This window comes from Odontesthes bonariensis, chromosome 15 (assembly GCF_027942865.1).
Source record: "Odontesthes bonariensis isolate fOdoBon6 chromosome 15, fOdoBon6.hap1, whole genome shotgun sequence".
Classification (NCBI taxonomy): Eukaryota; Metazoa; Chordata; class Actinopteri; order Atheriniformes; family Atherinopsidae; genus Odontesthes; species Odontesthes bonariensis.
The window spans coordinates 92,042-380,399 of NC_134520.1; the positions used below are offsets into that span (position 1 = coordinate 92,042).

Consider the following 288,358-nt stretch of genomic DNA (forward strand, 5'->3'; position numbering starts at 1 on the left):
ATCAATATATTGATTATTTTATCAGCTCAGCATGCATTGATCTTATTATTTTAGCGTTTCTTCTTACTTGGTTACAGAGCTTGTGAATGGCTTTGACCCATCTTTATACTGGTGCAACAATGTGCTGAAGCAAATGCAGGTACTCCCAGGAAATGTCTACTGAAGTCCAAATTAGTGACAAGGTAGCAAACTGTCAACGCAAAAAAATGTTTTTACATTTATCACTACAGTTCCAAATCACTGGTAATCAGCTGTCTGAGTCTTATATATAGATCAATTGTTGCAAACACATCATCTGTGACATCCAGGTTATGCTCTGAAATCAGGTCCACACATATACTGAAGACATCTTCATCGCATGGAAAGTCTTTGAAAACACAGTTTTCCAAGCAGGCTTCAACCCTGTTCAGATCGATGCTGTGTAGATAGTCTCTGGTTCCATACACCTGAGGTACTGTGTACATTATGGATGGGCGCCCATGAGGACTTCGTGAATTATGTGCTGGACGTATCCTGTGGTGGTTCCAAGCTGAAGCAACTTCATTTAGTTCTTTCTAGAAGAAAATAACAACCAAACTAGACTGATTGCCTTGAAATAAGCATTCAAAAGTAAAACAGAAATATGAATCTAGCATCACTGCTATCCATCTAAAAACAGGGAGATTTCATTCAAGCAACTATCCAAACTGCAATCTTTGCAATATTTAAGATATGCTATTAATTTAGTATCATACTCAGAAAATAAATCTTTGCACATTATAATCACTTTATAGCAATCATAAATATTTTCAATAGGTGAGAAGGTGTAAGACAGAGCGGCTCAAATCAAGCTCACCTGTATTATGTGGAGAAAACAAAACTGAATCAAGGCTTTGTCCAAGAAGCTGTCCGAGAAGTGTCCATCTGCTTTCAGTTTGTCAAAGAGGTCCATCCAAAACTGGATACATTCACGCAGGATCAACCACCATCTTTCAATCCGCTGATTTCCAGTGCTTGGACCAAATATTACATTACCACTTTCAGGTTGATCTTCTGTAAGATGCAAAAATCTTTGCATGTCAGCCGCATGAACATTTTCTGTCCCTAAATCCACTCTCAGTCTTTCAGGACAACCCTCGGCTTTAATCACTGCATCCATGAAGTATCCAACAATGACTTTTGGATCATTATTTGTTTTGTATGCCTCAAGCCATATCAGCCTTCTGGAAAAACCGTCAATGCAACCGTTGATCCCAATTCCAAATGGTTTGAGCTTATCATAGCCATCCATATGCCAAACATAGTTTGGACCACGACTATAGTAAACCCGTCTCCTCAGTCGATTTCTTGACCTTAGGTCCACTCCTTCACCATCTAGTAAGTGTAAAAGGACTCGAACTGTTTCCCTGTCTGTAACAAGACCATTCATCCAACATTTTTGGTGCATCCATCGATATCCGTGACACTGTCCAGAGGTTTCAAGTTGCTGTCGAATGAAAGCTGCCACAACACTCGCATCAGTTTTGTTCTTTCGGCGCCAAAGTTTCTTCTTATTAAGAATCCTTTCAAGTGTCCTCTTGCTAAGAATAACCCCATGAGCCTCAGTCAGCAAAGCAAGAATTTCATCATTGGTGAAACCACGTCTGAAATACACCTCAATTTGTTTATAATCCATTAAAAAGGGGGGAAAAAACTGGTTAGACTACTGTTTTTCACTGGTTAGACTGATCAAATGAAATACTGTGTAAATCTCATCCTCAGACAAGACAGCATGTCTACTGGAATTGTCAATTTCGGAAAGTCAAAATTATGACTTTAAATCTAATAATTATGACTTTCTATCTCATAATTATGACTTTGAAAGTCGAAATTATGACTTTGAATCTCATAATTATGACTTTCTATCTCATAATTATGACTTTGAATCTCATAATTACGACTTTGAAAGTCGAAATTATGACTTTGAATCTCGTAATTATGACTTTGAATCTCATAATTATGACTTTGAATCTCATAATTATGACTTTCTATCTCATAATTATGACTTTGAAACTCGAAATTATGACTTTGAATTTCGAAATTATGACTTTGAATCTCATAATGATGACTTTGAATCTCGAAATTATGACTTTGAATCTCATAATTATGACTTTGAAAGTCGAAATTATGACTTTGAATCTCATAATTATGACTTTGAAAGTCGAAATTATGACTTCCGGTTGGTCTTTTATTTTTTCTTTCATGGCGGAAATGGGCTTCCATACATTAGGAATGAAATAGTCTCAGTACTTTTCCATGATGACCTAAAGTGATCCAGGAGTAGGAAGTGATCGGAAGGACGACTTTTTTTCAGACAATTTGAGGCGCCAAAATTAAAGGTGAGCAGAAAACCTCTTATACGTTTTATTTTGAAATTTCTGCATATTGGGTAACCTAAATGAAGTTGTCTGAATTGAGTTGTCCTCTGATCATGGTAAATCCAGGTGTTAATGTACTGTCTGATGTTTGCATTGAATGGTAACACGTCAAGTATAAACACATAGCCTCACACAGGGAAAGTGAATAAGTGTCCTGACAGGTGAATTCGAACAAATAAAAGACAAGATAAATTCATTTTATAAATGAATATCCCATTCGGGGAACTTTTCTTCAAAATTGAGAGGTTTCCGTGCACGAATAGCTATGTGTGACGAAGTAGTTTATAATTCCCGAAACTGAGTGGGTAGACTAGAAATATAAAATTAGGGGAATTCCGAGACGGAAGGTCTTCTCCCCTGACGAGAGTTGGGACGAAGGATTGAGGACTTCCGTACTGCGAAGCAGTTTCCCGAAACTGAGTCGGATTGACTGAATAAATTTAAACTGTAGGACACAGGGACAGATTTTTTAATTTTCATGCAACTGTGGGGTGGGGTTCCTGCTTGATTGATATTTTACTGCACATATCATGCAGATCTCAAGTGGTTCTGTTTCAAAATATTGGGGTTTGGTATAGATAAAAAGGGGGGAGATAACAGTATATTTATGGTGTGAATATGTCACAAAAATTGAATGAAAGATGGCAGAAAATGGTCCCGAGGTGAGAAGAAAAACGAGGCACAGATAAATTGGACTGGAGAAATGCAGAAAAAGAGTGTGCGGGTTTGCTCCACTGAGGCTGAGTGTGTGTGTTCAAAATGTTTTCAAAACAAACGAGACTAAGAATCAAGCGCATGCATGATACAGAAGGAAAAGGTTTATGATATATTTGATCCCTAAGTTTATTGACAAAAGTTAATATTTTTTTTCAGCATCAACGCACTAATAAGAGACCTATAAGAAAAAAATCAACAGATTCGGAGGCTTGGCCTGAGGCCTGAGGTTACTAACTAAAGATCAGCTGTGCAGCAGCATCATACGAAAATAATGAATAATGAATAATGAAAAGCCTCAAACGCTTTTTGAGCCATAATATTCCCAATTTAATTTTATAGTTGTTCTCTTTGTCATAAATGCGCACACCCTAAGATTGTCTTTTCTCAACCCTGCTCCCTTTTTTCTCTCATTCAGCCCTGAGAGTGAGAACAATCCAAACAGACTCTGAGTGATCATTGGCCTGAGTTTATAATGATATAATGATTATAATGGGGGTTTAGTTTTATACTAGAGCAATTAGTATTAATTCATCCATCTATTTAAACATGCATATGATTGGGAGAGACACCAAAGTATGTAGATAAACTGAAAACAGCTTTACAATGCAAAAATCGCAGTGATGAGATAAGAAACAATAAAATGTCCAAAATAAATCCAGGAAGAACACGTGTTTGAAACATTCATACAAATTGTTGCTGAAATAAGATTTAACAGCTCTCTTAAATACCTAAAGTCAAATACACAAGCAGAGTGTTTAGGAGATTTGCTCCTTTAATTGAAAAACCATCCGAAAAAATGTTCTACAAAGTGAAACTTTATGTTTTCCACCTGAAGCAGGACTGAGATCAGACAGTCAGACCATATGACATAGATTAAACTTAATATAACGGCCAGGCAGTCAATTTGATATCATCTTAAAGTTATTAAAGCTTAGCCTTTATTGTTATTAGGAGATATTAACGTGACTTTAAAATTGTAGCTGCTCTAAATAAATTTCCTCTGCCTCTTTTCACCAATTCTGAGTCAATAGTTATCCCCAATATTTAGATTCAAACTAAACCATTTGACTATTTAACTAAATCATTTAACTATTTAACTGCAGCAGATCTAAGAAACAATTAATATGCTCTCTTCACAAAGAAGCAAAGAGGTTTAAATAAATTAGGCCATTAGCTGCAGCTGCAGCAAGACTGAGCCATAACAAGACAAGTCAAGGTTTGTTTTTAAGGCGCATTTAAAAACAGTGAGCAGAGTGCAGCTTGGTGAGCCAAAACAAAATCTATGCAGACACAGACTAACTTTGGCTGAAACCATATCCCTATTATGCATTATATTATGCATTATTTAACCTACTATTTTATATGATATATAATATATGACCTATATATGAATGTTTTCAGGTTGTCCCACATGAGGCCTGGACGGGGAGAAAATACCCTGTCCATAGCTTTTTTGGGACACTATGAGGACTTGTGTTAATGTGGGAAACAAGGTTCGGTTGCCAAGCGACAGCCATGGTGAGTGGGGGCTGAGGAGATCCCAAAGGGGGCACTAACGGCTTGGGGGACAAGGGCTACCTGAGGGGGGATAAGGAGGACGCCAATAGGTGGCGTGATGGAAATTCGAACTGTGCTGAGTCAGTGCCTGTGGTTGAAAGAAAAAGGATATGAATGGGATGAATGAAATGTTCTGTAATTAGGTGTTTTGGTTCATCGGAAGACGTTCCATTAGAGATGACCAGAAAGTTTTTAATCTAGTGCACTAAATCGATCAATCAATCAGACGTTATTTATATGGCACTTCTCATCCAAGAAAATATGGAACAAAGAGCTTTCAGATAAAACAAAGCAGTGAAACCCAAAGCCACATACAGACACATGCACACTCACATATAAAGCCACGCACACACACACACACGCCACACATACTGGAAGGAAAATCAGGAGCAGGGACCACAACGTGATCCTCAAAGAAAAATAAAGGATGAATTAGGATAAATAAAGAAATAATATTAACCTATGTTTTTAATATCTGTATGGAAACATGTTATGGTATCATGTGATGTTAGAAACAGCTCTGATGTCACACCGTTGGTACCACAGGAGGTGTTTCTGATTCAATTAGAACCGGAAAAAACTTAATGCTGATCCTGAACTGTCTGTGTACGGCTCAGCATCACGAAACAGCCACTGGTAAGAATTAAACAACATCATTACTAACTAACAAGTGAGAATTAAGCAGATTATGCTGAAATTTTATTTTTAACGCTCTGACCTGAATTAAGAGAGGACAGACAAGATTTATCCTAAACAAGTTAATCAGTTAGTCATTGAAAAGAAATGTCTGCTTTCTTGATGCTGTACTGCTCCCAAGATGAAATCTAACCACAAACATTTCTGTCCTGCAGCAGAGAGCAACACAGGAGGAGAAACTGCAGTGGAGCAGTTCGGCAAATAATTAACAATTAATCATGGTTTACTAAAACTTCTCAAGTTTTCCCAAAAAATTCTGTGTGTGTTTGTGTCTTCTTTTGCATTAAGACTTCCCGGACCTGGAAGAGGAAGACATGGAATCAGACTCAGAATATGAAGACCACTGTTTGTATACTTAGGCCCCAATGAAAACATCAGGTTTGCTTGAGCAAACCCAGAAATGCGATTGTCATCTGTTGTCATCTGTTGTCCTAACCTGTGGTGTCTGGTGTTGAGTGTTGTTTGTGTGTTGTCATGATCCCAAAACTGTCTGATGATTTTTCCACAGCAAAATAAATGGATAATACAGAAGTTCTCATGAATGCTGGACAGCAACTTGGTGAGAATTCTCGTATTGTCCTAAAAACAAGGATTATACCAACTGTGTTAATGTTAATGTTGTCTCCGTGTTGATGTGTTCCCTAAATGATTTGAAGTTTTTTCACAGCAAAATAAGGTGGTGGTATTGGATTTCTCATTAGGGCTGCACAGCAGCTTGATGACCAAGGGCGTAATTTTGGGTAGGGACGCTAGGGTCACGTCCCTACCAATATTCAGCCCCCTACTGTGTAATCATGACCAATACAACCGCTGTCCTCCATTATTATGGCACATAAAGGGTTAAATGTATGTGACAGCTCGAAACCCCCCCTCTTTCATGTAGATATCCTTGTCTGATTAGCTACCCGTTTCTCGCTACACTTGGTTGGCAATCCCAGTTGTCACTCCAACTAAGCACCACAGTTCCCACAGTGGCCGCGACTGCCCATCGACCACCCCCACCCCATCGACCCCCGTCCCCCCGTCCTCTCTCTCTTGAACTTGACATTGGTAATGGATGAGGGACCCCTTCCCAGAAACGAGACATTCATTCATTCTTCACAGTCAGGAATGTAAGTGCAGGGTCTCTGTCAAGTTTTAACTAAGGAAAATCCCTTTCATGAATGGAAACCCTTCGTAAAAGCATTTAGGCTTCTTCTGCTCTTTAGGCACTAGGCAGGTTTTAGCAACGTGACAGGGCGCATCGTTAGAGCTAGGCTACTGCACAGTTGCAGGGACTTTTTGGGACTGAGCGGGCGGACACAACAGACAGACAAAGGGGAATCGATTCATTCACGAACGTCATCACAACATTAGATACGGTCATTGCAATAGCCTAAATATCCATCCTCGATTAATTCAATTAAAACGAGTTGACAAATCATGAAAATTACAGAATGTAGCCTAATGCAGATGTGCGAGAATCAACAGCGTGGCTGCCGGCGAGGAGTGACTATCTCTCCCTAAAGTGGTTACTCCAGATGTAAAAAAACACAGCGATTGGTCAAAACTAAATTCTATTTCTTACGCGACCAATTTCCAACATCTGGGTCATCAGTTGTTACGGTTCCAGATATGTCACACCGTCACGCTTTCCTTCCACGAGAACAGAAAACATTGGATGTTTAGCCTACCTTCCAGGATCTTGCCACCTTAAGGTCCACCTTAATACAGCTAGTAATCCACAACACGATAGTCTACCCGATAACATCAAGTAACCCAGGATGTCAGTGCCGCCCCTGTAGCATGACATGAAGTAAAGCACATCTTGCTATGACCTGACAGAATCTTCACAGTATCCCACACACAAATAAGCGCACAGTATTTTATATTCGATGAATGCGCTAGCACAAGATGTCATAGCTCACCGCCAATTTTATTGGCAATACATATACACCAAACTAAATGCAAATTAGAAATATAGCACTGATGCACACTTAAATAAATACTTTCCTCAAACGTGTACAGAGTTTTACAAACATCTTTCTACTACCGGTAAAGTTCTACTAGTAGATCAACAAGCCCATACCTACGCTTTTGCTGCCACCTACAGGCAAACATTTGTAACTGCAGCATGAATATAAAGCTATTGAAAATGTAACAGCCAAAAAATTTCAAAAAAGGAACGAAAAATGACACAAAAAAGATTAAAAAGCTGGCTGAACAACAAAGTAATTAGCAATATATATCCCAATAATATGGGATACGAATTAAATACTACTACTACTACTACCTACCACTGTAAAGAAATGTACTTGTGTTAATCAGTATCAGTATCAGTAACCAACACTTTACTTACATGTTACATTAACTTATGATTGGTAATGCAAAAAAAAAACTGTCGTGGAGCACTTTTGTGTCCCCACCAATGTCAAAATCAAAGTTACTCCCTTGTTGATGACTATTCTGGTTCCTAAAAGCAAGGGTTATACCAACTGGCCAGTTGTTTTGTTTTGATTTATGTTTATTTTATGATTTCTTTGATTTGATTTGATTTTCTTTTGTTTATTTTGGTTTTGTTTTGGTTTGGGGTCCATATGAAAAAATAAATAAATGATGAATTGGGCATTAGGATTGAACCTTTCAAAGAGAGATGCCCTAAGTATAAAAATACAGTGCAAATGACATTTTGCACTACTGCGCTGCGAGATTTGCTAATATAATTCCACAGATTCAGAACCACTACAGGACGTACGGCCGGAGGACTCATAAGCTTGAGTTCTGGGAGGCTTTGCCCATCATGCCAAGATGATGCTGGAGAACTACACAACAAAATTATCCCAAAAGAAAATTAGTTAGGGAGGGGATGCTGAATATCCCTCAGGGAAGCGATGTACTGGTGACCTCTCCTTCCAAGATTAGTTCCGGATCAGAATGCTGAACAGACTTTCAGCCAAGAGGAGAGCCAAGCATCGAGGAGTGACAGGATTGGACCACAAGAGACCACACGACTCGTCATGTGGCCATCTAAGAAAGATATATCATTTAAAAGAAAAGTTAATCATAATTGCTCAAGAGGCTAATATACTCATATAATCGAGCCTTGGTTAAATTTATATTTGTTATGTTTAATTTTTAAAGTGTTTAGCGAATTCCTCTTAAAGGGTGATAATGAATCATTTTTAGGATGTCCATTGCCAGTGGGGTGACTCGGCTGTTTGGAGCGGGACCTCAGACTTTGAACGGTAATTAGTTGGTCGGTCGCCAAGTGGAACTGGGGCCATAGGTGAATTTTTCCCGGTTCAGCCATCGGGTTTTTGCTCCTATTCGCTGCGAATGGTGGACGAACCTGCTGGTGATGTTAATTGCCTTATGCAATGTTTGAGTGTCAGTAGTATAGAAATGATGGTATCATTTTTGATTAATCAGTGTTGTGGTGGTATGGTACTTATGAGGGAGCAAGGCCTTGCTAACCACATAGAGTTTTAGGCCATTATGAGCAAAGAGTCCACACGGAAGATGGGTTTGAGGCCACATACACACAATACATATAGCAAAATATTATTTTCTACATATAATCTATTAAGAAATGTGCTCATTTGCGGAATTATTATCAGTTGAGTGAGGAAAGTTTTAAACTTACTAGAAAAGAGTCTCTATTTCTAGAATCTTGATTAATACTCCTGATATAGAAGGTTTTTTGCTAACGCATCAGAATTGTTTTCTAAATGTGCTCATTTGCAGAGTTATAATCAGTGACTTATGAAGGTTGTAACCTTCTCGGAAAGAGTTTTTGTTCCGAGTAAAATGATGGAATAGTCCTGATTTGAAAGTGTAGCTAAAGCATTAGAATTATTTTTACTATTTCCACATGCCTGTGCAATGAAGACTTGCTTGCTGCTTTAATTGCAAAGAAGAACAGCTTACACATTAAAGCTTACATAATGACACATGAAGTCACTTGAAAATGGAGATGGCAGAAATCTCCTATCTGATTGTGGTACATCTCAAAAGGTAAGTGGCTCTTGCAGTTTGGGGGGGCTGCTAAAAACTTTCTACTACTAATACAGATGTGACACAATACAGAAGATTACATTCCTACCTCAGTTATTTGACTGAATTAGTTGAAATGATAAAATCACTTCAAAAGGGGGAATTGTAAAAATTGGCTTTGTTCTTAGACATTATGAATGAAATAGGGCTCAGTACTTTTCCATGATGACCTAAAGTGAGCCAGGAGTAGGAAGACAAAACAATTGGGAAAGCCTGGGAAAGCAAGGGCAGATTCACACACACACATTGTTTTGGGCTGATCCAGAGAATATGACAAAGCATGTTGAACCTACTCATGTCCAATCATACTCGGTCGAATGTGAGTCCAACCTATGAGGCTATAAATACAAATTACAACCGGAAATCGAGGCGCAGTCTGACAGACTTCCTGCGGGAGCTCTTTTCCACTGAGCCCAGCGCTGATATGCTTTGACGTGTGACTACAAATAAAGACTTCATTTTCACTTGAATTACTCCGGTCCGTTCTTGAGCTTCCAATTAAAAGAACCGAATCTAACAGTTGACATGATGAAATCATGCCAAGAGGGGGAATGTTTTAAATTGGCTTTATTCTTAAACTTTATGTATTCATATTCTGTAGTTCACTATAATCTATGTTCCTAGTCTGTACGTTTACACTCTGCTCATACAAACGAAATGTATGTCAGATAGGTCTGGTACAGTAGATACACGCCTGAAACAACACTCACACACACACACATTGTTTATCACATCCAAAGAACATGACAAAGACGGTGGATGGCCTGCTCATATAACTAGCAAATGTCCAATTATACTTTGTCGAGTGTAAGTACAACCTCTGTGAGATAAAGGTGGACATAAATATGAAAGGTTTCCGGATATCGGGGCTCTCTGATGGAGGCCCTGCGAGGGCTCTGTCTCTCCGAGTTCAGCACGGCTAAACTTCACATGTGACCTCGAATAAATACTTTGTTTAACTTAAGATTTCTCCAGCTTGTTCTTGGACTTCCAATAAAAGAATCGGGCTAACAATAGAAATATAGGGGGTTGGTACAGGTAGATTTGTTATCGAAGCTGGTGCTCCCGAGTATGCCATGTTGTGTAGCTCTCCTCTTTTATTTTGTTAATGTCTTTATTGTTTTTTCATGTGCGGGGCACTAGCACACACATCAAGTATGATCGAGAGTCTTTGTTACCCTAGACATTTACAAAGTTGCTCTTTGTAAGACAACGGAGCCACATAGGATGTTTTAATATGAATGTCCTCCACTCCTTCCCACAGTGTGTGCTAGCAGGCCAGGCTGTGGCAGGGGGTCTTATTTATTTGGATGGGTTAGTGAATACTTTTGGCAATATAGTGTATATATACTTATACAAAGTATATTGTTTTATCTCATTCTACTATGTTCATCCTATTTTACTATTGTTTGTTGTTGTACCAGAGTTTCTTTCCTCATTTGCTTTTCAAGAATCACTGTGAACAATGCACAAGAATTCCAATGCGCTAGTACCTGTGCAAATGGCAAATAAACTCTATTCTATTCTAACCTGTTTGACCTGCTTCCCTCTGGCAGACGCTACAGGTGCACCAGAGCCAAGACAAACAGACTCAAGAACAGTTTCTTTCCAAAAGCCATCACCATCCTGAATGCACACATGCACCAGCGCTCCCAACATGTGTTATGGTAAATTTGATGTCTGCTAACCACTTGTCTTTTAAAAGACACCTTGTTGTAGACCCAATGTCTGCAGACCATGTGTCTGTTGATTAACACATTGACAATAATCATTCAAATGACCATTGTCTCCGGATTCTGCATCTCCCCAAAGTGCGAGACTTTCCCCCAGGGGGTGTGGCAAGGAGACAGTTGGAGAATACACACGGTGTGTTCTTTCAGGTGTCACCTGAAAGAACCAAACCCTCCTCTTTCTGTATAAATGCTTCTGATTTCCTTTGTTCTGGGTCTCTTGTCACGAACGCTGACTGGTGAGGACTGACCTCTTTTGCAGAAGAAAATAAACACGTGGCCGGCCGGCACAAACATTGAAAGTCTCTATTTCACTTCTCATCAGATGTAATAGGAAGGTAAGCAAAATCTTAATAGGGAGTTAAGACAATAATTCCACAACACATGCAAAACCTCATGTGCAATAACCCCACCCTCACAGAACCCCCTGTGCAATAATCTTTTGTGCAATAATGTGTAAGGATGTAAGAAAGTATTTTTCCATTTGTATTTCATTTTGTATTTTTGCACTTGTATTTACATTGTGGTTTTATTTCCTATTTATATTAGGACCAGCATCTCGTGGAGCCCCCGGTAATTTCGTTATGTACAGTTTGTCTGTTGCACAATGACAATAAAGCTTTCTAATTCTAAGCTTTCTAATAATCTATCAACAAGGAGTGTGCATCGTTATTGGTGCTGATGTCAGAGGAGGACTATCGTGCATTTCTCAGTTCTAAATTATAATGTGAAGTTGACAGCCATCTGTTCAGTGCCATCAGACTGCCGACTCTTTCAATAGTTCTTCTGGGTGATGGACGGGGGACACTCAGCCATCACAGAACAAACTGTCACTGGAGGTTGAGGGAAACTAAACTTGATTTATTAAAAACGTTCAACACTGGAAGTGCTGGTGTTTGGAACCAGAGCGGTGCAGGAGTATATTGACCTTTCGCGCTTGCCATAGTGTTCTGTGTAACATTTAGCGCGAATTCATCTACCGGATGAACAGAAACTGAGAGGGGGCTGGATTCAGTCGTACAGGTATATTATATCGCTAAAATGAATTCTCCTTGAAAGTTGGTTTAGTTATAGTCGGTGTTTGTAAGTTAACAAAGAACAGCTGAGCTGTTAAACTGCTGAAAACATTAGCAACACAGACATGCCGGGTGTCTCATAACAACCTGCTGGAAAACAAGAAAAATGGTAAGAATGCACGAATTGCTCGTCGTCATGGCTGTAAACGGATGCTGACTGACTACTTTATCGTTTGCTAACATGAAAACACGCCACAGAGAAAGAGTCTGGCTCCCAGTCAGGTTGCCAAACGAAAGGAAGCAGATTCATGTGAAGATGAAGACTGGATTTGTGAAACTGTGAGTACATTAGTTTGACCTTTGATTACGTATACACTGACCTTTTCAATCTTTTAAACTGTAAGTAACCATGTTTTAATCGGGTTAGTTTGAGTTAGTTAATAATGCTTATTTCCAGAAGAGTATTAACTGATAAAAGTGCAGCTTTGAGGCATTTAACCTCTGAGTCATGGCAGTTTGCGCTGTTTAACCCAAACCTTCACACAGTACTTATTTATGGACAAGCTTGTTGCAGACAACCTAAAGTTTTGTATGATATGAAGCTGTTGTGAAGTAGCATAACTAAGTGACAGTGATAATGAGTGAGTATTGGTGTTTGGCGTGATTGCAATGATGGTTTTTCAAAGGAAAAAAGAAGAAAAGGGGAAAAGATGATGGAAAGCCCCATTTCTGCCTTCAGAAAGCCTCTAACCCAGCTGAACAGTCAGCCTGCTTGTATGCAAGGTGACCAACATGTAAGCATTCTGTGTTAAATTAACAGCATATGCTATTCTCTATGACTACAGTGATGATTGCAATTGACATGACTGGCTTGCTTGCTGAAACTCTCTTCCACAGGAGGCATTTATCCGAAGTATTCTCTCCAAGCCTTTTAAAATTCCTATTGCAAATTATGCTGGTAAGTTTCTCGTCACTATGGCTTCTCTATCATACCAAGCAACAGGTAAAAACGTACTTGTCTGATCTCTCACAGGCTCACTGGGAATCAGAGCACTTGGTCTAAAGCGTGCAGGAGTGAGGAAAGCCCTTCATGATCCCTTTGCAGAGGATGCTTTGGTGCTTTATGAGCCTCCAACTCTCAGTGCTCATGACCTGATCAAAGCTGAAAAGTAGGTTCAAATATATATATATATGGAATTCTCTCCTCAACATGAGTTGCAAAACAAAAAATGACTTCTCATGAACAGCTGTAGTAGAATTTAAAAAAAATCTGTAAATTGGTGGTATTGTCAATTAAATGCCCCCCACTGGTTACTACTGATACTATGTGTGGAAATTCAGACAAACTGTTCTTCTTGTGGCTCTGCTGCCAGAGTACTGGAAGTGTTTGTGGTTCAAATGAAAGATGTGAAGGTACCTTTCTTTTCTTTGTCTAGAGAAAAGCTACCTGTCCATGTTGTTGTGGATCCGGTTTTAGGAAAAGTGCTTAGACCCCATCAGAGAGAGGTATCTCCAAGCTTTTTTTTCTGAACTGTACTAACTAAATTATGTTTTATTGACAATTATTCATTTAGAATTTATCATAAGAGAAGCATTCAATTGTAGTTTAATGAAGAAGCTTTCCAATATTTTTTAGATTGAGAGCTGCATTCTTTATAGTAGAGGACAAAACAAACCAGTTTTCTTTTATGTTTTCTTCTTTGAAATGTTAAGAGGAGTAATTTGATGATCAAATTCAAATCAATCAACTTTCTAGAAAAAGGATCTTTGAATTAGATTTTTTTTCTTGTAGTTTAAACTTCTACATTTTTTTTCAAAATTCCTAAGGGGGTAAAGTTCCTGTGGGAGTGTGTAACAGGCAGGCGCATTCCAGGATCTTACGGCTGCATCATGGCGGATGAGATGGGTCTGGGAAAGACTTTGCAGTGCATCACCCTTATATGGACCCTGCTACGTCAAAGTCCTGATGCAAAGCCGGAGATAGACAAAGCCATTGTGGTTTCACCTTCTAGTCTGGTTCGCAACTGGTATAATGAAGTGGGCAAGTGGTTGGGAGGACGCATTTCACCAGTGGCCATCGATGGAGGCTCAAAGGATGAGATCGATAAGCAACTAGGTATTTTAGTTCTCCTCTCCGTCTGTTTTTCAATGACATTTCCATAAACTGAAGTGTTGGTCACACTATAACCACTTTGTTGCACAATAGTTAATGAAAATAATCATTTCAAAACACTCAGTGAAATCAAAACATCCAAAAATAAAAATATGATAAATCACATTCCAACATACTGTATGAAGAGGGAGTGATCAAAGTTAAAATGATCTCACCTCTTTATAAAATGTTGAGAGTAATTTTAATTGATGTGTTTATGATTATGGTTATAGCAAATGTGGATGCTGCCTATTTAAAGGCAATAGATCTTGCTCAATTCCTTGAAAGTAGAAAAAGGAAATGAGAGCCTATGTTTCACGAGATGTTTGAAAAGCAGGAAATGTTGGATCCATTTTGGTGATAGTTCTTTTGTGTCTCATTATCCCCTTGTTGAGCAGTCTTATTCAGTCACATGTCATTTCAGCAGTAAATGACACTACTGGTAGAACATCTGGGAATCCTCATAAAGAAATTAACACAAATAAATCAAAACACAGGAAAGTTAGAATGGCTACAGCACATTTATGCATTAAAGATTGTCTGAATTTCTTTAGCATTATTGTTAACACAGTCAGTACATCCTGATTTACCTCATAACCTTTGTAGACGTGGAACAGTGAACCTTTTTTCTGTGGTCTTGGATGGAAATGCTTTTTATAAGCAGTGTTCATATGAGTGGTCCAATTAAAAAAACTATTTAACATCAGTAGCTCACAGAACTATTAGGAATCTTCATGAACCATGGTAGACTTACAGTTTAGCTACCAACTGAAAATGACAATAATTCATGAAATTGGAACACTGATTTATTTATTTTCCTTGTAACTAACTTGGTTTCTAACTACTCTGTTCATCAATATCAAAAGTTGCTTGTTTTCATTACTAAAATTTGGAGTTGTAGTACAGGTTCAGTTGAAAGGAGAAGAAAAGAAAGGTTACTCATCTTTGGAGTGTACTTAATCGAAATCTACAGTGTAGTCAAGCAGCCCCCAGAAACTGCTTCGCAAGTTCCAGAAGTCTGAACTGGAGGCTAAAAGAGTTAAAATAGGGTGATACTGTTAACAAAAAACAAAGAAGTTACTTTGCACATCTTAATGGTTGTGTAGGAGAAGGAGAAGTAGCTCAGCAGAACATTTTGTTGAAAACTTTGATCTTTTTTGGATTCTGTCCCATTGATGCATTTTCCTTTCTTATTCCATCCTTATTTATATAACCACATCTGTTAATTTTGTAGAAAAGATGTCTGAATGGTACTTAAAGCCATTTCTTATGAAGGATGGCTATTGATCTGCATGCATTGTGGCTCTGAGGAAGGTCCAGTGGCAAAACATCGTAAGCTTTTTTTGTTTATTGTTTTTTAATCCCCAACTAAGACAGTGTGTTGGAGTTCATTATGCTCTCTCAGATACCGTGACTCCTCAGTGATAATGTATCTGTTTTCTGCTGGACTGTTCACGCAAACTATTTAGGCAGATTTCAAATGTGTCAGAAAATAACAAAGACCTTTTATACTCCCTTTTAGATTCCATTAGGAATTTCTAATGATATCGCAGTGGTTTGCAAAATGTTTCACCTCTCCCCTAAGTATTTTTACCATTCTTTTACTCACAGCCTGGTAAAACATCCCCACAGCACGATGCTGTCACCACCATGCTCCACTGTGAGGATGCTGTTCTTGGGCTGTTAAGATTTGCAGCATAGCATTTTTCTTGATGGCCAAAAAGTTCAGTTTCAGCCAATTTGTAGCCTAGCTCTGTGGAGTGTATAACTTATAGTGGTCCTACGGACAGATACACTGGTGTCCTCTGTGGAGCTCTGTCTCCGGCTCCTTCAGGGTGACCTTTGGTCTCTTTGTTGCCCCTCCGATTAATGCCCTCTTTACCCAGTCTGTGAGTTTTGGTGGATAGCCCTCTCTACACAGGTTTGTTGTGGTGTCACATTCTTTCCATTTTTTGATGATGGATTTAATGGTGGTCTGTGGGATTATCAGATTGTCGGATATTTCTCTTTATCTTTGTCCCTGAGGTGTTTGGAGAGCTCCTTGGTCTTCATGGTGCCTCTTGATTAATGGTATTTCAAACTCTAGAACCTCCATGTAAATTGCAGTTTGTAATGAAAAAAAAAATGGAAAAACACCAAAGGGAATGGATACTTTTATAAGCCACTGTTAATGTCAGACTAATATCAGACATGACTAGAATTGATAGACACTACTGGCTTAATTTGTGTTGATTTGTTTTTTTCCTGAATATTAATCTTTATTTAAAACTTACTTGGGTAAGACATTGAAATGATTGATTTATTATGATTTCTAGAGAACTTCATCTCTCAGCATGGTTTAAGAGTTCCAACCCCAATCCTGATCATTTCATACGAGACATTTCGACTGCATGCTGATATTCTGCACAAAGGCAAAGTTGGACTTGTTATCTGTGACGAGGTATTTCAACCTATTCACTAAAATTCAGACATGCACAGGACTTTTTGAAGTATGTATGTTGCATTAATAACTGTGTGCTGCAGGGCCATAGGTTGAAGAACTCTGACAACCAGACATACCAGGCTTTGAATGCCATGAGTGCCCAGAGGAGAGTGCTGATATCAGGCACTCCTGTCCAGAATGACCTGCTGGAGTATTTCAGCCTGGTCCACTTTGTTAATACTGGAATCCTTGGTAATCAGCACCACTTACAGAACATTTAAGAACAGAATGTGGCCGTTTTTCTGATATCCGTTGTTTGTCATTTTTTAACCCGATACCAGGTACAGTCCAAGAATTTAAAAAGCGATTTGAGCTTCCAATCCTTAAAGGGAGGGATGCAGATGCCCGTGATAAAGACAGACAGACTGGAGAAGAAAAACTCAAGGAGCTGATCAGCATTGTCAACCGGTAAGCTCAGAGAACAAATAGTGTTTTATTTCATTTCAGTTCAGGTTTGCTATACTTAGAAGTAAAACAAAAGCAATCTCAGAGCACTTAACACAGCGTAAACATTCATGTTGGTCTTTGTTACTTTATTTTTATTTTTTGTCGTTTTGCTGTGATATAGTTTTCTTATTTTGAACATGGAGCCTCCGTATACATAATCATGCATTTTGTTTGACTCAATAGCTGATTTACTTTACTTACTGTTAATAGTAAGTATATATAAATTAATATAATATGAATGTATCAATATAGCTCGAAGCATATTTCATAGTGTGTTGAACAAGTTTAGTCTTTTCCCACATTGTTTTGGTCTTTTTTGTGAAGTCTTTGTGCAGGTCATAATAAATAAATGATACACTACTCACAAAAAGTTATGGATATTCGGCTTCCGGGTGAAATTTCAGGATGAACCTAAAATGCATTATAACCTTTACAGGTGAACTTAATGTGACCTTCTGTAAACTTTTGAATGTAGATGTCCAACTGTTCTCTAACAATGAGAAACAGCTGTTTGATCCATGAATGGACCAATACATTTCCTGGTTCAATTAAATTTGGTATTCAAACGGTCCTCCTCATCATGCTGTTCACATTTTGACATCATGAGACCAAGACGACACCTAACAATTGATCAACAGTACCTCGCTGTGAGGCTTTAAACAGGATGTTCTCAGAAGGATGTGGCCACTGTGCTTAGAGCGTCACAGAGTGTCAGCAGGTTGCAACAGAGAGACTGGAAGAGTCACAGAAAGGCATAGAAGTGGACGTCCTTTGGCCACATCCCACAGTGATGACCGCTTCATTGTGAACAGTGCCCTGAGGACCCAGATGATGAATGCCACTCAACTCCAGGCACATTTAAGGGAGGTGAGGGGCACCCCAGTGTCACGTCAGATCATTTGAAATCATTTACATCAGCGTGGTCTGCGTGTTAGACGACCTGCAAGAGTACCTGACCACACCACCAGGGACAGGTGTCATCGTCTTGCATGGGCCAGGGAGCATTTACACTGGACGAGGGACCAGTGGGACTCAGTGTTGTTCTCTGATGAAAGTCGATTCACGTTGAGCAGAAATTATGGCCGCCAGTGATGTTGGAGACGTCAAGGAGAGCACTGTGCATCAGCCACTGTTATCACCAGATGAGCCTTTGGTGGTGGTGGTGTTACAGTGTGGGCACGTGTGTCTAGTCAGTACAGAACTGCACGCACGTTGTGAATGGTACAGTGACAAGCCCATACTACCTGAGTAACATCATTAATCCAGTCATTGTGCCCCTGCATGAACCCTAATTTCATCTTCATGGACGACAATGCTCGAGCTCATCGAGGTCACATCATTAGGGAAAGGCTGCTGGAGACTGGGGTACCTCAAATGGAGTGGCCTGCACTTTCTCCAGACCTGAATCCCAAAGAAAACCTCTGGGATCAGCTGAGTCTCTGTGTAGAGGCTCATAACTCCAGAACCTTAATGACCTGAGGACCGCCCTTCAAGAAGAATGGGATACATTACATTACATTACATTACGGTCATTTTGCAACCGCTTTTATCCAAAGCGACTTACAATAAGTGTGTTCCACATCGGTATGCAAAAGAACTTCAGGTCACAAGAAATCATAAGTGCATTTCCTTCCAAAACCAAACAGCTAAGAGCATAACTAGTGCTAGAGTAAGTGCGATAAGTCAGGTACCTAGACAGATGGGAAGACAGTTTAGAAAACAAAGACAATTTAGGAAACAAATAAGTGCGTAAGGAACTAGGACAGAGCAGGTGATGTCCTAAGAGGGCGGATCAGGGTAGTGTTTCCTGAAGAGATGGGTTTTCAGCCTGCGGCGAAAGATCAGCTGTCCTGACATCAGTCTGGAGATCGTTCCACCATCGGGGTGCCGGAACAGAGAAGCTGCCGTGCCATGCCTCAGCAGACAATAAGTCGACTTGTGAACAGCGTGAGACGTCGTTGTCAAGCTGTAATTGATGCTCAAGGGTACATATCAAGTTATTGAGACATTGACATTTTTTGTTGTGGTATACCCACAACTGTTGTTGGCTTTTGTTTCAATAATTTATTTGAGTTGAGGAAATCACCAGGGCATGCTTCTGCTTAAATTCCTTACTTTGATGATATAATATCACTGTAGAGTGAACTTGTTACATTTTCAATAAATTTCACCCAAAAGCCGAATATCCCTAACTTTTTGTGAGTAGTGTATTTCTCAAAGTTAGTCAAATGATAGTACATTTAAGAACAGAAGATACTTGGTTGGAGTGATTATAAAATAAACACAGGCACTACTCAAAAAAAGTCATAGAGGGGGCTCCTTAATGCCAAATTTCTGCCCAGCCCAATTGTGTGTTGGGACTATTTCTTTGGATTTTTCTCTTATTGAAATGTTGGCATTTTACATACACATGAATATTAATTGTATATAGATATCCCTATTGCATGTATTTCTGCCTTTATAGTTACTCTGGTATATAACATTACTTCGGTATAAGGCCTTCAGTTTGCAAGCCATCGTTTTGATTTTCCTTTTACACTAGCATTGTATTATTTTTCAGATGTATAAACCACTTTTTAAGAACAAAGTCTATATTTTACAGTAAAAGTAGGTTTACACTCAAATGGTTCTTATGTTATATTTATAGTTTCTTCATAGACTGAGATATAAACGTTTAATGGATATTTTAAGTTTTTCAGAAAGTCTTCAGGTTATAAGATGAAGTTTTCACATGCTGCTCAGGTTTTAGAATTTTTTTGTTTAAATTAACAATTAATTCTGAATGAATCAGTATAGTAAGTAGATTGACTTGTGAATAAGAATCTACTTACTTTGTCTTCAGATGAAATACCTTTCTCTACCACTTGCTAGAACAGGACACTGTTTTGTGGAAATGATGTAGTAGTAGACCTACCATAACCATAACCATCACTGGTTTTAGTATGTAATGTGAAAAAAAGTATATGTTATGCCTTTTTTTTTTTTTAATCCTTTTACCATAAAGCTTCACCCCAACTAATTATAAAACTGATTCTGAATATTATAAGGAAACATTTTTCCTTTGCTTTTTTCACAGTGCCAACATTAAAGGATTAACTGTTTTTAAATGTTCTTAAGCTAAACATTTTATCAGTGTTCATATTCACATCAAAGTTATGCTGAACATGTTGTGCATCAACAGGTGTTTGATAAGGAGGACATCTGACATCCTGTCAAAGTATCTTCCTGTGAAAATTGAGCAGGTTGTGTGTTGCAGGTAGGCTGACTCACTTGGTTTCTGGTTTAATGTCTTGATCAATAAGAGGAATATAGGTCTCCTATCTTTCCACATATAGAACCTAAAATCATTTCTTCCAGCATTTGTGTGGATCAAGGAAATATTGTTAGTGGCTAGACTTCATAGAAGAGATGTAGGGAGTTTGAATGCTGCAACAATAGAGCTTTATAAATAAATACCTTAAGATGGATGTTACATTGACTGCAGGGAAGTTCTTGTTTCTATAGAATTATTTCTTTGATAATATCTGACGAAGGATAGGAGCATAATGAATGTGTCTGTGATCAATTCCCTGCAGGCTGACTCCTCTGCAAACAGAACTCTATAAATGCTTTCTGAGGCAGGCCAAACCCATTGAGACCTTACAAGAGGGCAAAATAAGCATTTCTTCCCTCTCTTCCATCACATCACTCAAGAAGCTGTGCAATCGTAAGTGTTTCAATAGTTGCTTTATACATTGTATCGGTAAACAATAAAGCAATCTTCAGATGGACTGTCCTCTTAATCAGAGTTCTCTCGAATGTGAGCAAAATGTCAAATATTGGCCATGGAAATAAAGATTCAGGTTGTCTTACTATGGCCCTGTTTCCAACAAGATCGGGCTGCTCTCAAACATGCTTTGAATGTACAGTAATGTGAAACAGAAAGTTCACCTTTTTTCAATTCTAAGGTTTTATGTATGAAGATTTATAAAAACATTTAAAAAAACAATTCATCTGGTCCTTACACATGACATATTAAAGTGTGTCATTATTTACTGAACAAAAGCAGCATGTGAAAAACTTTTATGTTGGTGCAGACAGACCAGCTGCAGCACAGTGCATCCATTTCTGCATAGTTTCTGCAAGTTTTTGGTCAAGTCATCAAATTATTATATATTGGGCCACAGTGATGGCATCCATGAGATAGACAGCTCCTCTCGTTGCAGTAATTTAACTGATAAACTGCATGACCGCTTTATGCTGATTCTACATCTTGCCTTCATCATTAATTCAGGACTGTCGTGTCACAGGTCTGAGGGCTTGTTTCTTTTTAAAAAAGAATCTGCAGTTCAAAGTGAAAATGACCAGCTGTTTACTGAAAGTGGTTACATGTCTTTTCAAGCCGGGGCCGATGCGCCTTTGTTGCTCATCGTATCATGTGTTGAAGTACAGAGGGAGAACTGGGGGTTGAAGTCGAGTTGGTGAAAGATGTAGTAGCCATCCTGCCTCGTGTGGGCTTTAACATATCACGGCGGCATTGCAGAAGTCGCTACTCTAACCAGTGGCACTTGCGTCTCAACTCAACTCAACTTTATTTATAAAGCCCTTTAAAACAGCCGTGGCTGAAACAAAGTGCTGTACAGGAATAACAACACGAAATATAGGGCATAAAACAAAAGAACGTCATTCAGCTTATTCCACTATGCCAGCTTGAACTGTGTAAGGACGCAGCAGCGCTGGGCTGAGCCTCCTCGGTTTGGCATGTGTGAATTATGAGAGGGAAAAGCGGCTAGTTACCACTGGGAGCATTTTTCCACCTATAGGATGCCAAAAAATCTGTGAAAGAGGCCAAGATGATACAGATTATCAGGTTAAAGAGAATATTTTTACTTACAAAACACTAGTCATAAACCACAAATTTGAAATAATCTATTAAATTAATTTTCATATAAATGTGCCTTCACGGATGTGCAAGTTAGTGATGTCATGTGCACCTGCCTACATTATGGATTCTGGCCTCTGAGCTTTGCGCTGATTGCAAGTTGGAAGATCCTTCCATCTTTATTTCTCAGTTATTATTGTGTTTTTTAATGGTGAATTTTTAACTTTCATATTTGGATCAAATAACATACTTTGTTATTGACATTGGTTTTTAGAAGTGTTCCTAAAGCCATACAGAAAAAGCATGTCTTCTGGTAATGCAATTTCAACTGTAAGTCCGGAGACCACTCCTTGTTGCTTTTTGTTGTCTTTATTGTGAATATAGAGATTACTGTGGACATTCAGAATTTTTTCACATATCACATACTTTCGATGATGACATTACAAGAGTCTTTGCAGTTTTCCATTTAAAAATTGAAGTCTTCAACTACTGAAAGTGTGTTCACGAGCTCTATCAAAGTTGTGAACCCCTCTCCATCTTTACTTTAAAATATAATTGTGTTATTGACCAGTTGTAAATCAACATTTATGAGATGTTCCTGTGGTTGTTAAACTTATAAAACCATTCCAGAGTTTTGTGCCCCTGTCCTGTCCTTTTAGGGCTGACATCATAGTTAACCTTGTAGCACCCAAGCATATGAATAATCGTTGAAAAAAAATCATTTTGGCTCTTCTTGCATCTTTTTGGGTGGGAATAAACCAATATTTTTGGAATTTTTGGAATTAGGCTATTTTTGATCATTTTAGGCAATGTTGCATATTTGCAACTGTGGGCTTTCCTGATTAATTTTGTAATGATAGAATTTGGAGACCTGACCTCCCATTACCGCTGTGAAAGGTGGACAAAGCAGAGCACACCAAACGAGACCAGAACCAACTAGAACAGACCACCGCAAAGCAGAGTGTAATTCACTGACCCAAGAAAATGATGCTGTGACAACTGTCGGCACATAAAATGTAATGTAAAAAAATATTACACATGAATGTAAATTTAAAAAATCAAATAATTTAATGCAAATAAAAATATAAATAAAAATATAATGTAAATAAATAAAAAGCTTGTTGCATATCTGCAACTGTGGGTGCTACAAGGTTAAGTCAGAACGAGCCTATTTACACTTTAAGTCGTGTCCTAAATTACTTTAAAATGAATATGTAGTTGCTGTTTATTCCAGCCATGTAGTGTTACATATAACTCTTTAGAACTGCGAATGGTAGAAATATTAATCTGAACTTGATTGCAGACCCAGCTCTCATCCATGGTAAGTGTATGGATGGTGAAGAGGGCTTTGAGGGGGCACTGGATCTCTTTCCTTCTGGCTACTGCACAAAATCTTTGGAACCTCAACTTTCTGGTAAGAGCTCTGATTAGAAAGAATTTAAGTGCAGCTCTGAAACGTTTGGTTTAGTTCCAAAGTAAAAAGAAAAAAGGGGCTTGTTCATGTGTTGAAGTGTCATTGGGCCGCATGTATATGTGCATTGGTTTGTGACGGTAGAGAAGAAAAAAAAAGTTGCGTACGGTATAAAGAGTACATTTCCAAGTACTGTGTGAATCTGTGCGAACATGTGAATGAGTAATGCATTTAAGACTTTTAGAATTTTAGAATTAACGCATTTAAAGCCCTTTTTAGAACCCGGACAGGGTTAAAAAGTGAAGACCATTTATTATTACACCTTTGACTTCTCATAGCCATAGTTGTGTTACATCAAAACAACACTCAAAACTCTAAATGAAATTCTCACATCTTAAGGAAATAAGCTTTTGCTGTTTTGAAAACCAGCATACTAACAAAATAAGCCAACTTAGTTTAACAGGCTATTTTAACGTTTCTGATTAACTTATATTTCGAGACCATTCAAACAGTGGTTTTGTGTTATGAACCGTACTAATCATCCATCCACCCACCAACCCATCCATCATCTTCCATTTATACAAGGTCAGGTCACAGAGGCAACAGGTGCAAGAGGGAAACCCAGACATTCCTCTCCCCAGCAACACTCTCCAGCTCCTCCTGGGGGGCCAGAAGGGATATATATAATCTCTCCAGTTTATGCTGGGTCTGCCCCAGGGTCTCGCCCTTGTTGGACGTGCCCGAAAGACCTCCAAAGGCAACCGGGAGGCTCAAAGAAACTGAATAAACTGATAAACTGCTCTGGAGCCCCTGGGGCTGATTGTTAAAAGAAGAATGCTGCACAAGTTAATGAATATAAAGAACAAAACTGACCATCCTCTACATAACATCATATTGAAACAGCATGAGTGTGATTAGTTTGAGGCTTTCTCAGCTCTGTTGGAACACAGGAAGATCCAGGATGTACTTTCTGCAAGAAGCATTAACTGTTCATTATGATAGCTTATAATGATTGCTTAATTAGCAATTTTTTAAATTAAAATGCTTTAACCTTGTGTTACTTTGTAATGTATCAGCTGTTTTACCATTCCTTGAGGAAACTGGCTTGGAACAGTCATAGGAGCAGACCTGGCAAATTTTTAGTTTGGATGCTGCCTTAGTTTGGTCTTTCTTTTCATCATCTCCTCTGTTCTAGGGAAAATGCTGGTTCTTGACTACATTCTAGCAATGACAAGAACTACAACTAATGACAAGGTGGTGCTTGTGTCCAACTATACTCAAACCCTGGACCTCTTTGAAAAGCTTTGCAGATCGAGAAGGTACTTATGAGGAACACATTTTTGACAATTGTGTCTGATTTGAATTATAAGTTATAAGTTCATGCGAGCAGTATTCTTCTTCTTGGTCTTTTTCAGATACCTTTACGTTAGATTGGATGGCACAATGTCCATTAAGAAAAGAGCCAAAATTGTGGAGAGATTCAATTGTCCATCTGTGAGTTTAAAACAGTTTTAAGCAAGTGCTTTTCAAAGAACATATTTTCAACAAACAGAATCAGACGCCACCCTTTTCTTAGAACCCAGACTTCATCTTCATGCTGAGCAGCAAGGCTGGTGGATGTGGCCTCAATCTGATTGGTGCTAATCGCTTGGTGATGTTTGATCCTGACTGGAACCCTGCCAATGATGAGCAGGCAATGGCTCGGGTTTGGAGAGATGGCCAGAAGAAGACTTGCTACATCTACAGATTGCTCTCTGTCAGTTAAACACACCAAAAAAATTCAGACAGAAAACAGAGCACATATCACAGCCAATTTTTTTTGTCTGTATTTCTCACAGTGATAATTTCATCCAGAAAAATAACTTATCTTGCTGTACACACTGATAAACTATACAACTGAATTAATGACCTCACAGGAGTTTGGTGCTGAAAGGTGCAGTCAGTCTGCGGAGGTTCCACATTAATATGAGTGTTTTTTTTTTGGACAGACGGGGACTATTGAAGAGAAGATCCTCCAGAGACAGGCCCATAAGAAAGCCCTGAGCAGCTGTGTGGTGGATGAGGAGCAGGATGTGGAGCGTCACTTCTCTCTGGGTGAACTCAGAGAACTCTTCACTCTCAATGAGGAGACAACCAGCGACACACATGACAAGTAGATAACTTTTCTAACAAGCTGTTTATGCTGCTCACTTTGCAGATTATATGGTGAACTGAATGAACTCACATTAAGATAGTACCATAAAGTTAGTGCAAAAAAATCCTGAATCCTATTTTTGGGGGCGGCTGTAGCTCAGGAGGAAGAGCAGTCGCCCACCAATCGGAAGGTCAGTGGTTCGACTCCGGCTTCCTTGGGCTACATGTCAAAGTGTCCTTGGGCAAGACACTGAACCCCACGTTCCCTACCGATAAATCCGTCGGTGTATGAATGTGTGTGTGAATGATTACATGAGTACAGTCCATTTACCATTTTTTGCACTACACACACCATTTAAAGGTGATATATTATGCCCAGAAAAACATCCATCCATTTTCTATACCGCTGAATCCGTCAGTCGGGTCGCGGGGGGGCTGGAGCCTATCCCAGCGGTCAATGGGCGAGAGGCAGGGTACACCCTGGACAGGCCGCCAGTCCATCACAGGGACACACAAAGACAAACGAGACAAACAACCATACACACTCACATTCCCCAGAAAAACAAAGAAAGAATAAAAACTTTTCAAATTCAAATTGTCCAGCAGCTCACAAATATGCATATTCAGCACCCTACAATAAACTGATAAGTAAATAGAGGTAAATAAGAGATATTGCAAAATGCACATTATGAGTGTGGCAAAGATGTCAGCAGTCAGAAAAAACTTTATTTATTCCCAAGGGGCATTTAGGAGGGAAAAGAGTGACGCATGCATTTAAAGAGCAAGAGAAAAAATAAAATAATATATCAAAATAATAAAAATACACACGGTGGGTGGGGCAAAGCAGCTGATTGTGTGCATTGGACGGCCTGCTGCCAGTACAGTATTAGTGGTTGCTGCTGAAAAAAAACCACCCCATACTGCCCATGCAGTCTTTTTCCCGTGGCCAGCAAAGCTTGACACAGTGTCCCAGCCAGTCAATGAATGAAATACTGGAAGAGCACATGCCTTCTTCGGACCAAGGATCTGAGAAATTTCATGGGCTGCTAAGTACCGAAAACTCTTTCCAGCGCCAAATGCCAACCAGAGCTCATCTGGCTTTAGTCACTGGGCTGCTGTCACAGCAAGAACCACAACATCAGTGTCAACCGTTTAAATCATAATTTTCTTGTGACCATTTCTTACACACATTTAACAACATAACGGCTATCAGCTTCCTCATGAGTGCATGGAGAAATTGAACACAGATCTGGCAGTGGTGAGTTGCTGAGGACTTGTTTGCCATCCTGTTCATAACCATACATACAGGGTATCAAAGAGGAAGGCAAAAAATACTGTTTTATTGCTGTCAACTCTAAGAAAGTTTTGCCAGTTCCTGGGAATAGTGGCAGCACCTACTACACGTCTCTGCACCCCTCTCCCACGTTTAGCTCTTGTTGCTGTTTTTCAAAGAGTCGGCCAAGTAACAGTCCCACACCAGATCAAGCCTGGTCACACTTTTAAGTTTTCTGGTCAGATATGGGATGAAGATGTTGTGCGCATATTCGTTGAATGTCTTTACATCTGTTGGTGTCAGCATCTGGATGGTGGCTGCCCCATCTGCAATTGTGCAGGTAATCTTTGGATTGTCAGAGTATGCACTATGAACATCTTCCAGGCATGAAAGAAGGTCACTTTTCCCACCTAGACGAAGACCACCTCTATCTGACAGTGCAGGTGGACATGGCCGGTTCAAGTGTCGAAAAAACTCATGCAGGTTTCCATCTCTGATCTGGCAAGCAATATATAACCTTGAAAACAGCTGCAGTCTTGTTTTAAGAGATTAATTGCTGCTTGTTTTTTGATACTCTACTGACAGCTGAATTGCCAAAAACAACCATCTTATTACGTGCAATCGGACTATCCACTGATTTTGTCAATAAGGCATTCTCTTGTGAAAGCTTTAAATTGATGCTCTCTTGTACCCTTCACTTTTTTGACTACCTCAACAGCGGAAGGACCAGCAATTTGTGGAGTGCAATCAGGTCCTTGTTTTCCTCTTCAAAAGGATTTCCAAGGTCTTCAAATGCACTGATCAGTGAGAAGACGTCCTTGATGAATGAGACTTGGACACTTGTTGATTGGTCATGATGACGAATGTCATCTGGTCTTCTTGATTCTTTGGAGATTGTCTCAAACTCCTGTATACGTCAGGCAACTACTGGTCCTGTCACCATCCATCGGAGCAATGCAGAGGGATTGTCTGTGAGACCCACAGCACCACCATCCCCTTTGACGAGTGCATTCATTTGCTCATGGGCCTGGTCAATGGCTATGGATGAAAACAGCCTCTTACTTTTTTGGACAGTGAAATTGCCTACATTGAATTCTTGAACAATGTCAGGATGTATCCTTAGTAGTTCAGCCATGTCTCTCAGGTGCACAGGTAGGGCTGTCGCGGTGAGGGAATTCCCACCGCGGTGACTCATAGCCACTCAACAGCGCGGTATGCGGTGATATCGCATTTTTGTTCATTAGGCTACTTTCCACGACATGCAATGTTAGATGAAAATCGAGCGCATAATCCGGCTTTTTTCCCAGCGATTCTGACATTTCACTTTGCTTTGCCTGTCATTTACTCGCTCACAGACCAACATAGCGGAGATCAAGCAGCGCATACCCCAGTTCTGTTGCCAGTGCCAGATGGCAAATATCAACATTGTTGCAGACCTGGGCACGTTTCGTTTAGTAATGACGGAGAAAAACGAAGCAGATCAGGGCAGCAGTTGAGCTCACGTGTCCGTGATACAGTTTTTTTTAACAGACTGCCGCCGACCAACCAACCCCGGCACATTTTTTAAACTTTTTTTTTTTTTTTTTTTTTTTAATAGTTTCACCTACACAGTTTTGTTGAAACGATCAGGTATTTCCCAACAGCAAATGTGCACACCAAGCTGTGGTTCTGTGGAAGCTAGTTTATTGTTGATATTAGACGTCGCATTTACAACGTTAAACATGGATAATAAGGGAAGATTCAAAGCCATAAAGTGTCCGGACTAGGCAGAGGAGTAAAGCCGAGATAAAGGTAGGCCACTGCATTTTATTTTAACTTCTATTGCTACGACACTGAGTAGGCATATTCTTGTAATATCAGCTGCTGAGGGAGAATGAGACCACAACGAGTAGTATGAAGACGTGTGTGCGTGTGTGGTGCCTATATGCAAAGATGACGACAGAAACGCGGCACCTCGCTGTGTTAATGTGTTTCTCCTGCCTTGAGGGGAATACACAATGTATCATTATTACTGTGCTGGCTTTAAAAAGTATCAGTTCTGTCAGTCGCTTTGTATCTACTGTGCAGTCTTAAAAACTCGTTCAGTTTCTCGAGTTGTTCTGCGCGTGCAAGCTTGCGTGCGGTGGGCGGTGGTGGCGGTGGCCTGGACACGCACCGCGGAGGTCCTCTCAGCACCGCGGTGATTGCATTTTGCGGTTATCGCGACAGCCCTATGCACAGGAATCCATCTGGCATAGTGAGTATGATCCATTGAATTAAACCATTTGGCTGGTTCTGTGAGGGCGTCTGTCAAGGTACATGGAGAAAGATGCCTCTCGCAGAGACCGTACAAAGACCAGTATCAGGAGCTCTAGCTCAAGTACCAAAGACCAGTACTGAAACTGTGCTATATTTTCAGCTCTCTTGCTGCACCAAACCTCAAACATAAGAGGCACCCCATCTGTCTCTGTTTGACAATAATGCACATGAGCCCGATGCTGGAAAACATTCAATGCTGTGGCTGTGATTTGATGGGCTCTCCGGGTGCGAGATGCATGTGCTGCCTTAAGGAAAGAGTCAGCTATCCCCGGAGATCTCAGGAAGCAGGATGTAAAGCAGAGTGTATTTAGCTGAAACTGAACCCCATGCTGAGTTTCACAGCAGTGGTCATCAGTGTGCCCTGGCTGTGTTTTGACATCCACTCTTTTAATAATAATAATCAATTACATTTGTAAAGCACTTTTCATTTCATACGGAATCTCAAAGTGCTATGCTGATGGTGGCAGACTACTGGATTGTAGCCACAGCTGCCCTGGGGCACACTGACGGAGGCGAGGCTGCCATGCACCGGCGCCATCGGCCCCTCCGACCACCACCAGCAGGTGGTCAACCTAACATGCATGATTTTTTGGACAGTGGGAGGAAGCCAGAGTACCCGGAGAGAACCCACGCATACACGGGGAGAACATGCAAACTCCACACAGAAAGGCCCCAGCTGGGTGTTGAACCTGGAACCTTCTTGCTGTGAGGCAACAGTGCTAACCACCACACCACCGTGCAGCCCAATTTTTATAAAATAAAGTTTTGCTTCAAGACTTCTATGAAGTTACTACACTAAAACAATCATTCAGGGTCTCACACCATGAGATAAGAAGCAAAATTAAACAAATAGATGTTGACTGTAAGCAATAATGGGGTATCTAGAGTATTCTTCAGATGAATATTTTAATCTGGTATTCTAAAAAAAACTATTCAGCATGGAGATTATGCATAGCAAGTCAATCTGCACAATTGTAGCAATTCCAATTAACCGCCATCTTGGATTTTCAATGACATAATGTATTATTCAAGTAGCAACTTCTTAATATTATGTATGGTAAACTAACTGGGGCATCAACACCACATTATACCCCATCTTATAATGAAAATTGGTTTTAAAACTGTTGTCAATGCCAGCTATTTTAAAAAATGGCCGCAATGTTGAAAATCCACGGTGGCCCAATATCTACTTCTTCTTAGAATGTCATTAGCTATACCTGTACCAAATTTCATGCTTTTATCATAAAGTGCACGATTCTTCGGCTGCTGTTGAAACAGCTTCAAATGCAACTAAAGAGCTTTTCATTCTAACCTTTAACATTATGTATTTTAGAGTCATGTATTTAGTAAGTCATATGTATTGAATCTTGTTCTCTTGTTGTGGTCTTAGGTTTCGCTGTCGTCGCTGTGTATATGGCAGAGAGGTGCGGCCACCTGCAGAAGATTCAGACTGTACCAGTGACCTTTCCCAGTGGAACCATTGCTTTGAAAAGAAGGGGCTGAAGGATCAAGTGTTAAAAGCTTCCTGGGATGCTGCTGTGTCCTTTGTCTTTTACCAGTGCTCTCACGAGGCTCAGAAAGGTGTTCTGTAGCTGGAAGAACACAATAGGATCTATCATACTACCACACCGCATGTATTGTAAATTCTGATATTTATTTTTTTCGAGTTTTTAGACTATTTTTTTCTTTAATTAAAACAGAAACATTAAAGAGACTAACAAGCTATCCAGTAACTTCTTCACATATAAATTGTACTTGCAGGAATGGGGGATTAGTTGACATTGCTATTAGATTTGCTGATAATAGGGAGCAATCTTAGGCTGCGGCTACACGAAAACGTTTTTCACTGTAAACGATACTTTTTCTTATCGTTTCGCTGTCGCGGCCACACGGAGCCGGCGTTCCCACTACCCCAAAACGATAGTTTTTGAAAACGGGTTCCAGAGTGGGAAAGTTTGAAAACGGCCTCGTTTCGTTTCCATTGTTACAGCTAAAACGTTTTTGCGTCAGTCACACGTTGACGCTGTGAGCCAATTTTAACACTTCTCTATTGTCTCACAGCGTGGCGTGACACAGCGGCGTGTGTACTGCATCGTTTCATCGTTTTCATCCGTTCTCGTCTGGACAGCAGCGCGTTTCCGTGTGGTCGCAAGAATTTTCGTACCCGTTTTCAAAAAAAACCTCGTTTCGTTCTCGTGTAGCCGTAGCCTGAATGAGAATGCTGAAATGTATCACAGTTTAAGAAAGGAACAATGGGTCAGCTATATGCAGGACTACATATTGGATGTTTTAAATTGTACATGAAGTCAAAATATTAAGTAGCAACTTGAGTACAATCAACAGTACTCCTAATCCAGCTCTTTGTACACCTCATTGGCTGTAAAGATATTGCTTAATTCTTTTGATATATCCACTTTAATTTAGTAAGTTCTGTTCATTTATAAGCCAACCATAACAGATCTTTTTCAAGCCCACATTCGGACATGTTGCCGTAGATGCACAGCACAGATGTCTCCAAGGCTTCTGAAGGACTGCGGCACAACAAGCAGACCTTCAGTGACTCTTAAATATGAGCCTTCAGGTGGAAAAAGTCCCTCACTTTAGTACTAGAAACCAAGGAAATACCATCTCTAAGAGTAAACTATAGCTAGACAGTTTCTCCCTGAAGCGCTCAGGTCCAAAGATAACGACTTCAGTTTTGTCTGAATTTAGAAGCAGACAGTTCTGAGTCATCCAGGTCTTTATGTCTTTAAGACGTGCTTGTAGTCTGACCAACCTATTGGGTTCAATTCAATTCAGTTTTATTTATATAGCAACGAATTACAACAAATGTCATCTCAAGGCTCTTAAATAATACAGTCCAATTCAAGCCAATTGGAATTCAATTCATTGTAATCATAATCAGACGGATCGGTGCGGCGTCTGCAGTGATGCGGGCTCTGCACCGGCCCGTCGTGGTGAAGAAGGAGCTGAGCCAGAAGGCCAAGCTCTCGATTTACCGGTCAATCTATGTTCCTATCCTCACCTATGGTCACGAGCTGTGGGTAGTGACCGAAAGAACGAGATCGCGAATACAAGCGGCCGAAATGAGTTTCCTCCGCAGGGTGTCTGGGCTCTCCCTTAGAGATAGGGGGAGAAGCTCGGTCATCCGGGAGGGGCTCGGAGTAGAACCGCTGCTCCTCCGCATCGAGAGGAGTCAGATGAGGTGGCTCGGGCATCTAGTGAGAATGCCTCCTGGACGCCTCCCCGGTGAGGTGTTCCGGGCCCGTCCCACTGGGAGGAGGCCCCGGGGAAGACCCAGGACACGTTGGAGAGACTATGTTTCTCGGCTGGCCTGGGAACGCCTCGGGGTCCCCCCAGAAGAGCTGGAGGAAGTGGCCGGGGACAGGGACGTCTGGGTCTCTTTGCTCAAGCTGCTGCCCCCGCGACCCGATCCCCGGACCAGCGGAAGATGATGGATGGATGGATGTAATCATAATCCAATGAAATCTAATTAATTAATTTCAAAATAATCCAATTCATCCATATAGAGCCAATTCAAAAACTATTTCCTAGCTAAGGAAACCAACAGATTGCACTGAAACTTGTCTTCAGTCCAATCTCCCGTCCTGAGCGTGCCTGAGGCGACTGTGGAGAGAAACGACTCCCTTTTAACAGGAAGAAACCTCTGGCAGAACCAGACTCAGGAAGGGTGGCCATCCGCCTCCACCAGCTGGGGTTTGAGAAGACAGAAAGGGGGGGAGGGGGGGAGGGGGCCGCGGCGGCACTGTAACACCATTCAAAGGATATCTGTTGGAACAGGGAAACACGAGTTAATCAAATCAAAATCAAATTTATTTGTAACACATTTCATGTACAAACAATTCAAAGTGCTTTACATAAAATAAAAGCATTGCAGCAGGGAGTGTAAGAAGCATTAAAATACATAAAAGAATATAAAGAGAAGCAAATAAAATAATTTAAAAGAATTTAAAAACAAGCAACAGTCCAGATAAATTAAAAGATATCGTGCAGATTTCATGCATAGACACATGAGAACAGAAATGTTTTTGACCTGGATTTAAAAATGTCTCCATTTGGTGAAAGTTTAATCTCCACTGGCAGTTTGTTCCACTTGTTTGCAGCATAACAGCTAAATGCTGCTTCTCCATGTTTAGTCTGGACTCTGGACTGGACCAGCTGACCTGAGTCCTTGGATCTAAGAGCTCTGCTGGCTTTATATTCTCTGAACAGATCACAGATGGATTTTGGGCCTAAAGCGTTCTGGGATTTGTAAACCATCAGCAGGCTTTTAAAATCTATTCTGTGACTGACTGGAAGCCAGAGTAAAGATTTTAAAACTGGTGTGATGTGTTCAGATCTCTTAGTCCGGGTTAAAACTCCAGCAGCAGCGTTCTGGATGAGCTGCAGATGTTTAATGCTCTTTTTGGGAAGTCCAGTTAAAAGAGCATTACAGTAATGGAGTCTGCTGGAGATGAATGCATGGATGAGTTTCTCCTGGTCTGTTTGGGAGAGGAAACCATTAATTCTGTTGATGTTTCTGAGGTGGTAAAAAGCTGCCTTGGTGACAGCTTTGATGTGGCTGCTGAAAGTCAGATCTGAGTCTATCAACAGTCCGAGGTTACCAACTTGGTCAGTGATTGTAAGGTCCCGAGTCTCAAGATATTTACCAACGCTGACCCTCTTCTCTTTGCTCCCAAACAGAATGATCTCAGTTTGGTCTTCATTTAATTGCAGAAAATTCTCTCTCATCCAGGTGTTTACTTCCTCCAGACACTGACACAGTACGTCTGCTGGGCTGCAGTCGTCCGGTGACAGAGACACATAAAGTTGTGTATCGTCTGCATAACTGTGATAATTGATGTTAAAGTTCTGCAATATCTGACCCAAAGGGAGCATATACAAGTTAAACAGAAGAGGTCCAAGAATTGACCCCTGGGGGACTCCACAAGTCATGGCCACTCGCTCAGATTCCAATTAGCTAGCTGCCAATTGTAACAAAATAATTGTTGGTGTGTGAATGTAGTAGGAAGCTATATAGACTAAGACATGCTGTATGAGTGTGTGAGTGAATATGGCATGTATTGTTAAAAAGCACTTTGAGTGGTCAGTTAGACTAGAAAAGTATATAAGTATAGTCCATTTACCATTTACAAACAAGGTAACAGGTAGTGATGCAATACATCTTATCGCAAAGCATCAGAGAGCAGTGATGATGCAATCCATCGTCCATGTAGACTTCTGGAGAAAGGACTGGAGCTAGAATATATATTAGTTGAGTAATGGACAAGAGATGGGAAATTCAGTGGTAAACTTTTACAATTATTGTAAAATATTATCAGTTACATCATTATTAAAGACAAAGTGATCTGGTGTGGTGATTTCAATGCCCATAATACTCCATGGCATTATAATAATGATGAGAATGGGCTAAGAATTCAGCTATCATTAAATTAATAGGTTAATTTTTAGGAACGCAGTCAAGATCACCCCACATAAGCTACATTACAACCATGTTGGGAAGTGGAGACGAGGGAAAATAAGAACTTTGGATTGACAATATTACAAAGTGCAGCCAAACTACAACTGGATCATTTAAACATCAGTCCAATAGTGCTGTTGACACAATTCCACCCTGGATCCTTCCCAAAGCATCAGTAGATTTCAGTTTACTGGAGAGAAAGAACAAGGATAGGAGCTTTATTTGTGATCCAGGTCTTGTTCAGGCTTACATTGACAATTCCTACAGTTACATCAAAATGTATACAGCTAAGAATACATCAGGTAGTGCAGAAGTAGCAGTCGTTGTTCCAGAATTCAGAGATCAAATAGGTAAAAACAAATAAATGATGCTTTATCAGTTTACACAGCAGAAATGTTAGCACTGTTATTAACAGAACAATGGATTGAGGATTTAAAACCATTCAAATCTTTAATCTGTTCTGATTCAAGGTTGTCATTGACCAGGATAAAGTACAGTCAATCAGAAAGTAGAGCATGTATTTTAATAGATATTCAACAATGGTTAGGGAATGAAAGTGCAAATAAGAGAGCTAAGGAATCTGTAGTAAACTCAAGAGTGGATTTAATATGAAACTTAATCTTTGGGAGGCCCAGAAACATTCCTGTGTGGTAAGATTTGTGCAAAGATGGGGGATTTCCCCACCAAGGAAGATACAGAGATCATTTAATTTACCCCAGCCTTTGTCCTTTGGAGATGACCAAACCTGCCCATAAAACGTATGTGTAAGCATTCACGCCTTAATGCTAACTAAGTTGAACAAACAAAGAATCCTTGATGAAGATTAGAGAGCAACCAGAACAACTGTGCTTCCTTCTTATCTAAACAATGTAAATCAAAGTTGACACCTATCTGCTGTAATCCAGCCTGGCATCTTACAGAACTCTCAAATACTCTCTTCAGATTCACTTTAAGTTGAATTTTAAAACTGTATTAATTGTGTCTTATATCTTTATACATTTTCTTTCATATTTTCAGTGATATCACAAGCTGCATTTTAAGACCTTTTTCACGATCGTATTTGGTAGAAAAACGAAGAAACCATTATTTGGGAAAATGACTTACTTTCTTATGGAGCCACATTGCCCCCTAGTGGTCTGTAGTATTGAATATTTAAATCCAAATTAATTCAGTAACAAGATGTCTATATGAAGTAATGCAACTGTTAACCGATGTTTCCTGGGGTCCGTTTCACAAAGCAGGTTCAACAAACTCTGAGATAGAAAGCTCTGAGTTTCCGGTTCCAGAAACGCTGATTTGACTGAGTTTAGTCAGCTCTGAGTAGGTTCACCTTGAGTTTAGCGTGTGCACCACAACTTTAAAAAGCCAGCATCAATGGAGCCCCGATTCGACGAGTCTCTATGGCAACGGGGAAGAGGAGGGGCTACGTTTTTCACCAACCTCGAATTGGAAATCTTAATGCGCTCATACGGCGAGTTTCAACAGGTTTTTAGAAATAAGTGCAACACCATTGCAGCTGCAAAAGTGTAAGTTTAAATGTAGTCCTTTGCAATCACAATAATATTACGGGGGAAACTGCATGAATGGTAGCCCATTCATTTATTTCATTTAGGTGCAATCCCGCGGGGGAGAAGCGCACTTGGCAGCAGCTTAAGATGAAATATAAAAACATTGTTCAAACAGGTGAGACCTCGGCATGGAGGTACCTCATTTTGATCATGTTTTACACTGTAAAGTAAATATTAAGTGGCTATTTGACTGTGCAGTTATTTTATCCCCAACATTATGCTGTTTTCACACACATAAATGTCTTCTCATCTATATCATGTTCTGTTAAATAATTAAGCCTATTTAAACTAACACAGACTTCTACTCAGCCAACAGAAAGAAGGCAGATGGTGCCCAGCACCGCCACCTCTGACGGAGGCACAGGAGCTGGCCCTAAGCAGAATATTGGAGGGCAGTGGCTGAGTGAATCCCTGGAGGGAGTCCACCCCCAACACACAAGTGCCTTTATAAAATATAATAGGCCTATATATATCTTTTTTAAGCCAATTCATACAAATATTTATATGTCTTTTATGTCTTTTTTTTCTTTTGTCCCAACAAAATTCTGATGGTACCACTCATAAAGATAATTGTCTGGAAATGCTAAAACATCTATGATAACCATCTCCTGATGAATATTTAATTCTCTGCGCAGTAGCCTAATGCTGCACCTTCATCCACGGGATCGTTGTCTAAAGGACATGTTGGTGGAAACAGTCGCCTCCTGCTGTGCCTGATGGACTTCTGGAAGTAGAAGAACTCGCTCTGCTGACTGAATGAATGAGGAAATCAAATGGCTGAAAGAGGGCGGAAACAGAGAGAAACTCCAGGTTCACTGAGTAAAATCTGGTCCCGACCAGGTTAGGTTCAGAGAGTCTGTTACTACGGTAACTGACCGAGAGGTTAAGTTACCTCTCTTTGTGAAACAGAAAACTCAGAGTTTCCCTCATTTCAGGGTTAATAAACTCAGAGTTTTCACTAAACCTGCTTTGTGAAACGGACCTGCTGTTTCTTTTTGTATTCCATGGTTAACACAGGAAAATAAATATTGTTTGGTTCGTTATTCATATGTCATAACTTTACAGATATCCATCTGAATTTGAGAGACATAACCATCTATCTATGTTATTGTATGTTGTTACCTGTATGTCTTTTATTGTCATACGTTTATTTCATGTCTTTAATTTCATAAGGTGTGGTGTTTTCAGAATCCTCTGGACAAATGTGTCCAACAACTTGCACACAGCAGAAACGTCACACCACTTTATAAACCATCCGACAATAAAGTCACAAGCCTTACCATCAAAACCATATGCATGGTTCTCACATTACTGGCATGGGGACGTTACAAAACAACTTTATAAACAGCATGTCACTTACCTGTTGTTGGTATGCGCCCGCATGTGAAAGCCCAAAAGAGTCAATGGACGATACTCCCATATACAAAACAATTATATTCTCTAGAAAAACTGCGTTCAAGTATTTAAAACATTACAACAATATTACTGGGTATGTATTGTTGTAATGTTTTAAATACTTGAACGCAGTTTTTCTAGAGAAGATAATTGTTTTGTATATGGGAGTATCGTCCATTGACTCTTTTGGGCTTTCACATGCGGGCGCATACCAACAACAAGTAAGTGACATGCTGTTTATAAAGTTGTTTTGTAACGTCCCCATGCCAGTAATGTGAGAACCATGCATATGGTTTTGATGGTAAGGCTTGTGACTTTATTGTCGGATGGTTTATAAAGTGGTGTGACGTTTCTGCTGTGTGCAAGTTGTTGTTTTACGTGGAAGGGTTAGCTCATGCCCCTTAGCCACCACGTATTTGGCTAGCATGACATGCTGTGCGAACAGCGCGATCTCCACACAGGGAGCGCAGATTTGCACCTCTCTGTGTCCCACTATCAGTATTTGACAACCTCTAGCAATGGAAATGCGCTTCAAATGCCCCGGAGTTTTCCTTTAACTGTACAGAGCAAGTAAAATATAAAACAGAAAAAATCAAAATAATAGTGAAAGGAGCAGAGAAGTTCTTTGGGATAAAGGACATATCTTGGGAGCACATAAATAAAAAGTTGGGGGGAGAAGGGAAGACAGGAGGACAGGAAGACAGAACATAATGATCATCCTGCAGTGGAATGCCAGGAGTTTAACTGCAAATGGACAGAAGTTTAAAGGATTTATTAAAGAATTTAAAAAAGATTTGGATATTATATGTATTCAGGAAACTTGGGTTAAACCTAGTTTAGATTTTGTTATTAAAGGATATGAAAGTGTTAGAAGAGATAGAGAGGGAGGGTCTGGAGGAGGATGTATAATATTTATAAAAAAAGGGAGTTCAATTTAGAGTAATAGCTAAAGGAAAAGAATTACAATATATTATTATTGAAATTTGGACAATAAATGGGAACATTAAAATAATACATTTTTATAATCCATGTAAAAAACTATCTTTAGAGTTAATGGAGGAATTTGGGAAGTATTTAGAGGGTAAAGTGATTTGGTGTGGGGACTTTAATGGGCATAGCTCATTATGGGGCAGTCATAATGACCATAATGGGGAAGTAATTGAAGAAATAATGGATGTTAAAAATTTGGTAGTATTAAATGATGGGAGTGGAACAAGAATTCATTTTAGAGATAATACAGAGTCAGCCATTGATTTAACAATAGTTTCAAATTCTTTAGCAGGTAATAGTTTATGGAAAGTACTTAATAAAACAACTATAGGAAGTGATCACTACCCTATTATGATAGAAGTTAAAATGCATATAGAGAAATATTGTATAAATGAGATGGAAAAATGGTGTTTTAGATCTGCAGATTGGAAAACTTTTAGTAATAATAGTGAATTAAAAATACGAAAAGTGGATTTAAATAGTAGTATTGAGGATTTGAATCTTTATATATGTAATGCTATAGTAGAAGCGGCTCATCAAACTATAGGGATAAAAGGCGGGAAAAAGGAAAGGAAGTTGGTACCATGGTGGACAAAAGAATGTACTGCAGTTATTAAGAAAATAAATAAAGCGTTTAAAGTATTAAAAAAAAATCATAACCCTCGGAATTTGGATGAATACAAGAAATTACAGGCGATGGTAAGAAGAACTGTTAAAAATGCAAAAAAAGAGATTATTGGAGGAGTTTTTGTAACTCAATAGGGAGGGAGACAGAAATATCTAAGGTATGGACAATGATTAAAAGAATGAAAGGAATTAAAAGAGTGAATGGATATCCAGTATTAAATAATGGAGAAGTAGCAGCAGTGACAGATAAAGATAAGGCAGAGATGTTAGCAAAAGTGTTTGTTAAAATTCATAGTTCTGAAAATATCAGTGTAGAAGGGAAAAAAGGGCGAGAAAAAACAATTCTGGAAAATAAGGAGCTATTGGAAAAAATGGTAGAATCGGATGATTTATTGAATATGTCATTTACAATAATGGAATTAAATAGGGCACTTAAAAAATATAAATTATCAGCACCAGGGAAAGATCAGATTTGTTATGTAATGGTAAGTAATTTAAGTGAATTTTCTAAAAACATTTTATTGGAATTGTATAATCGAATTTGGGAGGAGGGAGAATTACCAAAAAGTTGGAAAGAAGCTGTGGTTATACCAATTAGAAAGCCAGGGAAAGATGAATCAAAACCAGAAAATTATAGACCAATAGCTTTAACATCCAATATATGTAAAATAATGGAGAGAATGATAAATGAAAGATTGTTATATGAAATATAATAGAAAGTAAAGGACTTATATCAAAGTATCAAAGTGGATTTAGGAGAGGGAGGAGTACAATGGATCCAGTAATATGTCTAGAGCATGAAATTAGGAAGGCTCAAGTAAATAAAGAGAGTGTAGTAGCAGTATTTTTTGATATTGAAAGAGCGTATGATATGTGCAGGGAAGGGTTATTAGTTAAAATTAGAAGAATGGGTATAAATGGTTGCATGTTTAAATGGATTAAAACATTTTTAGAAGGAAGAAAAATACAAGTGAGAATAGGGAAGGAATATTCTGAGAACTTTAACATAGAAAATGGGACACCACAAGGAAGCATAGTAAGTCCATTATTATTTTCTGTGATAGTCAATGATATGTTTAAGGAATCAGAAGGTGGAATGGGTTGTTCACTGTTTGCTGATGATGGAGCAATGTGGAAAAGAGGAAGGAATTTAAAATTTATTGTAAAGAAGCTACAGGAAGCAATTTTAATGGTGGAAAATTGGTCATATAAATGGGGATTTAGGTTTTCTGTGGAAAAAACTAAAATAATGTTTTTTACAAGGAAAAGAGTTGATGGAGAAATTAAGTTGAAAATATATGGTCAGGAATTGGAAAGAGTTAAGCAATTTAAATTTCTTGGGTTATGGTTGGATGAAAGAATGACTTGGGGTGTACACATTAAGAAAAGAATAGATAAATGTAGGAAGGTTTTGAATATAATGAGATGTTTAGTTGGTACTGAGTGGGGGGCTGATAGAAGGTCATTGAAAGCTATTTATACAGGTTTAATTAGGTCAGTGTTGGATTATGGGTACATAGTGTATAATTCAGCTGCAGATACAAATCTACAAAAGTTAAATTTGAAATGGCAGATAGAATGGCTAAACAGAGTGTAAAACGAGTAATGATTGATATTAATGTAAGACTGAGTGTAAAAGAGGTAAAGGGTATTATAAAACAAAAAATGGAAGAGAAATGGCACAAGTTATGGGAGGAAGAAAGAAATGGACGTTGGTTGTATAAATACAAAGGAAAATAGGGAAAATGAGAAGATCAGAAAGAAGTAGGAGAGAAGAGACGATTATTACAAGACTTAGAATTGGACATAATGGATTAAATAAAAACCTATATATGATAGGAAAACATCAGTCAGGGAAATGTGAGTGTGGGGAAGATGAAACAATTGAACATGTAATTTTATATTGTGGGAATTATCAGGCTCAGAGAAATAATTTAATTAGAAAACTTAGTAGGATGAAAATGAAATTGGATATAGTAGATTTATTGCAAAAAGAATCAGGAAACAGAGGATATCAGGTCATTTTTTATTATTTAAAACAGTGTAGGTTGTATAATAGAATTTAGTATATATAAAGTATATAAATGAGTGTATATGAGTAGGGACTATGTAAAAGTGTAGGAATATTTAGATATAAGGGTGTATATGTGGATATGGGTGTATATAAAGTGTATGGGTGTACATATATATATATATATATATATATACACACACACACAAGTATATAGGTATATATAAATATAGGTATACATAATTGTCATGAGATCCACACTCCTTACCAGTTGCTGGCGGTAATGCTGCTTTAAGTTGTTTGCCAACCGCCAATAAAAAAAACTAAATAGAGAGAGAGAGAGTTTGACTGGCGGACCAATGTGCAAAAAAGGCAACTAAACATGAGCGTGTAGACCTGCAAGTCAGCATCAGCAAAGCTGAAGTGAAGAGTATTGTGAAGCATAAAATGAAGGGGAGGTGGCAGACATTATGGGACTCAGGGCTGACTGGCAGACAATTCTATAACATTCATAAAAAAGTTGGAACTCCTAGGATGACAAACAGAAGTAGGAAAGAGGAGAATGTTTTTTCAAGGCTAAGATTTGGCCATACATGCCTCAACAGTACCTTACTAATGCAGAAACATGTTGATGGTAAATGTTCATACTGTGGTGGTCCTGAAACCGTAGAGCATGTTTTTCTTCAGTGTCCCAAGTTCCACGAAGACAGGCAACATTTAATTTTACAGTTGGAAAGAGGAAAAATATGGTTTGACCTGAAAAACATATTGCAAAGAAGCACAGGAGAAATCAGTTTGAATTATGTTTTTAGTTTCCTGATGAGTACAGGATTGATGCAACGAATTTAGATTACTCATTTCTGTTTTGTTTGTCTATTTTTTGTTTGTTTGTTTGTTTGTCTATGTTTGTTTGTTTGTTTGTTTCTCTTTTTTTTGGATCTCATTGAGTGCTTTAGGTTAGATACTCCAGTTCATACCCCAGTCCAGATGGTGGCGGTAATGCACCAATTACGTTAGTTTGCCAACCGCCATAAAACCCAAAAAAGAAGAAGAAGAAGAAGAAGAGAGAGAGTTTGACGGATAGAGTTTATGGAGTTATGTAGTAACGCTGCCAGCCTGACAGTCGACAGCGTTATAATATTAATATACCCTAAAAGTCGGAACTGAGCAGCAATGTTTGTCACCGCAGAGAGAAGAGACTCAGCGGTGAGCAGTCTGAAGGAGCTGAGTCTCCGTGCTGTCAGCCGGCATTCCACCGCCCTGCGGCCCGAAGCTGTTCTTGGTAAGGACAAAGAAACACACTGTCAACAGGACTTCTTTATACACAACTCTTGTGTTATGGTCATGCTGCCTCACATACCTTTCATTCCCAAGGTTTGAAATGCTGTCTTTCCTGTCAGCTTTCTGTCTGCCATGTTCCAGAAGGTTCCAGAAGGAAGTTTTCCTCTCTGAGGTCTCGTGCATGCTCAGGATAGGGAATTGAATTGAAGAGAAGATTCAGTTTATTACATTCTCCTGCCAGGCTATTTTCTTTAATGATTTGGAATTGTATGATTTCAGCAATAATGAATTTGTTAGATTTGGATTTGATTGGATGATAATGTGATTCAGTTGTATTTGTTTTTTCTCTGTTTAAAGGTAACACGTGTTGTGAACTGGCACTAATTTATACAACAACTAATCATTCAGAGGTCAGGTTGTCTAACAGGCTGTCTCATTTCTCCTGATACTACTTTATAGCAGAGTGATTTCCAGTTAATGGTAGGTTACTGTTATCGTAGGTCTGTTCCTTTGTCTTGTAATGTCTCTGTTGAACTTTAGATCTTCCAGCGGTGCTCATTAAGGACCTTCTTCCACATCTGACGGTATGCCAGCTGGATGAAGTCCAGCCTGCCCTGAATCAGAGAGGTATTGACTGTGACACATTTGTTTTAAAAAGGTATTTCTTTTTAACAAGGTGTTTACTTACTTTTTTCCAGGTATATCCACCCACTCTGGGTGGATTGGATTCCTTCAGGACATGCATAGCCCTAAACATGTAGGTGTAAATGATTGAATTATGTCAATGTGCATGTACAGTATGTATCTACCATATGTAATATTTTCTGTTACATTTCAGGCAATCGACTTTCACACTGAAGATGAGGCCAAACACGAAGTTATGAGAATACTTTTTCCACAAGTATTCTATGGCTTCAGGAACAACTACGTTTGTAGAAATCTCACTCATTTAAACACTTCATCTTTCCTGTGGGCTGCAGCCAAATGTATTGAATATTTTTCACTCATTACGAGCTCCCATAGGACCCTTCAAAGTTTAACTGCTGAGCAGAGGCCTCTGCTGAAGCTTTTAGAGATGCGTATAAAGAGTGTCGGAGTATCTGATTCCATTGATCTATCAAAGAAGAAGACACAGACTGCGTTGTACATCCTCCATCGCCTGCTGGACCATGGCGTTGCTACAAAACTTGTTCTGCATCATGTGACATGTCCCATCATGCTGGCCTGGCTCCTACATGGAAGGGGATCACAGTATGTAAACTTGGAACTGAAGAAACTCATGCACAGCAGTTGTATGTTACAAACCACCTCAGCCCATACAGACGGGGCCAGTTCCTGCCCAGATCTTGAGATCAGAAGTTCAGATGACCAAGATGATCAAGTCTCTCCGTGCAAACGCTCGAAGTTAGACTCCGTGTTCATGACGGAGGTGGAGTCTGGAAAAGCAAACTTTACTGTGGACCCACAGGCTCTCTGTCAAACCTTTGCACCATGTGAGGTGCCTTCAGCAGGTGTTTGTTCATGGGGACAGATCCATTCTCTGGAGATTCGGCGGTGTGGATCTGATTCCCTTCAGGTCCTGAATTCTGCCCTGCCCACATTTTTCTGCCTTCGCTCGCTAACTCTTCACAGCATTTGTAAGTTTGCTACCAATGTGCAAGGATGTTTGGAGGTTGGTGCAGTGATCATTTCGGTATTTACAAAAAAAAATGGATCAAATGCTTTTATTATTTAGTGTTGTGACAAGTATTGTTGTCATGCAGACAAACTCCCAATATACACTATATTGCCAAAAGTATTCGCTCATCTGCCTTTACACGCATATGAACTTTTTTTTTTAAAGATGGACCTTATCTCTGGCATAACATACCTTCATCTACTCACCGATAACAGCTTGGTGAAAGTCGGCGTCCTTCAGAAGATATTTAGATCCCTGGAGATCTGCGTATATCCATATAACAGAGAGAACAGGGCAGAGACAGTACAGCCTCTGAATAAGGCATTATCTGTCTTTATTTCACCAATACTTTAAGACCAATGAATGAATGAACGCGTACTGTTTCTCTGTTAGCTCAGAGCTGCCGTGTTGTTGTTACCCGGGGCTATCGGGGGGGCTTTCTACACACGTGTCTACTGGGATGACATCATCGACACGAGCTGAACCGCATGAACCTTATTTCCTGCTCAGTTTAAATATTTAAGATGCCCCCTTTGGCTCCAACCAAAAAAGAAAGTTTTATCAGAACTACTGTGATCAATTAACTCCTAAGGTCATTCAACCTCACTCTTCAGTTAAACTCCATTCAAACAAACTTTTGTCTTTTATAGTTCAGGATCATTAACTCCTGAAAACTACACTTGCACACCAGTGGGCCCTTTAGCTGTTTAGTGTACACAAGTACTGAGAATGAGGATGTGCACATGCTGGAACTCCTGTTTCTACTGATTTAAATCATTTTACCATATGGTCACCACAACTTGCACAATCTACACCTACAAGGCCTATTTCAACCAAAAATGACATTATTGAGACAACTCATCTAGAAAGCCTCCTGGTTCATCAATAACTTCCTGCCAAAAATCGTCTTTTTCGCCCTGACAAGGGTCCCGATGACCATTTTGGTTAAAGTTTGAGCACAAAAAAATTATTTTCTTCAATAGAATCCCACAGATTTCTTTTGCATCAAATGCAATGAGCCTGCAGCTGTGCCTCATCTTAATATGTTTTCTATTATAAGTTCATTTATCATGTAAACATTCTTCATGCAGTGATTTTTGATGAGTGTTTTTAGCTTTGGACTGATTCCTCACTGAGACCATGTCCACAGGTTACATCGGGCCAGCAGCCATTCTCATGCTGCTGTGATGAAAGTGTTTTAGATTTGCTATGTGCTCTTACAAAATTGATCTAAATATTTTGATGACTACAGGGCTACTATGTTTTCTTTGTTGGTACCATTCACAAAGGTTACATGAATGTTATTACTGCACACCCACCAAATGTGGCCTCTTTCTGTATTCATTTGGAGAAGTTTAGTTTTTCCTTTCTAAATATGTGTTGACAAACTCAGTTGTATTAATGCATGCAAATATTTCTGCAGAATTTACATGACATGTTTTTATATTTATAGTCTACGTTTTAAACATAGGTTTTCAACTACTACATCAAAATTTAAAAGAATGAATTTGACATCTTATTGTTAATATTGACTATATTATTGTATGGATGAAATCATTTATCAAATGAAATGGAGGTTTAATATGCTCAGAGAGAAGATGACGGCTGTGTTTTGTTGTGCAGCAACATTTAGGGAGTCTGATGTGTTGTGCCTGGCCGCAGCTCTGAAGCAGCTTTCTGACACTTCTCGCAGCTTCATCACTGATCTCAACATCAGTGTTCTGCCCACCACCAAGCTTATGGAGAAACTGCTGGATGCAAGCCCCAGTCTGACATCCCTGCATGTGGAGATCCAGACTGTTGTATGGGAATCACACAACATGCTGCATCATCCCTGGACTGCTGAGTCCCACATACCAGGTGCGCTCACATAAAGCTTTGAAATGAGTTTATGGCATATCTGCATTGGGGCTTTACAAACACACAACATGTTGTGGTGGTTTGCTGCCACTTGGGTGCCATGTCAGAAACAATCTGAGCTGTAGGCTGCTCTTTGTTGTGTCGGTACTGTTGTTGGTCCTTCAGCTTTGCTCTGCTATGGAAAACATGAAAGTCAAATTGTAAAAAAAGTCAGTAAAACTAAATGTTAATTAATGCAGACTTTTCAGTACAACTGTTGTTCTAATTTTTGAAGGTGACAACTGTCCAACTTTTTTTTTTGGCAGTACTTCCTCTACAGAAGCTTGAGGTCAAAGTGGCTGAGCTCCAAACAGATCTGTGCTTTTTGACTTGTGTGCTGAAACGCTGCCCACATCTCACCTCACTTCATCTAGCTGGGCTGAGGTTACCCACCGGCTCCTCACAAAGCCAACTCCTCACCACTCTCTCAGGTAATGTGTCATGTCATTGTAAGAGGTTCACAACAGTTTGAGTGCATCTGTATTTTGTCCCCATTTATAAAAGCAATTCACACAAATACTGGGTGTTTTTAACCCATTTTGATCTAAGTCTAAAAACAGCTGTTCACTAAAACCTTAATTTCTCATTCTGAAGGAACTAGAAATGTGAAATAAAAACCACATCAGAGGTGAACACATTGAAAGATTCAAAGCGTTTATTGTCATGTTTAATATTAAATTCTTCTGTGTGGAATGATGGGATTACCACAGAAACAAAATAACACACAAACAGTAATATATATAATCAGAAAATATATATGCAAGACCATGGGTTTTGGAATTTTCACAAGTGAGAAATGGCAAAAGCAACACACAAATTGTTAAAGCGTTTTTTTTCTTTTCCATTCAGCAGTTTGGTTGTGATTCCAAATGAAAACAAATTCCATTCTCGATTTCACTGATGACTGTCTCAGTTTGGCCTTGGGTAAAACTGTTCTTCCTTTTTACTCTTACTTTTTTTGTCATATTTGTATGGAATCATTTTTATACACTGATGATTAGGGGATAAAATGGGCATTGGAAATCAGGTTTCTGAGCATGCATACATTTTCACAATGACTGACTGTTTTTTTTTTTTAAGTAAGGCTGTATAAATCTGCGTGAACATACATTCCTAGTATGGTATCTTCGCACAGTTGTTTGCATCTGGCCCTTGATGTTTTGGGGAATTGGTTTTCCTTCTGAAAAAAGAAAGCAGTCCACTTGTGGCGTAGAGCGATGGAGAGGGTAAGGGAATCAAAGTACTGAGACAGACTTTAAGGTTCTTAGTCTTCTCAGCAGATAGGTTAATTATATACAACTATACTTTAGAAGAATGCTAGACTTATCCTTTACAATGAGCTAAATAAAGAGTTGCAAACATTTTCTGTCAGATCTCTGTGAGATATTGACATTTAGCTTTTACGTTAGTTATCAGGTTCTTTTTCTTTAATTATTTATTTGTAACAAAAATGCAAAGAACATTTTATGGTTTTTTTTGTGATCAGTGTGCTAACTGATTACTGAATATGAAGTTTTCAGTTGTCACTGGCAACTTGTGGCAATATAATGGGTGCAGAGTTTTGAAATGCCAACCTGTTTCTGCATCTCTGTACTGCTGGTTCTTTTTTTTTCAGCAGCTAACATCAACACATACTTTTGGTCTGGTTGATTTATTTGACTCTTTTAACAAGCGGTACTCTTTTCCCAATAATCATATGGTCACCTTTCAGAGTCAAACCACTGTTTGCGGATTCTCATCTTGGAGTGCATGAAACTGTCTGATTGTCTGCCAGAGATCCTAGATCTACTGAAAGCCTGCAGATTGGAGGGTAAGAAAAGGAGAGTCCACAGTTTCTTTTGAACTTTTTCCAGGGTCTACTTGTTGAGGCCATTTTCCACTCTTGCTTCAAAACGGTGCAACCAGAAACTACCAACATTACTGCAAGGATTTCAACTTTCATTTTACCATGACTATGAATGCTGAGATTTTGGACACCAGCTGATTACAAGCGTGCAGATTGCTGGCAGTTGTGCTGTTATACACCAACTTGCTTCTCCACACAGCTTACGTTAGCATCCCTATAATTTGCTTAAGCCCCTTCCAGCTAGTAAATTGACTATGTGCATCTATGTAAAAACATCTATGTGCTTTTCTGGTCTACTTGACCACTCAAAGCACTTATATACTACATACCACATGAACACATTCACACACAGACATGCATACATATTCATACAATAGGTCTTTGTCTATACAGTGTTACAGGCAACACAGTGCTTTTTTTTCTGTCTGTCACACATTCTTTATTGTCTGAATGATTACATAGTTCAGTCACTGAAAGTATTTTCACAGAAACATCAGTAGAGCTGCTGATCTCCTGTTTTTTACTCAGCAGGACAGATGATGATACCAGGTCTGAAAAGCCTTTTTATCTTCTGATGTGCTCTGAATCCATTCCAGAGTCCCTTTGACTCTTCTTTTCTCTCTCTAAGAGCTTCGATTTAGTGACTGTCGTCTTCTTGAGAGTTGTTCTGACAAAGAAGAAAGTCTGCTGCAGCTGGTAGCTGCCCTGAAGAAGGTGCCTTCACTCCACACACTAAGTTTGGCACAGAATCGACTTGGTAAGAAAACTTTTTTTATCCTTTCCATAAATAAGTTGGTTCAGAGTTAAATTATATTACCTGCTGCACCAAAGTGGCATCAAGTTGTAGAAGCTTCAATTATATTGTGTAATTGATATTTTTGTGAGATTTTCACTGATTTCTGGGAGATTTTTCTGCACTGGTTTGGAAGCTGTGTTTCTTGGGTGAACTCTTCTCTTCTTCTGGGACTTGTCAACATTTTTTTTTTTTTAATGCGTTACCATGCCAAGGAAAGAGTTGTTTACTAAGAGAAGCACCTGAATAAGCTTTCTGAATGCCAACTAAAGCCCTGAAACAGACCACAAATCCCCAATGAATTGGGGAGGAAATGCTGTGGATGCCAGACAGGAGCAAGTTTAAACCGAGTCATGTTCTCATGGGGAATTGGGGTAGCTAGCAAAAAAAATAAATTTTGATGGGTGCCAAAGGAGCTACTGCCCGCTGAGAGACAGAGGCTGTGATGTTCGAGTCGTATTGTATTGTGACCACGGTCTCCCTGTCACTTGGAGACTGAAATTGGACCCCGCTCCTGTATTGGGAGCAGACATAACACAGTGGCTGGCAAAAACCTTTTATAACAGGTGAGCCATCTTGGCTGTCGTTATTATTATTATTATTATTCAGAATAATGGTAAAATGTGAGTATGTGCACGATGATGCGCGCATTTGTGTCATGAGTGGCTGGCATAAACCTGTTATAACAGGTCAGCCATGTTGGCTCTGCCCTCATAAGCAGTATGAGAATAGGGCAGCCATCTTGGCTCTGCCCTCATAGCTGTGTGATTAGTTTCTATGGAGACAGCTGCGTGTATAAGACAGACAAGCGCCATCACTTTGTGGCTCAACTGGCAGATAGACCTCGGGGTTCAGTACTGATAGGTATGCCTCGAACAAACAGTCGCTGTTTGAAAACTACAAGTCATATTTGAAAAATTCTTGAACCTTGAGTGCCAGAAGGGGCGGCAGAAGCCACCAGTGTAATTTTTATTCTGCTCCTATGTACGTTTTTTTTTTTATTCCAGTTTTAAAAACAGTCTTCACATTGATTTGATAAGGAGATAAAGCGACCTGGCTATAAAGGCCGTGAGTGGGAGCCTGAGTGGTCGCTCTCTGCGCTCAGAGGTGATTTGAGAGAAAACCGTGAGGCCAAGCACAATGATGGTGACTTTGGGGGAAAAGAGGACAAAAATACCTTTTGTTTTGCTGTAAAATTTGTCTAGTTGAGGCATATATTATGGACGTGAGAGGCGTTTGTTCAAGTAATTTTGGTATTAATTTCAAGATGGTCAAAATGGAGTGAGACCCCAGGCCAGCAGAGTGAGAGGAGTCCTGACTTTTCTGCCATTGTGTCAAAGCTATACAATATATCAACAGTTAACGTTGAGTCTTTCCTGCTCCGTTTAAACTTTGAATGATGTCTCTGTGATAAGGGCTGAAACGATACAGAGTTACTCGAGTAACTCGATTACAAAAAATCTTCGAAGCAAAAACCCTGCCTCGAAACTACAATAATCATAACTCCCCGAATATTTACCGGATTTTCACATGGTTTAGTTTTGTTACAAACGGCAGAGATTTAGGTATGATACAGGATGCTGTCACACACTAAAAAATACGTGCTGAGTCACGTGGGTGCAGCAGCCAAGATGGTCGCGAGTTAGGGAGGCTCTTGTCCTGCACATGCTATTTTCAGAGTTATTGGTGTGAAAACGCATATATTTAAGTAATCTTACGCTCACCCTGACAACTTTAACTGTTCAGATATAATACTTTCGGTCAAAGAAAGGGTTAGAGACATGGCGACATCGAAGTATTTCAAAAACCCTCCGCGCTCGTCTACCCGGAAAAGCCCGGCGCATGAAGTTGAACTCGGGGCCGCTGAAGCTCCCCTCACAACTATGAACACATCGGATAGTTTGGAAAAGCTGATGGCAGAAATTTCAAAGATGAATGATACGCTGCAGAAGGTTGCAACCGATGTTTCCTCTATTAAACAAACAACGGCGGAGCTGAATAACACGGTGACGGCCATGCAGGAGAGGCTGGATGAGGCCGAGGTGCGTATTGTACACCTGGAGGAGACGTCGCAGCAGCTGCTGAAGGACAAGGGCAGCAAGGATAAACAGACGGAACAATTATGGAACCGAGTGCAAACCCTTGAAAACCAAAGTAGACGAAACAATGTGAGGTTGGTCGGTCTAAAGGAAACCCTTGGTACAAATGGGACGCTGCTTGACTGTGTTAAAAAGATTCTGGCGGAGGGACTCGGCGTTGAAACTGACGGGGAGATGGAGATAGAAAGGGCGCACAGGCAACTGGCACCGATGCCGAATATAGATCAGCCTCCAAGGCCGGTGTTGATTCGCTTTCTGAGGCAATCAGCGAGGGATGCCGTGATCAATGCAGCCAAGGTAAAGCGAGGATTCGTTTGGGAAAAATGTCGCCTATCTGTGTTCCCGGACATGTCTAGAGAGCTGGCGCAGAAGAGGAAAGCGTTCACACCGGTGAAGCGCAAATTACACGAGCTCGACATTAGATACACACTGGCTTTCCCCGCTACGTTGCACTTTAAATGGAGAGGGAAAAGCGTGAGCTGCAACACTGTCGAAGCCGCGGAGAAAGTCATGAATGAGCAATGATCGGGAGGAGCTGTGGACTGAGATGAATGGAGAGAGGTGAGATGTTGTTTATACTTGTAAGACTGCGTTTTGTACTGAACTGGATTAACCCCGTGCAGGCCAAGGAGAGGCTTTTCCAGACACAGACCGGTCTCCATGGAAGCGGCGTTAATCCCACGGACCTTTTGCGTGTTATTTCTTTACTTTCCTTTTTCTTTTTTTAGCAGCGAGGAGCGTTCAGCACTCGGACTCTGGCTGAGTTTTAACAGCCGGACACCTTTTGTTTCAACTTTATGTTCAAGCCCAGTTTGCATTGTCATACTGTGGTTCTGTGTTATGTGTTCAAAAACAGGCAGGTACATGGTAATGAGTGGTTATTATAAGGAACCAAAAATGGTAATTTTCTCTATTATGAATGGTTACAGACAGACATTGAAAGCACGGAGTACTTATCTCACCTTTTGTTTCCTATGGATATTATTATCATTATTTAATTTTACTTTAGAGTGGAGAGAAAAGCATGACCAGTAGACCAGTTAAGTTTATTTCTTGGAATATAAATGGATGCAGCAGCCCTATCAAAAGGAGGAAGATATTATCTTTCTTGAAGAATAACCAGGCAGACATTGTGCTGATACAAGAGACCCACATGCAGGGTCGGGAGGTGGAAAAATTTAAAGTGGGATGGGTGGGACATATATTCCACAGCTCATTTTCGAGTAAACGTAATGGTGTTCTGATTCTGGTACATAAGAATGTAAGTTTCATTATGTTAAAACAAACTAAAGATGCAGAGGGAAGGGTTATCTGTGTTGAAGCAGTGGTGGAAGGAGTGCCTCTTGTAATATGCAACATATATGCACCTAATAAGGGAGATCCCAATTTTTACCACGAGGTAAATAAAATACTGGGAGATACTGAGGGTGAAATTGTCCTAGCTGGCGATTTTAATGAAGTTATGGATCCAGTACTGGATAAGAGTTCATCCAGACCTCTTCTCATGACCAAGGAGAGAGAAGCCTTGCATATGTTGAGTAGAGATGTAGGACTAATCGATATATGGAGGTTGACAAATCCCAAGGTGAAGGATTTTACTTTCTTCTCCCACTGCCACAAAACTTATTCCAGAATAGACTTTTTTCTGATAAGTACCTCCCTGGCAAATAAGGTGGCTGACTGTGATATAAGGGCAATCTCCCTTACAGATCATGCACCGGTCGAATTGATTATTAAAGCCAATCTAAAATCTGAAAGGAGAGGTAGATGGAGACTAAACATTGGCTTAATGTCAGACTCAACTTTTAAAAAGACTATGGAAGAAGATTTAAAAACATTTTTCGAAATCAATATTGGTAGCACTGAAGATATAACTACTGTGTGGGAAGCCTCAAAGGCATATATGAGAGGAAAATTTATAGCACAAGCTGCAAAAAAGAAAAGAGAATGTTATCAGGATTAAAGATTTGGAGAAGGAGATAAAAGATATGGAATTGGACCTGTCAAAACACTTTTGTAATGGGAAATTTCAAGAGCTTTGTAAGCTTAAATACTCTTTACATGACATTTATAATAAAAAAGCAGAATATGCTCTTTACAGATTGAAAACAAACTTTTATGAAGGTGGGGAAAAAATGGGGAAATTGTTAGCCAGACAGGTGAAGGAAAAAATCTTTGCTAGTGCCATACCAGTTATAAAACAGGGAGATGTACAACTATTTGATGCTAAAGATATAAATAGAGTTTTTCAACAATATTATGAGAAGTTATACACATCCTCTATGTCTCCTAATGCTTCGCAGGAAGATATGGAACAGTTTCTCCTTAATATCCAAGCTCCCACCTCAGGAAGCAGCTGGTCTAGAATCACCTATAACTGAGGATGAAATAAGGAAGGCAATTTCTTCGATGAAAAATGGAAAGTCCCCAGGTTATGATGGGCTCCCAGTGGAATATTATAAAACCTTTGCAGATATTGTCATACCAGTTTTACAGAGGGTGTATGAGGAGATATTTGATAAGGGTTGTGTAGCTCCAACTTTTAATGAAGCGGTAATCTCACTAATTCCCAAAACAGGTAAAGACCCCGCAGATCCCTCCAATTTCAGACCCATCAGCCTGCTCAATCTTGACTGTAAGATTCTTACTAAAATCTTAGCGACACGTTTACAGTTAGTTTTACCAAGCATCATTCATCCCAGTCAGGTTGGTTTCATGAAAAATAGAACTTCAACTGATAATGTTAGACTCTTGCTACACCTAATGTGGCTGCGTAAATCCCAAAATAGTCTTATAGCAGCCATCTCCCTAGACGCAGAAAAGGCCTTTGATAGGGTGGAGTGGCAATTTCTGCTCTCCACTCTATCTCATTTTGGTTTCAACTCCAACTTCATTAAATGGATAAAAATGCTGTATAAAGAACCCAAGGCTGCAGTGATGACAAATGGGATAATCTCCCCCTTCTTTAATCTGACTCGGGGAACTAGACAGGGATGTTCATTGAGCCCATTACTGTTTATCATTTTTTTAGAGATTTTAGCAGTGTCTGTTAGAGCACACCCTGGAATAAGAGGTGTAAGAGGAGGAGACAATGAACATAAATTACTATTATATGCTGATGACATTTTAGCAGTAATATCTGAACCTCTGACTTCGCTGCCACATCTGATGGACACCATCCAGTCTTTTTCAAAATTTTCAGGCTACTCCATCAACTGGAGCAAATCCGAAGCAATGCCTCTCTCCAATTCGTGTATATCATCTATGGTGGAGAAGTTTAATTTTAGGTGGATACGACAGGGAATGAAGTATCTTGGCATTAAACTTCATGAGGATATAGATGAAATAGTGGCACTAAACTTTAACCCGTTACTTCAAAAGATGAAAATAAACCTTGATAAGTGGGGGAAACTAAAATTGACATTGTGGGGAAAAATCAATGCTATAAAAATGATAATTGCCCCACAATTCAGTTATGTAGCAATGATGTTGCCAATTAATATACCATCTACCATCTTTAGACAATTGGATGATATTATAAAATGTTTTCTATGGGCTGGGAAAAGACCACGAATTAAATTGAGAAAGTTATGTGCACATAAAGAGAAAGGAGGGCTGGGCCTGCCAGATCTTAGATTGTATTATTTAGCTTTTGAAATGGCTAAAATAGCAAGATACTGGCAGGCTGCAGAGGATGAAACAGCTTGGATGAAGGTAGAAAAGGAGATGTGCTCGCCTTTCCAACCTATGGAAGTGTTATCACAAAGAAGGTCTAACATTACAAATCCAATACTTCTACATTCAAGGGATGTCTGGAGTAAAGTACATAAAATGTTTAAACTTACACATACTCTACAAAGATATTCATCATTGTGGGAGAATCCTGATGTATGCATTGGGAAAAAACCAGTGAATTGGAAACAGTGGCACGTCGGAGGTTTAAGCACCATTAATGATCTATTTGAAGATGGAGTATTTTTGCCATATAATAAGCTTTTGCAGAAATTTGACTTGGTGGGAAAAGATAACTTTTGGAAATTTTTGCAAATGAGAAGTTGCATCACTTCAAAGCCATACAATATTACCGATAATATGATAAGCGATTATATGAAACTTCCACTTAGAAAACGAAAAGCCTCACAATTTTATAAAATGGCTATTTCTTCTCTCGCAACTGACTATGACCAGTTAAAGATAACTTGGCAGAGGGACCTTGGTGGAGAGATTGATTGTGATAGATGGGCAGTAATAGTGGCTGATTGTGGTAAATATGTGAGAGAGGCAAGGGGTAAACTTACACAATATAATGTATTACATAAATACTATTACACACCATACAGACTGTACAGGATGAAACTATCGGGTGATGACTTGTTGGAAATGTAAGGAGGAAACTGGAACCTTTGTTTATTGTATGTGGGAATGTGTCTTGATTAGACCTTTCTGGACTCAGATTTTAAATATGGTGAGTAACTGGCTTGGAGCAGAGATTCCCCTAAGCCCAGAGCTCTGTCTACTGGGGGACAAGTCTCAATTACCCAATATAACAAAATGTAATTTTTCTGTCATCTCGGTGGGTACAGCAACAGCTTGTCGAGCTTGTCTAAGACATTGGAAGGCATCAGAAATTCCACATGTGAAAGAATGGGTGTGTGCAATGACTGAAACTGCGTCTTATGAATGTATGCTTAGTAGATTGAGTGGTGATAGGGAAGAGGGGGTGACACCCTGGGGCAGGTTTTGGAACTATATAAAGGTAAACAACTAGGACTTTTTTTTTTTTGTTCGTTTGTTTGTTTTTTTTGTGCTTTTCCCAAGTGGGGTCCTGTAATACTGTATGCCTCAGCAGTTAAATATCATCATGTACTCAGCTTGTCTTTGTGTCTGCACATATTTGTCCCAAAATTAGGCTGCTAAGTCAATTATTAGAATTATTTTTATTTTTTTTACTCATACACTACTTGTTCCTGTATAAAGAAACATGTTTAATTTGCCATGTACCAAGCCTAAGAAAAGTTCAATAAAAAGAAAAATATAAATAAAAAATACGTGCTTTCATGCTGAAAGACTTTGTATTATGCTCTTTAACAAAGACATACGGTAGGCTATGGCATATTGATAAATGTATAAATTGATTAATTTTATATTTTGATAAAGAAACGAGTTAGTGTTCATTTGAATCTCTCTCTCTCGCTCTCTCTCTCTCTCTCTCTCACTCACTCACTCACTCACTCACACACACACCCACCCACCCATCATCAGGCTTGAAGTGCTCACTACAGAGCTTTGACGACTCCCGTCTTATAGCAACTTCCCATTGCCTCCTCAGGCCTGAAACCTTCAAAATAAAATAAGTAACGTTAGTTACGATGACATAATAATATATATGGTAAAATAACCAAAGTTATTGTTCAATCTTACTTGTGAAAGGTAATCCCATGCCATCCGGTATCAATACTGCGCCGGTTATTGCAACCGTAAGTTGCACAAGATACGGGCATAGTTGCTCACTCTCCATCGACTCAGGTGCTAGCCTAGAGTGAGGAGGACCACCCAATATGGCGGTGACGCTGGATTATGTTTCAGCACGTCATGAGTCGTTAACGTATATTTTGTCTATGGTGTTACATCCGGAATTCAGTTGGCACGATGGCGGAGAGCCAAGGGGCTCTGGCACTTAATAGCACTAAATGGATAAGTTGGAATAAATGTGCTTAGTTTTGGAGCCAAGTGTTGGAGTTGGAATAAATACCTGTATGTTTTTTTGAGAAATAAAAACCAATTGCTTGATCATTTTACAGCCACATCATTTCCGTTAACCATTATTTGAATTATTTTTATCCGATTACTCGATGGAATAATTGGTAGATTACTTGATTACAAAAATATTCGATAGCTACAGCCCTATCTGTGATGCCGTATGGCTGAGTTATGAGGCCTCCAAATAGGGCTGTTTTTGTCCCATTACTTGCATTTACATAGGGCCAAAATTCCCAGTTTTTCCCAATTTTCCAGGATTCTGTTCAAGTAATGACAGAGAAAAATAATACCACACTATTCCTGATCACTGCGCACGCAGCGATATATGCTTCTTATCTCAGTCGGACCAAACGGTGCAGGACTAGAAACGCGCCAAAATTCGTGTGAATGATAATAGTCCCACACAATAGAAAAATATGTGTTCTAATGCCTTCAGCATTGGCACCCACAATGAGTAGGGTTGGAGTGTTCAGAAAGACAAAGCATAAATCACAGGAATGCAGTATTATGTCTCTCACAGGCTATAAGACAATATGAGCGGACAGAGACATCAGGAGCGGCAGCAAAATAAATATGGAGGTATCACAGTGCTTGTTAACCACAGATGGTGAAATCCTGGACATGTCACTGTGAAGGAGATGATATATACAGCAGACTGATCTGTTGTCTGTGAGTTTATGTCCATCGTATCTACTTAGGTTTTATTCTTGTAGTTGTGTATATCTTACCTTGCGCCACTGACATTACTGTTTGACACCATCAGCTCAGTTGTTACCAGGTTACAATCACAGCATTCCAATGCATTCATGGTGACCTCTGGAGATTTCCAACAGTTAGCCAACTGCTCCACTAGAGAAAGTTCGATATATTCCATCCAAACGTGAAAGATGCATACAGGTCCTCTGCTCATCTGACATTAGGAAAATCAAACCATCACCTCCATTGCCCAGCAACAACCTGTGACCATACTGACTTTCAAGAAGTGTTGAAGTGTTGTCAGATGACCTGTAGGAGGCTTTGAGTCCACAGACTGGAATGCATTTTGTGAACCACGTGAAGATAATATCAGTGCCATGACTGAGTGTGTGACAGATTACATCAACTTCTCTGTGGAGTAACATACCCACAAGGACAGTGAGGTGCTTCTCCAGTAACAAACCTTGGATCACCAGAGACCTTAAAAAGCTGCTGAACTTCAAGAAAGCCTTATAGGAAGGAGAAAGGGAGTAATTGACGACAGAGGCAGCTGGAGAGAATGAACCTGAACAAGCCTGCAGGTCCAGAAAGTGCCAGCCCCGGGGTCCTGCACACCTGTGCAGAACGGATATGTGGGATTCAATAGCACCTCTTCAACCTTAGCCTGAGCCAGGAGAAAGTTCCAGAGCTGTGGAAGACCTCCTACCCTGTTCCAGAACCTAAAACATCTCCTGCATCTGCCCTCAGTAGCCCTTTTTCCATCAACGACATGATTCGCTTTAATTTGATGCGCATCAGAAGTTAGTGCGATACATGTGATGGAAAAACAGTTAAATCGCTAGAACGCCTGTTTTGTCGCATTAAATCAATTCGCTCGAAATAGGTGGTTCAGGGCTAAGTTGTATCGCTACAGAAGTGATGGAAAAGGTTAATGCGATTCAGACTAGCCACGCATGCGCAGATGGTATTGGTAAAGTGCGAGGATTCGAATGTTGTTGTTGAGCCGCTCAGCCGCCCCATTTCACCTATCCTGTCGGTATCAAAACAGCAGCAACAACTAGAAACAACAATGTCCGATGTTAAAAGAAACAACTGGTCGAGAGCAGAGACTCTGCTTTTTATAAACACAATTCGGGTGGTCCTGAAGCAGCATAATTAATTCTCCCCTCGCTCTCATCCTCCTTCTTAAATTTCTGACGGCTATTATAAGCTGACATAGCAGCACTAGCAGCATGTTTAGTCCTATCCTACGGTCCATAACTCTAAATAAGTAACTAGCCTAATAAATAAAACGAAAGCCGGTGGTGAAAAGGTACGTATAGCCTTGAAAGTTATAGCAACTGTTATAACAGGAGGCTGACAATAACAGCGCGAGCAATTAAATTCCCGCTACCGAGCATTCTAATTCGCTACAATTTGCCACTTTTGTAATGGAAAATCATCTGGTCGAGTCAGAATAATGCGCATCAGCACGTTCCGGTGATGTCATTTTATTTCGCTAGAATCGTTCTGTTTGATGGAAAACCAACCGAACGCATCTTGTATCGCAACAAAGTAAGGCGATATAACTTTTAATTCGCTACAGAATCTGATGGAAAAAGGGCTAATGACTATAGACACTGAGTGGTTGTGATTTGTGATCTGCCCTGACATCACAAATCATGACAGTCCTGGAGAGGCTGTTAAAGCCTTTGTATAACAAGTCCATATTTTTTAGGATTGTATTGTAAAAATCCATCATCTGACAAAAAAAAATTATGCACAGAAAGCTTGTGCACTGAGTCTGAGGAAGAATAATCTTGTGCTCCTTTTGAACATGCAGTATGTTGCGCAGGTTATGCCAAGTTTTCTTCTTTTCATGATTTGTCATACGGTGCTTTGTGCTGGGAAATAATGTGAATCAGTTTGTCAGATGCCATTTTGGATAATGATATTTGTGTAAATAGTGGCAAACAACATGAGTCAAAAATCTCTCAAAAAGTATTTAAGTGATGTGAAAATCGAACTTCTTCCTAAAACTTTAGAGTAAGTGTGTGAATGTGGTTGACATAATGTGACTGTTTAGTTTGTTTGCTTTTTTTCGTTTTTTGTTTTTTTTTCGAGTGACAATATCAGACAATAAATATGGACTTAGTGTCACCACAGTAGGTAAGTGAACATCTTTTAGGACCCACAACAGTTTGCTCATCATCCTTGGGTTGACTGCAGGATACATTCATCTCCCCGCATCAGTCCCTATCTCATTTGTACAAGGCAGACAGCACTGTGAGGATCATGGTCGTTGATTTCTGTAGAGCTTGTGACTCGATTCAGCCTAAACTATTATGTGTGAAACTCCAGAAAATCCATGTGGATGCCTCTACAACCACCTGATTATTACCTGACAAAAGGACCACAGTGTGTGAGTCTGAAGGGTTGTGTGTCTGAGAAGGTGGTCAACAGCACAGGACCACCACAGGGGACTGTACTCTCACTGTTTATCTTCACTCTGTACACCTCAGACTTCCAGTACAACTCCAGTCTTGTCACCTCCATAATTATTCAGCTGACTCTGCAGTTGTTTGATGTATCAGTGATGGACAAGAGGCTGGATGTGGTTGAGGAATACAGATACCTGGAGGTTTTCCTTGACAGCAGACTGGACTGGAAATACAACACTGAGGCTCTGTTCCAGAAAGGACAGAACAGACTATACTTCTTAAGGAAGCTTTGGTCCTTCTATGCCTGCACCAAGCTGTTGTATATCTAAGTCTGATGTGGAGAGTACAATCTGCTCTGCAGCATCTGTTGGGGCAGCAGCATCAGAACATAGAAACTGAACAAACTGATAAAGAAGGCTGGCTCTGTGGTGGGGCCTGTTCTGGAGCTGACTGAAAAAGGAGAATGCTGCACCATCCATCATCTACATAACGCAGATTCCTGCCTGCAGCAACAATCGCATGCACTGCTTATTATGACACCAACAAAAAGTACTCAAACATTATTTACTTCTGCGATTAATTGAGGTTGTTTTTTTTCCCACCATTTCATTTTAATTTAATTTTACATTCACAACAATACTACCATTGGAGATTAGAGCAGCTGTCTGTCAGTGCTTCAACTTCCAGCTTCCCCAGACCACATGCTGAAGTGTCCTTGGCCAAGACATAAACCCCACATTGCCTACCAATGTGTCCAACGGTGTGTGAATGTTTTCTAGAGAAAATAAATGCGTAGCTTCTAACATTGCATAGACTAAGACGTGTGTGTGTCTCATCTCAATGTATTTTTAAGATATACCCCAGTTCTATCAAATCAATTATAATCACATTAAATCAAATTCAATAAAAGACAAATTAGTCCAAACATAGAAGGCCAGTTCATGAACCGTTGCCTAGTGAAGGAAACCAGTAGATCCCATTGAACCTTCACTTTGAATAAATCCCATCCTGAGTCATCATGAGTTGACAGTGGGAAGAAAAAAAGTCATTTTTAAACAGGAAAAAACCCAAGCAGAACCAGAACCAGAACCAGGACAAGTGGCCACCTGACTCAACCAGCTGGGGTTTTGAGAGGACAGGAGAGATGGGACAACAAACCCTGAAATATTACAGTGGCAAAAGATTTACTGTCCTAAATTATTTTGGACTATGTTTAAGGTCTGAAAAGTAAAAAATGGGTATATATTAAAAAATTTAATTTAGTGGAAGTCATACTGTATCCAATTAAATAAATATCAAATTAGATGTAGAAATAACCATTTTACTTTTTAATACCATCCCAACCTTTTCTGTTTTTGGGATATATCTTTGCTTTTAGTATTTGTCTAACTCATGACTAGTTATGAAAGGAAATGCTCATATGGCCTAAATTAATGTCACTGTCTGTGTCAACAGCCAAGAATGTGTGTGTGCTGGCAGAACTGTTCTTAGGATCATCACCAAGCTCCGTGCAACGACTGGACATCAGGTGAGAGGGGAATCTTTTCCAGTCAGTTTGGATCAATTTAAAAGTTTCCACTTGGACTCCTGCCCTCAAGCTTATATACTTTCCTTATTGCTCATGTGATATATTTAAACAAGTAGTCATTAAATTGAGATTTTGTTAATGACACTTCATAATAGAAATGAATAGATCGATCACTTTAATTAAAAATGAAGTACTTTTATGTTACTTTCAGTTGGGTGTGGTGGTTAGCACCGTCACCTCACAGCAAGAGGGTTCCAGGTTTGATTCCCGGCTTGGGCCTTTCTGTGTGGAGTTTGCATGTTCTCTCCGGGAACTCCGGCTTCCTCCCACAGTTCAAAAGCATGCGTGCCAGGTTAACTTTGTTTCCTAAATTGTCTTTTTCCCATGTGTCTCGGTACCGGACTTACCGCACTTACTCTAGCACTAGTTATGCTCTTAGCTGTTTGGTTTTGGAAGGAAATGCACTTACGATTTCTTGTGACCTGAAGTTCTTTTGCCTTCCGATGTGAAACATTATTGTAAGTCGCTTTGGATAAAAGCATCTGCAAAATGACCGTAATGTAATGTGACTGGTGTCTTTAAATTGTCTCTAGGCGTGAGTGTGAGCGTGTGTGTGTGGTCATTTGTCAGCCCCCCATGACCCTACGGTTGGATTAACTGGGTATAGAAAATGGATTGATGGATGTTACTTTCATGCCCACAGAGTATGAATCAGGGTTCCAGATTCTTTAATCACTGGGGAAAGACATGAGTTTCATCTGAATCACTGATGTTACCTAATGGAAGCATGTATAAAGTGAAAAGAATCGGTCCAAGCACAGAACCCTGGGGAACTGCATGACTTACTCTGGTGTGTGAGGAAGATTCTTCATTTACTGATCTTCCAAATCATTGAAAAATGTAAATAAGAATTACATTTCTGATTGTCTTTTAGTCTTTGTGGACAAAAATTTTACAGGACACAACAGCTAATAACATATAAATGATACCAAGTTTTTGCTGTTTTGTCAAGTGCTGCAAAATTTATGAGATGATAAAACCAATAACAGTTTTGTGGAATCAGACTGCACTTTTCATCTTTCATCCCTGCTAGTTTCATACAGATTACCTTTTATATGGTATTCATGCAAAATTAATTGTAATTTGACACAATATAAATAAAACTGAATTGAATTGAATTAGCAACAGCTGCAAGCTTTTAAGTTGTTGTAAGTAAGTAAATAATTTTTATTTGTACAGCGCCTTTCACAGACCAGGGTCACAAAGCGCTTCACAGGTACAATAGAAACACACAGTTAAGAAGTACATAAAAGTATAAGTTTAAAAGGCCAAGGCAACTCAGTGACAATCATAGCAGCCCTAAGACCATTAAGAAAAAACCTGAACCAATAAATAGGTCTTAACTTGCCTTTTGAAGGCGTCAACAGACTCCATCGAGCGCAGAGAGAGCGGAAGATCGTTCCAAAGCCTGGGAGCAACAGCCTGGAAGGATCGGTCTCCTCTGGTCCGGAAACGCGTGTGTGGCACCATCAGAAGATTCTGATCCACAGACCTCAGATCCCGAGCTGGGGTGTAAGACTGGATCAGATCGCTGATGTAGGGTGGAGCCTGACCATGCAATGCTCTGAAAGTTGAGAGGAAACTGGTAGCCAATGAAGAGCTTTAAGAACAGGGGTTAAGTGAGTCCTCCTATTAGAGCGGGTCAGAGTTTTGCACTAACTGCAGGCGAGACAGCTCCTTCTTGTTCAGACATGAAAACAAACTATTACAATAGTCCAAACGCAAAGACACAAATGCATGAATGATCAGCTTCAAATCATTTTGTGACACCATTTTCCTCAGTTTGGAGATTTTCCTCAGTTGAAAAAAGCCGTTTTTGGTCAGCTGTTTGCAGTGTCTTTGTCAAACACAACACCGGGGTTTCTTAGGCTCGGTTTAACAGACTTATTCAAGTCACCCAAGTACTGGTTAATCCCTGGAATGGAGTCATCAGGGGCAATAACCAGTGTTTCAGTTTTGTCCACATTTAGCTGCAAGGTGTTGTCATTTAGCCATTGTTTTATCTCCACCAAACAATGAACTAAGGAAGTTAGCCTCTGGAGCTCAGTTGGCTTGAAAGAGCAGCAAAGCTGGATATCATCAGCGAATATGTGGTACGAAACATCAGAAAATCTCTGGAGGATTTTTCCCAAAGGGATCAAATACAGCAAAAATAATACAGGACCCAAGACACAGATGTTGTGTGCAACATCTGTGCTGTTATTGTCTCCAGGTTACCTTTACCACCACATTGCAAAATGTGTTTCAGTGAGAACTCTTATGATTTTGCTTATGATGAAGAGTCAGAGTTGTAAAGTTTTTAATGCCACTGAGCATTCAGTTCAGAGAATGGGCTTAAGTGTTCTATCAGTTCAGAAAAAACATATATGTTTAGTAAGAATTTTAATTTTAATTTTTACATGCAGTCTTTTGTCCTCAACAGCTCCAACTTCATTCAGCCTGCCGAGATGCTAGACTTTGCTACGAGATTAAGGACTCATCGCCCCCCTCACAGACTGATCCTTGACCTCAGGAAAAACCCAGCAGATCGGGATCCTGACACATGGAACACTGCACTGCAGAGGCTCCGTCCCTTCAGTGTCCTACTGTCTGAAGGATGGAAATCCACTGGCACAATGGTAGATCACATAAGCAATATGTGAACAAAGAAAGATCAAACATTCTTTACAGAAAGGGAAGCTTGTGAAAAGTCAGTGTTTCTATAGTCTTTTTTTCATCATTTGTCTGACAGCTGTGATGAGTCTGATCTCAGTTAGTATAAACCATAGTGTGTTCAACATGTTTGTTTAAAAAAAAAAAAAAAAATCTCCTGACCTGGTCTTCCATTCCATGAAACTTCCATCTGTCTCCGAATTCAACACATTACTGCACAGAGGCCTTGGGTGGGCTGCACAGAGGCCTTGGGTGGGCAGCACTGAGGCCTTGGGTGGGCAGCACTGAGGCCTTGGGTGGGCAGCACTGAGGTGAATGTTGGGATTCAAATTCAAATGACGTGATAGTTGTTCTGCTTAGTAATTAGTTTTCTGACACATTTAATTGGTTATTTAAATCTTGCCTTTATTAATGATTAATTAATTTAGTTCGTTTTGTATCTTGCAAAAGAAGAAAATAAAAGATCTCAGACGTTTGACATTTTAATAATTTATTAAACTAAAGTCTGTTACACTGCCAGTCTTCTCAAAGTGAGTGATGGTGGACTTTAATATACAACTCAAAAACCGTGAGGCCTGATATTGAGGTGAAGAGTAGTTCACAGTAGTTGTTTGCACCTCTTCGTTTTCATGACAAAAAGCACTGACACCAGCTACCAACTCCTTAGTGTGAAGCAAGTATAAAACAAACAAAAAAAATGAATTTATGGTAAATACTAAAACACTGCTTTCGTATAAATTTAATTAGTTTTCTCATATGTTGTCTCGTTGTAGTCCATTCAAGTTGAAGAGAGTGAAGACCTTATCTGCATGTGTGACAACCAACTGTTCCGTAAAACAGTCGCAAACATACCACATCCACACTGCAGCAGCCTGACCAGCTCTGAGGCTTCTCCATTTCATCTCAGAACACTTAGCTGTATTCATACCCCATAAAGAAGTTCCTTTCTCACATAAAAACTGGCTGCCACAACAGTCGACCCTCATGCCAATAACAGATTGTAATCAACAGCGTTATTAAAATATTTAGAAACTGAAGCTTATGACAGCACAGTATGTTGACAGTTGAAGGCAATGAGAGGCACAATGTCACAATGAATGAGCTCTTGCGTCTCAAAGATTTTTTGCAAACCCTGTAGAATTTTCTATCAATCATGAAAATCATTGACAAAAATCATGATTTGCACACAACTCCTGAAAGGAGATAAAGGGAACCAAGTTTAGCTTGACTTCAAGTATGTACTTTTTACCTAAGAAAAAGTTACCAAACCAACTTTAAAGACTTGTGACTGTAGAATAGTTAGAGGGGTTGAGGACATTTACGAGCATTGTTACCTTCCTCTGGATTGGTTTACCAACAAAGATCATTCCCAACAGCAGGTATGTTAAAGCAAATGAAAGCCCCCTTCAATTAATGTTAATGTTAACATTCATCAGTTCTCTTTATCTACTTTTGGAGCTGAAGTTGATTCCAGCTGTCTTCTGGGGAGACGTGGGATACACTCTGAATCCATCACAGGGTTGACAGCAAGAGAACCATGTACTCTCACTCTAATACCTACAGTCGCTTTAGAATCAAGTAACGTAATGCATAAGTCTGTGTGAAGTTTACATGTTCTCCATATGAATTCTTCCACAGTAAAAAAAAAAGGTTTCTGAGGTCTAAAACAGAAACCATCCTGTTGTAAGATGACAGTACTAATTACTGAAGCAACATGCCACCATGTCTTTTATGAATTCTTTGAGAAGTATGATTTTTTTAGATAGTTTTGGTCCTTGAATGGATAGTGTTGGTAGAAACCTGTAGTGTTCAGACTTTTAGGAAATGGGTTTCAATGTGTCCATTTTAAAAAGACTAAAGAAAAACAATAATTATCCCTCCACTCTAACATGATATTCTATTCTCCTGTTTCTGTATTTACTTATTTTTACAGTCTGTACAGTGTGAATGTTCATGTTGTGATTGTGAACCACAGACTCACCATGAGACAAGATGGCTGACGGGTATAATATTTCTAGACTCAACTTTTCTGTTGTGTTACACTAAAAGGTGAATTAATCACTGTGGCACAGCAAGATTCAGTCATCCATCAGCATGTATGTGCCCTGACATACTGAAAAATAGTCCCAACTGCATATCTACACCATCATACACATGCACACATTTGAAACAACAAACACACACACTTACAATACAATATCTCAAGAAGGCATTAAGGAAATCTCAAATAAATATCAATAAATAAAATCATATAAAAGGATGGATTTTATATATATATATATATATATATATATATATATACATATATATATATATATATATATACATATATATATATATATATACATATATATATATATATATATATATATATAAAATGTATGTGTGTGTAAAAAAAATGTCAGTTAAATATTGAAAAGAAATTCAAATAAATATATTAAACCACAGTACTTGCTCAAAGACTGGATGGAAAGAGATAAACATTTTGTAAACAATGACAGACTGCACAAACAGCGAAACACATTCACAAATCAATGAGCAGAAAGGCCTGTTTGGGCTCAGTGAGGGTTCTGGGCTGTTCCCCTGTGGGGTTAGGGGAGGTGGGCTCATTTCTAACAGCTATCACTTCTCACTTCCCTCAAAATGGACATGCTGTGTTAAGACATCATGGAGAGGATTGTTGGCAGTACTGCTATCAGTGCTCCTCCATTTGTCTGTCGCTCATTAGTTCAAGAGGCTGCGTTAGGCAGTAAAAGTGACAGAGTGGACAGACTACAGATTATTCAGATCACCAAATGCCAAAGGGACTCCTGGGAGATCCCTTTATGTATTACAACCAGGCATTGGTTGTTACGGGTTAATTTTGTTAGCACCAGTTTAGCTAATAAGAAGGAACCAAACACCTACAAACAAAAGTGTAGTGGAGGTTTTGGTTAACTTTTGATGTGCTAAATTAATAATACACAGGCAACTAATGCTACTGGTTGTGCAGGTATGAATAATTAGTTATTTCTATTCTGTACACTAAACACTGCTCAGTCATGCTGCCATTTTGCAGGTGATGTGGTCCTGCTGGGCACATCTTGCTTGTACTGAGGCCTGTTGCAGTTGAAATCGAAGCAATTATGCTGTTAGTAGTTCTTCTACATCTGATGCCATATCTATGCCCCGTCAGTTGCCTACTCTGGGTATTTGCCTCAGGTGTAGGAGCTCTGGTATCGAGAGGTCTTTTTCACTCACATGTTGAGGGTGGAGCAGGAAATGTGAAGAGCAGAACTGTAAGAGGTAAGCCGGGAGAAAGGTCAGGACAGCTCTGCTTAAACTTCAGCCTGCATGATATGAACCTGGATAAGCAATAGCAAATTGATGGATAAATACAAAAACTGTTATTGTAAACCTTAGTAATAAAATCTTGTTAGACCAAAGGGAATTCAACTACTCAGGATTTGTTTCCACAGCCAATGGTCTTTAAAAAGTGAGCCATAAAGCAGGTTAAGGGGCTTACTATTAATTGTATGTTGTGTTGAATTTATACTAACAATTTTAACACATTGTATCTACTGTAAACTCAGTATAGAGGAAGTGCTGTAGCCCTGAAGTCAAAACAAAGCAGGGTGGGTTTACCATCCATGTCCTCTTCCCTTAAAGGCCTTTTGATCAACAGAACTGTCACCTTATCACCATCCTCATCTACAGGTATGCATATTAAAGGTGTGTTTGCTCTGATCTTTATGTCAGTATGTTTTTCTTTATGGTGTCTATTCCTTCGAGTTTTGCCATCTCAAGGCTAAATAAAAAATTGACAAAAAGAGGTTTGTCCATTTGTATGGAGTTCTTGGCTCCTGCTAGGTTGGGTAGGAATAGTACTCAAGGTGCAAATGTATATCATGTGAAAAAGATCTAGTGCTAAACATGGATGCATTGCTTTGCCTGTAAATGTGTGAGACACTTGTATAATGTATGTTAAACATGCGCTTAGTTTATTCTTCTAATTGATGATTGTTGCTTTACATTTGATAGTACTGTCCACTGCAAGACTTTTATGGAAATGTGTGCATGTGGCAGTGTACGTGAGTTTAAGCAGGGGAAAAGAAAGAGAAAAATAATTTCATATAAAACTAACAAATTGAATTTAAAAAACACAATGGTCTGCAACTCTGTCTGTGAACTTAATACATGAATCAAATGAAATGATGAGATCCCTGCTAACATTTTCATACTGAACGTGTGTACTGTATTAAGACATGTGAAGGCACACACAGTACAGTTATTATCAGAAAACTGTTGAAGAACTGCATCCACAGAATAGAAAAACAGCAGGCTGAACTCAAAAACCTAGTTTGGCCAAACTCAAATCAAGGCAGTTTTTGTCATTTCTAGTAAAGTAAACATGATGGAGATGCAAGTTAGTCACCCAGCAGCAGCAATCTGTATGTGTGATGTCCCTGTGCTGGAAGGGGGGGTGATGGAGCTGGTTAAAGGGAGTGCAGGGGATGCTGAGGGTCAGGTATGTGTAGGTGTTTTGTGTATGTATGTTTGTGTGATGGGGAGGGGGCTATAGGATTCCATCCATGAAGCTGGTGTCCAATCGCTGGATAAGCACCCGGATGAAGGACATCTCCTTGCGCGTGTTCTCAAAGATCACCCTGGGGTCATCTGACTGGCAGCGAAGACAGTTGGGAGCCATGACCATGGCCAAGTTGTTCACATCCATCTTGGTGATGGCCACGTTAGTGGGCTGAGCAAATACCTGTTAACACAACACACACTGTAAAGGTTACTTTAATGCAGATTTAAGATTTGACAGTTTTTTATGCTTTCTGGATTAATCTACCAACTGTGATGTGATCAAACTTTTAATAAAAAAAATATTTTTTATTTAAAAAAATGTTATTCAAGTGTTTGGGAGTTTTATTTCTGTCAATGGTAACAGAGCAGTGAAATGACATAAAACATTGTTTTTAAAGCATGTACAGCAGATAGACTGTGTCTTTAGTAACAAACAAAACTTCAGTAACAGTGTCAGAATCCAAAGTCTGTCAGCCCAAAAATGATCATGTAAAGATTTTTAGGGCTCGTTTTTGATAAATTGTGTTACCTGTAGGAAGCGTATGAGGTAGCAAAGCACCAGTTTGTTTATGTGTGGGAGGCCCAGTACCACATTGACAGCTGCCTCTGGGTTGTCATAGTGACTGACACATTCTTCATAGAACTCGTGAGGAATCAGCGGTTCTTCAAGCTCCCTGTACCAAAGTTTCAGCAGTGATGCTGGAGACACCCGAAGACACAGAACAAAAAAATCATGATAGCACATTTAAAACTAGTTCAACTTCAAAATAAGATTCAACAAGTAGATCAGCAGCATGCATCTTCACCTTCTCCTGAACTCTAAGAAGAGGTTCCTATTACAAACACAATTTGATATCATGATGACTAATCAAATTCAAGACCTGCACTGGCGATCCTGTTGAGAGCACTATGAACATGGTGAGCATGCAGGGAAGCTATTGAGTCAGCAGCTTAGGAAATCTGTTTTAGCAAACCAAATTACAGAAATAGCTTTGTCTGATGGAAAAATCACTTGCAATCAAAGGCAGATTAAAAATTAATTATACAATTTCATAAGGACCTATACGCCTCTGATTTGGCTACTGCCCCAGGTGTTTCAGGAACTGGACCTGAAAGGCACTGAGGAGGTAGATAAAGCAATGCTGAACCAACCCATTACGATGGAGCAAATTTAAAATGTAATTACCCATCTAAACCCAGGTAAAAAAAAAACGGGACTTTCTGGAGAAAACCTGGTCTGATGAGGAGAGACGGCATCCATCCCACTTTGGAAGGAGCTGCTCTCATTTCTAGAAATATGGATGAATTTATTTGCCACCCTAAAACATGACAACCCAGGGCTCAGACCAGGATGCAGAGTTGTAGTCTTACACACTTCTCTGCAGCTTCCCACCTGCTGCTACCCCCCCAATCGATTAATACAAAAGGAGCAAATCCTCTTGTGCAAAAAGAAATTATTAAAACAAAAACTTTAACTGAACAAAAACATCAAACTATTAAATGTGGTTTGCTGAATATCAGATCTCTCCTTTCCAAGTCTCTGTTAGTGAATGAGTTGATGTGTGATCATCATATTGATATATTTAGTCTTACAGAAACCTGGCTGCAGCAGGAGGATCATGTTAGCATCATGTTAGCATCATGTTAGCATTAATGAAGCAACTCCCTCTGACTGTTTAAATGTTCACGTTCCTGGAACCACAGGCAGAGGAGGAGGAGTGGCAGCTATTTTCAGATCAGGGTTACTAATCAGTCCCAGACCCAAGATTAGTTTGAGCTCTTTTGAATATCTGATTCTCAGTTTTTCCCAAAGTGGAAATCACAGAAACCTCGGTGGGAGGAAGCCAAAATACCAAGACAACCCACACATACACAGGGAGAACGTGCAAACTCCACACAAAAAGAACCAGCCAGGAATTAAATCAGGAACCCTCTTGCTGTGAGGCGACGCTGCTAACGCCCACACCACCGTGCAGCCCTCGTATTGTTCATGCTGAAGGTAAATAAATCTACAAGTTCACATTTTGGGATACCACCATCTCCTCAGAGGTTTCCATAATTAAATAAATTATCTTTAAGGCAGAGAACTGGTTTTGTCTGTTTGTTCATCTTGTGATTATTTCTCCAGAAAATAAAAGTGATACAGTATGGCATTTCAAATAACAGAAAAACAAAAATGCAACTGTCACTGGAAACAGTGCTTTCTTTACACTGGTGCACTCCAATCTATGAGGTGCATGTATAACATGCAGGCCAAATTGGATATTGGATATTGGGCCTGGCAGTATCTAAACTCCAGTCTTCAGTCGCTGTTTTCACCCTCATGGTACAACCAGGCCACTTCTTAGTAGAATCAAGTCTTTTCTTGCTGTTTCCTAAGCTTCAAGTTTTGAACCCTTTGTTTCATGTTCGCAGAAGACTTGCTGCCTGGACATGCTGGATTCTCTGCACCACAGCACTTGGTCAACCCGCCAATGTCAGCTACAGCAATTGTCTCAGCCCCTGTTCGCCACAGCCCCAGCTCGAGTGTCACAGGAGAGTTGACCTAAGTCAGTTTAACAACCACTGTTCTGGTCAGTAACTCTCTGCTTGGATGACCTTTTTTCTTGAAGGACCTAACTCGGTCTCTCTTTCCAGAGACCCACTCTCACCTCAGAAGGAGTTCTTTTGTTCCATGTCCAGGAGCCAGGTTTTAGTGTTTTTGTTATCCCGTTTCATTGCAAATAAACCCACTTATCTCGTACTTACCTGTTCACGCTGCAATTGTCTGGGACCGGCCTGAATAACCTCAAAGAAATTACAAACGCTGTCATGTGGGGATGGGGGTATTGGTGAACCGAACTTCTCAAGGATCCTCTCATGTCCATTTCAGCTACTTTATCCCATCAAAAGTTTTCGGTTAGTGTGCCAGCCTTCATCAATTCTGGGGCTGAAGCCAACTTTATTGATAAGAAATTGGTATTAAAGTCTGATTTTCTTATCGTCAAGCCCGCAGGTCATTAAGGCCTTAGATGGCAAAATTCTGGATGACGTCACTCATGTCCCAGCTCAGCTACAACTTACCACTTCTGGTACCCTTGCTGAGAGTCTATCCTTCTTTGTCATTTCCTCCCCTATGTCACCTTTAATCTTATGGTTCCCTTGGTTGGAGTTGCATAATCCTCACATTGTCTGGTAGGAAAAATGCATAACTAACTGGAACCAAGAGTGTTCCTGTCTGACAGGAAGCAACGTGTGAAGCTGGGAAAACACGTCTCCGACTCACAGCTCATCAGCACTGGTTCCCCCCAGGGCTGTGTTCTTCCCCCTCTGCTCTTCTCCCTGTACACCAACAGCTGCTCCTCCAGTCACCAGTCTGTCAAACTCCTGAAGTTCGCGGACGACACCACCCTCATCGGACTCATCTCTGATGGGGGCGAGTCCGCCTACAGGTGGGAGGCTGACCATCTGGTGACCTGGTGCAGGGAGAACAACCTGGAGCTCAACGCTCTAAAGACAGGGGAGATGGTGGTGGACTTCAGGAAGAACTCAGCCTCACCTACCCCCATCACCCTCTGTGACTCCACAATTAACACTCTGGGACACACGCTTCCTGGGAACTACCATCTCCCAGGACCTCAAGTGGGAGCTGAACATCAGCTCCCTGACCAAGAAAGCCCAACAGAGGATGTACTTCCTGCAGCAGCTGAAAAAACCCAACCTGCCAAGGACAATGATGGTGCACTTCTACTCCTCCATCATTGAGTCCATCCTCACCTCATCCATCACCACCTGGTACGCTGCTGCCACCGCCCAGGACAAGGGCAGACTGCAGCGTGTCATTCGGTCTGCAGAGAAGGTGATTGGTTGCAATCTTACGTCTCTCCAGGACCTGTGTGCCTCCAGGACTCTGAGGCAGACAGGGAAGATTGTGGCTGATCCCTTGCACCTCAGTCAAAAACTCTTTCAGACACTCCCCTCTGGCAGGAGCCTGCGGTCCATCAGAACCAAAACCTCCCGCCACAAGAACAGTTTCTTCCCATCCGCTACTGGCCTTATCAAAAAGCCGGAGCCCCCCCTGACACTGACTCTCTCCCTCTCCCCTTGCAGACCTACAAGCTACTTTAACGTAGCATCTTCAGACCTTCTGCGTTACATTAACGCATAATCTCTATTTGTATATATATCTAGATTCTGTACATTTATCTATATGGTCTGCACCAACTACACCAAGTCAAATTCCTTGTAAGCACTGGCTTCCTGTCGCTCAGAGAATAGACTTTAAAACAGCTCTGCTCGTGTACAAGTCTCTTCATGGTCAAGCGCCAAAGTACATCTCTGACATGTTAGAGCAATATGAACCAACTGGGACTCTGAGAACCTCAGGGAGGGGTCTCCCGCCTCAGGGAGGGGTCTCCTGCTGGTGCCCAGAGTCAGGACTAAACAAGGTGAGGCTGCGTTTCACTTTGATGCTCCTAAAATCTGGAACAGTCTTCCAGAAGATGTGAGACAGGCCTCAACTCTGACAATGTTTAAATCCAGGCTGAAAACAGTTCTATTTAGCTGTGGATATGACACCTGAAAGTATTTTATCAGCACTCTTCACTTTTAAATTAATTAATTAATGATTATTTTTTATGTTTGGAATGATTTTATTACCTTCTTGTGATTTTATGTAGCTGTAAAGCACTTGTGTACGAATTGTGCTCTACAAATAAAATTGCCTTGCCTTGCCTAAGTGCAAACCTACTTGACAATAAACTTGATTCTGATTCTGTTATTTCTCTTATCTTCGCTTTGCTGTGCCACCCCACAAATCAGAAACTAATGCATCGTACTCTGAACACCCTGACTTAACTTCTGTGCCTAAAGAGTATCATGACCTTGCTGAGGTTTTCAGTAAAGATAGAGCTTTGTCACTTCCTCCACATGGACCTTACAATTGTGGGATAGATCTGCTTCCTGGGGCTCTTGCCACAAGTAAGCTATATAATATTTCCCAACCTGAACAATCAGCCGTGGAGAGTTACATCTCTGACTCACTAGCAGTGGGCATAATCCGTCCTTCCTCTTCACCATTAGGCACGTTTTTTTTTTTTTTGTTGAAAAGCAAAATGGTTTACTTAGACCTTCTATTGACTGCAGAGGGCTAAACAATATCACAGTAAAGAAAAAGTATCCTGTTCCCATCTTAGTTCAGCTTTTTAGGTACTAAATGGAGCACAAATCTTCACTAAACTTGACCTACACAATGCTTATCATCTAATCCGTATAAGAAAGGGTGATAAGTGGAAGACGGCTTTAACACCCCCCTAAGTCATTTTGAGGATCTGGTCATGCCTTTTATCGTCACTAATGCTCCTGCACCCTTTCAAGTCCTAATCAATTATGTTTTGAGAGACTTCTTGAATAATTTTGTGTTTGTATATCTAGATGACATTCTGATATTTTCACGTGACCCCAAGAAACACCAGAACCATGTTAGAAAAGTTTTTCAAAGACTCCTGGAGAACTATCTTTATGTAAAGACTGAAAAGTTTGAATTTCATGTCACCACTGTGACCTTTTTTGGTATTTGTTATTCAGCAGGGTAAACTGATGGCAGATCCAGTCAAGGTCAAAGCATTGGCATAGTGGCCTACTCCTTCTAATAGAAAACAATTACAAAGATTTCTTGGATCTGCTAATTTCTATTGGAAGTTTATAAAAAGCTACAGCAAAATCACTTCTCCATTAAATAAACTGACATCCGACGCCGTGACATTCGGTTGGTCAGAAGAAGCTGAAAAGGCCTTTCAGGAATTATAGTTATGTTTTGCTTTTACACTAATTCTGAGCTCCTGCTGAACATTGACATTGTAGAAGTGGATGCCTCTGATATTGTGGGAGAGGAATGTCATGACATGGCCTAATTACATCGTGTGCTTTGTTGTTCGGCTCGTATGAATATGGTTAAAGGTTAAAATGAGCTTGTTTATGATTACTGCGAAAGCTAGGTGCTGCCAAGGGAGATTGGGGCCGGGTGACGCACGCTTGTTATGATTTAAGTCAGTATAAAGTCGGTTCACAAAATGAGGTCTTTGGAGATTTCTGAACATCCTGTACGCATATTTGCTCCCTTCTGAAACCCAAACACCTTCAACAGGCGAGTTGAAGGTGTTTGGGTTTCAGAAGGGAGAGAGCGAGGTGCTGCGCGTGCACGCTGCTTGTACAGATGCACGCTGTTTGTCCTTGACATTTTTGTGCTGTTCCTGCACTCACAAATGTTCGTGTGTAATCACATTTTCTTTCCTTTTTGTTTTCCAGAGCACTTTATGGTTGAACTGTAATAATTATTAGTTTTCTTTAGGTAATGTGCTAATTGCAGAGTTGTTATCAGTCGAGTAAATGAGGGTTTCGCAAACTTAGAGGAGAGTTTCTGTCTCTAAGGCATTTGTTCGTCACGCCATTCGACGTGATTTTTGACATTCCTGATAAAGAAAGTTTTTCGCTTATGCATCGTTTCTGTATCCTTTGGTCTGTATTCTCCCTGTCCACAGCGTGTTAAATTGTATTTCTTTCTCTTTCTTAACAAATGCCATTTTGAGTTGAAGAATAGTGCAATTGTTATTTCTGTATTGTTTGGTTTGTATTTCTCCCTGTCCACGGCTGGACAACTTGAATTCTTTCTCTTTCTTAAATTGTACAAAAGTGTGACAAACGCCATTTTGAGTTGGGGTGTGGTTCAATTGTTATGTCTCGTTCATAAGATTACAGATTGGGAGGAGTTAATAAGAGCCTGGGAGGTAGGTTTAGAGGTGTGTTCAGATTTTATTGGTCAAAAATAAAAATAAAAATTTTCATGTCATTGGTCAGAATTGACGTAGCTGTGACGTGCATTGTATCATCTGGATTGGTGGAGAGACATTGTGTATGGTTTGGATCGGAAGCATCCGGATGTGAGCAAAAGTTGGGGCAGCACCTTTAGCCTGAGTCACTTCAAACAGAGTACGCATTAACTGAGCTTTCGATTAGCAATAAATTAACATTGTTTAGCATTAGCAATACAGCTAGTATTGATTAGCAATAACTAGCATTGATTAGCATTGATTAGCAATAACTAGCATAAATTAGCAGTGATTAGCATTGGTTAACAAGAAAGCTAGTATTGATTAGCGATATTAGCATTGAATAGCAATAATTAGCATTGATCAGAAATACAATTAGCATTGATTAGCAATAGCAATAAGGCAAATATTGGTTTAATTCTTAATTAGCAATAAGTTAGCATTTATTAGCAACGGCTAGGAAGCTAACATCAATTGGCATTGGTTAGCAAACATTAGCATTAGCAACAAGCTAATAGTAACCTAACTCCAAACTAGAAATCAAAATGGCAAGAAGCTAAATTAGCCTAACATTGAATTAACATTGGTTTAATTTTGAGACCAACCCAGAGCATAAGCTTTCAAAGCCAACATAGGCTAACATTAACATTGACAATATCCAATCCAACAATTAGCATAATTAGCAGCATCTAAGCTAAATTTAGCCGAGCATTAAATTAGCATTGATTAGAGTTAGTTCAATTTAAATTGACTTTCAAGAGTTGTTAAAAAAAAAAAAAAAAAAAGGGAAAATAATAATAATAATAAAATAAAATTAGGACAAATAAATAAGTAAATAAAAAAGTCAAAAGAAGGGAACTAACTAGGTGAAACAATGGATGTAACACCAACAATAACCATCAGCGCCAAGCTTCCTGAACATTCCAAAGATATTAAAAAGATATCTCGAAAATGGGAAAAACGAACAAAAAATTATTTCTCACCCTGGCCAAAAGGTGGCACTTTCAATGTAGCTACCTGTAAGATTATGGAACAAAGGATTAAAGCTTACAAACCAAAGCACAAAAGCAAAAAGAGACAGGAAAAGAGAGAGCTTGAATTAAAAGTTTTACATTTCTTTGAAAATGCAGAGCTATATCCAACACTGCCAGGAGCAGCAAACATACAAGGAGATTCTGAAATAAAAGATCACAAAATATCTCATGAACGTCCAGAATCACAAATAGCTACATCAAGCAGTCATGGAGCTCCTGAGCTAGACGCCGTCTGTAATTCAGATCAGGCCAGGGGACAACTGCCACAATATCAAAAATCACCAGAACTGGCACCACCAGTTCAAAAGGCATCTTCTGAAGAACATAAGAGTCCAACAGCGTCAGCACCGAGTTTGATAGAAATGACGCAGGGACATTATGTGCCGTGGCAGACGCTCGACCTAGCGGGGCTGGTTGCTCGATTGCTGGACATTCACAGAGGTGCAAGCAAATGGATAAGAGCTTTTGAACAAGAGACTGTGCATAAACTGTTGACTGTGGGACACATTAAGGCAGTGTGGGCACTGTGTTTTGGAACTTCTACCATGGAGGGCATTTTGAGACACAGTGAGAATGACTGGATGTTAAGCCACCGAGCTGATGGAACTGACTTTAATGCATATCGAGCTGCACTCTGGAGAGTGTTACGAGCTGAGTTTCCTGTAGGAGTGGACCTGGAAGCATTAAAGGGGGAGCCACTGTCAGGAACAGAGAGTCCAGCTGTGTACATTGCACAACAATTGAAGAAATGGAGACAAGAGTCTGAGGGAGAAATTGAAAAGAGCCCAGCTTGGGTGACATTGTTCAGAGTTTCCATCAAAGAGGCTCTGCCTGCCCCAGTTCAGGGGAGGCTGGAGGATGTGGTGGGGTTGAATTCAATGTCACATGGGCAATTCCGAGACCACGTGGTGCATGCAGTAAACAAATACAGAAAAGATGAACTAAAACGGAAGGAGCAGGAGGAGGATATGCAAAGGGAACTTGCACGGTTGCAGTTAGAAGAACTGCAAGTGAAGCAAGAAGTACAAAATGAGGCCATGACAGCGGGGGCCGCTGAACAGCCATCACAGGGGCAAGTCCATCGTCGACCCTGTCAAAGGTCAAGAAGAGGTGCACCTGGAGGACAAAGGTCCTCGGGAGCATGTTGGCGAGAGGGGACACTTCGTTTACAGCTGTCCGAGAGCACCGAGAAACCCGAGTGTTCGGCAGGACCGTGGCCAGTCCCTGCGGGGCGGAGCAAGTGGCCCGGCAGGTCCAAGGCGTTCCTCTGGCAGAGGAATCCCAGTATTTGTTTGCATTGACATATAGAGGTAAGAAGTACACTTACACCAGACGTCCCCAAGGTTTTAAAAACCGCCCTCATGTGTGTCACTATTACAAAACAAAACAAAGTTTCTAAATTTACATTTAAATGCCACTATTACAAAATTTCTAAAATTTAAACAAAACAAAGTTTCGAATTTAAATTTTAGCATTGTTAGCCTAAATTAGAGTATCTATCTATCCCATAGGGAACTACTGATATCTCTCCATCCCACGTGGAGGGAGTAAGTAAAGCGCCATGTCCAAAATAAATAAATGTATTAATAAATAAAATTAAAAATAAAAACAATTATGATCTTTTTGGGGAAGATTATGCAATAAAATTTGCTTCCTCTGGAAGGAATCATGAAAAATCCAAAGATCAAAGGTTGAAAGCACAACTGGAGAGGACAAACGAGGCTAAGTTAGCCTTTGAAAGTTTGAAACAAAATTTGCGAAAGTCATTCAAAACGGGCAACACCAGACTATGAGAAGCCATTTTTCTTATATGTCTCCAATAGACACCATAAGATTTCAGAACTAATAAATCAGAATAGGTATGTTGTGACTCAGGCAGGATGTTTGCAGGTTGTGCATCTTTTGACAAGTCCAGATGTGAATACAGCAGGGTACTACATCGGGATCTGCGGATGTCATTCCACGTGAGTTTGAAGGAGAACCACATGAGCGTGTGGCAGGAGCTGTGAGATACATTAAACTGAGACCTGACTTAGAAGCAACTTCACTTGTGCAGGCTGACGTCCCTTATGTTGTGTATGGATCATGTTGTGAGATCATTTGGGTGATCATGAGGTTTTGCAGTTGTGAAACAGGAAGGGGGAAAACTTTGTGACGGTGAAAGCTGAGAAGTGTGAACGGCCATGTTCGGCACAGTTGGCTGAACTGAAGGCATTAACGGAAGCATGTCTACTGGTGAAAGGTAAGGTTACGAATGTGTACACAGATTCTGCATATGCTCATGATATTTGCTATTTGTTTGAAGCAGTTTTGAAGCAGAGAGGGTTCAGGAGGGCAGACGGGAGTCCAGTGCGACAGGAGGTCCAAATGAAGGAGCTGATTGCAGCCATGATGCTCCTCGCAAAGCTGGCAGTGATAAAGTGTCAAATAATCGTAAAGGTAACGAAATGGTCAGTAAAGGTAGTAACGCGGCTGATGAGGCAGCGAGAGTAGCATCAAGAGGCCAGCTTGCTGTTTTGGCACCAATGGTGTCACTGGAGCCAGAGGTGACGCCACAACATGGATATTGGTCATACATATTGGAGAGATAGTCGTAAAAGTTTTGGTAAGAGAAGGGATTCCTCGGTTTATCATTCCATCAGAGATTAGCTCAAATAATGGTTCAGTGTTTGTTTAGAAAAGTGCAAAAGGCATTCTGCAGCAGCTGCGAATCAAGCAGCGCTGTGGGGCCGTTTATCATCCACAGAGTCAAGGGATGGTTGAGAGAATCAATGGAACCTGGAAAATGAAATTGAATTAAATCTGTGCGTCAACTAAACTCAACTAGATGCTTTGCCGCTTGCACTAATGAGCTTTCATATGCAGACTCAGAGTCACGCACTAACACCGCATAAAATGCTAACGGGTCGACCCATGCCGGCACCTCAGTTGAGAGGTCCCTCTAAAGGGCCCCCACTTGAGCAGGTGCAAACAGAGTGGACAGCTTACATGAAGCAACTAACTGCAATCCACAGAACAATCTATCTACAGGAGGAGTCCAGAGACTCAGGTCTCGAACAGCTGGTTGAGAGACCAGTGGTGCCAGGCGACCAGGTGCACATCAAAGTGTTCCGGAGGAAGTGGCTTGAGCCAAGACGAGAAGGACCGTACACAATGGTGCGAGCAACGCCAACAGCAGTTCGAATGGAAGGTAGCAACACATGGTACCATTTGAATCACTGCACTAAGGTTCGGACTAAAGACACAGACGGAGTTGAGTCCGAGGGAAAGGATGAACAAAAGGAAGATGTTAAGATTTCTGACACTAATGAGCATCCAGGTGTGGGTGTTGGCCGACAGCATGGGTTCAGGAGAACAAAGCCTGGAGGTGTTGGACGGCATCGGTTCAGGAGTAGGGAAAGGGTCCCGTGAGGAAGCCACCCCGCAGGGGAAGTAGCCAGCCTGGGTCAGATGGGTATGATGCAACAATACACACCCACTCAGACCATGCCACGCCACAAACTTTGCCAGCAATACACACTAGAGCTAGTCGTGAAGAGGTATCTGTTAAGCTTGAATTTAAGTACGTGGGAAGTGTGAGGAAGTGTGGATCATGGGTCCGGAGGAGGAGACGACCAAATCAACGCCTCTGGACACCACGACAAAGGGGCAATTTGGTAAGATCATGTTGTCCTCGGGTCAGAAGAAGTTGTTCACAATGGTTGTAAGAATAGGAAGATTTCTTTTGGAAGTCTAGGGGGATTTGATACCATTAGCACTACGGGACAGAATAATCATGTTAACCCAAGAACAGACGGAGTGTACATGCACAGGTAAAGTCAGGAAAACAGTGTAACTGTGGAAATGGGTTAAGGCAGCACAGGATATGTGGTATAGATGGGCATGGTACACTACGAGAGAACTGACAGCGACGGAGTGTCTCATATGCACAGACGCTCCAGGAGCATTGCCTGTTGTTGTTCCAGAGCCACACACCTTCAGGGACTGTGCAGTGGTCCAGCAACGGGAATGCAGAGAAGGTAGGTTTACATCGGAAGAGGATAAATGGTTATTGTTTAAGCTTCCTATGTGTGGTATTAAGTGCAGATTGATGTTTGGGGCAAATAAATTACATAATTGTTTTCAAAATAGGGAAGGGCCACAAATTGTAGTCTTCTGGTGCTGAATTCAATCTTAGTACATCACAGGATGGGCCTCCCACTGATTATAGAGTAGACTACGATAGTGAGTGTGAATGCTTTACAAGTGGTGGATTTAATAATGTCGCATGGGTTTTATCTTGGTTTCCACACGCAAATATGAAACCAATATTTAGTAGGATTTATTTATTTGGATCAAGAATGTGAAAATATAGAAATAATCATTTTAACTCTATATCTTTTTGGGGATCAGACACACCCAATAGCTGATAGTTACTGGATGTGTGGAGATGATGTTTGGTTAAATGTGTTACCCAACAGGTGGATAGGTCTTTGTGCACTTGTGAGGATGGAAACATCGGTTGCGTTAGTGTATGACAAGGTAAACGAGATGCTAGGATTGGATGTGGAAAAAGGGAGAGTTAAAACATATAGTGGTAACTACATCAGGGATAAGCACGTTTACTTGGATGCAATAGGGCAGCCGAGACGGATTCCTTTTGAGTTCAAAGCACGCAGTGAGATCGCAGCTGGATTTGAGTCTATTTTGCCGTGGATCATATTTAACAAAATGTGGAGTGGATTAATTACATATACTACAATCAACAGAGAATTCTTAACTACACGAGTGAAGGGCTTGCAGCCTGTGGAGAACAACTATATAAGACGAGTAGGATGGCTTGGCAGAACAGACAAGTTTTAGATTGGATATTAGCAGAGAAAAGTGGTGTTTGCCAGATGGTTGGGGGAAAAAGTTGTACATTTATACCGGGAACACTGCAGCTGATGGGACGTTTACAACGGCCATGAAGAAGATCAGGAAAATAAAAGAGGAGCTGAAGAGTAATGCTGGTGGGAGTGAGTGGTGGTGGACTGGTCTGTATGGGATTTTGGGAGAAGGGGGAGTGATGACAGTTAAGGCGGGAATAGCTATATTGTTGATAGTGAGGATGGTTTCCCTATTGGTGTGTTGCATTATACCCATTCTGAGAAGGTGTCCCAGAGTTAGCTTAGCAGTTCCAGACCCAGCCGGACGGAAGTTCGGCCAGAAGCAGACGACGCCAGAGTACGGGAGATGGGACGGGACTGGAAAGCTGCATTACATTGCATTTTATTACTATTTGTTGTGTGATAATCCATAATTTTATGTATTGTACTTGGTACAAAACTGTGATTTATTCATTTGATGATGGTAGTGTATTCATTCTATGTGTATTATCAATCAGAACTAATCACTAATATGTCCATTGCCAGTTGTGTTAGTCAACTGTTCGGCCTTTGGTAAAGTGGTCGGTCGCCAAGTGGGGTGGGGCCGTAGGTGAGTTTTCCCAAGAATAAGAACATGAGTTACGGAAGTAGCAGCCAGTGGGTTTTTCGCTCCTATGCAGTGCGAACAGTGGACAAGTGTGATGGCAATGTTAAAATTTGTGTTATTGTTGAATTCATTTAATCATTTAATGTGATTCGGGTACATATATATATTCCTTTTCATTTATTCAAAATGTTCCCTTTGATTGAGATTGTAGAATTATTAGAATAATTTAGTGTTGATTATTAATTAATTCTTAATTAACTATGTGGGATGATTTTCTTTCATTTTAGATTATTTCTTTATTAAATCACTGATAAGTGATTTCAGGGGGGATTATGTGGGAGAATAATGTCATGACATGGCCTAATTACATCGTGTGCTTTGTTGTTCGGCTCGTGTGAATATGGTTAAAGGTTAAAATGAGCTTGTTTATGATTACTGCGAAAGCTAGGCGCCGCCAATGGAGATTGGGGCCGGGTGACGCACGCTTGTTACGATTTAAGTCAGTATAAAGTCGGTTCACAAAATGAGGTCTTTGGAGATTTCTGAACATCCAGTACGCATATTTGCTGTGACGACTGTTCTAATAAATTTCCCCAATGAAAGGCTGACCAACGCGTATTCGACTCCTTTTCTCCACAACAATATTGGAGTTGGTGCAGTGCTCTCACAGCACTCAGAGACAGACCAAAGACTTCACCCTTGTAGTTTTTCTCTGCTATGGATAACTGTCGGGAAAAGGAAGCATGATGTGTCAACAAAGAACTCTTGTCAACCAAGCTGACATTGGAAGAATGGTGACACTGGCTGAAAGGTGCTAAGTATCCATTTATTGTCTGGACTGACCATAAAAACCTTTTTTACCTTCAATCTTTCAAAGAGACTCCACTCTCGTAGAGCTTGCTGGTCCCTTTTTCTTCGGGAGGTTTGACTTTTCTATGTCTTACAGACCAAGCCCAGCACCAAACCTAAACCTCCAGCACTCACTCCTCCACCTGAAGTTCTATTGCATAATAGATACGATCCGTTGATTTCAAATAGAGTGTGATGATGAATGTAAACCCAAACATGAAGACAAACAAGAGAAATGGCCCCAAAACTCAGCCAAGGGCTAACCAGATCATCAGGAGAAGCCCAAATCCCACAACCAAGGTGAGGACTACGGAAGTGATCGACACCTCCACACAAAAAGGAATAGACACCATTCTGATCGGGGACTCTATAACACAGCATGTCAGAATGGCAAGACGGAAAATATAACTTTTTCTGATACATCAGTCAGGGAACTGAGAGATATTTTGCCGACCATTCTGTCTACTCCTCCAGATGTTCTCCCCCTCCTCCTCCTCTTACATCATCTGTCCTGGCAGAGCAGGGCACAGGGGGGGTGCAGGATGTTTAAGGAGCAGCACAACATCCAGTTCAGAACAAAGATAGCATGCCATGATGTGTTCAGGATCCCTGCTATAGAAGTCTGATTACTGACAGCTGTTCTGAGAACAAGCTGGGACCCAATAGGATTCCTGTTTTAGTTAGTAAAAGAAGGAATCGCAAACAGTCACCTTGCTGGGTGAATCTATCTAATCTGTTAACGGTACCATGGACAACTCAGAATACAACAGAGACCAGTGTAAACTCCACAAAGCTAGCCTTACTTAATATTAGATCTCTGTCCAATAAGTCACTGTTAGTTAATGACTTCATCATTTCACACAATTTAGATTTTCTTTTTCTGACAGAAACATGGTTAACAGAGAGCACAAGTGCTACTGTTCTTAATAAAACGGGGGGTGCTGCCTTATTTAAAGATTCATTCCAGTGTAAAGAGATCTCATTTGGTGAATTCACTTCTTTTGGATATCTTAGTTTTATTTTAAAGGGTGTTCCTAAAATCCTGTTCTTAATCATTTACAGATCTCCAGGATACTGTGCAAGTTTTATTGATGAATTTTCTGAATTGTCCGTTATTTCGACTGATTTTAACCATTTTATCTTGACCGGGGATTTTAACATTCACATAGATAATATGACGGATGGTAATGCCAAAGAATTTTCTTCTGTGCTGGACATGTTTGGTTTGTGGCAGCATGTAACAGAACCTACCCACCTTCGAGGTCACATTCTGGACCTGGTCATTTCTAAAGGTGTTGATATTTCTTCTGTTGTTGTTATTGATTTGGCCTTGTCTGACCATTTTTGTATTTTATTTGATTTATTGATCACTCAGAATGTTCAAACAACCAGCTTCTCAGTTAAGAAGAGGTACATCAATGAGAAAACAAGTGCTCAGTTTAGGGAGGCCATAGTTATGTTACCAACAATGAGCGCAGAGTCGGTTGAAGGAATGCTGGATCATTTCAACTTTTTAAATTTTTCATGTAATGGAAGCTGTTGCACCGATAAGAATCAAGAGCACCTTGATCAAACAGAAAACCCCATGGAGAAACACCACTACGGTCAAAGACCTGAAAAGAGAATGCAGGAAAGCTGAACGTAAATGGAGGAAAGCAAAGCTTCAGATTCACTATGAGCTGTACAAAGAAAGCCTGAAATGATTAGTAAGAATGTCAACAATTCTCCAACTCTGTTTGCTATGGTTGAAAAACTCACAAATCCTCCTAAACAGTCAAACCCAGACCTCCTCTCCACTGAGAAATGCAACGAATTTGCCAACTTTAGCCAAAAAAAATCAAAACAATTAGACAAAACATTCACGCAACACAGACAAACAAGAAAACTAATCTGTGTCTAAAACCTAGAAATAACTCTGACGGCAAATCCATTCTGTCAATTTTGTTTAGAAGAAGAAGAGACCACAGAACATTTATTTTGGTACTGTCCTTCAGTTGTTATATTCTGGCTCGAATTACAAAGTTGGCTGTTAAAATATGATATCAACTTGCGTTTAGATCTCCCTACAGTACTCCTGGGCGATTTGGCAAATGAAAGCCAGGCAATACATAATATCATTCTTTTGTTGGGAAAAGTTTTTATAAATAAAATGATGGATTTAAAACAGTTAAATTTAAGAGCCTTTAAGAATTATGTCAGACACTATTGTAAAATAGAGTGTACAATGGCATGGGAGACAGGTAAAATAATCTATGCAGACAGGTGGTTTAAGATAAAAGATGGAGAAGGATGGCCTTAGGTTTTTGTTTTGTTTTGATTTTCATTTCATTTCTTAAATGTTTAAGGTATAATTTCAAGGTACATCAGCACACAAAACATATGTTACAATTCCTTCCTGGGGTGGTGTATGGGGAGGGGGGGGGGGGGGGGGGGTAGTTAATATATGGTTTTGAAATGTTGGGGGACACATATTGTTTTTTTTTTTTTTTGTATTTTTTTTCTCTTTCTTTTTTTCTTTATCCAATTATTGCCCTCTAATATATGTTATAATTTGCCTTATTTCTGTGCCTTGAGGATTGTATGAAGAAAGAGAAAAGGAACGAAGGAAAATATGGAAGAAATTATTAAAGAATGAGAAGAAAGAAAGAAAACATAGGTCCCCCATAAGGGGGGGTGGTGGTTGGGTTTAGAAAAAATAAAAAAAAAAAAAATAAAAAAAAAATAAAAACTCTGACGTTATGTCACAATTTAATTATTTGTTGATTTAAAAATCCTAGAGGAAACAGTTCGGCATCTGAAATCAACCACTTGCACTCTGGACATAATACCATCCGACTTTTTAAAAACTGTTTTTACCTCAGTAGAAAGTGATCTCCTACAAATAGTTAACAGCTCACTGGCATCAGGCATTTTTCCCAAGTCACTAAAGACAGCTGCCATTAAGCCACTCCTAAAGAAGAGAACTCTAGACGCCTCTATGATGAACAACTACAGACCTGTCTCTAATCTCTCTTTTACATCTAAGATTATTGAGAAAGTTGTATTTAACCAGCTCAACGACTTTCTGAATGAAAGTGGAAGTCTTGATAACTTTCAATCAGGCTTCAGACGTCATCACAGCACTGAAACAGCTCTGGTCAAAGTGTTAAACGACATCAGGTTGAATACTGATTCTGGTAATGTTTCAGTCCTGGTTCTGTTGGACCTCAGCGCTGCGTTTGATACTGTAGATCACAGAATCCTGTTGCACAGGCTGGAAAACTGGGTTGGACTCTCTGGAGCGGTCCTTAACTGGTTCAGGTCCTACTTAGAAGGCCGGAGTTATTTTGTTACAATTGGCAGCTATGAATCTGAGCGAGTGGCCATGACTTGTGGAGTCCCCCAGGGGTCAATTCTTGGACCTCTGCTGTTTAACTTGTATATGCTCCCTTTGGGTCAGATATTGCAGAATTGTAACATCAATTATCACAGTTATGCAGACTATACACAACTTTATGTGTCTCTGTCACCGGACGACTGCAGCCCAGCAGATGTACTGTGTCAGTGTCTGGAGGAAGTAAACACCTGGATGAGAGAGAATTTTCTACAATTAAATGAAGACCAAACTGAGATCATTCTGTTTGGGAGCAAAGAGAAGAGGGTCAGCGTTGGTAAATATCTTGAGACTCGGGACCTTACGATCACTGACCAAGTTGGTAACCTCGGAGTGTTCATAGACTCAGATCTGACTTTCAGCAGCCACATCAAAGCTGTCACCAAGGCAGCTTTTTACCGTCTCAGAAACATCAACAGAATTAAAGGTTTCCTCTCCCAAAAAGATCAGGAGAAACTCATCCATGCATTCATCTCCAGTAGACTCCATTACTGTAATGCTCTTTTAACTGGACTTCCCAAAAAGAGCATTAAACATCTGCAGCTCATCCAGAACGCTGCTGCTGGAGTTTTAACCCGGACTAAGAGATCTGAACACATCACAGCAGCTTTAAAATCTTTACTCTGGCTTCCAGTCAGTCACAGAATAGATTTTAAAAGCCTGCTGATGGTTTACAAATCCCAGAACGCTTTAGGCCCAAAATACATCTGTGATATGTTCAGAGAATATAAAGCCAGCAGAGCTCTTAGATCCAAGGACTCAGGTCAGCTGGTCCAGTCCAGAGTCCAGACTAAACATGGAGAAGCAGCATTTAGCTGTTATGCTGCAAACAAGTGGAACAAACTGCCAGTGGAGATTAAACTTTCACCAAATGGAGACATTTTTAAATCCAGGTTAAAAACATTTCTGTTCTCATGTGTCTATGCATGAAATCTGCACGATATCTTTGAATTTATCTGGACTGTTGCTTGTTTTTAAATTCATTTAAATTATTTTATTTGCTTCTCTTTATATTCTTTCGTGTATTTTTTAATGCTTCTTCCACTCCCTGCTGCAATGCTTTTATTTTATGTAAAGCACTTTGAATTGTTTTGTACATGAAATGTGCTATAAATAAATTTGATTTGATTTGAAAGTGACGAGGTTGACGGAGATATCCTAGGATCTCGGAAGAGGCAAGATTGCACTGAGAAACAAAGGTAAATGCATAATGAATCATAGGACAGTTTCACTAGTATCACAGCGATAACACTAGGGAGCCTGATTACCAACAGACACTGGTGAAGTATGGAGCTTCTGCAGGTCCTTAAGAGGCCAGCACTAATGAGCGCAGACAAGGAGCAGGTGTGCTGGCAGGAGCAGTCCAGACTCGGCACTGGACTTCCTGGATACCTGCTCAGCCCCGCCTGGAACTCAGGACACAACCACAATACCACAACCAAGTGCAATCATGAATATTTAGAGCATATATTTGGGTGTGTGATGTAAGTACCTATTCAAAAAATACAACACTAGCATTTTTACTATTTTAACAACTCGGTCCAGATGGACTGAAAAAAACTGAGCCACAAAGAGGGATCAGTTGCAACTCTCTGTGCCTGAACTTCAGTAAAGTAAAGCTGCTTTAATAGTTATAACGGCTGCCTGTCTGATTTGGCTTGGACTTGCCGACAAGGGCAGAAGACAAAATTTCCATCATGGTGGTTTTGCACAGAGGTGGACCTTGGAATCATGAATTGGTCCTTGGATCCAATATGCACCAAGACAATTGGTCATTGGTACTAATGGAACAACACGTTCACAACAAAATAGTCTTACGTAGTAAAGAAACTGTTGACCATGACACACGCTGCTATATGTAGGTTTTTATTTTCACACTTTTATCTCACTGTTTCACTTATTAAATAACATACATAACACCGCCCCCTACTTCATCAGCGAGTTTTGTCTTCCTGTGCAGGCATAGGCATGTGTGTCCTGCCTGGCAGTTAGAAGTCATGTTTGCTGACTGTTTCATGTGCTGTTTTGTCTGGTGTCAGAGGAGACCAAGTAGGGGGCCCTCTCGTTGGACCCAGAGTGCCTGGCAATAAAAAGTATTAAAGGGAGTGTTCCCACTTAGTCGGGAACTTTGTAGAGTTTGTGTATGTGTACCTGGGATGTGTGGGTCTTCTAGTCCTGTGGGGATTTTCCATTGATCCACTTGTAGCTTCAGAGCATTGACTTCATCTATGTCTCCTGGTACCCTGGAAGTCAAAGGTCACAGGTCAGTTACATTTCAGCCCCAAATCCCTTCTACCAACTTCTCTTCTTCACTGTAATATGTCCTGGTTTCTAGTTATTGTGTCAATCAAGAATCTTTCTTACCCCTAAAACACAAACATACACTGTTGTTTTATTTTCATTACACCTATTTATAGTTTTATTGTCCTGTACCTTATATCCACAATTTTCAACCACTTTGTGGTTTCAACAACAATGTGATGTAAAAGATCGTCAGATGTACCATGGAAAATTGTCCAAATTTCACTTAATCAATCCAAAACATTATTATTGAGTTGCTGCAAATAATTTGCCATTGTTGAGTGTCTGTGCCTGTAATAGCGTCTGGCTGAGCAAGGAATTACTCTTCCATGTCAGTGGGTGGCACTATAATGACCTTGTTCATTAAAGATAGTCGAGTTAATTTATGCATGCAACAGGTAGCGGTGACAAGACGTATAACCGTGTTGGAAAATTGCAGACTCTAAACTGGGCCCTTGACGAAATTCTAACTCAGATGAAAAGCCAAGTATGAGTAGTGCTCGAAAGAAAGCAAAAGCAGCGAGCTGAGGGCAATACAGCTAAAGTAATCCGTCATTTGAATTTACTTTGACCGAGGGAATCCGACTGCATCAATTCCGTTGGTTGGTTTGTGGGGAAAAGCTATCAAACAGTCAATGGGTCTACATGATGAGATTAATTCGATTATAGCTATAGTTGGGTTATGCTCCTTATTTGAGCAAGGGTAATTCTCCTTGGACATATGGCGGTGAATGAATCGAATCATTGGCACAAAGCGTGTCATACGTATGATAGGTGGCGCTGTACCCATTTCAACTATTGCTAATAGAGCCACTTCCTGTTGACCTCTTCACCACCAACGACAACAACAAACTCAGGCATTGGAGAAAGATGGAGAACGCAGAGCCAGATGAAGCTACGTCCCTCTACATATCGTTTGTGGTGAGCAGGTTATCACTTCGAAACAGGAACACGGACCATTATGTTCGCATGTGTGAACACACTGAGAAACAGGTAACTGCACAAAATCTCAAGGGTGTTCTACCAGTCTGTTGTTGCCAGTGTCCTCTTTTATGCTGTGGTGTGCTGGGGAGGCAGCATAAAGAAGAGGGACGCGGGGCGACTGGACAGGCTGGTGAGAAAGGCAGGACCTGTTGCAGGCACTGAGCTGGACAGCCTCATCACAGTGGCGGAGAGAAGGTACACTGAGCAGGCTGCTTACCATCCTGGACAATGTTCACCACTCACTGCACAGAACTTTGGACAGTCAGAGGAGTATTTTCAGTGACAGACTCCGGTCACTGGTATGCTCATCGGACAGGCTGAGGAAGTCCTTTGTCCCCAGGGCCATTCAGCTGTTCAACGCCACACGCAAGGAGAGGAGAAGCGAGATGGACTTCACTGTGTGAATCATCCAACACACCCTCCTTACTTGCTATATTAGCCATTTGCACAGACTATCATAATGCACTCTCCCATTTGCACTGCTCACACTTTATCATGGACACACTTTGTTTTTGTTTTTGTTTTTGCACTATCCGCACATTCAACACAAGCATCCCACTCCTCTTCTGGTACAGTTTTTGTTCATTCCTTGTTTTGTGTATGTGAACTGTGATCTGTGATGTTAGTATGCTGTGTTGTCTGTGGTTGTGTGTTGTGTTGGACTTGTGTTGTTTTTTGTATTCTGATTCGTAATCAGTGTATTGTGTATTCTGTATAAGCTACTGGATCCTTAAATTTCCCTCGGGATTAATAAAGTATCCATCTATCTATCTATCTATCTATCTATCTATCTATCTATCTAAAAGAGCTCTCAGAGCTAGCTACTTAGTAGCTGAACTCATAGCCAAACATTGCCATATGTAGCCATACAGAGATCGCATGATTGTCACATTAAACTGTGTGTATGAGCTGTGAGAGGGACTAAAAGTATTTTTGATGGATAAGAGGTGCGATGACACAAAGCTGTTGTAAGTGAAGAATGTTGTGAAAAGCTTGCATACATGGCAGCTATATTTCAGCATCCGAATGAACTGAACACAGGGATGCAAGGTCGAAGTGAAAACCTGCTCACATGCACAGACAGAATAAATGGATTCCATTCAAAAGTGCAAATCTGGCAACATCTGGAAAATGCCAACGTCAAATTTATTGTCATTACACATATACAAGTATAGCATAACGAAAAGTAAGTTCCAGTACACCCATCCAGACAGACAACATAAAAAACAAACAAGGGAGACGGGTGACCGTGGCCATGCAGCTCAGTGATAAGCGCTGCCAGATAGGATAAATACCACATTAGGTGAGAGGAGGAGAAAAATCATATTTCACACTTTACCTTTACCAGGATACAGTTTGAGATTGCAAAAAAACCTCAGCACAAAAAAGAAAAAGCAACACATACGCACAACATCAAGCATTGGGACTGGTGAGGAGGTGTGGGAATTGCGTATGTTAATCATTGAGCATGTGTGTGTGCGTGTGAGTGTGTGCAAGTAAGTCCATGAAGCACTGTCTCAGAGGCCATTGTCCTTGATAATGCGATGAAAAGTTTATCAACCAGCCTAAACAGTTTCCACAGGAGTCTTCAGGAAGGGGAGGGAGCACATAATATAATAATAATAATAACTAGAAAATTTCTGAAGAAATTTAGAAGGGGCCTGCCAAAGTGTGCGTATCGCTCAACCAATCACGGCTGCTCAGGAATGGTTCGCAAGGCCTAAAGAAGAAGCATTCAAGCCTAAACGGCATCAAAGCGGCCAACTGTCCCTTTAAAGCGGCCAACTGTCCCTTTAAAGAGGCGAACTGTCCCTTTAAAGAGGCGAACTGGCCCTTTAAAGCGGCCAACTGTCCCTTTAAAGAGGCGAACTGTCCCTTTAAAGAGGCGAACTGGCCCTTTAAAGCGGCCAACTGTCCCTTTAAAGAGGCGAACTGTCCCTTTAAAGCGGCGAACTGTCCCTTTAAAGAGGCGAATTGTCCCTTTAAAGTGGTTAATTGTGCTGTTGAAACTTCAAAGGACTGGCTGGGCCACTAATAGCCTTGTTTCTATGGTAATTAATCTCCCTCATTTAACTGACAGTTAAGCTGCCCCAGCTGCTGCTACACTAATTATATGAGACTCAGGCTTCTCAGAGCCAAAAAAACCTCTACGAACAGATGCTTCCCATTCGGAAACCGTAAGAGCTACGGAAAAAATTCTCGTAGAATGAGCGAGGGACGCCTTTGGACTTCAAAATTCCCGCGTTTCAGATCTGTAGCACATTCACAGTGAAAGCACGGATGAGAGAAAGAAGGGCTGCAGGAGCTGCTGAGATTCTGAGAATTGGATGAATTAAAATGGGGATTTGAGGTCTTTGAGTCCCGACATCACTTTGCTCTGAGGGGCTCTGAGAAAAAACGGTCAGCCCTAGATGAAATATGAAAACATTTTATGAATCCCAACATGCGTGCCTATATTATGACAGTACATAATGGTATTGGAGCGATATTTGTAGGCGTGAGGGCGATTCAAAAATTAATCTGAGGTCAGAACTCTTGCTCTTCCCACACTCTAATGAAATGGCAGTTGTGCTCTAAAAATTCAAATTTTTCAGATTTTGGCCAAAACTTTGTGTCGCTTGGAGGCATGCTGTGGGAAATCCGCAGCAGATATCGACATGGCGTCTTCACTTCTGAACACAGCACGGACGTGTCTACAAACTGACATTTGAATGGCGTTTCTAGGTTAATGCATGATGACACAGTAACTGCTGGGTTTTTTATGAATTTTCCAGGTCATCCCCCTGTTTATTCCTTGGGGGGCTTTGGGGGGCTGTTTTTTGCTTATTACGTCGCCATGGTAACTCCAATCTTCAATAAAAGTAATAGCCCGCGAAAACTCATCGAGCCGGTCATTTTGATATATATATTGTTGGGATGTGCGGACCCATAGGGCCCGCATTAATGTGGACGGAAGAATAAATATAGCCTATAAAGAGACACGTTTTCAATGTTAAATCCCATAGACTTTTGCCAACGGAATAGTAATAGGTGCCTTGCCATGCATTTGCATGGAGGCACTGCTATGGCAGGCCCCAATGATAATTTATTTATATATCCCCTTTCATACACAAAATATAGCTCAAAGTGCTTTACAAATAAGATCAATATACAAAGTAAATAAAGTAAAATTAGGGGGGCACATAGGGCAGAGTGTCTTGTTTACATAACAACCAGGAGAAGTTGCAGCTGGCAGCCAAGGCCAGCACAGGGGAGCCAGATTGAGATAACAAAATTGTTTGGGTCAGGCAGACTCTTAATTTTTCCGCCTGCCTTGAAGTCTTTGCTGGTGCGTCTCAATGGCGAATCCAAACAGCCAAATTGTGGAATGTACAGCCAAATTCCAGGACCTTTCCTCCCGGTTCGAGCGATCAGCTTTCTCCCAGATTTATTCCATTTCTCTTCTGAGTCCAGGAACCTCAGCCAGCCTGCGAACCTGTGCAAGGTTCGCATCCAGCTTCCAATTCTGCTCACTCAGTCTGAGTGTTGATTGCTCTGCCGACCCCCTCAAATGCTGCCCACGTTTTCTTAATTTTTTGATATGCCAGGTATCCTCCAACTCCAAACAGCAGGAAACCAGTAATCATAAATCCAAATCTGTATAAATCTTCAACATCCTCGACTGACAACATCAACAAACACACAATCCTCCACTTCCCCCAGGAGTCCATTGAGTATCCAGCGAAGAATGTACCGCCAGGGCATGAGGGTTCTCCTTCTCCCAATTTTGCATTAGAAAAAATTTGATCAGTTGCGTTGAGAGACCAGCTGACCAGATCCATAATTCTTGAATTCGTACAATATGTAAAGAGAGGCTCCAAAAGACAAAACTCAGACACGCTGAAGCAGGGAAAAAAAGGGAGGGTAGGTAGACAGAGAAAATGCGTCCTCCTTCACCGAGAGCAAGAACAGATGAGTGTTGAGTGTTGATACATGAAAACAACGGCACGGATGCTTTGATGCGTATATGTGTGCAGTCTATTGCTCCGATAATGTTTGGCAGTCCAGCCACGGCATGAAAGTCCCTCTTAATTTGTACTTGTTGGACAGGGGTGTGTGGGAATGTGATGTACCATGGGTGATAAACTGATAAGAGCTTTGATGACCAATACGATACCATACCATACCATACCATACCAACTTTATTTATAAAGCACTTGATACACCCACAGGACCAAAGTGCTATACACAATCATAAAATACAATACAATCATAAAATAGAAGGGTCAAGCATAAAAGCAGTACTAAAGTAATTAAAATATAAACACAATAAAACAAAGTCAAACATCTCAGATTGTGCCAAAGGCCAAAGAAAAAAGATGGGTCTTAAGAAGGGATTTAAAAACAGCAAGTGAAGAGGCCTGTCTTATGTCCAAAGGAAGGTCATTCCATAGCTTAGGAGCTGCCACAGAAAAAGCACGGTCCCCTCTGAGCTTGCGCTTTGTCTTCGGGACCCTCAGAAATCAGAATCAGAATCAGAATCAGAATCAGGCAGCTAGCCAAAGTAAAACCCATTCTTTCTAGACAGCACTTTGAAACAGCAATCCATGCAGAAACAACTGGTCAGCTGACCTGAGGGAACGGGAGGGTGTGTAAGAATGTAACAGCTCAGACAGGTAGGGAGGGGCAAGGCCATTAAGAGCTTTAAAGGCAAATAAAAGGATTTTTACAGTAATCCAGCCGTGTGGTCACAAATGCATGGATTGCTGTTTCAAAGTGCTGTCTAGAAAGAATGGGTTTTACTTTGGCTAGCTGCCTTAAGTGAAAAAAGCTGGATTTTACAACAGCTCTAATGTGAGCTTCCAGCTTAAGACCAGCATCCATCTTGACCCCTAAATTTGTAATAACCGGCTTGACATACTGAGCCAAGGAGCAAGCATCGGACAGAGAGTCTTCATTGGAACTGCCAAAAATCACTACCTCTGGGAGCGCACGACTCACAGAGGACTGGGACACCCCCGATCTGTCTCCAATCTCCCTCTGAAAGGTTCCAGTGGCCAAAAATCCAAGGGTGGTGAGGACCTGGACGTGTGGTGGAATTGGGTTTGATCGGCGTGTTTCTCTCGGGAGTTGTGGCTCTAGTAAGCTGCATATTTGCAGCAGCACAGTCCTTGATAATCTAAATCGTGATGTCAGCTATTTGTCTGTCTACACAGTCTCGGAGCACATGCTAAGGCATCCGAAAATAGCAAGTCAGCCGCTGGTTACACTTCCCATTGACCTTGTTATATACAGAGTCAAATTAACCTTCAATTAGTGCATAATTAAAGTCAAACAGAATAATGTCAGCATCATTATGGGGAGGATAATGTATATATTTATTTATGTTTGCTTCAAAGTAATTAAATATACAATCAAACTTGCAATCAAACTTGCATGCAAACTTGATTGGAATAACAGCGGACTATTTTACGAAACTCCTACGACAGGTCTGGATCACTCGTAAATTCTGTTCGTACCGGAAAGAAAACGTAAAATACGAAAAGATTGGTGAATGCGCAAATTCTCTTAAATCACTCATACGCACGACTTAAGAACAAATCTGTGCGTACGAACGGTTCTTGCATGAGGCCCAATGATCCCATTTTCCACAACATATCTATGCAATAAAAAAGCAAGACTGCAATAAAAACTAAAAACAGATTCTTCTTCTTTCAGCCTCTCCCTTTATCTCTCACCAATTAACCCAACATGCATATTTTTGGTTGGGAGGAAGCCAAAACCTGGAGAGAACCCATGCATACACAGGGAGAACATGCAAACTCCACACAAAAAGGCCCCGGCTGGGAATAAAACCTGGAACCCTCTTACTGTGAGGCAACAGTGGTAACCACCACACCACCTTGCAGCCCAAAAACCTTTGAGGAAGAGCTTCATGTGTGCCTTTTTTCAGTTTTTTCCAAGATATCAGCTTTGTTTTAATGTTAAAAGGCCCAGGTTTCACACTGAGTGAGTATTCACAGATTGCAAGACAAAATTGTTATTGATGTGTCTGCCTCCTCCTGCTGCTTACTGCTTTATTCACTTTTAAATCATTTTACTTCTTTCCACAAGTCTAGTATGTCATGTCTGAGTTTTTGTCATGGTTTTAGTTCCTGTTTAGTGTTTAGTTTTGCCATGTTTTAGGTTAATCCCATGTCTTAGTTTTCAAGTTCAAGGTCTAGTCTTTTGTTTTTCCATATTCCCCAGCTATCAGCTTCACTCATGTCACCTGTGTTTTTCCCCTCAGCTGCACTCACTCACCAATCACTCCCTCAGTATTTAGTTTCCAGGTTTCCCATGCACCATTGCCAGATCCTCCCCGTCACCCATGATAGACCCGTCACAGTCCCTCATGTTAGTCACCGTTATTCAAGTAAAGTTTATCAAGTCAGGTTTGTTCTTTTGAGTTTTTTCATAGTCATAGTCAATTTTTGTTTTTCATAGTTTTTACCTTTGTAATCCGGGCCAGCCGCGCCTTGTGTTGTATTTTTGGAAATAAACCAAGTTTTGTTTTTTGGAATCTGCATCCGTGTCCTCCCTCCACGCCACGCATCTCACCCCAACGTGACAGTATATCATTTTATTCTTTTTATTTTAAGTGAACCAAGACTTTTTGAATAATTTTTTATTCTATTTACAACTTATCTGACGAGCCAGCGACTACAATCCTTGCAAACATGCCTGAAGGGATAATCCAAACAATGTCTGCCTGTGAAAGCTGTCGGATATATCAACAAGAAATTTGTGCGCTACAAGAAAGGATTTTTGCCTCAGAAACTGAAATGGGACTTCATGAAACACTCCCAATGGAATCCAGTGGTAAGAAGTCCACATTTACTTCCAAAGGAAAGGGTGAAAAAATTGCTAGTTCCAACTTAAAGCTAAATGATACTGTGTCTTTTCCAAGACTCTGTAAAGACACTTATAATGGACTTGGTGCTAAGCCGAAGAAACGTCAAACTGTTGGTATCAACGGAGAACATGTAACATCACCCAGAATAAAGTTAACAGATTTTTTCCTGTCAGAGCCAAATGTGACTGAGTGTAACAGACAGAGAGACGGTACAAAGCAGCAGATGGATAGAGAAACTGTGCCGAGTGTCAAGGTCAAAGATACTCTTGTGCTTGGAGACGGAGCCATATCTAATATAAACATAAAGAGAATGGTTACATGCAGCTATCCAAGTGCCACTGTCTCTGACATCACAAGATTACTACCAGAGGTGAGAGTTGCTCTAAACGGGCTGTAAGACAGCTGCAGTACATCCAGAACGCTGCTGCTCGAGTCCTGACTAGAACCAGGAAATACGACCATATTAGTCCAGTGCTCAGGTCTCTGCACTGGCTTCCTGTCGCTCAGAGAATAGACTTTAAAACAGCTCTGCTTGTGTACAAGTCTCTTCATTGTCAAGCGCCAAAGTACATCTCTGACATGTTAGAGCCATATGAACCAACTCGGGCTCTGAGAACCTCAGGGAGGGGTCTCCTGCCTCAGGGAGGGGTCTCCTGCCCCAGGGAGGGGTCTCCTGCCTCAGGGAGGGGTCTCCTGCTGGTGCCCAGAGTCAGGACTAAACAAGCTGAGGCTGCGTTTCAGTTTTATGCCCCTAAAATCTGGAACAGTCTTCCAGAAGATGTGAGACAGGCCTCAACTCTGACAATGTTTAAATCCAGGCTGAAAACAGTTCTGTTTAGCTGTGCATATGACACCTGGAAGTATTTTATCTGCACTCTTCGCTTTTAATTTAATTAATTAATGATTATTTTTTCATGTTTTATGGAATCATTTTATTTGCCTTCTTGTGATTTTATGTAGCTGTAAAGCACTTTGAATTGCGCTCTACAAATAAGCTTGCTTTGCTTTTACTTGCCTTATTACGTATGCTGTATTAGCCTATTATCAGTCATTTTGTAACATTTTTTGTTCGTGTTGTGCTGCAGGATTTTTTCAATGTAAAAAATGTGCCAGGTTAAAAAAAGGTTTAAAAACACTGCCTTATAAGTAAAAATGTATTTATTGTGCCGTATGTGTGACAGTGTATGGCTGACGTGACATTAAAACTTGATTTGATTTGACAGTGAAGGAGTTGGTTTGTGTTTGTCATATAAGAAAACTTGCGGCATGCTGGTTTCATAGTTCTCCAGGGTAGAATAAAAATTAATAATGCTCCAGACTTCTATAACACCTTTCAACCTCAACTGAGCTTTACAAAGCACTTTTCCACAGTTATTTTATGCACACCCAGGACAGGGTAATTGGACTGAAGAGAATTTGGTGCTTTGGTGCAATCTGTTGGTTTCTTTAGCTTGGCTACTTTTTTTTTTGATTGACTTTGTATTTATGATTTGGACTAATTTGGAATTGAATGAATTTTTGATTTGATTATTATTGGATTACAATTAATTGGATTCTAATTGGCTTGAATTGGATTGAGTCTTTGAAATTTCTTGATGACATTTGTTGTAATTTGGAGCTATTTAAATACAATTTAATTTAAATTAATTTAATTTTCAGTGTGTTTCTCATTCACCCTCTTAACCTTTGAATATTTATCCCAACTTTCAACATCTTTACAGCAGCTGGAAAATTGTTTTCTGTCTTCAGTTTTCTTAGTCTTGTCTTTGATTCCAGTAGTCACATTATGCAGTCTATCCTATTCCATTAACAGTTGCTTTTCCAGCCTTGCCTTTCCTTTCTCACTCACCTGAAGATGCCTTCTGTTTGGTCTCCATTGAGACCCAGAACCTCCTCAGAGAGACGGGTCTGGACCCAGGGCAGCTGGTGGTCTGGATATCGCTCCTTCTGAAGCACCATCACTTCCTCTAGGGAGGAACCAAACATGGATGGACTGAAAATGGCATTTCTGGCATGTTGGATTTCCTCTGGACAAGGTTTCTGCAGGCCCTGCAGATAGACATAACACACAAACAGACCCACAGAAGACAAGCAATTATGGTTTTAATGGGTTACCACAGCAGAATTGATTAAGTACGAGTATGCATGTAAGGGTAATGTTTTAAAGTGTAACACTCCTAAATCCACAATTCATAAAGTTCATTAATATGCTGTTAGTAGACCAGTAGGTTACACAAACAGTCCTTGATGTCCCATAGCAGACAACAAACAAACAACCCAGATCTGTGGCAAATCCCCAGTCTGATTGTCATTAGTCTTTGTGTAAATGCTGCATAAGTATTATTTGAGAGGCTCGTAGAGTCCATTAAACAAATGTAGCACCCAACCCAAGTAGCTAGGTATTAATCCTTTTCTGTAGAGTATTTTGTCCTTTAGTTCAAGTTTTGAGCTCTCATGATTCAGTAAAATCACGTCAGGTGGATGATTGTTAGATGGGAAAAGTAGTTGTTCAGTTTAACATGGTTGCTTTTAGGCTAACTGGAAAAGCATAAGCTTCCGGAATCGCTGATAGAGGGGCTCCAAGTTGATCGGATGCTTTGCTTTGCGGTAGTATTGCATCCCTTCCTGTTACCGGGTTTGTGTACTGTAGAATTTCTTCCTCCTCTTGGACTATTAATAATCACTTTATTTTTTGATCTATAATTTACACATTTTTGCATATTTAACTCTATAGCTTACCGTTCTCTTCTAACACACTCCTACAGATCTGTCACGCCCATGGACTTGTGTTTTTTAATATCATGTTTTAAGTAACGTTTTTGTGTTCAGTTCATGTCTTGGTTTTTAGTTTTGCCATGATTTTTCCCTTCACTTCCCTCACTCAGGTAATTAGTTCATTCCCCTCACCTGTCCATTGTCTCCAGCTGCACTCACTCTCCAATCACTCCCAGCCCTCTATTTAGTCTCTTGTCTCCCCTGTCTGTTTGTTGGTTCCTTGTCTATCTACCTGACCTGTTTGGCTTCCATGTATGATTCCTGTTTGTTCCATGTTCCTCGACCCTTCCCAAGTTAAGTATTTATTCCATGCCATGCTTAGTTCTTTGTTTATTTTTCCACAGTTGAGTTTTTTGAATCCGGCTAAGCTGCGCTTTGTGTTGGTACTTTGTTTTTTTGTTAACAAATCACCCTTTACGTTTTGAAAAATCTGCATCCGTGTCCTCCATCCTCACCACACCTGACAAGATCTTTAGTCGCGCTTTGTGTTGGTACTTTGTTTTTTTGTTAATAAATCACCCTTTACGTTTTGAAAAATCTGCATCCGTGTCCTCCATCCTCACCACACCTGACAAGATCTTTAGTCTTTATTCTCATTTTTTAGCGGTGTGTCTGGTTCTCTAGCTTAGCATGGCTACCAGTTCTCTCCCTCCATCTCCTGCTCCGTGTGTCAGATGTTTAGGTACTCCTCTGCCTCCTTTAGCGATAATGCTACATGTAACAAATGTAGTTTTGGAGGCGAGGGTATCTGAATTGGAAGCTCGGTTCTGCACCGTTGAAAATCAACCTATAGCGAGCCAGGTCCCTTTAGCGAGTGTGGAGCCACCTAGCGTAGCTAGCTCCATTAGCTGCCCCCTAGAAGAACCCGAGCAGCCAGGATTACAACGTGGCTGGGTGACTGTCAGGAAGAGGCATAGCTCTAAAGACAAGCCTGTGGTTCAACCATCAACCTGTCCACGTTTCAAACAGATTTTCCCCACTCAGCGACACACCCGCTGAGGACAAAACCCTGGTAACTGGCAGCTCTATAGTCAGAAACGTGGCATTAGAGACACCAGCGGCCTAAATTCAAAAGCATTCCAGGGGCCAGAGCAGGCAACGTAGAATCCTATGATTCTGATCCTAAAGATTCTGACTGAAGATTGGACTGAGGAGATGTTTCAGTGCAATCTGTTGGTTTCTTTGGACAGGAAATTGTTTTTGAATTGGCTCTATATGAATGAATTGGATTATTTTGAAATTAATTAATTGGATTTGATTGGATAATGATTACAATGAATTGAACTCCAATTGGCTTGAATTGGACTATATTATTTAAGTGCCTTGAGATGATTTGAATTTGAATTTAAATAAAACTGAACTGAATTAGTGAATTCCTTTTACAGATAGCTTTTATGGCAGACTGTGGAACATCTGTCCATTGTTCAGTGTCATTGGTATACTGAGTTTTCGGCTAGTGAAGGCAACGGGCTTGAGGCCCTCAGGGTGTACTTGGTTGAGCACGGCACCTAAACCATTCATGCTCGCATCTACGTGCAGGACATAAGGCTTGGTGGAATCTGCAAACGCTAACAGAGGGACATTGGTCAGACAGTCTGATTGATCTTTTTGAATGCTTGTTGACAGGATTGGTCCTATCGCTCTTTGAATGGTTCGGAAGGTTTGAGGTAAGTCTTTGTTGGATCCTTGGTTTGAGGTTTTTTTTTTTTTTGAGTAGGTGGGTAACCTTTAGTGAGCTCGGTTAAGGGACGGACAGTGCTTGAGTAGTTTGCAATGAATCTGCGATATTACCCAGAGAAACCAAAGGAACGAGCGGATGGACTTTAGGTCTGTTGGCTCTGACGTAGAATCCTATTTAAAACTGCTGGCTAAGGATAAACATAAATACGGTAAAATAGTTATTCACGTCGGCGTTAATGACACCCAGTTACGCCAATCGGAGGTCACTAAAATTAATGTTGCATCGGTGTGTAATTTTGCCAAAACAATGTCGGACTCCGTAGTTTTCTCTGGACCCCTGCCAAATCTGACCAGTGATGACATGTTTAGTCGCATGTCGTCCTACAATCGCTGGTTGTCTAGATCATGGGTGGCCAACCCGCGGCTCCCGAACCACATGCAGCTCTTGCGTTCATATCAAAATTTGTGTTTGTGTTTTTTTTATGTGCGTGTTCGCTTTGTTTGAGTTCAATACGGCAGCGGTCTCCTACCGTTTTTGCTCCATGGACCGGTTTAATGTCAGACAATAGTTTCACGGACCGGCCTTTCAGGTGTGGCAGATAAATACTACAAAATAAAATAATACAACTAACACAGACTCTGTGGTATTTAGTAATATAATAATAAACTTGAATCCACTGTGGACTCTTATGTAACTTTATTAGCAGCGTCCTCCTGACGTAACATCCTCTCTGCCTCCTAACGCTCTCTGGTTGCTATGGTAACGCTTAAACATGCCTTCAAAATGCAGCTTTCTTTTTCTTAGTGGTCACAGCCTCTTCTTCCGTCTCTTCACTGGGAAGAAGCTTTCCAAACACGTCTGCTTTTTGACTCATTTTTGCTTGGTTCAAGGGTTTAATATCAGCGTTGATGTGTCACGTGACCGAGACGAGAGCGAGTCAAGAACAGACGGATGGAACGGAGAGAATTCGGTCACTTTTCAAAAATAATGTGGCTCTTTGTGGTAACACAGTAAAAAATGCGGCTCTTAGTCTCTGACCGGTTGGCCACCCCTGGTCTAGATGGTGTCCAGCAAACAACGTGGGCTACAGAGATAACTGGCAATCTTTCTGGAGAAAACCTGGTCTGATGAGGAGAGACGGCATCCATCCCACTTTGGAAGGAGCGGCTCTCATTTCTAGAAATATGGACGAATTTATTTGCCACCCTAAAACATGACAACCCAGGGCTCAGACCAGGATGCAGAGTTGTAGTCTTACACACTTCTCTGCAGCTTCCCACCTGCTGCTACCCACCCAATCGATTAACACAAAAGGAGCAAATCCTCTTGTGCAAAAAGAAATTATTAAAACAAAAACTTTAACTGAACAAAAACATCAAACTATTAAATGTGGTTTGCTGAATATCAGATCTCTCCTCTCCAAGTCTCTGTTAGTGAATGAGTTGATTTGTGATCATCATATTGATATATTTTGTCTTACAGAAACCTGGCTGCAGCAGGAGGATCATGTTAGCATCATGTTAGCATTAATGAAGCAACTCCCTCTGACTGTTTAAATTTTCACGTTCCTGGAACCACAGCCAGAGGAGGAGGAGTGGCAGCTATCTTCAGATCAGGGTTACTCATCAGTCCCAGACCCAAGATTAGTTTGAGCTCTTTTGAATCTCTGATTCTCAGTTTTTCCCACGCAAAGTGGAAATCACAGAAACCTCTTGTGTTTGTTGTTGTGTATCGTCCACCTGGCCCTTATTCTGAGTTTCTGTCTGAATTCTCAGAGTTTTTATCCCAGTTAGGCTACAGCTACACAAAAATGAAACGAGGGTTTTTTTGAAAACGGGTACGAAAATTATTGCGACCACACAGGAAAGCGTCTGTAAAAATATCAGTCCTAATGGAAACGCAACGCTTGCTGAAAACGATGCAGTACACACGCCACACACCTCTAGGTGCGCTGTAAGCCACCCCCACCGGTTACACCAGAACAATAGAAGAAACGATGCGCATGCGTGTACGCCCCTACTTCTACCAGCGTGAAGCTCACGTTGTCCCTTCAACAACGCCGCTGTAGTTAGCAGTGTCTGCAGCAGTGTTACTATCAATGTTGTGGGGTCCATGATGATCGCTGTCTGTCCTTGTTGTGTTGTCTTCTTCTTCCGAATTTTGAATGGATGTTGCGCGCGAAGCCGCTTTTTGTTCTGGTCACTGACGTATGTGTATACGTCACTGGCGTTGGCCATGTGGCCGTGACGCAGATGTAAACAAATCCGTTCTGGCTGTAACGATGAAAACGCGATGGCGGCGTTCCTAGTTCTTCCCACTCTGGAACCCATTCTCCAAAAATATCGTTTTGGGGTACTGGGAACGCCGGCTCCATGTGGCCGCGACAGCCAAACGATAAGCAAAAATATCGGTTACAGTGAAAAACGTTTCCATGTAACCAGCCCCTTAGTGCTGAGTACAGATAAAGTCATTGTAGTGGGTGACTTTAATATTCATGTAGATGTTGTAAATGATAGCCTGAATATGAACTTTAATTCTATATTAGACTCTATTGGATTTTCTCAGAGTGTTCACAGACCGACTCACTGCCTTAATCACACCCTTGATCTTGTGCTGACTTATGGCATTGAGAGTGAACAGTTAACAGTGTTCCCTCATAACTCTGTCTTATCTGACCATTTTTTGATAACCTTTGAGTTTACATTACTTGACTATACAGTTTCTGAGAAGAAATTTACATATAGAAGGTGTCTATCAGAGGATGCCGTAACCAGATTTAAAGAATTAATTCCATCATCCTTTTCTTCACTGCCATGTGCAGATATGACAGAGGATGACTACCTAAACTTTACTCCAGCAACACTTGACTCTCTTGTTGACAGCACTATAGTTTCAATGCGTACAGCACTGGACAATGTTGCCCCTCTGAAAAGGAAGGTAATCAGTCAGAAGAGGCTGGCTCCTTGGTATAATTCACAGCTGCGTGCTTTAAAGCAGACTGCAAGAAAGCTGGAGAGACAGTGGCGTTCCTCTAATTTAGAAGAGTCTCAGTTAGTCTGGAAAGATAGTTTAATAACATATAAGAAAGTAGTGACCGAAAGAACGAGATCGCGAATACAAGCGGCCGAAATGAGTTTCCTCCGCAGGGTGTCTGGGCTCTCCCTTAGAGATAGGGTGAGAAGCTCGGTTATCCGGGAGGGGCTCGGAGTAGAACCGCTGCTCCTCCGCATCGAGAGGAGTCAGATGAGGTGGCTCGGGCATCTGGTTAGGATGCCTCCTGGACGCCTCCCCAGTGAGGTGTTCCGGGCCCGTCCCACTGGGAGGAGGCCACGTTGGAGAGACTATGTCTCTCGGCTGGCCTGGGAACGCCTTGGGGTCCCCCCAGAAGAGCTGGAGGAAGTGGCCGGGGACAGGGACGTCTGGGTCTCTTTGCTCAAGCTGCTGCCCCCGCGACCCGATCCCCGGACTAGCGGAAGATGATGGATGGATGGATGGATGGATGGATGGATAAGAAAGCCCTTCATAAAGCTAGAACTGCTTATTATTCATCATTGATAGAAGAGAATAAGAATAATCCCAGGTTTCTCTTCAGCACTGTAGCCAGGCTGACAAAGAGTCCGAGCTTTGCTGAGCCAGGTATTCCTTTTACTCTCAGCAGTGATGATTTCATGAGCTTCTTTATTAATAAAATTGTTTCTATTAGAGAGAAGATTAATGGAATCCTTCCCACTATTATCAGTGATGTATCATCAAGTACAGCAGCTTTAGAAGTATCTTTAGAACCTGATTTGTATTTAGACGGCTTCTGTCCAGTTGATCTCTCTGAACTAACAGCAATAGTCTCTTCTAAACCATCAACTTCAAGTTCCCCTTGTGCTGCTACCTTGTCGTGGTGGGGAACCTTGCGTGTCTCTGTGACCCGGATAGCTATACCGGCGGGGGCTCTGCCCCTAGTAGGTTCAACCATGTCGGGCAGGTATTCCAGGTAGAGTCCAGACAAAAAACAGCACCTGGTCCTCCAGGTTGGGGGTTGGGCGTGGGGCCAACAACCCCACCCCGTAAAAAGACTACCGTTACGGAAACTTCTACGAACTATACTACTATTATGGATCTCACAGTAGACTCCAGCCAACCTATTGGCAGTATGACCGCCCCTGATGAAAGCCTCCAACAGGAAGTCAGGAGCGCGATGGGTAGCCTACTGGGACCCAAAACTACGATCCGCCTGGGTGCATGGAATGTCCGTACCATGTTCAACACATCCAAAACTCAGGTCACGAGTGAAATGAGAAGATGCAGGCTGGACATCCTGGGAATAAGTGAATGCCGATGGACCGGCTCTGGACGCCAGGTGAGGAGCGATGGCACAGTTATCCTGCACTCTGGGCACTCCGATCAACACACACGCGGCGTGGCACTCATAGTCTCAAAGGAGAAGGCCAACACCTTGCTGGACTGGGAACCCCTCGGCGACAGGCTGATCAGAGCCCGCTTCAACTCCATGCACTGTAAGCTCACCATCATTCAGTGCTATGCACCAACCAATGAAGCAAAGGAGGAGGAAAAAGACCAGTGGTATGAAGAGCTACAGCAGACAGTTCCCCAGCATGACATGCTAGTGATCATGGGTGACATCAATGCCAAGGTGGGAGCTGATAACACAGACTGTGAGAGAGCTATGGGGAAGCACGGGTACGGTGTGATGAACGACAATGGTGAGCGACTTGTTGACTTCTGCATGACCAACAACTACGTCATTGGTGGCACCATCTTTCCACACAAAACTATCCATAAACTCACATGGAAGTCACCTGACGGTTCCACCATCAACCAGATCGATCACATCTTGCTCAACGGAAAGTGGCGCAGGTCTCTCCAAGATGTTCGAGTTCATCGTGGATCCGATGTGAACAGCGACCACTACCTTTTAACAGCCATTATCAAGCTGAAATTAAGGAAAGCGCAAAAGCGGAGTCAACATAGGAAACATCTTGACGTAGCCAAACTAAGATGCCCCAAGACCAACAAAGAGTTCTGCCTGGAACTGAAGAACCGCTTCAGTGCTCTCGCTAAACCTGTAGACGAAGACTTGGACACCCAAGACAAGTGGGAGAACATCAAAAAGTCTTACGTAGGGGCAGCCACCAAAGTCTTGAGCTATAGAAAGAGAGGGAACAAAGAATGGCTAACACCTGGCACCTGGCAAAGAATTGAAGAAAGAAAACAGCTGAAAGCCAAGATGCTTAGCACAAAATCACCCAGGCTCCATGAGCAGGTCCAGAAAGCCTACAAGGAAAAGGACAGAGAGGTAAAGAAGAGTGCAAGGAGCAACAAAAGGGCCTTTGTTGAGGATCTAGCAGAGAAAGCTGAGTGTGCAGCTGCACGGGGCGAGTTGAGCACAATTTACAAGATCACCAAGCAACTCACGGGCAAGTACACCAGCCAGCCGGCCCCTGTCAAAGATAAACAAGGCAACATCCTCACCACTGGGTTAGGGTTAGAAGTCCGAGGCAGCTTCCTTGGGGTTCCTCAAGGAAGCTGCCTCGGACCTCTTTTATATTCAATCTTTACTAATGATATGCCATATGTACTCAGCAAGGCTGCATTGACTATGTTTGCTGATGATTCTACTCTTTATTATGCAGCCCCTACATATTCAGAACTTAATCAGGTTCTGTCTTGTGAGATCAGCAAATTATATAACTGGATCAAAACTAATAAACTTATTTTAAATATATTAAAAACAACGAGTATAATATTTGGTTCCAAGTATAGATTATCACATAATCCTAAATTGAATATACAAGTAAATGGTAAGACTATACAGCAAGTAAAAAGGGTGAAGCTTCTCGGACTTTGGCTTGATTGCACATTGTCATGGTCTGATCACATCAATAAAGTGGTTGCCAAAATGGGCAGAGCTGTTGCCATAACGCGTAAATGTGCTCCATTCGTCAATTCACAGTTGTTTAGTCGTGTTGTTCGTACATTGGTTTTATGTCATTTAGATTACTGTTCAGTTGTATGGTCTGCTGCATCAAATTGTCTTCTTAGTAAACTACAGGTGGCTCAAAACAAGGCTGCAAGACTGGTTCTTGGTTGTTCATCAAGAACTAGTGTTGCAGTGATGCATGAACGTCTTGCTTGGCAGATGGTCAAGCATAGACTATCGGCTAATATATTAATATACTTTCACAGAATTATAAATACTCACACTCCTAAATTTCTTCATGATAACATAATTTATTGCTCAAATACACACTCACATTATACTAGAGGGGCAAGTAGTGGACAGATCACTTTACAACTGCCTAAGTCTGAATCCATGAAGAGGACTGTTTTCTATCGGTCAGCTGTGCTATGGAATAATCTTCCAGTGGTGGTTCGTGAAATCAAAGGGAAAATTGTCTTTAAAAAGACACTAAAAATATATTTGTTCTCATCTTGATGATGTAATATAGCAAGGTTATGTTAGGGCATAAATGAAGCGCATGTTGTTTTTCATTATTTTATTGTTTGTATTTTAATGTATACTTTCGGTATTGCTGTTTTTGTGCTTTGTATGTTTTGTCTGGACCCCAGGAAGACTAGCTGTCGTTTTGGCGTCAGCTAATGGGGATCCTTTTAAATAAACAAATAAACCACTGAGAGTGACCAGATCTTGAGATGGGTTGAGCATTTCCGTGAGGTACTCAACTGCCCTGAGCCAGATGATCCTGCAAACCCCTCATCAGCAGAACGTGTCCTTGACATCGAGACCACCCCCCCAAGTAAGAAAGAGGTCAAACTTGCCATCAAAGCCTTGAAGAATGGGAAGGCCGCCGGCATAGACTCTGTTCATGCAGAGATGCTTAAAGCTGACTTTAACACCTCCGTCAATGTGCTTACTGATCTCTTTAAAGACATCTGGGAGAAGGAAGTAATACCTCAAGACTGGGACAAGGGCCTGATTGTCAAACTCCCCAAGAAAGGAAACCTCCAAAATTGTGACAACTGGAGGGGCATCACGCTGCTATCAGTACCATCTGAGGTCTTCTGTAGAATTTTACTCGCAAGAATCGAATCCGCTATTGATCAGGAGCTACGGCAGGAACAAGCAGGGTTCAGGAGAGGAAGGGAACACTCCCCTGCACATCAACTTCATTGACTTCCGCAAAGCCTTTGACAGCCTACATCGTGACACCCTATGGAAGATCGTTAGGGCCTATGGAGTTCCTCCGAAACTGGTCACTCTCATAGGGACGTTCTACCGTCACTTTGAATGCAGCGTCATTGTTAGTGGTGAGCCATCTACATGGTTCACTGTGGAGTCAGGTGTGCGGCAAGGGTGCACTATTTCACCCATTCTCTTCCTGATTGCCATAGACTGGGTCATGCGGAATACAACTGACAGACCCAGGGGTATTCAGTGGACTTTGTTCTCGCAACTGGAAGATCTAGACTTTGCCGATGATCTTGCTGTCCTTGCATCAAAGCACACCCATCTGCAGGAGAAAACTGACAGACTGAACAAATTCGCCCAACAGGTAGGGCTGAACATCAATACGTCCAAAACCCAAGTGATGTGCATTAATGCCACTCCAGACGCACCAATCACAGTGAATGGGCACGCTCTCGATTATGTGGAGGACTTTACCTATCTGGGAAGTCTCGTCAGTAAGGACAATTCTGCACAAAAGGACATTAGACCAAGACTCGGTAAGGCACAGGGTGCTTTTGCTAGGCTACACACAATCTGGGAGTCCAAGCAATACAGCTTAAGAACAAAGGTCAGACTTTACAACAGTAATGTAAAATCTGTATTGTTGTACGGCTCGGAGTGCTGGCGAGTAACATCAAACGACATGAAAAAAGTCGAAGACTTCCACAATGGTTGCCTCAGGAAACTCTGTCGAATCTTCTGGCCTGAGAAAATATCCAATGCACATCTATACAAGAAAACCAAGTGCAACAGTGTGGTGCTACAGATCAAACGCCGCCGATTCCAATGGCTTGGGCATGTTCTCAGGATGGACCAAGACAGCATCCCCAAGATCGCACTACGATGGACTCCACCTGGGAAGAGGAAGCAAGGCCGGCCCAAGAACACCTGGCGGCCTACGGTGACAGCTGAGCTAAAGGAGATGAATCTAACCTGGGGCGAGGCACAGCATGCTGCTCAAGACGGGTCCAGATGGAGGCAGATCGTCGAAGCCTTATGTCCCATCAGGGACGAAGAGGATTAATAATAAAATAATAAACCATCAACTTGTGTTTTAGACCCAATCCCAACCAGACTGTTCAAGGAGGTTTTCCCATTAATTGACACTTCCATATTGGATTTGATCAATCTGTCTTTGTTGACAGGATATGTACCTCAGCCTTTTAAGGTTGCTGTAATTAAACCTTTACTTAAAAAACCTACTCTTGACTCAGAAGTGTTAGCTCATTATAGACCTATATCCAATCTCCCTTTTATGTCTAAAGTTCTTGAAAAAATAGTTGCAGCTCAGCTTTGTGATCATTTCCACAGAAATAATCTGTTTGAAGAGTTTCAGTCTGGATTCAGAGTGCATCATAGCACAGAAACTGCACTGCTGAAAGTTACCAATGATCTCCTCTTAGCCTCTGATAGCGGACTTGTGTCTGTGCTTGTCCTGTTGGATCTCAGTGCTGTATTTGATACGGTCGATCACAGTATCTTATTACAGAGACTTGAACATGTTATTGGGATTAAAGGAACTGCATTAGGCTGGTTTAAGTCATATTTATCTGATAGATTTCAGTTTGTTCTTGTAAATGAAGAATCTTCCTCACACACCAGAGTAAGTCATGGAGTTCCTCAGGGTTCTGTGCTTGGACCGATTCTTTTCACTTTATACATGCTTCCATTAGGTAACATTATTAGACAGCATGGCATAAAGTTCCATTGCTATGCTGATGATACTCAGCTGTACTTATCTATGAAACCAGATGAACCCAATAGGTTGGTCAGACTACAAGCATGTCTTAAAGACATGAAGACCTGGATGACTCAGAACTGTCTGCTTCTAAATTCAGACAAACTGAAGTCGTTATCTTTGGACCTGAGCGCTTCAGGAAGAAATTGTCTAGCTATATAGTTACTCTAGATGGTATTTCCTTGGCTTCTAGTTCTACAGTGAGGAACCTTGGAGTTATTTTTGACCAGAACTTATCATTTGACTCGCATATAAAAAGGTTTCTAGGACTGCCTTCTTTCATCTTCGTAATATTGTTAAAATCAGGAACATCTTGTCTCAGAGTGATGCAGAAAAACTGCTCCATGCATTTGTTCCTTCAGGATTGGACTACTGTAATTCTTTATTATTGGGCTGTCCCACATATTCTCTGAAAAGCCTTCAGTTGATCCAAAATGCTGCAGCCAGAGTTTTGACGAGAACTAACAGCAGATATCATATTTCTCCAGTTTTAGCTTCTCTTCATTGGCTCCCTGTTAAATTCAGAATAGAATTTCAGATTCTTCTCCTCACATATAAAGCTCTTAATGACCGAGCTCCATCATATCTTAAAGATCTCATTGTAAGATATTTTCCTAACAGAGCACTTCGTTCCCAAACTGCAGGTTTACTTGAGGTTCCCAGAGTTTCTAAAAGTAGAATGGGAGGCAGAGCCTTCAGTTATCAGGAACCTCTCTTGTGGAATAAGCTGCCAGTAAATGTCCGGGAAGCAGACACCCTTTCCACTTTTAAGACCAGGCTAAAAACTTTCCTTTCTGATAAAGCTTATAGTTAGGGATGGCTCAGGTGACCCTGAAACATCCCATAGTTAAGCTGCTATAGGCCCAGACTGCTGGGGGGCCTCATCTGTCACACCTTTCCTCACTTTACTCTCTTTATGTATATGTGACATTATTGTGGTCATTAACTCGTGTTTCCCTGTTCCAACAGATATTCCTTTCTTCCTATTAAAAGGGAGTCGTTTCTCTCCACAGTCGCCTCAGGCACGCTCAGGACGGGAGATTGTACCAAAAAAAAAAAAGTTTCAGTGCAATCTGTTGGTTTCCTTAGCTAGGAAATTGTTTTTGAATTGGCTCTATATGAACGAATTGGATTATTTTATGAATAATTATGATTACAATTAATTGAATTCCAATTGGCTTGAATTGGACTTTATTATCTAAGTGCCTTGAGATGACATTTGTTGTATTTGGCGCTATATAGATAAAAATGAATTGAATTGAATTGAATCTTTAGCTAAACCCACATCCCATTCATTGAGAGAAAAGACATATCACCTGTCAGCTAGCTTTTGTTGTATCCTTTTCTTCCACTCTTTGTAGACAGGTGAATCACCAAAATCAAAGAGTTCTGGGTACTAAAGTACTAGTCTTCGACTCTAGAGCTTTAGGGTTTGTGACTACGTCTACTGCATACATCTCAGCAATAATGGTGCCGACTTATATAGAGGTAGGTTTCTCTGACTCATTATGCAATAGGACTGTAAACTGTTCTCATCTACATCACTCTCAGTAAGAACACCTGGCTGTACTAACACGCCAGATGGGAGCTGGGGCATGGCTGATGCCTCAATTAAGACAACATCTTGGGGCTTAGTAGCCTTCTGCTCTACTTTACAAGCGGCATAAAACTTTTCACCGGGAGCAATAGTAAGTGGCCCTGGACCTTGCCATTTCACTTGCCCTATGGGTTTGTCTGCTACATGTGACTTTGGGGGCTGAGTTTGTAATTGGTCATTGGCTTGTACTCTCATGGAACTCTCATGGAACTGACTTTTTACTCACTACCACTCTCTTTACACAGCTGAAAAAGGCGACGGAACAGGAAAGCGTTTGTACAAACAACTACAGGGGTTTCATGACCTTGTGGTGGCTTGGAACAGAGGAGAGCGAGGAAGTTAATTGGCCCTTTAACACCTACTACATCCTCTGGAAACTCCATCTTTACCACTACATACCCACAATAAGGATATGACTCTGCTGATAGACCCCAGATAGATAGACTGGAAATGGGATGTATCGGGTCTGTTGGTATATTGGCTTTGATCCAATCTTCAAAAATTATTGTTACTGTTGACCCAGACTCCACAAGACCATTGCATGGGATGTCATTGACTTTGATAGGAGCTATGGATGATGGACCAATAAGACCTTCCGGTATGTCTGCACTTTGGACTGGGACATTTGCAGTACTGACTCGAGACAAATGAGACAAATGACAAATGAGCTTTCTGATTACCTTTCGAGTGTTTTCAGGGGCTGTGGATTTGGCTGCAATGTGGGCATTCTCTCCACACCTGTAACCGAAGTAGTCTGCCTCTTTACTAGTCTTTGACTTAGATGTAGTGGACTTTGGCCTGAAATCTGCTTTGAATTTAGGATAGTGGCCTTTCTCTTTTGCATTTTGTTTTGACTTCACTGACATCACACTTAACTGGGTTTTTAACGCTTTGACTTATTTTCTTAATTGCTGCACTTCATTGCTTGTGTCTGATTTCTTTTTCTCTGTTCTCTGGACTGGTTCTTGTAACTTGACTCCGTAGACTGCGACTGTTTGTTTAGCTCGTTGAGTTTTGCTTTCAGCTCTTGAACTTCAGTCTGAAAATAAGGTTGCTGACAGCCTTCCGAGTCTGTTTCACCTCCTACCTGCACTGTACGCACATACCGTTGTGCTTGTTTTTTTAACTTTTGTCTTGCCGCTTCACGTTCCTCTTCTTCGCAAATCTCTTTTAGTAGGCTCAGAAATACTGGGAGATCACTTCGCCTTTCTCTCAGATTTATCTGAAGAAGCAAGAGGTCTGATTCAGTTGCACCTTTGATAAGTTGTTTTAGCCTTGCTTTGTTGGCTTCACTGACTGACAGGCCTCCTTTTTGCACTACTTTGTTCAGCATTCTTTCAATCTGAGCAAGAAGTCTGACAAACACTCACCTCGTCTTTGGTGCATGGCTCCGAATGTGAGATATAGTTCTTCTCTGGATTCTGAGGTTCCAAAAGTACTCTCCAGTCCCTATATGATAAGGCTTGTTATGGGATTAGATGTGCGTATTGCTTGAATTATCTCCAAAGCTGGTCCTTTGAGACTCTCAACAATCCTTCTTAGTTTCTCTTTGTCTGAGCATTCATACTCTTCAATCCTGAACTTTGCTTGTTCTAGCCAGCTGTTCAAATTGTCTTCACTAGGTGGAGTAGGGCGGACTCCAGAGAAGGTTCTACAATGCCTGTAGGAACCGCTTTCATTTGGCTTAGGTTGCAAAACATCACTTAACACACGAATGCTTGACTGAGGATTGCTGTTCCAGGAAGTTGTATGAGCATATAGTCTTTCAATGTCATCCATTGTTTTTCCCTTATCCAGTAGAAATTTGTCAAATTTCTTAGTGAATAGTTCCAAGTTTGTTTCTGGCCCTGCAATGACTATTGTCCATTTTGGTATAGTCAATTTCTTCACGACTTTTGCATAACATGTTCAAGGTTTGCTTCTTGGCAAACATTTTGCCTCTTACTCTTACCTTGCCCAAGGCTTTTATCTCTTCCCTTGTTGTCCACAGTAGTTATCTCTTAATCTTCTGGGACTCCAAGCACCAGGATGGCATGTGACTGATCAAGCCTTTCACCTCTGCACTAGTTAGCAAAACTAGTTAGCTCAGGGTGGGCAAGATTACTTTTAGTGGCCATAGTTTAACTAAGTTAAGCTTTAATTTGGGAAGAAAGTTAAAGGTTACTTTCAGAGAACTGAGGTTACATTTTGTAACTTTTAAGGTTACAGTAGATTCAGGTTTAAAAATCATGAAACTGGCAGGTAACCACAAAAAAATAATCCCAGCGGTGCCTCCAATTTTTGTAGCACCCAACCCAAGTAGCTAGGTATTAACCCTAGGTTAATGTGGTGGTAGTACTATGGGCGGGGCCCTGGGAACAATAGTTAGAACAAATAAACTAATATTGGTAAAGAGGATAAACAATAGTAATCACCTCTTAACATTCAGGACTTATTTATGAGTTTCAATTATAGTGGTGCCTCCACTTAGCAGGAAAATATAAGCTACTCTGTTTTAAACCCACTAAGAATAATGAACTTTAGTTTTTAAACCTTATTTAAGTCTGTGTAACCTTTATAAAGAATTATAAATTGGTAATCAATATAATTTTGACACAACACAGGAAGTAAAAGTAAAAAAAATAGAATTTAGTGAATAATAATATATAGAAAAATGAATGAAAACAAAATTAAGGCTTTTAGTGTGTTTCAATACACTTAGAACAGTATTGGCTCTTCACATGCTCAAAATAGTATTTACAAATATCACATGTAAACAATATATTTCCCCTTTAAATCCAGTTCAGGTTATGACCTATTTGTTAATAACCAAATCTTTTGAGCTCAATTACACTGTTGCAGGCCTGATAAGTGGCTCGTGTTCGTTGTGACCAGAAAAACACAAAATGTCCGCTTCACTTGTGAAAACAAGCAGAAAATAAAATGCACGTGCTTTAGTTTACTCACGAACCCTTTAGTTATGTGCGAGGGCTAGTTGAGGCCTTGTCTGCAACCATGCGGATCCCACTCGTCATTGAGGTTGGAATTCAGATGGTTGGCTTACCCACCACGGCTGTTTAGAGTACACTTGGGTGAAACTGCGACTGGTTTAACCTCAGCAGAAGAATCTATAGAAGTCCTCTTGGTCCATCATCACAGGGTTAAACAGTCCAAAACAGGATCATAGACTCTGCATCCACAATTATTCTGACCATTTTCCCTGTCACAGCCTCCTTCAGACAAACGTAACAACTGAGTACCGCAGGCCAAGATGTTTCCACACTTGCCTTACTTAGATTCCCGCCCTCATATATCTCCTGCTCCACCAACAGACTGAAAAACTCTTTTGTTCCTCTGGCCATCAGGCTGTACAACAGCTCTCAGTGATGGCACTTCTGAATTTCACTGATCACTTTATACTTCACTTTCATGTCACTTCACTGGTCACTTTATATTTTTATATTTTTATATTTTATATTCTTAAACAGTTTTTTAAATTCTTAGATTGTTTTTAAAGTGTTTATTATTTTATTATGTCTGCTACTGGATGCTTGAATTTCCTTCGGGATCAATAAAGTATCTATCTATCTATCTATCTATCTATCTATCTATCTATCTATCTATCTATCTATCTATCTATCTATCTGTCATCTAAATGAACATTAGGTTTACATCAACCAATGTGATAAAAAAACATAAAAGATTGACAACAAAACAATTTAGGTGGTGGACAGAGCACGCTTTTACGATGTACATTTCACACAGACTTGCGGCAGATAGAATCAGTATTTTTACCAAAGACAAAATCTTTGGTTGGCTTACTGTTTTTAACCATTTATGCACACTTTTGAAATGATAAATGAACTAGTATTTAATTGTGATTTTAAGTATCTTTCAGTGCATTTTGATTCGTTCTTTAATATATTTAAAACATATTTATAATCACTTATCCAAATGATAATATTTATATTTAAGCCTGTATAGTCTGAAATGAGTATTTTAGACCAGGCTACACAAAAGTTAAAAGACTGTGTAACACGTGTTTAACAAAAAACTGTATTTGCAAATTAGCTAACCATTTAAACCACCAGTTACTTAGAAAATGGTACAAATGCAACATATCCGATGCTAAAATGACTGATGATATTTTTACAGCTTTCTGCTACAAAGCTGATCAGCATGACTTATGCAGGCATTGGTTAGCTGGATGGTAGGGAGTTGTTGTTTTACCACTTATATTAGGCACTATCTTTGTTTTTGCACCAAAAATAGCACATTTAAATGGATATTTCAAACATGCATACAGCCGCTAAAACAAGCCTAATAAACCGTTTCACATTGCCAGATTCTGTCACAGTCTATGCATTTTTAGGTTTTTCTGATTGTTTTCAGTTTGCCATTTCACTAACCTTTTTCCTCAGTTCCCTTCTGCCTGGTCATCAGCTCCACTTACTTCCCCTATGCGTTCCCTTATCGTCAGCTGCACTCATTCACTAATCACTCTCCCCACAGTATTTTAACTCCCGGTTTTCTTCACTTCTTGTCAAATCCTCATCATTATTTCATCCATGGTTTCCATCGTCAGTTCTTGTTCCTGCTCCTGCGTCTTGTTACATTCTGGTTGGTTATTTCTGAGGTGTTTGTTTTTTTTCAAGTTTAGTTTATGGTGTTCCAGCTTTGCTGAGATTTTTGTTTCTCTCCCAATAAACTGAGTTTAGTTTCCGTTACCTCCTGCCTGCTCCGTGTTTGCATTTGGGTCCATCTTCCTTGCCTCCACCACTAAACCGTGACACATTTAACCCCATCAATACTGCAGGGACCACAATGTACTCAAGATCAAGTCCAAAAACTAGCACTAAGTCCAGGAGACAACCCTGTAACTACAACAACATGAAGGAATGGTGTTAAACTGTGTTCTACAAGCAGGCCCGTTGCAACTGGGCTGTGGGCCATGCCCATACATGTGAACTTGCATGTATTCCATACCGTGGACATAACTATAAGTTCTGTATGTGTAATCTCAGTGCAATGCATCTTTAATAAGTAGAGTAAATCAGTGTGAATATCTCAGCTGTGATTCTGCTGTTTTAGTCTTTAAAATGACAAATGATCAGTTTTAAAACTATTTGCTTTACATGATCAAGTCGGGTCAGCTGTTACTTTATTTCTAAATGCTGAATGATGAGTACGAGCGGTAAGCGGAAAGGCGGGGCTGTTATACTGTTCTTTAATCAGAGATGGGTAAACCCCCGCAATGTGACCGTTAAGGAGAGGGTTTGTTGTCCAGACATTGAACTGCTGTCAGTTGGTTTCCATGCATTTTATGCGCCCAGAGAGTTCCCTTACACAGTCGTCATCGTTGTTTACATTCCACCGAGGGCGGCACCTGTAACGGCATGTGACGTCATCCATGACGCCGTTGCTAGGATACAGACCCAGCATCCTGAGGCATTCATTGCAATCACAGGAGATTTCAACCACGTCTCTCTATCCTCCTGCCTGACTGGCTTTGTACAGTATGTGGACTGTCCAACACGTGGAGAAAAGACATTAGATCTGTTCTATGCTAACGTGAAGGAGGCTTACAGGACAGTGTCTCTTCCACCACTGGGTAGATCTGATCACAGCATGGTCTATCTACAACCCACATACAGACCGTGTGTACAAAGACTTCCTGTTACTACCAGGATCTGGTAGTAACAGGAGTGGTCACCAGAGGCGAATGATGCATTGAGAGACTGCTTTGATGTCACAGACTGGGCTGTACTGCTGGAGGAAGATGAAATGGACATTGACATGGACAGGAGGGTCAGCACCATCAGTAGCCCCTTTCACACTGCGACCCGCTACCTTAGCGGGTCCAAATTGCACCTTCAACCCACGTCGAGCAATGTGAACGCTTGGCGTGTTGGTGACCCGTGTCGCCTGAAGCCGAGTTCAGGGGGCGTTGCCTAGTGGCAGAGCGTCACACGAAACACATAAAATGCTGGGCGTGTACAATGACGTAGGCACAAGCCATGCGTCGGAGGTAGGGTTCAATACACCTTGAGGACTCGTTTTTGCAATTGTATATGCAGTTCATGGAGATGTTATTTTACGGGGTGTGGATGGTTACAACGTGGGATGCCGCCGAAGAACATATGCGGACAATACAAGAGTCCCCGACATGTGGCGGTAAATAACGTCCTCTGCTCGGAGGCTGAGGAGCTCGCGGACCTTCTTGTCTCCCCAGTTGGCCATCTTCAAAAATGTCTCCAACTTGATGTAGGCTAAAACAGAGTAAAACTTGTCCTCACCTGTCGCTGTTGTTCTGAATCAGCTGTCCATTCTGTCTTTTAAACTCCTCACGTCACGCCACGCCAACGTCCGACCCGCGTCGATTGCGTTCACACCAAACTCGGCTCGGCAAAAAGACTAGGGTCCGACGCGGGTCGAAAGGCGAGTCGAGTTGACGCGGCAGCCCGGGTCGTCAGTGTGAACGCAACAGCGGACACGCTAAATTCGCGGATTACACGCGGGTTATTCCTCAGTGTGAAAGGGGCTACTGACTACATTAACTTCTGTAGGGACACTGTGATTCCAGTCAGGACTGTAAGGTGCTATCCAAATAACAAACCATGGATCACCAGTGACATCAAAGACCTCCTGAACCAGAAAAAGAGGGCGTTCCAGAATGGGGATAGAGAAAGGCGGAGGAGTGTACAACAGGAGCTTAAAAAGACATTACGTCGAGCTAAGGTGGAGTACAAGAAAAAGGTGGAGAGACAGCTGGAGAACAATAACACCAAGGAGGTGTGGAGGGGCATGAGGACCATCACTGGATACAGACTGAAGAACTCTCAGTCTGTAGAAGGTGATGTGGACAGAGCCAATACTTTCAACCATTATTACAACAGGTTTGACAGTGTGGCTTTTCCCTCCTCTGCTGCTGCTCCCTCCACCCCCACCACTACAGCTGCTTCCTCTATACTGCTTCCACTGCCCTGCTGTACTTCCACCTCAATGTCAACCTTCATCGCCAAGCCTCCTCCTCCGCCTGACTGCACCTCTCCCTATGCTGTCACCAACAAGCTTCTTCTGTCCAGCTGCACCTCCACCTCTGCAGCAACTTCCATCGCCTGGTCTCCTGAGCCAAGCCACACTTCCATCTGTGCGGCAGCTCCCACCACTAGCCTTCCTCGAGCTGCACAGGCTCTTCAATATGAGCCTTCAGGTGGAAAAAGTTCCGTTGCTGTGGAAAACTTCTTGTGTCATACTGGTGCCCAAATTATGGCAACTGGTAGAGCTTTCATCACACTATCACTGAGAGTGCACTGTTCTATGCTGCTGTCTGCTGGGGGAGTTGCACTACAGACACAAACTGTAGGCGCCACAAACGGGTGAAAAAGGCTGGATCTGTTGTAGGCAGAAGGCTGGACCCTCTCAGTGCTGTGGTGGAGCAACGGATGAGGAGGAAGTTAGATTCTGTTTTAGAACAGAATAATAAACATCCTCTCCACAGCATCCTGCAGGACAGAGGAGCAGCTGCAGTGAGAGGCTGCAGGACTGAGAGCTTCAGGAGGTCCTTTGTCCCCACAGCCAGAAGGCTTTTTAACAGTGTTTGCTTACATGTTTTTCTCTAATTTATTTATTTATTTACATTTTCAATGATCATTATTAGTATCATTGTTGTTGTTATTGTTCTAATATACAATTATTGTAAATATAAAAAAATAAAAATTGAGCTACTTGACTAATCCTAAATTTCCCGCACTGGGAATTGATACCTAAGTAATTAATTTCCTGTTAAAAGGTACTTTTCAAACGCAGTACATATTTATTTTGCCATTTACATGACTTATTCCCCACCTGTTACATCAGGGGTGGCCAACCCGCGGCTCTTTGTCTGGTTTCATGCGGCTCTTACGTTCATATCAAATTTTTTTTTTTTTTTTTTTTCCCGCTTAGTTTGAGTTCAATACGGCAGCGGTCTCCAACCTTTTTTGCTCCATGGACCGGTTTAATGTCAGACAATATTTTCACGGACCGGCCTTTCAGGTGTGGCGGATAAATACTACAAAATAAAATAATACAACTGTAGCATGTAGGACTGAGGGCAGAGTAATTCTGTCATTTGTTTTCCCTTTTTATTTATTTTTTTTGGTTATCTTCCAACCTATTCCGGTGTATGCGTTGTCCGTAACACGAACGTGATTGGTCCGCAATTAAGTGCTGGCAACTAGATGGGCACCTGGGGTCCTTGGGCAGGTAGCATTCCTCCTGTGTTAGCTGGGTGGCTGGCGGCGTTGGCGTGGCGTGTTTCACGATAAGGGAGAAGTAGCGGGAGCTTCTTTCCCTACGCTCGCGGCATTATCCGCTGCCTTGGTACCGAAAAATTGCTTGCGTTTGGCTGAGTGTGCGGCGTCAACGAAGGCACGTTTGCCTAGGCATCTGTATGGTGTGCGTCAAGTGTCGGCCTGAGTAGTGGGGTTTCCTATGGAGCCTTCCCAACACTTGTGTGTTCAATGAAATATAGCCACAGATTCCTATGCTGCGCAGTTCAGCTGCTGTTCTCTTAAGTTAGTTTTGTGGAGTGTATGAGGTGTGTGTGTGTATGCTGCTAGCTGCTGCATTTTGGGTTTCTAACCCTGTCAGTGTGTTGTCTCCGTTCCCCCCCTCTGTCCTAGTGGCCAGAGGGATGAGTGACTAAGTTGTATAGTGGTCCACAGGCTGAGGGGGGCTCATTTCTTTTCTTGTTTACTTTTTGTTTGTCTTATTTGTTAGTTCCCTCATCGAACTCCCCCTTAACACCCGGTCCTGGCCCAGCCAGCTTGGGTACTAGCGCTGGCTTACCTAGGGTATTCAGTCTCCTCGAGTTACCAGTCACCAGTGTGATCAGTGAGTTTGTAAAGTGTGTGTGATTTCAAACCTAAAGTGTGCAGTGTGCATTGCTCTTGACTGTGTTACCGTAAGGGTTGTTTCCCCTCTCGTGTGTAATAAGGGGTGCGTGCAGTGCTTGAATATTGAGGACTATTTGTGTTCTGCCTTAGGGGTTTGTTCCCGCCACGTGTGTTATGGAGACTGGGCCTTAGTCTGTCACCGTTCTGCTGAGTTGGCTGGTAGCCGGCCGGGTACTGTAAGGTTTCATCCCCCCATGTTTGTCTGTTTATTTTGTTCTCCTGTGCAACACTTCCTATGGGAAAAAGTCTTTTTAATGTGTAATTTAATAAAAATTTGTATTTTTATACTTTTCTAAACATCCTTGTCGTGTGGGTTTCTGACAGAGTTCCCCTTGCTCTAAGAGTGTTAATCAAGGGGTGGCGTAGTCTACTGCAGGGGGCGCTGCCGCTACATAGTCTACAGTAGGGGGCGCTACACAACTAACACTAGTGATGGGTCATGCGCACAAGCATCGGCTCTGAGAGCCAGCTCTTTGTAGTGAATCAGAAGAGCAGCCGACTCCAAGTTTTTTTCCATTCGCTGCTTAGGTTTCACTTTCAGTGCTCAGTCCCAGTTCTGGTTACGACAGAGCTTTGTTATGATTGGCCAGCATGGCGACCAGCATGCGGTATTCACGTGAGAATTAAGGAGTTTGGTTCTGGTTTTAGTTCTGTTCTGTGAATTTGTTCGAAATTTTTTGGTTCATTTGTCCAATAAAAAAGTTTAATTGAGGACATTATTAATGTTAGCTTGAGTTTGGTTCTGTACTGTGGATGTGTTTGAAGTTTATTGTTAATTTGTGCAATAAAAAAGTTTAATTGAAATAAACAAATGTAAAAGTGGTTTTGTCACAGCATAAATGCAAAGAATTAGGCAATTATAAGGTCTCTCATAAAAACACTGAAAGCAAACGGGTTTTCAACACATAAACCATGATTTTTTTTTTTTTTTGCAAAGTTAAGGTAAAATATAGGCTACAAAAGATCCTAAATAAAGAGCCGTTCGGGAGTTGAAAGAGCCGGCTCTTCTTTGGGAGCCGAGTCAAAAGAGCCGGCTCTCGGAAAAGAGCCGAACTTCCCATCACTAACTAACACAGACTCTGTGGTATTTAGTAAATATAATAATAAATTTGAATCCACTGTGTACTTGTGTGTAACTTTATTAGCAGCGTCCTCCTGATGTAACATCCTCTCTGCCTCCTAATGCTCTCTGGTCGCTATGGTAACGCTTAAACATGCCTTCAAAATGCAGCTTTCTTTTTCTTAGTGGTCACAGCCTCTTCTTCTGTCTCCTCACTGGGAAGAAGCTCTCCAAACACGTCTGTTTTTGACTCATTTTGCTCGGTTCGTGGGTTTAATATCAGCGTTGATGTGTCACATGACCGAGACGAGAGCGAGTCAAGAACAGACGGATGGAACGGAGAGAATTCGGTCATTTTTCAAAAATAATGTGGCTCTTTGTGGTAACACAGTAAAAAATGCGGCTCTTAGTCTCTGACCGGTTGGCCACCCCTGTGTTACATCTTCTGCCTGTGTCAGTGCGCCCCTTCTTCAAAAACACACGCACAGTGTTTAATATGATGGGATGAGAATGGCTGATCGAAAGTGTAGTCATTGTGGAGCTTTTTTACATGCGAAAATAAAAACGACTGTACTTGCAATGTAGGGTGAGGGTACATCTTGACTTGCTCATTCTACAGGTCAGTTGCCAGTGTTAGAGGCTTTACAGGGGCGGCTGTAGAAGAGCAGTCGCCCACCAATCGGAAGGTCGGTGGTTTGACTCCCCCTTTCCCCCGGGCCACATGTCGAAGCGTCCTTGGGCAAGACACTGAACCCCACGTTGCCTACCGATGCATCCATCGCTGTATGAGTGTGTGTGAATGGGTGAATGTGGCATTGTCACGGTTTGGCAATGGAGACGAAGGAGGAGGACCCAGATACAGACATGGGACAAGAGCCAGAAGGAAACTTAAGGGTTTATTATAGATATAAATGAAAATCACAGCCACTGCTGGAGAACCACAAAACTAAACTGTACAAAACCAAGAAGCTGAACCAGATAGACGGAGATAACCATGGTAAATAGACAGAGGATCTGACAATGACTGAAAGTAACTGAGAGACTATATACTGTGGGGAGAGTGTCAGTGAGTGAGTAAAGCTGAGGATAATTGATACAGGTGAAGGGAGTGAGGAAAGGTGAGGAAATGACAAGGCTAAACTAATAGGAAACTACACAGACAAATCAAGGTCCTCCCTGATGTGTAGGAATGGCAGTACCAGATGACATTCCTGATAGAAATGGAGTGGTTGAGAGGGAGCATAAACCTGTATGAATAAGTTTAAATAAAACTGGGTGCAAACCCCACAGTCATTCTGTAGGCAAGCATTAATGACTTCAATTTGATTCTGGCAGCCATAGGTAGCCAGCGGAGTGGTTCATTAGAAATGGAGTGACATGAGTCCTTTTAGGTTGATAAAACACCAGATACACGGCCATATTCTGGACCATTTTCACTGTGGAGGCAGAGGATCGTTGTAGTCGAAGTGTGAAAAAACGATAGCCAGTAAAAAGAACTGGCTGCCATTCTAATTCAGATAAGGCCTGACTGACATGATTGAAAGAGAGAGAGATAGTTGAAAAGGCTATTTTTATGTTTTAAAACTCTTAAAACTCTGAAATAATATATAGAGAAGTAATTTATACAACCCTTCACTGCTTTCTCTATAAGGTCACACCTGCTCTTGGCTGGCATGCATAGACTAGCTGTTTTGTGACTGAATCCTGACAGTCACAATACATTTTAAGAAATATTCATATCTGTCAATGGACACTTGTTAATAACTTATCAACTTGGGTTAACTTGGGATTTGGGAAACCTGAATATTTTTAAAAGTTATTTAATTGGGTAGACTGTTTTATGATTTCTTATCACTTATTTAGACATTCTGCACTGAACATTATTCTGTGACTTCTATGTTGGTGCTTTGCAAACACACGTCTACATATTATAGTGTTTTACTGCCACTTGAAGTCTCAGAAATATGTGGAACAATTTGAGCTGTGGGCTGTTCTTGGTTGTGATGGTGCTGTTGCTGTTGCTAATCCTTTGGCTTTCCTCCACTGTGGAAAACACAGAATTCAAAGTGAACAAAGATCTTCTTTGTGATAGAGTGGAACTGTGTGTTAAAATAATTAAGATAGTCCAGTGTAACTGTTGTCTCAGCTTTTCACCTGCCCTTCTTAGTTTTTTATCATTCTTGGCGCATTGTCCTCTGTTATGAAATCTTTGTTTGTAAGCCCCTCCCAGCTTGAACTAATTTTCAATTAATCTGTGTTCAACCCTTCACGCACAGTCATCTCCAATGACATTATGCCATAAGATTTGGAGGACTGCATGTCTATCCGTCTGTATTCGAAACCAAAATCCCAAATCTTTCACTCTGTGGCGACTGGGATCAACAGAGGTGGAAATCTACAAGCTAATACAAACACAGAAACAGGATTGGACTAAAAAGTTTAACACTTAAGGCCCTTAAGTGTTAAACTTTATGATGGAACAATACTCCATCATAACTCTCTGTATATAAAAAACACTAACTACTAATGTGTACACATTCTCCTGCAAATGCAAGAGTGTGACTGTATGCTTGGACTCAGTGTCACACCTCTTGAAACAAAATAATTAAATATGGACATAAAAGAACATCTCAAGTCTTGTAAAGAGGCCCTATCAGGAATAAATGTATCCTATTAACAAGTTCCAACAGTGTAATAAGACATATTAGTGCCGTCCAGGTTCGTAGTTGTAAAAAAATTACATAACTACTTACCTTTTTGGCTCCAGTCAAAGCAGCCTTTGTCAGTTTCCTGTAGCAGTATTTGGCATAACTGCTGATGGCAACCCCTTGAGCAACAAAAAATAAGACACCATAAGACATCCAATTTCGGCATTTTTTTTAACATACTATCTCACAAGGCAGCTAGATTCTAATGACAGAGTTTTGCGCACTTCTGATGATTAGTTTTCTTTGATTACTTTTCACACAATAATATCTGGAACTTTTGTTTTTTTACTTTTATCACAGCCCAGCATCACTGATAGTTATGGTTAGGTATGGTCACAACTGTGTTCTGTTACACCTGCAAACAGAAACAAGGTCCTGGAGCTCCTGTATATCATTGGGGTAAAGCAAGATATTCATGTCAACTTGACAGTTTATAACAAGGAATTAATTTCGTCATTATCTGCCTGCATTAGATAGTGTTACAATATTATTCATCAACCCTGAAAATAGTTGCTGTTTTGGAAGTTCAATTCAGTTCAATTCAGTTCAATTCAGTTATATTTATATAGCGCCAAATGAAAACAAATGTCATGTCAAGGCACTTAAATAATACAGTCCAATTCAAGCCAATTAGAGCTAAATTCATTGTAATCATAATCCAATGAAATCCAATTAATTCATATAGAGCCAATTCAAAAACCATTTCCTAGCTAGGGAAACCAACAGATTGTGTATCCATCCATCCATCCATCCATTTTATGCTGCTTATCCGGGTCCGGGTGACGGGGGCAACAGTCATCATCATCATAGTTTATTTATAGAGCACATTTAAAACAACCTCAGTCGACCAAAGTGCTGTACAGAAGCAAAAGCATTTCCCCTTTCCCCAGCCATCTCGTCCAGCTCTTTCGTGAAGACACCAAGTGTTTCCCGAGCCAATCAGCGGGGTCCTGGGTCTGCCCCGAGACCTCATCCCAGTTGGACGAGACTGAAACACCTCACCAGGGAGACGTCTGGAGGGCATCCTGACCAGATGCCCGAACAACCTCCATCGATCCTTTCGATGCAGAGGAGCAGTGACTGTATTCCAAGCCCCTCCTGGAATGACAGAGCTCCTTATCCCAATGAGTGAGCCTAGCAAACCTTCAGAGGAAACTCATTTAATGCTTTTCAACTGTAATAGTCAAAGAATTTCTTCATTTTCCCTGTTTCTAATGTTTATGTTGTTGTGTGTAGCACATTAAGGGTTAATTCTGCCCTCCACCTCTGTAAGCAGAGTCGGACGATTCTTATTCAAGAGCAAGTGTACGTTTTGTTTGACAGTCGTCTGTGTGTGTTTGGGAAGTGATGTGTAAGGTCGCCATTTTTTCTCTGAGCTGACAGTTACTCCCAACAAACTTTTTCTTTTTGATGCTGCATGAGAAGATAATGTGTGAAGAGTGTGAAAATTGGCTGTGCGAGGACAAAATAATGAGCTATTTCAGTTCGCTCAACGGTGAGTGTAAGAGACGAGTTTAATATGTAAAATTGATAAGAAACAGACGGTGGAAATCCATTAGCTGCTATGCTAACGTACTGCATGTTTCAATAGAAGTTATGCCAACGTGATGTGGCGCGGGAAAAAAATGGAAAAACATGTCAGTTACTTATAAAGAAGTAGAAAAAGAAAAAAATTATTTCACCAATGTTGTCAAAATAGTACAGTAACCATAACTGTTATGTTAATATTGGCAATTTTGTGTGAAACTTCAGTTTTACATTGCAAAAGTTTGTGAGTGTATGTCGTGTTTTGGGAGACAATTGCTATTAATTGTACAAGTTAAATCCTTTATCCAAGGTTGATAGTAGTATTCAGAATAATGTTGCATTATATAAATGGAAATTGTTACTTAAAAACTGAATTCGAGATAAAAATTAGATTGTTGTATAACAATTCAATATCTCGGAGTTCTTCAGATTATTGATAATAGTAGATGGATGCAGCCTATAGGGGTGAATGTTTTCATAAAATGTTGTGGATCTGGCTGTGTAACAGGTCAGTTTTTTTTTTTTGGTACGGGTGGTCTGATGTTGAGGTTGAAGCCAGAGAGGCAGAATTTCACCAGCCCACTGCGATCAACAGTAGTCAGCACAGATCTACAGTCCATGTTCAAAACGAGGTTTCTGTGAAGAATGTCTGCTATGATGAAGTTCCAGTTAACTGGATGGCGAGCCAGACCCATCCATTGGAAAAGACAGACTTCTTTCCTTCTCCTCAGTCTGTGGGGTGGTAGGACTAGAATGTTCTAGAATGCGCTGCTGAGGGTGGCAGCACGTTGGAGTAGCTCTGTACCTCACATTGAGATTTATTCTTTTTTCTAAATTTCATTCCTGTTTTTTCTTGGAAGAAATTGCATTTTTTGGACAACTGTTCCTTCCTGCCTTGGATGCTGTGCAGCTGGATTGATTTTTCCCAATACTTTTGTATATTTTGCTCTTTTGTTATGATGCATAACCATAGCAACAAGGTGGTTTACAACAGGGAGCAGCTGATTAACATTGGAAAAGCAGAAATAATTCGACAACTGAAGCCAGAAATCCCACTGGAATTGAAAAGGAGGCGTCGTGGATGCAGAGCAGGAGCAAAGAGGAGAGAAAGAAAGAAGAAGTTCAAACCATCTCTGCCATCCGTCATCATGGGCAATGTAAGATTGTTAGCTAACAAGTTGGATGAACTTCTAGCCTTGACAAGGACTCAGGAAGAATATCGGGAATGTAGCATTATGTGTTTTACTGAGACATGGCTGCAGGATCATATCCCCGACTCCAGCGTCTCTCTGCCGGGCTTCCTGACTGTACGAGCAGATCGAGATTTAAAGAGTAGCAGGAAAAGGAAAGGGGGTGGATTGGCAGTGCTTGTCACAAAAAGGACTGTTAGAAAGTGGTCAGAGGAAGCTGAAGAAGCCTTACAGGGTTGTTTTGATGCAACCGATTGGATTTCTCTTTGTAAGCCACATGGAGAGGACATTAATGCCATGACTGAGTGTGTGACTGACTATATAAACTTCTGTGTGGACAACACCATCCCCACCAGAACAGTGAGATGCTTCCCTAATAACAAACCCTGGATCACCAGTGAGCTAAAGGAACTATTGAACAAGAAAAAAAGAGCCTTTAGGGAGCGAGACAGGGAGTTACTGAGGCGTATACAGAAGCAGCTCAAAGTCAAGATCAGAGAGAGCAAGGAGGTGTATAGAAAGAAGCTTGAGAGTAAACTGCAGAGGAACAATATCAGAGATGTGTGGTCAGGAATGAAGAAGATCACAGGCCTCAAGCAGAGGGAGGATCGGATGGATGGAAGTCTGGACAGAGCAAATGAGCTGAACACATTCTTCAACAGGTTCAGTTCAGGAACAAGCTCACCATCCTCCCCTCCTGTTCCCAGCCAAAGAGACATCCCACCCTCCTCTGACCCACAGCTTTCCTGTAACATCTCCACCTCCACCTCAGTCATGGATTCTTCTGCTTCCACTAGTTTGTCTTCAACCCAATCAGGAGATGCTGCTGTCCCCTTTGCCTCCCCCTCCCACTTTTCTGTTTCTAGAAGTCAGGTGAAGAGGCAGTTGGAGAGACTGAACCGGAACAAGGCTGCAGGTCCAGATGGTGTCAGCCCCCGAGTCCTGAAGGCCTGTGCAGAGCAGCTCTGTGGGATTCTGCAACACCTTTTCAACCTTAGCTTGACCCAAGAGAAGGTACCACTGTTGTGGAAGACATCCTGTCTGGTTCCGGTACCAAAGAAAACTCACCCTTCAGTCATCAATGACTACAGACCTGTTGCCCTAACATCCCACATCATGAAGGTCCTGGAGAGACTCCTGTTGACCCATCTGTGTAAGCAAACCAGCACATATCAGGACCCCCTGCAGTTTGCTTATCGCCATGGAGTTGGAGTTGAAGACGCTATTACACACCTGCTTCAACAAACCCACTGTCATCTGGACAAAGCAGGCAGCACTGTGAGGATCATGTTCTTTGATTTCTCCAGTGCATTTAACACAATTCAGCCTGATCTGCTTCGTCTGAAACTCCAGAAGACTCAGGTGGAGGCCTCAACAATCACCTGGATTAATGACTACCTGACAAACAGACCACAGTTTGTCAGACTGAAGAATTGTGTGTCTAACCAGGTGATCAGCAGCACAGGAGCACCACAGGGGACTGTACTCTCACCATTCCTTTTCACTCTGTACACTTCAGACTTCCAGTACAAGTCAGACTCCTGTCATCTACAGAAATATTCAGATGACTCTGCAGTTGTCGGGTGTATCAGAGATAGACAAGAAGCTGAGTACAGAGAGCTGGTGGACCGCTTTGTGGCATGGTGTGGGAACAATCATCTCATCTTGAATGTTAACAAAACAAAGGAGATGATTGTAGATTTCAGGAGAAACAGGGTCAGATCAAACCCTGTTTCCATCATGGGAGAAGAAGTGGAGGTGGTTGAGGAATATAAATACCTTGGTGTTCATGTGGACAACAGACTGGACTGGAGACACAACAGTGAAGCCATCTACAAGAAAGGACAGAGCAGACTGTACTTCTTGAGGAAGCTAAGGTCCTTCAAGGTTTGCAGCAAGATGTTGCAGATCTTCTACAAGTCTGTTGTTGAGAGCGTCATTTCTTCTGGCGTCATCTGTTGGGGCAGCAGCATCAGAACCAGGGACCTAAAAAGACTCAACAACCTGATAAGGAAGGCTGGTTCTGTTCTGGGGACGACTGTGGAACCTCTGGAGACAATAATGCAAAGAAGGATTTTGCATAAAATCAAGAGAATTATGGACAACCCTGAACATCCTCTCCATGAGACAGTTATCGGAAAACAGAGTCTCTTCAGTCAAAGGCTTCTTCAGTTTGGATGCAAAACGGACCGCTACAGGAAATCATTCCTGCCCACAGCCATCAGCATCTATAATAACTCCTTGATTTAATTGAGTTACATCAACATTTAATTTCCCTCTGCGATAAATAAAGTATTTTTGAATTTGAATTTGAATTTGAATTGACACTACTGACACTCAAAACAACTTATGGGCCACAACTTAAAAAAAAAAAGAACTGAGAAAGTTTCTTTTGTGCACACTTTATTATTTTCTATTGTATTTTTATTGTAGCATATTGATAATTGTGTTAAATGCTAATAGCCTGGGGCGGTCTGTGGCGTAGTGGGTACAGTGTGCGCCCCATGCACAGAGGCCTCGAGCAGCTGGCCCCAGTTCGAGTCCCGCATCAGACGGCCCTTTGCTGCGTGTTATTCCCCTCTCTCTGCCCCTTTCTTCCTGTGTCTCTTCACTGTCCTATATATAATAAAGGCATAAAAAGCCCCCCAAAAAATGCTAATAGCCTGTTCTGTACTGTTAATGTTCTACAATACATACCATTCCCAAATTAATTCTGGTATGTGTGTGTGTCTTAATGTTGCTATTCACTTCCAGGGCTCCAAGGTGTTCTTCTGTTCTTCTGATCCTGGTCCATACTTAATAACTGGCCGGGTTACACTTAATTTGTAGTTTTATGAGTAGACTTTCTTTAAGTTTAACTGAGGTCTACTGTTTCACTTCAACTGGCGACCTGTCAAGGGTGCACCATGGCTCTCGCCCAATTAGCTAGGAAAGGCTCCAGTCCCCCCGAAACCCTGAATTGGATTAAGGGGGTATAGAAAATAGATGGATGGATGTTTTATTTCATCAGTTAGAACCGTGTAATTGTTTGTTAGTTTGTTCGTCTGTTTACATTAGCTCATTTAATTTCTGAGATATGTGACATATGGAAAAATGGAGACACCTTTTTCACCATCACTGCTGTTTGTCAGATGAGAAGTTGCAGGACCACTCAAAACAGTCATAATTACAGTTCTCATTCTGCCATAAGAATTCACATCAAGGTAACAAACCTTGAAAAAAACAACGATTCTGTGCTATATTCTTTCTTTTTTATAAAGGTCTGAATGTAAAGGTGGTATGAATGGATAAAGAAATTTCAAGACAACATTTGTAGTTATTTTTGATTGTTTAAATTACCAATTACCTTTGGTGTCATTGAGGGGGTCCATGTGTCTGTAGATGTAGCCCTCCAGGTAGGTGTGGAAGCGGGGTGTTGGAGGGAAAAAAGCCAGACAGATGGCCATCAGTTCCCAGCCACGCTCAAGGCTATCATACCGGAAGTTCTCTGTGGTTTGACGGCACAGCTGGATGTAGAGCTCATCACGCAGACCCTGGTTACTCCACCCACGCACCACCACCTGACAGAGACAGGTAGAGAGCCATGCGAATGTAAGAGTATGGCTTTCATTCAGACTATAAAACCCCCAAATCAGGAAAATGTTGAAAATGCAAAAATAAATAAATATCAAGAGGTAAAAAATAAATTAAATTAAAAGTCCTGTCGTTCTTTTTATATTTCCTTTGACTTTTATTTATGATTAGACGGTATGAAGCAAAGATATTTAATGTATTTCTCATCCAGTTAAATTTATTTGTCTGTATGCACCCATTTCTACATTTCAGGCTGCAAAAAAATCCAGAAAAAGTTACAAAAGAGGCATTTTAGACTTCCGGCGGCGCTATGTTTATGTAGGACGCAATAGTTGCAGCTCTGCCGTTTAACCAATTTACCAAATCGATATTTGAACAAAACTCAGCAAAAACATGTCTAACGATACCACAAAGACGGGCGAAACAAAGGAGACGAAAAATCATTGGAACCAGCTGATGCTAACAAGCCTGCTAACCCCGACGAAGCTAGCGCGGGCAAAACCGCTGATGCTGCCGTGACCAACTTGGAGGGGATGCTTCACGCTATCGCCGAGTCAAACCGAGAAATACGGGGAGACATTCTGCAGATGAGTATGGATGTAAAGGAATTCAAAGGCCAAGCCGAGGAATCATTCACAAGACTTGAAACATCAGTTGGAGGTCTGAGTGCACAACTAACAAAGTTGGAAAAGAGGGTCGTTGACGCAGAGGAGCGGATAACAACTACGGAGGAGACCACCGCGACCCATGGAAGAGCCATCAGCTTCCTACTGCAACGCGAGGCGGAATTATTTGAACGGTGTGAGGATCTTCAGAACAGACACAGAAGGCAAAACTTAAGGTTGTATCAGGTTCCCGAAGGAAGCGAGGGGAGAGACATGACCACCTTCATTAAGAAGCTGCTGCCGACGGTGCTGACTGATCTGCCGCTAACCCAAGCCGACATCAGGATCGACCGGGCGCATAGAGCACTTATGCCAAAACCGAAAGAAAACGACCCGCCTCGCTCCATCGTGATTAAATTCGCGGACTACACAGTGAAGGAACAGGTCCTGCAGCAAGCCTGGAGACAGCGCATAGTGAAGATGGGTGAGAAACAGATATACTTTGATAATGACTACTCTCCAGAGCTGCAGAGGAAACGCGCTCAGGTCAGATATGTTGTTAAACAGCTGAAAGAGAAAAACGTGAAAGCGAAGTGCATGTACCCAGCCCGACTGAGGATGATGGTGGGATCCGAGGAAAAAACTTTCCAGACCGTGATGGACGCAGCGCCGGTGCTTAAGGAGTTCAACATTCAGGTCCGAGTGGATGAGCGGGATAAAGTGGAGCGAGAGCTGGCCAGGCACAGGTGGGAGACACGGGTCGCCAACCGAAGAGGGCGGAATGTCAGCATGCTTACAGAAGAGGACTGCAGGTTTTTCTTCCCATGAAGTAACTTCGAATATCGTGCAAAATGGAAGGTTTTTCCACTTTATTTAGACAGCTATGAGCAGCTGTGAATAATTTATTGCTAGATGTAAAGTTAAATTGTCTTGTTACTCTCCAGGTACAGTGGTGTTGTTGGGCTATATATCTTTTTATAATTTATCATTTTTTATTTATTTATTTATTTTTTCCTTCTTCTTGAAACCTTGTTTCAAGTTTATATTTCTCTAACTAATATTTATTTTCACTTTGCTGAGTCCAGAATGTAACGATAGCATATTATTTGGTTGTTTTGGTTTATGGCAGCAGCTGCAATTGACTTATTATGGGTGATTTACACCCAGCCATTGCAGGGCAGCAGCAGTTAACCCCATGGAGTGGGTCTGCTGCACAATGTGACATTATCCCAGAGGGCTCCCGCCACCCTCTGCCCAGTTCTATACGGGGACTGGTCACTACTGAAGAAAGGCCAGTTGAGGACTTGGAAGCCGTGTTGTTATGTCTGTTTTCTGATGTTCTTTTCTGGAAATTCATCATCGCCTCCTCTCAATGCCTTCACTACGTGCCTGGAGGAGATAAGGACGTGGTTAAATCAGAACTTTCTTCAGTTAAACTGCTCCAAAACTGAGGCCATGTTGTTCGGAACACCTCACCAGGTGCAATCTTCAACTTTGACGACTGTTTTCTTTGCTGGACAAAACATCCCCCTTTCCAATACAGTCACAAATCTTGGAGTTAGATTAGATTCCCATCTTACACTTGAAAACCACATTAAGCATCTGTCTAAAATCTGTTTTTTTCATCTTCGCAACATCTCCAAAATTCGTCCGTTTCTTTCCTTTTCTGATGCTGAGACCCTCGTCCATGCCTTTGTCTCCTCCAGGCTTGACTATTGCAACTCTCTGTTTGTTGGAATACATAAAAAATATCTCCAGAAGCTCCAATATATCCAAAACAGCGCAGCCAGGATCCTTCTGAGGGCCCGTAAATCAGCCCATATTACACCTATTCTGCATGATCTCCACTGGCTCCCTATCACCTTCAGAATTCAATACAAAATCGCTCTCATCACCCATCAGTGTTTATACGGAACCTCACCGGATTATCTGAAGGACCTTCTCACCCCACACTCACCCTCCAGATCCCTACGATCACATGAACGCAACCTACTCCACCTTCCTCGCTCCAGATTAAGGACCATGGGAGACCGGGCTTTTGCTGTGGCTGCCCCCCGTCTTTGGAACTCCCTCCCGGATTGCCTGAGAGCTCCACAATCACTGTCTGATTTTAAAAGAGGCTTGAAGACTTTTTTATTTAAGCAAGCCTACTCTGCCTCCACATGATTTTATGTTTTTATGATGTTGATTTTATTTATTTATTTATTTATTTATTTTTTTATTTTTATTTATTTATTTATTTATTTTTTTGATTTTAGTTCAACTGTGTAAGCACTTTGAGATTTTGCTATGAAAAGTGCGGTACAAATTAAATTGATTATTATTATTATTATTATTAAATTGTACATAGTTTCTGTTCTTTTTTGTGTTACCTCCTTGACAACTGACAGGATTTTTACAACAGGTGACAGTGCACTTGACATCTATAAGTTGACTACAAAGCATCATGACAGTAAGGATTAATAGAAGTGTAATATGGAAGGTTTGACTGTAGTTAGCTACAACATAAAGGGTCTGGGAAATCCAATAAAAGAAAGAAAATACTTAACCAACTCAAAGCTTTACAATGTTCAGCCGCAATGTTACAAGAGACACATCTGTCTGAGGCAGAACACCTGAAATTAAAGAGGGACTGGGTGGAACAAATATACAGTGCATCTCATGGAGGAGGGAGGAAAAGGGGGGTTGCTATCCTATTTAGAAGGAATGTTTTTTTTAACTGCGAAAAAGTATTGAAAGACAAAGAAGGCAGATATATTATGGTGATAGGTACGATTGGGGAAAATAGATTTACATTTTTTAACCTGTACGCACCAAATGAGGACTGTCCCATTTTTTTTAAGAATATAGCCTCCAAACTGGCAGATGAAGGGAAGGGAATCATAGTGGCTGGGGGGGACTATAACTGTGTACTAAATTTAAATATGGACCGGCTACCTGCTGTGAAGGGACCTCGAACTAGAAAAGCAGCTACTGTTCTGGGAATGATGGAGGGACTCGGCCTGATTGATGTATGGCGATATCATCATCCCAGAGACAGAGACTATACATATAGGTCCCAAGTTCACGGAAGTTACTCCAGATTAGACATGTTTCTTGTTTCAAAGGCTGATGTGCACAGAGTGACAGAGTGCAGGATAGAACCCATAACCTTGTCAGATCATGGTCCCATTAAGATGAAAATAAATTTAGGTCTAGAAAATAAATTCAGATACTGGAGACTTAATGTCTCAATACGGAATGACCCCCTGACCCAACAGGAAATACGTGAGAAGATAAAATAATTTATTGATATAAATGATAGCGGAGATGTTACTCCATCTATTTTATGGGATGGTGCCAAAGCTGTTGTGAGAGGACATATCATTCAAATTACATCGAGAATAAAAAGACAAAGAGAAACCAGGAGACTTGAACTGGAGACTGAAATTATTAGGTTAGAAAAAGAACACAAAATTTCAAGAAAAAAGAATACACTAGAATTATTAAAACAGGAGAGACAAAAATTAGATGATCTGCTCACATACAAAGCAGAGGGAATGCTTAGATTTGTAAAAAGAAAATATTATGAAATGGGGAATAAAGCAAGCAGGCTATTGGCTTTTCAGTTACGGAAAGCTCAATCAAACCGTGTGGTATCTAAAATGAAACACCCCGACACAAATAGAATCACCTCCCAACCGAAAGAAGTAGCAGAGGCATTTGCTGCATACTATACAAAATTATATGAAGGTCAAGAATTAACAGGGAAGGAGGAGAAAATAACAAAACTTTTGGACTCGATCCAATTGAACAGATTATCACAGGATGAGCCTGAGATGCTATCTTCTCCCATAACAGTACAGGAAATAATAGATAGTATTAGTAAATTAAAGAACAGTAAATCCCCGGGTGTCGACGGATACTCGGGGGAATATTATAAAGTTTTTGTTAACGAACTAGCCCCAATTTTATGTCGGGTATATAATTATGCGCTGGATGAAAGAGATCACCCAAAAACCTGGTCTGAGGCAATTATCACAGTTATACACAAAGATGGAAAGGACCCCACTCAGTGTATGGGTTATCGGCCAATAAGTCTGCTTTGCCAGGATTTAAAAATTCTGACCTCTATCTTGGCAAATAGAATACAAAGACACATTCGGAAATTAGTTAACTCTGATCAAACAGGGTTCATAACTGGACGGCAGGGTACTAATAATGTCAGACGAGCTCTAAATCTACAATCTATTGCTTCTGGTAGAAAGACTCCATCAATGCTTCTCAGCTTGGATGCTGAGAAAGCTTTTGATAGACTGGACTGGACATTTTTGGAGCAAACAATGGCTCATATGGGCTTTAACAAAACCTTTTTGAGTTGGATTAGAGTGTTTTATATGAATCCGAAGTCAAGAGTCAGAGTTAATGGCCAATGCTCCGACTTTTTTGATCTAGGACGGGGGACAAGGCAGGGGGATGCGCTTTCGCCAGCCCTGTTCGCTCTTAGCATTGAGCCCCTTGCGGAATTGATTAGAAGTAACCCCCTTATACAAGGAATAAGAGATGAGAGTGGAAAACAACATAAAATAACCCTATACGCGGACGACATATTATTGTTTATTGAAAATCCCCTCCACTCACTCCCGGCTCTTCTACAAAATCTTAATGAATATGGCCTAGTATCCGGTTATAAAGTCAATCCTAGTAAATCAGAAGCAATGATGATGTCTGGGATATGGCCTAGCCAGCTTGATGATATAGTGTCCTTTCGCAGATCTAAACAAGGTTTCAGATACTTAGGGATCATGCTCACTCCCCAGGTAACACAACTATACCAGGCGAATTATAAAAAGATATTTAGGATATTTAGAAATGAAGTGGCAAGATGGGATGTGCTACCATTATCCCTTTTGGGTAGAGTAGAGGCTGTTAAAATGAATCTACTTCCCAGAATTTTGTTTCTGTTTCAGTCTCTCCCAGTTGGAATCCCAACATCAGCCTTCAACATGCTGGACAAGCTTACATCTAAATTTATATGGCAAAATAAGAGACCAAGGGTGAGACTTAAAACGCTCACTCTTGGGAAGGACAAGGGTGGACTCAGCCTCCCCAATTTAAAATATTATTTCTGGGCAGCACAATTAACAGCAGTGGTAGCTTGGATTAACAATGACATAGAATCGGGATGGGTGAACATAGAACAGAGCTCATTACCAGTAATACCTTTATCCATTTTAGTGTTTCTAAACAAGCAGTCCCAGAAGAAATTTGAAATAAAAAATGTATGGGTAAAACACACGTTAAAAGTATGGTCGACAGTCCAGAAGAGAATTAGAGGAACAGCTGCCCTTTCAAGGGCTATGCAGATTACTGGAAATCCAGATTTCCCCCCCTCAACAACAGATATCACTTTTAAGAGGTGGACAGACATGAACCTGAAGGTTGTTGACCAGTTACTGTGTGACACTGGTGTACAGCAATTCCCCTATCTCCAGGACAAATTCCTTCTACCCCAAAGTGATATGTTCCGATATTTTCAGATAAGAAATCATATCACAAACCATACAGACTGGAATATAATTAAAAATGCTCCAACGAACATAGAAACTTACTTTATTAATATAATTAAACATCAATTACCCAATAAAAAGCATGTTTCCCATATATACAGAAACCTGTTACTAGATACATCAGACAATACTTTTTATATCAAAACCAAATGGGAGCTGGAGTTAAATATTATAATTGAGGATGGGGAGTGGGAAACAATGTGCACTGGATGTCATAAAGGTATCAATAGTAACATATGGAAGGAGTTTGACTGGAAGATGAAGACTAGGTTCTTTAAGACGCCTGCCGTGATCTCTAAATTTGTAAATAACCCAGCAGCAATATACTGTTGGAGAGGGTGTGGAATGGTGGGCGACCACTCACACATATTTTGGGATTGCCCAATGATGCTTCCCTTTTGGAAGGGGGTAAAGTGCGAGATAGATAAAGTTCTGGGAATCAATGTACTATTCACCCCAAGTCAGTTTCTTTTTGATCTAACTCCTGAAGGCTTGTACACTAGAGACCAAAAGCACTTGTTACATATACTTTTGATGACTGCTAGAAAAATGGTGACAATAAAATGGATGAATCCACAGCCACCTACAGTGGCACAATGGAAACAGAAGCTGAGGGAGGTGTATGGAATGGAAGCTTTAACCGCTCAACTACAATTAAGGTCTGATGTTTTTGTGAGGTGGCTACCTATAGCAGGATATCTTTCTAACTGAGGGGAATCCCACAATATACTGGAGTGTCTTAACTGTCCCTTGATTTATTTATTTATTTACGTACTTGTTATTTTTCACTCATTAGTAGTATCCAGGTTTCTGGGCCCCAATTTTTTTTTTTTTTTTTTGTCGCTAGTAGGCAAGGCAAGGCAAGGCAATTTTATTTATAGAGCACAATTCATACACAGGGCAATTCAAAGTGCTTTACAGCTACATAAAATCACAAGAAGGCAATAAAACCATTAAAAAGGAATAAAAAAATAAAAGAAAGAAATTAAAAAAGAAAGAAATTTAAAACCCATTAAAATAATCATTAATTAATTAAAAAGTGAAGAGTGCAGATAAAATACTTTCAGGTGTCATATGCACAGCTAAATACAACTGTTTTCAGCCTGGATTTAAACATTGTCAGAGTTGAGGCCTGTCTCACATCTTCTGGAAGACTGTTCCAGATTTTAGGGGCATAAAACTGAAACGCAGCCTCAACTTGTTTAGTCCTGACTCTGGGCACCAGCAGGAGACCCCTCCCTGAGGCAGGAGACCCCTCCCTGAGGCAGGAGACCCCTCCCTGAGGCAGGAGACCCCTCCCTGGGGCAGGAGACCCCTCCCTGAGGTTCTCAGAGCCCGAGTTGGTTCATATGGCTCTAACATGTCAGAGATGTACTTTGGCGCTTGACCGTGAAGAGACTTGTACACAAGCAGAGCTGTTTTAAAGTCTATTCTCTGAGCGACAGGAAGCCAGTGCAGAGACCTGAGCACTGGACTAATATGGTCGTATTTCCTGGTTCTAGTCAGGACTCGAGCAGCAGCGTTCTGGATGTACTGCAGCTGTCTTACAGCCCGTTTAGAGCCCAGTGAGCAGGCCGTTACAGTAGTCTAACCTGCTGGAGACAAACGCATGGATCAGTCTCTCTAAGTCTGGTTTAGACACTATTCCTTTGATTCTGGCAATGTTTTTTAGATGGTAAAAAGCTGCTGATGTTACAGATTTAATGTGGCTGTTAAAGTTCAGGTCTGAGTCCAATATTACCCCGAGATTTCTAACTTGATAGTTAGGTTTTAGAGAGAGAGTCTCAAGGTGACTGATAACACTTTCTCTTTGTTTCTGTGGGCCACAGACAATGATTTCAGTTTTGTCTGAGTTTAGCTGGAGGAAATTGTTTTGCATCCACACACTGATCTGTTCCATGCAGTGACACAATGTATCTACAGGCCTGTGTTCTCCTGCCGTCAGTGACACGTAGATCTGAGTGTCATCTGCATAATTGTGGTAGGACACATTATAGCTGCGTATTAGCTGGCCTAGTGAAAGCATGTACAGATTGAACAATACGGGTCCCAGGATTGACCCCTGGGGAACCCCACAGGTCATAGCCATTTGGTCTGAGACACAGTTACCAATTTCAACAAAATATTTCCTGTCCTCCAGATAGGACTTGAACCAGTTTAAAGCACGACCAGAGATTCCCACCCAGTCTTCCAGCCTCTGTTATAAGATCGCATGGTCAACTGTGTCAAAGGCAGCACTCAGGTCCAGCAGAACTAAGACTGAGACTTTACTTGCATCTGTGTTCAGGCGGATGTCATTTGTCACCTTGATCAGAGCTGTCTCAGTGCTGTGGTGGGGCCTAAAGCCTGATTGGAAAGTATCAAAAGCATTGTTAGACAGGAGAAAGTCACTAAGCTGTTGGTATACAACTTTTTCTAGGACTTTGCCTAAGAATGGCAGGTTTGATATGGGCCGGTAGTTGCTCAGTACTGTGGCATCAAGATTGCTCTTCTTTAGAAGAGGCTTAATGACAGCAGTTTTTAAGGCCTTTGGAAATGTTCCAGTCTGGAGTGAGATGTTGACTAGATGAGCAAGTTGTGGTAACAAACTGCTCAGCACAGACTTTAGGAATCTAGTGGGCAACTCATCAAGGCAGCACGTTGATGAACTCAGACTGCAGATGGTCTCTTCGACTGTTTTGTCAGTAACAGGTGTGAAATGTGTCAGCTCTAGGTGTCTAGCTGGCTGCAGAGTAGTTATTTGTGTTGTGGAAATTATTGCATTTTTAATGCCTTGAACTTTGTCATTAAAGAATATTGCAAACTCATTACACTTGGATGTAGAAATGAGTTCTAAAGGCAGTGAAACTGGAGGGTTTGTTAATCTGTTTACTGTAGCAAACAGGACACGAGAGTTGTTACTGCAGTTTTTGATGATTTCAGAAAAATAACTCTCCCTTGTTCTACGCAAAGTCTGGTTGAACAGACATAGCTTTTCTTTGTAAGTCTCATAATGAACCTGGAGCTTTGACTTGCGCCATTTCCGTTCGGCTCTCCGGCACTCCCTTTTCTGTGCCCTGACCGACTCTTCTTTCCTCCATGGCGCCCTTTGCCTACTTTTAACCATTCTAACCTTGACAGGAGCAATGGTATCCAAAACATTTAAGAGACTTGATGTGTAAGAGTTCAACAGATCATCAACATCAGAACACGGGGTGTTCTCAAACCTAATCATTTCCATAAACTGTGTCCCTGTTCTGTCATTTATGAGTCTTCCCCAAACCACTGCAGACCCAGCTGGTGTTTTGGGTAAAGTAGATAGGTCGAAGAAAACACAGAAATGATCAGATAAAGCAACATCAACGACATTCACGTTTGAAATAACAACACCCCTTGAAATGAGCACATCTAGAGTGTGCCCTCTGTTGTGGGTGGGCTCAGTCACATGCTCAGATTTCTCTGATTGGACAGTCTGATTGTCCCTCTCTTCACTCCATCCTTGGACCTCTGGTTGAGATGGTGTTTACCAACACAGAGGCCCTTAGTGTCCTAGACAACAGCATTGACGCTGTTGGAAATGACAGCTGTGGGCACCGGTGGTGGGGGCCAAGCTGGGGGGGCTTTGGTCGATGGAGTAGGCTGGGGAGAGAGAGGGGCTCGATGCTTCTTTGAGGATAGAATTCTTGATCTTGCCATGTTTGGCGTGAGAGGAACCATTTTAATCCCCGATTTCACCAAGCTTTCAAGGTGATCAGGAAATCTCCTGGGTGACGGTGGAGAAGAGAACGATGGTGAAACATCTCTGGAGGGTGTAGATGCAGCAGGTGGGTCCCAGGCCTGTGGTGAGGCCCGTGGTGAAGGTGATGGTGAAGCTGCTGAATCCTGTGTCCGGGATGCTGGAGGTGCTGCTGTGGCTGCTGTGGCTGAATCCTTTGCTGGGTCCTTAGGTGGCGAGGCAGGAGCTCTTCTCTGGCTCGTCTTCTCTCTCTGCGGCAGCACAGGACCCGGTCCTGGTCCTGGTCCTGGTCCTGGCCCTGGCCCCTTCTGATGCCTCAGAGCGTGGAGAAGATTATCCGTCAGTCGTCTCACTCCACCTCTGTTCAGGTGTGGGCCTTTTCTTTGAAAGAGATCATCTCTTTGCCAGAAAAGATTAAAGTTCTCGATGAAATGAGGTCCTCTGGACTCACAGACTTTGGACAGCCATGAGTTCAACTGAAGCAGCCGGCTGAATTTATTGATCCTCCTGTCGATGTTTGGGAGAGGTCCACTTATGAATGTTGGTATTGTCACTTTATCAAGACTCTCAAACAGTTTCTCAAAGTCTTTTTTTAAGATTTCAGACTGATTCTCTCTGATGTCCACACACATAATCTGTGAATGTTGTCAAGGAATGTTTGTGTTTCGCTTAATAAAAATAAAGTTAAAAAAAAGGCATTTTAGATGTAAAATTAGGTGAAAAGCTTTTTCAAGCAGGTGATGTCACAGGTGACTTTAACCATGACTTGGTCCAAAAGTAGCCTTCATGAAAGAATGAGTCTTCAAGTAGCAAGTTGGGCAGAGGTTCTCCTGTTTGTCCACAAATGTGTAAGAAATTCAATTTTAAGTGGTCAAAAACAATGTTCCTCAAAGAGAGATTGGAAGGGGTTTGTATATTTCTCCCTCTACAGTGCAGAATATCATTAAAGCATTCAAGGAATCTGGAGGAGTTTCAGTGTAAAGGACAAGGGAGCAAGCCTAAGTTGGACCCCCGTGACCTCTGATCCCTCAGACAGCGCTGCATCAAGAACCGTCATTTATCAACAGCTGATAGAAGCACACGGACAAGGGAGGGGGAATTAAAGCCATACATGGCAGTTATACATAAGTAACACGGACAAGGTAAAGATAAATATTGTGCAAATAAATGAAAGAGCAGACGGTATATACACAAGGCGATAATAAATTATTGTAGCTATTGACAAATTTAAAACTATCAAATGTTGACAGCTGTGCACATTGCAGTCAATAGAGTGTTAGAGTGGAATGTTAAATATAAATAGGCCTTGGGGACAACGGTCGCTCTCCTCTGTGTCCAGCAGAGCTGGCGTCCTGAGAGGAGCCACTCCAACTCTGGGAACATATGAGGGGTCCTGCAGAATCCTGCACGCTGTCCTCAGTGTCTGCCGGTCACACTGGGAGTCAGATCATGTTATGGTGAGGGGTTCTGTACTGCAGGCTGATGGAGGGGTACCAGCAGACAATAGAGAAGGTGAGGAGACTTGATAAAGGAGTAATAAAAGGTCCTGAGGATGTCCTCGCTGCCCCAGAAGCTGTTGAGCTTCCTCAGGAGATACTGCCGATGCTGGCATCTCCGTAGGATGTCCTCGGTGTTGGAGGCAAACTTTAGGGTGTAGTCAAAGATTGTGCCCAGGTACTTGTACTCCTCCACCAACCCCACAGTTTGCCCTCCGATTGTGGTGACTGCTCCTGTCGCCAGCTCCCTCTGCTTGCTGGAGAAGGTCACCACCATGTCCTTGATTTTCTCCACATTGAACTTCTCCAGGGAAGCATCATCACACCACTGGACAAACAAAGTCTGTGAGGGTGGACCTGCAGTCATGGCTGTACCGGATGACCAGCAGAGGTAACAGGACGCAGCCTTGAGGGGAGCCAGTGGAGGTGAAGGAGAGGCCAGAAAAGGCGTTGTTGACCAGCACTTTCTGTGTCCTGTTGGTCAGGAAGTCAATGATCCACAGAGTGAGCTGGTCGTCCAGGTGGAAGCGGCAGAAGAGTTTCTCTTCCCGCTGTGTGGTTGCAGAGTGTTGAATGCAGACAAGAAATCTGCAAACAGTAGTCTGGCTGACGTGTTGGGGAGTTCCAGGTGCTTGTGTACCGTGTCCATGATGAATATTTTCAGTGGTGCTAGTGCATCCAGTGAGGATGTTCTCAATGGCTCAGCTGTAGAAAGCCATGAGGATGCGGGGACTTGTGCCAAACCTCTTCAGTCTGCTGCGCCTTTGTCACAGTTTTGTCAGTGTGAACTGTCTATGTCAGGTCCTCTGCCAAGTCCATTCCAAGGAAACAGAAGCTGCTCACTCCCTCCACAGCGGCTCCATTGATGGTGATGAGGGTGTGTGCTCCTCTACACCTTCCCAAGTCCACTATCAGTTCCTTCGTCTTTGTGATGTTGAGAGCGAGGTGGTTCTTCTGGCACCAGTGTGTCAGGATGGTGATCTGTATGCAATCTCATCGCTGTTGGTGATGATCCCCATCACTGTCATGTGGTCTGCAAACTTCACAATTATGTTGGAGCTGTTAGTAGCTGTGCAGTCATAGGTGTAGCGTGAGTACAGGAGAGAGTTCAATACACACCTCTGGAGAGTGCCGGTGTTCAGTGTGACAGAGGATGAGATAATGCTGCCCAGTCTGACCACCTGGTGTCTGACTGACAGGAAGTTGAGGATCCAACTGCACAGAAAGGTACTTGGTCCCTGGTCCCATAGTTTCTGGTCCAGCTTCAAGGAAACAATGGTATTGAATGTTGAGTTGTAATTACAAACACCTTTCTTACAGAGATGTCTCTTTTCTCCAGATGGGAGAAGGCAGTGTGTAGTGTCAGGGCTATGATGTCATTAGTGAACCTGTTATACCTGTGATATCTGTTATGGTATGTGAATTGGAGAAGATTCAGTAAGTCAGGCAGCATAGAGCAGATGAAGTCCCTGACTAGCCTCTTAAAGCATTTGCTTATGATAGAGGCCAGGGTAACTGGTCACCAGGCGTTTCAGGATGCAACTGTAGAAGATTAGGATAAATGGACAATGGTTATCGTCTTGAAGCAGGCAGGAACAACAGACACGTAAGGCAGCGGCTACTCCAGCTCCCGATAGAGATTTGCGTTTTTTGTTAAATATGTTGTCTGTACCGTCACAGTCTTGTACGAGAATAGTCTATAACAGGACTACTTTACTTGGGCTACGAAACTCCAACTTCTCCGATAATCTTTCTGGAGTTACTCTGGCTTTGGAACCCGTAACACTCCGCGAGCTAGGCATTCTACAACGGCCAGATCCAGGGGCTTGCAAAGCAGCGGACTCCCCTCCCCCCACCGGCCGACACTGGAGCTGCCACAAGCGGTGTGCCAGACCGAGAAAGCGGGGCAGTCGTGCGGGTATCAGCGCCAGGCTAAAAGCTAACCCATATAGACCAGCACTTCCTTCTATTCTGCTATCCAACATTCGTTCGCTGGAAAACAAAATGGACTACCTCAGACTGGATTTATCAACACAAAGAAAGGTGAGAGACTGCAACGCCATCATCCTCACAGAGACGTGGCTCAATAACACCGTTCCGGACAACGCCATTCAGGTGGACGGACTAACAACATTTCGGGCGGACAGGAATCATACTCTCAGCGGTAAATCGCGTTTGTATCTATTTCAATAACAATTGGTGTACAAACGCAGAAATTGTCTCAAGCCACTATTCTGAGAACACTGAATTTCTTACACTTAAATGTTCGACCATTCTACATGCCAAGAGAATTCACAGCCATCAACATCACAGCTGTGTACATTCCACCCAGTGCGAACACAAAGGAAGCACTGTCTATATTATATCAGTCTGTCAGCTTAATGCAGAACACTAACCCGGACACTGTCTACATAATTGCTGGCGATTTCAATCAGGCCAAACTGAAGACAGTACTTTCACATTATTACAAACATGTGAACTTTGCGACCAGGCGAGAGAACACTCTTGACCAGGTCTACACCAACATCAAGCAGGCATTCAGAGCAGTTCCACACCCCCACCTGGGGAACTCGGACCATCTTTCTGTTATGCTAATCCCAGTTTACAGACCACTATTGACCAGGAACAAGCCGTCTGTGAAGCAAATCAGAGCATGGCCAGAGGGAGCCACCTCAGCTCTCCAAGACTGTTTTGACTGCACAGACTGGACTGTCTTTAGGGAAGCTGCCACTACCAGCCATCATGTCAACTTGACGGAATACACAGAGTCTGTGACTGGATATATATCCAAAAGCATGGAAGATGTGATCGTCATCAAAAACATCACCACAAGAGCCAACGACAAACCCTGGTTCACCAGGGCGGAACATGAACTCCTGAGAGCACGGAATGTTGCCTTCAAGTCTGGTGACAAAGAAGCCCTTAGATCTGCCAGGGCTGCCTGGAACAGAGGCGTGAGAACAGCCAAACGTGCCTATGGACAGAAAATTCAGGTACACTTCACAGACACAAAGGACCACAGGCACCTGTGGCAAGGCATTCAGTCAGTCTCTGACTACAGGCCAACACCCCCAACCTGTGAGGACAACATTGACTTCCTCAACACACTCAACACATTCTTCAGCCGGTTTGAGGAAAAAAACACCTCCACACCAACAAAAATCCCTCCCTGCATGAACAATGAAACACTACACCTGGACCCAGCATTGAAACTATAGTGCTGTCAACAAGAGAGTCAAGTGTTGCTGGAGTAAAGTTTAGGTAGTCGTCCTCTGTCATATCTGCACATGGCAGTGAAGAAAAGGATGATGGAATTAATTCTTTAAATCTGGTTACAGCATCCTCTGATAGACACCTTCTATACGTAAATTTCTTCTCAGAAACTGTATAGTCAAGTAATGTAAACTCAAAGGTTATCAGAAAATGGTCAGATAAGACAGGGTTATGAGGGAACACTGTTAACTGTTCACTCTCAATGCCATCAGTCAGCACAAGATCAAGGGTGTGATTAAGGCAGTGAGTCGCTCTGTGAACACTCTGAGAAAATCCAATAGAGTCCAATATAGAATTAAAGTTCATATTCAGGCTATCATTTTCAACATCTACATGAATATTAAAGTCACCCACCACAATGACTTTATCTGTACTCAGCACTAACTGGGATAAAAACTCTGAGAATTCAGACAGAAACTCAGAATAAGGGCCAGGTGGACGATACACAACAACAAACACAAGAGGTTTCTGGGATTTCCACTTTGCGTGGGAAAAACTGAGAATCAGAGATTCAAAAGAGCTCAAACTAATCTTGGGTCTGGGACTGATTAGTAACCCTGATCTGAAAATAGCTGCCACTCCTCCTCCTCTGCCTGTGGTTCCAGGTAGAGCCCTGCACTCCCGCGGGACCCAACGCAAAGCAGTGCGGCGCGGGACACATTTTGAAAGCTCATTGCGGGCGTGGGCGGGAGCGGTGATAAGCTGCAGTCCCGCTAACTAAAAACGTGTTTAATATAAAAGCTATAATGATCTCCTGCTGCTGAAAACAACTGAAAAGAAATAAAGCCTAACTAAAAGAAGTTAAAAAGAGCGATCCATCTCTCCTTTTATTCAGGAGATGCGTTTGCACAACGACGAGGGACAGGGCATGGGTAACCTACTTAAATAATAATTGGATTACATGTTACATTTTCAACATTCTGGGTTCAGAAAAGGTAGGGTAATTAATAACACATATTGTTTTCATTCCACTTGTTTGCATTTAAATCAATGATGTAACGTGAGCTGTAGGCTTAGATATTTATGCTCAAATCCACTCAAAGTAGGGGGCGGGGCTCCATCACGCTGTGTTTAAAATCATATTAACTAAAAATATATACTTTTACTTCCAAGAATGGAAATGTGAGGAGTGGCATATAACATATGTACAATGTATTATTCTTAATATTCGCGGTAGATTTTGGTAGGTATGTTGGGCTTATTGCTGTAAAGCCTCAGCTGCTTGTGCCATCTAATGCGCTCCTGCACTATGTGCCCCCCGTGAAGGATCGGACAGTGGTGTGCGCAGCTAAGATCATGTTTCTTTCCTCAAGCCAATGACAAGAACTTCCGTGAGAAGTAACGCAAACGTCTGAATCATGCGGGAATTGCGGGCGGGAGCGGGACTGTAAATTCTGTCCCGCGCAGGCCTCTAGTTCGAGGAACGTGAACATTTAAACAGTCAGAGGGAGTTGCTTCATTAATGCTAACATGATCCTCCTGCTGCAGCCAGGTTTCTGTAAGACTAAATATATCAATATGATGATCACACATCAACTCATTCACTAGCAGAGACTTGGAAAGGAGAGATCTGATATTCAGCAAACCACATTTAATAGTTTGATGTTTTTGTTCAGTTAAAGTTTTTGTTTTAATAATTTTTTTTTGCACAAGAGGATTTGCTCCTTTTGTGTTAATCGATTGGGGGGGTAGCAGCAGGTGGGAAGCTGCAGAGAAGTGTGTAAGACTACAACTCTGCATCCTGGTCTGAGCCCTGGGTTGTCATGTTTTAGGGTGGCAAATAAATTCATCCATATTTCTAGAAATGAGAGCTGCTCCTTCCAAAGTGGGATGGATGCCGTCTCTCCTCATCAGACCAGGTTTTCGCGAGAAAGATTGCCAATTACTATCCAGAGAAAACTACGGAGTCCGACATTGTTTTGGCAAAATCACACACCGATGCAACATTAATTTTAGTGACCTCCGATTGGCGTAACCGGGTGTCATTAACGCCGACGTGAATAACTATTTTACCATATTTACGTTTATCCTTAGCCAGCAGTTTTAAATAGGATTCTATGTCGCCCGCTCTGGCCCCTGGAATGCATTTGACTATGGTTCGCTATGGTGTCTCTAATACAGAGATACTCATTGCGCGGCTCGCAAGCCACATGCGGCTCCCCAAGCTTTAATTGGTGGCTCGCACTCGCATAGTAGCTTAGAACAAAATGGGAACAATAACAATAAAACTTTTCAAATAACACACAGCAAATAATGCACAGTATTAAGTATTTTTATTAAGTATTAATTAAGGCTTAATGGTGTTTCCTAAAGGGGGCTCTGTTAAACCTGGCAACACAGCCCGCTTAAACCACCGTCACACTTGACCACAGTGCACGCTAGCTCCTTTAGCCAGCGCGAGATGCAGGCACAATGGATCGTTTTTTGATTAACAAAGGGCAAAAACCAGCACAAAAACCATGCTCATCTTTAATATCGCACTATGATTACAACAACAAACTACAAATACAACCTGAAGAAAGTCAAGGACATGCATGCCAGCTTCCGCTCATCCCAGTATTAAGGTAAATATGGTCTTAATTGAAAATGTATTGGCTGTGTTGTTTCTTTTTTTGTGGGATGTTTTATATGTAGAAATGCATATTTGCAAAAGGGGACTTAGTATGTTGTCGTAAAAGTGGCTCTTCCCTTGATTTTGCTCTTCCAATGTGGCTCTTGTGAAAAAAATAGTGAGTATCACTGCTCTAATGCCACGTTTCTGACTATGGAGCTGCCAGTTACCAGGGTTTTGTCAGGGCTCTCAAGTCTCACGCAATGAGCGTGAAACACACGCATTTCAATAAGTTCACACGCTCACACGCCACACATGCCATTTCTCACGCTGAGAAATGATCAACTTCGTCGAACAGAAATTCTAATGGCCGATACTATAAACGAGTCAATGGCAGGTTACTGTGCGCTCGTACAGCTCAGAACTATAGCTCTGGTACAGCTGTCTTGATTTACTGGCTCCCTGTAGCTGCTCGCATCCAGTTTAAGACTCTGGTGCTGGCCTACAGGGCAGTGGAAGGAACAGCTCCTTCATACCTCCAGGCTATGGTCAAGCCCTACACCCCCGCCCGACCACTTCGCTCTGCGGCCACCAGCCGCCTGGCTGCCCCGTCACTCAGGGGTCCCTGTGCACGATCGACACGGTCACGGCTTTTCTCTGTTCTGGCACCCCGATGGTGGAACGATCTCCCGACTGATATCAGGACAGCTGAGTCGCTGCCCATCTTTCGCCGTAGGCTGAAAACCCACCTCTTCAGGAAAAACTACCCTGATCCGCCCTCTTAGGACAGCATCTGCGCCGTCCTAGTTCCTTACGCACTTATTGTTTCCTCCACCACTGGCACCCTCTATATTTTCATTACCCCCTACCCGAACCAGGGTTTGAATCCCAGTCCTGCTTTTCTTACCTCTTTTATTTCTTCCCCTACCTGAACCAGGGTTTGCATCCCATTCCTGCTTTTCTTACCTCTTTTATGTCTTCCCCTACCCGAACCAGGGTTTGCATCCCCACCCCGCTGTGACTGGTGTGCAGTTGGTGAGAGGCTGGTTGGTTATCGCACTTACTCTAGCACTAGTTTTGCTCTTAGCTGTTTGGTATTAGAAGGAAATGCACTTATGATTTCTTGTGACCTGAAGTTCTTTTGCCTACCGATGTTGAACGCACTTATTGTAAGTCGCTTTGGTTAAAAGCGTCTGCAAAATGACCGTAATGTAATGTAATTTAGCAACCCATCGGCAAATCACAAAATAGAATTTCTCAGCCAATCAGAAAACAGAATTTCTTGTTGCCGGGTGTGAAATAGCTTTCAGCTGCAAGCACGCGTCCCATGAATGCACAGCGGACATAGCCTATTATGCTCTGAATGCGTGCAGAAGTTGTAGACGAGCTGGAGGTGGAAGAGAACCGTCAGGATCATCAGCAGGTCATATCTTCATTTATTTGAATCTTTTATTAGTTACTATAGTTTTCCTACTCCTTGTAAAAGACCAATACCTGCCGATTAAAGTGTTCGTTGGAGTAGTAGGCCTAAATATTCAGCACACACCCTTTGACATGAGCAACTTAATGAAAAATGAAAAGTATGTAGGAGTGTAATTAGGCTTCCGTGGTTAATTTTTTTCAAAGGTGACTGGTATGAACAGATTCCCAATAAGGCTATCTACAATTGCCAAACTGGTATTAGTTCTGCCACACTGAAATGCTGATGCAGAGAGGGTTTTTTCCATGGTGGGGCTCAATAAAACCAAGACCAGGAACACTTTGTTTCTGAATGGAACTCTGTCATCCATCATGACTGTGAAAATGGCTGACATTGAGCCACAGTGCTTTAAATGGGAGCCCCCAATATCAGTCATCAAGCATCAAAATCTGCCACAAACACTTACAACAACACTCATAAACAAACACCTAAAACAATTTATTTTAAAATATAGCAGAATTTAGTGTAAAAGTGAAGATTTGTGATTTTGGTATAAATAAAACAATTTCTTTGTTCTTTAAGTAGCTAGTTTATGGCGATAGGATACTGCAAGGGACCCCCCCCAAAAAAAACCCGAAAGAAACCCCCCCACGCACATGGCCCGGCCCCTGCCCTGCCCGAATCTCACTCCAAGCAAACTTGAAAGCTTGAGAGCCCTGGTTTTGTCCTCAGCGGGTGTGTCGCTGAGTGGGGAAAATCTGTTTGAAGCGTGGACAGGTCGATGGTGAACAACGGGCTTGACTTTAGAGCTATGCCTCTTCCTGACAGTCACCCAGCCACGTTGTAATCCTGGCTGCTCAGGTTCTGCTAGGGGAGGCTAATTGAGCTAGCTATGCTAGGTGGCTCCACACTGGCTAAAGGGACCTGGCTCGCAATCGGGTGGTTTTCAACGGTGCAGAGCCGAGCTTCCAATTCAGATAACCTCGCCTCCAAAACTACAAAAAGACTACATTTGTTACATGTACCATTATCGCTAAAGGAGGCAGAGGAGTAACTAAACATCTGACACACGGAGCAGGTGAAAGCAGGAGATGGAGGGAGAGAACTGGTAGCCATGCTACGCTAGAGAAGCAGACACACCGCTAATAAGTGAAAATAAAGATTAAAGATCTGTAGGAGTGTGTTAGAATAGAACAAGTATGCAATAGAATTAACTATGCAAAAATGTGTAAATTATAGGTCAAAAGAAAGTGATTTTTAATAACCCAAGAGGAGCAAGAAGTTCCACAGTACACAAACAAGGTAACAGGAAGTGATGCGATACGTTTTACCGCAAAGCAAAGGACGAGGTAGGAGGGAGTATGTAAGATTTAACACACAAAAGGGAGTCCACGATGAGGCTGCCATCTTCGGCACCATCTTATTCTGTTTTTACTTGTTTCACAATCACCCATTCACGGGAGAAACACATTCGGTCTTTTGGCGTAATTGTTCACATACATGTGAACAAGGGTGCCCATCCGATGACTCAGGCCAGAAAAAACACAACATCAGCAAATCCTCCCACTCAATTTCTCCAACATTTTTCTCCATGCATGGATGTTTTCAAAATGGTATGGATCTAACGTCAAGAATTTTTACAAGCATATTTATCAATGTGCAATGACAAAGATACATTGTGAGGAGATGGGTAGCAGTAAACCTTCTCTACTAGCCTTTTCTCAAAACTGGCCACCATGTTTATTACTGCAGACCCTAGGACCCGACAACTAGTCAAATTTGGCCCTAGTATTCCTTGTATGCTGCTTGTGTGACATGTATTTCTGCTGTTCTCGTTCATAAAGTTTCCCCTAAGAGGCTGCAAGACTGTGTCTGACTACTCTAGTGCTTTCTCCAGAAACTCTATCAAACTATCTTTCCAGATGAAATGAAATTGTTCATAACGGTTATTGATTTCTAGCCAGCACTCCCTTGAAAAAGAGTTTCTTAATCACAAGGGGTTTTTCCTGGTTAAAAAAAGGTTTGAAAAAATTAATGTCCAATTACAGATTTTAATACCTCCTAAAAGATTTTTTCATAGTTATTAAATTATAGAATGTGTCACACCAAATTGTCAGCAAGTTGCAGTTGTTCTGATAGTATTGTGTATATTTTTGGGATTTCTTCTCAACGATTTTAAGCTGGTTTTGAAGCTGTGCTGCTTGAGTGGATTCTCATTGTATTTTTGACACCACACCCAAGTCCCTAACGATTGGAAAAAGAAACACTGTGGATGTCAAGCAGTAGCAAAACAGAGCAACAGGTGGAGGGAGTTCAGGCCAGGTCTTCCGTTGATACTGATAGGGAATGTCAGATTACGAGCAAATAAAATTGTTGAGCTTGGAGTTCAGGAGGAAAGAATACTGAGAATCCAGTATTATATTCACTGAAACATGGCTGTAGGAGCTTATACCGGACTTAAACGCAACTTTACTCAGCATATCATCCTTGGGTTGGTGTAGAAGATGTCATCATCTACCTGATTTAGCAAACCCAACCTCATCTGGACAAAACAGGCAGCAGGATTTTTTTTTTTATTTCTCCAGTTCTTTGAATAAATTATGTATATATTTTAATTAAAACTGTATTTATTTTCAACTAACTGAAAAAGACAATTATGTACAATGTACAGACGTGACTATACACAGTGAAGAGAAAGAAATTAGATCAACAAAACATACACGGGTTAATTAAATCAAATGTTAAAGAAGCAGAAAAAAATACATAGAGGGTGTCCTTGGAGGGATGTATTGAATGTGTCATTGAGTGAGATCACAGTTCACAGAGTGAGTTTAACGGATATTTTAAAAAAAATATGCACGTATAGCTTTAAATATGCATATCTAGAGTCAAAAGCATAGAGACATGAACCAATTTACACTGCCACAGGGTTTTGTCTTAAAATTCTGGAAAACTTGGGAATTTTATGAATAATATGCATTATAGTTTTCCACATCTTTTGTTCCTATTATAAAGGTCGGAAAGATGGGACACAGCGAAAATAATTTCTAAGAATGTCTGAAGTCACAGTCCATCCTTTAGTTGATCTGCATCCTTCCAGTGTATTGCGATCAGTCTTTTAGCTGTCATAAATTTAGTTATTAGAATTTGTTTGTAAACTTTGGACAGGACTCGTTCAACATTCAATTCAATTAAAAAATACTTTATTTATCCCAGAGGGAAATTAAATGTTGATGTAACTCAATTAAATCAAGGAGTTATTATAGATGCTGATGGCTGTGGGCAGGAAATATTTCCTGTAGCGGTCCGTTTTGCATCCAAACTGAAGAAGCCTTTGACTGAAGAGACTCTGTTTTCCGATAACAGTCTCATGGAGAGGATGTTCAGGGTTGTCCATAATTCTCTTGATTTTATGCAAAATCCTTCTTTGCATTATTGTCTCCAGAGGTTCCACAGTCGTCCCCAGAACAGAACCAACCTTCTTTATCAGGTTGTTGAGTCTTTTTAGGTCCCTGGTTCTGATGCTGCTGCCCCAACAGATGACGCAAGAGGAAATGACGCTCTCAACAACAGACTTGTAGAAGATCTGCATTATCTTGCTGCAAACCTTGAAGGACCATAGCTTCCTCAAGAAGTAGTCTGCTCTGTCCTTTCTTGTAGATGGCTTCACTGTTGTGTCTCCAGTCCAGTCTGTTGTCCACATGAACACCAAGGTATTTATATTCCTCAACCAACTCCACTTCTTCTCCCATGATGGAAACAGGGTTTGATCTGACCCTGTTTCTCCTGAAATCTACAATCATCTCCTTTGTTTTGTTAACATTCAAGATGAGATGATTGTTCCCACACCATGCCACAAAGCGGTCCACCAGCTCTCTGTACTCAGCTTCTTGTCCATCTCTGATACACCCGACAACTGCAGAGTCATCTGAATATTTCTGTAGATGACAGGAGTTCTTTCTATACACCTCCTTGCTCTCTCTGATCTTGACTTTGAGCTGCTTCTGTATACTCCTCAGTAACTCCCTGTCTCGCTCCCTAAAGGCTCTTTTTTTCTTGTTCAATAGTTCCTTTAGCTCACTGGTGATCCAGGGTTTGTTATTAGGGAAGCATCTCACTGTTCTGGTGGGGATGGTGTTGTCCACACAGAAGTTTATATAGTCAGTCACACACAGTCATGGCATTAATGTCCTCTCCATGTGGCTTACAAAGAGAAATCCAATCGGTTGCATCAAAACAACCCTGTAAGGCTTCTTCAGCTTCCTGTGACCACTTTCTAACAGTCCTTTTTGTGACAGGTAGTCTCTGGACAAGGGGTTTATATGCTGAACAGAGAAAAACAAGGTTGTGATCTGATTTACCCAGGGGACGTCTTGATTTGGAAATGTATGAATCCTTGACATTTGTGTAAAACAAATCCAATGTCTTGTTTTCTCTGGTAGAGCAGCTGACAAACTGTTGAAAAGTTGGCGGTGTAGCAGAGAATGAGGCATGATTGAAATCACCAGATATTGCCACAAAAGAATTGGGGCGTTGTGTCTGTATCTTAGCAACAACGGAACTGATGACATCACATGCAGTGTCGGCAACAGCTGAGGGTGGAATGTAAACAGCCACCAAAACAACACTGGTGAACTCTCTTGGCAAATAATATGGACGAAAACTTACTGCCAATAGTTCAATGTCAGGACTGCAGAGACGACTCTTCACAGTAACATGTCCTGGGTGACACCATCTGTTGTTGACAAGCACTGCCAATCCACCCCCTTTCCTTTTCCTGCTCCTCTTTAAATCTCGATCTGCTCGTACAGTCAGGAAGCCCGGCAGAGAGACGCTGGAGTCGGGGATATGATCCTGCAGCCATGTCTCAGTAAAACACATTATGCTACATTCCCGATATTCTTGCTGAGTCCTTGTCAAGGCTAGAAGTTCATCCAACTTGTTAGCTAACGATCTTACATTGCCCATGATGATGGATGGCAGAGATGGTTTGAACTTCTTCTTTCTTTCTCTCCTCTTTGCTCCTGCTCTGCATCCACGATGCCTCCTTTTCAATTCCAGTGGGATTTCTGGCTTCAGTTGTCGAATTATTTCTGCTTTTCCAATGTTAATCAGCTGCTCCCTGTTGTAAACCACCCTGTTATGTTGTAAACATAACATAACATAACAGTTCAGAACATAACATAATATAACATTACATAACAGTTCAGAAGGAATAAGGCCAGATTACAAAGAAAAGTACGACCAACAATTGGGAAACAATTTTCTCAAAACATTTTTATTTTACTGCAAGACCAAACCATATATAAAAGGTACCCTCATATTGCAGTGCCAACAAATATCTGAATAAGTTATACCCATACTCAGATGAGAGTCGCCCTGAGATGCTAAAGGCTCTGGACATGGTGGGGCTGTCTTGGCTGACACGCCTCCTCAATGTTGCATGGAGGTCTGGATCAATGCCTGTGGAATGGCAAACTGGGGTGGTGGTTCCCATTTTTCAGAGAGGAAACCAGAAAGTGTGTTCCAACTACAGGGCAACAGGTAGTTGCACTACTCGGCCTCCCCAGGAAAGTTTACCCCAGGATAAGAGACGAGGCTCCAATCAATTGTTGAACCTGTCATGATTATGGCTGTGGTGTTTGGGTGGGCCGACTCCTGCATACACACCTGTTCACCATCTACCCTTGTTAGGAAACCTTCTTAAGGACCTGCAGGAGCAGTCATCCTTCGCTGGATTATTTTCATCTTCCATGTGGTTCCTTTCTGATAAAGCTTATAGTTAGGGATGGCTCAGGTGATCCTGAAACATCCCATAGTTAAGCTGCTATAGGCCCAGACTCCTGGGGGGTGTCATCTGTCACACCTTTCCTCACTTTACTCTCTTTTTTCCCCTGTTTAATTTCTCAAATGATATTATGTACATGTGACATTATTGTGGTCATTAACTCGTGTTTCCCTGTTCCAACAGATATCCTCTGGATGGTGTTACAGTGTTTGTTGTCCCCTCTTTTCTGTCTTTTCAAACGGTTTGAAAAGACAGGAAGGGTTTGATTCAAACCCTTCCTGGTTCTGGTTCTGATGGCCACCCTTCCTGGTTCTGGTTCTGACGGCCACTCTTCCTGGTTCTGGTTTTGACGGCCACCCTTCTTGGTTCTGGTTCTGATGGCCACCCTTCCTGGTTCTGGTTCTGATGGCCACCCTTCCTGGTTCTGGTTCTGCCAGAGGTTTCTTCCTGTTCAAAGGGAGTCGTTTCTCTCCACAGTCGCCTCAGGCACGCTCAGGACGGGAGATTGGACTGAAGACAAGTTTCGGTGCAATCTGTTGGTTTCCTTAGCTAGGTCTGTATGTATGACAAATTTTGATTGGATTATGATTACAATGAATTGAACTCCAATGGACTTAAATTGGACTGTATTATCGAAGTGCCTTGAGATAAAATTTATTGTAATTTGGCGCTATATTAATAAAACAGTCTGAAGATATAAACGGTGTGAAGGTAGTGTACAGTACCCACCCCCAAATCTCTCAACAACAGCACTAGAACCGAGTGCAGAAACAGCAGTAATCACAAACTGAAACGCCCCACTGTCTCTCCAAATCTGAACAGGTTGTTTTGCTTCAGGATTAGATGTAAGAGAAACAAAACCATCAATTAAAAAAAGATGCTTCATTTGAGGTTCAGAGGTCTTCATCAGAGCTACAGGCTTAAGCTGGATTTATAGTTGACGCCTCGCTCACAGCGCAGACGGCGCACAACGTCAAAATGACGTTTCTGGCCTGGCGCGCGCGTTGTCGTGCACCAGTCGAAATTTGTAACTTCGCGTGCGCGGAGAACGACAAACCGGATGGATCAACTCGAAAACAGGCTCACGGTAACGGGTTGTATCATGTAAAATACTTTGTGCAATTATTTGTGAATAAATGATGTTGTTAGGAATTTGCTGTTGTTTCATTTGCTGGTATTCACTGGAAGCAGCGTTGAGTATTAGCGCTATATAAAACCGATCTATTGTTATAGTTGCATCCTGAAAGGTAACGATAATTCCCAAGTGTGTCCTTTGAAGCACACTTTTTCATAAACAAACAAAGGAATGGTAAGATGATACACTTAAAAGTCCTATAACAATATTCTAAGTACTATATCAGACAATAATGGCGAGAACACACCTATTGAAATTTCAACTTCTGCAGCTAAGTAATGGGTGAGAATGCTCAGGAATTTGGAGGTGAGATGAGCAACATCATGCCTATTGAAATTTCAATTTCTCACACCGTGCTCAATGCACTCACCGCCCAATGGTTCACAACAGGGTTCAGTTCATATGCACAGAAATTTTCGCCGGCAAGGTTCTAAGCAGCAGTATCATTGATGACAGGGGCATTGTTTTCTTCTCCACTTTCGTGGTTGTAGAGTAGTTAGCGGTAACCTTAACGTAGCAGCGACACCTCTGTGAAGGAGAAAATTGCAACTACTGGCGCATCGACTCGCGCCACAATAAATGGCCGGCACGAAACCGTGACGTCATCAACACTGCTCGCGCGAGCCATCGCAGCAACCATGCTAGAGCCTTTAGACTGAGGTTTCCTGATTAGAACTGGACAATCAGCTATGAGGTGACCGGGTTTCTTACAGTAAAACAGACCTTTTCAGTGTTACTCTCAAAACCTCTTTTTACACCAGTGTCATGAAAGGTCAGAGGTCTTTCTGAAAAGAACGTTTTCTCTGGTCTTGACCTCTGAAGTTTGATATGTGATTCAACAAGAATCCATCCACTAGAATGGCAGCTTTTTCAAGTGTCCAGACTTTCTGCTCATTTAAATATGTGCAGATAACATTAGGAAGACAGTTCTTAAAGCCCTCATCCCAAATCAACTGTCTCAACTCTTCTGCAGTCTCAGCCTTCTGAAACTGACAAGATCTAGTTTTTGGAGTGTAAATTTGATGCACATTTTCAGTTGGTTCAAGATGAATGAGTAGGAGAAAATCTTCACTAGTCCGTGAACAAGAGAAAGATCTCATTGGAGACGTCCTTTGAGTAATAAAGGAATATTGCTATTTCCAAGTCCGAGAATGGGTAGTACATCTTCTTGAACCTCCCGAAGGGGAAAAATATGAAATAATGTACAAAAAAAAGAAAAGAAAAAAAAGAAGAAAAGAAATATGGGCCAAAAAGTGTCAAATGGACACAATGTTCGATAGAAAACTGTGGTTTTCCCCAGAAGGTTCATTCAGTAAAACAGAACTTAGAATGTAAGAATAAAAGGTTAACCAATATGAAGAAGACAGGAAAAGAAGATAAAGGTTGTAAATTGGAAGATTAGAAGAGTGTAAGAATGGAATAGAATGTTGGAAGAAAGAAACTGAGTCGAGAGAAAGAAAGAAAAAAACTAAACAAATGCCAGGAAGGGATGACAATACACAGGATGTGTGTGGATGAAAAGATAATTCTTCATTAAGACTGAGACAAAACCCTCTCCTCTGAAAATTCACCTCTACAGACTTCATTATTTCCTGTTATAAAAATCAGAGATACAAGTCTACCAGACGAATGGCGTTTTGTACAGGACCTCCAAGCCGTGAATGCTGCAGTTCAGCCACGTGCTCCCACTGCGCCCAATCCCCATACCATTTTGTTCCAGAGTCCCTCAGATTTCCTCTGTCCCTGTGCATTCTGACAGCCAGTTTTAGTTTGCATTTGAATTTGCAGTTGTGGACGACCTGCTGTTGTGCAGCCCTTCTAAACAGCAGTGTGAAAAGGACACAGTAGCCTTGTTAAAACGTCTCCATGCTTGTGGGCATAAAGTTAGCCTCACCAAGTTGCAGTTTGTCCAGGATAAGGTCACATTTTTGGGCCATGTGTTCTCTTTCCCCAAAACGGTTTGTTGCAGTCCAAAACATTCTTAAACCTTTCACAAAGAAACAACTCGTGTCATTTTTGGGCATCACTTCCTATTGCAGGAATTTCATTCCGAACTACTCATTCTTGGAAGCCCGTCGGGAGCTCTCATCCATGGCAAAGGTCTCCAGTCAGCTGACCATGTTCAATGGACGTCTGAAGCTGAGGCAGCTTTCACTCAACTTAAGTTAGCGTTTCAATCTGCTCCTACACTTGGGGTCCCTGATCCAACTAAACCTTTCACTCATGCTGTGGATGAATCTACACAGATTCCAGATATGCTTTTGGTGTGGTTCATGATTTTGGTGCGTTGTGAAAACATAGACACTTTCTTAAATCAGATGGTAAACCTATTTCCCAGGTGTCAGATCTTCTTGATGTGATCCTTCTGCCTGCTGCAATTTCTGTCTGCAAGTGTGGCGCACACTAACTCAAATTATCCTGTTGCTCGTGGCAATACTAGAGCTGATGCTGCGGCCAAAGCAGGCAGCTAAGTCACTTCCTGTTTTCCCTTCCCTTTCTTTGCAAGTAGAAGACACCCCCGCGGATCTCCATGCACCGCAAATCTTTGGATCTGCAGATGAGAAGCGTGTATGGGCCTCCGCTGGTGTGACTCACACCGTGCTCAATGCACTCACCGCCCATTGGTTCACAACAGGGTTCAGTTCATATGCACAGAAATTCTGCCAGTCATGCATGATCTGTGCTGCACACAATACAGGAAGAGCAACACACAAGCCACACATCCTCCACCAGATAGACCTTTTGAACAATTAATGATGGATTTCATTGAGCTAAAACCAGCTGAAGGGAAGAAGTATGCACTGGTGGTTGTTAAGCATATTTACCCACTCTTCTTATTTACGCACTCTACCCACAAGAGTGACAGATAAAGCTGCTACGTTGATAGACAACATTCTGACCAACAGATGAAGTGTTCAGTTTGGGTACACTCTGTGTAGACATATCAGACCATTTCCCTGTCTTTCAACTCTCCCTAGTGGAAGGAAAAAAGAAAAAACAATTTCCTGATAAAGTTACTTACAGGAGATTTAATGGAAAAAATACAACTTAATTAAAACAATTAATCGATGCTCTATCGTGGGAGAATGTGTTTACCCATACTGATATAAACTCTGCATACAAAGCCTTTATCGAACCCTTTAATTCAATTTTTTATCAATGTTTTCCATTAATTACAGCATAGAAAGCAGGATTCAAGGTAAACACAAGAAACTTGTGCTAAAGGGAAAAAAAATGGACCAGACTCAGTGAATAATTCCCTATACTCCCTATATAGATCAGTGAGCAGTGCTGACCAACATGTCATTGGGGTCATCAGGTGGGAACCTCCTTTCATCAGTGTTTCGTCTAGTTGGGCCCACGACACCTCCAGGAGGCTAGACAATGACCACTGGCGTCCCAGAGTCACCCCCCTAATGCCAGCCATCACTGCTCCTCACACCACAACCACCATCTTTTACAGCCACAAGCTACATCAGCCTCTCACCAACTGCACACCAGTCATAGCGGGGTGGGGATACAAACCCTGGTTCGGGTAGGGGTAGAAATAAAAGAGGTAAAGATAAGTAGGAATGGGATTCAAACCCTGGTTCTGGTAGGGGGTAATGAAAGTATAGAGGGTGGCAGAGGTGGAGGCAGGACAAGACACACTAGCAGATTCAGCAGACAAACTCACCTAAACAGTCCTACAATCACTAAAAATGCCAGCAAAAACAAAGCCATACAACTCACTCAAAGCCAACTCACCCAAAATGGCCGCCTGGTTTCAAAGGGCTCACATGTGCCAAACCCTCCACTTCAATATCTATAACTTCTTCTTTGCTTTTCTGTTTACCCTAAGTGCTCCTCCTGCTGGGCCCCCAGCTGCTATTGCTTCTTCTAATCCAAATCCACTGACTGGACTTTACTGCCTCATCTGACACTTCCTTCACTATTTTCCTCACACTGTCCTCTTACCTCAGCTCCCTCAACAATGAGACAACAGACTTTGCAACAAATCCTCTACATCCTACTTCCACTGGACAGATCCTAACTTTCCATCCTCGCTGCTCTGCTTCTGCCCCCAACTCTACATACCTAAGCTTTTTCCTTTCATAAGCTTCTACTACTAATTCCTCCCAAGGAACAGTCAGCTCTATGAAATAGACTTTCATTCTACTCCTAGACAACAAGACTGAGAGGCTATCTCCTGGGGAACAACAAGCTTATCTCCTAAATCTACCTGCATCTCCCAATCACAAGCATCCTCCAAGCTGCCGTGCCGCCTTATCGTCTTATTAACTTTCTCCCCCTCTTGGACAAACTGAATTGCCACTCTCTTCACCTTAGACCCTCTTAAGTTTACCTGCCTTCGTTTATCTTCAATACCTGCAGCTAAGCTTCTTAATACTTGGTCATGTCGCCATGTATACCGGCCTTGTGACAGACTAACCTTACAACCTGACAAAATATGCCTTAGAGTTGCAGTACCTGAACATAACGAGCATAACGGGTCTCCATTTACCCAGAGTTTTAGGTTCTGGGGAGTTGGCAATACATATGTTGCCCCTATCAAAAATCTAATACTCCTTTCGTCCATACTCCACAGCTCTTTCCAACTAAGCTTTTTCTTCTCTACACCTCCCCAATTCAACCACTTTCCCTACTTAGCCTGAGCCACTGCCTTTGCACCCCTTAACATTTCCTCCTGTCTACGAATCTGCTCAACAACTAGCTTTCTCTTCTCCTTGGGACCTGCTCTACTCCACACTGGTTTGCCTGGGCCAAGCCCCAAGCCTCCCCGGCCTATTTGCACATTACCCACAATCTCTGCATGTCTAAGAGTTGCTTCTGCCTCCTGAGCTGCCATTCTTGGTTTCCACTTCCTCCCCATAGGAAAACATGATCTGTCTAAGCCTTGGTTTACAAGTGGGATTAAAAAGTCTTCAAGGAAAAAAAATCGTCTCTATAAGAAATTTGTGCTAAACCCCACCCCCCTGAATCAAATGACTGAATCAAATGAAGAGGGTTGGAGCAACAGTGCTCTGAAGAACTCGAGACACGTCATGGGGACGAAGGTTTTGTTATGTGTCTAATAGTCTAATTTTCTTTGTTATCATATGCCAGGGGTGGTGAACCAGTTCAGCATAAAGAGACAAAAAAAGTCAACTATAAAACCCAACATCAACAGCAAACCGCACACCATATTCCTACACATCAACAGTGATTTACAGATTAGTAAAATAACACATCGCTTGCTCAGACAGTTTTCATAAATTCTTTGTCTTACCTTAGTGGGGCATCTGACCTTATTTATCAGTCTTTATTTTCCACAATTGTTTTTAGATCTGACTTGTAATCCGTTGTGGCTACTCGAAGCAACTCCTTAACATGTGTGTCCGTAAGAACAGAGCAATGTTTTGACTTCACTTGTTTAAGTGTAGAAAAAAAATTATTTGCTGACATATGTCGATCCAAACATTGACATTAGCTTGAGTGCAGCCTGTTTTACATTGGGATATCTCTCTGCGGGAACAACTTTCCAAATATCTGTGGTTCCTTCTCTCAAAACACATTTCAGTCTGTCATCCTCACAAAGTTCAATCATCTCCAACTGGGAGGCTGCTTCATCTGTCACCAAGGGGACCTTTAAACAGTCTGATTCTGCAGTAAATGGGTTGATGAGGAATGTGATCTGGGGTCGCTTTGCTGCAGACTTTCAATCAGTGTTGCATAGCTTGCTGTTCTCACCTCTAATACTGAAGCGGCTGCTTCAGTTGACTTGAACATGGATGGAAATTGTTTCAGGTCTCCCTTTTGAAGAAGGGTAGAAAAGAGTTTGAGTTTGTTGACAAATGTAAAAACACTTTGCACCAGATCAGGGAGCATTTTAAACTTCCCTTGCAGATCTAAATTGAGTTTGTTCAGATGACTCAATATGTCGACCAGAAACCCCAAATCTGAATTCCATTGGGAGTCACGAAGCTCAGTATAGTCCGTTTTTTTTTCTCCTCTAGAAACAATTATACTGGTTTCAAAAGTTAAAAAAACGAGAAAGCGTGTTACATCTTGAAAGCTATCTGACAGAGCAGTGGAGACTCAGATCAATGGGAAGGTCTTCATCAAGATCAGCTATGAAGTTTCGGAACTGTCTGTTTCAAAGCATGAGTGCGAATAAAATTCACAATTTCTAGCACAGGTTTCATTATGTGCTCCATATTAAGCATCTTGGATACAAGGTGCTCTTGAAGGTTGATGCAGTGGAATGTCCAAAAATCTGGGAAAGGATCATCAGCTTTTCACAACCCTACAAGGCCATTTGTGGATCCCAAGATAGCTGGTGCACCATCGATAGCTATTGCAGTTAATTCATCCAAAGCAATGCTGAAATATCGACATTTTTCAAGATCTGTGTAGAACTGTGCCTTCAATGACATGTTAATGTCTGATATTCTCTGCTCCATGGTATGTTATGACAGTTGCAGGTCGGAGACAGAACGCTTCAAGTTTTCATTTTATGGAGCAAGAATAGCAACAACATCTTTAAGGCAAGTCTTTACAAATTCCCCTTCACTGTACAGCCTCTTAGCACGAGCGACGTTCCATGCCAGCTGATATGACGCCAATGTGACGGTCTCTGAGTGTTTTGTAAATTTGTGGAAAAGATTCGTCTGTTTTTCAGCCTGATTTTTCAAGCTGTTTACCTTGTGCTTACGAATTGCGCCTTTGGGGAATTCCTTCGCTGTATTGGGATGGACAGAGGAAAAATTACACTCCAGGTTTGAGGCTTTGAAGTGAGACAGTGAAGTTTGGCAAAGTAAGCAAAACGGTCTCCCATTTCTTTCATGAAAAAATATGACTCTTTCCATTCGGGTAAGAATGTCCTGTTCTCCTCCTCATATTTTCGCTTTGCTTTTCGTTTTCCCGACTCAGCCATGATGATCCTGTTGTTGGTCTACCTGCGCTTATGCACGTGTAAGGCTGCGTTTACATCTGTGCTACATTCAGCGAGTGTGGCAGATTTTTGTATTGTCTTACGGGATCTTTAGTTTTATTGTATTAAGTATGGGGAACTGTTTTTTAAATCATATTTGAATAGTAAAGAAATGAATAGAAGAGCCTCAAATGAGCCATCAAAGAGCTGTATGCAGCTCAGGAGCCACAGGTTCTCCACCCATGTCATATGTGCTGCTCAGAAGTATCAGTGACTGAAAGGGTTAGTTTGCCATTTTGCACATTAAGCCCTGTTTTTAGGTAGTCTGGGGTGAATTATAGATGTTCTGATCACAATTTGGACATTTGGTGCTGAACGGAGCATTTAGGTATCCACTGCTGCAGCCCCCCCACCTTTGCATTGAGTCAATGACCACTCAAGCAAACAATCATAAAACGGCATTAAACTTTCGTTTGAAAAGACATGGAACTCACCGTGTGGTCAGTGGTGGACAGCAATAAATTGACCCGAAAATCGCAGCGAAATGTGCCTTCTAACAGTTGTTTTAGCATTTGGTGGACCTATTTTTCCGGACACCGTTGAATAGCAGCAGCAAGACATCCAGACATGAAGACGGACAATAATGGTAATATAACTTCTCTGGAAGCGTATTTCGCGGTGATTTTCGAGCCAACGTATCGCTGTCCACCACAGACCACACGGTGAGTTTCATGTCTCTGCAAACGAAAGTTTAATGCCGTTTTATGATTGTTTGCTTGAGTGGTCACTGACTCAATGCAAAGGTGGGGGGGCTGCAGCAGTGGATACCTAAATGCTCCGTTCAGCACCAAATGTCCAAATTGTGATCAGAACATCTCTAACTCATCCCAGAATACCCCCAAACAGGGCTTAATGTGCAAAATGGCGAACTAACACTTGAAGTTAATATGTCCAGGATTCATACCTCAGATAACTTTATGAAAATAGACAGCAATGACATCTAATATGATCAAAATTTCTTCTTGGAATGTAAATGGTCTGGGTTCATATGTGCTCCAAGAGACACACCTTCTGGACAGATGGATCAAATGTGCTTATCACAATAATTTCACTCAAAAAACAAGGGGTCTATCCATATTATTCTTTAAGAAGATAAATGTTAAAGTAGAAAAAGAATATCAAGATAAAGAAGGACGCATACTTATACTTTTAGCTAACCTGGCAGGCACTCTATATGCCAATCTATGGGCAGCTGTGGCTCAGTGGTTAGAGTCGGCCGTCCAATAACCGGAAGGTTGGCGGTTCGATTCCAAATCTCGCTTGGTGGAACTGATAGCTGGAGGGGTGTCAGTCCACCTCCTTGTCACGGCTGAGGTGCCCTTGAACAAGGCACCGTACCCCCATGCTCCCCGGGCGCTTTCATGGCTGCCCACTGCTCCAGGCTGGCATCTGTCTCTGAGTGTGTGACCCTGTGTGTGTGTGTGTCAACAGGTGCCAACCTGGATGGGTTAAAAGCAGAGGACCAATCTACCTTCGGGTATAAATAAAGTCAACTTAACTTAACTTAACCTAACATTGAAGATCCAGTTTTCTTTTTACAACTTAAGAAGATTACATTGGATTTGGTGATTTTCCAGTGATTCTGGGTGGGGATTATAATCAAATACTTGATGTGTTCCTAGATAGATCTGGCCGTAGTATCATTCGGCCATCCAAGACTCAGGGAGCCATCACGTCTTTATGTAAAGATACAGGACTACATGATATTTGAAGACTTTTAAATCCAGATGCCTGGGAATATACATTTTTTTCACATAGACACTCAGTTTATTCGCGTGTTGATCTTTACCTTATCTCACATGCTCTGGTTGAAAACACTGCCACTTGCAATATTGGTATAATAGCCATGACTGATCACGCTCTAGGTGACCTGGTTGTTACCTTCAGTGAGGCACAAGAAAGATATAAAGGATGGCGAATGAACACGAGTGCGTTACAGAATGAGGATCTGTGTGTTAAACTTAAAGAACAGATAAAAAAAAATGTCTTCTCTTTTTTTTTTTAAATCAGCTGTTCAGGTTACTGTTTGGGATACTTTTAAATCTTATATCACATGAGGTATCATGATGCAGCAAACAGCAATAATAAAGAAACAAGATAGGATAAAAATGACTGAATAAAAAAAATTAAAAAGCTAGATAGGGAATTCTGGGAAAAACCTAATGATGTCTGCCTCACCAATTTAGTCAAAGCTAAATATAAACTAAATATCATTCTTACAAAAAAAGCAGAATATTTTCTGTATAGACTGAAGCAAAAATGAAATGTCAGCTGAAAACCAGAGAAGCTGCTGGTCAAATAGGTGCAATTCGAGACAAAAATGGGGCTCCTATTACTAATCAAAAATAAATTAATACCATGTTTAAACAGTTTTATGAAGACCTTTACAGGTCAGAGGGCGAGTTAGACTAAGACAAAGCAAAAAAATTCTTTGAACATCTAAATCTCCCTAAACTTTCTGTAGAAGAGAAGTGGTATCTCGAGCGCTCGATAACACTTGAGGTGAATAAAATAATCAATTCACTGTCTACGGGCAAAACCCCAGGTATTGATGTGATACCAAGTGAATTTGGAGAAGATCTTGGTCCTGAGGTCCTATAAACATTTAATTTGGCTATTGATATGGGGCAACTCCCACTTTCAATTACAGAGTCGATAATCACCCTTATACTGAAAAAGGGTAAAGACCCCAATGAATGTGGAAGCTACAGGCTTCTAGTTTAGTTTACTATTAGTTAATAGTAACCCTAACTAGAAGCTAACTATTACTAATTAGTTTACTATGCTGTCATGGAAAGCTCTTCACAAAATAATTTGCGAGCACGGTGAACAATGTAATCATTTCAATAATACACCCAGATCAGCTGGGGTTTGTGAAGAGCAGGACCTCTTCAGATAGTCTCAGACATCTGCTTCATTTAATCTGGAAAGTCAAGGACTCAGATACTTCAACAGCTGCTTTGTCTCTGGAAGCTGACAAAGCATTTGACTGTGTTAGCTGGAGTTATCTCATCTTTGTTTTAGAACAATTTGGTTTCGGGCTGGGTCTTCAAAATATCATGAAGCTCATATATAGCCAATCTAAATCTATGATGATGACTAATGGTCTGAGGTCGGAGGCATTCTTGGCTGGATGTGGAACAAAGCAGGGAGACCCGCTTTCACCACTCTTGTTTATTATTGCACTGGAACCCATTGCAGAAGTCATAAGAAAAAACAAATCAGTCACAGGAATCACAATGTGTGGACAAGAAAAAAAATCATTGATTTTTGCAGATGACATTTTGGCTTTGGTGTCAGACCCTCAAAAGTCAAAAATTTTTTGGATATTGCCAATTCATTTTCTTCCATATCAGGATACATGATCAATTGGACCAAATCTGAAGTGATGCCACTCTCTAAAAGTTGTCATAAAAGTCACTTTCAAAACTGGAACTTTAAGTGGATAGCCAAAAATTGAAAATACCTGGGGATACTTTTGAACCCAGGACTGGGGAACATGATATCCGATAACTTCAACCAAGCCTTCGCAAAAATACAATTTATGCTCAAGGGATGGGATAAATTTCAATTATCATTATTGGGGAGGATCCAAGCTATAAAAATGATTATAGTTCCAAGGCTGAACTACCTTTTAAGTATTCTATCTTTAAATGTACCAGTGACCATTTTCAAATCCATCCATCCATTTTCTATACCCACTTAATCCGTTGGTCGGGTCGCGGGGGGGCTGGAGCCTATCCCAGCAGTCATCGGGAGGGAGGCAGGGTACACCCTGGACAGGTTTGCTAGTCCATCACAGGGCCACACAGAGACAAATGAGACCACCAAACGACACACACACGCTCACACTCACTCCTAAGTACAATTTCTTTAGAGACACCAATTAACCTAACATGCATGTTTTTGGACGGTGGGAGGAAGCCGGAGTACCCGGAGAGACATTTTCAAATCCATAGATAAAATGTTTAATCAATTTATTTGGGCTGGAAAAAGGGCGAGGATCAAATTTGCAAGACTACAAGCTAAAGTAGAATGTGGGGGTATGAAATTTCCCAATATGAGTCTTTATCAGGAAGCATTTATAGGGGCCCAGATTGCATCACTACTTTCAAATAAAAAGAAAAGACCTCTGTGGGTAAACTTGGAGGAAGAATTAAATAAATTGGCCAGATCCAATCATTTCTAATACAAGGGACGTCTGGCACCATATGCACAAGAATTTAAGGCTCCTTGTTTTATTATTCTTTTATTATCGTTGTTATTTTTAATTTTTTGTTTTGTTTTGTTTGTTGATTTTATAAAACAATCCTCAGATATATAAAGTGTACATGCATCACACATGGAAATATGTAGGTGATGAGCTCTTGTGCTTAACTGTCAAATGTGTATCTGTCATTTCAAAATTCAACAAAAAGTAAAGCAACAAAAAGATATAATCCATACTAGCCTCACCTCACGAACACTTTAAGCCTATTTGATTGGCTGGAATTGTTTGCAGACATATCATGCTGCCTACCCACTGCCTTTTCCTTCACTGGACACCATGTCGAGCAGCAACTTCATCACTCACACTTATTCCATACTCAAAAAGTTCGGAATATTCGGCTTTCGGGTGAAATTTATTGAAAATGTAACAAGTTCACACTACAGTGATATTATATCATGAAAGTAAGGCATTTAAGCAGAAGCATGCCCTGGTGATTTCCTCATCTCAAATAAATTATTGAAACAAAAGCCAACAACAGTTGTGGGTATACCACAACATCCATCCATCCATCCATCATCTTCCGCTTGTCCAGGGATCGGGTCGCGGGGGCAGCAGCTTGAGCAAAGAAACCCAGGCGTCCCTGTCCCCGGCCACTTCCTCCAGCTCTTCTGGGGGGACCCCGAGGCGTTCCCAGGCCAGCCGAGAAACATAGTCTCTCCAACGTGTCCTGGGTCTTCCCCGGGGCCTCCTCCCAGTGGGACGGGCCCGGAACCATAGACATAATATAGGTAGACGCCCCTTTCGCCTCTGGGTCGCGTTAAATGTTGCCGCCATCTTGCTAGCGGAGTCATTTGCGGTCATTTGCGTCAAGATGCCTACGTCCTGCTCAGCATGGGGATGCTCTACCATCAGAACGCTAGAATCAAGATCGCGAGGAATTACCTTTCACAAGTAAGACTGAACAATTGTTTGTATTCCTATTTTGCCATTATAAAAGTATGTTATGTTTCATAAAGTATGTATAATGTTGAGAGCTAATAACAGTTAGGTGCCACTAGAATCAGACTAACATGAAACGTGAAATGGACATAGAGACTAACGTTATTATATCGTTCGTCAACAGAGGATATTATTGGCGAGAAATATAGGGTATATGTGTAATCTACCGTTGCTTGCTTGTCAGTAATTACAATGTATGTATAATGTATTTATATAGCATTTATGGTTGCGACGGAAAAAACGTGTTTCGGCTGAGCGACAAGTGCATCTCAGAATAGAGTATCCTAGTCAGGTTAATTTGTTCTGTTATTTGTTTCAAAAAGTGACCAAATTAAAACAAAAAAGGCTTGAAACATGCCACTGTTTGTGTAATGGTTCTACTATATATGAAGGTGTCACTTAATGAATGAAACTACGAAAAAAATGCATCTCTTTTGAGATGCACCTGCATGTCAGTCACTCGGCAGAAAAGCAAGTATTTGCGTTTTTTAGATGCACCTGTATTATGAATCTGACTGACTGGCTAGCTACCCTTTCTCACCCTTTTAAGGTTTCCCAAAGAGAAGCTGATGAGGAGGCAGTGGGAAGTTGCTGTGAAAAGGGAAAACTTTTCCGCCACTGAAAGGTCCATGCTCTGTAGTCAACACTTTCAGCCAGAGCATTTCGACAGGACAGGACAGGCTGTCAGGCTCAGGGATGGAACTATACCATCAGTGTTCAGTTTCAACTCATCTCAAAAGAGTAGGTGAATCACTAAGCTTGCTGAAAATTATTTTATTTTGTGTGTTTTTTTTAATGACAATGAATGATGAATGAATGACTTACACCTGTTCAAGTTGTTTTAAAGTATTTTGTTCTTCTATTTTAGAAAGTGGCAACCAGGACTACACAAGCCTCAAGGAAGGCTGAAGTGAGCCTGTTAATTGACTGTTCTCAGCGAGACACTGAACCTTTACCTACCTACCTTGTGAGTATTCATACTAGCTATGCCCCAAACAGCGGTGAGCATCATGGCATCATGAACATTACTTACATTTTCTTCCTTCTCTCTACTAGGAACACACCTATGTATTGCCTCCGTCTCCCACTTTACTAAAGACTAGACTCAGTGAAGCCTTGGCTAGGGTGGAGAGTCTAGAGAAAGAGATGGCGAACACAAAGGCCCGAGAACAGAGGGCAAAGAAAACAGTGCGGTGTCTTCTGGAGGATCTTAGGGGGAAGGACCTCATAAATGAAGAGCTGAAAGAGAGGCTTGAGTTATACTCAGGTAACATTGAATTTCATGTATCAGACCTAAACTCCAAATACCTGACAATGTCTATAATATGCCCCCATTCATAGTTTGAATAGCATCTGGCACAGACAAAAGCCAACAATCAGAGTCTAATAGCTCTAGCTTAAAGACACAGAAAAGCCAGGAACCATGACTGATGGCTCTAAACATCGACCATAAACACCTGTCAGCAATGGTTCCTGGCTATTTTGTGTCTTGAAGATAGAGCAATTAGACTCTGATTGTTGCCTTTTGTCCACAGCCACAACAAGATGGTTACATATTAGCATTCATATGGTACCTAGCCATAGCCTGTTCAAGCTAGACCTCCCCTTTGTGTCGGAATAAACACATTATGGCTGTTATCATAAGGGAATTCATTGCAGAACAGCATACTCTTTCAGGCACTTACTAATTACTCTGTGCTATCTGCATTTCAGATCTTCCATTAGGCCTCCTATCAAAACAGGGCCATGAATACAGTAAGGAGCAGAGAGTTTGCCCTCACTCTCCACCTGCATGGGCCAAAGGCATATACCTACCTGAGACATCTGCACGTACAGGTTCAGCCAGGATCACTTGGAGCTCCTTTTCAATTCGATCAGGGCATCAGGTAAGGATCTCAGAAGTTTCTAGATTAAATTGCCTTTCCAAAAAAGTCCTTGATGTCTGAAAAGAGCAAATATCTGTATTAAGTGTCGTGTGTGTTTGTTTCTTAGGGGGCTGGAACAACAATTCCAGGGCATCTTCCGCCGCCTCATGGTCCGATGCGGTGTCTCTCCGAGCGCTTCAGGGAACGTGGCACCTCAGGATGAGATCGTGTCCCTGTCGGCGGTTGAGATGTCCTCTGCCTCTGAGATGGAAGAGCTTCAATCGCCTTTTGTGAATGTATCTGCTCTGATATGTGACCAAAGCTACCTCCCAACCCGCTTTGGTGGCCTGGTGGAAAACGCACTGGTTTACATCACAGGGTTTGTGGTGCGGCAGATTTTACGAAAGCTGTCCTGTGGTGTGTGCCGTGCTAGCCGGGTGACAGATGCTGCGCGGGCATCATTTGACCAGAGCTACCACTTGCTGACTTTGAAAAACAGAGGAGGGCTGATGATTCCTTCAGAAGGAACAGTGAAGGTGGTGGGGTCAGCAGAGAGGTTCAATCGCCGGGCTGTGTCAGTGTGTCGGTTATAGAGCAGTTTGTCCGGGCTGAAATTGGCTCGGATGATGTGTTTCTGCTCAAGGAGCACATTCAGGACACACAGTTTGGTAAAGACAACCACCACTTTTCACTGTTGTCATTGGTTGTGTCCACATTTCACAAACTCAGGCTGCACCCCATAGCCAAACTCAGTACACTGAAATTACAGAGTAGCAACAGCCGAAAAAGGCTTAGCAAAACTATACTTTTTAAAGGGTTCTAGCTCCAAGATACAAGCCTAGACACAAGCTTATATATACAAATATATACATACATATTTAAATTATATTAAATTATTATATTATATTTTATATTACTATATGTGTATTAGAATTAAACTATTGAAATATTATGGTATTTATAATAGCAGCAGGTTTTGTTTTGATGTTTGTTTACATTTGTCTTCTGTATCAGAAGTTTTTGTTTGTGAAATGACTTTTTATTGTCAATTGCACTGTTGCTTAGATGTGAAAATCTTATGAGCATGATTATATATATATATATACCTATATTTAAATGATAAATTATATTATCATTTAAATATAATTTAATTATATATTAAATTATATTGTATGTATATGTGTGTGTATATATATATATATATATATATATATATATATATATCATACATATGTTATTCCATCACACATAATACTATAGTCATTATATCATATTATATATTATGGTATTTATATTAGACTATTTAAATATTTTGAGATATGTATACTTTACTGCCAAAGAAATATAGAAAGCTGCAGCTGTTTTGATGTTTGTTCACCGTTGTCTTTTTTGTAATGTTGGTTTGTCAAATGACTGTTTATTGTCAATTGCACTGCTCAATGCACATATTTGAAACGCAACTATAAAAAACAGACTGACTGCCAGTGTCTCACTATTTGATTTGTAGGCTATTTCTCTTAATGATGGTCAACACGTAGTAGCTAAAGAAGCACCATTTCGATAGTTTAGATTGGTGCACGAGCAGTGGGAGTACAAGAATAGTGAGCGTCTATCAGCGATTATCATAGACATATGCACATGTGTCTACTATGGAGGTTAGAGCCTAATTAGCGAGATTCAAAGATTCAAACATTGAGACAAATCTTTTGGGGGGTACTCCATGTAGATCATACACCCTTGAATGTAAAAACGACTCAGTGAAATCGGTTGCAAAATGTAAGACAATTGTGATTTTTATCCAGAAAAACCGATGCTCCCGGCAACTTGCGCTTGTTTGACAGACCTCTGGTCCAAATGACTCTGCTAGCAATATGGCGGCGACGGGGAGGCGTCCAGGAGGCATTCTAACCAGATGCCCGAGCCATCTCATCTGACTCCTCTCGATACGGAGGAGCAGCGGTTCTACTCTGAGCCCCTCCCGGATAACCGAGCTTCTCACCCTATCTCTAAGGGAGAGCCCAGACACCCTGCGGAGGAAACTCATTTCGGCCGCTTGTATTCGCGATCTCATTTTTTCGGTCACTATCAACAGCTCGTGACCATAGGTGACCACAACAAAAAATGTCAGTGTCTCAATAACTTGACATGCATGGTTGAGCATCAATTACAGCTTGACAACGACGTCTCACGCTGTTCACAAGTTGATTTAGTGTCTGCTGAGGCATGGCATCCCATTCTTCTTGAAGGGCGGTCCTCAGGTCATTGAGGTTCTGGAGTTATGAGCCTCTACACAGAGACTCAGCTGATCCCAGAGGTTTTCTTTGGGATTCAGGTCTGGAGAAAGTGCAGGCCACTCCATTTGAGGTACCCCAGTCTCCAGCAGCCTTTCCCTAATGATGTGACCTCGATGAGCTCGAGCATTGTCGTCCATGAAGATGAAATTAGGGTTCATGCAGGGGCACAATGACTGGATTAATGATGTTACTCAGGTAGTATGGGCTTGTCACTGTACCATTCACAACGTGCGTGCAGTTCTGTACTGACTAGACACACGTGCCCACACTGTAACACCACCACCACCAAAGGCTCATCTGGTGATAACAGTGGCTGATGCACAGTGCTCTCCTTGACGTCTCCAACATCACTGGCGGCCATAATTTCTGCTCAACGTGAATCGACTTTCATCAGAGAACAACACTGAGTCCCACTGGTCCCTCGTCCAGCGTAAATGCTCCCTGGCCCATGCAAGACGATGACACCTGTCCCTGGTGGTGTGGTCAGGTACTCTTGCAGGTCGTCTAACACGCAGACCACGCTGATGTAAATGATTTCAAATGATCTGACGTGACACTGGGGTGCCTCTCACCTCCCTTAAATGTGCCTGGAGTTGAGTGGCATTCATCATCTGGGTCCTCAGGGCACTGTTCACAATGAAGCGGTCATCACTGTGGGATGTGGCCAAAGGACGTCCACTTCTATGCCTTTCTGTGACTCTTCCAGTCTCTCTGTTGCAACCTGCTGACACTCTGTGACGCTCTAAGCACAGTGGCCACATCCTTCTGAGAACATCCTGTTTAAAGCCTCACAGCGAGGTACTGTTGATCAATTGTTAGGTGTCGTCTTGGTCTCATGATGTCAAAATGTGAACAGCATGATGAGGAGGACCGTTTAAATGCCAATTCTAAATTTGTTGGTCGATTCATGGATCAAACACCTGTTGGGAATTTTGCCGTTAAGCTCCTCGTTAGAGAACAGCAACTTGTGCAAAAAGTACTGAAACATTGAACCGTTGGACATCTACATTCAAAAGTTTACAGAAGGTCACATTAAGTTCACCTGTAAAGGTTATAATGCATTTTAGGTTCATCCTGAAATTTCATCCAAAAGCCGAATATCCCTAAGAAGTAAAACCAACCAACTTGGAGTATCATTACGGTGTTTGTTGTCCCCTCTTTTCTGTCCTCTCAAACCCCAGCTGGTGGAGGCGGATGGCCACCCTTCCTGGTTCTGGTTCTGCCAGAGGTTTCTTCCTGTTCAAAGGGAGTCGTTTCCCTCTACAGTCGCCTCAGGCACGCTCAGGAGGGGAGATTGGACTTAAGACAAGTTTCGGTGCAATGTTTTTGAATTGGCTCTATACGAATGACTTGGATTATTTTGAAATTAATTATGATTACAATGAATTGAACTCCAATTGGCTTGAATTGGACTATATTATTCAAGTGCCTTGAGATGACATTTGTTTTAATTTGGCGCTATATAAATAAACTGAATTGAATTTAATAATTAATAATTCCATCTAAATCGTCTGTCTTGACTCCTTCCTCAGTCTTTGCAAGCTTCTGGCTAAATCATTCATTCCATGTTAGCCACAAATGCTTTACCTCAAGATACACTCTTAAGACTCTGGTTCATTAAATACTTTTGTCGAATTCTTCAAATGTCTAGCATTTTTCAAATTATGTTTGAGATTAAAACCAAGGAAATCATTGCAAAATAAAACCGCTGTAAAGGTGAGACATGAAGTAGTTTTCTACAGTGAGAATAATGGCATCTGAGTACAAGAAAATGTCAACAAACTATGACAGAACAGCGATGCATGCTGTTCACACACCTCCAGAGCCACAGAAATGGGGTCAGCCTTGGTGCGACGATCTCCCATGTATGTCTGAATGAGCTTAAAGATGTCCACAGCCTCCTTCTTCACCGCGCGGTCTGAGGTTACAATCATTGGTTTTTTGATGGGCTCACTGCTCCAGGCCAGCATGTTGGCAATTGACACCTTCCTTCTAAACAAGCCCTGTGAGAACAGCCAAGGGATGAACAAACAAAGAGAGGTTAAACTGGCATAACCCTCTGTTGTATTCAACATTATTTGTCTAGTAGATTTAAGGACATTTACACACATATTTTGAAATTGGAAGAAGTATATCCATCATTTTGTGCATGCTAAGGGCAGGAGATTTAATCAAACTCAAGATTCAATGTGATCTCTCAGTTTCTCTATGTAGACAAAATGCCATTATATAAACAATCATACTGAATGGATTATTGGATGATTATGTAATTTGAGTGTGTCGAAGCCACGTAGGCTCACCACTGGGGTTCCCCAAGGTTCAGTCTTGGGTCCTCTTCTTTTCTCCCTCTACACATCATCTCTTGGTTCTGTCATCCACTCCCATAACTTTTCCTACCACTGCTATGCAGACGACACCCAGCTGATTCTGTCTTTTCCCCCTTCTGACACCCAAGTGGAAGCACGCATTGCTGCGTGCCTGGCAGACATCTCGGGGTGGATGTCGATGCACCACCTTAAGCTCAACCTGGACAAGACTGAGCTGGTGTTTCTCCCGGGGAAGGGCTGCCCATTCAGAGACCTGGCCATCACCATGGATGACTCTGTGGTGACGTCAACTCGGCCCGCGAGGAATCTGGGTGTGACCCTGGACGACCAACTGTCATTCTCGTCAAACATCGCATCAGTGACCTGTTCCTGCCGATTCCTCCTCTACAACATCCGGAGGATTCGCTCCTTCCTCACCGACAAGGCAGCACAGGTGCTCATCCAGGCTCTTGTCATCTCCCGCCTGGACTACTGCAACTCCCTCCTTGCTGGCGCCCCGGCTTCTGCCATCAGACCTCTGGAGCTGGTTCAGAAAGCTGCTGCTCGTCAGGTGTTGAACCTCCCCAAGTTCTCCCACACGACTTTCGCTTGGACTGTATTATTGAAGTGCCTTGATATGACATTTGTTGTAATTTGGCACTATATAAATAAAACTGAATTGAATTGAACTTAATTTCTCTGTAGCTCAACTTGTTTGCTAAAGCTGCTTGCCATGTAAGAGTATCTTCTAGGGAACCTTGTGCTTTTTTCTTGTTTTTTAAATAATAATTTTGTTTCATTGGCCCAGTATGACAGGTCAAACTCAGCTCATGTGTTATCTTTTAAACAGCTAATCTGACATGTAATAAATCGAAACTACTCAATCATTTTTGGTTTTCTAACTAAAAGGGTGACATCAACTATGACATTTTCATTTGATGACAGTTTTTTCTTATTTCAATTATTGGTTGCTAATATACAAGGAACTAAATTAATTACACATTGCTAATAATCATACCAACTGCATCACACTGAAAGTCAATAGCTTAAGTTTTCAGATGAAGGGAAAATTAACATGTCCTTCACTGTTGTACCTTTACATGCAAACCAATTAGACAACACTGTGGAAGACAGAAAGTAAGACATATGAATTTGCACTGTGTAAAAGATAGAATACCAGTGAAATAGGCAGCTTTGGAATCACAAACAAGAGATGGGTGTTTTTTCTTTGTGTAGTACCTGTGTGTGTTTGTTGAAATGCTTGGATGCCCAGTTCTCAATATCAGTCTCTGAAGAAGGCTTTCTCAAGCTGAATTCTGGGAAAATGCCACAGCTTGCACTTGGCATCATATTCCTGGCATTTCGACTGGCTTCAAACTGTGCACAAGCGCCAAGATCCTCTGACTGATTGGTAAAGAAAAATTGAGAGGGAGACAGGAAAGATTTTAAAATAAATAAATAAATAAATCAAATTATCTCTGTGCTGCTGTTGCGGAATACTGAATGTTGAGAGCTGAAAGTTTATTTGCCACTCAGGGAGAGCTGTATGCCAATTACCCACACAGTTATTCCATCACCAAAAACAGTTAATCTATTCCTGAGTGTGTTAATGGAAATGACAACTGAAAATATAGTTGCAAGGAGCGATGGGGGAAGGGCCTAGAAGCATAGCAGAATAGGCAAGGCTATGGCTGCTCAAGAAGGCGTTATGAGTCCATGCACCAAGTTTGGCATGGTTACATCAATGCATCGCAGAGATACGGCCTCACTTCCTAATTGCGCGTCGGCGCACAGTTGGATTGGCTGCTGTAAGCAAACAGAAGTGAAATAAAAAAATCCACATGATAACTTTTGTGCGGCTCAGTCTGAAGATTCTATGTGTCAAGTTTCGCGGAATTTGGACAATCTGTGTGACCTGAAATGCTTTTTGAAGGTTTTTGATAAAATTAAAAATGGCGCAAATGACATCATGGGGTGCGATGACGTCGTCTGCATCCAGGGATTACAACGCTACCTCATTTTTTAAATTTGGACCAACGGGTCCAAAGATATGAGTAAAAATGCATTTGTGCTACATATAGCGCCCCCTAGGGGACAAAGGTCACCATAATTCTTGGGCCTCTCACAGTATTGGTCATTAGTCTTCATTAGAAGTTTGAGGTCAAAAGATCAAACGGTTGCCGAGATATGGCCTCACTTCATGTTTGGCGTCGTCGCCGCCGAGTTTGATTGCCTGGTACGGGCAAACGGAACTTTTGTGCGGCTTGGTCTGAAGATACTATGTGCAAAGTCCCGTGAAAATCGTACAATCTGAGTGACCTGAAATGCTTTTTGAAGGTTTTTGATAAAATTCAAAATGGCGGAAAATCTAATCAGATGGAAAATTACGTTGGACTCGTCTTGTTCCAAGGATTCAAACAATAGCCTCATTTGTGAAATTTGGACCAAGGAGTCCAAAGTTATGCAGCTGAATGCACTTTGAACTTTGACGCGTTGGGTGGCGCTAGAGAGTACACTGTTGGGGCATGAAAATTCTTGAGATTGAATTTGGCACTGTGCTGAATATGTGTACCAAATTTCACAAATTTTTACCATAGCGTTCTAGGGGCTGCCATAGCCTTCAATTGCAGTAGAAACGGATCAATAATAATAGGAAAAGCTACTAACACAATGGGTGCTTCGCTTCTGGGCCCCCAATAAACAGTTATCAGTTGACAAAAGATGGAGCAGGAAATACTTTAGTAGTTTGAACACAGACTTTTCAATGATGTCACTCTATTGCAAACAGATATTGCATAGGAGGGGTAAAGTTGAAGAAAGTACTTCAAACACATCATGCTTTGTACCAAATTATTAGACTGATGAACTGATATTAGTTTAGTTTATTAGCTTATTTGACAGGGGCCATGTACAAGACAGTTCTAGTACCAGAGTTAGCTAATAAGCTAATTTACATATTGTCTTTCAGATTCAACTCTGGAGCACTGGGTAGCTCAACTGATTGGGTGGGTGCCCCATGTACAGAGGCTAAAGATGCTCGATGATGCCAGGTTCCAAACCCAGCATACAGCCCTCCTACCTCTTCCTCCACTTCTCTATCAAAATTTTTTCACTGTATAGCAAACTCTTTAATTTTCATAAGTTACAGATAGTACCAGACCCGCCGATAGGGGGGGACAAACGGGTATTTTGTCCCGGGCCCAGGAATTGGGGGGGGGGGGGGGGGCATAACTGGGCCCCCATGAAGTTGCGATTAATTATTGTATGTTTCCTTCAAAATGTGTTGATTTGGGGAAGAAAAGTGCTTTATTTGCATTTAATAAATTACTTTTGGATCGTTTGCCTTCATTGCCCTTAAAAAAAGGGCCAATAACCCCCTATCACCCCTATTCCAAAAATGGTTTTGTCTTTGATTACGGAGAAGAAAAAAAACAACATCAATAGACCATAAGCGGTCATTGCGCGTTAGTCGAAATGCACAAATCAGGAGCGCAGAAAAGAAAAGAAAAGAAGGGCGAAAAAAAAATGAAGAAGCCAAGAGGGGTTCTCTACACAAATATTTCACAAAAGACTCAGATGATGCAGCAGGTACCAGTACAGGCAGCTGTGCAGCAGAGCCAGGTAAGACACGGCCAACTTTTCCCAGCCCCGTGAAGTAACACCAGGCACAGGCGGCGTGCCAATCATATTAGCACCACATGAGGGGATAGCAAGTCACACGGAACTCAATATCAGACAGAGAGAGCATTGAATCATTTCATAACCACAACGGTTTAATTACACTGTGTTTCATAGGCCTATATCTAATTGAATCTAGGAATATGCGCATTAGTCCGCAAATATGTCCAAATGTTTCAGGCACGCACGCCAATCAGGCTGAATTGATTTGAGAATCATCCCCGGTCAGCTGAATGACAGCCAGTGTATCGCGGCTCTGGTTTAACCTTATGTTGTTTAAAATAAGCCAGTATAGACATGGCAACGTGTGAAATTGCCATTTAGATAGAGTTGAATGTAACGAATGGGTTATAAACGTGACGTTTTGGGGTAGCCTTTCATTTAGACTGATTTAACTTGACACTCGCCAGATGAATGGGCTCCGCCTTGTTCCCCGAACATTCTCAGAAAGTTCAGCAGAGGAGGCGCACCCTCTCGGTCACCGCGGTCTCTGCAGTGTTCATTTTTTCTTTTTCTTGGTCAGCTGTTTCCGGTTGAGCGCGCGCGAAGTCAGAAAAAAAGTTGTGTGCGCGCCCTTGTGCCGCGCGAGGATTTTCTAGCTTGCGACGGGGGGCGTGGCGGAATTTTGGGTCACGTGACCGTTTGCGCCATTTGCGACCAGCTAGTAAGAGCGAGGTTGCGCCGAGTAAGAATCAGCCCTAAGGGTAGGAGAGACTGGGAAAGTAGAGGTGGGTGTGGGTGGGTTGCTACGGGGGGGGATTTTGTCCCGGGCCCAGCCAAACCTGTCAGCGGCCCTGGATAGTACTGTAAGCCAAACAGAGTCGAATGAATATCTGAAAATTATTCATAGAATTATGTAATCTAAATTTGGACTCTTACCATTAAAGTAAATCTAGTAAATCTATCTGTTGCTTCAATAGAATTGAATTTATTTGGAAGTTTCTTCCATTATTTTTGATCAGTTATTGTATCAATCAAAGTAATCTGGGACATCTGGACACAATGCAACACAGTGAGCTGCCCAGAAATTATACATCTTATGTACCAATAAAAACAAGGGTTGTACTTTAAATAACTGCACAATAATCAGATAATAACAGTGTGGTAACAAGATTGAAATAAAGAAGTAATAGAGAAGAATGTCATATTATTACCAAAGTAATAACAAGGCAATAACCTGGTAATAACAATAGGTACATCATGGTAAACAACAGACCAGTACTGAAGTGACAGGGTAATAAGCGGCCTGAAACCAAGAGCAATAATGGTGAAACAAAGTTTTTACAAAGGTAAAACTATCTGATAATAGTATATGAAGATTATAGAAATAATATGGTGACCTGCTAAAAATAAAATGGCTATATAAGTACAATATATTGATTGATAAAATAGCAATATGATGAAATTAATTTGTTAATAACCAATTAGTTAGGATTTATAAGATTATCTTTTCAAAGCATTTTAGGTTAAAAACCTGTGTAACTTAAATATGACATGGAAGAGTTAAAACTGGTAATTGCCATTACTATTACTAGTATTACTGTTTACCATTATTTTCATTACTATTGTGTTGAATTTCATCCCTTCTGGTCAAACATTTTTTGTTTCAAAAACACACAGAAGAAACTGAATGTTTATTACTGCAACTAGTTACCTGGAAACACTTGTAGTAGTTTCCATGTAATAACCATGAATCAGGGCTGCAAAGGGATGATGTACCCGTTTCTGTTTAATTTTATGATAGTATTACATGCTATCTTGAGGGTAGGCTGATTCTAACCTAAAAACTATGGAAACATTATCCTATATCACCTCATTATTTGGTTATTACCACATTTGTGTCATCATATTACCATTTTATTATGAAATTATTAACCCTCATAATCACTTTATTTTTAGCAGGTCACCATAATTCTAAAATATTATCATACCAGATAGTTTTACCTTCTGTCTGTAAATTTGTTTTCCAATTACTGCTCTAGGTTTCAGCCCCTTATTACCCTGGAACGTCTGGTCCATTATTTCTGCGATGTTCCCATTGTTTTCACCCGACTATTACCTGCTTATTACTTTAGTAATTACATGGTATTACCTAGCTATCGCTTCTGTATTTCCATCTTGTCACCACACTATTACCATCTTATTACTATACTGTAATGTAAAGTGCAACTGAAACAACTGCCCATCAATACAAATAAGATTCAAAAGCAACATCTAAAGTGGAAATATTTGATCCTGCTAATGGTTGACGTAGACAGACACAGCAGTACCTGCGAGGGGTGGAGGTAAGGTTCAGGGGAGGCCAGGTTGTTCTGAACGGAGAGGCTTTTCTCCAACAGGGCCTGAGGGAAGCCCAGCCGATCAAAGGTGCTGCGTTTCCAGTGGTTGCCATCGCTCTGTGCCAGTGCTTCATCCTCACTGAATGCCCTTACCACTGGTCCTGGTAATGGCAGAGGCATTGCCCCGTCACTCTCGTAGCCATCTTTGGAACCACCACCCTGGGCAATCCCCCCTCCTTGTCCAGAGTCCCAGCTGCTCCTCTGTTTCATCACTTGCTGGGCCTCCCATACTAGTTTGGCCTGGGCCAGCATTGCTTCTGATGTTGTGCCTGTGAGCTCCCCTTCCCCAAAACGTCCCAACTCCTGGGGCAGGGACGGCTTGCGGCTCTTGCGTTTGCGGTTACCACTGGGAGAGAAAACCCCAAGGCCCGCTGTGGAGGAGGAGGAGGAGAGTGAATGGGTCTGGGTAGACGTCCAGGATATTGAGTCTTCATAAAGCAACTTCTGACCTCCTTCCCCACCCTCCCCACTGTATTCCAGTAGTAAGCGAGGGTCTCTAATCAGAGACTGGCTATGCTGCAGAGTATAGGACCCCCCGTATGAACCACCATAGCCCCCTGTGGTGCCATAACGCAGCAGACGGTCAGCTGTCTTGAAACGGGGGCTGGAAGATGACTGCTCCACATACACCAGCTGCTTAACATACTCCTTCCCCACAGGACTGTACTCCAGGCTCTGTGTCTTTTCTGGACATTTCTGCCTGGTCAGAACCAGCTGACCATAGGGTGACTGGCTCTGCTTGGGAGAGTGGTAAAGGGGGGCAGAAGACTTACGAGCAGGTGACTTGCTAGAGCCATAAAAGGAACATGAGTCAGGGAGGTGCATGTCAGTGGGAGGCTCTTCATAGATTGGAGGGGGTTGATACTCTGAAGGTGGCTCCTCGTACAATGGGGGTTCAAAAGCGTAACGGGGTGAGGGAGGCTGGGAATCAGCTGAGGGGCGGCGGTGGGTACCTGTGCAGCCCAGCTCAGCCCGCTTTAGAAATGGAGACTGGCGGCGGTCAGCATAGAGAACTGGGGAACCATCAGGTTCTGGTGGTGGGTTTCCTCCAGAGGAATGGCGTGTTCGGGAGGTGGTTCCCCCTCCAGACGGAGTGCCAGAAGTTGGGGGATCACAAGGAGAGTAACCATTTCCCTGATGAGCCAAAAAGCTGGGCTCTCTGTCTGTCACCTTGATCAGCATTCGTTCCTTTGTACCAGTATTCCATCTGAAGGGAGAAGTCCTGAGAAGAGAAAACAAATAATCACCTTTTTGAAAAAATATAGATTAAAGTACTTCAAAAGGGGGGACATTAATGGTTGCCGGCTTGCCCGAGTCGACTAAGGCAAGATCAGGCAAGTAAAAGTGAAGTGGGAGACCAACACAGTCACTACCATCAAAAAGGCACAGCAGAGGTTGTACTTCCTGCGGCAGCTCAGGAAGCTCAACCTACCTAAGGAGCTGCTGATCCAGTTTTACACCGCCATTGTTCAGTCTGTTCTCTGTTCATCCATCACCGTTTGGTTCGGATCAACCACCAAACAGGAAAAAAACAGACTGCAACGGACAATAAGGTCTGCAGAGAAGATTATTGGTGTCAGCCTGCCCTCCATCCAGGATCTGTACCTGTCCAGAGTCAGGAAACGGGCAGGTTACATCTCTGCAGACCCATCACACCCTGGACACAAACTGTTTAAACTTCTCCCTTCTGCAAGGCGCTACAGAACTCTGTACGCCAAAACAACAAGACACAGGAACAGTTTCTTCCCTCAGGCTGTCTCTGTGTTAAACAGCTAAAACCGGACTTCAGTGTTTCATCCTTGCACCATGCACCAATTTGCACTTCTGATTTAATCTTGTTCTATGTCTATTTTTTTGTCTATTTTTTTGTAATTGTTGCACTAAAGAGAGTGAGGTGTAACCGGAGTCAAATTCCTCGTGTGTGTCCACATACCTGGCAATAAAAAGCGATTCTGATTCTGATTCTGATTCTGAAAATGAGATTTTTTTCATAAACACCAATCAACCATGTTATGACCGCCCACGTAATATTGAGTATGTCCTCATGCTCTGACCAGTCAGGATGTGGATAAAGAACATCTGAGGGTGTCCTGGAGTGTGGTATCTGTGTAGTTGTATGCCACTAACCCTAACCATGTGCACAAGAGTCCTATATTTCTGTTAGAAGTGCTGTGCCTTACTGTAATTCCAGGAACAATCATCCTCTCATCTTCATCAGGAAAAACAGAGACACAGGTCAGATAAAACTTAACAAATGGATGTAATAAAGAACTGTTCTCCAAGACTTGCCAATCAAATGACCAATCAGGACCAAACTGCACTACAGATTTATCTAAAGAGAAGATCCTAAAAGAACTCTAAGGAGCTCCAATCTCTGCAGTTATCTCTCCTCTTCACAATAAAAACAATAAACCATTGTGTTATCCATATTTTTTGGATTCTGGATTGAATGACTGTTTCCAGATCTTTCATCAATCATACAAGTACCAACTTGACTGAACACTAACCTGACTTCAGGCACGTTAAGTCTGGAAAAATATTACCCGTATTTTCCTTTTTGCACAATCAATGGATGCCGATGTATAAATAGAAATAAATTTCAGAGATCTTTTAACATGTACTCCTAGTTTGAAACCACCATGCCATATACCAATCAACTTTAACCCTCCGGGGGACCCTGGGACCCAATTGGGTCTTTTTAGACACTTTAGAATAATAATCAATATTTCTGCCTGTGTTACTGCTAATGGCATGTTGGAGTTTCCAAAAGTAAATGGTTTGGATCAAGGTAAAAAATTGCAACCTATCTTCTCATCACACCTTCACAGTTTAAAAGTTACATGTACACTGCACACATAGGACTCTCGGCCCATACCACATTTTTTGTATTTAGTTTAATTTAGCCATCTCATAGGGTGATTACCTACCTTTTCAACCTAAGCCTTTGTGTCGTTTGTAAAAATGACTAACTTTATAGTTCTGATTAGGGCTGAAGCTGATAAACATACTAATCTATATGCTATATTTTTATAGCAATCTTTCTGAGAAAACCCATTTGTTGTTGCTTCCTCCACTTCTGTGGCTGCTCCCGCTACACTGCCCCCTCTGCCAAGCTTCACCTTCACCTCTGTGGCTGCTCCCTCCACCCCACCTATGCAGAATGCACTGTTCTATGCTGTTGTCTGCTGGAGGAGTGGCACTATGGGCAAAAACTATAGTTGCCTTGACACACTGCTGAACAAGGCCAGTTCTGTGCTAACCAGGAGGCTGGGCCATCTCAGAACTGTAGTGGAGCATCAGATGAGGAAGTTGTATGTTGTAATAGACAACAATAAATATCCCCTCTACAACATCCTGACAGGACAGAGAACCCGCTGCACACCTTGGATCCTGTGACCAAAATGCACTGTCAGACAGGTACCATTTATAGGTGAGAATGACTTAAACGACATACACACCGGTTAGGTTTCATTGACACGTGTGACTGTAATGTGTAGAACTGAAGAAGCCTTTCTGATGAGAGATGAAACATGAGAACATTTTGACAGATGGTGTCAAGTGTTTGTGTTTAAGTGTAATTTTTAGTTGAGACAGTTTATGAAATAATACCAATATTACTTCTACTAACAATAATAATTCCAACCTCATAATCAACATAATCTAGATATTGAAAATACCAGTGTAATGGCCAGTGACCTCGGACTCAAATTACACCACACAGAATGAGAAGTCTTAATTTTATTTCCAGCAAGGGATAAGTTGTAAGCCGGTTTTCTGGGTCTCGTCCTCTGACTCCATAGTAAAACCACAGCTTTGGATGTGACTCCTGAAGTGATGATTTCCAGAGGTGTCGTCCAACGGGGAACGAGGTGGGAATCAGAAGAGTAGAAGAGATTGGAAAGGTTTGTGGTTATGTTGCTTCACTTAAGGTACACATAGAGGTTAGTGGTGACGCCAAAGCTAAGCGACAGGCTTAGTAACGGGATCTGTAATCCGATATGAACTCCAGGGTTGGCAACCAGGTAGTCCAAACACAATGATCAGTACTTCTTCTGAAGAAATAACTGGAATCCAGACTGACAGTTTGGGGCAGGCAAGGAGACAAGATCCAAGGACAGGCAAGGTTCATCAACATGAAAGCAAAGGTCCAAAATAAATCTGAGGGGGGCGAGGCGGAGGCAGAAACAAGGTCAAAACACTCTGTGGTTCAAAGGCTGTGGTAAACGCTGGATCGCTGAGCAAACGGCACTGGAGGGATGGCAATAGGAGGCTTAAATGCAGAGAGAGGCAGGTGACTAGCATGAGAGTGATTGCAAGGCACAGGCAGACATGATTAGGATCAAGGCAAGTGAAGCAGGAATCAGGTCATGACAACCAGTAACTCACTAAAAGTAGTATCTACAATAATAATAATAATAAAAATAATGATATAGGAATGATAATAATAATAATCATCATAATTAGTGTCGTCATCACCACCACCATCATCATCGTCGTCTAGTTCCCCATCAGTCACAACAGAATGGTAATATTGAATAATAAACTTAATAATAATACAATTGTTCCAATTAAAACCAGTAAAGGTGAGAAGTGTGAATTTAGACCATCCAGAGGGCCTCACAATAGGCCACGAGGGTAGGAATAGACTGGGTGTTGATGAAAGTTATTCCTGTTTAGTTAGTTGTACATGGCGGTCCCCCTGCAGGTTTTCTGTCCCCAACTCTTTTCTCTTGCCTTGTTGATGGTCCAGAATGTGCCAAGCCAGTTTTGGAAGATGTTGGAGACAGAGACCTCTGTGAAAAAATTAAGATGGTGATTTTTTTCTCAGTTGCTGAATATGATGCATTTTATTTGTTTCTAAACTAGAAATTGCAACATGTTCAACATTTCATGTTTGTTTTATTTATTGAAAGCTTGCAGATTGTTGGTCGTTTGATGATTGAAAGCACATTGAGTTGCCTGTGTGGGAGAAGGATGTCATGACTTCTGGCCTAGTTACATCCTGTGCCTGTTGACTGGTTCATATGAATATTGTTGATAGTTAGAATGAGCGTGTTTATGATAAACTGCGAAAGCTAGGCGCCTCCAGAGAGGGCCACGTACACTTGTTATGATAAAACGGTATAAAAGGGTGTCACAAGATGAGCTCGTCGGACATTTTGTACATTCTGTATGCATATTTGCTGTGACAGTTTGTTCAATAAACTCCACAATGGACGGCTGACCAACGCGGGATTCGACTCTAATTTCTCCACAACATAATGGTGACCCCGAATTCGTGAGAGTTTGCATCTGGATCCCGGCGGAGCGTGTCCTCTGTGCCCCGACAACCGACATCAGCTGTAACAAGCCGGCAGGTTGGATTTTTTTCCTACCATCACGCAGCTGATCTCTGTTAGTGGAGCACAGCTGACGGCTTCTCCCGGCTTCCCCAAATTTAAAAGAACACAGGAGAGAGTACGGATTCTGCATTCGGTAAGCTCTTCCATTGCTTTCCTCTGCGCAGAGGGGCTGCTGAAATTGTTGAAATTGTGGGCCAAGGGGAGCCAAATGTTTTAATTGAGATAAAAATTGGGTAAACAGCAGCTTATGTGAGACGTGTTTTGTGAAGCAGACAGCTGTGAGCAGCTGGTCGGGCTATTGTGTTGTTGTATTTTTTTTGTGGTAATTAAGGAAGACTAGTCGCTCATGCTCGGGCAGGAAATAAATCGATGAGTTTAAACTGGAATAGTGGATACGCTTTTAGAGCGGGCAGAGTGGAAATCACTCGTTCATAGTGATGTCATAGAGCCAACGGCCGACCTTTTATGCATGGGGGGTAGGAATACCGTGGGACTATGGTTCGCATTAGTCATTAATATATGTGAAAATTATTTTCACTAGTCAAGGAGTAGACGAATGCTGGTAATTGATTGACTTGCGAACATAAAAGTTTGAAGGTGGAATCAAAAGAGCAGTTCAAGAAAACTCCGAAAAAGTCAATTCCAGTTCTATACGGGCACATTTTAAGTATATATGTTTATATCATTTTATATATCTGCTTAGAACTCTTTGGAGTTATCCGAGACCTCAGTATAAAGACATTTTGAGAAGAAAATTCAAATTCGTTTATGTATTGACCACAGGAGATTATTATTAAGAGGTCACAGCGAAGCTGATAAATACACGTCAGCATTTGTTGCATTGGTCAAGAAACCATATCACAAGGCTTGTAGGGAAAACACATTTTGTATTCCATATATTGCCGACACCAACATCTCCTGAGAAATTAAAAGTCTAAATGAAAGAAATTGATAATTTAAAACTGTGAAGATTTGAACGGTGACTGACACAAAAACTTTGATCGACTGACTTGGTGTGAGTGTGTGTGACCGGTCTCTGTCTGTCAATGTGTGTGAAATCCTGCTGTTTTATGTGAATCTAAAAAAAAGAAGAAAAGAAAAAGTTCTGACTCATATCATCCCTTGACTTTTGAGTAGTCGTAGTATTTTAAGTTACACTCAGATTTGCTTCATTGTTATAATTTGCTTCATTGTTATAATTTGCTTAATTGTTATAGTTGCCACATTAATAACTTGGGGAGATAAGGTGTTGTTGCAGTAATGTGCTGTGATTTTTAAACGCTGTGTGTTTATTTCTTTAAGATTCTGTATTTTCGTTGAGTGCATCTTGTTATTATTGAATTATTGAATACTGCTGTGATTGGTGTTAAGTTTCTAAAGTTCTATTCTCAACAGGCGAGTGAAGGTGTTTTGGCTTTCAGGGGGACAGAGGGTGCTGCGCGCTCACGCGGCTGGTGTGTAGGCGCGTGGTTCGTCCTTGGCATTTTTCTACTGCTGCAAATGTTCATGCGTAATCACATTTTCTTTCCTTGTGTCTTCCAGGGGCACTTTATGGTTGAACTGTAATAATTATTAGTTTTCTTTAGGTAATGTGCTAATTGCAGAGTTGTTATCAGTCGAGTAAATGTTGGTTTCGCAATTCCTAAGGGAGAGTTTCTGTCCTTAGGCCATTGATTCATCACGTCGTTCGACGTGAATGTGACATTCCTGATAAAGAAAGTTTTTCGCTTATGCATTGTTTCTGTATCTTTTGATTTGTAGTTTCCCTGTCCACAGCGTGTTAAATTGTATTTCTTTCTCTTTCTTAACAAATGACATTTTGAGGTGAAGAATAGTGCAACTGTTATTTCTGTGTTGTTTGGTTTGTATTTTTTCTCTGTCCAGCTGGAAAGTTTGTATTTCTTCCTTAACTTGTCACAAAAAGTGTGACAAACGCCATTTTGAGTTGGGGTGTGGTTCAATTGTTATGTCTGGTTCAATTGTTATGCTTGGGAGGAGTTAGGAACAGCCTGGGAAGTAGACTTAGTGGTGTGTTCATATTTGATTGGTTACAATTCACGTGGTTCGCTGGAGGCGGGCTTAGAGGTGTGTTCATATTTTATTGGTTAGAAGTTACGTGTCTCAGACGTGTTTCATTGGAGATAGATTTAGAGGTGTGTTCAGATTTCATTGGTCAGAATTGACGTAGCTGTGACGTGCATTGGATCATCTGGATTGGTGGGAGACATTGTGTGTGGATTGGATCGGTAACATCCGGATGTGAGCAAAGGTTGGGGCAACGCCTTTAGCCTGAGTCACTTCAAACAGAGTAAGCATTAACTGAGCTTTCGATTAGCAATAAATTAACATTGGGTAGTATTAGTAATACAGCAAGTATTGATTAGCAATCAATAGTATTGATTAGCAATAACTAGCATTGATTAGCAATCACTAGCATTGAATAGCATAATTAGCATTCAATTAGCATTGGTCAACAAGGAAGCTAGTATTGATTAGCAATAAGTAGCATTGATTAGCAATAGTTAGCATTGGTTAGCATTATTAGCATTTGTTAGCATTTGTTAGCATTTCGTTAGCCATAATTAGCATTGATCAGAAATACAATTAGCATTGATTAGCAATAGCAATAAGGCAAATATTGGTTTAAATCTTAATTAGCAATAGGTTAGCATTGATCAGCAACAGCTAGGAAGCTAACATCAATTGGCATTGGTTAGCAAACATTAACATTAGCAATAATAGTAACCTAACTCCAAACTAGAAGTCAAAAAGCTAAATTAGCCTAACATTGAATTAACTATGTGGGATGATTTTCTTTCATTTTAGATTATTTCTTTATTAAATCACTAAGTGATTTCAGGGGGGACTACGTGGGAGAAGGATGTCATGACTTCTGGCCTAGTTACATCCTGTGCCTTGTTGACTGATTCATATGAATATTGTTGATAGTTAGAATGAGCGTGTTTATGATAAACTGCGAAAGCCAGGCGCCTCCAGAGAGGGCCACGTACACTTGTTATGATAAAACGGTATAAAAGGTGTCACAAGATGAGCTCGTCGGACATTTTGTACATTCTGTATGCATATTTGCTGTGACAGTTTGTTCAATAAACTCCCCAATGGACGGCTGACCAACGCGGGATTCGACTCTAATTTCTCCACAACACCTGTGGTATGAAATGCGCTATATAAATAAAGATTGATTGATTGATCTGCTAGCAGCAACCAAGCCACTACAGGAGTATCTGCCTAATTCTGGTTGCCTGAGACCACTGCGGAGGCTGGAAGACAAAAATCTCCTTGTAGATGACATTCTAAAGTTCCAAGTGATGCACAGAGTCTGTGGACCTTTTGAGGGGTAAAAATTTGTTTTATTTATTTTTTTTTTGCATTTTCACTAAATAAATTAATCCCTTGAAGACTGTCTTGCAGTGGAAGAAGTGTTAAGTAATATTCCTTTTGCAGGAATTGATGTCAAGTTTAGGTTAAAAAATTCTGAACTTCAACATGCATGTAAAGTATTGAAGTATTGGTTTGATCCCACTGACAGGTTTTAGTGGAAATGCGTGTGCTTTGCATAAATATTTGTAGGGCCCCTCAGAGTGTACTGTGTATCTTGCCTGAAATACAATACATATTCTATACTGTTTTAAACTATAATGAGTTTCTATACTGGCGAGGTTCCTGTTAATACTGTGTAATTGTTTTTGTTTGTTTATTTTTTCTTTGGTTTATTAATGTGTTACGTTATACGTATAACATAAAAACTTTTCTTTCAGTTTTTATTTAAAAAAAAAAAATCTATTAAAACATTTGAAATAGTTTTCTTTATTTCTCTCTCTCTTTCTTCCCTCCTTTTTTCTATTTAGATGTGAGGATGGACTGAAAACACTTGATGTGCTGGACCAAGTGCAGTCTCACCCCGAGTTTTCGCCCCCTTCTATGCTGGTTTCCTACAACCCTCTCATCTGACCTGGTTGACAGTCTTTTCATTATCTGGCTGTCTGCAGTTGGCACCAATAGAAGGTGTGCTGAGGAAGTGTTTGTTCCTTTCTAGAGACATTACCTCACAGATGCACAAGGTAAATCAGTAGAATTTGAACATTTCTTGTTCTAACTGAAATATCTCGCTGCGTCCGATCATTATGTGTCAGTTAAGAGTAGTTAATACGTGTGTTGTTTTTTGGTGGAATTTCTTTGTTACTTTTTCATTAGATGAAGTAGGAACACAGAAGCTTGGCACAATTATGTCCTTTGCCACAGGAGCCAGTACTGTTGCACCAATTGGCTTTTCTCCACAACCCCCGATAGAATTTCTTCACAAAGATCACGATTCAGGAGCCGCAGTAAAACTACCCATTGCAAATACCTGCAATTGCCTGAAATTACCCCTGCATACATCATACAGAGACTTTAAGGAAAATATGGACTTTGCCCTAGGCAAAAGCCATGGTTTTGGCATAGCTTAATGTGTATACATGTCTCTGTTACAGTAAATTGAAGTTTGAAATCTACTTTTTTGAGTTTTTACGTTTCTACTGTGTTTTTTAAAGAAAAACATATCTGTTGCTTATTTGTCAAAACACTGAATTTGTGAGATCTTAAGTCCAGTTAAAATTTTCATCGTAGTCTGTGAAGGCAAACCAACACCTGAATGCAGAAACTTATTACGAAGCAAAATCAAGAGAGCTTTCTTGCTACATTTGCATCTGTTAATGTTGAAATAAAACATTTTCCCTGTAGCTTTTTACTGATAAGCTAGTTCACTTTCTTTCTTTTTTTTAAACTTTGGGTTCATTGTCTAACCACATAAGCAGTATACAGCAACAAAAATGAGCATATATTTTCATGCGGAGGAAAAATAAAAAACAAAACACAATAGAATCAGACATTCAGACTGTCATGGTCATATGTGGCTGTTGTTTTTGGTTTCTGGGTTCTAGGGGGGGCTGGGCAGGTCTTCTGGGAGTCTTGGGTGGAGACTTGATTGTTCCTGCTACCACACCTGTTCCTCGTCTACCCTCATTAAGAGACGCTTATAGGAGCTGAAGGAACAACCAGTTCTCACTTCATTGTGGTAATTTGGCCCACTCCAATGTTCATTGTGAGTTATTTTCCTTCCCAGCGATACCTTACCTTGAGTTTGTGTTTTCCAGCATTCATCAACCTTGTCCACCCTCCGTGTCCAAGCCTCATCTCAGCTGTTCCACCTTCCATTGTCGGATTCCCAGTCTGCCCGTGCCCTAACCTGCCTGCTCGCCCTGCCATCAACTCTAAGCTATGTAACACAGCCTGTACCCTCTCCTCCAGCTTGGATCTCACCTGGACTAAAGTAAGGACAAGCATTTCACCTTTCACAATATCCAAGGAACCTGGAGCTTCGTCTAACGTTATCCCTCTTCCTGCAGCATTTCCAGTCCTGAATTCAGTCTTCATCTGGCATTTCCACTGTATAAATAAATCCTTTCATTTGAACATCACCTGTCTACTCTTTAGTCCTCGTGTTTTTAGGCGGCAAGGATGTAGCCGTGACACAGACATGTATACCAACAACAGGGGTAAAAAAAGCACAAAACCGGGTTTCCTTTTACTTTGTCTTTCTTTTTTTTTTTAATATATCCTATATAAAACAATCCTTCATATAGTCATGCCTATATCTATTTTAGTAGTTTGTTAATCAGCCATTTGTTCCTTTTTTTTTCCCCATAAAACTTTCGTCTTGCACTTTTACTTTGTATGTTAGCTTTTCCATTTATTGGGTTTCCTCAACTATCGACAGCCAGTGGGTGTGCTTTGGTCTATCCATTTTGAGCCAGTGCTTAGTTATTGCCTTCTTGCCTGCCATTACAAGGATCTTCACTAAATATTAGATATATGTTCTGCAATATCCCCAAGGTATAGAGCTCTGCATGTGAAGGGAATTTCATATCCCAGGACTCAACATATATCTGTATGATCTCTCTCCAAAAGGGTTTTATGTTCTTACAGCTTGAAAAAATATGCGTGTGGTTTCTTATTAGCTCACCACATTGTCTCCAGCATGCTTGTTGGGTTGAAAGGTGTCTACTTGTTATTAGAGGGGTAATAAAATAACAGACAAGGCTCTAGAGTGCGACCAATTTGGTCGCACATGCGACCTATTTTCTCAATGGTGCGCCTAAAAAAAATCTCAGGTTGCACCGGTCCAACCACCCGTTTGAGGGAAAAAAAAAAAAAAGTCTACGCGACTCTGAAAGTCTCCCTGTGCTTCAACAAGAGACACATGTTAGACCCATATCGTGTTCTAAACCAATCAGAGATAGTGAAGGGCGGGACCCCCTTCTGATTGGCCCGTGTACGTGTGTGTATGTTTCAACACGTGCTTGCTCAGACAGAGAGGTGATGAACCTCGGCTCGTCAGATAAACAGTGGATGTAGCCGCGGGTGATAACATGAAAAGAACGATTGACAACTTTTTGGTTAAGTTAAGGCCTGATTCGTCCGAAAATAACCACAACCAATGCTCTGACACGGAGCCATCAACCTCCCACGTTATGTCAGGCACAGGTCCGGAGCTAGCATCAGATAATGAGCCACATACGATCGATTCCGAGCCAGAACCATCTGAAATTAAAAGGGCTAAAGTGTATACATTTCTAAGGCCATTCTGCAATACCGACATTCCGACATTGACGTTCAATTGTCGGAATGGTGACATTTTTTTAAGAAATGAAACGTCCCGTCATTCCGAATTTCATTTTTTCTTTTGTCGGAATGGCGGTATGATTTTTTCTTTTCAACATACCACCATTCCGACACGCGATTTCAGCACCACACGCGTGGACAGCTCGCCATGCAATAATAGGGCTGCACATGCCCGAGAGAGAGACATTCCAACACGCAAGTCAAGCAAGACTGATCGCACCCACTCAGAAATTTACTGATGATGAGGGCTGACGAGGGGCTCGTTGTGTAGCCAATATTTCATTTGGCAGTGTAAAACGGAAGCTATTTGTTTTTGTGACAATTGCCTCAATTTATTTTTACCTTAAACCACTGAGAATGCTGTCAAAGTGAAGCGGAGATGCGCATCGCAAAGACAGCACAGCACCAGAAAACCAGCAAATGCAATGTTTAGCCTATGTTACCGTGGGAGTTAAGATGCAAAAAAAGATCAAATCTTGTGAAAGTTTTTCGATATTAGGCCTATACAAATCAAATGTAATTCAACGAAAAGCTTCATGACGTATTTCAGTCATTAACAAGATCGCGGCCCACACAGAATCGGAGATGACTTCAATTAATTCATGCATGCCTTGTGCTTGTGGAGGGGACAGCAGGTTAGATAAATGCACGTGGCTGCAAAAGGAATACCAAATTTAAATGTTGGTTTCAGTTTTCAATTGGGGTGCGCAGAGTTACAATCTTCATCGCGCATTCAAGGCTGTGACAACTGTCGGAAGACACGCAACCTGCTGTTGTTAAAAATATTGCCCGTCGACATCTCCACAAAGGAAGGTGAGCCCCGATCTTAAGGGATAAACTCACACAGAACTTCCTCCCTGCTCGTAAAAAGAGCAACGGTTAAAGAAACCAGTGGGCACCTTAAAGTGCAATCCTCATACAATCACTATGCAAACAAACAACACAACAACAAGATCCACATCAACAACAGCATTTTATTAACTTTTCATTCAAAATGAGGTAAATACAACTAAAATTAGCAACAAAAAAACAATAATAATACTTAATTTCGCCTAAACTGTAGGCTTTCTTTTGTCCCTATATAAACATCTATTAACATCTACAAACATCAGGGACACAAAACCCAACGATTTTAAAACAAGGCCTACTATTCCAAATTTACGATGCAGCGCTGGGCAGCGCTCCAGTACTGCTCCAGCGTCCTGCCTCCCCGCCTGTACTGTCTGCGCAGCCGCTGAAGGCGCTCCTCCAGCTGCCTCCACTTGCGCCGCTGTGGTGGAGGTGGGTCCCCACCGGCCGCCCTGTGGCACTGGGACGCCACCAGCCGCTGTTCGTCTTTAAGGCGGCGGATGAAAACCCATAGCCGTTTTTTATTTTTATTTAATTAATTAATTAATTTAATTTAATTAGATTGGAGATACTAATTAATACTGGTCCCAACAAGTGTCGGAATGGTGGTATCAAAGTGTCGGAGTGTCGGAATGGTGGTATCAAAGTGTCGGAATGGCGGAATGGTCGCAGTGGCGTCATGTCTGAGTGACGGGATGTCGGAATGCCGGTTGCATACCATTTCTAAGAGAGTGGATTGACCAGTTTCCCTGGCTAAAATACAGTAAAGCCGATAATATAATGCACTGCGTTTACTGTAAAATGTGGAAATAGTGCATTTGTGACTGGTTCTAATACATTTCGAATTGAAACGCTGAAAAAGCACAACGCATCTATGAAACACATTACCTGTTCAGTGTCCCCTGTCCCCGCTGCCTTTCAGCGGCAGCAAACACATCTTAGGACGAGGCCCAGATGATAATCAAGTTTAACGTTGCCGACCATCTTGCAAAAGTTCCCTTCACTAAGTTCAAGACTGAAATAATTCTTCAGAAGAAAAATGGCTTGAACATAAACCCGACGTACAGCAATGATGTCGCGTGCGCACAATTTACAGGAGTCATCGCAGATACATTGAAAAAAAAGATGTCTGTGCTAATTGAACAGTGAGTACATGGCGTCAGTGTGTACGGCCGTAGCTTGAGAAGAGGAAGACCGGTGAATATACTGATATATAAATTTAACCCAACTACAGGAGTTGGGCATCCGGGGGGCATGTGACTGCAATGGAGGATAGTCCATAAGACATTGAGCCATGAGATGTTCAGTTTGAAGCCCTTAAAACACTTGCAATTTTAATTTAGATTTTCTTTTTATTTAATTTATCTTGAGATGTTTTAAGTTTAAATTTCAGGCCAGTGAAGCACTATCTGATTTTTAACAGTCTGAGGGATTTTTGACTCCCCTAATATAAGTTTGTCTTGGCTGATTGTAAGAGTGTATTTCTATGTCTTTTCAACAAGTTGTATAGTCATTGCTACACCAGCCCAAAAGTGGATGAATCTGTGCAGCATTGAAGTATTCCCTCATACAAGGAAGTGCCATACCCCCTTATCTTTCGGTAATTGGAGAGTAAAAACGTAAAACGTACTCTAGGTTGTCTACCCTTCCAGATAAATCTAGATATAAATTAGTCCCATTTAATAAATTTGGATGGAGGTATTTTTATTGGGAGTTATAGGAATAAGTATAGTAATCTGGGTTGCATATTCATCTTTATTGTGTTTATCCTATCTGTGAAATCCATTGGACAGGTTGACCACCTCTCGATATCTGTTTTTATATTGTTATTTATGTTGTCATAGTTACTCTGGTAACTCATAGTATAGTTCAGCTGGATTTTTAGTTATTTTGACCCCTAAATATTGGAGAGATCTTGCTTCCCATTGTAGTTGGCATTTATTCAATCTTTCAGTCAGTAGAGCATGGAAAATAAGAGTCTGCATTTACCAGGCCATACCAGGCGGTGATGCTCCCGGTGAGCACAGACTCAACTGTGACGGTGAAGAAAGTCCTCTGCAGGGCTGTGGAGATCTTAAATTTCCTCAACCGTCTGAGGTGATACAGTCGCTGCCTGGACTTCTTCACCAGGGTGGAGATGTGGGTGGTCCATGTCAGGTCCTCGAGGGATGCGGACGCCGAGGTACCTGTAGCTGCTGACTCTCTCTACCGGGGTCCCATAAATCCAGAGAGGGGTGTTATGGCTCCTCTGCTTCTCCCACCTGAAGTCCACGATCAACTCCTTGGTTTTGGAGACATTCAGGTCCAGGTTGTTTTGCTGGCACAACGAGAACAGTCTTCCATATAGACCATCTCCCTGTTGTCGGAGATCAGGCTTGCCACCACTGTGTAGTCCGCAAACTTAACAATGATATTGGAGGGATGAGTGGCTTTGCAGTCGTGGCTATAGAGGGAGTAAAGCAGAGGACTCAGGACGCAGTCTTGGGGGGCGCCGATGTTGAAGGTGCGTGGGCTGGAGGTGTGGCTTCCTATCCTCACCTGTAGTCTACCAGTCAAGAAGATCTGGACCCAGGAGCTTAGTGACCAGTCTTTGGGGAACTATAGTGTTGAATGCGGAGCAGTAGTCAATAAAAAGCAGCCGCATGTATTTCCTTTCTCCGGTGTCCAGGTGGGTGAAGGTGAAGTGGAGGACGTGATTTATGGCATTGTCAGCATATTGGGCATTATTGATTTTTAATTTGACATAGCTCTTTATTCTTTTGTGGTTTGGGTAATGCAGAAATTATTGCCTCCTTCCATGATGGAGGGATACGTTTTTCCAAAATCCTATTGAAGGGAAAGTTCATTCCTAACAACGTTTTTTTATACCATTCAGGTGGAAATCCATCACTACCTGGTGTCTTTCTTAATTTCTTCTTCTGTAATTGCTGATGTTATGCGTTTATTTTGAATGTTGCCTTTAGCCTGTAAATCCAGTGAGTTAAGAAACGATTTGGCCTCCTCTTTATTCACAACTGATGTTTGAGTATAACGTTCCTTATAGTAGTTTCTGAACACATTGTCAATTTCCTTTGGATCATGAGTAGGCAGGTTTAATGTTGGGTCTTGGATTCTACTAATAGTTCTTTGTGCTCGCTGTTTACGTCATTTACGTGCCAGCATCTTGGCTGCTTTTGGGCCAATTACATAGTATGTCTGTTTTACATATCGTCTTCTAACCTCTTTTTGTAAGATCCGGTTTATTTCATTTCTAATTTTTTTCATTTCATTTCTAGTGTTTTTGCATCTTATCATTTGGCTTTTCTTTATGCTCCTCCCCTGGGCGCATGTCAATGGAACTGTGTCGAAATTCCTCCAGCCTCTATCTGGCTCGCCTGCTTGTCTTAGTATCCACATTGCCTATTTATTGTTACTGTCTTTGTTAGAGTACTTATGTCATGACATGTTACGGCATGTTATGTCTTGTTATGGTAGCTGCTGTTCGGTGTCCTAAGAATTTCAGTGCCCAGTCCGACTCTGTTGTTCTGTGTATCTGACAATAAAAGACTTGACTTGACTTGACTTGACTTGACTTGTCTCGTCAACTGTGAACAGGCTCTTCAAGAGGCAGAATCCCCATGGCCAGACCCTGTCTCTCCACTCACCACAAAGCACCGCACCGATTAGCTGTCTACAATGTTCACCAATATATTTGATACCTCACTGGAGACATGTCATGTGCCAGTCTGCTTAAAGGCCTCCACCATCTTTCCCATCCCTAAAAAAAAAACTATCACAGTCCTTAAAAACTACAGAGCTGTGGTCCTGACTTCAGTGGTCATGAAGTCATTTTAGTGCCTTGTGCTATCACACCTAAAATCTATCACCAATCCCCTGCAGGATCCCCTGCACTTCACTTACCGAGCCAATAGATACATGGCACTAAACTTCATCCTCCAGCACCTGGATATTGTCGGTACAGAGATTCTATTTGTGGACTTTAGTTCAGCCTTTAACGCCACCATCCCAGCTAGGTTGCAGGACAGACTCTACCAGCTTAATGTGCCTGATCCCACCTGCAGGTGGTTCAGACATTCTGTCGGACAGGAAGCGGCATATTAAGCTGGGTAGGCATGTCTCGGGCAGCCATACCATCAGCGCCGGGGCCTGTTACAAACTACTTATGACTAAAATTTATTTAGTTTTTGAGGACAATTGCAACTCCTCTTTGAGTTGAATTATAGTTTGCTGAGAACATGTGTGGGAACTGAGGTGCTTCAATGCTGCTCTTTTTAATACAGTAAAGTGAGGTTCTTGTAATAGGCATATATCAGCTTGCATTTTATTACCACAAAGATTCCAACTAACAAATTTAATAGGCATCATCAGTGAAAACAGAGGTAATTCGAATTTAAGTTTGCAGGATGAATATTGTTACAAGTTAAATCTGCTGTAGGGCTGGGCGATAAAACGATAAAGATAGCTATCGAGAAATAACTGTTTCTCGATAGCGATATGAAGCATTGTCATGCTTCATTGTCATGCTTCATATCGTGTAAGTGTACATGACGTGTACATCAGCTGAGACAACCTACGACCGATCTCTAACCTACCATTTCTCTCCAAAATTCTGGAAAACGCAGTTACTTCACAGGTACACGCACATCTTCATAACAATAACCTTTACGAACAGTTCCAGTCTGAATTCTGCCCACGTCACAGCACAGAAACAGGCCTCCTCAAAATCACGAACAACCTCCTGATGGCAGCTTACTCTGGACTATTCTCCATCCTCATCCTCCTCGACCTGAGTGCGGCCTTCGACACCATCTCCCACACCACCCTTCTTGACAGATTAGCATCTGTTGGCATTTCCGACACACCCCTGGACTGGTTTGAATCTCATCTCTCTGGCCTCACTCAGTTCATGCATTTGAAAACCTTCACATCCCAACCATCTACCCTCTCCTCTGGTGTTCCCCAAGGCTCTGTACTCTGTACTGTGACTGCTTACAAGAAAGCAAAAGATGGTTCTCTTCTAATTTTCTGAAACTCAAGAGTGATAAAACGGAGGTTCTCCTCATTGGTTCCAAATCCACTCTTACTAACACTCCAGGTTTCACCGTCCCTATCGGTAACTCCTCTGCACCCCCCCGCCCTCTCTAAAGGTTACAAGTCTGGGTGTTGTCCTTGACAGTTCTCTCTCATTTCATACCAACATCAATAACATTACCCGGTCAGCCTATTACCATCTACGCAACATCAGCCGTCTCCGTCCATCCCTTACTCCCAACTCCACTGCCATCCTGGTACACACTCTAGTCACATCCCGTCTGGATTATTGCAACTCCCTGCTCTTTGGTCTCCCCCACAAGTCCATCCATAAGCTCCAATTGGTCCAGAACTCCGCCGCCCGCATCATCACCAGGATTCCATCCATCAATCACATTACACCTGTTCTCCAAGAGCTTCACTGGCTTCCGGTCAAATTTTGCATGGTCTTTAAAATTCTGCTCCATACCTTCAAGGCCATCCATAACCTTTCTCCCCCATACCTCTCTGACCTCCTCCATATCAACACCCCTTCTCCGACACTTAGGTCAACCTCTTTTATCAGCCTCATTGTCCCTCCTGCTTGTTTGTCCACCATGGGGGCAAGAGCCTTCAGCCGCTCTGCCCCCCGTCTCTGGAACATCTCAGAGTCTCAGAGTGATGCAGAAAAACGAGTCCATGCATTTGTTACTTCAGCATTGGACTACTGTAATTCTTTATTATTGGGCTGTCCCACATATTCTCTGAAAAGCCTTCAGTTGATCCAAAATGCTGCAGCCAGAGTTCTGATGAGAACTAACAGCAGAGATCATATTTCTCCAGTTTTAGCTTCTCTTCATTGGCTCCCTGTTAAATTCAGAATATAATTTAAGATTCTTCTCCTTACATATAAAGCTCTTAATGACCGAGCTCCATCATATCTTAAAGATCTCATTGTAAGATATTTTCCTAACAGAGCACTTTGTTCCCAAACTGCAGGTTTACTTGAGGTTCCCAGAGTTTCTAAAAGTAGAATGGGAGGCAGAGCCTTCAGTTATCAGGCCCCTCTCTGTAGAACCAGCTGCCAGTTTGGGAGGCAGAGCCTTCAGTTATCAGGCCCCTCTCTGTGGAACCAGCTGCCAGTTTGGGAGGCAGAGCCTTCAATTATCAGTCCCTCTCTGTGGAACCAGCTGCCAGATTGGGAGGCAGAGCCTTCAGTTATCAGGCCCCTCTCTGTGGAATAAGCTGCCAGTAAATGTCCGGGAAGCAGACACCCTTTCCACTTTTAAGACCAGGCTTAAAACTTTCCTTTCTGATAAAGCTTATAGTTAGGGATGGCTCAGGTAATCCTGAAACATCCCATAGTTAAGCTGCTATAGGCCCAGACTGCTGGGGGGCCTCATCTGTCACACCTTTCCTCACTTTACTCTCTTTATGTATATGTGACATTATTGTGGTCATTAACTCGTGTTTCCCTGTTCCAACAGATATCCTTTGAATGGTGTTACAGTACCCCCCCCCACCCCCCTACCCCCTTTCTGTCTTCTCAAACCCCAGCTGGTGGAAGCGGATGGCCACCCTTCCTGAGTCTGGTTCTGCCAGAGGTTTCTTCCTGTTCAAAGGGAGTCGTTTCTCTCCACAGTCGCCTCAGGCACGCTCAGGACGATTGGACTGAAAAGAAGTTCCGGTGCAATCTTAGATTTCATTGGATTATGATTACAATGAATTGAACTCCAATTGGCTTGAATTGGCCTGTATTATTGAAGTGCCTTGAGATGACATTTGTTGTAATTTGGTGCTATATAAATAAACTGAATTGAATTGAATTGAAATAAACAAGGGAATAAATTATCTGTGAAAACCCCTGGTGATGGTCAAAGCCCTTAATCCTCCCTGTACCCAGTGAAAACCATGTTTTTGTACCGCCTTTTGAACTGGGTCATACTTGGACATTTCTTGAGCTCCTCAGCCAATCCACAGCTTCAATCCATATATAGAAATACTAAATTTTTTTAATGTTGTGCGGACACAAAGATGTTTTAAATTGTACTCCCCCCTCAGATTATAATCCCAATCTCTGTTAAAAAACAAGTTTTGTATATTTCCAGGAAGCAGATTGTTTATTGCTTTGTACATAATTTGTACATAATAATTATAACATGTTTTCGTTTTGTTAATGAAATTTTCCTTACTGAGTACTGACATGCTTCTTGACAGTTTATTTTGTATATGTTTTGCATGAGGTTTTAACTCATTTTCATGAACTCTTTCAATATCCACGCCTTCTACTTCCAGCTGCCCCTTGAGTAAACCTTTTATAGTTGCTCAATAACATGAATTTAGTTTGGCACTAAATGCACTAATTGAAGGTTAATTTGACTCTGTATATAACAAGGTCAATGGGAAGTGTTACCAGCGGCTGACTTGTTACTTTTGGATGCCTTAGCGCGTCAGGCTCGTGGAAGTGACGTGTAGATATCTTGGCGGAGACAGACGAATGGCTGACATCGCGATTTAGATTAAAAATGACAGATTTTCCTTTCTGGATCTCTGAAAGCAGAACTTCAGTATCAGAGCCCCTAAAGTTGTTCTTTCTGGATCTCTGAAAAACGGCCTAAAAAGGTTGAGAACCACTGTACTAGATGGCAGCCATCTTGAATTTCGCGGTCAAAACAAAGTTGTAATATCAAAATGATGTCAGATTTGGAATCCTGATAGTTGACTTGTATGAAAAAGTGCCTTCATACATGATTCTAGGTCATTCAGACCGGGCGCCATTTTAAATTTGGCTCTCTAGCAAAAAATGCCGGGATTTTTGGGAGGGACATGGGGGCTAAATCTTTTCTAAAGGGTCCATAGAGGTCAAATCAATCATCAAAACATTGTAGACAGAGGATGGTCACAGAACCTCACATTATGACCCGACTACAATAAGTTTGTTGAACCTTAAGATACTATGTAAACTGTTGGCAGCACGGTTAATGCCAAATATTATTAATAGAGATCAAAATGGTTTTATAAAAGGAAGACAGGGTTTTCACAATGTAAGAAGAGTATTGAACATTATTCATAAAAACAAAGAAATGCCAGATGCAGCACTCTTATCATTAGATGCTGAAAAGGCCTTTGATAGGGTCGAATGGCCTTATCTTTTCAAGGTTTTAGAAAGGTTTGGAATAGGAAGTCATTTCATAAAATGGGTTAGGGTGATCCTTCCCCAAGTGGAGGAGTTCAAGTATCTCGGGGTCTTGTTCACGAGTGAGGGACGAATGGAGCAGGAGATTGACAGACGGATCGGTGCGGCGTCTGCAGTGATGCGGGCTCTGCACCGGCCCGTCGTGGTGAAGAAGGAGCTGAGCCAGAAGGCGAAGCTCTCGATTTACCGGTCAATCTATGTTCCTATCCTCACCTATGGTCACGAGCTGTGGGTAGTGACCGAAAGAACGAGATCGCGAATACAAGCGGCCGAAATGAGTTTCCTCCGCAGGGTGTCTGGGCTCTCCCTTAGAGATAGGGGGAGAAGCTCGGTCATCCGGGAGGGGCTCGGAGTAGAACCGCTGCTCCTCCGCATCGAGAGGAGTCAGATGAGGTGGCTCGGGCATCTAGTGAGAATGCCTCCTGGACGCCTCCCCGGTGAGGTGTTCCGGGCCCGTCCCAAAGGGAGGAGGCCCCGGGGAAGACCCAGGACACGTTGGAGAGACTATGTTTCTCGGCTGGCCTGGGAACGCCTCGGGGTCCCCCCAGAAGAGCTGGAGGAAGTGGCCGGGGACAGGGACGTCTGGGTTTCTCTGCTCAAGCTGCTGCCCCCGCGACCCGATCCCCGGACCAGCGGAAGATGATGGATGGATGGATGGATGGATGGATGGATGGATGGATGGATGGATGGATGGGTTAGGGTGTTATATAAAAATTCGACTGCAGAAATTTTGACAAATAAAAATATCACAAAACCGATAGAAATCAGTAAAGGTTGCCGGCAAGGTTGCCCATTATCTCCTTTATTGTTCATATTAGCGATTGAACCTCTTGCAATCGGAGTATGTTCGCATAAGCAACTTTGTGGTATAACAGTGGGGCCGACAGAACACAGAATATCCTTATATGCTGATGACTTTATTCTATTCATATCAAAATTAAACAAATCAGTACCAGCTGTGTTACAGTTAATTAAAGCATTTGGTGATATTTCAGGATATAAGGTGAATGATACAAAATCTTTTATATTAGTCCTCAACCCAAATGAAAGAAAGAATCCAATTCCAAACGTAATTCAATTTAATGTTGTGGATCAGTTTAAATATTTGGAGGTACAGATTTTGCCAAGATTGGAAAACATTGTTGAAGCTAATTATGAACCTTTGATGATGGAAATTAATAAATCAATCGATAGATGGATGTCACTACCAGTATCTATAATTGGGAGAATTAATATTTTAAAAATGAATATACTGCCAAAGCTACTTTATCTATTTCAAAATATCTCTCTGCCACCTCCTCCAGATTTTTTCTCAAAAACTAAAAGTATGTTTGTGAGATTTATATGGAAGAATAGGAGGGCGAGACTTCGTTTGTCTTTATTATACTTGCCATATGACAGAGGGGGCTTGAAATGCCCAAACTTAAGGTAGTACTACTGGGCTACGCTGCTGAGGTCTATTATGTTCTACTTTTCAACAAATGAGCTTCCACATTGGACTGAAATGGAGTCTCATGGTCTGGGGTTGCCTCTTCCCTCAAAAAGATTAAAGAAACAAACTAAAAACCCAATCGTAAAGCATATGTTAAAGATATGGTATGATGTTCAAAAATACTTAAAGGAACAGCATACATTATCTCAATATAGCCCAGTATTTGGTAATCCTTTCTTTGTACCAGGGAGAGCGGATGCAGCATTTAAATTGTGGCACTCTAAGGGACTTAAAGGGGATAGAGAATCAAAATCGTCTTTTTCCCGTTTTTGGTGTTAGTCCTGAGTCTCCCCGCTGTGGGGAGTACACACGAAGTGCCAGCAAGTGTCAGAACCTCTGTTTCAAGTACTCCCCTTTTTAATATATATCCCCCAATCCGTTTTTGTGAAAAAGTGATGTCACTTTTTCAGCAATCGCCGCCCCCACACCCAAGTCCACAGCCACTCCGTTTCAGACACGCCCCTCCGGCGAGAAACAGGAACAGGTGAGCCTTCCAAGGCTGTGAAAGCGGACTACGATCCCGGAAAGCAATGTTCGCGATCAATGGCTTTTATTTATTTTTAACAGCATCCCCTGTACATACAACCGCCGACTTTTCCTTTGCTCTGCGCATTTCACGGAGTACAGTTTCACAAAGCTTGCACGATTCCGAGCAGGCTTCAGTCGGTAGATGGTCAGTTCCGACAGGGACAGACACAGACTGCAGCGAGCGCTGCAGTCTGTGTCTGGCTCCGGTGATCAGCTGCACGTCTCCAGGACTATAGGGCGAGCAGGTCGGATCACAGCTGACCCTTCTCTATTTGCACCGCTCCCCTCGGGCAGGAGGCTTCGGTCCATTCGGACCAGAACCTCCCGTCACAAAAACAGTTTTTTCCCCTTGCAGTTGGACTTATGAACACTTCATAATCACCTCATAACCTGCCCCAGTCACTTTACCATCATTAAAACTGCACTAATGAAGCTGCACTGTTCACTAACAATGGCAATAAAACGAATTCTGATTCTGATGAGCTTTCTTTTCAGTCAGTGTATTACTCTATAGCTCTGTTGTCAGTGAGAGGAAGGGCAGCCAATCAAGCAACGGCAACCGAATAGCGCCAACACCTACCTGCATTTCATAATGAGGTTGCCAGATTAGCTCTGAAACGACGCCAATAAGGGAAAAAGACGCATTCTAAACCCAGCATAGTAACAGCTGTTTCAGAGAGCCTTTTAGGGAGGTTCTGAGCCATTACAGACCCAACCAATTTTTTTGGGCTACATATCACATCACAGAACAAGGATTAATGCCCCATTAAACCATTCTCTATCACCTTTAAAATGGTCCAAGATCTTTTCCTGACAGACTCAGATATTATGATGTCTTTTGAGGAGTTTGAGGAGTTTGACCTCGAAAGGAAACATTTTTTCAAGTACCTTCAGCCTAGAAGCTTTGTTAAAACAAATTAAAATAATTTACTTACAAGACCCCCACATTCATCCTTGGAGGAAATTATGATAAAGAATAGTTTAAGGAGGGGTATTAATTCGGAAGTTTACAGGTTGCTGACATCTTATCCGTCAGAAAATGCACAGTATAAGCTAAATGCATGGAAGGAAGACTTGCAATTAGAAGTTTCAGATGGTGATTGTTAAACAGCCTGTGCTAAGGCTCACACTATGTCTATAAATTCACATCTTAAACTTATACAGTACAAATGGTTCATGCGGACATATGTAACTCCAATAGATTTAAATAGATATAATAGAAATGTACCAGATGTATGCACAAAATGTATGGAATCCAGAGGAACTCTATTTCACTGCATTTGGCAATGCAGAAAGATTAAAACATTCTGGGAAGAGGTAAGAGCTACAGTCGAGAAGATTATTTCAAAACAAATCGTATTGGACCCTAAACTTTTTTTGTTGAGCATATACCCAGAGAAACATAACTATAATAAGAATGAGCGGGAATTTATAGACCTCAGCTTGTTTTATGCCAAGAAATGTGTTGCATTATTGTGGAAAAAGATCTGTAGACCGATCTTTTTCTACTCAATGGATAAGACAGATGTTAGCAAGCCTTCCACTAGAGAGAATAACTTACATATTAAAGGCTAAACTGCAATTATTTGAAGAGATGTGGAGCCCTTTCATCAGCTACATTAAGGACTTGGATTTAATAGACGAAGAAGTGGATGACTAATCTTTGTGGGCAATGCAGATCCTGACCGTGTAAGATTTGTATGTTTTCTCTATATTTATGTCTTATTTTGCATTTATTAATAATACTTGTTTGTATATAGATTATCACCTTGGTTAACAGGAGGAGCATCCTTGTTTTGAGTGTTGTGTTTTGTTTTACTTTTACTTGTCTTTAAACAAATGCAGCGACTTTTTGTACGGAAGTTGAATGAAGATATACAAATGTAAAGGCTGTATGTAAAAGTGTTAAAAACTGAAAATAAAAATAATGTGGCAAAAAAATTCATTTGGAAACGTTGATACAATCTCACTGTGCTTTGTTGATAGAAATTTCCACCACAACACACACACACTAAAGTGCAAAGGTGAGTGTTTTTTTTATTTATTTAATAGCAGCAATTCAAGAAATATGCATAAAACAAAACACTTTCCAGGTGTTGCTATTTGAATGAAATTCATCATGTCTTGCTCTTGCTCTATGCAGAAATATGAATAATGGCAGATAATAAGTTCCTCTGTAAGACAGGGTAACAGCAGACGTTTGAGAACCAACCATTAGTACTTTTTTTTTCTCTACAATCTTATAAATGGATGTTGTAGAATTGATGTACTTTTAAATTCATTTTTGTTAACTTGAAAAAAGATATTGAAGGATATTGTTGTGAAAACAACTTTTAATGTAAGGTCATTTTAGCCACACTTAGAATCCTCAAAACAAGCCCACAACAGACTTTTCCTTCATTAGCTCACAATCACTCAGCCATTCCTCTCAGTGAAGGGGTCCCTGTATTCTGCTCAGAAATCTAAAAAGAAGAGAAGGGTCAAGTGGGCTGATGAACAAGAGGTGAACTGGGTGAAAGGGAGGGAAGTGTGAAATTGATTGCTGCATTGGCAACTCTGTGTTTCCAAATACTGTTCCCTAGAGCCAGTGCTAAATGGTGGCTGTGTAGGTGTCTGTTTACTTGAGGATATTAATATGTATACCATATGTTTGTACGTGAGAGAGGTGCACAATGACGGCAGGATCAAACATTGCTGGGCTGTGTTGTCATGTATTCCAAAATGTTCCTTGCTCAAAGCTCTTAGCCCCCTCTTGCTGTGTTTCCTCCAGTCCAACCTTGTCTTTGCTCTGCATCCAGGAACCTCACTGGTTTTATTGTTCAAGCTAAATGTGGCTGCAGCATTGTTAAATTCCTGATTAAGTATTCATCCATCAATCTTTCCATCCATCCATATATCCTCTCGATGCTATTCTTGTCTGTCGTTGTTTTCAGCTTCTCTTTGAATTATTTCCAAATGATTCAGTCCTGTAGCCTTTAAAACAATCGATACTTCCAGTTTGTCTTAATATTTCTGAGCCACAGCATCATCAAAGTGCAGGGACTTCTTCATACTTAACTTCTAGCATTAATTGATGCAAATTCTACAATTTGATGATAATAGGAGAATGATACCATCAGACTGAATTTTCTTGTAATGTACAGCACAAAAAGGTGTATGATGACATACTTCCTGTTGTTTAGTTTGATGAATTTACAAGTCTCTCCTATCGCCATCTCAGCTGCATGGGTTCTCTCATTTTGTAAAGAATGAGAAATAACATCATTCCCACCCAGCTGGCTTAGAAAAGCCAGCTGGGTTGAAGATATATATATATAGGATTGAAGATATATGTCTTTCATGGCAAATTCTTAGACAAACGTATGTTTAAAAAAAACACAGTCACTCTCCTCTTCTGCCTGATTCCAATCCCTGCAGCAGTCACTTGTTTGGGTGGAGCAAAACTTCGGTATGACACTTTTTTCCATAAAGGATTTTGACGATGGGACTTTAACGTTTGGCCGTCATAGTATTGGGTCAGGTGGGACTATTAAAGCCATAAATGTCAGCTGGTCATGAAGTCGGGGAACTGGCAGAAGTTGAAGAAAGGCCAGGTGTATGCATGGATTTTTTCCCCCTTAATAACCTTGTGAGGATTATTGTTTTCAATTTTGTCTTTGTCCTTAAATGAACTGAACGCTTGGGAGCCATCTCAGACCATTCAACGCCGCGAAGGCGGGCCCATTGCCTGGAGAAGGGATGTTGTGGCTTAGGGTTAAGCTATAAAATTTTTGTTGAAACAGTCAAGCATTTTCATTGTGTCTGTAATTTTTGGGGAGTAATTTCCTACACATGGGGGAAGCGTCAGGTTTTTATTATTGTCAGACAAAGATTGAATGGTTTTCCAACATTTGTGTGGGATTATTTAGATTGTTAGAGGTTTGGGTGAAGAAATAATCAGCTTTAGCTTTTCTAGTTTTTGTAGTAAACACATTGCTTGAAAGCGAATCAGTCGGAGTTCAGGTTGGTTTTTCTAGCCTTTACCCATGCAAGATTGTGTTCAAGGCTGGTCAGCTGCGAAGTGAGCCAAGCATTATTTCGGCCTTTTACTCTAAACCTCCTCAGAGGCGCATGCTTATTAACAATAATGTATAAAACCTTCATATAAGAAGAACCATGCACTTTCAACATCAGAGATTAGGCTACTTTTATCCCACTCATAATTAAAGAGATCATGATAAAAACCTTGCTCCGACAAGTGTTTTGTGTCCTGTTTAACTACAATGCAGGATTATGTTTTGGAGATTTTATTTGGAACGACACAGTGGTCACTGATATCAAGCAAATATTGAAGCAGATGAATACTTATGCAGAACATGAGTAAAAATGTAATCAATCAAGGAAGATTTTTCAGGACATTTAGAGTTGGGATGTGTGGGACCATCAAGAATCAAACAACTTTAAAGAGTCACAGTAAGCTTTAAGGCTGAGTGGCTCTCCGTAGTTTGCGTGCGTCGGCCAACATTCCTATCTATCTGTCGAGACGACGGAGACTCGCGTAGACCACAAGGGTCGTGATTGGTCGGCTAACAACATCATTTCCGGAATCACTTTTCCGGTTGAGCTCCTTCCTCTCAGAACAACAACACCGCCATTTCTGAAAGAGTTTACTGTGTGCCGGTCAACATTTGGTCAAAATTATTTGCATATCAAAATCAATAAGCTCCAACTCCAACAAAAGTCTTTCTCTCTCGGTCGCCATCGTTCACTGTGAGGAACGGAGCCGGAGGGTAAACAATCAATCAACGACTTTCACCATAGACGTCGCGAGATTGGGTCGTCTAACGTAGTGACGCCTACTGATCGGGAGGGGAACTGTTTTGAGTATCCGACAGCCCGACGGAGAACTTCGAAAGGACGGAGAGCTTCTCCGTGACTACGGAGAAGCATACTGAGGCCTTTAAGGCCATCAGATACTAGATGCAGCCAGTTTAACCAACAATTTCTTTAGAATTGAACTGTGTGAGGAGCTGTATGAAGGAAGACAAAGCACCACATTCAGCAGAAGGTGTTGTTTTTGTATTACATTGCTACACCCCCGCCTCTCTTAGGGCGGTCAGCTCTGAACACACTATAACCATTTATATTAATATTGTTGTCTGAGATGGATTTGATGAGCCATGTTTCAAAACAACGTCAGCATCAGTGGCGGCTGCTGACTTTTAAAGCAGGGGAAGCCCATATGACGCGTTCAGGGTTGTAGTGGCTCGTGCCATCCCAAAGCAGAAGATAGCAAAGTTAAAAAGAATTAGTTATAACATAGCTGTGTCTAGTATGACAAGTATGCCCATCAAATACACAGAAAGAAGGTATTGACTTTGAAAATTCACACAGCAAGGCCAAAATCAAGTATAATCGAATCTAAGGCCTGTAAATGGCTGGATCTGTGGCTGGATCAGAATCTGTGGAGCATTTTTCCCTGTCATAATGAATACTTAGAGTTTGATGGTGGTGGTAAGTATTCTTAAAAAAGGTAACATTTGTGAATGGGCAGCATGAATTCTGGAAAGAAACAACTAAAAGTATTACAGCACTTTCACAGACAACCAGTCTCTTTCGTATCCGCTTTGGGACTGAAGTTCCAGCGTGCTTCTCCCCGCTTAAAAATTCGGCTGCCACAACATTCAATTCAAATTCAATTAAAAAATACTTTATTTATCCCAGAGGGAAATTAAATGTTGATGTAACTCAATTAAATCAAGGAGTTATTATAGATGCTGATGGCTGTGGGCAGGAAAGATTTCCTGTAGCGGTCCGTTTTGCATCCAAACTGAAGAAGCCTTTGACTGAAGAGACTCTGTTTTCTGACAACAGTCTCATGGAGAGGATGTTCAGGGTTGTCCATAATTCTCTTGATTTTATGCAAAATCCTTCTTTGCATTATTGTCTCCAGAGGTTCCACAGTCGTCCCCAGAACAGAACCAGCCTTCCTTATCAGGTTGTTGAGTCTTTTTAGGTCCCTGGTTCTGATGCTGCTGCCCCAACAGATGACGCAAGAGGAAATGACGCTCTCAACAACAGACTTGTAGAAGATCTGCAACATCTTGCTGCAAACCTTGAAGGACCTTAGCTTCCTCAAGAAGTACAGTCTGCTCTGTCCTTTCTTGTAGATGGCTTCACTGTTGTGTCTCCAGTCCAGTCTGTTGTCCACATGAACACCAAGGTATTTATATTCCTCAACCACCTCCACTTCTTCTCCCATGATGGAAACGGGGTTTGATCTGACCCTGTTTCTCCTGAAATCTACAATCATCTCCTTTGTTTTGTTAACATTCAAGATGAGATGATTGTTCCCACACCATGCCACAAAGCGGTCCACCAGCTCTCTGTACTCAGCTTCTTGTCCATCTCTGATACACCCGACAACTGCAGAGTCATCTGAATATTTCTGTTGATGACAGGAGTCTGACTTGTACTGGAAGTCTGAAGTGTACAGAGTGAAAAGGAATGGTGAAAGTACAGTCCCCTGTGGTGCTCCTGTGCTGCTGATCACCTGGTTAGACACACAATTCTTCAGTCTGACAAACTGTGGTCTGTTTGTCAGGTAGTCATTAATCCAGGTGATTGTTGAGGCCTCCACCTGAGTCTTCTGAAGTTTCAGACGAAGCAGATCAGGCTGAATTGTGTTAAATGCACTGGAGAAATCAAAGAACATGATCCTCACAGTGCTGCCTGCTTTGTCCAGATGACAGTGGGTTTGTTGAAGCAGGTGTATGATAGCGTCTTCAACTCCAACTCCATGGCGATAAGCAAACTGCAGGGGGTCCTGATATGTGCTGGTTTGCTTACACAGGTGGGTCAACAGGAGTCTCTCCAGGACCTTCATGATGTGGGATGTCAGGGGAACAGGTCTGTAGTCATTGATGACTGAAGGGTGAGTTTTCTTTGGTACCGGAACCAGACAGGATGTCTTCCACAACAGTGGTACCTTTTCTTGGGTCAAGCTAAGGTTGAAAATGTGTTGCAGAATCCCACAGAGCTGCTCTGCACAGGCCTTCAGGACTCGGGGGCTGACACCATCTGGACCTGCAGCCTTGTTCCGGTTCAGTCTCTCCAACTGCCTCTTCACCTGACTTCTAGAAACAGAAAAGTGGGAGGGGGAGGCAAAGGGGACAGCAGCATCTCCTGATTTGGCTGAAGACAAACTAGTGGAAGCAGAAGAATCCATGACTGAGGTGGAGGTGGAGATGTTACAGGAAAGCTGTGGGTCAGAGGAGGGTGGGATGTCTCTTTGGCTGGGAACAGGAGGGGAGGATGGTGAGCTTGTTCCTGAACTGAACCTGTGTGTCAGCTCATTTGCTCTGTCCAGACTTCCATCCATCCGATCCTCCCTCTCCTTGAGGCCTGTGATCTTCTTCATTCCTGACCACACATCTCTGATATTGTTCCTCTGCAGTTTACTCTCAAGCTTCTTTCTATACACCTCCTTGACTTTGAGCTGCTTCTGTATACTCCTCAGTAACTCCCTGTCTCGCTCCCTAAAGGCTCTTTTTTTCTTGTTCAAAAGTTCCTTTAGCTCACTGGTGATCCAGGGTTTGTTATTAGGGAAGCATCTCACTGTTCTGGTGGGGATGGTGTTGTCCACACAGAAGTTTATATAGTCAGTCACACACTCAGTCATGGCATTAATGTCCTCTCCATGTGGCTTACAAAGAGAAATCCAATCGGTTGCATCAAAACAACCCTGTAAGGCTTCTTCAGCTTCCTGTGACCACTTTCTAACAGTCCTTTTTGTGACAGGTAGTCTCTGGACAAGGGGTTTATATGCTGAATAGAGAAAAACAAGGTTGTGATCTGATTTACCCAGGGGAGGTTTTGATTTGGAAATGTATGAATCCTTGACATTTGTGTAAAACAAATCCAATGTCTTGTTTTCTCTGGTAGAGCAGCTGACAAACTGTTGAAAAGTTGGCAGTGTAGCAGAGAATGAGGCATGATTAAAATCACCAGATATTGCCACAAAAGAATTGGGATGTTGTGTCTATATCTTAGCAACAACGGAACTGATGACATCACATGCAGTGTCGGCAACAGCTGAGGGTGGAATGTAATCAGCCACCAAAACAACACTGGTGAACTCTCTTGGCAAATAATATGGACGAAAACTTACTGCCAATAGTTCAATGTCAGGACTGCAGAGACGACTCTTCACAGTAACATGTCCTGGGTGACACCATCTGTTGTTGACAAGCACTGCCAATCCACCCCCTTTCCTTTTCCTGCTCCTCTTTAAATCTCGATCTGCTCGTACAGTCAGGAAGCCCGGCAGAGAGACGCTGGAGTCGGCCTGCAGCCATGTCTCAGTAAAACACATAATGCTACATTCCCGATATTCTTGCTGAGTCCTTGTCAAGGCTAGAAGTTCATCCAACTTGTTAGCTAACGATCTTACATTGCCCATGATGACGGATGGCAGAGATGGTTTGAACTTCTTCTTTCTTTCTCTCCTCTTTGCTCCTGCTCTGCATCCACGACGCCTCCTTTTCAATTCAATTCCATGTTCAGCATAAAACCGCTTACAGAGAGAATTGGACTTTATATCCATAAGCTCATCCTCAGCCTGGAGGTACTCCACAGCCTCTTCTTTTGCGAGAAATGGGTCCATCACCCATGCGTCTTTTGAGACATGTTCATTAATATCCGAGAAACGCGAGTGCATCTCCTCCTGAAGTTCCTCCATGTGGCCGGAGAACTGTCTGGCCAAAGCATCAGGTAACTTCCCCCCTGACTGTTCCTGTAGCAAAGGAAACTGTTGCAGGTCTCCCTTTGCCAATTTATTCTTTCTATACTCCACTTTGCGCACAAACGCATCCACTGTCTCTTTGAACTCCATTACGTTGGCATCCGCGGCCTGCATGCGTTTGTTTGCCTCGTTGTACAGACTGAATATCTCCGCCAGATATGAAGTCTTAATGAGAAACTCATCTGTCATTTCGTCGGATAGTTTTTGGTTATGAACGGTTAAGAATTCCCTTATTTGGTTTTTAAGTTCCATGAAACGCACCAACACTCTGCCCTGGGACAAACAGCGCACTTCGGTATGAAGGAGGAGAGTCTGGTGCGCCTCATCCTCGTACAGCTGTGCAAAGATCCGTTTGTTGACTGGACGAGCTTTAATAAAGTTGACTATTTTTACCACAGTCTTTAAGGTTACGTTCAGATCTTCACAGAGGTGTTTGCCTGCCAGTGCCTGTCTGTGTATCATGCAGTGAAACACTAAGCAGTGGGGCGCCTTCTCCTTCAAACGGCTGTTGAAGCCTTTATTTTTCCCCATCATTGCGGCGGCTCCATCTGTGCAGCATGCAACCACATTCTTATAGGGAATATTGTGCTTTGTGAAGTACGTATCAACTACACTGAAAATGTCCTCTCCTATTGTGGTGCCTGTGAGATTAACAGACATAAGAATGTACTGTTTTAGCTCGGTTTCCTCAATGTACTGTACATACACAACGAGAATTGCCTCCTGTGCCACAGTGGTAGTTTCATCCAGTTGGACTGAAAACGGGCCTGTCTTTATTTTTTTGACGAGTGTGTTCTCAACGTTTCCTGGCATTCTGTCGATTCTGTCTTTCACTGTGTTATTGGACAGTGGTACAGTCTTAAATTTGTTAGCCACCTGCGGTCCACATAGTAGCTCAGCCATTTTAATGCAAGCAGGTTTAATCAGCTATTCCCCAATGTTGTGTGGCTTTTTGGCTTGCGCAATAAGGAGAGAGCACTCAAAAGATGCAACCGTTGCCTGCGTCTGGTCTCTTCCCGCTTTATTAAAACTGTCCTTAATGTTTTGGGGCCTGTTTGTGACAACGAGTTCCCTTTTTCTGAGGAAAAACTCTTTGGGTTTACCCACCGTCTCGGGATGTTTGGTTGTTTGGTGTCGCTTCAGCTTGCAGGGTTTCAAACTTTCATTTGCCAGTTTCTCACTGCAAAAGATGCATTCGGTTCTAATTTTGTCCATTGCTTCATTGAAGCCAAACTCAATGTAACTTTCATGGTATCCTCTCTTTTTCTTTTTGAGACATTCAGCATTCTCGTCTCTCTGACGCTTCGCCATTTTTCCATTAGCTCTCTGTTTCTGTTGCTAGGTTAGGTTTGTTCCGCTGTTGTACGGCACTTCTTTGCCTGGCGGAAGGGCATGTGATCAGACACACAGTCACAGGGGAAGAGTGGTATGTTGGTCACATGTCCGTACGCCAGTTTTTCCCAAGTCTGCCAGTGGATCCTGACAGCGTGGAGAAGTGTCATCTATTTTTAGCACATTAGATTTATTACACCCCTTAAAATCAAGGGGGCTTTGCGACCCCCCGTGGACCTTTGGCGCCCCCCTGGGGGGGTCGGGCCCCCCCGGTTGGGAATCACTGGTCTAGTCATCTAAGTCATCTCTCATGATGGACAAACACTAACTCCAATCATCACGACACAGCCCCTCATATTGACACGCCCACGTCTAATCTACCCCCAGAGACGCCGGGCAGCCTCGGAAGCAGGGCTCTAAATTAACTTTTTTGATCACCAGACAATGTGGCAAGTAAGTTTCTGAAGTTACCAGCCAATCAGAATTTCCACTAGCCACATATTTTTCTGTGCAAAAAAGACAGATGAGAGCCACTGAATTCATTTGATCAATTTATTAACTAAAGCTTTAAATTAATTTTACAGTGAAATTGGGAATGTATATCCAATTAAAATAATTACAATAATTAAACTTATGTACATACAAAACTTATTCTAACATTTCATTACTCCTCAACCCTCACATAGCCTACTATTCAGGGTCACATTTTTTGTACATAAAAAAATAATAATAATAACTTTAAAACTGATTTATATTCATGTGAACCCTGAATCTACAAAAATGGAAATATTTAACAACTTTCTAATCATGTTTTAGTGCAGATAATGCACAAAATTAAACACAAAACTATGTGCAGAGACTAATTATGGAATTATGGATACTGTGAAATGCTTAAACATCGTCCGAGCTCTCTGAACTGTCTTCGGATCCATCTAAATCAGTTCCATTTTTCCCTTTTCTCACAAAGTGTGGCCGGCGTGTGCGCAAACTGTCACCAAGCCAGATTCGATATATTCAAAATATCATCCTCCTCCCCTCCTTTGGCAGGCATATCTTTTCTCTTCACGGCCGGCTGTCCCAACCATCGCCACATTTTGTTAGTGTTTGTGTCTGTATTTGTACCAATAACACGCTGTCAAATAATGCTCCCCCTTCTCAATGCATTCATTCACAATGATGGAGCAGAGTCACCTAAATAAAGACAGAAGTGTCCCAAATACAAAAATCAAAAGGTGAATGACACCCCATTTGTGCATGTTAAGCTAACTGCTTGTTAATACGATAAGTGTTTTATTACTTTGCTTGTCTTCCTAAAGAGAAAATAATCAGACGCAGGGTAGCAAAACATTATGGGCGTGAAAACGAAACTTAGAAAATCGGCTCGGCGCATGCGCAAAGTAGCAATTCTCAACAAGCAGGAGAAATCGACTGAACACCGGCGTCTATCGTATTTCCAAACCAAGAGTGACCCACTCCCCTAGAACGGCAGCCTCGGCAGATGCGTTCCCATAGAAACTGCGCTCGTGCGTCCCGTGCATAGACTGTATATAATAATTTCGCGTCCCGCGAAATAGATGGTAAAGTTCCTCAATTATCATCGGCCAAGCCGGCTAGTGAGTTTTTTTTAATACACGCCAAAAATAACTTTCACCCGCATTTGGCGGGTTGGCGGGTGTTAATTTAGAGCCCTGCTCGGAAGTGATGAGTTTTTGTCAATTTAGCCAATGATGACCTAGAATTGTAGAAAAGAACTTGACTCTCCCACCCCCTCCTGAAGCCGGGCAGCCCTCGGCTCGGAAGCCTGGCTGTTAGTGGCGGCTTCATAACATGATTTCCTCAGTGAACGGCGGCGATTTCAGAACAAATCACTTCATTAAGCTACAGGACAACATGTTGCAGTTATGAAAGTAAATGCAGTATTGGGCATATCTTGTGTTTTGAATAACTGTTTTATCGTCAATTTAACATTGAAGATGTAGCAATTTCACCAGAGAATGGGAGAGGCTGTCCGGCTTCCCGTGTTGTCTCTGAATAGCCGCGGCTTGTCAGCATCTACAGAGTGCACCCATACACGCTAGGGGTGGCACGGATCACAAAACTCACGATTCGGTGTGTATCACGGTTTGAGGTCTACAGTTTACGGTTTTGTACGTTTTTTTTGTTTTTTTTTTACTTTTAGAAACATAATACACACCATTACACCAGTGGAACACTGTAATAATCGCTGAAAAGCTTTTACTACCAGAAAGGTAGTATTTTGAGAGAGAAAGAGGGAAGACAATGGATGATTTCAACATGTTTTACATTTATTACTCAAAAAAAGTGTCAGGAATGTTTGCTGCCATCTGGTGGCATCTACAGGACAACCACAATAGAAATGGGAAAAAAGTCTGACATGACATACCGTAGAGCTGGGCGATATGACGATATATATCGTGAGGACGATAGAAACATGTCTATCGTGACCTTTCTCCTCTATTTTTTCTATCGTGATAAACTTTTTTTTTCATCATTACAGCTAATATACATTATAATATAATTTCACATGTTAATATAACATTTTGCGTTTTTGCTATGCAAACTCTAAGTTTATAAAACTGTAAAAAAGAGAATAAAATTATATTTTTAGAGAACGTGGTTTTGCGACACTACACCGCTTTACGTCACGCGGCTTTGCATCACACGTTTGCGACATGACTGACGGAGAGAGCCCGCGAAATTTCTTTCTGGCTTAAAAAAAATGAATGATGGACGCGCTCCAAAAAGGTGTTACCACAACAGCTGTTATACAGTCCGAAACGGTTGCCAGGACACAGACACAACAAACGCCACTTTTGCCTAAAAGGGGGGGCAGCTCGGTTGTTTGGCTTCATTTCGGATTTAAGCCATCTGATACAGAACAAATGCAGCCGATATGTAAACTGTGCAGCAAAGCCATTCCCGCGCCTGATGCTAATACTTCGAACCTCTTTTACCACCTGAGGAAAAACCACGAACAAGAACACGGGAAACTACAACCACTACGATCAAAACAAACAAGGGATGAAACTACAGGAAGCTCTGGAAAGAAACTCTGCCAGCCGAAGCTTAAGGAATTACTATGGTATTAAACAGATCGAATTGACAACATATTGGATAGGCGTATTGATGAACGGATATAGAGAGGCTCACGGAGTTTTGGAAGTTTGAAGGAAGGGTACCGGTAAGTCAGTCATGCTTACTTAATAATAGCACCGCCGAGTGCATGGTGTTCAATGATTCTACACTGCTTTGGTACTGATAACAAATCAAGTTGTTTACTGTCGCGGGTATTTTAGCACATATGTGCTGGTTGTGAGTCGTGGCCGATGGACTGAAGCTAGCCTAGCCTTCTAGTAGCCGTGCAGAGTAGAACTACCAGGGAGGTTCTAGTGCTATGGCTATTTGCAGACCGGCTTTTAGAGTACCAAGAACTACTGTTTCCTCTGTTAGTTGTACTGACAGCGCAACCTTTCCTGACTGTCATCGCGAAAAACAGTAGGGTAAAGCCTGATCTGTTGGATAAATCTCTGCACGCGTCTTTGTTTTTTTTGTTTTTTAAGTGCTTGTGGTGACCAAAGCGCTGAACACTGAGCAGACGCACGTCAGTGTGAGAGAGAGAGATCTGCAGTTTTTGTTAAAGCAATGCAACGAGACACAGCAGACGCAGCAAAATGGACTCCATCCTCAAAGTTGTGAATGTCGAGCAGTGAATGTCGAGTAAAAGAGCATGTATTCACAAAGCTGTTTGTTTACTCTTATGGCCCCGAGTTGCGCTGTGTTGTTCCCGGTTCGGGGTTGCGACTCCCACATTGGAAAACGAGATGACTGGTTAAAATAGGCGATGGCGGATTTTATTCGACCCTGTCCGTCAAAATAACGGACTATGAAAAAGTCTAATGCAACCTCTGTTGTGGTATATCGTGATATGTATCGCTATCGGGATATAAAGTAATCCATATCGTGATATACTTTTTTCCCATATCGCCCAGCCCTAACATACCGTGGCTCCAGCACCTTCAACATGTTTCTAAAGCCTTCAGCCTCCACCACGCTATAGGGCTGCATGTCCTTCGCAATGAATAAATCAATGGCTTTGGAAATTGATTTTGCTTTTGCGGTGTCCTCAGCCAGAGGCTGTTTAAATGCAGCGCTGAGTGTAAAGGGCTTTTTGGCAGGCTCTCCTCTCCTCCCCTCCACTGACACACTTGGGTGATGTCTGCGCAAATGGCCGGACATATTTGAAGTGTTTCCACTAGCGTATGCAAGACGGGTTTTGCAATGCTTGCATGTCGTAATCGTTCGATCCACGCTTTTGTTGCCAGCATCATCGTAAGTGATGGGGAATCCGAAATGATTCCACAAACCTGACTTAAACAACGCTGGTGCATCCTCTATGTCCGGCCTAGGCGGCCCGCCTTCACTACTTCCACTTGCCATGTTTGTGCACGCCGCCACACCTCTTCGCTTTCGCTTCTTTGGCGCGAATTGAAACCACGTGCTAACATACGGGCTACAATGCGAACGTCTGGACACAAATAATAAAAAAAATAAAAAAATTTAACCGTGGACCCCGTACGGTTTGCACACGCCCCGCCCTGTGAGAAGCAAACCGTACGGTTCGGAGCGTCCACCAAAACAGTACCATGCCTAATACACGCATCATGTCCAGTTTTGGGACAAGACTGCATACAATTAGATGCAGAAATCCAACTCCAGATCTCTTTTTTCAAATCTGCCGGTGTTGCAAAACCTGATCATAAAGGGTCATAACACTGATCAGACTGACTAGATCCACAGTGTCAGAGGGTAAGAACAGGAGCGGAGGGAGTGACTTAATATCTTGCACACAGGTAGATGCACACGGTCCTTTGTATTGTGCATCCATGAAATGGAGCATTGAAACGCAGTCAGCCATCCCTAGAGTCAACCATCCCTAGAGTCAGTCATCCCCAGAGTCAGCCATCCCCAGAGTCAGTCATCCCCAGAGTCAGCCATCCCCAGAGTCAGCCATCCCCAGAGTCAGTCATCCCCAGAGTCAGCCATCCCCAGAGTCAGTCATCCCTAGAGTCATCCATCCCCAGAGTCATCCATCCCCAGAGTCATCCATCCCCAGAGTCAGTCATCCCTAGAGTCAGCCATCCCCAGAGTCATCCATCCCTAGAGTCAACCATCCCCAGAGTCATCCATCCCCAGAGTAATCCATCCCCAGAGTCAGTCATCCCCAGAGTCATCCATCCCCAGAGTCATCCATCCCCAGAGTCAGTCATCCCCAGAGTCAGTCATCCCCAGAGTCATCCATCCCCAGAGTCAGTCATCCCCAGAGTCATCCATCCCCAGAGTCAGTCATCCCCAGAGTCAGCCATCCCCAGAGTCATCCATCCCCAGAGTCATCCATCCCCTGAGTCATCCATCCCCAGAGTCAGCCATCCCCAGAGTCATCCATCCCCAGTCAGTCATCCCCAGAGTCAACCATCCCCAGAGTCATCCATCCCCAAAGTCATCCATCCCCAGAGTCAGTCATCCCCAGAGTCAGTCATCCCCAGAGTCAGTCATCCCCAGAGTCATCCATCCCCAGAGTCAGTCATCCCCAGAGTCATCCATCCCCAGAGTCAGTCATCCCCAGAGTCAGCCATCCCCAGAGTCATCCATCCCCAGAGTCATCCATCCCCTGAGTCATCCATCCCCAGAGTCAGCCATCCCCAGAGTCATCCATCCCCAGAGTCAGTCATCCCCAGAGTCAACCATCCCCAGAGTCATCCATCCCCAAAGTCATCCATCCCCAGAGTCAGTCATCCCCAGAGTCAGTCATCCCCAGAGTCAGTCATCCCCAGAGTCAGCCATCCCCAGAGTAAACCATCCCCAGAGTCAGCCATCCCCAGAGTCAGTCATCCCCAGAGTCAGTCATACCCAGAGTCAGCCATCCCCAGAGTCAGTCATCCCCAGAGTCAACCATCCCCAGAGTCATCCATCCCCAGAGTCAGTAATCCCCAGAGTCAGTCATCCCCAGAGTCAGCCATCCCCAGAGTCAGTCATCCCCAGAGTAAGTCATCCCCAGAGTCATCCATCCCCAGAGTCAGTCATCCCCAGAGTCAACCATCCCCAGAGTCAACCATCCCCAGAGTCAACCATCCCCAGAGTCAGCCATCCATAGAGTCAGCCATCCCCAGAGTCAGCCATCCCCAGAGTCAGTCATCCCCAGAGTCAGCCATCCCCAGAGTCAGCCATCCCCAGAGTCAGCCATCCCCAGAGTCAGTCATCCCCAGAGTCAACCATCCCCAGAGTCAACCATCCCCAGAGTCAGCCATCCCCAGAGTCAGTCCTCCCTAGAGTCAACCATCCCCAGAGTCAGTCATCCCTAGTCAGTCATCCCCAGTCAGCCATCCCCAGTCAGCCATCCCCAGAGTCAACCATCCCCAGAGTCAACTATCCCCAGAGTCAGCCATCCCCAAAATCAGCCATCCCCAGAGTCAGCCATCCCCAGAGTCAGCCATCCCCAGAGTCAGCCATCCCTAGAGTCATCCATCCCCAGAGTCAGTCATCCCCAGAGTCAACCATCCCCAGAGTCAGCCATCCCCAGAGTCAGTCATCCCTAGAGTCAACCATCCCCAGAGTCAGCCATCCCCAGAGTCAGCCATCCCCAGAGTCAGCCATCCCCAGAGTCAGCCATCCCCAGAGTCAGTCATCCCCAGAGTCAACCATCCCCAGAGTCAGTCCTCCCTAGAGTCAACCATCCCCAGAGTCAGTCATCCCTAGTCAGTCATCCCTAGTCAGTTATCCCCAGTCAGTCATCCCTAGTCAGTCATCCCCTGTCAGCCATCCCCAGAGTCAGCCATCTCCAGAGTCAGCCATCCCCAGAGTCAGCCATCCCCAGAGTCAACCATCCCCAGAGTCAGTCATCCCCAGCGTCAGTCATCCCCAGAGTCAGTCATCCCTAGAGTCAACCATCCCCAGAGTCAGCCATCCCCAGAGTCAGTCATCCCCAGAGTCAGTCATCCCCAGAGTCAGTCATCCCTAGAGTCAACCATCCCCAGAGTCAGTCATCCCTAGAGTCAACCATCCCCAGAGTCAGCCATCTCCAGAGTCAACCATCCCCAGAGTCAGCCATCCCCAGAGTCAGCCATCTCCAGAGTCAGCCATCCCCAGAGTCAGCCATCCCCAGAGTCAACCATCCCCAGAGTCAGTCATCCCCAGCGTCAGTCATCCCCAGAGTCAGTCATCCCTAGAGTCAACCATCCCCAGAGTCAGCCATCCCCAGAGTCAGTCATCCCCAGAGTCAGTCATCCCCAGATTCAGTCATCCCTAGAGTCAACCATCCCCAGAGTCAGTCATCCCTAGAGTCAACCATCCCCAGAGTCAGCCATCTCCAGAGTCAGCCATCCCCAGAGTCAGCCATCCCCAGAGTCAGTTATCCCTAGAGTCAACCATCCCCAGAGTCAGCCATCCCCAGAGTCAGCCATCTCCAGAGTCAGCCATCCCCAGAGTCAGCCATCCCCAGAGTCAACCATCCCCAGAGTCAGTCATCCCCAGCGTCAGTCATCCCCAGAGTCAGTCATCCCTAGAGTCAACCATCCCCAGAGTCAGCCATCCCCAGAGTCAGTCATCCCCAGAGTCAGTCATCCCCAGATTCAGTCATCCCTAGAGTCAACCATCCCCAGAGTCAGTCATCCCTAGAGTCAACCATCTCCAGAGTCAGCCATCCCCGGAGTCAGCCATCCCCAGAGTCAGTTATCCCTAGAGTCAACCATCCCCAGAGTCAGCCATCCCCAGAGTCAGCCATCCCCAGAGTCAGCCATCCCCAGAGTCAGTCATCCCTAGAGTCAACCATCCCCAGAGTCAGTCATCCCCAGAGTCATCCATCCCCAGAGTCAACCATCCCCAGATTCATCCATCCCCAGAGTCAACCATCCCCAGATTCAGTCATCCCTAGAGTCAACCATCCCCAGATTCAGTCATCCCTAGAGTCAACCATCCCCAGAGTCAGCCATCCCCACAGTCAGTTATCCCTAGAATCAACCATCCCCAGAGTCAGTCATCCCCAGAGTCAGTCATCCCTAGAGTCAACCATCCCCAGAGTCAGCCATCCCCAGAGTCAGTCATCCCCAGAGTCAGTCATCCCCAGATTCAGTCATCCTTAGAGTCAACCATCCCCAGAGTCAGTCATCCCCAGAGTCAGTCATCCCTAGTCAGTCATCCCCAGTCAGTCATCCCCAGAGTCAGCCATCCCCAGAGTCAAGCATTCCCAGAGTCAGTCATCCCCAGAGTCAGCCATCCCCAGAGTCAGTCATCCCCAGTCAGCCATCCCCAGAGTCAGTCATCCCCAGAGTCAGCCATCCCTAGAGTCAACCATCCCCAGAGTCAGCCATCCCCAGAGTCAGTCATCCCCAGAGTCAACCATCCCCAGAGTCAGTCATCCCCAGAGTCAGCCATCCCCAGAGTCAGTTATCCCTAGAGTCAGGCATCCCCAGAGTCAGCCATCCCTAGAGTCAACCATCCCCAGAGTCAGTCATCCCCAGAGTCAGTCATCCCCAGAGTCAGTCATCCCCAGAGTCAACCATCCCCAGAGTCAGTCATCCCCAGAGTCAGCCATCCCCAGAGTCAGCCATCCCCAGAGTCAGCCATCCCCAGAGTCAGCCATCCCTAGAGTCAACCATCCCCAGAGTCAGTCATCCCCAGAGTCAGCCATCCCCAGAGTCAGTCATCCCCAGAGTCAACCATCCCCAGAGTCAGTCATCCCCAGAGTCAGCCATCCCCAGAGTCAGTTATCCCTAGAGTCAGGCATCCCCAGAGTCAGCCATCCCTAGAGTCAACCATCCCCAGAGTCAGTCATCCCCAGAGTCAGTCATCCCCAGAGTCAGTCATCCCCAGAGTCAACCATCCCCAGAGTCAGCCATCCCCAGAGTCAACCATCCCCAGAGTCAGTCATCCCCAGAGATCCATCAATCCATCCATTTTCTATACCCGCTTAATCCGTCGGTCGGGTGGCGGGGGGGCTGGAGCCTATCCCAGCAGTCATCGGGCGAGAGGCGGGGTACACCCTGGACAGTCCATCACAGGGCCACACAGAGACAAACAACCACAGACGCTCACACTCACTCCTAAGGACAATTTTAGAGTCACCAATTAATCTAACATGCATGTTTTTGGACAGTGGAAGGAAGCCAGAGTACCCGGAGAGAGCATGGTAATTTATGTGAGTAAAATAAACATTATTTTTTACATCAGCTCATAAGTTATGTGAAACGTCCCCAGGAGCACTGTTAAAGTACTTTGGAGGCCCAGAATCAGCCCAGTGCCAGTCCACATCTTCAGGCTCAACTGTGGGTAATGCATCAGGTAAGATAAAGACTGTCACCCTACAGTATACATTTAATTTCTAAGTATAAGAATTACACCTAATGGGAAATTAATTTTGTCAAAGTATCTAATTAACATGTGTGTATATGTATGTATGTATTTTATCTTTGGTCCATCTCCATCCTCTACAGAGCTCTGTCTCTCACCCCCATCGTATGTGACCACTGTCCCCTCCATGTCTGCGACCACAGCTGATTAACCTGGTAAGTTAACAGCAAAACACCCTTTATATAATTGTTGATCATCTCATTAAGATTCAATTTAAGAAATAATCATATGATGAGGGACTTTTTAGACAAACGCACATTATTTCAAAATTTCTGGAGCAAATTTCAGTTCAGGTAACTGTTCATTTAAATCATTATTGAAGGATTTGCTTGATATTTTATTTAATTTGTACAATTGAATTGATTGAATTGAAGGGCTTTTATTTGTTGTTGCACTTTGTTGGTCTTGCACTACAAATTGTTTTTGCACATTGCTGTTGCAGTTTTTTTAAACCAAAAATAATAAACCAGATGACACCTTTACAGTTAATACGATGCTTTATCACTTGTAATGTTGTGTAAATCAACCCCAGGGCGCTCTTGTAGCTGAATTTTGCGATTAAAAACCATATGTGGAACCCTGGACATCATTCATTCATTCATTTGTATTATTGCAATTGTATTATCTATGTTATTAACTGGGCCACCCCCTTAAATGTGTAAAGACATGTCAGGCTGACAATAGGATAAACAACACTGCCAGAGTCACAATGAGTTTATAGTCGGTGTGTAAATGATCAACAACAATATTATTGGCAGAAAAAAATGCCCCAAATTCCAATTTTGCTTAGGGCCCCATGGAGGCTTGGGCCAGCTCTGCTCTCTGTAGTTATCTCCGATACTTTGTCATATACTCACTTCAGTGTTCTCTCCGGATCCTGCACAAGCGCCATCTGCAATTCTAAGTTGCAAGCCCTGGAGGTTGATGCCCACATCACAGTTTTCCACATTGTGCTGTCACCTTGTGAGTTTTATGAAACATCTAAAAACTTGGTTGTGTCCGGATAATTCTTTGGGTCCAGAAGATTACTTCCTCACAAACTTGGTGACAGACCACATGTCTTATGAGCAAAATCAAATCTCAAATCAAATTCGACTCAATATTTCGAGTGTGCAATCTGATAAAATGTTCAACCCACAAAGGCAGACAAGACGTCTGACTTTAGCTGCTCTCAGCTGGAATGTATTAGATGGATATTAGCCTGGTGCGCAGTTGCACAGCTGCATTTGGAGTGTTTTGTTTTTTTAAAAAGTGCCTGCTAGGTGTGATTATACATGGTAATATAATATTGTGATGTACACCGTTTTTGGCATTTGTGCTTGTCTTTAGTTTTAGTATGAATCCTGTGTTTAATTTACTCATTCTGCCTGATGCAACTTTTCTATGCTGTTACCTTTTAAAGCCAGATGAAGCATCAGCGTTGCATAATCATTCTCTCACACATGATTTTTCTTTTAAATATTGATAAACATACAATGTTTTAAAAAAAAATGTTTTAGCATCTCAAATGTCTTTTTTTAAACGTGTCTAACGTAGCAATATGCCATCATTGGATTACTATATTTTTAACTGCACAAGACACCTGTCCTTCTACAGGCTTGATATGCCTCATCGACACTTAAAAAGTATGTCATTCCAGGTGCACTGTATAGACTATAGAGTACCTTCACTTTTAAATGGCCCGCGTATTTACTACCTGATATCAGACCTTCTTTACCAGCGAGGGTCTGATGTGAAAAACACAAACTGGGTGCGAGACTGAAAGGACAGCTCTGAATATGTCATTTCAGCACAGTCCTGTTGCATCCACATGCTACCATTTTAACTGTTGCCAACAAAATTTCATTGTACTATTTCTCTCAGCACAATGACAATAAAGTATCTGAAACAGAATCTGACAAAAGGACCAATTAAAGACCCATTTAAACAGACTGTAAAGATAACTAAGAAGCTCAGGCTTCTCTCTGGCATCTTCTTCCTTCATCTGATTTGGATCATGAAGACTGTCTTAGACCCTTTGATCTATGCCAACCAGACTGTTTTTTTTAAGTACACATTGGTCTGGCAGATACAGCATCAATAAGATCTTTATATTATTGCTTAATTATGTTAAGCAAAACTAATTGATGTTCATGTATGAATGTTTATGATGAATCTGCTGTCTTTGCAGTTCTTGACATCCAATGGAAGAATCTGGAGAGTCCTGTAATAGACTCTAGGATAAAACCAGAGCAATATACCGTCAACTTTAATTCAATCTGTTCATTGAACCAGATACTTACATATACAAATGTGCATCTTTTTAAGATTTTATCATTAATGTGTGTTTTCTTTAAATGTCTTTTCCAGTCTGGTGTTTATCAAAAAAGGTTTTATGCAGTAAATTGTTGAATAGTTTAAATTCTTAAAAAAGACAAGTATGTGAATAAGCAACAATAACTACTTTACTTCTTATTGTAAAAAATGCAGTTTTGTTGGGTGTTCAAGTGATCTGTTCCACTGAATTTTCAACCCTATAAAACCACTGACTTTTGGAACTTTGCCATCTTGACCATCTGCAACATTTCCATTTTATCAATGTTTATTTTCGATGTCATCTTGATTCTTTGTGCTCAGTTTTGTCTTAATATCCATATTTATCAGAAACTAGTCATCAGTTTTCCAGTGTTGTAAATGCGTGTCTATCTTCCTGCTAACTCTGCATTGTATAGTCCCATTTTTTTTTCTTAATTTGGTATAAGGCAGATTTAATTTATTTTGCATTGTGTAGCCTACATCCAATGTTGTAGAACTTCTTTGTGAGGAACCAGCGTGTCAAACTCCTAGACCATATTGTTGCCCCAATATGGCCCATGTTAACCATGGGCCATATTGTTGCGACATTATTATCAAAAATGAATACTGCAGTGATATAATTTATCTTTAGGGATTAATTGTCAGACTGGGCTCAGACAAAGAGGGGAACCAAATGCAGGACCCATAGGCAGAACTCTGGATAGCAGTCTTTCTCAACAAAAAATAAATAAATAAATAAAAATTGCCCCAAAGGGGAAACAGAAAATCCCAGACTGAGCTGGATCAGACTGAGCTGGATAAAACTGAGCGACAAAGTATCAAAATAAACCGCTGCATAAAAAAGCAGGAAAACCAACAAGCCAAAAAGAAAAACAGGAATGAAACAGAACAACAACAGAATGAACAAAACCCAAAGTATCAAATAAACTTACTGAAGACAAGTGAGGAGCACGAGGAGGGTAAAGCGACCAAGAGAGCACAGAGACACACGGAGGAGGTGAGGTGACAATCTGGCAGGGTTAGGGTTAGGGTTAGAATAAATACTGAACACAGAGACGACATCAAGACACAGGTGAGGTAATGAGCATTGATTACAGGAAGAAAGCTGACGGAGACAGAGAAGGGAAAACAAGAAAACAGAGAATGAGACGCCACAATAAAACTGGAAACAGAACACACAGGGACGCAGACATGACATTAATAATGTATTATTGAGTTGAACTGAATTTAATTGAACTAAATTCAATGACTTGTGGGACAACCCTCTACAAAGCTTAAGTTTATTGTTTTCCATCATAAACAGAGAATAAGAACAATCCCAGGTTTCTCTTCAGCACTGTAGCCAGTCTGACTAAGAGTCCGAGCTCTGCTGAGCCAGTTATTCCTTTAACTCTCAGCAGTGATGATTTCATGAGCTTCTTTATTAATAAAATTGTTTCTATCAGAGAGAAGATTGATGGAGTCCTTCCCACTATTATCAGTGATGTATCATCAGGTACAGCAGCTTTAGAAGTATCTTTAGAACCTGATTTATATTTAGACGGCTTCTGTCCAGTTGATCTCTCTGAACTAACAACAGCAATAGTCTCTTCTAAACCATCAACTTGTGTTTTAGACCCAATCCCAACCAGACTGTTCAAGGAGGTTTTCCCATTAATTGACACTTCCATATTGGATTTGATAAATCTGTCTTTGTTGACAGGATATTTACCTCAGACTTTTAAGGTTGCTGTAATTAAACCTTTACTTAAAAAACCTACTCTTGATTCAGAAGTGTTGGCTCATTATAGACCTATATCCAATCTGCCTTTTATGTCTAAAGTTCTTGAAAAAATAGTTGCAGCTCAGCTTTGTGATCACTTCCACAGAAATAATCTGTTTGAAGAGTTTCAGTCAGGATTCAGAGTGCATCATAGCACAGAAACTGCACTGCTGAAAGTTACCAATGATCTCCTCTTAGCCTCTGATAGCGGATTTGTGTCTGTGCTTGTCCTGTTGGATCTCAGTGCTGTATTTGATACGGTCGATCACAGTATCTTATTACAGAGACTTGAACATGTTATTGGGATTAAAGGAACTGCATTAGGCTGGTTTAAGTCATATTTATCTGATAGATTTCAGTTTGTTCTTGTAAATGAAGAATCTTCCTCACAAACCAGAGTAAGTCATGGAGTTCTAACATGCTAACATCTAACAGCAGAGATCATATTTCTCCAGTTTTAGCTTATCTTCATTGGCTCCCTGTTAAATTCAGAATATAATTTAAAATTCTTCTCCTTACATATAAAGCTCTTAACAAAGCTCCAAATACTTCCAATTTTCTCAATAGTATAGAGTAAATGATAACATATTTACTCAGACTTGGGTGCGTAACTGTGTTAGGGTTCCTCTATAATCAAAGCTGGCTTGCGTAATACATTGGTGCAAACTGCTTGGATTCTTTTGCTTGCTACTTTATACCAGGTGACAAGCAGTCTTACCTGTCTCCCTCTTCTTTGTTGCCCTGTTTTTCAGGAAGCTCTTGGTCAAGAGAGGAGGAGGTGCTTCCTTCTCGGCTGACTCCACTGTTGCGTCCTGGGCTGTTGTCAGTAGATGCTCTTTCTCCTCCTCCACCTGCAGGATGGGGGTTTGCCCCATCTGTGTGCTGCTTCAGAGTCTGAAGCTTGGCCAAAGGGATGATATCACATCCCTGAGGCCGGTGCCACACGGTCCGCTGAGTGGAGGCATTATAGTAATAGAAGCGTGAGGTATTGGGGTCAAACAGCTCCCACCACTGGTTGTCACCGGTCCGCTTGATGCAAACTCCCTGTGGAGGGTCCCACACACACTCGCCTGTCAGTAGGTTGGCATACATACGCTCCCTTGTGCGGGGTTCAATGATCTCCACCCATTCCAACCTGCAGAGGGGAAAGTTCAGAGGTATTTTTTAAATTAAACTAGTAATATATATGTATACATAATATGTCTTTACAATAGATTGTGTAAGTTAAAGTGAGCAAGCGTTTTAGGGGTGTTTCTAAAGATTTCTTCAGTAGGAACTAGTGGTCTTTGTGCAAAAAAACACTGATAGGCTTGAGAAAGTGAAAAGCTACACAGAGATGCGTGTGTTTTTATTTTTATTCATTCTGCCCATGGAATATGGAATGTACAATAAATACCCTTCCATGAATGAAAATGAGCAGGAAGTAGAAAATGGTTAAATACACTTTGTATTCAATGTATAGCAAAATCTTTCTTATTATATATTATCTTTAAGTGAAAGACCCTAAACAGGATATGTGCTGAGGATACATACTGAGGATACATGCTGAGGATACATACTGAGGATATGTGCTGAGGATACATGCTGTGGATATGTGCTGAGGATATGTGCTGAGGATATGTGCTGAGGATACATACTGAGGATACATGCTGAGGATATGTGCTGAGGATACATACTGAGGATACATGCTGAGGATATGTGCTGAGGATACATACTGAGGATACATACTGAGGATATGTGCTGAGGATACATACTGAGGATACATACTGAGGATACATGCTGAGGATACATACTGAGGATACATGCTGAGGATATGTGCTGAGGATACATACTGAGGATACATACTGAGGATAAATGCTGAGGATACATACTGAGGATATGTGCTGAGGATATGTGCTGAGGATACATACTGAGGATACATGCTGAGGATACATACTGAGGATATGTGCTGAGGATACATGCTGTGGATATGTGCTGAGGATATGTGCTGAGGATATGTGCTGAGGATACATACTGAGGATACATGCTGAGGATACATACTGAGGATACATACTGAGGATACATACTGAGGATATGTGCTGAGGATACATGCTGAGGATACATACTGAGGATATGTGCTGAGGATACATGCTGTGGATATGTGCTGAGGATACATGCTGAGGATACATGCTGAGGATACATACTGAGGATATGTGCTGAGGATACATACTGAGGATACATACTGAGGATATGCTGAGGATACATACTGAGGATACATACTGAGGATACATGCTGAGGATACATACTGAGGATACATACTGAGGATATGTGCTGAGGATACATGCTGAGGATACATACTGAGGATATGTGCTGAGGATACATGCTGTGGATATGTGCTGAGGATATGTGCTGAGGATATGTGCTGAGGATATGTGCTGAGGATACATACTGAGGATACATGCTGAGGATACATACTGAGGATATGTGCTGAGGATACATGCTGTGGATATGTGCTGAGGATACATGCTGAGGATACATGCTGAGGATACATACTGAGGATATGTGCTGAGGATACATACTGAGGATACATACTGAGGATATGCTGAGGATACATACTGAGGATACATACTGAGGATACATGCTGAGGATATGTGCTGAGGATACATACTGAGGATACATGCTGAGGATATGTGCTGAGGATACATACTGAGGATACATACTGAGGATACATGCTGAGGATACATACTGAGGATACATACTGAGGATACATACTGAGGATATGTGCTGAGGATACATGCTGTGGATATGTGCTGAGGATACATACTGAGGATACATGCTGAGGATATGTGCTGAGGATACATACTGAGGATACATACTGAGGATACATGCTGAGGATACATACTGAGGATACATGCTGAGGATACATACTGAGGATATGTGCTGAGGATACATACTGAGGATACATACTGAGGATATGCTGAGGATATGTGCTGAGGATACATGCTGTGGATATGTGCTGAGGATACATGCTGAGGATACATGCTGAGGATACATACTGAGGATATGTGCTGAGGATACATACTGAGGATTCATACTGAGGATATGCTGAGGATACATACTGAGGATACATGCTGAGGATACATACTGAGGATACATACTGAGGATATGTGCTGAGGATACATGCTGAGGATACATACTGAGGATATGTGCTGAGGATACATGCTGTGGATATGTGCTGAGGATATGTGCTGAGGATATGTGCTGAGGATATGTGCTGAGGATACATACTGAGGATACATGCTGAGGATACATACTGAGGATATGTGCTGAGGATACATGCTGAGGATACATACTGAGGATATGTGCTAAGGATACATACTGAGGATACATACTGAGGATATGCTGAGGATACATACTGAGGATACATACTGAGGATATGTGCTGAGGATACATACTGAGGATACATACTGAGGATATGCTGAGGATACATACTGAGGATACATACTGAGGATATGTGCTGAGGATACATACTGAGGATACATGCTGAGGATATGTGCTGAGGATACATACTGAGGATACATACTGAGGATACATGCTGAGGATACATACTGAGGATACATACTGAGGATATGTGCTGAGGATACATACTGAGGATACATACTGAGGATATGCTGAGGATACATACTGAGGATACATACTGAGGATACATGCTGAGGATATGTGCTGAGGATATGTGCTGAGGATACATACTGAGGATACATGCTGAGGATATGTGCTGAGGATACATGCTGAGGATACATACTGAGGATACATACTGAGGATATGTGCTGAGGATACATGCTGAGGATACATACTGAGGATATGTGCTGAGGATACATGCTGTGGATATGTGCTGAGGATATGTGCTGAGGATATGTGCTGAGGATATGTGCTGAGGATACATACTGAGGATACATGCTGAGGATACATACTGAGGATATGTGCTGAGGATACATGCTGTGGATATGTGCTGAGGATACATGCTGAGGATACATGCTGAGGATACATACTGAGGATATGTGCTGAGGATACATACTGAGGATACATACTGAGGATATGCTGAGGATACATACTGAGGATACATACTGAGGATACATGCTGAGGATATGTGCTGAGGATACATCCTGAGGATACATGCTGAGGATATGTGCTGAGGATACATACTGAGGATACATACTGAGGATACATGCTGAGGATACATACTGAGGATATGTGCTGAGGATACATACTGAGGATACATACTGAGGATATGCTGAGGATACATACTGAGGATACATACTGAGGATACATGCTGAGGATATGTGCTGAGGATACATACTGAGGATATGTGCTGAGGATACATACTGAGGATACATACTGAGGATACATGCTGAGGATACATACTGAGGATATGTGCTGAGGATACATGCTGAGGATACATACTGAGGATATGTGCTGAGGATACATGCTGTGGATATGTGCTGAGGATATGTGCTGAGGATACATACTGAGGATACATGCTGAGGATACATACTGAGGATATGTGCTGAGGATATGTGCTGAGGATACATACTGAGGATACATGCTGAGGATACATACTGAGGATATGTGCTGAGGATATGTGCTGAGGATACATACTGAGGATATGTGCTGAGGATACATACTGAGGGTATGTGCTGAGGATACATACTGAGGATACATACTGAGGATATGTGCTGAGGATACATGCTGAGGATACATAATGAGGAGACATGCTGAGGATATGTGCTGAGGATACATGCTGAGGATATGTACTGAGGATACATACTGAGGAGACATGCTGAGGATATGTGCTGAGGATACATACTGAGGATACATACTGAGGAGACATACTGAGGATACATACTGAGGAGACATGCTGAGGATATGTGCTGAGGATACATACTGAGGATATGTGCTGAGGATACATACTGAGGATATGTGCTGAGGATACATACTGAGGATACATGCTGAGGATATGTGCTGAGGATACATACTGAGGATACATGCTGAGGATACGTACTGAGGATATGTGCTGAGGATACGTACTGAGGATATGTGCTGAGGATATGTGCTGAGGATACATACTGAGGATACATACTGAGGATATGTGCTGAGGATACATGCTGAGGATACATACTGAGGAGACATGCTGAGGATATGTGCTGAGGATACATACTGAGGAGACATACTGAGGATTCATACTGAGGAGACATGCTGAGGATATGTGCTGAGGATACATGCTGTGGATATGTGCTGAGGATACATACTGAGGATACATACTGAGGAGACATGCTGAGGATATGTGCTGAGGATACATACTGAGGATATGTGCTGAGGATACGTGCTGAGGATATGTGCTGAGGATACATGCTGTGGATACATACTGAGGAGACATGCTGAGGATATGTGCTGAGGATATGTGCTGAGGATACATACTGAGGATATGTGCTGAGGATACATACTGAGGATACATACTGAGGATATGCTGAGGATACATACTGAGGATACATACTGAGGATACATGCTGAGGATATGTGCTGAGGATACATACTGAGGATACATGCTGATGATATGTGCTGAGGATACATACTGAGGATACATGCTGAGGATACGTACTGAGGATATGTGCTGAGGATACGTACTGAGGATACGTACTGAGGATATGTGCTGAGGATACGTACTGAGGATATGTGCTGAGGATATGTGCTGAGGATACATACTGAGGATACATACTGAGGATATGTGCTGAGGATACATACTGAGGAGACATACTGAGGATATGTGCTGAGGATACATGCTGAGGATATGTACTGAGGAGACATGCTGAGGATATGTGCTGAGGATACATACTGAGGATACATGCTGAGGATATGTGCTGAGGATACATACTGAGGATACATACTGAGGAGACATACTGAGGATACATACTGAGGAGACATGCTGAGGATATGTGCTGAGGATACATGCTGTGGATATGTGCTGAGGATACATACTGAGGATACATACTGAGGAGACATGCTGAGGAGACATGCTGAGGATATGTGCTGAGGATACATACTGAGGATATGTGCTGAGGATACGTGCTGAGGATATGTGCTGAGGATACATACTGAGGAGACATGCTGAGGATATGTGCTGAGGATACATGCTGTGGATACATACTGAGGAGACATGCTGAGGATATGTGCTGAGGATATGTGCTGAGGATATGTGCTGAGGATACGTGCTGAGGATACATACTGAGGATATGTGCTGAGGATATGTGCTGAGGATACATGCTGAGGATACATACTGAGGATATGTGCTGAGGATACATGCTGAGGATACATACTGAGGATACGTGCTGAGGATATGTGCTGAGGATATGTACTGAGGATACATACTAAGGAGACATGCTGAGGATATGTGCTGAGGATATGTGCTGAGGATATGTGCTGAGGATATGTACTGAGGATACATACTAAGGAGACATGCTGAGGATATGTGCTGAGGATACATACTGAGGAGACATGCTGAGGATATGTGCTGAGGATACATACTGAGGAGACATGCTGAGGATACATGCTGAGGATACATACTGAGGATACATACTGAGGATACATACTGAGGAGACATGCTGAGGATACATACTGAGGATACATACTGAGGATACATACTGAGGATACATACTGAGGATACATGCTGAGGATACATGCTGAGGATACATACTGAGGATACATGCTGAGGATACATGCTGAGGATACATACTGAGGATACATGCTGAGGATACATGCTGAGGATACATGCTGAGGATACATACTGAGGATACATACTGAGGAGACATACTGAGGATACATACTGAGGAGACATACTGAGGATACATGCTGAGGATACATACTGAGGATACATACTGAGGAGACATACTGAGGAGACATACTGAGGAGACATGCTGAGGATACATGCTGAGGATACATACTGAGGATACATACTGAGGATACATGCTGAGGATACATGCTGAGGATATGTGCTGAGGATACATGCTGAGGATACATGCTGAGGATACATGCTGAGGATACATGCTGAGGATACATACTGAGGAGACATGCTGAGGAGACATGCTGAGGATACATGCTGAGGATACATACTGAGGAGACATGCTGAGGATATGTGCTGAGGATATGTGCTGAGGATACATGCTGAGGATACATGCTGAGGATATGTGCTGAGGATACATGCTGAGGATACATGCTGAGGATATGTGCTGAGGATACATGCTGAGGATATGTGCTGAGGATATGTGCTGAGGATATGTGCTGAGGATATGTGCTGAGGATATGTGCTGAGGATATGTTGGCCCCCATCACTGCACATAAAGGTGATGGTGCACTCAGGACACATCAGTGAATGGAGCCTCTGATTATTTGAATACTCTGTCTCCACAAACACACCTGCAGCTGTGATTTTCCATGAGGCGGATGAACCAGAAACCTGCGCTAACTCATTCTACCGCGGCTACCTGGTGGCTCTGACTGCGGAGACTACATGTTCATCCAGCGCGAGCTGCAGCACTCAATGTACTCTCACGTCATCAGTTTCATAGATGAACTGAATCCAGGACTACAGACTCAAACGCGGCTGTTCGCGGACTTCCGAAGGAGGATAATTTCTTACTGAGCAGGCTGACTGACATTAGGGTCTGGGTGGAGGTTTGATCCCAGCGCCTCTCCACGGGAGGACCGGGATGCTGGAGCCATCAGGTCCGGCGACCCGAGCCTCAGTACAAAGCTGAGCGGGGCTCGGAGCTTGATTAGCAGCCAGCATCAAGCATAAAAACGACGTTAGGTTACATTCCAACGAAGTGACGGCAATGTAGACCGACAGGTGCAGCACTATCATCATCATCAGCAGCAGCAGCAGCAGCAGCACCAGCAGCATCCTGCCGACACGTACACCGTCACCGCTCCCTCCGAGGCGGCAGCTAGCCACGCAAACATACCCCGCACAAGCGAACCAGTCGGAATGAACACGCACATTTTCTGGATAAAAAGCGTTGAATGGTGGGAAGCTAGCTTATCCGCGCAGAAAGCAACCACAGCGCCGCTAGCTCCGGGCTCGTGCCTCCTTTGATCGACATCAACGGTGATCAGGACAACACATTCACGCGCGTGTTCTTAGGCTTACCTCTCTGCCATCTTCCCGGTGGATCTTAAAATCCTTTAACAGTAAACTCCACAACGCCTCCCATGTTGCTGAAATTGCGGTAGCCGAATTAACCGAGTCACTCCTTCAAGACAAAAGTCAAGATGCCAAGTGTTACAATACAACTTCCGGTTGTTGCCTTCAGAATAAAAGCATGAAGGCGAATCATGATCATGTCACTCAATCTTGGTCATAGCCAACAAAACACTGCGTTTCAATTTGAGTTTGTATCAACACTAAAAGAGAATTTTGTGTGTGTGTATATATGTATATGTATATATATATACAACTACAATATCAATGTATGCACATTGGAGCGTACATAATGGAGCACATTACATGATATTAACCCATTTCCATATTTGTTATAAACATGAAAGGAGGCTCAGAATTATATTACACTTATTCCTTACTTGTCCTCCTACGGATGTTCAGCAGATAGTCAGAGGAGGTCGGCACCATAATAACACATTACATTGGTCATAAAGAGATGCAGATATTGATCCAAAGAACTACACCACATAGCTATGATTAATTTATTAAGTCGTCGATATAACATCCGGTAATAGCTCAAGTAACTTGACGTATAAGGTCACCACCATTTATTGTGGTACCGTATTCGTGTTAAATGACAGGGACTACATGGAAGCTGTAGGATTCCTGTCAGTAATCACTCCCTGCTCACATCACAACAGATTTCGGGGAGCGTCTTCATCATGTTGTCAGGATGTGGAGGCCGCAGTCAGTCCAGCAGCCTGTGTGCCACCAGGTGCAGCAGAACCACACCAGACACCAGCCATGTTTGTCAGGGATGAAACTCAGTCGTCTTATTCGATTTTTTTCAAATGGAGTTCTGCATTGTATCTCACAAACACACCCCGTATGTGTGTATATATATATATATATATATATATATATATATATATATATACACACACACACACACACACTATATTTCCAAAAGTATTCACTCAGCCGTCCAAATAATTACATTCAGGTGTTCCAATCACTTCCATGGCCGCAGGTGTATAAATTTAAGCACCTAGGCATGCAGACTGCTTCTACAAACATCTGAAAGAATATTTCGCTCTCAGGAGCTCAGTGAATTCCAGCGTGGTACCATGATAGGATACCACCTGTGCAACAAGTCCTGATCTATCGGGTTGCGGTCAGGACTCTGTGCGGGCCAGTCAAGTTCTTCCACACCAAACTGGCCCATCCATGTCTCTGTGGGGAATCCAGCCTTACCACCAGGAGCACCTGTAAGCACACAAGCAGAGCAAAAACAAACAAATAAACAAAAGGCACAAGTAGCAGGAATAACATTAGATTTTATTAACAGGACAGTGCATATTACAGTTTTTCTCTATTGGTTTGGCTCATTTCTTGAAACAGAAATTACATTCTCAAAACCACAAGATCATTTGGCATAACACTCTTATAGTTCAGCACAACACCATAGCTAACCTGCAAAAGCACATATATCTCCCAAAACTGTTCACCCATGCTTCAGACCTGATTTCTTTCCCATGAAAAGAGTCAGTGCCACCCAAATTGCAAAGATCTTTCTCAATTGCCTAGGCTCATCAAGGAATATACAGACTCTGTCTCTGCCTACATCTCCAAGTGCATTGATGATGTCGTTCCGAAGGTCACCGTCAGGTGTTTCCCAAACCAGAAACCCTGGGTAAATGGCAAAGTATGTGCTAAACTCTTGGCACGGTCGTCTGCCTACAACTCAGGAGACCTGGAGGCCTTGAGGAGATCCAGATACGACCTCCAGAAGACCATCAGAGATGCCAAAAGATCCTACAGGGACAAGCTGGAGTCCGTCTACCACAGCCCTGACCCCAGGCGCATGTGGAGTGGACTACGCAACATCACAGGCTACAGAGGAAGGAATAGCAGTGATGCCCCGCCCGCCGCCTCTCTCCCAGACGAGCTCAACACCTTCTACGCTCGGTTTGAGGCAAGCAACTACACCCCTGCAGTGAGGCTAGCTGAGGACCAAGACGACCGCACTCTGACCCTGTCCACGACCGACGTGAGGAGACCCTTCAAAAGAGTCAACCCACGGAAGTCAGCAGGGCCGGATGGCATCCCAGGCCGAGTCCTCAGAGCGTGCGCCGACCAGCTGGGGGGGAATTCACCTCCATCTTCAACCTCTCCCTGAGTCTGTCTGTGGTTCCCAACACCTTCAAGCAGACCACCATTGTTCCTGTCCCCAAGCAACCCTCCATCTCCTGCCTGAATGACTACCGTCCTGTAGCACTGACCTCTACCATCATGAAGTGCTTCGAGCGGCTAGTCAGGACACACATCTGCTCCTCCCTCCCCGACACCCTGGACCCTCTTCAATTCGCCTACAGGCGAAACAGATCAACCGATGACGCCATCGCACTGACGGTGCACACCGCCCTCTCCTACTTGGATAAAGTGGGCACATACGTGAGGATGCTGTTTGTGGATTATAGCTCTGCATTCAACACGATTGTGCCTGCCAAGCTCGTCCCCAAGCTCAAGATCCTGGGCCTTAACAACTCCATCTGTAACTGGATCCTGAACTTCCTGACGGGCAGGCCCCAAGTGGTGAGAATGGGGAACCTCACCTCCTCCGAACTTACCCTGAGCACTGGAGCCCCCCAAGGCTGCTTGCTCAGCCCCCTGCTCTACGCCTTGTTCACACATGACTGTGTGGCCACTTTAAAGCTGCAGTCGGCAAGTTTTCAAAATTCCGAGTCTAAAGTCGGAAAATTCGAACTGACACAACTTTCAGGTCCCTCCCCCAACCTCTAACAAGCTCCGAATCGCCCCCCAAACCCCTCCCCCTCTGTGGACGAGGTTGTGCACGTGAGTTCACACCAGTGTGAGCGTGCACAAGCTGTGATTGACAGGTAGGATTCCTCCACCCTAACTTGATTGGTTAAAAACAGCCGGGAGCGCTTGGTTTTTGCAAGCATGATTACAGGCTTCAGAGGGAGCTATAGATTTCGTTATTTTTCCTAAACAGCCTATTTAATATTCTACTTCCAGAATCCCATGACAGTTCAAGCTAATATGACTAATAAAAAGTTGCCGACTGCCACTTTAAGCTCCAAGGTCATCATCAAATTTGCTGATGACACCACCGTCCTGGGTCTCATCTCCAACAACGATGAGACTTCCTACAGGGAAGAGGTCAATACCTTGGCTACCTGGTGCCAAGAGAACAACCTCTCTCTCAACGTCGGCAAGACGAAGGAGATGATTGTGGACTATAGGAAACGGCAGGAGGGGCACGCCCCCATTCACACCAACGGGGCTGAGGTGGAGAGGGTTTCCCATTTCAAATTCCTCGGCGTGCACATCAGCGATGACCTAACCTGGAGTAGACATTCTGACATGACAGTGAAAACTGCCCAGAAGCGCCTTTATTTTCTGAGGAGACTCAAGAAGTTTGGCATGTCTACTAAAACTCTCACTAACTTTTATAGATGCACCATCGAGAGCATCCTCTCCGGCTGCATCACTGCATGGTTCGGCAGCTGCTCTGCTGAGGACCGTAAGGCCCTCCAGAGGGTGGTGAAGACAGCCGAGCGCATCACCAGCTCCTCCCTCCCCCCCGTGCAAGGCATCTACCACACAAGATGCCTGAGAAAAGCACGGAAAATCACTAAGGACCATAGCCACCCCTCATATGGACTGTTCAACCTTCTGCCATCTGGTAGACGCTACCGGAGCATCCGGGCTCGGACTAGCAGATTAAAGAACAGTTTCTTCCCCCAGGCCATCAGGCTACTCAACCAGTAATTCATTGGCACTCAGCCACTTTAGTTATGTACTGTATATATATATATAGTCGCACATTTCACTTTCACACATTTTTATGCACAGTTAAATTTGTTTTGTCTTTTTATGCACAATTTTTCTACTTTATCTTCTTCCTTGGTTTTCATTCACCCTTCTCAATTTATTTAATGCTGTTGGCGATGCCTCGTCACCAAGAATTTCAATGTACAGTATGACCCAGTGTCTCTCTGTACAAATGACAATAAATCTTGAATCTTGAATCAGTTGATACACTTTGCTTCGACCTATACAAGGATGTTCAACGCCTGTGGCAGCTGGACGTTTTGCCATATAAAGGCAAAAGGGAGGTCACACGGTCCAAGCAGCCCTCACCATGCTGGATGAGAAGAGCATCAGTGTAATAGTGGATGGTGTCTCAAGATATGCAACGCCCCTCCTTCGAAGGAGGAATGTAGCTTTGCCCTCCGCATCACCTGCTGCCGTGATGCCCCTCCTGCCTGGCTACCAATCTGGAGCTTGTTAAAGTTTACAATCAGGAAATACACAAGCTAGTGGAGACGGGATATGCTGACTGGATCACCAACGAGGAGGCAAATAGTTCTGCTGAATCCTGGTACATTCCGCAACACTTAGTACATCATAACGGAAAGGTAAGGGTGGTATTTAACTGCTCCTTTCGTTACCAGGAGACTGCTCTGAATGATGACCTGCTACTGTGGGAGAGGAATGTCATGACAGTCCTCATGACATGGCCTAATTACATCATGTGCCTTGTTGACTGGTTCATATGAATATTGTTGATAGTTAGAATGAGCTTGTTTATGATTACGGCGAAAGCTAGGCGCCTCCAGAGAGGGCCACGTACGCTTGTTATTATCCAAGACAGTATAAAAGGGTGTCGCAAAATGAACTCTTTGGACATTTGTGAACATTCTGTAAGCACGTTTGCTGTGACGACTGTTCCAATAAATTCCCCAATGGACGGCTGACCGACGCGTATTCGACTCCTTTTCTCCACAACACTACCAGGGCCCTCTCTCGGGCCGTTGCTACTGGGGGTTTTGCTCAGGTTTTGAGAACACGTGGTCGCTATCAGTGGAGACATACGGGCTATGTTTCGTCAGGTAAGACTCCTTCCCGAAGACTGTCCACTTGTCCGCTTCCTCTGGCGTAACATGAACAGAGACAGACCCCCTGATATCTATGAATGGCGTGTTCTGCCATTTGGTGCAGTTTGCAGTCCGTGTTGTGCCAAATATGCTGTGCAGCGTCACATTCGAGGTCACCAGAGTGGCAATGAAGAAATGCTGGAGACGGTAATCACCTCATTCTATGTGGATAATTGTCTGAAATCACTCCGCTCACCAGAGCAGGCAAAGGACCTTCTCGACTGCCTGAGAGCCCTCCTAGCTAAAAGTGGGACGAGCCTATTGCAGACAAGTTACTTCCAGTGTGGCAGGCATGGGAAGGTAAGCTCCCTCAGTTACAGAACATAGTTTTACCCCAGTGTTATGTTCCAGCAGCCGCTGACAATGATTCATCAGTGAGGCATATTCACATTTTCTGCAATGCCTCTGAGAAGGCTTATGGATCAGTCGCCAACCTGCGAGTGGAGGATCCAGAGGGGCGCATATGTGTCATTTATTATGGACAGGTCGTGGGTTGCACCCAAACGACAACAGACTTTGCCCATCCAATCCGTGGCCATGTGGTCTGACTCAACAACTGTACTGAGCTGGATACAGTCAGAGTCCAACTAGTACAAAGTATTCGTTGGCACAAGAGTTACTGAAATACTTGATCTTACCAAACCCGGATCATGGAGATACGTTAACACAGACTGGAACCCCGCTGATGATATCACTCGCGGGAAGACCCTCCTTGAGTTATCCCAGCCAAACCGCTGGAGTCAAGGGCCTTCGTTTCTGTACCAGTCCTCAGATCACTGGCCATTGAACCCCTCAGGGCATACAGAGGAACTTGATGAGTTGAGAGCTCAAACCTTCTGTGGCCACATCTCTACCATCAGCAGCGATGAGCCTGATCCTGCTAAATACAAGGCATGGGCTGAACTACTGCTGCCAACCGTATCGAGATGGAGACTACTCTGCCGAGAAGGACACAGTCCGATAGCTTCCCTGAAGAACTAAAGGCACTTAAACAGGGTTTAAGCCCCAGCTGGTCGAGGCGGATGGCCACCCTTCCTGGTTCTGGTTCTGATGGCCACCCTTCCTGAGTCTGGTTCTGCCAGAGGTTTCTTCCTGTTCAAAGTTCCTCTCCACAGTCGCCTCAGGCACGCTCAGGACGGGAGATTGGACTGAAGACAAGTTTTGGTGCAATCTGTTGGTTTCCTTAGCTAGAAAATGGTTTTTGCATTGGCTCTGTATGTATGATTTGGATTATTTTGAAAATAATTATGATTACAATGAATAGAATTCCAATTGGCTTGAATTGGACTTTATTATCTAAGTGCCTAGAGATGACATTTGTTGTATTTGGCGCCATATAAATAAAAATTAATTGAATTGAATTGAAGAGAAACCTGGGATTGTTCTTATTCTCTTCTATCAATGATGAATAATAAGCAGTTGTAGCTTTACGAAGGGCTTTCTTATACGTTATTAAACTATCTTTCCAGTCACAAATGAAAAATGTTGAGCTTTATGAGCTATATGTTTGACTGGATGTATCAAACGTAGTTCATCTTGCAGACAATCTCTTTGTCCCGTCTCTCCACATCTATGCATTTTGCCACTGAAAGAGGTTGAGTCCTTTTATGTCTCATGGTGAAAGACTTGAACATGTTACATGTATAATTCACTCTCAGGATTGGTTATGATGATTACATATTGATACTCAATTCTTTTGAAGCGAATTAGAACAAATGCTAAAGTGAGAACAGGGAATCAGTTTCAGGAGGTGCTTTGCATTTTCTGTGTTTGAAATGGAACTGATTGACTGTTTTGAATGATGTAAAAAGGAAACTACAGACAGATGGGAGATGCTGCAGTTCAGTTGTGAGGACTTGTCTGTTGCATGAGATTATCCTTTGGATTACGGCAGTTTCTGAGAGAAAGGAGAGCCTATCTATGTCTTTGAGGCATCCCTTCTTTCCCGGTTGGGTTGATAAAGAATGACTAACAACCTCAAATAAACGAGCTTAGTTGTGAAAATATTTTGTTCAATCAATGTGTAAAATAAACAGCTTTTACACATTGATTGAACAAAATGATTGAGACAAGCTGAATGCGTTTTCTTCACATGTTCTTCAGCTTTAAGTACTCTCCAAGCCCATTCCCCATCTACTTAAAGCTCTGTATTTCAGTTTACACAGTTTACACAGCTGCAAACACATGCACACACAGCTGCAAACACATGCACACACAGCTGCAAACAGCTGCAAACACATGCACACACAGCTGCAAACACATGCACACACAGCTGCAAACAGCTGCAAACACATGCACACAGCTGCAAACACATGCACACACAGCTGCAAACAGCTGCAAACACATGCACACAGCTGCAAACACATGCACACAGCTGCAAACACATGCACACAGCTGCAAACACATGCACACACAGCTGCAAACAGCTGCAAACACATGCACACAGCTGCAAACAGCTGCAAACACATGCACACAGCTGCAAACAGCTGCAAACAGCTGCAAACACATGCACACAGCTGCAAACAGCTGCAAACACATGCACACAGCTGCACACAGCTGCAAACAGCTGCAAACACATGCACACAGCTGCAAACAGCTGCAAACAGCTGCAAACAGCTGCAAACACATGCACACAGCTGCAAACACATGCACACACATGCACACACATGCACACACATGCACACAGCTGCACACAGCTGCAAACACATGCACACACATGCACACAGCTGCAAACACATGCACACATGCACACAGCTGCAAACACGTGCACACAGCACACAGCTGCAAATCTCCAAGTAAGAAACAACTAGTTCATTATGCAAATTAGACTTATTAGTTATTGCCCCGCTGTGTTGAAAACAAAGCTTCCACGCGCCTGCGCCAGACACGAGGACAGGTAGTATTGCATTGACAACTCACTGTAACGCCGCGTGATGTCCACCAAGGGGCGTGTATCCTGGAGAGGGTGGAGCGCGTTCCCGCAGCAACAGGGAAGATGGCAGCCCTCGCATCTCTAACCCAGGTAAAGAGACAGCATTTTTCTCCATCCACATCAGTGAACCATGCCGGGTCACAGCGGCGGTCAGCACCGCTGTGACACGGCATGGTTCACTGATGAGGTTCTGTCTGAGCTGAACTCGAACCTTCTCAGGAGCTCCCTGTGAGGGACGGGTGGTCCTACAGGGCCTGTTACAATACCGTTCACTGGTGGCTGTTAGCATCAGCTGCTTCCAGATAGAAGTGTGGTTGTTGCCTCCCGTCAGATCACACAACCAAGCTGCTAATTTAACAGAAAAACCGCGATGAGTCGTGGGCAGCACACTGAGACGGAGGCTGGCTGGGGGAGAACGGCGGTACCTCAGGAGCTAGCAGCGCTCAGTTAGCCTAGCATTATGCTCTGTACCGTGAGGATGAAGAGCAGGAGGAGGAGGAGGAGGAGGGGGAGGGGGGCTGAATGGGATGAATGGTGGTGATGAGAGCCGACTCTGAGTCAGCGGTGATAGTGCAGTTCTGCTCATCGTGTTGGCTGCTGTTCCTCCTGTAGTTACCGGTGTAGTTACCGGTGAAGTTACCGGTGTAGTTAACGGTGTAGTTAACGGTGTAGTTACCGATGTAGTTACCGGTGAAGTTAAAGGTGAAGTTACCGGCTAGTTAACGGTGTAGTTACCAGTGTAGTTACCGGTGTCGTTACAGGTGTAGTTAACAGTGTAGTTAACAGTGTACTTAACGGTGTAGTTACTGGTGAAGTTACCGGTGTAGTTACCGGTGAAGTTACCGGTGTAGTTAAAGGTGAAGTTGCCGGCTAGTTACCGGTGTAGTTACAGGTGTAGTTAACAGTGTAGTTAACAGTGTACTTACCGGTGTAGTTACTGGTGAAGTTACCGGTGTAGTTACCGGTTAAGTTAAAGGTGTAGTTACCGATGTAGTTACCGATGCAGTTACCGATGTAGTTACCGGTTAAGTTAAAGGTGTAGTTACCGGTGTAGTTAACGGTGTAGTTACCGGTGTAGTTACAGGTGTAGTTAACAGTGTAGTTACCGGTGTAGTTAACGGTGTAGTTACCAGTGTTTCCCGCAGGAAATTGCTTAGTCAAGGTGGTGAGTCAATGTATAAGTAGTCCACTACTTATACATTATAACCAAACAGGTTTTATACAAAATAGAAATTTAAAAACAAATGTTAGAACATGTATATCTCTAACACAATATGCCAAACAGCAAAATATAGATTTAACATTAATGGCAGTAGACGCTGAAAAAGCTTTCGATCGACTGGAATGGAGCTACTTGTATAAGGTACTGGAGGCATTCAACTTCCCAAAAGGAATAATAGATCTGATTAAAACCATTTATAAATTACCGACGGCCTATGTTTACTCAAACGGCATTTTATCAGAAGCTATTAAGATCGCAAGAGGTACGAGACAAGGTTGCCCTCTATCACCAACGTTATTTGCCTTGGCTATTGAACCGCTGGCACAGAAAATCCGTGAATGTGAGGAAATAACCGGTATATATTTAGATAGGGAGTGCTACAAGCTAAGTCTGTTTGCGGATGATCTTATGCTTTACCTAACCAATACTAGTAAATCAATCCCGGCATTGATGGGGGTAATAGAGAGCTTCTCCAGAATATCAGGATATAAAATAAATATGGATAAAACAGAAGTAATGCCAATAACAGGATGCCGGCAAAATAAAATTTAACTAATACAATTTAAGTGTCAGAGGGATAAGATTAAGTATCTAGGTTGCCACATCAGTACAGACAAAAAGACATTATATCAAAATAATTACTCAACTTTACTTGTGGAACTAAAAGCTGGTTTAGGCCAGTGGCAGGACCTCCCGATTAACATCATTGGTAGAATTAATTTGGTAAAAATGATTTGGCTGCCCAAATTTCTGTTTGTTTTCCAGGTAATACCAGTAATATCCCCAAAAACCTTTTTTAAAACTGTTGAAAGACTTATTAGTTCATTCATTTGGTCAAATAAGACTCCCAGACTGAGTAGGATGCTCCTTCAGAATAAAAGAAGCGAAGGAGGACTTCAATTACCAAACTTTGAGATGTATTACTATGCCGCACAATCGTTTTATTTTGATAAAATAATAAACAGAAAAGAGGAAGAGTCATGGGTCAAGATAGAGGACTTTCAACTTGGATTAGATAATTTGTTTGTAGCTATGTTTACAAGACGAAAAACAAAAGGCGGTTTCGTAATTAACAGCACACTGAAGGCATGGCAAAAAATAAAGAGCATATTACATACAGAGATTGGACTGCCAGGGACTGTAGGCCTATGGAACAATTCTGCAATTACTATCCAGAATAAAAAACTTAATTGGGGTAGTTGGAAGGATAAAGGAATATTAACAGTGTCGGATATATGTGAAGAGAGTAAAATATTGTCCTTTGACCAACTTTAACAAAAATTTAACTTAACAAATACTGAATTCTTGAAATATTCACAATTAAGAAGTTGGTTACAAGAAAAAATTTTGTTACAGGGATGCATAGAATCACCTGCAGTTAAATGGATCTTAAAAACCGGTGAAAAAAGGAAACTGATTGGAACTTTATATAATGGTCTGATTGATGAACTAGCTGGCAGGTATTCATTACACAAAATATATCAGAACTGGAATAATGACCTTGGGATCACTGACTCAAAGGTAAAATGGAAGGAGTGTTTACAAGTAACACATAGTATCACTACTAATGAAAATCTACGCCTCATTCAATACAAACTAATGACAAGAATATACTATACGAGATCTAAGGTGCACAAATTTGATCCCTCCTCTTCTGCTCTTTGTATAAAATGCCTTACAGAGGAAGATACATTAATACATGCCTTTTGGGAATGTCCAGCAATTAACCAGGTTTGGATGGAGATAGAAAAATTGATTAATACGGTGTGCAGAGTTACAATTAATCTCACACCTCAGTTATGCATCCTTCACAATACAGAACAGGTAAGATACCCATTAGGTTGGCAGATATGTTTTTGTTCCCTGATTTATAAAAAACTTATTTTAAAACATTGGAAGAACCCTGTAGCAGCTTCACTTTATGAATGGAAGCGTCTGTTGAAACATTATTTAAGTATTGAAGGAACCATATATGAAGAAAATAACAAAAAGCAACAGTTCAAAAAAGTGTGGAATTGCTTATATGATGCATTGGAATTTCAGTGGCAAGTAGTAAGGCAGTGTCTGGGAGCGTCTGAGTGGAAACCCTGAAGTGTGTGTGTGTGTGTGTGGGTGTGGGTGTGTGTGGGGGGGAGGGTGGGGTGTCTGTGGTATGGGTGTGTGGGGTATTGGTGTGTATGTGGTGGGGATTGGGGGTTATTCAAATTTCTTTATTAGGATAAACCCCTTGAGGTGAATCACCTCGTTTTCAAGGGGGTCCCAAGAAAACAAATAACAAACAAGTACAACATACAAACAACATTCACACACATACATCGGAAGAAATAACCAAGAAAATACAAACATTCAGCCTAAGCATACAGCACATGGTAATATATTATAGGCAGTTGCATTGAATGCATATAATGGGGTAAAGTAAAGTAAAATAAAGTAGCTGTACTATATATACAAAATCATAACAATAAAGACTTAGAAATAAAGACTTAGAAATGGGCAAAAGGTGAGTCATCTCATGAGGAGATGGTGAAATAAGATGGAGCCTCAACAACCCTTAAACAATAAAGTACTTCAGGTCATACAAGAACATTCAACCTTGAGGTGAGACGACAATGCACGCTTGAACAAAGTCAGAGTAGGGAGAGATCTGATGGTAGCAGGTAAGTTATTCCAATCAGCAGGAGCTTTAAATTTGAAGGCTCTTTTGCCGATGGCCTTTTTAACTAGAGGAACGGTGAAGAAGAGCTGAGAGGTATGTCTAACTTTGTGGGTTGATGTAAAACGAAAGAGATACTGTTTCAAATATGGGGGAAAATTAAAGTTGAAACTTTTATAAATGAACTCAAGCCAGTGCAAATGTCTTCTCAAGTCAGGAGAAGGGAGATTGAGGTTTAGGTACAGTGCACAGTGGTGTGTATGGAAATCACAACCGAGAATAAATCTACACATTCTATTGTAAGCAATGTGTAGCGGGGCTAGAACAGATTTCGGAGCATTGAGATAAACAACGTCACAATAGTCTAATAAGGGAAATAGCAGTTGAGTAGCAAGTTTTTTCCTAACTTTTAAGGTAAAACAGTGACGAGAGCGGTAAAGAGTACCGAGACCAAAGTTTACTTTATGCAGTATATGATCAATATGAGGTTTGAATGAAAGGTTAGAGTCAAGCCATACCCCTAAATATTTAAAACTGTCAACTCTATGCAGAATTGTACCATCATTACAAGAAATATCAGATGAGCCTGTCATAGATTTGAGTTTATGTCGGGTACCAAAGATCATAGAGAAGGATTTTGTTTTGTTCAAAAGTAACTTGTTCTGGAATAGCCAGTCTTGCAGGAGGGTGAAATCTGACTGGAGTGAAACTTGAATTTGTGAGAGATTTGGTTTTGATGTGTAAATAACAGTATCATCTGCATATAGATGAACATTACAGTTTTGAAAAATGGAGGGCAAATTGTTTGTATAAATGGTGAAAAGTAGTGGTCCAAGTGTGGAACCCTGGGGTTAGGGGTGCGCGATCTGACGATATAAAATCGTGACTGGCGAGGAAGAGTGGAGAATCGCAGGCGATCTACCAAATTAGAGAAACCATATAGATCGCCTTTGCCAATCAGCGCAATGATTTTTTTTTTTTAATGCTGGTGTATGGTGTGTGTCCCCGTTAAAAGACACGGATACAGATGTCCAGTTTGTGGTGGATTTATTTGGCATTTACACACAATAAACCCAGGGTGTACAGGCTAATGTTAGGTGAAAACAGCAAAGGGAAAATTACAAGCTGTTCACTGCTGCATCGGGAGGAGAAACGAAACTTTACAGCGACATCGTCTCAAGCACAGGTGCGGTACATTCAGGAACATCGGAACGTCTATGGTGCGTTCACGAACGTTGGACGTATGAAAACTCACCGTAAAACACTATATAAACTAGAAATGCACTCAGAGAGTGCAGACCTCCGCCAGGTCGCGCCACCTTGTGGCAGGTCGCAAGATTGCAGCACGAACAGACGAACATCCAGACAGACAACCAACAGACTCGGGCGATCACATAACCTCCTTGGCGGAGGTAATTAATGTATTTAACTGAAAATAACCAAACAACATGGGCTTTCTAACAGGTGGAGTCAAGTCGTCATCAGTGGTTCGTTTTTCTAGTTCCGGTTGCTTCACTCTCACTATGTCAGATGTCATTAATTTAATCATTATTTTTCATCTTGAATTGGCTTACAGTTGAATTACAATGTGTTGATTGCCAAATTCTTTCTTTTACTCCTTAGCTCTTCTGTGGTTCAGCATGTCGACTTAACTCTACTGTAATTGGTCTTTCTTTTTTTTTTTTTTTTGGATGGAAGATCGTGATAAAAAATCGAAATCGTGATTTTATGCAAAAAAATCGTGATACAACATTTTTTCCATATCGCCCACCCCTACCTGAGGTACTCCACTATGCTGTATGAGGAGGTCAGAACTTTTCCCATTCAAAATAACACACTGTTTTCGATTATGTAAATATGAACTAAACCAAAGTAATGCACTTCTAGAAAGTCCAATAGCATATAATTTATCAAGTAGTAAATAGCGATCAACAACATCAAAAGCCTTGGTAAGATCAATAAAGATGGCACCAGTTAACTCCCCTCTATCAGCTGCAGAGAACACATCATTTGTGAATTTAAGTAGGGCAGTAGCTGTAGAATGATTTGGTCTAAAACCAGATTGAAGGGGTGTGAGAATGTTGTTAATACTAAGGTATAGTGAAAGTTGGTTAAAGATGATTTTTTCAAATATTTTGGCAACAGAGCATAGGATGGAGATAGGCCTGTAATTATTGCAATCAAGCTGATCACCACTTTTATGGAGAGGAATAATACGTGCATATTTCCAGATGAGTGGTAGTTCGCTGGAGACTAGCGACAGGTTGAATAAATCAGTAAGAGGGTACATAATGATATTGGCGGCTAGCTTGAGAAAACGATTTTCAACCCCATCAAGTCCAGCACCACTGCTTACCTTAAATTCACAAATTACTTTCTGCACTTCAGTTGGTCGTATTTTCCGAAAGGAAAAAGAACTGGTACAAGGTGGTATATTACCAGGAGAACTGGTAGTCGGTTGACTGTCAGGGAGAAGCGAGGAGCAGACAGACGAGAAATGATTGTTAAAGACCTGGGAAATAGATAGTGGATCATGTAGAATATTGCCTTCAAGCTTAATTTGATTAATTTGATTAATTGAATGTTTTTCAGAGATGTTAGTAATTGTTTTAATTTTTCTCCAGAATTCTTTGGGATTTTTAAAGTCACCAGTCAGGCATTCTCTGTAGTAAATAGCTTTGGCATTAGAAGTTTTAGTTTTGCTTAGATTTCTCAGTTTTCTATATATTTCCCAGTCAGCATTGTCTCTTGTCTGACGGTATGTTGTCCATGCTTTGTCCCTTTTCCTAAAGAGGTCAATAAGGTCAGGACTGATCCAGGGGAGATGTCTACCCTTTTACCTTAATAGTTTTACACGGTGCATGTTTATCTACTACTTTTGTGAACTCGGAGAGGAAAAAATCCCATGCATCTTGAACATAAGGTATTAACTGAAATCTGTCCCAGTTAATAGCAAGTAAATCATTCATAAATAAGTCAAGATTCAGTTTTTTATATTGTCTGATACTAATCAACTTAGGGAGCACTTTCGGAATTTTAATTTTCCACAGACAGTAAACAATACAGTGGTCACTGAAACAGTCTGACATGATACCAGACTTGGAAAATCTGTCAGGATGAGAAGCCAGTATCCAGTCAAGAAGAGATTGAGACCGGGGTGTAATACGAGTAGGCTCTTTGATAAGTTGAGTTAGGTTTAGATTATTTAGTAGATTTTTTTCTTTAGAGCATGATTTATCGAGCCAATTTTTGTTAAAGTCACCAAGTATTATTAGTTCGTCTTTCTGAGCAATAGAATTGATGGTGGAAATTATATTATTAAAGGAATCAGCAGGGGATGATGGTGGTCTATATACACTTCCAATGATCAGTCGCTTGTTTTCATGCAGTGTGATTTTAACAAAAATACATTCAAAAAGATAAGCCTCAACAGGGGGAGTAATCAATTCAGAAGCAAGCTCTGCTAACACAAAAATGGCCACACCTCCACCCAATGAGACTCTGTCAGATCTGTATAAATTGTAATTTGTCAAATTAATTTCATTATTTGATATATGACTGCCTAGCCAGGTCTCCAAAAGTGTGATAATGTGTGGCTTATGCATATTGACCCACACACGAAGCTGGTTCATTTTTGACACCAAACTCCTGATATTAAGATGAATAATTTTTAATCCTTTTGCCTCATTCATAAGGTTTCAGTAACATAGGAAATAGCAGTGTTTTGTGAGTACAGCATTTGTAGGCTAAGGTCAAACTAGATGCAAGGCTGAAGCGTATTTTCGATTTAATTAATAGGCAGAAATCACAATCCCATTCATACAAGCACACACAGCAGCAACAAAAACAACAACAAAAACAACAAAAACAAACAAACATTCCCCACAAAAGGCCCATCAGGCCAAGGGGCTGGTCCCCAGGCAGTCTCATGAGTGAACAAACTAGCCAGAGATAAAAAGCCAGGGGGGGGATTATGCATGGATGTATGGATATTTGGGGTGACTGGGTGTGGATGGTTGGGGGTGGGGGGGCACACGTGTGAGTGTGAGGGGAGGAACGGGTGGAGAGAAAAATGTTGTGATGTGGAGAAAGGAAGAAACTTGTTGTTTTTTTTGTTTTTTTTTTGTTCTCCAGTCTGTGTTGGAGTTTATTGTAATGCAGTGGGCTTTGTTCAGACTGGACACATATCATGACAAAGTAAAAAATAAAATTGTAAAAAAGGTGGTGAGTCGTGGGGGAGGGGGGACGGTAACTTGGAATGGGACGGGGGGGGGGGGGGACGACTACTGTCATGGGATTCTGGAAGTAGAATATTAAATAGGCTGTTTAGGAAAAATAACGAAATCTGTAGCTCCCTCTGGAGCCTGTAATCATGCTTGCAAAAACCGAGCGCTCCCGGCTGTTTTTAACCAATCAAGTTAGGGTGGAGGAATCCTACCTGTCAATCACAGCTTGTGCACACGCTGCTGAGCGTGAGTCTGCCCCAGCTTGTGTGCGCTCACACTGGTGTGAACTCACATGCACAACCTCGTCCACAGAGGGGGAGGGGTTTGGGGGCGATTCGGAAAAAAAAAAAAAAAAAATTTTTGGGAACGTTGGCAAGGTGGCAGCGCGAGTTCGCTAAGGCGGCCGCCTTGACTTTAATGCGCTGCGGGAAACACTGAGTTACCGATGTAGTTACCGGTGAAGTTACCGGTGTAGTTAACGTGTAATTACCGGTGTAGTTAACAGTGTAGTTACCGATGTAGTTAACAGTGTAGTTACCGATGTAGTTACCGGTGTAGTTAACGGTGTAGTTACCGATGTAGTTAACGGTGTAGTTACCGATGTAATTACCGGTGTAGTTAACAGTGTAGTTACCGATGTAGTTAACAGTGTAGTTACCGATGTAGTTACCGGTGTAGTTAACGGTGTAGTTACCGATGTAGTTAACGGTGTAGTTACCGATGTAATTACCGGTGTAGTTAACAGTGTAGTTACCGATGTAGTTAACAGTGTAGTTACCGATGTAGTTACCGGTGTAGTTAACGGTGTAGTTACCGATGTAGTTACCGGTATAGTTAACGGTAATTACCGGTGTAGTTACCGGTGTAGTTACAGGGGAAGTTACCGGTGTAGTTACCGGTGAAGTTACCGGTGTAGTTATCGGTGTAGTTACAGGTGTAGTTACAGGGGAAGTTACCGGTGTAGTTACCGGTGAAGTTACCGGTGTAGTTATCGGTGTAGTTACAGGTGTAGTTGACGGTGTAGTTACCGGTGAAGTTAACGATGTAGTTAATGGTGTAGTTAACGGTGAAGTTACCGGTGAAGTGAGCTGCGAAGTTACCGGTGTAGTTACTTATGAAGTTAACGGTGTAGTTAACGGTGTAGTTACTTATGAAGTTAACGGTGTAGTTAACGGTGTAGTTACCGGTGAAGTGAACGGTGAAGTTACCCGTGTAGTTACCGGTGAAGTTAATGGTGAAGTTACCGGTGTAGTTAACGGTGTAGTTACCGGTGAAGTGAACAGTGAAGTTACCGGTGAAGTTAACGGTGAAGTTACCGGTGTAGTTAACGGTGTAGTTACCGGTGAAGTTAACGGTGAAGTTAACGGTGAAGTTAACGGTGAAGTGAACAGTGAAGTTACCGGTTAAGTTAACGGTGTAGTTAACGGTGTAGTTACCGATGTAATTACCGGTGTAGATAACAGTGTAGTTACCGATGTAGTTAACAGTGTAGTTACCGATGTAGTTACCGGTGTAGTTACCGATGTAGTTACCGGTATAGTTAACGGTAATTACCGGTGTAGTTACCGGTGTAGTTACAGGGGAAGTTACCGGTGTAGTTACAGGTGAAGTTACCGGTGTAGTTATCGGTGTAGTTGACGGTGTAGTTACCGGTGAAGTTAACGATGTAGTTAATGGTGTAGTTAACGGTGAAGTTACCGGTGAAGTGAGCTGCGAAGTTACCGGTGTAGTTACTTATGAAGTTAACGGTGTAGTTAACGGTGTAGTTACTTATGAAGTTAACGGTGTAGTTAACGGTGTAGTTACCGGTGAAGTGAACGGTGAAGTTACCCGTGTAGTTACCGGTGAAGTTAATGGTGAAGTTACCGGTGTAGTTAACGGTGTAGTTACCGGTGAAGTGAACGGTGAAGTTACCCGTGTAGTTACCGGTGAAGTTAATGGTGAAGTTACCGGTGTAGTTAACGGTGTAGTTACCGGTGAAGTGAACAGTGAAGTTACCGGTGAAGTGAACAGTGAAGTTACCGGTGAAGTTAACGGTGAAGTTACCGGTGTAGTTAACGGTGTAGTTACCGGTGAAGTTAACGGTGAAGTTAACGGTGAAGTTACCGGTGAAGTGAACAGTGAAGTTACCGGTGAAGTTAACGGTGAAGTTACCGGTGTAGTTAACGGTGTAGTTACCGGTGAAGTTACCGGTGAAGTTAACGTCTTTGTGTTCTCCCACTTCAGCTGTCAGGAAGGTCTGCTGCCGCTGCTTACTGAACATGTGATGCTCAGAGCTCTTAGATCCAAGGACTCAGGTCAGCTGGTCCAGTCCAGAGTCCAGACTAAACATGGAGAAGCAGCATTTAGCTGTTATGCTGCAAACAAGTGGAACAAACTGCCAGTGGAGATTATATTCTTTCATGTATTTTTAATGCTTCTTCCACTCCCTCCTGTAATGCTTTTATTTGATGTAAAATAATTTGAATTGTTCTGTACATGAAATGTGCTATACAAATAAATTTGATTTGATTTGATTTGATAAATACCAACACATTTCTGTCTCTGCCGCAGTTGTCCAGCGGGAACCCCGTTTATGAGAACTTCTACAGACAGGTAAGATGATGGACGGCTCCATGTTTGTGTCCCAGCTCAAGAGGGAACGGTGTGTGAGAATGTGTGTTTGCTTCCAGGTGGACCCTGGGAGCACCGGGAGAGTGGGCCCAACGGAAGCTGCCCTGTTTCTGAAGAAGTCTGGACTGCCGGACATCACACTGGGAAAGGTGGGAAGTGGCTGCTCGTCAACGTTAGTGGCTGCTTGCCCACGTTAGTGGCTGCTCGTCCACGTTAGTGGCTGCTCGTCAACGTTAGTGGCTGCTCGTCCACGTTAGTGGCTGCTCGTCCACGTTAGTGGCTGCTCGTCAACGTTAGTGGCTGCTCGTCAACGTTAGTGGCTGCTCGCCCAAGTTAGTGGCTGCTCGCCCAAGTTAGTGGCTGCTTGGCCACGATTGTGGCTGCTCGCCCACGATTGTGGCTGCTCGCCCACATTAGTGGCTGCTCGTCCAAGTTAGCGGCTGCTCGTCCACATTAGTGGCTGCTCGTCCACATTAGTGGCTGCTCGTCCACATTAGTGGCTGCTCGTCCACATTAGTGGTTGCTCGTCCAAGTTAGTGGCTGCTCGTTCACATTAGTGACTGCTCGCCCACATTAGTGGCTGCTCGCCCACGTTAGTGGTTGCTCGTCCACGTTAGTGGCTGGCTCGTCCACGTTAGTGGTTGCTCGTCCACGTTAGTGGCTGCTCGTCCACGTTAGTGGCTGCTCGCCCACGTTAGTGGCTGCTCGTCCACGTTAGTGGCTGCTCGTCAACGTTAGTGGCTGCTCGCCCACGTTAGTGGCTGCTCGTCCACGTTAGTGGCTGCTCGGCCACGTTAGTGGCTGCTCGTCAACGTTAGTGGCTGCTCGCCCAAGTTAGTGGCTGCTCGCCCAAGTTAGTGGCTGCTCGCCCAAGTTAGTGGCTGCTTGGCCACGATTGTGGCTGCTCGCCCACGATTGTGGCTGCTCGCCCACATTAGTGGCTGCTCGTCCAAGTTAGCGGCTGCTCGTCCACATTAGTGGCTGCTCGTCCACATTAGTGGCTGCTCGTCCACATTAGTGGTTGCTCGTCCAAGTTAGTGGCTGCTCGTTCACATTAGTGACTGCTCGCCCACATTAGTGGCTGCTCGCCCACGTTATTGGTTGCTCGTCCACGTTAGTGGCTGGCTCGTCCACGTTAGTGGCTGCTCGTCCACGTTAGTGGTTGCTCGTCCACGTTCGTGGCTGCTCGTCCACATTAGTGGCTGCTCGCCCACGTTAGTGGCTGCTCGCCCACGTTAGTGGCTGCTCGTCCACGTTAGTGGTTGCTCGTCCACGTTCGTGGCTGCTCGTCCACATTAGTGGCTGCTCGCCCACGTTAGTGGCTGCTCGCCCACGTTAGTGGCTGCTCGGCCACGATTGTGGCTGCTGTTGTGGAGAAATTAGAGTCGAATCCCGCGTTGGTCAGCCGTCCATTGGGGAGTTTATTGAACAAACCGTCACAGCAAATGTGCGTACAGAGTGTACAAAATGTCCACCGTCTTCATACTGTGAACCAACTTTATACTGGTTTAATCATAACATGCATGCGTCATCCGGACTCAATCTCTTCCTGCGACGCCGAGCGTCTGCCCTAAATGTAAACAGCCCATACTACCTTTTACCCATATTCATATGAATCAGTCAACAAGGCTCAGGATGTAACTAGGCCAGAAGTCATGAACATGTCATGACATCCTTCTCCCACATAGTCCCCCCTGAAATCACTTATCAGTGATTTAATAAAGAAATAATCTAAAATAAAAGAAAATCATCCCACATAGTTAATTAAGAATTAATTAACATAATGAACACTAAATTATTCTAATAATTCTACAATATTAATCAACGGGACCATTTTGAATACATGAAAAGGAATATATATATGTGTCTACTCGAATCATATTAAATGATTAACTTAAATTACGCAATATTGATTTCAACAACACTACAAGTTTTACATTGCCATCACACTTGTCCACTGTTCGCAGTGCATAGGTGCGAAAAACCCACCGGCTGCTACTTTCGTAACTCATGTTCTTATCTTGGGAAAATTCACCTATGGCCCCCCCCCACTGGCGACCGACCACTTTACCAAGGTCGCACTCCGAACAGTTGACTGACACAATTGGCAATGGACATATCAGTGATCAGTTTTGATTGATACTACATATAAACTGAATACACCACCTTCAAATCAGTTAATCACCGTTTTGTATCAAGTACAATACATAAAATTATGGATTATCACACAACAATAGTAATAAAATGCAATGTAATGCAGCTCCTCCAGTCCCGTCCCATCTCCTGTGCTCTGGTGTCATCTGCTTCTGGCCGAACATCCGTCCGGCTGGGTCTGGAACTGCTAAGCTAACTCTGGGAGGAGAGGTCGCCAGTACGTCACTCCCAATCAAAGAGATCTTCAGCATCTCTCCTCCCTGTCAGACTATACTTGGTTCCACCCTCGAAGAAAGAAACTTGTGAACCGTCCGTTGATAACCTTCATTCGTTGACCAGTTCTTCCCATGCGTTGGTCCTCAGACCTGGTCTCGCATGGTCATCTGCCTCCTGATTCCTTCCACTGTTTGTTTGAACATCACTTGCAGCAAACACCTTCTCAGAATGGGTATAATGCAACACACCAATAGGGAAACCATCCTCACTATCAACAATATTGCTATTCCCGCCTTAACTGCTATCGCTCCCCCTTCTCCCAAAATCCCAAACAGACCAGTCCACTACCGTTCACCTCCACCAGCATCACACGTCAGCTCCTCTCTCCGTTCTCTGAACTCCTTCACGGCCGTTGTAAACGTTCCATCAGCTGCAGTGTTCCCGGGTGTAAATGTACAACATTTTCCCCAACCATCTGGCACACACCATTTTCCCTTCTAATATACCTTCTAAAACTTGTCTGTTCTACCAAGCCATCATACTCGTCTCATGTAGTTGTTCTCCAAAGCCTGCAAACCCTTCACTCGTGTAGCTAAGAATTCCCTGTTGGTTGTATTATATGTAATTAGTCCATTCCCCATTTTGTTAAATATGATTCCCTGCAAACCAGCCTCAAATCCAGCTGCAATCTCCCTGCGTGCTTTGAGCTCATAGGAATCCCTCTCGGCTGTAATATAGCATCCAAGTAAACGTGCTTATCCCTGATGTAGCCATCACTAGATCTTTTAACTCTCCCTTTTTCCACAACCAAACCTCGCATCTCGTTTACCTTGTCATACACTATCACAACTGATGTGTTCCTACTCACCAGTGCCCAAAGACCTATCCACCTGTTGGGTAACACATTTAACAAAACATCATCTCCACACATCCAGTAACTCTCAGCTACCGGGTGTGTCTGATCCCCGAAAAGATATAGAGTTAAAATGATCATTTCTATATTTTCACATTTTGATCCAAATAAATAAATCCCAATAAATCTTGTTTTCATTTAACCTTAGTACTACCTACGCGAGTTCCAAAAGCATTCAAACTCACCATTGTAATCTACTCTATAATCAGTGGGAGGCCCCTCCTGTGATGTACTCAGATTAAATTCAGCACAAGAAGACTCAAATTTTTGGCCCTCCCTTATTTTGAAAATAACTATGTAATTTATTTGGCCCAAACATCAATCTGCACTTAATACCACACATAGGAAACAATAACCATTTATCCTCTGCCGATGTGAATCTACCTTTCCTGCATTCCCGTTGCTGGACCACTGCACAATCCCTGAAGGTGTGTGGCTCTGGAACAACAACAGGCAATGCTCCTGGAGCGTCTGCACATACGAGACACTCCGTCGCTGTCAGTTCCCTCGTAGTGTACCATGCCCATCTATACCACATATCCTGTGCTGCCTTAACCCATCTTCCACAGTTACACTTTTTTCCCGACTCCACCTGTGCATGTACACTCCGTCTGTTCTTGGATTAACATGATTATTCTGTCCTGTAGTGCTAATGGTATCAAATCCCCCTAGTCTTCCCCGAAAAATCTTTCTATTCTTACACCCATTGTGAACAACTCCTTCTGACCCAATCTGACATGATCTTACCAGATTGCCCCTTTGTCGTGGCGTCCAAAGGCGGTGATTTGGTCGTCTCCTCCACCGGACCCATGATCCACACTTCCTCAAATCGTTTATTCCATGAACTTAAATTCAAGCTTAGCAGATACCTCTTCACGACTAGCTCTCGTGTGTATTGCTGGCAAAGTTTGTGGCGTGGCATGGTCTGAGTGGGTGTGTATTGTTGCATTATACTCATCTGACCCAGGCTGGCTACTTCCCTGCGGGGTGGCTTCATCACAGGACCCTTCCAGCCTCTCCAGTCTGCGGGATCCCGTCCAACATCTCCAGGCTTCGTTCTCCTGAGCCCATGCTGTCGGCCAACACCCACACCTGGATGCTCATAAGTGTCAGAAATCTTAACCTCTTCCTTTTGTTCATCCTTTCCCTCGGACTCAACTCCGTCTGTGTCTTTAGTCCGAACCTTAGTGCAGTGATTCAAATGGTACCATGTGTTGCTACCTTCCACTTGAACTGCTGTTGATGTTGCTCGCACCATTGTGTATGGTCCTTTCCGTCTTGGCTCAAGCCACTTCCTCCGGAACACTTCGATGTGCATCTGGTCGCCTGGCACCACTGGCCTCTCGACCAGCTGTTTGAGACTCAAGTCTCTGGACTCCTCCTGTAGATAGATTGTTCTGTGGATTGCAGTTAGTTGCCTCATGTAAGCTGTCCACTCTGTTTGCACCTGCTCAAGTGGGAACTGAGGTGCTGGCATGGGTCGACCCGTTAGCGTTTTATGCGGTGTTAGTGCATGACTCTATGAGTCTGCATACGAAAGCTCATTAGTGCAAGCGGCAAAGCATCTAGTTAGTTTAGTTGAAGCACAGATTCAATTCAATTTCACTTTCCAGGTTCCATTGATTCTCTCAACCATCCCTTGAATTTGTGGATGATAAACGGCCCCACAGCGCTGCTTGATTCGCAGCTGCTGCAGAATGCCTCTTGCACTTTTATAAACAAACACTTAACCATTATTTGAGCTAATCTCTGATGGAAAGACAAACAGATGAATCAATTCTCTTACCAAAAAAAATTTACGACTATTAATCCAATATGTATGACCAATATCCTTGTGATGGCGCGACCTCTGGCTCCAGTAACACCATTGGTGCCAAAACAGCAAGCTGGCACTTTGATGCTACTTTCGCTGCTTCATCAGCCGCGATATGACCTTTACCAACCATTTTGTTACCTTTACGATTATTTGACACTGTATCACTGCCAATTTTCAATTTTCATGACTGCAATCCGCTCCTTCATTTGGACCTCATGTTGCACTGGACTTCCGTCTGACCTCCTGAACCCTCTCTGCTTCACAACTGCTCCAAACGAAGAGAAAATATCATGAGCATATGCAGAATCTGTGTATACATTCGTAACCTTACCTTTCACCAGTCAACATGCTTCCGTTAATGCCTTCAGTTCAGCCAACTGTGCCGAACATGGCCGTTCACACTTCTCAGCTTTCACCGTCACAAAGTTTCCACCTTCCTGTTTCACAACTGCAAAACCTCATGATCACCCAAATGATCTCACAACATGATCCATACACAACATAAGTGACATCAGCCTGCACAAGTGGAGTTGTTTCTAAGTCAGGTCTCAGTTTAATGTATCTCACAGCTTCTGACACACGCTCATGTGGTTCTCCTTCAACTCACGTGGAATGACATCTGCAGGACCCGATGTAGTACACTTCTGTATTCTCACATCTGGATGTGTCAAAAGATGCACAACCTGCAAACATCCTGTCCGAGTCCCAACATACCTACTCTGATTTATTAGTTCTGAAATCTTATGGTGTCTATTGGAGACATATAAGAAAAATGGCTTCTCATAGACTAGTGTTGGCCGTTGGATGACTTTTGCTAATTTCGTTTCAAATTTTCAAAGGCTAACTTAGCCCCGGTTGTCCTCTCCAGTTGTGCTTTCAACCTTTGATCTTTGGATCTTTCATGATTCCTTCCAGAGGAAGCGCATTTTATTGCATCATCCTCCCAAAAGAAGATCATACTTGTTGTATTTTAATTTTACTTATTTGTTCATTAGTTATTTATTTATTTATTTTGGACATGGCGCTTTTCTTACTCCCTCCAAGTGGGATGGAGAGATATCAGTAATTCCCTATGGGCTAAATAGATACTCTAATTCAGACTATCAATGCTAAAATTTAAATTAGAAACTTTGTTCCGTTCAAATTTTAGAACTTCGTAATAGTTTAAATTCAGAAACTTTGTTTTGTTGTGTCCTAGTAACAGTGACCTATTTAAATTCAAGTTTTAGAAACTTAGTAGTCGTGACACATTTAACTTAAAAACTTTGTTTTGTTTTGTAGTGATGACACACCTGAGGGCGGTTTTTAAACCCTTTTGAGTACGTCTGGTGTAAGTGTACTTCTTACCTCTATATGTCAATGTAAACCAATACTGGGATTCCTCTGCCAGAGGAACGCCATGGGCCTGCCGGGCCACTTGCTCCGCCCCCCAGGGACTGGCCACGGTCCTGCCGAACACTCGGGTTTATCGGTGCTCTCGGACAGCTGTAAACAAAGTGTCCTCTCTCGCCACAGGCCCAACATGCTCCCGAGGACCTTCGTCCTCCAGGTGCACCTCTTCTTGACCTCCGACAGGGTCGACGATGGACTTGCCCCTGTGATGGCAGTTCAGCGGCCCCCGCTGTCATGGCCTCATTTCGTACCTCTTGCTTCGCTTGCAGTTCTTCTAACTGCAACCGTGCAAGTTCCCTTTGCATATCCTTCTCCTGCTCCTTCCGTTTCAGTTCTTTTCTGTATTTGTTTACTGCATGCACCACGTGGTCTCGGAATTGTCCATGTGACATTGAATTCAACCCCACCACATCCTCCAGCCGCCCCTGAACTGGGGCAGGCAGAGCCTCTTTGATGGAAACTCTGAACAATGTCACCCAAGCTGGGCTCTTCTCGATTTCTCCCTCAGACTCTTGTCTCCATTTCTTCAATTGTTGTGCAATGTACACAGCTGGACTCTCTGTTCCTGACAGTGGCTCCCCCTTTAATGCTTCGAGGTCCACTCCCACCGGAAACTCAGCTCGTAACGCTCTCCAGAGTGCAGCTCGATATGCATTAAAGTCAGTTCCATCAGCTCGGTGGCTTAACATCCAGTCATTCTCACTGTGTCTCAAAATGCCCTCCATGATAGAAGTTCCAAAACACAGTGCCCACACTGCCTTAATGTGTCCCACAGACAACAGTTTATCCACAGTCTCTTGTTCAAAAGCTCTTATCCATCTACTTGCACCTCTGTGAATGTCCGGCAATCGAGCAACCAGCCCCCCTAGGTCGAGCGTCTGCCACGGCACATACTGTCCCTGCGTCATTTCTATCAAACTCGCTGCTGACGCTGTTGGACTCTTATGTTCTTCAGAAGATGCCTTTTGAACTGGAGATGCCAGTTCTGGTGATTTTTGGTATTGTGGGAGCTGTCCCCCTGCCTGATCTGAATTACAGATGGCGTCTGGCTCAGGAGCTCCATGACTGCTTGATGTAGCTATTTGTAGTTCTGGACGTTCATGAGATATTTTATGATCTTTTATTTCAGAATCTCCTTGTATGTTTGCTGCTCCTGGCAGTGTTGAATATAGCTCTGCATTTTCAAAGAAATGTAAAACTTTTAATTCAAGCTCTCTTTTTTCCTGTCTCTTTTTGCTTTTGTCCTTTGGTTTGTAAGCTTTAATCCTTTGTTCCATAATCTTACAGGTAGTTACATTGAAAGTGCCACCTTTTGGCCAGGGTGAGACGTTAATTTTTGTTCGTTTTTCCCATTTTAGAGATATCTTTTTAATATCTTTGGAATGTTCAGGATGTTTGGCGCTGATGATTATTGTTGGTGTTACATCCATTGTTTCAACTAGTTAGTTCCCTTCTATTGTCTTTTGACTTTTTCTTTTTATCTACTTATCTATTTTCTAAATTTTCCTTATTTATTATTCGTATTCCCCTTTTTTTTTTTTTTTTTTTTTTGAAAGTCAATTTAAATGCACTAATTATTTAACTCTAATCAATGCTAATTTACTGCTCGGCTAAATTTAGCTTAGATGCAGCTAATTATTGGATTGGATGTTGTCAATGCTAATGTTAAGGTTAGCCTACGTTAGCTTTGAAAGCTTATGCTCTAGGTTGTTTTTTTTTTTTAAATTAAATTAAACCAATGTTAATTCAATGTTAGGCTAATTTAGCTTTTTGACTTCCGGTTTGGAGTTCGGTTACTATTATTGCTAATGTTAATGTTTGCCAACCAATGCCAATTGATGTTAGCTTCCTAGCTGTTGCTAATAAATGCTAACCTATTGCTAATTAAGATTTAAACCAATATTTGCCTTATTGCTATTGCTAATCAATGCTAATTGTCCTTCTGATCAATGCTAATTATGGCTAATGAAATGCTAACAAATGCTACTAATGCTAACCAATGCCAACTATTGCTAATCAATGCTACTTATTGCTAATCAATACTATTGATTGCTAATCAATGCTAATCAATGCTAAACAATGCTAGTTATTGCTAATCAATACTAATTATTGCTAATCAATACTTGCTGTATTGCTAATCAATACTAATTATTGCTAATCAATACTTGCTGTATTACTAATACTACCCAATGTTAATTTATTGCTAATCGAAAGCTCAGTTAATGCTTACTCTGTTTGAAGTGACTCAGGCTAAAGGCGTTGCCCCAACCTTTGCTCACATCCGGATGCTTCCGATCCAATCCACACACAATGTCCTCCACCAATCCAGATGATCCAATGTACGTCACAGCTACGTCAATTCTGACCAATGAAATAAAAATATTTTTTGACCAATGAAATCTGAACACACCTCTAAATCTAACTCCAGTGAAACACGTCTACGACAGTAACTTCTAACCAATAAAATATGAACCCACCTCTAAGCCTGCCTCCAATGCACCACGTGAATTTCTAACAAATCAAATATGAACACACGATTACCTCTACTTCCTAGACTGTTATTAGCTCCTCCCAAGCATAACAATTGAACCAGACATAACAATTGAACCACACCCCAACTCAAAATGGCGTTTGTCACACTTATATTACAAGTTGAGAAAAAGGAGGAAATACAAACTTTCAGCTGGACAGAGAAGAAATATAATTTAACACAGAAATAACAGTTGCACTATTCTTCACCTCAAAATGGCGTTTGTTAGGGAAGAGAAAGAACTACAATTTAACACGCTGTGGACAGGGAAACTACAAATCAAAAGATACAGAAACAATGCATAAGCGAAAAACTTTCTTTATCAGGAATGTCACATTCACGTCGAACGACGTGATGAATCGATGGCCTACGGACAGAACCTCTTCCTTAGGAATTGCGAAACCCTCATTACTCGACTGATAACAACTCCGCAACTAGCACATTACCTAAAGAAAACTAATAATTATTACAGTTCAACCATAAAGTGCCCCTGGAAGACACAAGGAAAGAAAATGTGATCACACACGAACATTTGCAGCAGCAGAGAACTGTCAAGGCCAGAGCACGCGCCCACACACCAGCCGCGGGAGCGCGCAGCACCCTCTGTCCCCCTGAAAGCCAAAACACCTTCACTTGCCTGTTGAGAATAGAACTTTCGAAACTTAACACCAATCACAGCAGTATTCAATAATAACAAGATGCACTCAACGAAAATATAGAGTCTTAAAGAAAGAAACCCACAGCGTTTAAAAATAACAGCACATTTCGGCAACAACACCTTATTTCCCCAAGTTATTAATGCGGCAACTATCACAATTAAGCAGATTATACCAATGAAGCAAATTATGACCATAAAGCCAGTTATAATAATGAAGCAAATCTGAGTGTAAATTAAAATACTACGAATACTCAAAAGTCAAGGGATGAGATGAGTTAGGTTAGAACCTTGATTTATCACACAAAATAATTTTCCTTTTTCTTTTTTTTTTTTTAGATTCACATAAAACATCAGATTTCACACCCATTTGACAGACACAGACAGAGACCGGTCCCACACACTCATACCAAGTCAGTCGATCACCAAATCGGTCGATCAAAGTTTTGTGTCAGTCACCGTTCAAATCTTCACATTTTTAAATTATCAATTTCTTTCATTTAGACTTTTAATTTTTCAGGAGATGTTGGTGTCGGCAATATATGGAATACAAAATGTGTTTTCCCTACAAGCCTTGTGATATGGTTTCTTGACCAATGCAGCAAATGCTGACGTGTATTTATCAGCTTCGCTGTGACCTCTTAATAAAAATCTCCTGTGGCCAATTTCATAAACGAATTTGACTTTTCTTCTCCAAATGTCTTTATACTGAGGTCTCGGATAACTCCAAAGAGTTCTAAGCAGATATATAAAATGATATAAACATATATACTTAAAATGTGCCCGTATAGAACTGGAATTGACTTTTTCGGAGTTTTCTTGAACTGCTCTTTTGATTCCACCTTCAAACTTTTATGTTCGCAAGTCAATCAATTACCAGCATTCGTCTACTCCTTGACTAGTGAAAATAATTTTCACATATATTAATGACTAATGCGAACCATAATCCCACGGTAGCCCGAACCCCCCATGCATAAAAGGTCGGCCGTTGGCTTTATGACATCACTATGAACGGGTGATTTCCACCCTGCCCGCTCTAAAAGCGTATCTATTATTCCAGTTTAAACTCATCGATTTATTCCCTGCCCGAGCATTAGCGACTAGTCCTTCTTAATTATCACAACAATACATCAACACAATAGCCCGACCAACTGCTCACAGCTGTCTGCTTTACAACTCACATAAGCTGCTGTTCACCCAATTTTATCTCAATTAAAACACTTGGCTCCCCTTGGCCCACAATTTCAACAATTTCAACAGCCCCTCTGCGCAGAAGTAAACAATGGAAGGGCTTACCGTGTGCAGGATCCGTCTCTCTCCTGTGTTCTTTTAAATTTGGGGAAGCCGGAAGAAGCCGTCAGCTGTGCTCCACTAACCGAGATCAACTGTGTAATGGTAGGAACAAAATCCCACCTGCCGGCTTGTTACGGCTGATGTCGGTTGTCGGGGCACAGAGGACACGCTCCGCCGGGATCCAGATGCAAACTCTCACGAATTCGGGGTCACCATTATGTTGTGGAGAAATTAGAGTCGAATCCCGCGTTGGTCAGCCGTCCATTGGGGAGTTTATTGAACAAACCGTCACAGCAAATGTGCGTACAGAGTGTACAAAATGTCCACCGTCTTCATACTGTGAACCAACTTTATACTGGTTTAATCATAACATGCATGCGTCATCCGGACTCAATCTCTTCCTGCGACGCCGAGCGTCTGCCCTAAATGTAAACAGCCCATACTACCTTTTACCCATATTCATATGAATCAGTCAACAAGGCTCAGGATGTAACTAGGCCAGAAGTCATGAACATGTCATGACATCCTTCTCCCACACTGCTCGGCCACGATTGTGGCTGCTCAGCCACGATTGTGGCTGCTCGTCCACGTTAGTGGCTGCTCGTCCACATTAGTGGCTGCTCGCCCACGTTCGTGGCTGCTCGCCCACGTTCGTGGCTGCTCGCCCACGTTCGTGGCTGCTCGTCCACGTTAGTGGCTGCTCGTCCACATTAGTGGCTGCTCGGCCACGTTAGTGGCTGCTCGTCCACATTAGTGGCTGCTCGGCCACGTTAGTGGCTGCTCGACCACGATAGTGGCTGCTCGGCCAAGTTAGTGGCTGCTCGTCCACGTTAGTGGCTTCTCGCCCACATTAGTGGCTGCTCGCCCACGTTAGTGGTTTGCTCGTCCACGTTAGTGGCTGCTCGTCCACGTTAGTGACTGCTCGGCCACGTTAGTGGTTGCTCGTCCACGTTAGTGGCTGCTCGTCCACGTTTGTGGCTGCTCGCCCACATTAGTGGCTGCTTGGCCACGTTAGTGGCTGCTCGCCCACTTTAGTGGCTGCTCGCCCATGTTAGTGGTTGCTCGTCCACGTTAGTGGCTGCTCGGCCACGTTAGTGGTTGCTCGTACATGTTAGTTGCTGCAGGGTCGTAAAAATCCCATCATAATAATTTTTACCCGTCGCTTTAATTTTAAAAATGATACGGTCGAGTGTGAGTCCAACCTATGAGGCTATAAATGCAAATGATACCCGGAAATCGAGGCTCAGTCTGACGGATTTCCTGCGGGAGCTCTGTTCCACTGAGCCCAGCGCTGATATGCTTGACGTGTGACTACCAATAAACACTTTATTTAACTTGAGATTCCTCCGGCTTGTTCTTGAGCTTCCATTGAAAGAATCGATCTAACATAAACTATAAGTACTGAAGTCTAAATGGTCTTGTTCCAAGTTGTATTTGTCTTGTGTTTATAATGACATATTCAATAGCATTTAATTTTCACTCATTTTGAATTAATATTCAGTCCGAACAAGCTGAGCAGAGAATCCACACATCAAGCAGATGTACAGCAGACAAACCACCAACTGTGGCCCCAGTAGCTCCATATGAACAATTGAATCAAACGACTGCACCTAAAATATGAACAGTTGACCTGCTGGGGCCTGAACAGTTGACCTGCTGGGGCCTGAACAGTTGACCTGCTGTGGCCTGAACAGTTGACCTGCTGTGGCCTGAACAGTTGACCTGCTGGGGCCTGAACAGTTGACCTGCTGGGGCCTGAACAGTTGACCTGCTGGGGCCTGAACAGTTGACCTGCTGGGGCCTGAACAGTTGACCAGCTGTGGCCTGAACAGTTGACCTGCTGGGGCCTGAACAGTTGACCTGCTGTGGCCTGAACAGTTGACCTGCTGGGGCCTGAACAGTTGACCTGCTGGGGCCTGAACAGTTGACCTGCTGGGGCCTGAACAGTTGACCTGCTGGGGCCTGAACAGTTGACCAGCTGTGGCCTGAACAGTTGACCTGCTGGGGCCTGAACAGTTGACCTGCTGTGGCCTGAACAGTTGACCTGCTGGGGCCTGAACAGTTGACCTGCTGGGGCCTGAACAGTTGACCTGCTGTGGCCTGAACAGTTGACCTGCTGGGGGCTGAACAGTTGACCTGCTGTGGCCTGAACAGTTGACCTGCTGGGGCCTGAACAGTTGACCTGCTGGGGCCTGAACAGGTTATTGTCATGAGGTTTTGGACTTTTTACTCGGACAGACGATTTCTCATGGCTGTTTTGATGTTGTTCTGAATCCGCGCTCTGCTGCCACACTGGAGACTGAATTACAAGCGCCACTTCAGCCAAAGTGAAATCAGGGAACATTTCTCCAAGTGAAGTGATCAGAAGTCGGCAAGACTCTCTGGGAAGCCAACGAGGTCATGCATCAAGAGAGACGATAGCTCATTGATATGCTCACTCGCCACCAAGTGGTCAGGGGTGTGAATTGCTATCTGTCACAATGACAGATGGCCTTCAGATTTTCCCGTCACCGTTTTAAAAAACTGGTCAACGACGGAAAATTTTGGGTTAACGCGAGCCCTGGTCCCCATGCACATGCTCATGCCTGCGTGCACTTACTTATTGCTAGAACATGGAGAAGCTCACGGCAGCTCAGAATCCAGATGTAATGTAATAGCTGAGTTCTCTCCATCATTGAAAGGATGTGTCGATGTTGACATGCATTTTATCCCTGCCTGTTCATTTGTTGTCAGACAGGATTGTGACTTTCCCTATAGGTAACACCATCATTATGACTGGCTCTTTCAAATCCAGACACCTTCACACACAATGGCGTGCGTAGAGCAACCAATAGCAACGCCTCGGGCTGATAAGACGTGTGATTGGGCAAACACACTTCTCTTTGTGTGTGGTCGTTTGTGTCTGTGTGGCCCTGTGATGGACTGGCGGCCTGTTCAGGGTGTACCCCGCCTCTCACCCAATGACGGCTGGGATAGGCTCCAGCCCCCCGCGACCCTACAGTTGGATTAAGCAGGTGTAGAAGATGGATGGATAGAGCAAGACAGTGTGAGCCGGTAGCCCCCCTGATCTCTGAATGATAGTTGAGATGGAATCTCTTATTATCTGACCCCCCTCTGATCTGCCAACAGATCCGCTCTCCTGCTGATATCTGATCTATCAGATTAGAACATTCATCAGTCTGGGCCTATACATCAGAGAATATTCAGTCATTGAAATGTCACTTTGATTTAATATCAATTATACTTTATTAATCCCCGAGGGGAAATTCCAGCAGATAGATGGCTGACTTGATTTCCACCTTATCATGGGACAGTGTCAGAGCTAAATGTTCATCAGGTTCAAAGTTTCAGAGCTTTGTGTTCACATGTCATGACATAGACCAAAGGGAAGTGTTAACTTACCAATTTTCTGGTAGCAGTCCTCTGTTGTGTTCAGCTGTGACTTTTTTTCTTTTACTTTTCACCCTTCCTCATTTGTACAACCTGCTCTTCTTAATGATGAAGAGTCAGCTGATCGTCATCTTTTGGAACAAATGCCAGATGGCCTTTAATACGCCCATTTTATCAGAGTGTGCACAGAGCCTGAAGTGGAAAGTCTTGGTTAAGAAAGAAACACCTGTTACTTCAGAGAGGAGATTTAACTTTTGTCAAGCAGCGAACACAAGGAAAACTTGATTGTGTTGAACTGATCCTCTGAGCTCAAACCTATCCTGCTTGTTGAGCTGGGATGGAAGGACAACAGTGAGCAGCCGTGCTTGTTCAGTTCAGTCTTTAAAGTATGTTTGTGTTTGATGCTTCAGATCTGGGATTTGGCTGATCCTGATGGCAAAGGCTACCTCGACAAACAGGTAAGGAAAGGTCATTTGTGGATGAACAAGTCTATGTTTTTACACATCCATAGATTTTTTTATGTTAATCTGCAACTACAAAACAAAGAAAACTCAAGTTGTCACAGCTTTAGCTTGCACTGTGTTTAGCTAAATGAAACAAAAAGCCAAAGCAGCAAACAGTAAGCTGTGAAGGTTGAGATCTTATAAATATGTTTCTGAATTGTGTCTTTTTTTCTCATTGTAATGAGTGTCTAGTGCTTTCAGAGTGCTTCATCATTGATTGTGATCTCAGGGGAAATGAGGACTGTGTTTTCTTTTATTCAGGGCTTTTATGTTGCTCTGCGGCTGGTGGCCTGTGCTCAGAGCGGTCAGGAAGTCAGTCTGTCCAGCCTCAACCTCACAGTCCCCCATCCCAAGTTTGTGAGTGTAAAATCATCAAGAAAAACTGTTCAAACTAGCTACACCATACTTTCACTCATCTTTTATTGAGTTGAATATAATTTGATATTACATTGCTGTGTCATTAAAGCTTGTAGTAAAATTCAGCCAATGGATCGAATGACAGGGCTATGACAGACATGTTATTTGTTTGATTTCAGAAGGACACCAGCAGTCCATCTCTGAGTAACACAACTTCTGCTTCTGGTGAATCTCATTGGGCTGTCAGGGTATGTTACTCACACAGACGCACACAACCACAGGACACAATAAAGCTCTTATTCCAGATGTAATGAAGTATTAGATAAGAGAAATATTGCAAAAAGTTCCAGTGATACACACTATGAGTTTCTCACAGATACAACTCCAATTTCAAAAAAGAAAGTACAATATTTTAATATATCCAGAAAAATATCATTCCGAATGTTTCAGAATGCACCACACCATAGTGGCAGCAAATTGCTGTAGCTCCAATTGTATTGAGTGTATTTTGTAACTTTTAAGGTTTCTATTTAACTGTTTTTTTGTTTTGTTTATTTTTTTAGCAAATTATTGACTTTTGAGAGATTTTTCTGCACTGGTTATAAACAGCTGATTCAGTTTTCCAAATGATAGATAGATAGATAGATAGATAGATAGATAGATAGATAGATAGATAGATAGATAGATAGATAGATAGATAGATAGATAAATACTTTATTAATCCCAATTTGGGAAATTGTTTTGTTGCAGCAGCATACAGTAAAGATATGAAAACAATTAAAGTAGTAAAAAACAAGCAAATAGAATAGAATAGAATAAATATAAAATAAAATAAAATAAATAAAAATAGTGAATAAACATTCGCTATGTACAAATCTACAGTATTTTTATTTTTATTTTTTTGTTAGTATTTTTTTAGGAGAGAGTTCAAGCCTATTGAGGTTGAAGTTCTCTTCCAGCCAGAGGGGAGGTGTTGTATATGGTGATGGCTGCTGGTAGGAAGGATTTCCTGAATCGGTCCTTGTGACAGCGGAGCTGGATGAGCCTGTTGGAAAAGGAGCTCCGCTGTCCAACCAGCAGCTGGTGGAGAGGATGGGTGGGGTTATCCATGATGGATAACAGTTTGTTCAGTGTCCTCCTCTCCACCACCGATTCAAATGAGTCCAGTTTGCAGCCGATGACAGAACCAGCCTTCTTAATAAGTTTATTAAGCTTGCTGGCGTCACCGGCTCTGATGCTGTTCCCCCAGCAGACCACAGCGAAGAAGAGTGCACTGGCAACAACAGACTGATAGAACATCTCCAACATCTTGCTGCACACGTTGAAGGATCTCAGCTTCCTCAGAAAATAGAGTCGGCTCATCCCCTTCTTGTAGACAGCATCGGTGTTGGTCCTCCAGTTCAGTCCGTTGTCCAGGTGCACTCCCAGGTACTTGTAGTCCTCCACCACAGAAACGTCCTCTCCCAGAACGCACAGAGGCTTTGGAGCCGTCCTCCTCCTTCTGAAGTCAATGACCATCTCTCTGGTCTTTGCCACATTCAGAAGCAGGTGATTTCTGCCAGACCAATCCACAAAATCCTCTACCAGCGCTCTGTACTCCCCCTCCTGTCCATCCCTTATACACCCAACAACTGCAGAGTCATCCCAAAACTGTCATGACTCTGAGTTGTATTTAAAGTCTGTGGTGTACAAGGTAAACAGGAAAGGAGACAGCACAGTCCCCTGAGGAGCTCCTGTACTGCCAACCACCACATCAGACAGAACACTGCCCAGCCGGACATACTGTGGTCTGTCTGTCACAGGGTTCTAGTTAGCGCAAACTTGCGTCGCGGCCCGCTACGCTATAATTTTGGACCGCTACGCTTATTTTTGGGCATTTTGTCTGTCTTTATTTGTACAATAACGCCAGAACAATGCCATTTTCACCTTTCTGACAAACTTGACACATTTTTCGCGATGGCAGCCAAGAAAGGTTGCGCTGCCTGTCAGTACAACCGCAGACGAAACTGTAGCTCCAGGCAGAGGCACTCCGCGTCCGCGGCTCCTAGAATCTCTGGTAAGAGTGCTCCGTAGCCATGGTTACTCACACACGCAGAAGCTCACACGTAAGGGGATTCGGCAAAAATCATGTTAGAATAGCTGTAGCCTTTTTTACCCGTCCCTATTTGAAGTAAGCAGAAACGGTCAAGGTTGCTGTGCTTTTTCAAAGCTTCTTACATACAATATGTGATGAGCTGATCAGGTTATCATTTAAGCTGAACGTGCAGTTGACTTGGCGCTCGAGAAAAGAACAGAAAGCGGTCCTCTCCACGAGGCGCGATTGACTGAAGGCGCTAGCATGGTTGCCGCGTCTGTCACGGCGGTGGCGGATCGTGGCGTCAAAATGACGTTTCAGGCCTGGCGCTTGCCTTGAAAAGACGGCGCAGCGTGTTGTCGTGCACCAGTCGATTTTTGTAACTTGGCTGCGCCGAGAACAACGAATCGAATGGACCGATGTGAGACCGGCTCAGTGAGGAGGTGCGTTTGTACAGGCAGCTGTACGAAACTGCAGGGAAACAGCACAGGGAGCACGTAAACTCCCAAAACTGGTGCACAGAGATGGGCAGAACTTTGGGGAAAGAGGGAGAGTTCTGTAAGAATGTGTGGAAGAAGCTACGGGACAGATACGTGAAGGCAAAGAAGAGGGCAGACACTCTGTTGATGCCGGGGGCTTCAAACCTTCACCTCTATTAACTGAATTAATTAACCAAAAGCAAAGATGGGAACATCTCCCATTAAGACTTTATTGTTTTTAAAGTACAATTTCTCCCTTTGGGTACCCCTAGAATGGCCAACTTTTACCTTAAATTTCAAAGATTTAAGGTAAAAAATTTCAAGATTTTCGCACCATCCCCCCCGGGCTTGGTCGCTTCGCTCCCTCGCCTACACCACTACGCTATAATTTCATCCTAGCTAGAACCCTGCTGTCAGGTAGTTGGCAATCCAGGAGATGATGGACGTCCACTTCCTCACTGTCCTTGTGGATACAGGCTGCCTCTGAACCAGGGGGACATACGTTGGTGCCAGAAGGACGAGGTTATGGTCAGATCTGCCGAGGGGGGGAGGGCGGTGACCCTGTATGCATCCTTTGTATTTGCATACAGGAGGTCCAGGGTTTTATTGTCTCTTGTTGGGCAATCAACATATTGAAAGAATGTTGGCAGAGTTGAGTCCAGATTTGCGTGATTAAAGTCACCATTTATACTCACAAACGCATTTGGATGTTGCGTTTGGAGTTTGGAAACAGAGGAGAGGATGACGTCACTAGCAGCCTCGGCATCTCTGGTCGCGGGTGTAAACAATGCCGTGGCTCCTCTGTGCGTGGCTCATCGTGACAAAAAGTGATGAAAAGAGGAGAAAACAAACCAAAAAACAAAAAGTGGCCATTGTAGGGGATGTTTATAATAAATACTAAAAAGAAAGAAACACACAACTAAGAAAAAGTGATAGAAAGGACGAAAGGTGAAAAAAATCACCGGGAGCTGCTGCAACAGGCTGCTACCTAGGGTGCGCCAGAGTCAAATGCCAACTAAAGCCCAAAAAAAAGAGCACAAATCCCAGCTGACTTGACGAGAAAACCATGTGGATGTCTGGCATGAGCAAAACTGAGAAACAAGTGGAGGAAATTTAAACCCAGTGTCCTCTCGTTCCTGATAGGGAATGTCAGATCGCTGGCAAATAAAGTTGCAAAGCTTGGAGCTTTTTTTTTTTAAACACAGAAGCCAAAAAAAAACACCTTATAGTCTGGAAAATATGGTACTCCCATAAACCTCCCACAGGATACCACGATGGACACCGTCGTAAGCCTTCTTTAAGTCCACAAAACACAAGAAGACTGGTTGGGAAAACTCCCATGCACTCTCCAATATCCTTATGAAAGTAAAGAGCTGTTCCAGTCTTCCATGACCAGGACGAAAAGCGCCTTGCTCCTACTGTATCTGAGTTTCGTCTGCCTGCTGGACTATTTTCTCCAGCTCCAGTATAGACTTTTCCAGGTAGGCTAAGAAGTGTGATCCCCCTGTAGGTGGAAAACACCCTCCTGTCCCCCTTTTTAGATAGAGGGACCACCACACAGGTCTGTCAGTCCCGAGGCAGTGTTTCAGACCTCCATGCAATGTTGCATAGGGGTGTCAACCAAGATAGATCAACAATATAAAGGACCTTAAGGAACTCGAGGTGGATCTCATCCACCACCAGGGCCTTGCCACCACAGAGTTGTTTAGCTACTTTAGCAAGTTCGGCCCCAGTGATTGGCAAATCCTCCCCATACTCCCCGGCCTCTGCCTCTGGGGTGGAATTGGGATGAGAAGATCCTCAAAGCATTCTTTTCACTATTGGATCATATCCCCAGTCCTTGTCAACAGCACTCCATTCCTACAGTAGATAGTGTTGGCTAAGCACCAATTCCCCTCTCCCGAGACATCTGACAGTTTTCCAGAATCTTTTTTAGGCTGACTGCGAGTAATAGTTTGAGCAGATATCAAACTGCTCCCTCACCTGAGTTTTTTCTTCTGCAACTGCCCGAGCTTCATTCTGTTTAGCCTTTTGGTATCTATAAGCTGGCTCCGGAGTTTCACAAGCTGACTGAGCTCTTTGGGACTGACGGTCCCCTTTACATTAGTTGGCCACCATCGACTTCGGGGTATACCACCACGACAAGGACCAGCCACCTTACAGATGCAGCTTCGTAATGGAGCAATGAAGGTCTGGAACATGGCCCTTTCGGACTCAATGCCTTGCCTCCCTCGGAATGTGTGAAAAGCTCTGCCGGTGAATGGAGTTGAAGATTTTCTGGACTGAGGTTTCTGCCAAACGTTCCCAATACACTCTCACTAAACGTTTAGGTGCACTGAGCCTGTCCGACATCCTCCTCCATCACCCGATCAACTCAGCTCCAGGTGGTCATCATTGGAAGCTCAGCTCCTTTCTTCACCTGAGGATCAAAGACGTGTGGTTGCAGTGCTGATGATGAATGAATGAAATGAAGGAAATGAAAAATATTTTATTCATCCGAAAGGGAAATTATATAATTAATATTATTTTTATATATATAATGTATAAAAAATGTATTACATGATATGACTACAAAATCAATCATCGATCTGGGACCTAGGGTGTCCTGATGCCAGGTGCTTATGGTACCTATGGACACCTCTATGCTCGGACAGGGTGTTTGCTATGAACAAACCATGACAAGCAAACCCAACAGCAATACACCAGTCAAGTTCAAATCAGGCACGCTGTTCCTCCCAATTACACCCATTCAGGTTTCACTGTTGTTGCCCCTGTGAGCATTGAAGTCCCCCAGTAAGACAACGGAGTCCCCAGGCGATGCACTTCCTAGTACTAAACCCAGAGACTCCAAGAAGAGACATGGAGACCACACACTTGTCCACTTGGGAATACTCCAACAATTTAGGGCACAAATCGGGAAAGTATACTATACTATACTATTGAGTCAGCAAACTAGTTATCCCTGCAAATATTTGGCCAAAGCGATGGTGGTACATGAAACAAAGTGTTTCGCTTTCATATCTTTATGATATGGCCCTTGTTCATGCCTCCAGGTGCTCTGAATCTTTTGATATCATGTTCAGTAGATGATGGAATATGCAAAGTCTTCACAATTTTACATTGAAGAACATCATTCTGAAATTGCTCCACATAGTGTCCCATTTTTTTTGGAATTGGGGTTGTATTTCAAAGAGACCTGAAAATATTGAACTTTGAGGTGTCCATATCTCTATATCAGCTGTTTTAAACATTCAAATTTAGGTTTTTGAAATGTACCTCAAAATAAGTGTTGTTAATTTTTCAGTTTAAGAAATGATAGTGTTTAGGAACGATCAGAAGCCAGGCCTCAATCGAATGTTTGTAACTATGTTGCTTCATTAAACTCAAGTGTTCTTCCATTTGCAGCCTGAGGAGAAGAATAAATTTGATGGCATTTTTGAAAGTCTTTCTCCAGTCAATGGCCTGTTGTCAGGAGAGAAGGTCAAACCGGTCCTCATCAACTCCAAGCTGCCTTTGGATGTGCTCGGAAAGGTATTCAGTATAATTTTGCTTGCTGTAAGACCGTGTCCACATGGACACAGGTTCTTTTACAAAGTTCATTTTGCCATGTGTAATGTCCACACAAAATTTTTTTAGCCCTGAAAAAGATATTGTGAAAAATCTTTTCAGATATTTAGAACGCTTGGTGTCACTGATTTTATGCTGACAGGGTACTCAGAGTTTTTGCCTTGTGACATTACACAATTGAATCAAGCTACAGTTACAGCTGAAAGCTGTTCTTGAACCATTTGGAGGAGAGGCATGGTTGAGGTCTCTTTTGAAAGAGAACACTCTGAATTTTCACCCACAACAGTCAGAAACTGTAAATGCTACTGTCACAGAGTAATAGGAGTATTACACTGAAAAAGATGGATTTTTATATCTGCTTTATTTTTCTTCCCAAATATGAGCCTTAAAAGTGACATTAGCATAGAGCTGTGGACTGGAAAACAAGCGCTGTTTTGGTATCACGGTGTGGCTAATACATGCATGCTAATTGAAGTTATGATCAAGAATATGAGGAAAATATATGCATCTGACGGAAATTTCAACAGTTTGCCGCTACAGACTATGTGTCTTTGTGGATGTAAGACTTGTTGTAGACTAACTATTTTACTGGAGTACATTGACTGGACCCTTGCCAATGTAACAGCACCATTTTTGTTGGAGTTGTATCTTTTCTTAGAATACTGTGAGGCTTCATAGGTGAGTTGGACAATTTTTTGTATTTGCGACTGGTTTGACTTTAGCTTTCCAACAGTATATAACATGTTTAGGTACATAGAAAGGGGGCCTGAGCAAAACCCCAGGATTGTCCTGAAATATGCAATGTCCCGCTGACGGGACGTCGGAACATTAAGGAGTTAAGTGACCGATTTTGGCTGATTTTCAGTCCCAGTTTCTGACAAAAGAATCAGAAAAATATGTGAATGAGATTTTAATTTTTTTGAAAGTATTTTTTATTGAGCTCCGACAATTAACAAATACAGAACAAAAGAGAAGATCCTTGGAACAATGCTCACATATTTTCATTTATATGTCACACACACATACACTCAACCCCCACTCCCCCATCCCACCCCGCAAACAAACATTTCTAGTTATATGCATTGCATCAGATTACATAACCATAATGACACTTTAGGTGGATTCTTGGATTTCCAATGTAATAATGTTCTCCCGTGTGCAAGTAAGGTGGTAAAAGCAATGATATGTTTGTCTTTTTCTAATTGTAAAGCAGTTCCTATCTGTGACACCAAATATAGTGATAGCAGCACTGGGTTGTAGATTAATATTCAACCACTCTGACAGTGTTTTAAAGATCACAGACCAATAGGTTGTCAGGGAGGGACATGCCCAAAACATATGAGTTAGGTTGGACGGAGTGCTAGAGTAATTTACTCTTTGTAGAGCGCTGTTCCAAATATTAGTTTTCCTATTCAGCCCTGATCTTTGCAAGGGATATGTTTTAGTTAACAATATTTGACAATACAATGCAAGACAATCTACTCTGGATTGCGGAGTAGGAAAGAGAAAATAAACAGAAACAAAAAACAGGAAGAGAATCAAACTAACAACCAAACAAAAAGGCAGTAATAGCCTCAACAGAGCCTGTATATAATTATATAAAATCAAGTCTTTCCTTATATGACAACCATTTTCCCCATCTTTTAGCAAATAGGTCTTCTTTCACTTTCAACATATTGGTCTCCTACATCCAAATGTCTGAGGTACAGAGCAAGACAGGATTTAGGAATCCCATATCCCAACACATTGCAGAGAACTGAGTGAACATTCCCCCAGAAGGGTTGTATATTTGCGCATTTCCAAAAGATGTGTGTGAGATCTGGATCCACGTGGTTACACAAAGATAAGTGGGTACTTATCTGTTTACTTTTGATTCTAGGTGTGACAAAATATCCAATTAAATTCTTCCAATTAAATTATTTCCATATCAGTGACTGGGTAGTAGTTTGGTTTGTTTTCCACAAATCATACCATATCCCTTCTGGAATCTCCTCACCCAGCTCCCTTTCCCACTTTAACGTATATTGTTGACCTGAACCAGTAATTTTATGATAGGATATATTTCATCATCATTTGTTTTAATATTTTTGTAATAATAATCCCTCAGTTGGAGGTATCTAAACAAGTCCTGATTAGTTAGATCATGTGCATTTTTTAGTTCTTGAAAGCTTTTCATTTCTCCTTTTTTTATAGTTGTGCATATGGCTGTAATTCTCTTTTCAGCCCACTGTTTAAATCTCTAATCAAATTTTTTTGGTGCAAATTTATCATCAAATGCAACCCATTTTAATAGTCCAATTTCCTTACCTATTTTTAATTGTTTCACTATGGAATACCATATATCTAAAGTAAAGGATAACACTGGGTTCAAATTATATCCCCCTCTTATGTCAGTAGACGTCTCTATTTCCCCCATATTTGTTTGAAATGGGTTTTTGTGTATGGAAGTTTCAATATCTTTCCATTGAGCTACATATTCCTCATCACACCAGCAGATTAATTGACGTAGTTGCACAGCATGAAAATACTCTTTTAGATTTGGGAGTGCCATTCCCCTTTTGTCTTAATAAATAATTTTTTGAATGTTCGCAGCCCAGTAATAGTGACAAAGATTTGAAAGAGCCAGGCCACCCTGTAATTTAGGTTTTTGTAGTAATTCCAATCTGGTTCTGGGTTTCTTATCGTCCCATATAAATTATATAAAAGCTCTATCAATCGATTTAAAGAAAGATTTTGGAAGATAAAGTGGAATAAGTTGAAACAAATAAATAAATCTGGGGAGCACATTCATTTATATACAGTTCACTTTTCCTGCCAAAGATAGGTGAAGTGAATTCCATCTCTTCAGATCTAGCTTGACTTATTCAAACAGTGGACAGAAGTTTTCCTGGTAGGGTTTCTGCATGTCCCTTGTAATATGAAAGGGGATAGAGAATCAAAATCGTCTTTTTCCCGTTTTTGGTGTTTAGGGGTGCAACGGATCAAAAATCTCACGGTTCAGATCGTTCCTCGGATCAGAGTCACGGATCGGATCATTTTTCGGATCAGCAAAAAAAAAAAAAAAAAAAAAAAAGACAAATAAACATGTTTTGTCTTTTTGTTTTCTTTCTCCACATCACATGCGATGAACACCTCAGGTACCGCAGTGGCTGCAGGAGAGTGAATAATATTTAGGAGTTGATGGATACAATGACAATGACATCCTAGAATAAAACCAGTTTGGTCTACAGAGACCACGTCACGAATAGTAGTATCTAGATGCAAAGCGAGAGGTTAAGCTTAAATTTTCACATCACTATTTAGAAAGGAGATAGGTCGGTAAGAGTCGCATTCAGCGGCATCTTTACCCGGTTTTAACAGGAAAATGATCGACGCTTAAGTCAATGTACGTGGAAGCGACCCATGGGATAGACAGTCATTAAACTTATCAAGTAAGATTTTGGATAGTTTATCTGCAAACTTCTTAAAAAACTCTATTGTGTACCTGTCGGGGCTGGGTGTTTTGCCATTTTGCAACGCCATTATTGCATTGATGATTTCAGTATGTTTTAATGGCAATTCAGTCTCAGTCCTGTGCATTATGCTTATTAAAGGGGTCTGGAGAATATGAAAAGGCTTATAAAATGCCCCATCAGCCAGTAAATTTCGATCCAATTTCCAAGGGTTGCGTTACATTTTATAAAGAGGAAATGCAATATCTAGTAATACAGGGGTGTTATCCGATTAAACTATAGTTGAATATTCAACCTTCGTGACAGGAGGGTAGGAGAAACCTTTCATTAAAAAAATTGTCTATTCTACTATATGAAATGTGTACTGGGGAGAAGAAGGAGAGAAGGCTTTGCTTAGAGGGAATGAAAAAAGCCAGGGTCAACACACCCTATCCTGTCCATGAAAGCTGACAGTAGGCTAGCCATTTTCAAAAGATTTTTGGGTTTAGGATTAGAATGATCCAGTAGAGGGTTAAGTACACAATTTAGATCTCTGGCGTAAATTAATTGTTGTGAATTCAAGTCTGGGATTAATGAAATAACTTTTCCTATGAATTTGTCATCATCCCAGTTTGGGGCGTAAATATTAATCAAGATGACATCGTATGACTACGATAGAGGAGACCTAGTTATTTTTTGTTTCTACTGTCATTTAAATGTCCTTATTTTCAGTTTTTGCTTATTTGCATGTACATTTACTATTATTTGCTGACTATTATCAGGAACAAGGGCATCAGAATGTGCTATGGAGTTTACTGCTACATAATCCAGCAGTTTATGTTGGATTATGTTGAGCAAGCTGTCATGAGACTCTTTGGACTTTTAAAACTCCCCTGTCTCCACTGTCTGGTTTATCTTTTTCCAGTCTGCAGGCAGAAAGTACGGTCTGTAAAGCCTGTAGTTAAAACTGTGAAGAAATGGACCAACAAGGCAAAGCAGGAACTGCAAGACTGTCTTGACTGGACTAACTGGAGTTTTTTTTGCATCTGGTAACATTTATGAGTTACCAGATGCAGTGCTGCTATATGGATCAGAAACCTGGAGGACCACCAAACAAATCACCAATAAGCTGCAGACCTTCACCAACCACTGCCTAAGACGCATCCTCAGGATCTTCTGGCCCAACTGCATCAGCAACACCAGCCTGTGGGAACGCACCAAGCAGGAAAAAATAGAGGCACAGCTCATGAGGAGGAAGTGGAGCTGGATTGGACATACCCTGCGAAAAAACAACACAGCTATAACCAAACAGGCATTAACATGGAACCCACAAGGCAAAAGAAGCAGAGGGAGACCCAAGAACAACTGGAGAAGGAGCACAGAGATGGATGTAAAGAAGAGGGGACTGTCGTGGAAACAGCTGGAGAAAATGGCACAAGACAGACGAGGGTGGAAAGTCTTCATCAATGGCCTATGTTCCGAAAGGAATATAAAGGCCTAAGAAAGAAGAAGAACATTTATGAGCAAACCAACACTGTGACATCCTGCATTGGTTTTTACGAAGATGTATGTGTGCCAATCAAGACCTTCTGCAACAACCCATGGTTCTTAGCCAGGCTAGAGCAATTTCTTCAGGCCAAGGAGGATGCCTACAGAAGTAGGGATAGGCCCCTGTACAAGCAGACCAAGAACGTACTGTCAAAGGAGATCAGATTGGCTTAAAGAAGCTACTCTGAAAAGATGGAAAATAGGTTTTCAGCCAACAACCCTGCATCAGTGGAGAGAGACGTGGCTTACGACCTGAACATCTACTGTTGCACGTTCGAGACATACGATCGTACACCCCTCACCCACTCAAGACCAGAGACATTAGCCCCTTTCACACTGCCGAATAACCCGCGTTTAATTCGCGAATTTAGCGTGTCCGCTGTTGCGTTCACACTGCCGACCCGGGCTGCCGTGTCAACTTGACTCGCCTTTCGACCCGCGTCGGACCCTAGTCTTTTTGCCGAGCCGAGTTTGATGTGAACACAATCGACGCGGGTCGGACGTGGGCGTGACGTGAGGAGTTTAAAAGACAGAATGGACAGCTGATTCAGAACAACAGCGACAGGTGAGGACAAGTTTCACTCTGTTTTAGCCTACATCAAGTTGGAGACATTTTTTAATATGGCCAACTGGTGAGACAAGGAGGTCCGCGAGCTCCTCAGCCTCCGAGCAGAGGACGTTATTTACCGCCACATGTCGGGGACGGTGAAAGATGGACCTCTGCTGGAAGGGCTGGCGAGAAAGATGGGAGAGCGCGGTTTCCCACGCAGCAAGACGCACCGTAAAGTAACATCTCCATGAACTGCATTGCAAAAATGAGTTCTCAAGGTGTCCCGCCATCGTTTGTTTGAAAAATTTGATGCAGACAGGTGTATTTCACCCTAGCTCCGACGCATGGCTTGTGCCTACGTCATTGTACACGCCCAGCATTTTATGTGTTTCGTGTGACGCTCTGCCACTAGACAACTCCCCCTGAACTCGGCTTCAGGCGACACGGGTCACCCTGATACCAGGGTTTCCGTTAGAAAAAAAACCTGCCGGTCAAAGTGACCGTCCGAGGTTTCACCTTCCGGACATTTTGATAACACCACGGTCAAATATTCCATCGTTCCTAATTAGGCTAGTGTAGAAAAATTTGAAGTGACTAATAGCTTAAAAAATGACAATTTGACACAAAAAAATAATTCAACACATTTATTGGCCTTACGACCCCTGTTGCGCAAACGACCCCGTGCAGTTAATATTAAGAGACGTATCTGATGAACCAATCATTCTTCCATATATCAAAAAAATAAAAAATAAACTTTTTTTGTGGTTTAATGAACTAACCCCCCTTACCCACATACAATTAAGACTTATAACAGTTATAGTAACGGTCTTGACGTGCACCTGATATGGTGCGGTTTAAGGTAGCCTAAATTTAAAATGAATAGGCATGAGGCCATCAAATTATTCATTGGTTTACATCACTACCTTTTACGTTTTTTGGCCATGTTGAAATTATCAGCTGCCGACAAGAAATTGAAAGTTTGTAATGTCTCTCCGCAGCTGGCGATGCGCATAAGGCGCGTAACTTTGTGCTCTGCGAGGCGACTTCGCTGCTTGGTCTTGATTCGGTTCTGCAGCGAAAACCCCCTCTCTGCGGGAACACTGGAAACTGGGATCACACAAGCTATTTTGGCGAGCTTGGCCCACTCTGGATAGATTTCGATGAAGTCCCGAATGAGGACTTCACAGGCTGTGGCGAATTGCAATCCCCCATAGCCACGGAGCGCTGTCATCACAGCGAGGGCATCTCGTCGCAGGGCAATGGTATTAATAAGAGGAGTGGTGTCTGCAGACTCAACAGTTGTAAAATGGGAAACAACCGTTCTGATCGCTGGTTCTGCATATTCTTGAAGAGCTAAAAAAAAGAAAGGAAAAAGAAAGAATAAGAAGCAAATAGGAGACAATGATGAGTTATTAGAACTTTTGTTGTTACGGTAAGTGAGGAATGTTAAGATGAGACATTATTTCTTTCATTGTGCTATTCATTCATTACAGGAATTGTTAACTTAAGCATTTTGAATGAATACATTTTTAATAAAATTATCATTTGTTATGAGAGTTATTGTTGTTAACTTTTACTGAAAAGTATTTTTAATAAACCAACTGTAAATATCTTGTTATTGTAGGACTGGGTAGGCCTATGTTAAGTGAGCGCATGCCACAGACATAAATAATGATAATATAATAATAATAATAATATGTAATAAAATATAATATAATATAATAATAATATATAATATAATATAATAAATATAATATAATATAATATAATATAATATAATATAATATAATATAATATAATATAGAATAGCTCCTTCTTACCATTCTGTGATGGAGGATATCTACGAGGATTGAGGAGGGTGTCGAAGCAGTGAAGTAGATCCAAGCAGTCTTCGGGGAATCTGTCTTGTAAGGCATCTATCAGATGTTGAACAAACCGTTCTCTGACTTTTCTGAAAGCTTGGATTGAGCGCTCGCTTGCGTTGGTCACTTTTATATCCATGTACTTGCCGTCTTCATAGCCTGCCAGGAAATTTTCCTCTTCTGGACCCGGGGCATCTCGGAACTGTGTGAATGCCGCGACAGATGCTTGCACTACTGGTCGGATACTGGAGAGATTGACGTCGTCTTTCTGAAACACTAAATTCAGCTTGGTCATCACAGGTAGCATATCGGCCAATGCGTGAGTCAGGGCTATGAAGCTGTAGCTCTGGATTTGACCTAGCAGTCCTTGCGCTTTTGCATTTCCTCTCAAGGCCTCTTCAGTTAGCTCCATGACCACAGCTGGCCAGTTGTGTTTCATGGCCTTCACCGCCCTGTGTAGGGATAGCCAGCGCACTGCGCAAGGCTGCTTGAGGCTGACCATGTCCTCGTCGTGGAGTTCAGCTGTAAGTTGGCGCAGCCGGTTTGTTCTTGTTGCTGAGTGCTTGTAGAAGGAGTACACTGATGAGATTGTGTTTTTGTAAGATGTGATGTTGTTGACGGACTTTTCTGCGTCCAGGGCAGCAAGAGCCGCTCTGTGGGCCACGCAGTGCACTTGTATGGAGAAGGGATTCGCCTGCTTAAGCAAAGCACCAACCCCACCATGCCTCCCCATCATTACGCTTGCACCATCTGAACCCAGGCCAATGACACGAGACAGTTCAACATCCATTTCCCGAAGCACAGCGACTAGGCGATCATAAATGCATCTTGCGGTCCCGCAGTCCACATCGTAATTTCCAAGAAAGCACGTCTCCACCTTTCCTTCCATTTCCAGCTTTAGATAAACGATCAACTTTTTGTTAACAGTGATGTTTACTGTTTCGTCGATGATCAGTCCAACAAAGTCACTCCTTTTTATTTTTTCCTGTATCTGATTCATCACCACATCTTCTAATGCCTTCTCCATGTCATCAACAGAGTCACTGTGGTGATAAATACCATCGGTAGTGACGAAGTCTGGAGCCTCGAGAGCTCGCAGAAGCTCTGTCTGCGCAACAAACTGGTTTGAAGGAATGACATGTTTGGCCATATGGAAGACAATTTTGAGCTGCGATGACAACTTTTTCTTTGAACTTTCCATGGCCTTCTCGCAGTGGCTTTTCATGACAACCTGCTGTGGCTTTAAATGGAGCGCGGAGACATGGTCATTGCTTTGGCTGTGTTCAATTAGAGCGGACATTCTCAAATTAGTCGATCCTTTTGTAAAACCATTGCGTCGTCCGGCCATTTCGCAATGCGAACAGAACATTATTTCTTTACTGCTAACAACCTCACACCTCAGCCATGTGAACTTTTCACCCCAATCGGAACGAAACACCCGAGACTTTTGCCTTTTCTCTGGAGGCGGAGGCGGCACATCTGGCACAGGTACAGACCGGTCATCAGCAGCAGCAGCAGCAGCAGCAGCAGCAGCAGGACCTCTCTTGTGAGTCGCATCTGGAGTCGTCACATCTTTCAGAAAAAAACTTTTAAGGCTACTCTGCCTGGGACCGGCCATATTTTAACAATAGCCGACGTAACCTATTTGTTTGTTAGCAGAAGACGAAGCCGCATTCAATAAACAAAGGGGTCTTTTTACACTTTTCGCGGTAGAATCTTTGCTGCACGCGCAAACGCTCGGCCAATCACACGCCATACACCTTTCGATGTGTTTGTATTAGGGTAAATTATTTTATTCTAATAGGCTACTGTGTTACTACATTAGACTTAGCCTAAATGGTAGTATTATTCTGAAAATCAAATTGAGTTAGATAGAGGGATTATTAGTAGGACATTATTAAAAATTCGCGGGTTTTGTGCCGCGCTGGTGTGTGTGTCTCTAAGCAACTGTGAGTGACAGCACCGCGCGCAGGGAGCCAGGCAGACTCACAGAGGAGCGCAGCCGGGGAGGCGGGGCTTTGTGTGGATGTGTGTGGGACAGACAAGTGTGAAAATACGGAACAAATGCAACATTTTGTTGTCAAATAAGGGACGATTCCGTATTTCAAGGGACGGGTGGCAACCCTATTTAGTCAATTTCAAACGGACACTTTGACCGGTGAGATTTCATTTTCTCGGACATTTATTTTTTTCTCCGGCCAATGTCCGGTAATTACCGGACAACGGAATGTCAGCCTGATACGCCAAGCGTTCACATTGCTCGACGCGGGTCGAAGGTGCAATTTGGACCCGCTAAAATAGCGGGTCGCAGTGTGAAAGGGGCTACTGACAACCATCACACCTCCCACACCCCTACCCCTCACCCCGGAACTCTGATCCCATTTAGAGTACACGAAGAGGATGTGTTCAGACTCTTCCAGAAAAAAAAACAGGAAAGCACCAGGCCCTGATGGGGTCTCCCCCTCTTGCCTCAGAACCTGTACTGACCAGCTGGCTCCAGTCTTCATTCACATCTTCAAGAGATCCCCAGCTGATCGAGGCGGATGGCCACCCTTCCTGGTTCTGGTTCTGCCAGAGGTTTCTTCCTGTTAAAAGGGAGTCGTTTCTCTCCACAGTCGCCTCAGGCACGCCGCTCAGGCCGGGAGATTGGACCGAAAAACAAAAAGTTTTCAGTGTAATCTGTTGGTTTTCTTAGCTAGGAAATTGTTTTTGAATTGGCTCTATATGAACGAATTGGATTATTTTATGAATTATGATTATTATTAATTAATTGAATTCCAATTGGCTTGAATTGGACTTACTATCTAAGTGCCTTGAGATGACATTTGTTGTATTTGGCGCTATATAAATAAAAATTAATTGAATTGAAAATTGAATCTCTGGAGCTGTGTGAAGTCCCCTCCTTCAAACGCTCCACCATCATCCCGGTCCCCAAGAAACCCACCATCACTGGACTGAATGACTACAGGCCTGTCTATCTGATGTCTATGGTCATGAAATCTTTTTAACGCCTGGTGCTGGCCCATCTAAAGAACAATACAGGACACCTGCTGGACCCCCTGCAGTTTGCATACCGGGCAAACAAGTTGGTGGATGGTGGAGACTGCATTATATCCTACAACAACTTGACCACCCAAAGACCATCCTGTTTGTGAACTTTTCCTCGGTGTTCAACACCATTGTTAGCCCGATTCTTTCATTTTAAGCCCAAGAAAAAGCCGGAGAACTTAAATCAATTATTTATATTTATTATTGGTCACAGGGCTGGCACCGCTGGATTCTGAGTGACATGTGGAGTGCCTGGGGAGCATGGGGATACGGTGCCTTACTCAAGGACACCTCGGCCGTGGCAAAGAGGTGGACGGACACCCCTCCAGCTATCAGTTTCACCAATCTTTGAGTGGTGAGAGAACCGAAATCGAACCGCCAATCTTCCGGTTATTGGACGACCCACTCTAACCACTGAGCCACGGAGAGGTTGTATTTACATGCGATCAAGTTCAATTCAATTCAATTCATTTTTATTTATATAGCGCCAAATACAACAAATGTCATCTCAAGGCACTTAAATAGTAAGTCCAATTCAAGCCAATTGGAATTCAATTAATTAATAATAATCATAATTCATAAAATAATCCAATTCGTTCATATAGAGCCAATTCAAAAACAATTTCCTAGCTAAGAAAACCAACAGATTGCACTGAAAACTTTGTTTTTCGGTCCAATCTCCCGGCCTGAGCGTGCCTGAGGCGACTGTGGAGAGAAACGACTCCCTTTTAACAGGAAGAAACCTCTGGCAGAACCAGACTCAGGAAGGGTGGCCATCCGCCTCCACCAGCTGGGGATCTCTTGAAGATGTGAATGAAGACTGGAGCCAGCTGGTCAGTGAAAAGAATCGGTCCAAGCACAGAACCCTGAGGAACTCCATGACTTACTCTGGTGTGTGAGGAAGATTCTTCATTTACAAGAACAAACTGAAATCTATCAGATAAATATGACTTAAACCAGTAATTGTAATTGGCCAGTTATTAGTGACATGAGCAGGCCAACCACCGTCCACGTCATGTTGTTTGGATGTGATAAACAACGTGTGTGTGTGTTTGTGTTGTTTTAGGCATGTATCTAATGTAACAGACCTATCTGACAAGATGGAGAAACTTTATCTGACCCAATTCGGAAAAAATGTGTAAACGACCTGCGTAAATGATGAATCACAATCGTGCGTATTTAAGTGCACGTGCACGAGGATAGTAGATTTGCATACTCCACGCCCAAAATTATACCATATAAGGCTGTGCTTCCTCTCTCCTGTGCCAGGAAGTGTTGAGTGTTGAGTCATGAAAACGGCATCAAGGCGCAAAAAGAACAACTTTACGGGCTCTGAGACTGAAGTTCTGCTTTCAGAGATCCAGAAAGGAAAATCTGTCATTTTTAGCAGTGTCAGCAGTGGAATTACGGGACCTGCTAAAGTGAAGAAATGGGCGCAATTACGAATGCTGTTAATTCCGTGTCACCTGTAGTTCATAATGTCACCGAAATAAAAAAGAAATGGTTTGATATGAAAATGGCTTAAAAAAACGTCTCCCCCTTGCCAGGCGCTCGATGACTGCAACTAAAGCCGTGCAATCAGTTGTTGCCTCATCATGATGGCTCTTCGATGGGGCGGTTAATGAGGGGGGTCTCCTGGCACCACACCTTCTGGTCTGCCTGGGCTGGTTCAGGTTGTAGGAGACCCTCGTTCATGGCAATATTGTGCAAATCTGGCATGCCTTCTCTGGGGTATAGAGCAGTTTGCCCCCCGCTGTATGGAGACACACCCACCTGGCCTTCAGCTCAGTGCGCTCCACAACAGCACGGGTGCTTTGATGCGTATATGTGTCTCATGCTCTAATTATGTTTGGCAGTCCATATGAAAGTCCCTCTTAATTTGTACTTGTTGGACAGCGGTGTATGGGAATGTGATGTACCATGGGTGATAAACTGATGAGAGCTTTGATGACCAAGGGGAGCGCACGACTCACAGAGGACTGGGACACCCCCGATCTGTCTCCAATCTCCCTCTGAAAGGTTCCAGTGGCCAAAAATCCAAGGGTGGTGAGGACCTGGACGTGTGGTGGAATTGGGTTTGATCGGTGTGTTTTTCTCTGGAGTTGTGGCTCCAGTAAGCTGCATATTTGCAGCAGCACAGTCCTTGGGAATCTAAATCGCGAAGTCAGCCATTCATCTGTCTCTGCAAGGATATCTACACGGTCTCTGAACACACGCTCTCTTCCAAGAGCCTGACGCGCTAAGGCAGGGTTGTCAAACTGGTCCATGAAAGGGCCGCGTGGGTGCAGGTTTTTGTTACAACCCTGCAACAGCACAGCTGACTTGTTTCATTCAATCAACTGAACTGTCTGTACTGAAGGTCTTACCAGTTCAGTTGATTGAAGGAAACAAGTCAGCTGTGCTGTTGGAGGGTTGTAACAAAAACCTGCACCCACGCGGCCCTTTTATCCAAAAGTAGCAAGTCAGCCGCTGATTACGCTTCCCATTGAGCTTGTTATATACAGGGTCAAATTAACCTTCAATTAGTGCACAATTTAAGTCAAACAGAATATCGTCAGTATCATTATGGGGTATAACGTATATATTATGATTGCTTCAATGTAATTAAATATACAATCCATTAGTCAAGCAAACTTGATTGGAATAACAGCGGACTACTTTACGAAATTCCTACGACAGCTCTTGATCACT

The 288,358-nt window shown here is 42.1% G+C and overlaps 5 protein-coding genes across 10 annotated transcripts in view; 3 read left to right on the forward strand and 2 right to left on the reverse strand.

Annotated features, from left to right (window-relative positions):
• Positions 1-11,979: 11,979 nt before the first annotated feature.
• Positions 11,980-30,893, forward strand: rad54l (RAD54 like). Its single transcript, XM_075486172.1, has 18 exons — positions 11,980-12,313; positions 12,403-12,483; positions 12,831-12,938; positions 13,042-13,102; positions 13,178-13,313; positions 13,581-13,650; positions 13,972-14,260; positions 16,612-16,736; positions 16,820-16,970; positions 17,060-17,186; positions 20,407-20,481; positions 20,801-20,931; positions 23,390-23,500; positions 24,693-24,816; positions 24,913-24,991; positions 25,074-25,253; positions 25,486-25,649; positions 30,592-30,893. The coding sequence occupies exons 1-18, from the start codon at positions 12,311-12,313 to the stop codon at positions 30,791-30,793; spliced, it is 2,217 nt and encodes a 738-aa protein (XP_075342287.1). The 5' UTR covers positions 11,980-12,310; the 3' UTR covers positions 30,794-30,893.
• Positions 30,894-42,324: 11,431 nt separating this feature from the next.
• lrrc41 (leucine rich repeat containing 41) lies at positions 42,325-66,281 on the forward strand. Of its 2 annotated transcripts, XM_075484567.1 has the most exons (10): positions 42,325-42,556; positions 43,096-43,182; positions 43,254-43,312; positions 43,394-44,192; positions 45,857-46,093; positions 46,399-46,563; positions 47,844-47,942; positions 48,607-48,735; positions 61,202-61,274; positions 63,757-66,281. In XM_075484567.1, the coding sequence occupies exons 1-10, from the start codon at positions 42,448-42,450 to the stop codon at positions 63,974-63,976; spliced, it is 1,977 nt and encodes a 658-aa protein (XP_075340682.1). In that variant the 5' UTR covers positions 42,325-42,447; the 3' UTR covers positions 63,977-66,281. The 2 variants fall into 2 exon arrangements, with proteins under 2 accessions (XP_075340682.1, XP_075340683.1); XM_075484568.1 differs by lacking the exon at positions 61,202-61,274 and having other exon boundaries at positions 63,757-63,881.
• A 76-nt stretch (positions 66,282-66,357) lies between these two features.
• Positions 66,358-235,405, reverse strand: arhgap39 (Rho GTPase activating protein 39). Its single transcript, XM_075484569.1, has 11 exons — positions 235,268-235,405; positions 227,808-228,224; positions 180,326-181,616; positions 175,617-175,781; positions 173,889-174,074; positions 129,972-130,185; positions 123,954-124,027; positions 98,080-98,279; positions 88,223-88,314; positions 69,085-69,254; positions 66,358-68,736 (listed from the first exon to the last, which is right to left on the reverse strand). The coding sequence occupies exons 1-11, from the start codon at positions 235,276-235,278 to the stop codon at positions 68,542-68,544; spliced, it is 3,015 nt and encodes a 1,004-aa protein (XP_075340684.1). The 5' UTR covers positions 235,279-235,405; the 3' UTR covers positions 66,358-68,541.
• Positions 235,406-243,190: 7,785 nt separating this feature from the next.
• The window catches only part of LOC142400017 (epidermal growth factor receptor substrate 15-like 1), a 142,878-nt gene continuing 97,710 nt past the window's right edge, over positions 243,191-288,358 (forward strand). For all 5 annotated transcript variants that reach the window (XM_075484572.1, XM_075484570.1, XM_075484573.1 and 2 more), the window contains exons 1-7: positions 243,191-243,265; positions 253,830-253,871; positions 253,949-254,038; positions 268,659-268,706; positions 269,013-269,108; positions 269,288-269,356; positions 275,067-275,192. In XM_075484572.1, the coding sequence (XP_075340687.1) occupies positions 243,239-243,265; positions 253,830-253,871; positions 253,949-254,038; positions 268,659-268,706; positions 269,013-269,108; positions 269,288-269,356; positions 275,067-275,192 (498 nt within the window). In that variant the 5' untranslated portion in view covers positions 243,191-243,238. The remainder of the gene's footprint in view (positions 243,266-253,829; positions 253,872-253,948; positions 254,039-268,658; positions 268,707-269,012; positions 269,109-269,287; positions 269,357-275,066; positions 275,193-288,358) is intronic.
• Positions 281,585-283,510, reverse strand: LOC142400930 (zinc finger protein 862-like). Its single transcript, XM_075486173.1, has 2 exons — positions 282,578-283,510; positions 281,585-282,110 (listed from the first exon to the last, which is right to left on the reverse strand). Exons 1-2 carry the CDS (start codon positions 283,506-283,508, stop codon positions 281,677-281,679), a joined length of 1,365 nt encoding a protein of 454 aa, XP_075342288.1. The 5' UTR covers positions 283,509-283,510; the 3' UTR covers positions 281,585-281,676.

What these genes read in the sequence shown, in the direction of transcription:
- rad54l (XM_075486172.1), top strand. An exon ending in AAGACTGGATTTGTGAAACT is followed by an intron (nt 12,484 to 12,830) that starts GTGAGTACATTA and finishes GGTTTTTCAAAG; the next exon opens with GAAAAAAGAAGAAAAGGGGA. An exon ending in TTTGGAACCTCAACTTTCTG is followed by an intron (nt 23,501 to 24,692) that starts GTAAGAGCTCTG and finishes CCTCTGTTCTAG; the next exon opens with GGAAAATGCTGGTTCTTGAC.
- lrrc41 (XM_075484567.1), top strand. Translation starts at nt 42,448, where the DNA reads ATGTTTGTCACCGCAGAGAGAAGAGACTCAGCGGTGAGCAGTCTGAAG. An exon ending in TGCTGAGTCCCACATACCAG is followed by an intron (nt 46,094 to 46,398) that starts GTGCGCTCACAT and finishes TTTTTTTGGCAG; the next exon opens with TACTTCCTCTACAGAAGCTT. An exon ending in GAAAGCCTGCAGATTGGAGG is followed by an intron (nt 47,943 to 48,606) that starts GTAAGAAAAGGA and finishes TCTCTCTCTAAG; the next exon opens with AGCTTCGATTTAGTGACTGT.
- arhgap39 (XM_075484569.1), bottom strand. An exon ending in ATTTCAACAAACACACACAG is followed by an intron (nt 174,075 to 175,616) that starts GTACTACACAAA and finishes CTGTTCTCACAG; the next exon opens with GGCTTGTTTAGAAGGAAGGT. An exon ending in CAAACAGAAGGCATCTTCAG is followed by an intron (nt 88,315 to 98,079) that starts GTGAGTGAGAAA and finishes TTTGACTTCCAG; the next exon opens with GGTACCAGGAGACATAGATG.
- LOC142400930 (XM_075486173.1), bottom strand. Translation starts at nt 283,508, where the DNA reads ATGGAAGGAAAGGTGGAGACGTGCTTTCTTGGAAATTACGATGTGGAC. An exon ending in ATATCCTCCATCACAGAATG is followed by an intron (nt 282,111 to 282,577) that starts GTAAGAAGGAGC and finishes TCTTTTTTTTAG; the next exon opens with CTCTTCAAGAATATGCAGAA.